At 41.8% G+C, this 284,981-nt stretch overlaps 1 protein-coding gene and 1 pseudogene across 11 annotated transcripts; both read left to right on the plus strand.

The window, feature by feature from the left end:
• The first annotated feature begins 9,683 nt into the window (after positions 1–9,683).
• Positions 9,684–189,261, plus strand: LYPD6B (LY6/PLAUR domain containing 6B). 11 transcript variants are annotated; one of them, XM_059166816.1, is made up of 10 exons: positions 9,684–9,784; positions 31,941–32,082; positions 41,735–41,808; positions 71,233–71,354; positions 136,542–136,618; positions 179,145–179,203; positions 180,481–180,633; positions 183,126–183,224; positions 186,911–187,041; positions 188,518–189,261. In XM_059166816.1, exons 7-10 carry the CDS (start codon positions 180,519–180,521, stop codon positions 188,695–188,697), a joined length of 525 nt encoding a protein of 174 aa, XP_059022799.1. In that variant the 5' UTR covers positions 9,684–9,784; positions 31,941–32,082; positions 41,735–41,808; positions 71,233–71,354; positions 136,542–136,618; positions 179,145–179,203; positions 180,481–180,518; the 3' UTR covers positions 188,698–189,261. The 11 variants fall into 11 exon arrangements, with proteins under 11 accessions (XP_059022799.1, XP_059022796.1, XP_059022800.1 ...); XM_059166813.1 differs by lacking the exon at positions 31,941–32,082 and having other exon boundaries at positions 9,691–9,784; XM_059166817.1 differs by lacking the exons at positions 31,941–32,082; positions 71,233–71,354 and adding an exon at positions 99,978–100,048 and having other exon boundaries at positions 9,691–9,784.
• A 24,730-nt stretch (positions 189,262–213,991) lies between these two features.
• On the plus strand, positions 213,992–214,443 carry LOC131828104 (large ribosomal subunit protein eL33-like; annotated as a pseudogene).
• Positions 214,444–284,981: the final 70,538 nt, after the last annotated feature.

Below are 284,981 nucleotides of genomic sequence, written 5' to 3' on the forward strand. Positions count from 1 at the left end.
GGGCTCATTTGACTAAAGGCATCCCGAGCCATGGGGTTTTTACTCTCCCTTTGGCGATTCCTGTTTCCTCGTCCAGTCTGCAAAGAACTCCCCAATTTCTGTGTGGTTAGTTGGGCTCAGAATAGTCAAAGACTTGGAGGAAACTCCTGTGGTTCTTTCCTCTTACGGCACTGTGGATGGCACAGTCTGGAATTCTCCATCTGCTTTGCTTCCCCAGCACCAAGGGCTCTGTTTGGGCGCCCTTCCAAACCCTCACCCTTCCTCATGACCCACTGCACATGATTGTCGTAGGACAACTCTTCAAAAACTGTACCTCAAGTCCTATTTTACTCCTTCAGAACGTATGCAGCCGTTGGCAAACTAGCTCTGGATGCCATGCAACAGCCCTAGAACCTCAAAATGCTCAGAAAGCTGCAGGAAAGAGCCAGTGAATGCCAGAGACTGTTCTGGCTGTGTGCCAGCTACTGTTTTAAGTGCTTTACATGTATTAATCCATCTAATCCTCCTAAGAACCCCACGAGGTAGGCACCAGTATCTCCACTTTAGTGGGCAGGAAACAGGCACAGAGAGGCTTGGTCACTTGCCCAAGGCCTCACAGCTGCGAGGAGTCAGGATCGAAACCCAGGCAGTCTGGTCCCGAGGTCTGTGCTCTGTGTGTGTGTGTGTGTGTGTGTGTGTGTGTGTGAATAACCAGCAACTAGCTGCAAAAATCCTTTTACAAAGAATTTATACAAAGTCTTAAACCTTTGCAACTTTTCTGTTTTCTCCCCTCAGAGGAATCCCAAGAATTCCTTGTTATTTGAATTATGTTAAGCAGTCAGATGCACCTAGGAAAGAATCAAAACAATAATGAAAGAGGAGGCCCCACAGCAGGGGTCCCTGACAGTGCACCTCCTAAAGGAAGTCTGTGCCCCAGCGGCTGTCAGGATCTTTCTTCCATGTCAGGATCTTTCTTCCACTTAGAAGGCTGCAGTCACTCCTGGCAGTTCCATACAGGATGCTGTAAGAATTTAACTTCACTCATGCTGACTTTTTTTTTCTCTTTCTCTTTAGGACATTCATGCTCTCTAGTTGCATTTTAAAATATATTTGTCCCCTGCCGTGTCAGCTCCCAGTAAAGCAGGGTTCTCTTGCCCCATCTGGGCCAGCTCTAATGGAAGGTCTGAGGGGTACTGGGTGGGTTCCCCCTCCCTGGGTCTCTGTGAGGCCTTGGAGGAGACTGCTGAGAGGAGCTGCCCTTCCCTCACCTCCAGCCTTGTCAGGATGATTAATAGAGTCTCCTTTTAATGCCTTAAGTTTAGAAGAAGTACACATGCCAACCATACCACACATGCATCTGCAGGTCCAACTACAGAAAGGAGCAGAAACCATACAAGTGGGGTTCCCTTGTGAGCACTCCCCACCCTGCTTTACCACAGACTCCATTTACTTGTGCCTCTCCCGTCTGCGGGTGCTTCTAATGGGCTTCTGCGGAGCTGGGGCGGGAGGCTGGTGGCGGATTCCTCTAGGTCACGGGTGGCTACCTCCTCCTGGCAGGTAGGCTGCTGACCTGCGGACCCCATTACCAGCCTGGCCTCTCTGCTGCCCTGCAGCGCCCCCTTCTGGGACATGCCCGCAAAGGCAGGATACCCCGGACCAATAAGCAATGGCACTGTTCAGTAATTCCAAACGGAAACAAGGAGGGACTTGGGACCTGGATACCGCTCTACTTCGCACTGACCAACGGTGACGTTGTTTAGCTGTGCAGCATGTCAGTGAACTCATCCCCATACCTGAATTACGGAGACGTTCAGCCCACCTCTCTCTACTCTTCACATATGGTTGGAGGATCAGACGAGAAATTGTGTGCAAGCATTCTAGAAAGTGCTACTTAAATCGAAGAGATTGCTGTGTTAAAAGACAAAATTCAACGGAGTACATTTTAAAGGTCTTACTGGTTTTATTCAGTGATTCATGAATTGGGCAACATGAATCTAGCAGACAGGAGCTCCAAGGAGTGGTACAGAATGGAAGACATGGGGAGGAGGGAGTGGGAACAAAGAGGCAGAAAGCAGAGTAGTTCTGGCAAGGTCACTTTCCTTCAGGGGATGGCAGGGGTCTGCTGGGCCAATAACCAACCTAGTGCTGACTAGGTGATTCCTAGCTGACCGCTTTAAAGAGTCCATTTCCCGGAGAGCTGAAACTGTAAGTGTCGGTTTGCACTTAGGGTTAAGTGACTCCTTTGGGGGCCTGTTGTATTGTTCTTCATAGTTATTATCAAAAACTTCCTGGGAGAAGGTATTTTTACCTTGGACCCCAGCGAGGCCTTTACCCATCACCGCTGCTACTTAGTGTAGGAGACCCTGGGAATCATCTGATCTATTCAGTGAGTCAGATCTCCTTGTAGCCCTCCGTCTAGGGTTCTTCCTTTCCCACACTTTCCCCCTCCTTCCTTTTGGGGGAAGAGCTGCTCTTAGACTGTTTCACCGGGATGGAAGACTCCATACCCTCTCAGTAATGGCAGTGAGGAGGGTTTGGGGCCGGTGTCCATCTCTGTGCCTGGGAAGGGTTCACACCCCAGGCTCCTGTGCGTGTTCTGCCCTCGAGGTCCTGACACTGCCTCATGAATCAAGTCCTCTCTGCATCTCAGAAATCACTGAAATGATTTCTGAAAGCCTACATCCCTGCAGCATCTTTATCGGAGCTTAACAAGCTCCCCAAAGTGAGACGAGAGGCACTCAAGGAGTCACTTAGCAGAGCCGGAACACAAAAGCACACTCAGCTTCTGCCAGCATCTGGAAGCAAGCCGTCTGCTGCCTCTGCTAGGAAGAGCCTGGCGTCTGAAAGCTCTGCCCCTGGCCCCACACAGGGGGGGGCAGGTACTCGCTGTGCCGCGCGGGCCATTCTGTCATCTTCAGCACGTGCGTCAGCTGCTCCTAAACACAAGACTCAGGGTCATGACCTCTGCTTTCTGCTTGTCTCTGTTCAGGCCATAAACCTAAGAGAAAACTGAAATCCAACAGGTGAAGTCACCTAAGGTCACATGGTTAGTTTTGTCTCTAGAGCCCATATTCCTTCTATTACAGTCCTCCGTTTGCCCATCTCAATTTTCTCATTCCTGAATTCCCCTATGACTTGTAAGTCAATAGTGTCTTTTATTTTTTTTAAAAAAAGATTTTATTTATTTATTTATTTATTTGAGAGAGACGTTTGGTGATCTCCAGGCAGAGCAGGTGCACCAGGCTCCAACCGTCAGGACTGTGTCACTCTGGTGATCAAGAGTGAACTCCGGCAGGTTATACAACAGAGTTCTGGTAGTCCCCACCCTTCCCTGTATTAACCGAAAGCCTCTGGTACTATGCATGGCTCATGATAGCAGCTAGTTCTTCAAGCGCGTTCTGGAATCTTTTCACAAGGTATGGGTGAGAGTGGTACTGTTATTCTCCCCATATACAGATGAAGAAACTGCAGTATGGAGAGGTTTAAGTGCCCAACATCACAGAGCTAGGGAGTGGTGGAACTATCTTGAGAGTCTATTTTCTTAACCAAGAGGCTAAGTTTCCCTGGGTTACGTGGTTACCAAGGAGCATAGAGAGACTAGGCTAAAATCACATTTCACTCCCCGACCAGAGCTTATCCACAGACCTAAGCCACATACATATAGGAACAGTTGAAATCATGTGATGAACTCAAAGTCTTCTGCCAAAATGTTAGCATTCATTCATTCTTTCCAAAAATATCCAAGCACCTGCTTTGAACACAGCATTGTTTTCAGAACTGGAGAAAAGTGGTGAATAAGACAAGACAGAGTCTTTATTCTCTTACAGGCAAATTATGAACTACTGAAGACCACTTTCTAATATAATTTAATATGTTTAAGTGCTATGAAGAGAATAAAACAGGGTGCTGTGACAGCAAGTGTCTTGTGTCTGCTTTGAATGAAGTAGTCAGGGAAGGTCTCCCTGAGGGTGACTAAGGGAGCCGGCATACAAAGATCTGGAGACAGTTCCTAGCAAAGAGATAGCAAGTGCAAAGGTCCTGAGGAAGATTTTCTTGGTGTGTTAGTGGTAATCACACTCTGATTTTACACAAGGAATTTTCTCCACGCTGGTATTCCATTTCCTCATTGATCTAGCAAATTAAAAAGAGGATCAGTATGTTTGTGTTATCTTCAAAAGTAAGAAGTAAATTTGGAATAATTAAGAATTTTTTTCCTGGGTTCAGAAATACAACACCAAAGACATTTGGACATTTTTTTTTAACATTTTTTTTTAAAGATTTTATTTATTTATTTGACAGACAGAGATCACAAGTAGGCAGAGAGGTAGGCAGAGAGAGAGGAGGAAGCAGGCTCCCCGCTGAGCAGAGAGCCCTATGTGGGGCTAGATCCCAGGACCCTGAGATCATGACCTGAGCCGAAGGCAGAGGCCTTAACCCACTGAGCCACCCAGGCACCCCCATTTGGACATTTTTGTAGCCAGCAATTTGGAAGCAGACCCAAAACTTTCAGTGCTTGCTCTGGAACCCAACTGAAAGAGGGCAAGCAATCTCCAGCTGATGTGTTGTAGAAAGCCAAGCAGATTCACACTGATCGGTGGGCCCTGAGAGTGTAAGGAATAGTACTGAGGAATAAGTATGGAAAAACTGATTTGCTGCCCAGCTTCAAGGTCAAGCACAGGCCTGAAGGGGCCACCTGCATCGTTTTATAGTCTTCTTCTCAGGGAAATGCAGCTTCTACAGTTTGCCACCCAGGAAATTGTGCATGCTAGCCTTGTATGTGAGAGATATGCCCAATCTGCTTCGGGGAGGTTATTTCAACTTTCCGCTATGTTAGGATTCTGTGATTGATGAACCTCAAAAACTCCAGGAACACCTATGTATTCTTGGCTGTCCTTGGTAAGCACGAAGAGAATTTCACCAACTGAAATGAAAAGGTTCCGGATTTTGTCTGATCATTCTTGAGCCCACATTTTTGGATGTGCCTGAAATGTAACTTTGATAACCATCCTTGCTGCCTGCCGTAGCTGCCTCTTCTGTTTTTTTTTTTTGTTTTTTGGCTTCAGACTCATTTCTTGCCAAGATCCATCAGGAAAGACGTAGTTCCCACCATGGGCCTCACACAACTAAATGGCACCAGACTGAAGTTCCCTGTTCAGTGCCTAATTAGCCTGTGGCTGTAGGAAGTGGAACAAAGCGTCTACATTTTTGTAGGATGTCACTTGAAAGTGTTCACTGAATAGCCTCAGCTGTTCAAATAGTAAAGCTGCATACAGTGGGGTGTGTGGAGGGGGCGGGTCCTGGGGGAGCAGTTCTGGCAAGAAAGGTCTAGGCTCCTTGAGATTTAAAGGGCTAACACAGAGGTGGCTGCATATTTTTTTTCCCTCAAAATAGAAGGCTAATTTCAAAATGGGTGAAGGGGAAGGGGAGGTACAGGCTTCCAGTTATGGAATGAATAGGAATTAATATGGAATGAATAGGACGTGGCAACATGCACGTTAATGGGATTAGGATAGTTGTGCACTGAGATGTTTGCGCCCCTCGTGAGCACAGCTTAATGTATAGACTTGTGGATTCACTATGTAGTACACCCGAAACTAGGGCCACACTGTGTTACCTGGGCTTCAATTAAATAAATAAGGAGAAAAAATAAGTTTGGGGAAAAAAGCCTTCTGTTGTACTTAGAGTGCTGCTCACGGGAACCTGGGCTGTGGAGAGAGGAGCATTTCCCTTCTTTTGTTCAGGGGAGGTGAGGGCTTGACTCAGAGGGAAGGGAGGCTGGTCCATGGTTGTGAGGTGGAAGCTGCTTCAAAATGAATGGGTCCCCAGGCTGAATTCTGCACTTGAGAAATGAGAAGTTGGATGAGACCAGTTTCCTAGGCTTGCCTGTAGGTGAGTAGCACTCTTATTCAAAACCACTCCGCTGTCCTGACTCGGAATTCTCAGGCACAGTGACCTGCGTCTCGAGCAGGCATCCCCAGTGATCCCCCTCCTCACAGGGGTCTGGGAGCAGTGGCCTGCACCACCTCTGACAAGTCTTCCACCTGTAAGACTCTTTGCTAAGGCTTGAAGGCAGTGATTCCTAACCAGTTTTGAGACCCAGACCTATTTGCAAATTTAAGGAGAGCTGTGGATGCTCTCGTTCACAAAAATGTATGTAGACACAGAATGCTGAATCCAGTACCAGGGTCTATAGATCTGGATTAAGATATAATACCCTGAAGTCAGCTCTCAGAAGAGACACTAAGCATTTAGAACTGTGCCTGGGCTAAAGTAGAAACTCAGGGCTTAAGCCTGGGCTAAAGAGTTTAGCCTGGGCTAAAGGTGGTTCTATGTATGCCTCCCAGCACCTATGATATACTAGTACTATCTTCATTTTATAGACGAGTGAACTGGGGCATAGAGAGATTAACATACCTGGTTAAGTGGTGGCTGGATTTGAACCCAAGCCCACCTGAAAACAAAGCCAGTGAATTTAAAATTCTGGGTGACCTAATGAAGTCATTATCATATTTGCCTACCTGAATTCATGGCTCTTTCTTTCTTTTTTTTTTTTTGTAAATATTTTTATTTATTTATTTGACAGAGAGAGAGAGATCACAAGCAGGCAGAGAGGCAGGCAGAGAGAGAGAGGGGGAAGCAGGCTCCCTGCTGAGCAGAGATCCCGATGCGGGACTCGATCCCAGGACCCTGGGATCATGACCTGAGCCGAAGGCAGCGACTTAACCCACTGAGCCACCCAGGTGCCCCATGGCTCTTTCTTTCTATTGCTCACCACTCTCCTACATCTCTCCTGTGTGTGTTATAGTTAACTGAGCAGCTACTACGTGCCAGGAACTATCCTAGGCACTTCATGTATATTGTTTCATTGAAAAAATGTGCTCAGAAAATGATGTATAGTATTGGGGGCACACACTGAGAAGGTAAAGGTAGGGAGAAAAAGGTAAATAATATCTCAAGGCCCAGAAATTTTCTGATTATTTTTTGGATGATTTCTCTTTCACTGCGCAATCAGAGGACCAGAGATAGAGAAGAAACGGAAAATTTCCTAGTTCAGATATCATTTGCCCAGGGACTAGCATAGAATGGTAACATGCATGGTCATTGGCAAGGATTAATTAATTCTAGACCCTTAAGAAGTCTATCAGCGGTTTTGTCCTACTTTCAGCACTTAACTGTGTCACCAGATACTAGCTGGCTCCCTTTGCACTGTCAGTCTGAGCCACATTAAAGGAAGTACAAGACCTGTTTACTGAGCAGGTGCTTTGTGCTGGCTCTGTGCTCAAGCCTTTAACTGCATTCTTTCACTTAACCTTACCATGGTATCAGACTTTCTTGTTTCAGATCCTCCTTTCAACCCAAGAACTTCCAGCTGAGATCTTGTCTGATTTCATGCCTGCAGGTTTTCCCAGTGGGAGAAACACACAATTAGACAATTAGGGAACTTGCCCAGGGCTACTCAGCAAGCCCTGGGTTGGGTGGGGGGAGGGAGGATTTGGGGGTGGGGCGGAGAAGGCGAGAGAAAATGAAGGGACGCCCGGGCAGAACTTGTGCCTTCCTGATGATCATTCCCAGGCCCGTTTGGGTGGCATCCCTTACCAGACTGGCCTGGCCAAGATCACACACTCTAGTGGAAAGATCCTCAATCACGGATGCACGTGCTGCTCTGAGTGAAACCAGGACACAGGAAGGGCTGGGCCCAGTTTGTGTGGGTGAGAACTGCAGGGGCTCCCAAGCCCAGTCCCATGTGCTGATGCAAGTGGCTGTCCCAACCGCAGGACCCTTCACAGCCCCACCCTGGGACACCAGCCTCCCCACCTACCGCACAGGGGAATACAGCTGGAGTAGGTAGGGCACACCTAGGTGGGGCATTTTCTGTAACTTTTACCAGGCTGGCCTTAGTGTGAAGCAACTAACCAGGCCCTACCACTTCTTAAATACCCATTTGCGCCAGACTCACTGATGAAGCGGGATCAGGGTGGGGGAGGGGGCGGGGGTCCAGGCCCTAAGAATGTTAAGCCTATTGTTGGGGGTATGGGTGGAGCAGACCACTTGGCCCTGACCTCACCTTAACAGACAGCATCTAATTATGGCTTTGAGGTTTAATAGACAGAGAAGTACACTGAAATAGTTCTAAGCAGGAATGTTCTCCACGCAACTTCAAAGTTGTGCTGTGTTTCCTGTAGTGTGCTTAGAATGGGTTTCTTTAGTGAATCTTGATATTAATTTGTGAGTAGCAGCAACACACAACATTGTGTGTGTGTGTGTGTGTGTATGTGTGTGTTAAGGCCATTCATTTGCCCAGTGGAAAAAATACACCACACTCTTTGTATTCTATTCTGATACCTTTTCTTTGTTTGTTTGTTTAAATGGAATTTATTTATTTATTTATTTATTCAGCATAACCTCCATACTGAACACGGGGCTCAAACAACTCACAACACCAAGATCAAGGGTCCTATGTTCTACTGACATAGCCAACCAGGTGCCCCACACTTTTTTTTTTTTTTTTTTTTAACTGTCAGGGCCTCGGTAAGTGTGAGTGTCTCATATCACACTTGCCTTCTGAGAGGCCTGGAGAGGCCACCAATTAGAGATCTCAGCAGAGGACCAAACACAAGCCCCCTTTCTGTAGAAGTTGTATCCCCACTCAAGGCTTCCTGGCTATTGGACCCACCATCACCACAAACGCCTGAGGCTTAGCTCTGCTACTAGCTGGGGGTTCCTGGGTCAGAGTTACAAACTCTCATCTGTTTCCACAAGGGCAAAGCTGGCAGGACAACATTATATTTCTGAGTAACCCTGCCTGTGACATCTTCAGAAATTAAAAGATTTGCTTCACAGTTTACAAAGATGCCCAAGGGGTGTGGACTCCCTCAAGCCAGCTGCCTGGCAGGCCGTGGGAGGGGAGGCAAGCAGTACAGAAAGGATAGGTGGTGGCTTGGAAGCCTGGCCTCTTGACTCTGGGTTCTCACTGAAAGTAGGAGAGATGCTGGGGCAATTCTGGCCTGTAAGGACCAGCAGAAGGCTGGACTCAGAAGACCGGGCCACGCCTCATTTGTGCACCAAGTATTCACTGAGCACATGAGCTATCTTGGATTTGTTCAAGTCTTTGGTTATTTAACAGTGGACAGAGGAGATTCCTCCCCTCTTGAGGGAGGATATCATTACCTGAAATGATCTTATTTATAGCTTAATGTTATTTTATGGAAGGGTTGGACGTCATCTGAGCCCACCGTGGGTGAGGTGCAGATGGCTTAGTGTGGGATGGTCAGAAAAGGCCTGAGTTCTTACAGTTCTGAACTAAGTCACCTGGGCCCCAACCCGAGGGTCTCAGTTCTGGGTTCTCGGTTTGTACATCCCCCAAATAAAGGGGTTGGCTTCCACTCTTCGCACTGTTGGTCGCTTGGTCCGGTCAGCCTCACGCTCTGTGTTCCATTTCCTGAGCGGGTCAGGCTGGAAACAGACCGGGCCGTGGCTCCCCGCCGCCTCGCAGGCATTAAGCGACCCGGTGTCACCTAACAGGAGGTCGCCCGGGCCTCCCTTCAACCCGGCGGAGGATCCCTGAGGTTCCCAGAGGAGGCTGAGCCCCGGGAGGCTCGCTCCCGAGCGGGGCCCACCTGTCCGGGCCGAGCCCCTCGCGGGCGCCCCAGGTGGCTCAGGCTGGGAGGAGCCGCGCCCCGCCCCGCCCCGCCCCGCCCCGCCCCGCGCGGCCGGAGCCAACGCCGGCCCCCGGCGGGCGCGCTCGGAGCGGTGGCTGGGAGCCGGGCTGGGGTGCCGAGAGGTCCCGCGGGCGCGGGCGGCGCAGGTGAGCGGGGAGGCCGCGGCCAGCTGGGGGCGGTGGTCGGCCGGGGCCGGGGGACCCCGCGCGGGGGACATGCGGAACCGCGCGGCTGCGGCGGGGCCCTGGAGGGCCGCGGTGCCGTGGAGGGGCGGGGGTCCCGAAGCCTCCGGGGGGGCTAACAGCTGGGAACACCTGGACGGGGCGGGGGCGGGGGCGGCGGAGGGTCTCCTGCTCCGCCAGGGCACCTTCGAGCGTTTGCCTGGCGCTGGTGGGGAGCGGAGAGGCTGGGGGGCCGGGCTGCTGGGGAGAGCCGGAGCTGCGGCGGGGGTTCGGGCGGCGGAGGAGCCCAAGTCGCTCCCGCCTCTCTCTCTGCGGCGCCGCACACGGGCCCGCGTCCTGCCGCTGCTCTGCCCGGCTCTTTACTTTTGGTGGTGGCGGTGATTAAAGACCTATGCGCCCGGGTTAGTTTGTTCCCTGGGCGCTGAGTATGCTCGGCTGCTCTGACTCTAGGGGCCTTTGGTGGGAAGACTGCAGGTCTGTGTGCCCTGGGGCGTTGTGGAGATGAGGGTGGAGGTGGAGGGCCTCCATCTCCCAGGACCCAGCCATCCAAGAGAGAAGGAAAAGGTCTCGAGTGCTCTTTAAATTCCAGTTACTAGCTATGTGAGCTTGAGCAACTTGCTTCACTTCGCTGATGCTCAGTTTCCTCAAAGGCAAAATGGGCATGATAGTCATTAAAATAGCTTTAAGTTATCTCATGTTCATAAAGTGCATGGCACGAAGCTTGGTGAAAGTTCTCTCCATTTTTTCCCTATGTGATAGTGTAACACTTTATGCCTCCCAGAGGCCTCCGCACATTTATGAACAGAAGGGGGATCCAGGAGGCTTAGATTACCCTCCTTTAAGGTGAAACCCTAGTGTGGTGGCGGTGTGGTGTGTGTGTGTGTGTGTTTTGGGGGTGGCATTTCTTTCTTTCTTTCTTTTCCCTTTAATCACTCTGACTTATTCACTGCTAAGCTACTTTCAGGCTCTTTTACTTCCTGATGCCACCCTAGAGGCAGTCGATCGGAAGGTGCAGGTAGAGGGGTGTTATCAGCCTGCTTTCGCCATTATCAACTGTGTTTGTCAGAATTCTTTTGAGTTGGGTGTTGGTCATTTGAAAATTGCCTGATGTAATATGGAAATTGGGTCACAGAAATGAAAAAGTCTGAGGGTTTTAGCTTCAGGCATGGCTACATCCAGGGGCTCACATGAGGTTGCAGGCATCATTCTCTCTCATACATGTCTTAACTCTTTTTGCCTTCTGTGATGACTGTTTTGTTTTTTTTTTAAAGATTTTATTTATTTATCAGAGAGAGAGAGGGAGAGAGAGCGAGCACAGGCAGACAGAATGGCAGGCAGAGGCAGAGGGAGAAGCAGGCTCCCTGCTGAGCAAGGAGCCCGATGTGGGACTCAATCCCAGGACGCTGGGATCATGACCTGAGCCGAAGGCAGCTGCTTAACCAACTGAGCCACCCAGGCGTCCCTGATGACTGGTTTTTAATATGAGGTGATAAATAGCACTGGCGACTTCAGGTTCATCTGCTCCTTGGGGTGGGGGGTTGGGGGGGGGAGAGTCTCTCTCTTCTTCCAACTTTTTTGTCCTTACAGCAAGTCTTACTGATAGGCTAGACTAAAGCTGGGCCAAGTCATCTCTGTGCATAGGGAGTGGTGGTAAGAGTGATATGGATATTCACAATAGGAGTGAATACTTTACCCAGGTGTCACCAGTGCCTGGGGGATTTGTTCAGCTCCAGTTCAGCTGCTGGCTGGAGAGGGGCAGTTCCCAGTGAGAAGTTGTATAAAAATAGTACATGTCCATTGCACTCTCTCTGCCTTTGCTCATCACCACCTAGACGAAGTCTGTAGTAGAGTGTAGACAGCCTGGGTGCCATATTCAATCTGTCAGTCATCAAGTCTTTATCCAGGCATGGAAAGCATCCTGTGTGTTCATCCTTCCATTCCTTGTTTTGTTGATCATTCATTCAATAGGACTAAAATGGAGTCACTTATGCTAAGCCCAAACTGAGTCTTAATTTCAGTAAGCCAGGGCTTCTGCCAAGGGTGAAAATGCTTCTTTGGAGAAGCTCACAGTCTGGCGGGAAAGGCAGATATGCAGATAACAGTGCTTGGGACCGTTTAACTGTCTGGCATAGAGTGAAGACTTCCCAAGGAGACTGTAGTGGTGCTCAAAATTGGAGATAGTAGGGCTGCTTGAGGAGAAAAGCCCGGAGGGACTTCCCAGGCCATTGTGGTGGGGAATCAGTGCTTGCTGTTGTAAGTTATGTGATTTAGGTTACTTTACTGTCTCACTTAAGAAGTCTGCAGGAGGTGGTTCACGGTGGTCACGGCCCTCTTGGTTGGATTTGCTTGCTTTTCCCTGCTCTGCCACAGGTTGATTATGGTTCTATCAGGGCTGCGGCTGGTAACATCCCAAACAGAAGGGAGGGATGGTGTTTGTCTAGAAAACAAAGGACAAGATTTCCCAGACATTCCCTAGGTCATTGGCCAGGATGGTCATATGGCCACCTTAAACCAGTCACTGGTGAAAGAGAAGAAGGTGGGCTATGATTGTTTTATCCATGCCATCTTCTGGAGCTGAGAGAGGGGCTCACCTTCCACACACTGATGCCCCTTATCTGAACAACGCTGCAGTTCTGCTAGCAAGGGAGGAAGGGAGTTTGCCTCTCAGGCTGTTAGGTAGGCAGTCAGTCTGTGGTTTTTCCCACAGGCAGGGACAGATGGTGAAAGGGCTGGCCTGTATGGGCAGTCGGGAGAAGTGCAGGACAGTAAAAGTACAGGGTGTAGCTGAGGGCAGAGAAAAGTGAGGCGGGAGACACCGGCAGAGACACAGGTAGAGACTCGACTCTAACATAGAGTACCCAGTGCGAGATATCATTCTGGCTATCGCCAAGAAGCATAAATCTTGATCCCATTCTTCAAAGAATTTACACTTAAAAATTTTTTTCTGAGCTTTTCATATTCCTGTTGGCAACAGCAACAGTGGCTTACTCTATGGTGATGATTCGGTAGGGGTGGGTTAGGGTGGAGGAGTTGGGGTTGGGGGGATGCGTGTAGTTTGAAAAAGCCTCACAGCTGGTTCTGGTCTGTGTCTCAGTCCCCAGCACCTCCCCTTCACCATCTCCTGTACTTCCCGTTGAGAACACTTGCTTGTTCCAAATCATGGCTTCATTTCAGTATTGTTACCTGTCTTCAAACTAACAGGCTGGGACTTGGTGAAGATGCAGTCAGTGGGAGATCCTGGGCAAGAAAACAGTTGTCCTGATAGTAAAATCAGTGGGCGAATTGTCTGTAGTTGTTTTGGTAGGAAACCAGCCTCAACTGCCTATTGCTTTTAAAACATTTAGCCTGTTTTCACTGGAAGTGTGAAGTGAGTGCTGCTTTTTGTTTCCATCTGATATGGCTGATGTTGGTGGACATTTGGAGTTAGATTGGGCAACAAGTTGTGCATCCTCCATATCTTGTTGGCACAGAAATTGGCAAAAAGACTTGGTCACTAATCCCGAGAGGAGGGAGTGGAGGGTAGCATATTTTCCATCAGCAGTGCTGTTATGGGATGTCCAGGATCACTGGAAAAACATGAAGGAATGGGGAGGGAGAGATGTCTTGGGAAGTCATTGGTTCACAAATATTTAATTGAGCATCTACTGTGTGCCAGACCCTGTTTCCGGTGCTGAGGGTAAAAGAGTACACAAGAAAGACAAATCTCTCTGCTCATCACACCTACAGTCTACTAGAAGGGAACCTATTTATTTATGTTTTGTCTCATTTTTCAGGTGAAGAGAAGTACTAAGAGAGAAATAAGTTATTGTCAGAGGGGAGGGGGGTGGAAGGGTGGGCAGAATGGCTGAAGAGGAGTGGAAGATACAGGCTTCCAGTTATGGAATGAATAAGTCACAGGCATGAAGCATACAGCATAGGGAATATAGCCAGCGGTGTTGTAACGGCTTTGTATGGTGGGGGCAACTGGATTTGTGGTGAGCATAGTGTAACATATAGGCTTGTTGAATCAGTCTGTTGTATATCTGAAACTAATGTTACATTATGTGTCAGACATACTCAAATGTAAAAAAAGACTCTAAAAAAATAAAACTGGGTAAGAAAAGAGTGCAATAGTTGGAAACAAGCTGGGCATAGTGCTGGAAATCTTCAAGGTTTATTCTTTCTCTGGTTTCCAGTGGAGAAGTATGGCCCGAGCCGGCATGATATTTGGGAGGAAAAGACATTCACTTGGAAGAAGAGGATTATATGTTGAATAACTTGATTTTAAAAGATTTCTTTCACACAGAATCTCTTTGTTTCTTTGTTATACTTCAGATTGTTCCCAAACATGATTTACAGTGACTTACAAAATGTGGTACCAGTGGTGAGAAATAAGTGAAGAAATATGAGCAAAGGGAAAATAAGAGTAATTTCTTTCATCATTGGGTTCCAGAATTGTTTAGTTTTGGTATCAGGGAGAAGGAGGAAGTATGGTGATTAAAAATGTGATTCATGCTCAGGGTTCATTATTTAAAAGGTGATAAAATAATTTTTTTAAAAGATTTTATTTATTTATTTGACAAACAGAGACTACAAGTAGGCAGAGAGAGAGAGAGGGAAACAGGCTCCCCGCCAAGCAGAGAGCCCGATGTGGGGCTCAATCCCAGAACCCTGGGATCATGACCCGAGCCGAAGGCAAAGGTTTTAACCCACTGAGCCACCCAGGCACCCCGAGAAAATAAATTTTTATGCCTCAGAAAGTTACAACTTTTTTGTTTGTGTGTTTAAAGAGTCAGTTTTTTTTTTTTTTTTAAGAATTTATTTATTTATTTGACAGAGAGAGATCACAAGTAGGCAGAGAGGCAGGCAGAGGGAGAGAGAGAGGAGGAAGCAGGCTTCCTGCTGAGCAGAGAGCCCGATGCGGGACTCGATCCCAGGACCCCGAGAACATGACCCGAGCCGAAGGCAGCGGCTTAACCCACTGAGCCACCCAGGCGAAGAGTCAGTTTTATTTGATGGGAAAATTAGTCTCTTTATGAAGGGCTTATACAAAATTTATCTCCTGAGTTCAATTAGAACTAATAGTTTATTTTTTTTTAGGTCAATATAAACTACATCAAAGGTTGACAGAGATCAAAAGGCTAGTTCTGGATCAAATGAAATGGTCCAAAAAAAATTTGTGAGGAGTTTTGTTTAGACTCTTAATGGACCGGAAAAAATACACAAATTCAAATAAAAATTTAAAGTCTTTAAATGTTATGTAGTGGTAATTTTGATTGCCTATTTTTATTGGGTTGTTTGTTTTCTTATTGTTGAGTTTTGAGAGTTCTTTACCTAATTTGGATGTAAGCTCTTTGTCAGAAACGTGTTTTGCCTGAATTTCTCTCAGGCTGTGCCTTATATTTTTATTCCCTTAAGGGTGTCTTTCTCCAGGCAAAAGTTTTCAGCTTTGGTAAGCCGGTTTTTCAATTTTTTTTTTTTTTTAAAGATTTTATTTATTTATTTGACAGAGAGAGATTACATGTAGGCAGAGAGACAGGCAGAGAGAGAGAGGAGGAAGCAGGCTCCCTGCTGAGCAGAGAGCCCGATGCGGGACTCGATCCCAGGACTCTGGGATCATGACCTGAGCCGAAGGCAGAGGCTTAACCCACTGAGCCACCCAGGCGCCCAGGTTTTTCAATTTTTATTGCGAATCAAACTTGTTGCTAGTATATAGAAATGTAATTTTTTAAAAGCTTTATTTATTTATTTTAAAGAGAGAGACTGAAAAAGAGAGCGAGTTAGGGGACAGAGGGAGAGAGAGAGAATCTCAAACAGACTCCCCACTGAGTGTGGAGCCCAATGTGGGGCTCTACCTCACAACCCTGAGGTCATGACCTGAGCCAAAATAAAGAGTCAGTCACTCAACTCAACTGAGTCACCCAGGCACCCCTGCAATTGCTTTTTATATATTGACATTACATTTGGTTACCTTCCTAAAGTCACTTATTCTAGGGGGCTTATTTGTAGATTCTTTGGATTTTCTACACAATCATGTTATTGGTAAATAAAGACAGTGTTATTTCTTCCTTCCCAGTGTGGATGCCATATATATATATATATATATATATTTCTTATTGCACTGGCTAAGAATTCCAGTATAATGTTAAATAGGAGTGGGGAGAGAGAACATTCTTGCCTTGTTTGTTGTCATGGGGAAGAAATAATCAATTTTTCACTATTAAGTATGATGTTAACTGAGGCTAGATGCCCTATGAGGTTAAAGAATTTCCATTGTATTCTGAGTTTACTGAGATTTTTTATTTTGGATCGATTTTGAATTTTGTTGAATGCTTTTTCTCCATCTGTTGACAAGATCATGTGATTTTTTTCTTCATATTTAATACAGCAAATTTTACTGATTGATTTTCACACATTGAACCAATCTTGTATCTCTGGGATAATTTCACTTGGTTGTGATGTATTTTTGGAAGAGGCTGTGCAGGATTGGTATTATTTCTTACTTTAGTGTTTGGTAGAATTCATTAATGAAGCCATATAGGCCTAGAGTTTTCTTTGATAGGTTTTAAACTACAGATTTAATAGGTATGGGTGCACTTAAGGATGCCTATTTCTTGATAAGTTTGGGTAGTTTGTATTTTTTAAGGAATTGTTCTACTTTACGTAAGTTGTCAAATATATATCTCCATAAGATAGAATTTTTTGTGGTCTTCTCATATCATCCACTTAATGTCCATGGAATCTATAGTGATTTTCTCCTTTCATCCCTGATACTGGTAATTTGTGTCTTCAATATTTTTCTTACTCTATCTAGAAGGTTATTAATTTTATTGATCTTTTCAAAGATCCAGATTTTTGGTTTCATTAATTTTGTCTGTTTTTCTATTTTCGATTTTATTGCTTTCTGCTCTTTCTTTAATACTTCTTTCTCCTTGCTTTGGGTTTAATTAATTAATTAATTAAGTTGTTTTCTTAATAGCTCATTTTACTGATCTGAGATTTTTCTTCTGTTTTAATGTAAGCATTTAGTGCTATACATTTCCCTCTAACCACTGCTTTAGCTGCATTCCACAATTTTGTTATGTGTATTTGCATTTTCACTTATTTAAAATTAAAATATTTAAGAATATTAAGAGAATTCCTCTTAATCCACATGTTATTTGACTGTATATCATTTGATTTTTAACTATTTGGGAATTCTCCAGAAGTCTTACTGTTATTGATTTCTAATTTAATTCTGTTATTGTCTCACAGTATAATTTGCATGACTTATATCCTTTTAAATTTGCTCACCTTTGTTTTATGCCCCAGAATGTGGTCTGTCTTGGTGAGTGTTCAATGTGTACTTGAAAAGGATCTGTATTCTGCTATTTTCAGGTAGAATGTTCTGGAAATTTTAGGTCTTCTTTGTCCTGATTTTCTGTCCATTTGTTTTATCAATAACAGAGAGGCATGTTGGAGTCTCCAACTATAAATGTGGATTTTTCTATTTCTATTTCTTCTATTTTTGTCCTATCACTTTTTGCTTCATGTATTTTGATTATCTGTTCTTAGGTGCATGCACATTCAGGACTGTTATGTCTTTTGGAGAACTGATCCTTTTATTATTATGTACTATTCCTCCTTTTCCTTGTTAGTATTCCTTGTTCTGGGTTCTACTGCTTTGGGTGTTCATAATATAGTTACTCCAGCTTCCTTCGTTTAGTGTTTGTTTCCTGTATCTTTTACTTTTCTTTTATGTCTAGCCTGTCTGTGTCTGTATATTTAAAGCAGGTTTCTTGTAGACCTCAGAGTATTTCTTTTTTCACCTATTTGACAATATCTATTTTTCAGTTGGTGTGTTAGACTATTCACATTTACTATGCTGTTAAACTTAATTAAAATCTGCCATTTTGCTAGCTGTTGAGCCACCCAGGCACCCCCTCCTTTGTTTTTGAAATTTATTTCACTGGGTCTAGAATTTTGGGTTAACAGTTTATTTTTTCTTTCAGCACCTTAAAGACACTGCTTTATTGACTTCTTACTTGCATGCTACTGACAAGATATCTTCTACAATCCTTATCTTCTTTTATATTTAGTGTTTTATTTTTCTACCACTACTGTCAAGATTCTTTTTGTTGGGGCACCTGGGTGGCTCAGTGGATTAAGCCTCTGCCTTTGGCTCAGGTCATGATCTCAGGATCCTGGGATTGAGCCCCGCATTGGGCTCTCTGTTCAGTGGGTAGCCTGTTCCCCAACCCCCAGCTTACCTCTCTGCCTACTTGTGATCTCTGTCTGTCAAATAAATAAAGTCTTTTTTTTTTTAAAGATTCTTTTTGCCTTCGATATCAGCTGTTTTAATATGCTGTACCTCTGGGTGCATGTGCATGTGTGCCTACACATGTGTACATATATGTACATTCTTGCACATCCTGCCTGATGTTCTTGAGCTTCTTGGATCTGTGGTTTGGTGTCTGTAATTAATTTTAGAAAATTCCCAACAATTATTTCTTCAGATATTTCCTCTGCTCCATTTTCTTCTCTCCTTCTGTAATTTGATTTACACCTAGTTTAGAACATTTGACTTATTCCAGAGCTGTTGAACAGAGCTTTGTTTTGTTTCATTCTTCTTTTTCTTGTTTCTTGTTTTAGTGTGGGCAATTCTGTTGACCTACTGTCAAGTTCACTGACTCTTTCCTTGGCTGTGTCAAATCTGTGGAAGAATGTTGAAAGCTGTCTCCATTTCTGTTACTGTTTTTAGCCTTTCAAGTTTGTTTTTCATTTTATTCTCCCTCACAAATCCTATCTGTATATTTAAAGCAGGTTTCTTGTAGACCTATCTTTCTAGTAAAATTAAGCATTTGATCTTTCATGTTGTCCATTCTTTCTGTTAGGATCTTTTACAATTAATTACGGTTGTTTAAAATTTAGTGTCTGATACCTTCAACATCTGTTTTATATTGGAGTTTGGTTCAGTTCATTGCCCTTTCTTGGCAGTCTTGTTTCTTTCTTGCTTTTTGTATGCCCTGTGTGTTTTGTGGAGCACTGGACATCTTGTGTAGGACATGAGAGACTGAGATAAATAGTTTTTATGTCTTGAAATGGTAGTGCCTTTCTATTTCTGCTAGACCTTTAGTGTGGGGTTGATCACTCTAATCAGGATTTGAACTGGATTTGAGGTTTGTTGTTGGTATGGTTATTCTCATTTCACCATACACTTCAAATTCCTCTTGTGATAGTCTGAGTTTGGAGCTGGTTGGCCAGAGGGGTCTTCCTAATGTCTGTCTCAGTGTCAGCCTTAGGTTTTCCTTTTGTGCTATACCTCCAAGTGGTCTGGCTCCATGCTCTGTCAACTTTTCCAGCAGTATTCTGTTGTTGTTCCTTACTTGATGCCTATTAGCCAGTGTCCAGGTGCATCAACTTCAGGTAAACAAGTACTTGTTTTCTCTCTTCCTGTAGGCGTCTGCTTCTCCTTAGATTTGGGGCTAGTTTATTTCCCTATGACCTCGGCTTTCCAGTGGATTCAAGAAAGTTCTGGACTTGCCATTTATCTGGCTTTTTATTTGTTGTGAGCATGGGAGTGATGCTCTCTTCAGCTCTCTGCATCCTGAGCAGAAATTAAAAGCCTTGATATGATGCTTTCTAACCATTTTTATGATGTTTATACAAATCCTGGGACTGTTTCCCTTCTCTCTGTGTTTTATACAGTGTCATTTATACATTTTTTAAAAAAAGATTTTATTTGTTTATTTGATAGAGATCACAAGTAGGCAGAGAGGCAGGCAGAGAGAGAAAGGAGGAAGCAGGCTCCCTGCTGAGCAAAGAACCTGAGGTGGGGCTCTATCCCAGGACCCTGAGATTATGACCTGAGCCGAAAGCAGAGGCTTTAACCGTCTGAGCCACCCAAGCGCCCCTCATTTATACATTTTATACCTATAAATCAGTGGTTCTCAACTCCGGCCTGAAGAGCATTAAACAAAATACAAATTTTTAGTCCCAGTGTTTTAATTGATATATGTTGGGATCCAAGCATGGATATCTTTTAAGTACTCCCCAGGTAATTCTCATGTATATCTAGGTTGAGAACTGGGGTCTAAGTATCCCCTACAACTTCTTCTTTCACAGGGATGCTCATCCAGCATAAGCAACCAAATAAAATTTCAGGCTATATACATTTGCCCTTGTGACTCCATCAAATTATTTTCTCCTAATTGTGCCTTCAGTGATAGTTAATTGCCTGTGATACAGACTGATAGTCTCATAGAATGGGGAGGAAACAGTTCTTCTCATTTAACTTTCTGCTTAATGGATATCCTCCATGGCTGTCTATGGCTTTAGCACTGCTTGAAGTCTTTCAGGGGCTGGAAACTCTGCCACTCAAAACAGTAAACCTTAGTGTGAGATTGTGAGATTGTTAGAGGTGTTTTCCTTCTGTTGAATTGAAATAAATCCTTCTATAATCTCCCAAATAATTTGCCTGATCCACAGCCTTGCAGACTGTTTTGTAAACATCTGTTTTCATGACCCAGTATGTGTTCACTTGTGCACATACATGCACACACACACATTCATATCCACGATAGGCATTTTATGAAATAACATTTACTGTAAGTCTTGTACTTCTAATTTTATGACCCGCCAATGGGTTTTTTTTTTTTTTTATTTAAAAAAATTTTTTTTTTCAGTATGGGAAGTGTTTCTGCAGCCCATCTTTCACTAGACAAGCTCTCATTCCCAAAGGTTTCAAGACAGCTCTCCTGGTACCTCAGCTCTGCTGCACCCAGCGTGATGCTGCTTCCTTCAGCTGTGTTTCAGCTAACCCCCTGCTCTGGGCAGTGTCACGCATTAGTTGGGCTGCACTGTGTGGTGTCCTCTGCAAATCAGTGGCTGAGTTCAGAAACCAGGGCTTCTCAGGGGGGCATATATGTTCAGAGTAGAAAAAGGGAGGGCTCCTTGTCTTTTTCTAGACACTATTTCTAGTCATGTGGCCCAAATTCAGTGGGATGTAAATTGGAGCCATCTCTTGAGGAACATTGTTGATGGCTTTGTAATTGTTATGTGTCCTCCCACTTTTCCCATATTAATAATGCATTATCCTAATTAGCTATGTGTGCATCTTTATTTTCTGAAAGACTGTGAACTCCTTTGAGATCAGGAAAAATATTTCATTCTTCCTGGCCGTAGTGATCACACTAACAAAATTAGTCTGTTGAAAAAAATTTAAAAAACTACATTCCTGGTCAAGTAAACTTTGGCCTTTTAGCATTATTGCCTTGCTGACAATTGTGCTATCAACCTTATTTGCTTATCACCATGTATTTACTTTGGGAAATAGACAAACTGGGTAATTTAGTTGAACCCGTCACCTCAATACTCACGCATAAGACACTGTGGTAGGTGCTCGGTGAGATGCCTAATATTTTACAGTCTACAACCTGACTGGGGTCATATGACATGCGAGGCTCATGTCAGTGAGTCGTGTGGTGGGTGAGTGCTCTCAGAAGTCACGGAGGAAAGGAAGGCCACATGGGTGGTCAGGAAAGACTTGGTTCCAGCCTTGAAGCATCAGACACATGGAGTGAAAGGTGTTTTGGGGTGAAGGGATTTGGAGGGACAAGTAAGCTATTTTAGCATCCCCCAGGCTCTACAGAATCTCTGCTGTCTCTGGGAGTGGCTTGGATCCATCAGATCTGAAAGAAACTGCAGGTAAGATACAGAAGAAAATCTAAATTATTTGTAGCAAGGATTGACATCCACAGAAGGTCATAGGCACAGCTCCCCTCATCCCCACCCTTCATCTCAGCCTCAGAGGCTCTGACTCTGACCTATGTGGTTTGTGTGTATTTCTGGAAGCTACTTCTTGTCATAGCAAGGTTCAGCTTTCCAGCAGTTTCAGGGCTGGTAGCGTTAGTGCCAGGTTGCAAAGTGCCTCTTTTTAGAGCGACTGTCTATAGCCACTGACCTAACTTTTTCTCTGCTTCCTCTTATCCAAGACTCTTACGCATATGTATTATTAAGAAATGTACATTCTCCAGGTGCCTGGGTGGTTCAGTTGGTTAAGACTTTGACTCCTGTCATGATCTCAGGGTCCTGGGATTGAGCCCTGCATCAGCTTCCCTGCTCAGCAAGGAGGCTGCTTCTCCCTCTGCCTGCCGTTCCTCCTGCTTGTGCCTTCTTTCTCTATGTCAGATAAAAAAATTAAATTTAATTAAAAAGAAAAGACATGTACATTCTCAAACTATGCTACATCTACCACTCTTCAAGATCGACTTCATCTATGGGACCGTCTTCTGAGTATCCTTGTTCAGAGTAAAATGGTGACACCATCAAAATGTGGCATAAAAGCCAGATATTAACATCATCAGTTTCTTACTGGAAACATTCGTTTGGGGACTCTCTTAACTGTGGTGAAAAATAAGGATGGTAGTACATTATGAAAAAGGCACTGTGTGTGTGTTAGTTATCCTTTAGCAAGGGGTGGGGACTACAGTTCTTAAACATTAACAGTAAGGGAACAAAAGTGAGGGCTATGAGTCAGCACCTGCTATGCTGCGCTACAGGGTGGCTATTCGTATTATGAAGCAGTGCACATGCGCTTCTCTTAGGGTCTAGTGCCAGAATGGTAGTTTATTTCCTGGGAAGAACTGAGAAATAAAATAGTACAGATCTAGATAATTCTTCCTATTTCTCTTTTTGCCTTGGCAGCCAGGAAGCCCAGAGCTAAATGTAAAAATACTCAACCATGTGATAACTTTATTTCAAATTCTAAATATAGAGACATCCTATATTAAACTATATGATTTCACCTTTTTTTTTTTTAAGATTTTATTTTACTTATTTGACAGAGACAGACACAGTGAGAGAAGGAACACAAACAGGGAGAGTGGGAGAGGGAGAAGCAGGCCCCCCATGAAGCAGGGAGCCAGATGCAGGACTTGATCCCAGGACCCTGGGGTTGTGGCCTGAGCCAAAGGCAGATGCTTAATGACTGAGTCACCCAGGAGTCCCTGATTTCACCTTTTTAGAAAGGGTAGCTGTTGCTTTTTCCTTATTACCAGGGTGATACAAGTTTATTATAGAAAATGTGGAAAATAATAGATTGCCCCACCAATCAGATCTTTTCTCATCACCCAGAGATAGTTGCTGTTTGAACCATTCTCATTTCTTCTAAGCATGCATGTCTATATGTGTGTGTATGTTATGTAAATGTATTTATAAAAATGAAATGATACCTTTCACTCTGTACTAAAACTATTTATTTTTAAGATTTTATTTATTTATTCGACAGAATGAGAGAGAGAGAGATCATAAGCAGGCAGAGAGGCAGGCAGAGAGATGGGGGTGGGGCGGGGGGAGCAGGCTCCCTGCTGAGCAGAGAGCCGGACTCAGGGCTCGATCCCAAGACCCCAAGACCATGACCTGAGCCGAAGGCAGAGGCTTAACCCACTGAGCCACCCAGGCTCCCCTGTACTAAAACTATTTTTTAGCTTAACCTTTATAATCATTTTCGATGTTGCCATATACTCCTGTGCAACATTAGTTTTAATGGCTAGTATATTTCATCATGAGGCTGTATCTTGCACGTTTCATTTGAACTAGGCTTTTTGCTATTATAAACAGCTCTGTCATGTACCTTCTTGGAGCTAAATCTCTGAGCAGATCCATAATTATTTCCTTAGAATAGAATTTCTAGAAGTGACATAAATACTTAAAATAATTAATACTTTTAGGCTCTAGATTTATATTTCGGTGTTGCTTTCAGAAGACATGAACTACTCTATTTTATCACCTAGGCTTTTATTTATTTTTTATTATTTATTTGTCAGAGAGAGAAGGAGGGGAGCAGAGAATGCACACAAGCAGGGGGAGTGGTAGAGGGTGAGGGAGAAGCAGGCTCCCCACTGAGCAGAGAGCCTGATTCCTGGCTCAAATCCAACCCCAGCCACTGAGATCATGGCCTGAGCCGGAAGTCAGACACTTAACCAACTAAGCCACCTAGGCACCCCCAGAAACAGTGTTTCTGTCACTCTGGTAATCTATCAAAAGCATGTAACAATCTGAGAAAGGTTTGTTTTTGAAAAAACCCGCTGCATTTGGGGTAAGAGCAGTAGGAGTCTCTAGCGTTCTTGCCTGGGGCAGGCCCAATCTCTTCTCCACTCCCAGCTCAGGGGACTCAGAGGTGTTGGCTCAGCAAGGGAGGCCATGTGGACCAGCCCCGGTGCTGCCAGAATCAAAGGCACTCACCAGTTTGCGCTGGGGAGCCATGTGTGCACCTTCAGGGTATTTCCAATATTCCGATCTTATAAACTACATGGCAAGCAATCTTTAAAACTGAAGTGGTGGTATTAATAATTACTTAGATTCTTAGAATTTGAATTATGGGAGCAAATTGGATCCCTGTTTCTAAAACTGTTCTACCAGTGAACATTTTCACCAGCAATATACAAGTAGCTCACCATGATTGTTATCTTTAAATTGAGATAAACACGCATGCCATAAAATTTATACTGTTAAAATATGCAATTCGGTGGTTTTTAGTATGTTCACTAAGTTATGAATTATCATCATTATTATGTAATTCCAAAATGTTTTCAAAACTTTGCGAGGAAATCTCATATTCATTAGTAATCATTCCCTGTTGCCTCCTTCTCTCGGCCCCCAGCAGCCACGAATTTACTTTCTGTGGTTTTGCCTGCTCTGGACATTTCGTATAAATGGAATCATTCAGTATGTGACCTTTTGTGTCTACTTTCTTTTACTTAATGCAATGTTTTCAAGATTTTAAGGTTAATAATGTTTTTAAGGTTATAGCATAAATCAGTCCTTCATTCTTTTCCATGGCTGAAAAATACTCTGTAGTATGGATATAGCCCATTCTGTTAATCTGTTCATCTTCATGGAGGTTTGGGTAGTTTCCATTTTTTGGACTATTATGAATAATGCTTCTGTGAACAATCATGTTCAAGTTTTTGTGTGCACTTGTGTTTTCAGGTCTCTGAAGGTATATACCTACATGTGGAGTTGCTGGGTTGTGTGGTTATTCTCTTTAATTTTTTGAGGAACTGCCACACTGTTTCCAAAGCTGCTGTACCATTTTGCATTCCTACCAGCAATGTTGTGAGGGTTCCAATTTCTCCACATCCTCACCAACACTTTCATTATCTGTCTTTATGCTTATGGCCATCTTAGTGGGTACGAAGTGGTATGTCTTTGTGGTTCTAGTTTGCATTTTCCTAATAAGTTATGGTGTTGATTGTGCTTATTGCCCATTTGTATATCTTCTTTTTATTTATTTATTTATTTATTTTTAAAAAGATTTTATTTATTTATTTGACAGAGAGAAATCACAAGCAGGCAGAGAGGCAGGCAGAGAGAGAGAGAGAGAGAGGAGGAAGCAGGCTCCCCGCTGAGCAGAGAGCCCGATGCGGGACTTGATCCCAGGACCCCGAGATCATGACCTGAGCCGAAGGCAGCGGCTCAACCCACTGAGCCACCCAGGCGCCCCCATTTGTATATCTTCTTTGGAGAAATGTTTACTAAGATCCTATGCCAACTTGAAATCAGGTTGTTTGTCTTTTTATTGTAAAGTTGTAAGAATTCTTTATATATTCTGGGTACTAGACCCTTATCAGATATATGATATGCAAATATGTTTTCTCATTCTATAGGTTGTCTTTTCATTCCCTTGAAAGTATCCTTTGAAATACAAAAGTCTTAGTTTTGGTAACATCCCTTTTTTTTTTCTTTTTTCACTTGTGCTTTTGGTGCCATACTTAAGAAACCATAGCCTAATCCAAAATTATAAAGGTTTACACCTATATCTTCTTCTAAGAGTTTTACAGTTTTAGCTTTTCCATTTAGATATTTGATCTGAGTTCATCTTTATATATGGTGTGAGTTAGAGATCCAAATTTATTCTTTTGCTTGTTCTGGCAACATTTGTTGAAGAGTATTCTTTCCCCATTGATTGTCATAACTTGTCAAAAATCAGCTGACAATAAATATATAATTTCCTTCTGTATTGTCAATTATATTCTATTGATCTATAGGTCTGTCCTTATGCCAGTATTACACAATCTTGATTAATGTTGCTTTGTACCAATTTTGTGATTCGAAAGTATAAGTTTTCCAACTTAGTCTTCTTTTGCCTATTCTGGGTCCTTTATATCTTCATACGAATTTTAAGATTAATTTGTTAATTCTGCAAAAAGCCAGCTGGGATTTGATAAGGATTACATTAATCTATAGATCAGTTTGAAGATTATTGCCATTTTAACAATATTAAGTTTTTTAATAATGAACATGGAATATTTTCCCAGTTGTTTAGGTCTTCTTTAATTTCTTTCAGTGGTGTTTGGTAAGTCTTGTACTTCTTTTGTTAACTTTATTACTGAGCATTTAATTTTTCTGGTGTAATTGTCTTAATTTCATTTTTAAGTTGTTTGTTGTGTATGCTTATATATAGCACATAAAAATGCAGTCAATTCTCATGTTTTGATCATGTATCCTGAAACCTTGCTGAACCTGGTGACTAGCTCTAATAGTGTTTTAGTGAATTCATTTGGATTTTCTAGAGAAGATAATATCATCTGCAAAGAGAGATAGTTTTACTTCTTTCCAATACCGATGCTTTAAATTTCTTTTTCTTGCCCAGTTTTCTTGGCTAGAAGCAACAATACAACATTGACTAGAAGTGGTAAGCTCAGACATTCTTGTTCCTATGTTAAGTTCTGGACTAACAAGGTGGCCAATATTATTTATGATACTTTTTGGTGACCTCTTTCATACTCTAAGAATCTGAGTAATGGAGTAGGAGTTGCTGATTGGTTTCTCCCAGGGAAGGAACAAACAAAACTTCCCTTTTGCCTGGGCATCTGAAGGTTTGGCCTCATAGTTAATAGGGGGAGAAAGTATTTAAAAAAATTTTTTTTAAGTTTTTATTTATTTGACAGACAGAGATCACAAGTAGGCAGAGAGGCAGGCAGAGAGAGAAAGGAGGAAGCAGGCTCCCCGCAGAGCAGAGAGCCCGATGCGGGGCTCGATCCCAGGACCCTGGGCTCATGATCTGATCTGAAGGCAGAGGCTTTAACCCACTGAGCCAGCCAGGTGCCCCGGAAAAAAGTATTTTAATTGAAGAATCTACTTATGTGACATCTAGGTGCCAAGAACTTTGATTAATGCTTTCTAGGATATAAGCCTTCATTACTTAAAAATAAAACTTAAATTTTCCCTACTAGTTTTTCATTCTGCCTTTCCATATTTGGCTGCCCAGTATATGCTTCAGGTACTGTGCTGGGATCACAAAGATGAATTAAACACACACTGTGTCTTCAGGGTGCTCACGGAGAAGTGTTGGGGGAGACAGATAGGAAAAAGGATGTTAAATATTCTAGCAAGTGGTTCCCATGCAGGGTAACCTGTCAGAAGGAAACAGGTAAGAGATGTGGGTTTCCCCCTTGGGGGTTTTTGGTCTCAGTTTGATGATGGAACATTCAGTTTTCACTCCATAGAATCAAGGAATTTTAGGACTGGAGGCTTGGAAATCCTCTTATGCAGCTCCACATTTTTCAATAGGAGTAACCTCTTACCTTGTTCAACAGTTGCTCTTCTTTCTCTGAAAGAAGAAAGTTCTTTCATCAGCAGTTCTTTCTCTGAAATGTTTTATCTCTCCTCTCTCTCTCTCTCTCTCTCTCTCTCACACACACACACACACACACACACACACCCCGTCATACAACATTTTCTCTAGGGAGGTAATCTATGTTTAGCCCACTTCTTGGCTTTATTTTTTGTGTCTGGTAGTATCACACCAGGCTCAGTGCCCCTCTTCAGTATGACTCCATCCAGGAGTCCTGCTTTCTCAAGACTACTTGGCTTTGTCCTTTCTGTGGGTCCTATGACATGGACCTGAGAAGGATGGAGACGTTACCCAGCTCCACACCCCCATTACCCGGAAAGCTTGCAGGGGGCCTCCTGCTCTGTTTCATTGTACTTTGAATTTCCTTGGAAAGAGCATATTCCCTTTTAATCTTGTCCGTTCAGGAGATTCACTAGGATGCATATAAAGTCCTACCTGTATGCTTGCTGTGAAGTCATCTTTCCGGAAAAGAATGAAAGTGGTATTAGCAAAAGCGATGAAATAGGCACACACCTTAACAAAGTTTTACAGTTTTTATTTTATAAGTCACGTCTGAATTGCATGGTACATATGCTTCCATTTTTATTTTGCTCTTTAAAAATAAACCTTTTATTCCAGCTTTATTATTTATTATTACAATTAAAATAACATCAGGTTACTTTTTATCATTCCACTGGTAAAATGGAATGGAAACCTTATTGTCTTAAGCTACAAAAGAAAATGAATCGACCCCACAAACCTTTCAAGTTTAATTAACTTTTAAACAAATATGAAGTTCTCGTTTCCTTTTTTCTGTTTTATTACAATGCATTTTTTTCTTTTGATTACGTGAGGGGCTGAGATAAGGATGCAGAGCCGCTTTCTGGTTCACACAGTTTACTGCATACGACACGGCAGCCAATTCAATCAGAAGGGAAATAGGAAAATAACTACTCTATTTGTGCCTTGTAAGCGCTTTGTACAGTCCCCTCCAGTCCCTACGATTAAATGTTGGCTTCTCTCCTTGCAGGCTTCTAAAATGAAATTAGAAAGTGGTGCAAGCAGCATTTTAAAGTCAGGCGCAAACAGTGTGTAGGGGCAAACGTAGCCAATCGAAGAATCCCAGCATGGCAGGCAGTCATTTGATTCAGTGCTGAGGGAATACAGCAGAAAAGGAGAGCAGGTGGCAATGGGTCCTGAGAAGGTTCCAGGTCATGGAAAAGCCTCTGAGGATTCGTCTCTGTTGGGAGCCAGTTGGGGTGGGAAGAGGAGGAGGGCGTGGATGGGTGTTTAGGGCGGAGCTTTCCCTGGTGTGTGTGATAAATGCACCCGTAAAACATACTGTCATCAAGTTACCCTTTACCTCCGTCTGAGCGCTAGGGTGGCTCTGGGACTTGCTAATGGGGAAGGGGGGAGGTGAGGGTGTAGAGGGCTCCTTCTAGAAAGGGGAGTGGCACTGTGTAGAGGAATGAGTGGTTGGACTGCCATTTAGGACCTGAGTCCTGTTCTTAGTGCTTCTGCCTTCAGGCTGTGTGACCTTGGATGAGGTCACCTCACCCCCCTCTGAACTGTGGCTTCTATACTGCAGGAGGTGGATTTGGCATTTGCCTGTGATGCCCAACCCAAATCCCCAAGCCTCCACCGAGTCATCTCAGAGGCTGTCCCTGCACCAACCGTTGGGATTCCTGGCCCCTGCTTCCCAAAGGGAGCAGCCTCAGTTTCCCCTCTCCTATTTATGCTTTTGGAAGCTGTTGCTTGAACCACCAAGTGGTCCCTAGAAAATGTCTGAAAACTCCTAAATGGCCTGATTTCAAAGATCTTCTGGTTCTCGCATTCCAGGCATCTGTAACTCTGACATCCAGCCCCAGGTGCAGGGGACAGGGATCCGGACACACCCATTACTTGGGCGTCTCCCACCTTTCTCAGGAGACGCCAGCAACAGAAAGGAAACACCAATCTTCAGGGACAGTGAAGCTGCGGTGGGGAGAGGGGTCTGTGCCTGTAGGATTTCAGCTTCAGGTTCCAGGAGCAGACCATGTCACCCCTATTGACAGAGATGCCCTGCAGCTCCAAGATTAGGGTACGGCTCCTGCACATGGTCTGGGAGACCTGTGATTTTGAGGACAGCCGTCAGGTCCATCTTGTGGCCCTTGTCAGCTCTCCACAGGGGCTGTCGAGTGGCCCAGCCCTGAACTTTTACTGGGTGCCCCTGAGGCTAAGGAATAATCACCTTGTCAGCGGCAAGTTACCATTCTGAGAGCCAGGCTCTCCCAGGGCCCACTTGCTGGTTCGGATTAAATAAGCGTTTTCTCCCCACATCAAGTCATCCCCTCTCTGTGCCCTGTCTTGGGAGTCTTTTACTTTTGCTCCTTAAGAATGTGCCTTCCTCTGCCACCAACTTCCCTCCATCTCTTTGGAAGTCAGAGCACGCGTACTTTTGTGTTACCAGGAGTGAACAGTGAGGGAGTTAGCCTTCCATTTCCCTCGGTTTCAAGCAAATATTGTGCCTTTTGTTACTTGTCCTGAGTCGCTCTGGTGAACACATAAGCCTGGGAGGAAAGGTTTGGCAGAGGAAGCCGTCATGAAAGAACTATTTTAATTGAAGAACATATAGCTGGAGACCCAGGGGTGTTAGGCAGTTTAATTAATGTTTATTAGAAATGAAGACTTGCTATTTAGAAATGAAAACTTAAACCTCCTGTCTCCGTATCCATTTCTCCCTTGTGTCACTGCTCCTTTTGCCAGCTTTTTAATTTAGTCAGCTTTTATTGAGTTCCCAAGATGAAACTGGGTACCTTGTTACATACTGAGCTCACAGAGATGAGTATGACCTAGGTCTTGCCTTTAAGGTGCTCATGCATGGCCAGGCTGTGGAAAGGGCTAAGTTGATGGTAATAGCGCAAAGCGGTCCATGCTTTTTTGGAAAAGGTCTTGGAAGTTGAGAGAACAGCCAGGATGACCAACCATGTGCCCTTGGCTGGGGACAGGAAGTAGTTTCCGCAGGAGGAACCCGGGACCTGTGTCCTAGAGAATGACCTTGAGGTGGTCAGAAAGGACGGGGAGGGCATTCTGGGCAGAGGAAGTGGTGGGTCCAAGGTGTGAGGGAGTTGCGGAGTTTGGTGAAGTGTAGGGGCTCAGTGTGCTTGGGGTAGACCTTGAGGAGGAGCGAGGGGGAGAGGGAGCAGGAGCCCGGATGGGATAAGCAGGGACCCGGCTGTGAAGGACCTGGAATATTTTACCAGTATACTTGTCAGTTTGGATTTCACCCCAGGGTATGAGAGGCCACAGATTTGAGGCAGCTTGGGACAGGAGGGTTTGCCAGGCTGTTTAGCGTGGCAGTTACAGGCAAGGGTTCTGGATGCCAGTGGCTGGTGACTGGTGACTGGGGTTCGGTCCTGCTTTACCACCTTCCCTGTGTGGGTAGGTTACTTAACTGTGTCTCTGTTGCCTCATCTTTTTAAAATAGGGATGAAAATCCTATCTGTCTTCAAGGGTCCTTGTGAGGAATGAATAAGTAAATAAATTACCTAAAGCTCTTACAAAAACGGGTGCATAGGAAGCACTTGTTAAAATTTAGTTATCTTTTTTTTTGGGATGCGGCCTATTGTGCCTTCCACGAGCAGTCTCCTTAGACCGCGTATCAGTTAGGTGTTCTGTAATAATGCCAGATAAAAAATACTCTAGAACCCAGTGGCTCAGAACAACACTTACTTATTAAAGCTCTTGCAGTTGCGGTTGGCTCCGGGGTTTGGCTGGAATCCACTGGTCTTGACGGAGCCGCTGTGCTTCCAGCTGGAACCCAGCTGGGAATGCAGGTTGGGTTTTCGTCTGCTTCAGGTGGGATCCAAGCTGAGGGCAGCAGCTACTTGGGGCGGCCCTTCCCAAGGCCGTGGCAGAGCCGGCAGGGGTAGAAGGAAACCTGCAAGGCTTCTTACTGCCTAGATTCCTTCCAGCCAAAGCCATTCCCACGCCAAGCCTCAAATTCAGAGGCAAGGGATGATTTGATCCCCATCCGTGGGAGGAGCTGCGAGGGCACTTGGCGAAGGGCATGAACACGGGGAGGGCTGAAGGATTGGGGCCAACAACGTGAGGCCCCAGGGGCCGCTCGGGTGCCTCCTACAATCGCAGGTTCCACGAGGGAGCTCCATGAGGGGCAGAGTTTACCCTCAACGCGGGCAAATCTGAACCCCGGGGACCTGGCTTCAATTAGTGCCTTTCCTGCGCTTGTCCCAATGCCCACCTCCAGGCCTTGCGAATGTGTTCTTTGTCCTGAGTCATCGGAGGAGACCACACCTTTTAGGGGTAAGTGTACTGGTGTGGGTTTGACTGTGGACTCTGTGGAATGAAATGGGGATGATAATATTCTCTCATGAAACCCACCAGAAAGGGTGCAGAGGAGCCGAGGAAAGCTTGCCGCCTCTCTCAGACTTCCCCAGGCCGCAGTGCTCTTCTCGAGCATCGTTTGTGGCAGATGTGAACAGCTATGATAAGACTTCCAGTGTAAGCCCAAGAATCAACTGTGTGTTTGTTTATATGTGTTTTCAGATATCTCTCTGGATACAGTGGAAGGAATCGTATCTTTTCCTGGGTTCCCTGACATTTGCTTTCCATTCCCTGGGAACGTCCTGGGAGGCGTGCCTGCCTCTTCAGTGGAAACCCCTAGGCGAATGTTGGGAGAGGCAGCCTGGTTAGTATTTATGGGTGCGTAACTCTACCTTGTTCTCCCAACTCCTCAGGAGCAGGATAGGGACAGGGATGGGAGCAGTCAAATACAGCTGCTTTGCCAACATGTAAGATAATGTCTCTTGCTCCTCCTGGGCCTCTTTTTGCTCCACGACAAACGCATCCATTCTTCTCAAACAGAAAAGAGAGAAGCAGGGACAGGGAGATGTTCTTATAGGTTACACTTCTCTGTTTTATGTGTGAGAATCCAAGTATATTATGAACTTAAATAACAAACTTCTCAATATGCTAGTCATTTCTTTGATTAAAAAATTAAGCAAGATTTCTAAAATTACACTTAAGTATAATATTAAGTTGGGCAATTTTTTAAGATAGGGGTTGGAGGTATATTCCAGAATTTTCTGGTAATGGAAATAACAAGTTGAAACATTTAGCAGTGTGACTGACCTATATAAAGTGCTCAGTAAATTGTAGCACTGATGATGACGATGATGATGATAGTGCCTAGAGAACTTGTCCATTAATGGGTGAAAAGGATTACAAACAGAGGTTACAAGGCTGAGTTCTCTCATCAGCTGCCTTGCTCCAGAGGAACCTCACAGACAGTCTTTCTCTATGTGGAAAAACAACAGGCAAGTGAACCCAGAAAAGCTCAGGTTTGAAAACCAAGCCAAGTGTATACTTTGGAAGTTAGATTTTTTTTTTTCTTTCTTAAAGTGGTTGCTTCTAGAAGGCACAATTCAAAATCGTCGCTGCAAGAACAGACATGCTGAAATCCTAATGGTGCAATTCTATTTTGTTGAGTCAAAAAAATAAGGCTGGATAATGACGAGTTGTAGCTATGCAAATGAACAGAAAGATCATCATGTCTTGTGCTTCAGGGTGTGAGTTGATGGCAAAAATCTGTCCATGTTACTTAGGAGGAGAGATGAATTCAAATGAAAACTGAATCTCATTTAGTGAGATATCTATACGTATGTACACACACATACACATATACATATGTGTGTGCGTATGTTTAGATAATTTTTTTTCTTTAAGCATCATTTATGGCGGAATTGCTTAAATGTTGATTTGCTGGCAGGCTTTCCTGGGTGTCTGTTGTGGGCAAGGCTCAGCAAATGTGCCTGTCCGTCCATCTGTCTGTCCTTCCTTCCTTCCTTTCTTCCCTAACAAGCACAGCCTTTGCTTTCCAGGAGCTTATACCATTTTTTTTTTTTAAGATTTTATTTATTTATTAGACAGACAGAGATCACAAGTAGGCAGAGAGGCAGGCAGAGAGAGAGAGGAGGAAGCAGGCTCCCCGCTGAGCAGAAAGCCCAATCCCAGGACCCTGGGATCACAACCTGAGCCGAAGGCAGAGGCTTTAGCCCACTGAGCCACCCAGGCGCCCCCAGGAGCTTATATCTTAATGGGAATGGGAAGATGCAGACATTAGAAATGGAAAGAACAATTCTAAATTTATATAGTACATATTATATAGTACATATTGTGTACAGGTTTCTAATATATCTGGAGGAAAAATCCATAGAGTGAAAATGACAGTTCTAAATCTTGACTAAATTAAGCAATGAATTCTTCAGCTTCTTTTTGGTGTTTTCAGGCCAAGGGCCATTATCGGGTTTGGAATAATATTGCTTGCCGCCCAGGAAGTTGCCCATCCCCAAATAAGCAGGGAGGCCAAACAGCAATTGGTGACTTAGCCACCATATACTTATATGCCCTCCAAATACATTCTCAAAGCTTTCAAATGAATGGGAAGAATTGATTTTAAGTAGGAATTATTGCTTAGCTGACTGATGCCTGAAATGAGGGCAAAGTGGCTTGATCATTTGATTTGTTTATAATCTCTTACTGGGATTTCTTATGAGACTATTATGTATATTTGGGTTTTTACTTTGAGGTTTTTATACTTTTTATTTAGAAAATGAACGGGAATAACTTCCTAACTACATCTAATGCCAATGTGCTAACGTTTTCAAAATAAATCAATGAGGAAGAATTACTTAATAGATTATTTAATAAATGCTTTTCACATAAGAATATATCACTTACGACGCCACCAAACATACCATGTCTTACGAATAAACTCTACAGAGAGCTGAATATTGCAAATCAAATAATAGAAAAACTAGCAGAAAATATTAGGTCTGCATAGAAATGACAATTTTCATGTCTTTACTGCAAGAGAAGCAACCAGTGAAGAAAAAACAAATAGATTTGAATATATAAAAACTTAGAACTTACATATAAATGAAGAGACAATGGACTGGGAAAATTTGCATTAAATTTGTGACACATAAGTGATTAAAATGCGTTATAACTTGTATATATAGCTTACTCAAATACTTAAGAAAAGGACTGGGGACCTAATAGATGTAAAATATAATTTATTGAGTATTTTTTATGCCCGGATAGATTTACAAAATCAGATTATACTGATTGTTTTAGCTACAGAATATTTTGTAACCAGCTTTTCTCACATGCTCAGACTAATTAACCTTCTAAAACATGGCTTTCAGCAGTAGCAAATTATTTCATTGGAAAGGAAGAACAGCCCAAATTTACTTAACTAAGTCTTTGGTGCTGGATGTTAAGGCTATGGACATATCACTCAAGGTGGTTTTCCTAGTACCTCTTCTACTTGTGAAGCCATGGCCTGTTGTTAGAGCTATGATTCTGGAAAAATACATCTCAGTGAATGAAACAGTGATTTACGAAGAAGCACATTCAATACTATTTTTACCAATAATTTTATAGGTAGCATCTGTCACCAAAACCTGTTTTAGCAGAAGAGGAAATAGCCTTTGAGATCCCAGGCTTTTCACAACTTTCCACAGCATGTCAGCATATTTACTGAAGGCCTTCGTAAAAGAGACACGTTAATCACCATCCCTGAGAGCTTCTCTAGGGTAGTGATGACTGTAGTATTCTGTGAGGGTGCTTTGTCAAGCACGTCATTCCCTTATCTTGTTTTTATAGCAGAGGAAATAAAGGCACTAGAGAAATATCTTTGAGGTCACACAACCAGTTAACAGCAGATAAACATTAGAACCAGCAGCTCCAGAATTCCCACTGTGTGTAATTAGTTCCCTGCAGGCAGGAAATGACAGCATGGGGGGGGGTGTGAACGGCAACGTGGTGTTTGGGGAACGTGCAGGCTGCTGGGAATTCTCTGTGCTCCTCTGCATGGTGAATTAAGGCAGTTTCTTGCTGAGGTTCTCGCTGCATAGAACTTGGAGGCCTCTCAGCCAGGTGCCTTCTTCCTTAGGGTGAAAGGAGTCTGCACTGTCACCCTCTCCCGCTTTGATGGGTTGTCGATGTGGAGGATATTGGGTGTGGGCCTGAGTCATTTCTCAGGCGTTGCCGTCTCTTCCAGTGGCAGCATGGAGTTTGTGAGCATGGTTTTTGCTGTTAGCTCCTGATGGATCCTGAGGAGGCCGCAAGTATGAGGTTGGGAGTAAAAAGGCAGGCTCTGTTCTGACTCCTTTCAAGTTCCCCCCTTGGCCTGTGCACCGGGATGCTCTAGGTAAGCTCATGGAGGGCATGTTTGCCTTGTTTTGTGTCCTTATGAGTGATAGATTCTGAATTTGTGGGTTGCCTCCTATTCCTAGGCATCTGACAAAATCATGTGGGAAATGATGTGGTTGAAAACTGCCACCAAGAGATCGGTGTTTTGTGAATTCTAGGGCGTTCAGAGACTGTCTGCCAGAGGCTGGTTCCATTGGATGCTCCAGCAAACTCATTAGGTCCTGCAATCCTGACTGTCTTAATTGACACCCCCCTTTTAAAGAACATAACAACTGTTTAATAACCAAGGGTTGACAAGAGAGAGGATCCTGTGCCTTTGCTTTAGAGCTTTGAAAGGTGGTGGAATTCTGAGTTCATTTGCTCTTTTGCCCTGTCTAGAATGAGCAGGGAATGCTTCCTGGGAGAAAACAGGCTAGAGTCTACTCACTTCCCGTGGCTTCAAACGTGGCTACTCAAAGTGAGGTCTGCGTGTCGGTAGCACTGTATCACCTGAGAGCTTGTTAGAAGTGCCCCCTCTCAGACCACATCATCTGTGTTTTAACATACCCTCGAGGTGACCTAAGAACTTAAACAGAAGACATGCTCAAGTATGAAAAGTGCTGGTATAGAATGTATAAATTGTTGAACTGTGAAAGGTGGCTTACTCAGTGGTGAATGCTTTTCCCTGATCACATTTTCTGTTTATACATTTTTGTTCTTTAACACTTTAATAATTTGAATGTCTTTTTAAAATTTGCTCTTTCGGGCACCTGGGTGCTTCAGATGATTAAGCATCTGCCTTCAGCTCAGGTCATGGTCCCAGGGGCCTGGGCTCAAGCCCTACATCGTCTGTCTGGCTTCTGTACATCAGTTTTTAAAACCTCATGGGTTTTTTTCCCCCCTGATTGTAGACATTGTTAATATCCTTTTGGAAAATCAAGAAAACAGGAAAAAACTTTAAAACAGAGAACAGAAAGCATCCTCCATAAGCAGGTATTTGGGTTTTATGTAGAATTATAAAGCAGTATTTCACATGGTCTTTGTTTCTTTGGTTTTAGAGGATCTTCTGTGATAGTCGCTATCTTTAGTTCTCATGCTTATAGGTTCTGTTTATACACCTAATTTTTAAAAAAAATTTATATAACTCAAACAGAATTCTGGTATAATCATTAGTATTTCCAATAGTTATTTTATGGTTAGAATGGAGAATTTGTTAACTTCCTTGTGCACTTGAAAAATCGACTACTCACCAGTAGGGCATATTTTACATTATTTATGAATCCTTTTTGATCAGAAATTTCTTGGTGGATAGAAAAATCTTTGCTTTTAAAGGGTGTGTGACTACCCTCCTCTCAACTTTCCTAATAGGTTGTCTTCTGGAGGGGAAAAGGAGGGACTGGTTAGATTCATGATCCCAAGAGAAAATCTTTTTTTTCCCCTTAGGTCAACTGGGTAGAAACTTCTAGATGATTGGGGAATACCACTGCAAGGAAACAGGTTTTTGTTACCTTGGCTCTTTGCTGAGAGTGGGAAAATGCGGGACAGAATGAATCTTTGTTCATATTTCTGCTTTTTTACGTCATTTGGGAGGAATTTGGCTTGTGGTTTTTAACATCTGTGGAATAATGGGCTTCAGCGTTGGAAGCAGGGTAGGGGACATCTGGTTGTCATTTTTCCCTGTAACATCTTTGCCATGCTTCGTTTGCCCTTGATAATGCAGAATATAGTCTGTCAAGTGAAGTATTCACTGCATTATTTGTGTCCATGGACTCCTTCCCCAAGTCTACTTGTGCTTTTTTTTTTCTTTTGAAGATTTTATTTATTTATTTGATAGAGAGAGACACAGCGAGAGAGGGAACACAAGCAGAGAGTAGTGGGAGAGAGAGAAGCAGGCTTCCCGCTGAGCAGAGAGCCTGATGGAGGGCTCGATCCTAGAACCCTGGGATCATGACCTGAGCCGAAGGCAGATGATTAACGACTGGGCCATCCTGGCGCCCCCCAAGTCTACTTGTTCTAAAAGTACCAAGTAATACCCCTAAAAATTCTCTTGCTTCTCTGCCGGTGTGCGCTGTCCCAGATCACCTTTCCGCAACACTCATTTTTGCTCCTCTGGTCCATCCTTTTCTAAAGTTTTGGTCACTTCTTTCCTTGCAGTCCTTTATTCTGTAGATCACTTTAGTCCCACTGACTTCTTTCAATTCTCTTCCTGGTATTTTCCAACTAAGGATAGTCTCGGAACAAGTGTTTGTCCATTTTGTGGGTGGAGAGGTGGGCGTGGCCTTACAGAAACTGATGGGGGAGGGATTGTGACTACTCATTAATAATGGCTGTTTTCTGTTACACAGGGTTCAGAGTTGGCCCTGTGGTCCATGTCTTTGGCCTTGGTCTTTGGTGACACAGACCCTGTGTTCTGAAGAACAGTGGAGTCACCACACTGAACTGTTTAGAATTTATGAGTGTTTGTTCATAGGAAACCTGTTTACATGATTCATGAAACTGGTTGATGAGGACTGAGTGGAATTGGAAGATAGCAGAGCTTAATGGACCTCCCCAAACTCTGCTGTGTTGCAGATCTTGGCTGATAGCATCTTATTCACGTTGAGAAGCTGGTTGGGCAGGAAGGATATGTGGTCTGGATATTGCATTAGCCAGCTTGGCATTCAAATTCGCCTCAGACGTTTGGGGCATTGCAACATTTACAGAAATGTCCCTGTGGTAAATTTCAGTGCCCTGTCTCTTGTAATTCTGCATGTTATTCTTTTGTACCAGCATGATGTCTTTTTATAGCATTGTTGCTCATCCAGTTGCCCGTGGTGCTAAGCTGTGTTCTCTATTGTGATGGTTGGTCCCAGTTCTATGGAAGCTTAAGCTCAAAGCCACAGACAGTTTTCATTTTTCTTAATGGAAGTTTGGGACTTTTCCCCAGGCAAATATGCTGGCTTTCTTTTCCTTTTCTTTTGTATGTTGGCTTTTTTTTTTTTTTTTTTTTCCTATCTTTTTGTTGTTCTCTTGAAAATATAGAGATATGCCTTTTTTTTTTTTTTTTTTGAAGAATAACCACTACAGCATTTTGAGTATATGAAAATTTGGTAAATGGGTGACTTTTCTCTGTGATTGACAAAGAGCTATATGTTTTGGAGGCATACCTCTTAGTACCTGCTCCTCTTGGATTTTATTTCTTAAGTCTATCCCCATGAGTGCCAGCTCCAGCCACACTGGCTTCCTTGCTGTTTCCTCAACACGCCAACCATGATCCGCCACAGGACCTTTTTATTTAATGCTGCCTTGAATGCTCTTCCCCATCCTTCCACAAGGCTGTCTTCCTCACACCCTTCAGATTCAAATATAAGCTTCTCACTGAGACTATTCTTGGCTACCCCTCTGTAATTTCACCCCTCCTTCTGGCCCATAACATTTTATATTGTGCTTCCCTATTTTTGTTGTTGTTGTTCTCTCTTCCGTTGCACTCAACAGTATTTAATATGGTACAGTTGACTCTTGAACAATGTGGGGGTTAGGAGCCACAAGCCCTGTGCTGAAAAAACATGTATAACTTCTGACTCCCCCTCAACTAAACTACTAATAGCCTACTGTTGACCAGAAGCTTTACTGATAACATAAACAGTCAATTCACACATATTTTATATATTGCATGTATTATATACTATATTCTTACAGTCAAGTAAGCTAGAGAAAAGGTCAAGAAAATCACAAGAGAAAATACCTGTATAGTACTGTACTGTATTGAGAACAATCCACATGTAAGTGGACCCAAGAAGTTCAAACCCATTGTAGTTCACAGACGAACTGTATACATTTTACTTATTGTTGACCTCCCCTTTCTCTCTCTCTTTCTCTCTCATATCACTTCCCTGAGGGCACGGTAGGGTTTATTTCCTCTGTATTCCCGGTGCTTAGAATGGTGCCTGTCCCATTGAGGAATTATGATGTCATCACATAAAGCACTTGATAAATTAGGCTGTAGGGAAGGAAGAAGTTTTGTGAATGATTTTTGTTGGCTTCTACCCGTCATAACTGACCTCCTCCACATTTTAGACAGCCCAGTGTAAGCTAGCAATCAGTCCACTCCCCTCACATAACAGTATGATTCTGAGGTGAATTTTGAAGCTCATGGTTGCTGGCAGGCTTCAGGGTTGGTGAACTCTCATATTTGCTGTAGACAGGCATGTTCCATGAAACCAGTGAATGCCCCATCTCTACACTGGTCTATTTCGTACATTTCTTAAGACGTCCACAGGTAGTAATAGATGCAGCCTGATGGATTTCTGGGAGGCTAAAGACAGAGTGTATTTGCTGTGAGATGGGTTAATGGAATCTTTGGGACTGAAATTCCATTATCTTTTGTCCACGGATAAAAGGTGTATGATTTACTTATCATTTAATCCCACATACAGCATTGGCAGTAGTGCTAGGTGAGGGGGTGTGAGGAGAGGGACTTGTAAATAGTGATAAGATGATGGGAAGTAAAACTCAGTTTGGCAGGGTCTGCCTAGGATTTTGCTGAGAGCACAGCAATACTTAATTAACTGCAAACATTCTATTCAAGATAAGACTATAACAGTTGCCTTGGGGAAAATTCTTTTGAGTCAATATTTGTTTGATCTTTCATATAGTATTTTGGCTCTGCTATTCATGCAATGGCAAAGTTCCTATTAAACATGCCATTTTCAAGGATTTGCTGTGTTTACCTACCCGGTCAGTCCTGGAGGAGGGAGAGGATCAGAATCACTGTTTAAATAGAGGTTCGGAGGGGTTTCAAGCAAATCTTTAAAAGTGGAAATCCTTCGTTTCAACCAGTTGACAAACAGTTGTTAAAAACCAGGTTAAGTACTCTGGGGGATTTCAAAATACAGAATGAAATCTTTGCCCTCAGTTTACTTACCATGTAGCTGTAGAAATAAGACTTCGGTCCGTATATGTGACACGATACGTATGCTAGATGATGATAATGGCTATGATTTACTGGGTAAGTAACAGCGCCTAGCGCGGTCCTGGAGCTTTTCTAACCCTGAACTCACTCATCTCATTCCCCAGTTGCCCAGTGAGGCAGGTGCTATTGGATTAAAGTTTTGCATAAATAGACAGTGATATAGGAGCTTGGAGAAAGAGGATACCAAGGAAGCAGAAACAGGTGAAGGAGAACTTGAAGACGGACGTTTCTCAGTCTACATCTAACAATTGGGAATATGAGTAAAGTGAGGAAGGGGACATAATGGGCATGTGTGGTTTTGGCTTGTAATAACCACTTTTCTCTCTTGAAAGTTCTTTAAGTCTTCCTAGACTCTCAGCACACATGTTTCTGGTGAAGGAGACAATAAACAATATGTCAGTAAAGTGTACAAAACATCAGTGTGATAAGTGCTTGGAAGAAGAATAAAGAGGGGGCCCCTGGGGGGCTCAGTCGGTTGGGCGTCTGACTCTTGATTTCGGCTCAGGTCATGATCTCAGGTTTGTGGGACTGGGCTCTATGTTGGATGTGGGTCCTGCTTAACATTCTCTCTCTCCCTCTCCCCACAATTCTCCCTTAAAAAAAAATAAGGGTGCCTGGGTGGCTCAGTGGTTAAGCCTCTGCCTTCAGCTCAGGTCATGATCTCAGGGTCCTGAGATTGAGCCCCATATTGGGCTCTCTGCACAAGGGGGAGCCTGCTCCCCCCCACCTCTGCCTGCCTCCCTGCCCACTTGTGATCTCTCTCTCTCTCTCTCTTCAAATAAATAAATAAAATCTTAAAAACAAAAAACAAAAAACAAGAAAAGGAAAGAGTGCTGAGGTGCTGGTAGAGGGGATTTGTAATTTTAAATAGGGGGTCTGGGAAGGCTAACAGGCATTTGAGTGAAGAGAGCTGTAAGGCACCTATGGTAAGATCCTTCTAGGCAGAGGGAACAAAGGTCCTAGACTGGCGACTCATCTGCCTTGTTCAAGGCACTTCAGAGTGGCTAGAGAGGAACAAACGGGGGGAATGGTCTGGGTGATGGCTTTAGGTGCAATGCCTGCCTAGTTACCATTGCTAGGGCTGTGATGTGGAAGGGGCTCATCAGACTTGGGAGTGAGGGGAATGGCCCTTTGGCAGCTGTTAGTACTTTCTCCAGCCCTATGCAGCTTAGCTCCTCTTGCTTTTAACCGGCAGGCCCAGCTCGGTGGCTCTCTGTTCCTGATCCATTGCTGACGTGGGCAGAGGCCCTCACACCCACCAACTGGCAGGTAAGAAACCAGCCACGTGAGCTCAAGCCCTGGGTGAGAACACCCACGTGAGCTGAACGGCACTCCCACCACAACCCTCACGATGTATTTTTGGCCCGTAATTCTGAGTGTCTTACATTTCCTGCTTGGCATAGACGTTTCTGCTGGAAACGCAGTCCTCTTGGCGGGGTCCAGCTCTGTGCCTGGTTCTCGACATCTTCCCCGCCAGGCCCACGCCTGTGTTGCTGGGAGTTAGTGCTGGTTCTGGGCTGTATCTGTGGCTCTTGGGGGGCTCTGTAGAGAGTTAGGAAGAGCTACTGTGCTGCTGTAGCCTCCTTTACTCCAGTGTTTCTTGGTTCTCTCCCTACCATTGCCTTGTCAACTAACAGACGTGGAGACTGGAATTAGGCATGGTTGACTCTGGTTCTGCAGACACATCTGCTGGGCTGTTGGCTTCCTCCTTGAGGCTGAGCCGGGACATGGGTTTGTCTGTCTCTGATCATTCACCTTGCTCCCACACAGCTGAGCCGGTCCATTCTAAGCACAGGCTAGACCTGAAAGCGAGAAGGTGGGGCTCTGGAGTTGGGGGGGATGAAGATCCCCACGGGGTGACAGCTGTGTGGGTGGAGAAGGAGGGCGGAAGCGAGCCATCAAGGGAAGGAAGCCTCAGCAGAATGCGGGATCATCTGCTTTATGTTGATGCGGTAAAAAATAGAGCCCAGACAAGCATTCAAGGGTGTATGGATGAATATCAGTTTAGAAGTTGCAAATGCTACCGGCACTTTCAGAGCATCCTAGAGCCGAGTTGTGACCAGGTTACAGAAGAATGTGTTTTCTGCAGAGCCCCTGCCTGGGAGGGTGCGGGCGCAGACAGAGTCCGTGTGGGTTAAGATGAGAACAGACGTTGGAGTTAATGTTTACTCTAAAGGTCAGCCGTGGGGTCACTCCTGTGAGGACACGCCCAGGAGCATACACACACTGGTACACACATTCCCTCCCTTTCCTGCTTATGGTTTCTGATTTCAGCTGCAGTTTCTTCTAGAAAGATCTAAAACGCCAACTTGAATGATGTTCGTAGGAACAAAGATAGTGCAAATAGACCCGATTCTCAAATTTACAGGCCAGGGATTGAGGTGATCGGAAGTTCTCTGCCTTTGCTCCCTGTTCCCAGCAGTGGGACCTGAGTTACTAGGGTGCACATAGCTTTTTTGAATCTACTATGAATCACTGTATGCTATGGGGCCCTTCCAGTGCTAGAGAAGAGTAATTGGGTTGAAAAATGTTGTTATAATAAAAATGTAGTATTGGCATTGTCCTAGAAGCTGGTTGAACTAAGGGATATTCCCTCTTTGAAGAAAGATGCTAACTTATTTAAGGTAGGTGGTCTCCTGGGCCTCCCACTTAATTTCCTGGGAAGAGATTAATTTGATTTAACGTTTATTGAACTTCCAGAATATCCTATGAAATGCCTTAAAATTTTGAAATACTATTTGTTTTCTAAATAGGTAATTCACTCACCCGGTTCAACATTTAAAAATTGGAAAACATTCTCCAGCTCCTCTCATCCAGTTGGCCAGATTCTTCCTCAAGGCAGCCCATGTTCCCAGTTTCTGATGTATTTCAGAATCTATCAGGGTTTAAGCTTTCAAAGAAAAGACACCTTGTTTTTTCTTAAGAACTTTGCCTTTCATAAAAACAAAGGGAGTTAATCATTTATAGCTGCATTTTGGGAACTTTTGTGATGACAAAACTCCCAGATGCTGAAGTCATCCCAGAGTGTGGTCCTCAGACTAGCAGCAGCAACTAGCCCCTGGGAGCTTGCTGGAATGCGGGATCTCAGGAGCTGCTACCCCCAGCCCCCAAAGCAGAATTAGCCTTCCATAGATCACAGGAGATTCAGAGGCACGTGGACGTTTGAGAAGCCACTGCTGTGTATCCTTTTCATACCATTGGCCTCAGGTGGCAGAGTGACTGAGGTCCAAGTGAAATGGAGAGAGGGAGAGATGGTCTTAGTAGAGCTCTCCCCACGTTATTCTTCACGATTGTTGCTAGAGTTAAATGATGGTGATCTCTTCTTAATTTGCAGCATAGATTTAGGTGGTCTATAAGCTTAGTGATTTTGATTGTGAAATTGAAAATCTTTCTCTCCCTTTCTCTCATTTCCCCATGAATTGTTCTTAAATCTTGGACATTTGCTGGAATTTCCTTACAGGGCTGTAGGTCCCGAGTAAGGTCTCATTAAACAGGTGACAGAAAAACCTAGAAACAGCCAGTCAGGTTTAGGTTGACAACTTGTGTTTTGATGCATATGTATGTTTCTGGCTGTGGTTTTTATATTGTGTTTTGCAGTGTTTATGTACATTTGATTACATTTCAATGTTTCTGAGCATCTGAGCCATTAAGTGTATGTTTGTGCTAATTTCAGTGTGGTGGAGTTAAATAGTTTATGGGATTCTTTTTTTTTTTTTTTTTTAAAGATTTTATTTATTTATCAGAGAGAGAGAGGGGGAGAGAGCGAACACAGGCAGACAGAATGGCAGGCAGAGGCAGAGGGAGAAGCAGGCTCCCCGCTGAGCAAGGAGCCCGATGTGGGACTCGATCCCAGGACGCTGGGATCATGACCTGAGCCGAAGGCAGCTGCTCAACCAACTGAGCCACCCAGGCGTCCCAGTTTATGGGATTCTGAAGAAAGACAAATTTTAAAAAGTTGTCAAACTTTTGACAGAGGAAAGAAGTAAACTTGTTTGCTCTTTGTGAATGGGGAAATAGAGGGCAGAAATTATTGAAATAATGGATGAACTTGTAAATTAGTGCAATTTGACTATGACTGAGTGTGACTAGGAACTTGAGAAAAAAATTCACAAGAAGGAAATTAGAAATTATCACAAGACTATATCTTTTATAATTAAATATTTCTAATCACTAAAGGATTTACATTCTAAAAAGCAGGTGAGATATACCTGTATTCTATATGTATTCATTGCTAATGAGATACATTTTGGGGAGTATTGTGGCAGAGTTAGAGGAGGAGTGAAAATGGGCAGAAACAAAAGCAAGTAAGAACAAAGCCTGACCCTCTTCTAGGTGAGACAGATAAGCCTAGGGTCGGGGCCAGTTTTGCATAAGGAAGCAGCAGGCTGAAAAGAGGGGCAAGTCCAGGAGACAAAGGGATTCTAGGAAATGGGAATTTGGGAAAGTAAATGAATATCCCTGAATATGGGAAAGTATAATGTCAGGATTTAACCCTGCAATGCGTGAGAACCCTTTTGGTAGTCCATTATTGACAACTTTAAAATTATTTGCTCATTTGGATAATTACCAGGACAAATTCTAACTCTAGAAATCTATTTTCAAGGAATGTCTGAAATTAAAAAAAAAAAAAAAGTCTTTGGCATAAAGATGTTCTTTAACGTGAGATTTATAATAAAAATGGAAAGTGAGTTAATTAACAAAAGGGGAGGGATAAGTAAATTCTACATCCATAGGATGGACCTTTTATAGCTGCTGTAATATTTTTGATCTACATTAAGTATGAACCAGGATAAGGATTGGTTGGAAAAGATAGGAAGCAATGCTGATTGTGAGATGGGAATTTTTTTTTTTTTTTTTTTTTATTTTTTTTAAAGATTTTATTTATTTATTTGACAGAGAGAAATCACAAGTAGTTGGAGAGGCAGGCAGAGAGAGAGAGAGGGAAGCAGGCTCCCTGCTGTGCAGAGAGCCCGATGCGGGACTCGATCCCAGGACCCTGAGATCATGACCTGAGCCGAAGGCAGCGGCTTAACCCACTGAGCCACCCAGGCGCCCCGAGATGGGAATTTTTTTAAAGACTGTTCTGGATCTAATAAATATACTATATTAAGGATGTACTACCTGCAAAAGTAGAATAAAAAATCCTCACTCTAATTTTATTTTTTAAAGATTTATTTAGGGAACGAGTTTGAGAGCGCACATATGCATGTGCCTGTGCGTAGTGGAGGGGCAGAGCAGGAGGGAGAGGAAGAAAGAATCCTTAGGCAGACTCCATGCTGGGTGCGGGGCCTAATTCAGACCTTGATCCCAGGACCCTGAGACCATGACCTGAGCTGGAATCAAGAATTGGCCACTTAACTGACTGAGCCACGCAGGTGCCCCCCCCCCCCCCAAATAGCCAACTCTAATTAAAAAAGAAAAAAAAAAAAAGGACCAAGAGTAGAAAATGAACAGAAAACTTGAGTATCCTTATTCAGTGGAAGATGTTATCATTTAAAATCTGAGGTGTTCAAGGCATTTTTGTGAATACCTTAAAGGTAGCCTAAGCTTATAATATACTGGGGTTGAAATTACTTATGTAGGGAGGACGAAGAAACCCTTAAAAGGGAGAAGTGAGAACACTACTAACTCAGGCTGTGCATAGTTTGCAGCCCTCCTCCACCCCCATATATGTGCTGCAGGCATTTGTAATTTGTGGAGAGAACAACCTGTGCCTCTGGCTATAGATCGCCAGGCTGGAAGGAATAGTTATGGCCAGGTTAGTGACTGGTGTCCTGCTAAAGGCCACAGAAGGCCTTGACAGCTCATCTTTAATTCCCAGGAAGTCCCTTGCAATCTTGAAACAATAAGGCAAAAAATCGTGTTGGGTATGCACCGGGAGCATCAGCTGCCCCTAGGGATGGTCTGCAGAAAGCTCTGGAGAGTGGGGCAACTCCCCAGCAGCCGGGGAAGGTGAGGGCTTGGGTTTCTAGAGTGGCTTAAAGAACCATCTGGACATAATTGATTAACTCTAAAAAAAAAATCCCTTTGTATTAGGAAACCATATTATTTCTGTAGCACTTCGATTTTTTTTTTTTTTTTAAAGACCATTTGATCTATAATAAGAAGTGGTGTCTGCTGGAGTAACTCTTCAAAGGGCTGTTTTTAAGTGATTTGAAGGGAGTGACTTTTAAGGTTTTTGTCCTTTCTTCAAGTGCTAGGTATCTTTTTAGTGGATAAATTGTAAATTTAACAATGGAGAACTGGTGTTAATCACTCTGGCCTGTACCTTTCAGTTTGTCATTTGCCAAAAGTGATCTGGTGTCCCTGAGGAAGAAGGGGAGTTGGATGGGCCTCAAGTCCCACAGTGGTAGCCTGGGGCTGACATGGAGCCGTTGTTCCCTGAAGCAAACCGCTGCTGTTGGTTTGAGAGGCTGCTTCTGAACTGCTCCGTCCTCCCTAAATAGGAAAGGTAAATTCTAGAATTCAAACGAATGTGACTGGGAACACTGCTAGTTTGCCTGGTGGGCTGACTGGAAAATGTCAATACACTGTGTCGGGCCAAAAGAGCATACTGGGAGGATTGAGGGAATCCCAGACAGAGGGGGGAGTCTGCTCTCCCCAGGCACTTCCAGCCCCCACACCAGGTGCCATGATGCCTGGATAGAGGCCTGTTTCCTGCTGTAACCAGATCTTCATTTGTATTGGCCTCTGTTTCCCTGTCTGTTCGCGAAACACTTTTTCCCTATCCTCTCTCTGTGTGTTGGAGGCCACAGTTCCTTTCTGTAAACCAATGATTTGAAATGTGGAAGTTACCGTGGTCCTTTTTGGGGATTAAATTGATGACCTTGGTCTTCTCAAGCTATCGACCGGTCTGCTTCCAAGGCTGGCACACACATGGAGGGCAATACTCCTATGCATTATACCGGAGAGGAGCCTAGAGCCTTTGGTACTCATTTCAAGGGTAGTCCTGGGAGTCAGCTAGTTTTAAAATTCAGAAGAGCAAATAGAAATTTCTAAGCTAGTTGTTACTAAATTTTCACTTTTGAAGACCAGGAAGTATTACCACTAGTGGGGTACCTTCGAACTCCACTTTGTGCACTGCATGCTGAGCTCTGTGAGGTTAAGGCTAGGCTCATTTCATCCATGCCTGGGTCTGATTGTCAGCTCTGGACTGGCATTTACAGGTGCTCATTATTTGTTCCATGAGTAGATTGCCATTTCATAAAATTTAACTCTAAGCATATTGTTGTAGCAAATACTAAATTTAATCCAGATACTACTGATGCTTGCTACAATTTGGACTTTGGCCATAGCTGGCACATACCAGAGATCAATTAATAAAACCCACCCCTAACACTGACTGCTTGGAGAGGCTCATTTTTATTTTCTATGGCCACACTTGAAATGGACAATATCATGCAAACATTTCGCTAGACGGATGTTTTTGGAAGAGATTGTAGATGACTTCCATATTACGTTCAGAAGTGAGTCAGAACTAGCCTTCTTTAAAGTGTTATTAGTTATTAAAATGCCATTTATATTCATATTCTTTTTTCCCCTTGCCTCATTTTCAGTAGCTACATTCCTTTTAGTAGATTTAGGCCTTTGAAAAGTAATTCATTCCTGCAGTGGGAATTAGGAGTCTGGGGGGGAAGGTATGCTAGAGGTGGCTGAGATTTGTAGGATGCAGAGACACTCTTGAGGACAAACTAGCCACCTTTTAGACAGAACCATCCTAAGCCATCTCAGAGGAGCTAGCAGGCTCCTAGGGATGGAGATTTTGTCATTTCTTTCATGCTTTGACTTCTCACAACTTTTTGCAGCAGATATTTTTTTCTTGGTTTCTAAATTCTAGTGAGGGCTTTGTGTCTTAAAGCCATCCATTTATTTCTCTGCACTTGTTTTTTCTCCAAGATAAAACTAGAACTGCCCTGTTACCTGACATGGCCAGGCCTGCTGGGCTGAGGAGATGGATTCATTTAGTAGGGCTGTCATCACAAACTCACACAGCCAAGTGGCTTAAACAACAGAAATGTGTCTGCTCCCAACTGGGAGGCTGGAAGTTTGAGATGTTGGTGTCCATAGGCCCCTGTTCCCTTTGAAGGCACTTGGATCTGTTCCAGGTCTCTTTCCCAGCTTTGGTACTTCCTGTGGTAGTGTAATTCCAGTCTTCACACAAGGTCCTCTGTGGTGTGTGTGTGTCTATGCGTCTGTGCCCAAACTTTCCCTTTTTATAGGGATGCCAGTCATGTCGGAATAGGACCCACCCTAATCCAGAATAATTTCATTTTAACTAGTCCCATCTAGAAGGACTCTATTTCCAAATAAGGTCACATTCTGAAGTACTGGGTGTTAGGACTTCAACATACAAATTTTGCGGTGGAGGGTGGGTGGAGGGGTGACACCATACACCCCGTAACATGATGCAAGGAGTTCATATAGGATCAGGAGGTCTGAAGTAGCAGGCTGTGTCCTTTCTCTCAAGTTCTCAGTTCTTCCTTTTTTAGAATCCAGTGTCTTAGGAGAAATGCCAACCTGGGACACATACATTTGCTGTCTGACTAGGCTCCTATCTAAAAAGACCAGACTGAAATGAACATTCGTGGAGTCTTGATTTAATCAGAATGTTTTTCTATCAGGACATTAGTAACCTCCAGTCTCTTCCTGAGTTCAGCGGCCACCAGGCCAAGGTGCAGGATCCAGGTCTGCTACTGTAGACAGACGAAGACATGGCTGCCTCTGCTGACTGCTGCTGGGCCTTGTTTGTTCACTGGCTTCTTTGAGATCCCAGATAGAAGATGTAATAGAGGATCAAAGGCCTCTGTAATTACCCCCACCCCCCACCAGCGAATCTTGCTAATGCCTGTGGAGTTATTTGTATGGCTATTGCAGGGACTGGGTCCAATTTCACTTTACATACAGACTGTGATGTTGACTCCTTGGTGCTCTGAGCTCTCACTTGCTTTAAGTGGAGGACTATTACCACAGTCTCTTGGGGTGGGGGAGGGGTGGGGAGGTGTTACAGAAGTCCTATCTCTCGGTGAAGGGAAGATTCCATTGTCTTCCTATTTTTTACATTTTTTTGAGATCTCCTTGACCTATGACATTATATTAGTTTTTTTTTTTTTTAAAGATTTTATTTATTTATTTGTCAGAGAGAGAGGGAGAGAGAGTGAACAAGCACGGGCAGACAGAGTGGCAGCAGAGGCAGAGGGAGAAGCAGGCTCCCTGCTGGGCAAGGAGCCCGATGTGGGACTCGATCCCACACCGCTGGGATCATGACCTGAGCTGAAGGCAGCCGCTTAATCAACTGAGCCACCCAGGCGTCCCAACATTATATTAGGTTTAAATGGGCAACAGAATGGTTTGATATTCATATAGATTGCAAAATGATCACAAGTCTAATTAATATTCACTACATATAGTTACAACATTTTTTTCCTTGTGGTAGAAACTTTTAAAGTCATCGTGCTATATATTACATCTCCATGACTTGTATATTTTATAACTGGATGTTTGTACCTTTTAACTCCCTTCATTCATTTTCCCCATCACCCATCCCCTGCTTCTGACAGCCACAAATCTGTTCTGTGTATCCGTGAACTTGGTTTTTTGTTTTTTAAATTCCACATATAAATGAAGTCATGATACGGTTTTTGTTTGACTGGTTTCACTTAGCATAATGCCCTAAAGGTCAATCCATGTTGTTGCAAATGGCACGATTTCATTCTTTTTTATGGCTGAATAATATTGTTATATGAAAAATATATACCGTATTTTATTTGCCTATTCACCTGTTGATGGACGCTGAGGTTGTTTTTCTGTCTTGGCCATTGTAAATAATACTGCAATGAACATGGGATGGTATATATCATTTTGAGTTCCTGTTTTCATTTTCTTTGGATAAATACTCAGCAGTGGATTTGCTGGGTCATATGGTAGTTACATTTTTTTTTTTTTAAGATTTTATTTATTTATTTGACAGAGAGAGATTACAAGTAGGCAGAGAGAGAGAGGAGGAAGCAGGCTCCCTGCCGAGCAGAGGGCCCGATGCGGGACTCGATCCCAGGACCCCGAGATCATGACCCGAGCCGAAGGCAGCGGCCCAACCCACTGAGCCACCCAGGAGCCCTGGTAGTTACATTTTTAATCTTTTGAGGAACCTCCATACTGTTTTCCATAGTGGCTGCACCAATTTACCTTCTCAGGACGGCACAAGGGTTCCCTTTTCTCTGCATCCTTGCCAACACTTGTTATTTCTTGTCCTTTTTATAATAGCCTTTTTAACAAGTGTGAGGTGATCCTGCATTGTGGTTTTGTCTTCATATTTTTTTTTTAAAGATTTTATTTATTTATTTGACAGAGAGAGATCACAAGTAGATGGAGAGGCAGGCAGAGAGAGAGAGAGAGAGGAGGAAGCAGGCTTCCCGCTGAGCAGAGAGCCCGATGTGGGACTCGATCCCAGGACCCTGAGACCATGACCCGAGCCGAAGGCAGCAGCTTTAACCCACTGAGCCACCCAGGTGCCCTGTCTTCATATTTTTTTAATGAAACTTTTTATTGAAGTATAACCTGCGTGCACAGAGAAGAGTGCAGTTCAGTGAATGTTCACACACTGAACATCCCTGTATTACCATCGAGCCGAGACACTCCCTGCCCACTGTACCCCTTCCTACTCCCTAGTCCTCTTTCCAAAAATAACTACTATTTTAAATTCTAACAGCATTAGTTATTCTCACTTGGTTTGAATTTTATTTATATATCTACATACTTGGAAATATATTTAACTTAAAAATATTTAAATAGGGGCACCTGGGTGGCTCAGTGGGTTAAAGCCTCTGCCTTCGGCTCAGGTCATGATCTCAGGGTCCTGGGATCGAGCCCCGCATCAGGCTCTCTGCTTGGCAGGGAGCCTGCTTCCCTTCCTCTCTCTGCCTGCCTCTCTGCCTGCTTGTGATCTCTGTCTGTCAAATAAATAAATAAAATCTTAAAAAAAAATTTAAATAAAGTACTTACTTTGTAGAGTCACAGTATGTACTTTTTCAGTGCTTGGCTTATTTTGGTCAACATTATATGAGATTTAGCCATGTTGTGGCCTCTAGGGATGACCATTTATTTTACAGGGGGAGGAAATAGAGTTTTTCTCTTACTCTTCTGAGTTCTTGACTGAGAACTTTTAAAATAAAAGACAGAGTAACAGGGCGCCTGGGTGGCTCAGTTGTTAGGAATCTGCCTACAGCTCGTGGCATGATCCTGGGGTTTTGGGATCCAGCCCGGCATCGAGTTCCCTGCTCAGCAGGAAGCCTGCTTCTCCCTCCCCCACTCCCCCTGCTTGTGTTCCCTCTCTCACTGTGTCTCTCTGTCAAATCAATAAATAAAATCTTAAAAAAAAAAAAGAGTAACGAGAAGAACAGTAGTTTATTCACATGTATACCTTACATATACATGAGAGACACTGAAAGAAAAGTAGTTCCTTGAGGCAGTTTAGAATTCAGAATTAAATACCATCTTCTCAGGGAAATACGAGTGGGATGTAGGGCTCCTAGGGAAGAGCAAATGATTTTTAGGAAAGCCGAAATAAAGGGCCCTTAGAAGAACAGAAGAGAAGTAGGACATTTGTGACAAAGTCTGGGTGTGGTGTTGACTTTCCGTTGTCTTTTCTGTGACAAGAGTCTGTCTTCCCGGGTTGATGAAACTCCTGGGAGGATATTTATGATAATTGAGCTACTTATGGAGGAGCTACTTATGTCTTTAGGCAGATTGGGGAGTTCGGAGATGGCCTCTCCCTGCGTTTGCTGTTTCTCAAGTGCCTCCAGCTCAAGCTGTTCGATCCCTGCTCCCTAAGTGACCCACTTTGGTGGCAAGTCCCGAACGCCTGTGGTCATCTTTTGGGGTGGCATATTCTGCTACTCTTCAGTTCCAATCGCTGTATGATATTCCGGTGTAGTTTTCCTATTGGGAGGAAGTTACTGTCTTCTACATAGGGACCACGGATGTAAGCGCAGCAGTCACTTGCTGGATGGTTTGCTGTGCTTTTTGGGTACGTGTTCGTGTAATTCAGCTGCTGCCCTTCAAGATTCGGACGCCTGCCTAGCTTCCTTGGGGTTTGAAGGTCTTTTTTCCTCTTTATTATATCCCCATGGCATATTTGAAACTTAATTTTACCCTCTTAGTAACTTTCTGCAGTAACTTTAAGGACAGAAACATCTCCTTAAAGTCTTCTGAATGTTCTGCCACTAATGTGGGAAGAGCCGTGAGCAGTGGCAAGTGGCTAGATTTGCCATGGCCTGAAGGAACAGCTCGGTGAAGTACGAGATCTTTGCTTCTCTTGCTCTGATTGCTATGGTGAACATCAGGAAGCAAGCTGGGATTTTAATTGTAGTACATTCTTTCTGATGATAAATGATTATGGATGCCTAAACAGGCAAGAATTTGAGGGGTGATTTGCATTAATGGTTTTCAGGGGAGAAAGGGTGAACCTCCTTCTGCCCCCAGTACCAATTACCTTTTTTTTTTTAAAGCAAAGATAACTGACTCTCCCTTCCTTGAATGTGAATAATATCACAAATTAGTTTTGAGCCTTGGCTTACAAGGAGTGTTTCAGTCAGTAGTTGATTGTAGTATATAACGATTTGCAGAAGATTGATCACATCTGGAATTCCATACACTGTGGTACATGTCAGACGCAATGTCTGGTGCATAGTAAGTAGTCAAGAACTGTGGTTATCTTTATTGCTGGAAATTATTTGGGATTTTTCTTGTGCCAGCCAAAGGCCCAGGGTGGCTGGACTCCACTGTGTGGTTAATAATTACTGCTGGAAGAGCTAGTCAGCGGAACCTGGCTGGGCAAGGCCATAATTCAGGTCTCCCTTTCTACCTCATTGCCTGTAGGAAATAAGGAATCCAGGGTGTGGAACAGCTTTCTCTCTCCTTGCTTGGGTGCTCCTGGGTGTGCCGTCCATGAAGGAAACCAGATGCCTGCACATGGAGCAGAGGCAGACAGCCCTATCTCCCAGCTAGAGTCTGGAGACTCTGGACAGAGTATCCTTGAATGGGAAAAAAGTAGCACAGCTTGCTGGGTGGGGCATCACAGCAGAGCTGTTAGGACAAAAAGAAATAGCTTCCCTAGGCCATGCCACTACGCCACACCCAGCAACAGCATTTTCTCTATCTGCTCCTGCTTCTCTCACGTTTCAGACATCAGAGCACTTCATCCCTAAATATTTCAGAAAGCATCTTCTAAGAGGAAGGACCTTTTCCCTTCATTACCTGAATATGATACTACACCTAAGCAAATTAACAGTGATTGTTTTATTATGCTTTTCAAATTTTCCTGCCTATTCAAAAATGTCTTAGAGGTTTTTTGTTGTTGTTGTTGTTGTTGTTTTAACGGTAGGATCTAATCAAGGTTCATTCATTGCATTTGAGATGTCTCCTTTGTCTCTCTTAGAACATCCTGCACATCAACTTCTTTAACTTTTTGGAGAGTCTAGGCTAGTTGTTTTGGAATATGTCTTGCATACTTTATGGGTTTCTTGATTGTTTCCTCATGTGTTATGTATGTATTCTATCTTTTGTATTTCCTTAAAACTGGAAGTTAAGTCTAGAAATGGGAATAAATTCAGGTGAAACATTATCTTGGTCCATTCAGGCTGTTAAAACAAAAATTCCATCGATTGGGTGACTTTTTTTTTTTTTTTAAAGATTTTATTTATTTATTTGACACAGAGAGAGAGAGAGAGAGATCACAAGTAGGCAGAGAAAGAGGGGGAAGCAGGCTATCTGCTGAGCAGAGAGCCCAATACAGGGCTCGATCCCAGGACCCTAAGACCATGACCTAGCCGAAGGCAGAGGCTTAACCCACTGAGCCACCCACGTGCTCCTCGACTGGGTGGCTTTATAGACAGGAATTTATTTCTCCCATGTCTGGAGGCTGGAAGTCCAGGGTCAGAGAGCCAGCATGGCTGGGTAAGGGTCCCTTCTGGTCTGCAGACTTGTCATTGTAGCTTCACATGCTGGAAGGAGTTAGGGAACTCTGTGGAGCCTTTTTTTTTTTTTTTTTCAACAAGGCACTAATTTGTTCATGGGATTAGCTCCACCCTCCTGACCTAATCTCATCCCAAAGTCTCTACCTCCTAATAGCTAACACCCTAAGAGTTAGGATTTCAGTATAGGAATTTTGGGGACACAAACATTTGGACTATAGGAGACATTTTGCCCAAACCCTGTGGTGGGTGATGCTGTGAGTTGCCTACTGCTGAATGTCCTACTGTCACGGTATTACTGATGTGGAACTGCCAGATCTTTCTACCGCAAAAGTACATTTTTTCCCTTTGCAATTAGTAAGAATTTGTGGGGTGGTTTTTGGCAGAGTGCAAATATCTTCTTCTTTTTTTTTTAAAAGATTTTATTTATTTATTTGACAGAGAGACATCACAAGTACACTGAGAGGCAGGCAGAGAGAGAGAGAGAGAAGGAAGCAGGCTCCCTGCTGAGCAGAGAGCCCGATGCGGGACTCGATCCCAGGACCCTGAGATCATGACCTCAGCCGAAGGCAGCGGCTTAACCCACTGAGCCACCCAGGCGCCCCAATATCTTCTTTCCTAACAGCTTTTCAACCAAGTTTTTGAGCTTCCTTTGATCCCTGCCTCAAGCTATTACACTGGTGTTGCAAAATGGGGGTTTTGTAATTCTTTCAGTGCTTCCACAATGAGCTGCTGGCCTTCTTTTTTTTTTTTTTTTTAAGATTTTATTTATTTATTTGACAGAGATCACAAGTAGGCAGAGAGGCAGGCAGAGAAAGAGGAAGAGAAGCAGGCTCCCTGCTGACAGAGAGCCCAATGTGATGCGGGGCTCAATCCCAGGACCCCGGGATCACAACCTTAGCTGAAGGCAGAGGCTTTAACCCACTGAGCCACCCAGGGGCCCCGCTGCTGGCCTTCTTTAAACAATTTTCCTCATTCACCCTTTTTGTGAGTATCAGTATAGATTTGTGATTTTTTAAAAAAAATATCTAATACATTGTAAGCAATTATGGCTGTGGTTCTTTTTGATACTCTGGTAATCCTGCATGTTGAAGGACACACGTTTTGCTAAATGATAAATTCTGCTTGTAAAAAAGTGGAGCCCTTTCAAATAGCTTGTTAACTCTAGGCACCTGGCTTAGAAACCGGGATGTTTTGAGTGTGCTAGCACTGGGCTGTGTATGTGTGTGGGGAGTTAGTTCTCTTTAAGGATCAGCTTTGTTCAGGGCAGTTGTAAAATTGTGGAACCTAAGAAGAGCTTTGATGCTGAGAATTGCCAAAGCGAAGCAAAGAGGAGAATGAGGATTCTATCTGGTAACTTCTGTGTTAAGGTGACTTAAGTCTTTTCTGATTAGAAGCATTTTATTAGCCTATTTCCATTTTTATTTATTTTTTTTGTCCAGGAAGAAAAATGAAGAGTGCCTTGTGGGAGAGGACAGGAAGGTAGCTCTGTTCACAAGGCTCACCAGTGAAGACTGGGATCCCCCCGCCAAGGAGGAAGTTAGGCTCTCATGCCTCTCTCTTACTGCAGGTAGCGGGACAAAGGTCCATTAAAAACAACTCTATCAAAATCCAGGACTTGGCCAGGAAGCTGTTCTCGGGGTAGTGCCTGGGCTGTTTCAGTGCATGCATGGATGCACCTTAGCTCAAGGGTTCCAACCAGAGTGCAATGCAGCCCATTTTTTTTTTCCTTCCAAAATGAAATGTTTCTAGACTATATGTCTCCACTCGCATACACATAAACACTTACCCGATGTAAAACAGCCTGCCCATATTTACATATTTACATATTTGACTATAAAGTCAAAGGCAGCTGAATCTAGAAAATGGGAAGGAGTCTCCTCACTTGCTGATAGAAAGGCAAGGAGAAAGATGGTTGGTTTGGGTTTGTGAATAGTGGGCTTTCTTGGAAGGCCCTGGGAGGGGAAAAGAGCCTCAGAAAATGAGCAGTCGTGGGGCCACGAGCTTCAAGGTATCACAAAGTGCTAAATTTAAAATCTGGTGCTTCCTCTCTCCTTCCTTTTTCCGGTCTTACTCCAGAGTAGTAGTCCCTTTGTGCTCCTAGTCTACCTCTTTCTTCCTCTACAAAATGTACTCAACAGTGTGTGATAGGAATGGAGATTACCTATTCTGGGAACCTACAATCTGTGACTTTGCCTTGACTTGTCTATTGAAGGGGTCAGGGAATTTTTGGTTCTCGTTGCATGAATTCCCGTTGTTTCTATGGTGAGGATTTTGTGTCCTCACAAGATGTTGAATTAATGATAGCAGGTATATCTTGAAAAAAGTCTTTATATTTCAGAGCTACAGGAATCCATCCTTTAAAGAACTTAAATTTAGCCAAAGGCATTAACATAACATAGATTCATATGCAATTGTATGGGCTTTTTAGCAAATGGACTGACCTTTGGATAGTGGTTCAATTTCCAAATGACCACTGGGTCCTAATGACTTACATGGCAAAATGAAATCATTGTGCACTTAAATAATGTGGCTAAATCGTCTTTCTGGATCACTTCTTTCCATTTTAGACCTGCTTTGTTTTGGCTCAAGCCAGAGGTCAGAGGTATTCACAGAATGTTAGGAATGGAAATGATCTTTATCAATGCTGTCAGTACGCTTAGCCTCTTCATGCAGGATTATTCATATTAAACCAGACATAACAAAATTCTCTATGTAAGACTTAAATATGTGGTTCTACTACAGAAATCTTTTATTTTGAAGGAATATCCTGTTTCTTAACAAAGGTTATCTCAGACCATTGGGGAGAGAACTCAGGAGACCCAATGATATTATTTATATAAGGCAAGGCAAGGCATGTTAAATCTTTAAAACTTGATACGAAAACACTAAGAATTTCTTTATTCATGTAATTATTTACTGATTTCTACTAAGTGCCTGGTACATGACCGGCATTGACATTTTGAAACCCACAGCCTGGGGTTTGTAAGACTGTAAGACCGGCTGTAAGGTCTGTAAGACCACAGGCTGTAAGACCTGCATTCAGCAAGCAAACATCAGTTGCAATAACATAAAGCCTTCTGTATATTTTCATTTACCCCATTGTGTTGATTCCATTATATCTCTGCATCATGTGAAGTTGAGGTTTCAGATCTAAATGAAGGACCTATAAAGAGCTTTATCCTTATATGATAAATAAGTGAGCAAATGAATAAATGATTTAAAAGACTGTACCTAACTGTCCATCTATGGTAGATTGATTTTGACCATCATCTGTCTTACTGAAAGTCTTTGGATCTTGTTTCTGGCATATTACATTTATTTCTCTTTTTTGGTTGCAAGTTTTTGGTATTTTTAATAATTATACCACCTATAGCCTCATTAATGTTGTTAGCAGGACAAGTCTAAGACCGGCTGTAAGGTCTGTAAGACCACAGGCTGTAAGACTGTCTTGAGCTATGCCTTTTATGAGCTTCCCTTGGCATTCTTTGTTTCATACTGGGACAAATCTACCTAAGTATACTATAGTCCACTTTGTATTCTTCTTGTCATCAAATCATCTTTCCATCATTTTACCCATAAACCAACCACCATTTACTAGTGATTCCTGTGAATCACATATTGTGCCACCTCTGCAATGGAAACCTAGAGAAGACATTGGTTGTAATATGATACAGGAGAAAGTAGTATAAAAGGACAGTTTTAAGACTGTGTGACAATTTTAATCCAATTTTGAGGACCACTGGTTTAGCAACAATTGGTTCAGGATGGTGATTTGCTTGGAAAGTTGGGTGATAGTTCATGAGAGCAAGTGTGGTGTCCAGAGTAGTTGAGGGAGGCAAGGTTGGGAGGGAATAAGAGCAGGAAGGAAAGAAAGAAAGAGATGGATAGAGAGAAAGCCTGTCAGACTGGGAAAAAAAATGCAGCTTTTAGGATCTAGCTGTTTTAATGTGTGATGAATAGGAGGAAAGTAAGAAAGCTGGAAGGACTGGAAGTTGGGATTGATGTGGAGGTTTGAGTTAAGGTGTCAAAGATCATGCTAAGGTCTAGTGTATGGTTAGAGGTGATAGCAGAGCTGGAAGGAGGGTGAAAATGTTGGTATTGAGGTCAAATAATTGTGATCCTAGGGTGTTGAGTAGGCTGTCTGTATGTGTGAAAGTCATCTCAGATGACATTGGGGCTTGGGATGTTATGAAGACCGTGAACCAATGTGAAAATGACTAGGCGATCTTTATAAACTAAGACAGGTGTACAGTTCTGGAAATGGCCTTGAAATCTGAGATTCATGAGGCAGATACTGTGAGTTAAAATCCTGTATCTATTCTTCCTTGACAATCATAATTTTTAGCTGAGAGCATAGCTGCCCAGATTAAGACTACATTTCCCAGCCTACCTTGTAACTAGGTAAAACCATGTGATTAAGTTCTGACCAATAGAATATAAGTGGGAGTGGTGCTTATGTAGTTGTAGCGCTTCTTTAGAAGTCTTCTCTCTTCTGGCTAACTCTCATGTGCTTGTTCTTTTATGAAATGACAGTCCTCCTGTTCCATGAGGTAGAAAGTACTTCTGAGGGTGGTACAACAGTAAGTTAAGAAATAACCTGGGCTCCTCCTGACCTTGTGAAGCCCGCCCCTAGTTAACTTTTCATGTGAGAGAGAAATGCAATGTCTTACCTCCAAAGGCCATTGCCATCATGGGGTTCTGTCCCTTATAGTCAAATGAATGCTTCACATAGCTCAGGACTCGGGGGAGAGGATAGCTAGCATCAGTGGGGGAAATAAGTAACAGCTCTAAGAGAGAGCCAGATTTCAGTTTAAGTCAAGAGGTGGAAACTGTGTTCTGATACAAGTTTATGGATGCCAAAGGGCTATTTTATGTGGAAACAGGGGTGCCAAAAGGTACAGTGGAAAGCTTTGAGGAAGATAGCTACCAAAGAAAGCAAGGATGGAGAATAGTTCTGGAATGCAGAAGTGGGAATTTACATTTTGGCAGAGATTGAAGAAGAGAGGGATGCAAGGCAAGTGGTGAAAACTGACTTCAAAGACTCTAGCAGATGTTTGATGTAGTCTGCATTGGTCCAGATGCAACTTACCCTAAACAGGCAGGAGGCCCGATGGCCATAGGAAATTGGAAGTAATGTGTGTTGGTGCTGAGGCCTGGAACAAAAATACGCCCTGGTCAGATGGGATCTTGTGATGGACTGTGTCAAGATACCCTATCAGCATTTCTGTGAATAAGACTGGGACCAGTGTTCAAGAAGAAAATAAAGGTAATATACTGCCTGTCGTTCTGGGACAATCCCTGGTGGTTTCTGACAATCTCTACTTTTTCTCTAAGTGCTCTTAGGCCATCTCTTTAAAGATCAAGGTTAGGTATTTTCCCTTGGATTTGGCATTTTGAGGTGTACATGGCTCACCGTTCATTATCTAGACATGAACTGGATATCTTTAATCTCTTTCCACATGTGTATTCTTACATCGCATTTTGTTATCTGTGGCTCTTAGAATTTGTGATTTTTCTCTTTCCTCAAGACTTTGCTTTCTTGTATGTGTTAGGAATCTGCACTTTACTTCTTTAGCTCTTGTGGGTGAATGATTTTTTTCCCCTGATTTATGACAGTCACTTTAAATTATTTTTTCCCACTGACTCCCAGCTCTACTGGTTTGGTGATGCATTTTCTGCTTCATTTGTGGCTTTTTTTTTAAAAGATTTTATTTGAGATAGCAAGTGCACGAGAGCAGGAGGAGGGGGGAGGGTAAGAGAGAGAGGAAGCAGGATGCCTGCCTGGCTGGATCCCTGGTATCATGACATGAGCCAAAGGTAGATGCTTAACCTACTAAGCCACCCAGGGACCCCCTCATCTGTGATTCTTAACAGTTATTCAGACTCCTTTGCATCAACTTTGTCCTAATTATAATGGAATAAGAATTTTCTTGACTTTTGTTGTTATTGTTGGTACCTGATCTAATGGAATATGGCTTTGGTACCATGGAATTGATATATAAAGTGGTGAAACAATAAATGCGTAAAATAAACATATATAATGATGAGATTTCTCCCAGCAAATAAGAAAATAATTATCTACTTAATTTTTGGTCCAGATTTAATTATTTTTGGTCCCTGTGTGTGAATGAATACACATAAGTAAATAGTACATAGAATAAAGCTCTTTTTTCTTCTTATTTTTAAAATGTTTGTTGTGAAGATTTTAATACCAGAATATAATTTCACTAAAAGTAAATGACCTCTGGACCTGAGAAAGATTGGACTCTGGCTCCCATTTGAAAAAAATGGAAAAAAGCTTTGTAACTTCATTTCTAGAATGCCAGGGACATAATACAATCTTGAGGACATACTGTACATGTAAAGATCATAATTAGATTTGTTGAACCAAATAGCCAAAGGATTGTCTGAAAAATACCTCCTCAACCCCAGGCAGATGGAAATGAATAGTTAGAGGAGAATGTTCCTCTGGGGTTAACCGCTTGGGCATTAAGTTCTGGATATGGTAGCTATTAGAGCAGGAGAGTAATTATGCATTTCCTGTAAGACTGAAATTCTTGAAAGCATTCATTAAGTCTCAGATGGATTCTTCTTTGGAAAGAAGAATGAATAAAATGAGATTTTACTTTAAACTTCGTTTAAATGAAGGGACATTTATGGACAAAAGGAACACAAGCACTATTTGCAATCCCTATATTTTCACGTCTGATCCTTGTCAGGACGTAGGCCTAACTTGTTCATTGTAAGGCAGGGTCTTCACATCATCACCATGTTGTTCTATTGCTTGGCATTGCTTAGCCTCTTGTCAAAGGACTTCTAAGGAGGAATGGGCTTATATCAAGTCGCAACTCCAAAAATAGCTATCAGAACAATAAAGAATTAGCAAAGTCTGTGTCCTGGTTCCAGCTCCTGTGACTTTGAATGTTTAAGAAGTACTGTTTTAGAAGAGGACGGCAAGGACACCATAGGTGGTAACGGCAGACGAAGACAAAAGCTGAAAGGACATCTCTCTTCTTACAAGGACAGTATGCAGTCCTGTGTGACAGCATTCTCCCAGATAAATACAGACATTTCATTCTTGCAGTGTAAATTAGTGTGTGTGTGTGTGTGTGTGTCTAGCTGGGCTTCCGCCCCCCCACCCAAATGGGAGTTTAGTGAAGCTCAGCAGTGATTTGTATGTACTTGGTTTGAACAATAAAACTTACTTACTCTTCGCTCATCGGGGTAATCATTGCTCACTGTTTGATGTTCAAGACCTTGGATTCAGACCGAGAGCAAAACTAAAAATGCAGGCCCTGCAAGAGAGCCCAAGACTAAGCAAGAGATGTCAAGGGCCTGGAAGGGAGGGAGGGCCCAAGTGACAGTGAGAGGGTGAGAAAGGAAAGGATAGATCAATAAAGGACACCAAAGGGACAGACCGATGAATGGGGGTGGATGGGGAGGAGGTTATGCAGGGAGGGAGAGAAAATACAGAAACAAGTACAAGCAGGGGAGAGACAGGGAGAGAGAAAAATGGGAAGCAGGAGTCAAGAGGTTTGTGGAGGTTTTGTGTTACTGCCTGAAGTCCCTCTGGGTGAGTCATCACAGAGCAAGTTTGTTGGAAGCCGGTTAATGAATGGAAGACCATTGGAGAGAGAAGTAGCCCATTTACCCCGTGGGTTAAATTTTTTTGTTTCCACTTACTCCCTGCTTTCACATCTTGAACTTGGGCTCTGAGCTACATTAATCATTACCGAATATTAATATGGAAATGAGTTTACTTTGTTGCAAGTCCCAGTTTCAATCAGTAAGTAATTATGAAAATTAGTCTTAAAGATGTTGTGAAAAGGTGTTGCTTTCCAGGCAATAATTAAACCTCTCAGCCATCTCTGGATGGTTGATTTTTTTTTTTTTTCTTTAGGTGTTGTTGTTGTTGTTGTTGTTTTCTCCTAAACTTTCCCCAGGTGGGAAAAGAGTGAGTTGCTACTAAGTTATTCATTAATGGAGGTAGGTAGAGTTTCCATCAAGAGGAGAAGGGAATGAGCAGAATGTTTTAGGACCAAAGATTAAAAGATCAGCTGCTTTTTTACCCAAAGGAAAGAATTTTAAGTTTGAATAGAACCTTCAAAACTCCAGAATTCATAGGTGTATTAGCCAGATCTTAGCCAGATCTCGAAAATGGAGTTATATCTCCATCCTCAGTGGGAGCCAATCAGACATGCTTGCCAGTTTCAGTTTCTGGCAATTTGTAAACAGGTGCTCAAAAATAGCAATATACAATTGTTATTGTCACCATGCGTTACTGCCTGAAAGTCTTGGAGGCATGCTGCTCTGGTGGCTCCCTGCTCCCCCCAGAAGGGAACTCTCCCGCTGGAAGAGCAGGACAAAGCCCCTTTGAGGCTCCTTCAGGTATGAAGCCATTGAGATCATGGTATAGACACCTAGGTACCGGTCTTGAACTTTACATTTGCAAAAGTTGCAGGATCAGCAAGGTGTTGGGAAGGTCCTTTTCTGCATGCCAAACATGGAAACGCACAAAGGTGGGGGAAGGGATGCCAGATAAAATACAGGACATCCAGTTACACTTGAATTTCAGATAAACAATGAGTGAAACATTATTTGCTGCTTATGTGAAACTCCTAGTAAACGAGAAAAAGTAACTTGATGGCATTTCCTTTCTCAGTAGAAGGCCATGGCTGTTGATCCATCTGGATGGAATTTTGACTGCACATCCTGTGTTGATTCGCTATACTGACCAGCCAGGTTGCATCACCTCGTCTGGGGAGTGCCAGACCCTATTAGACTGGGCTGGGCAGCAGTTGAGCCTATAATTCTCAGGCCTGTGATGTGTGGATTTATCCTAGAATCCTTGTACCTTTTAGAAGATAGCATACATGTATCTGGGAATGAGTGTAAAAGGGAGAAGGCAGAATTTTTGAACTAGATCTCATCAGAGATTTACACCAGTTAGACAGGCAATAAAACAACCCTCTTAAATTAGGTTGCTTTCCTGACTTGAGGAAAAGTCCATGGCTGTTGATTCATCAGTGAGAAATACAAGTGTGCTTATATCTAACCATCAGCACTTTTCTTGGGCTATTTGGTCATTCCATCACGTATCCTACATGATTTTTAATGCACAGACACAAGAGTTATTTAATGAGGAGAGAGAAGGGAGTATAATTCTTAAAAGCCATTGAGTCAAATACTGCTTTTTTTTTTTATTACTTTGAGGCAGTATCTTTTAAAGAACTTGCATATAAAAACTGTGAGTAATTGCTCACTTGATGTAACTTTGCCTTTTGTTTGCTTTTTTGAGGGAGTGAACCTAGAATGGTGGAAAATCCTAGAAGTTGGGGGGTGGGGTTATGGACATTGGGGAGGGTATGTGCTTTGGTGAGTGCTGATTCACAGACCTGTACCCCTGGGGATAAAAATACATGTTTATAAAAAATTAAAAAAAAAAAATCCTTGAAGTTAAGAGGCCTGGCCCCGGTGGTCTTTCCGAGTTATTTCCTTAGTGATCAGCTATCAATGTTGACACATTATGAATTTCATTGTGAACTCCAGAGACTTAAATCTTCTGAGGTTACCCTAACTTCTGCATTCCCAAACTCATTTGGAGCCATGTTGTCAAAACCTATTTTCCCTGTGTGAGTTGTGTTGCACATGCCCAAGGGGGGGTCAGGTAAGGGCTTGGTTTCTTTTTGCATGGATTCAGTAAGTTAAACTTGTTGGCTTCTTGAATACATTGGAACTTTGACATATCTATTCTGTAGACATAGATGTAGAGATACATGTGAGTATGTATATAGAGATATACAGATTTTGTAAAGTCACACAGCCTCAATGGTGAATAGTTGAAGACAGTCGTGAGCTGATGGGACGTGGATGCATTGCCATGTCCTGCACATCCACAAGGCTGTCATGCCTTTCCTATATATTGAACTGTCACAGTGATGATCAGTGGCGAAGAATGCCTCCTGAATTTCTGACCAGCTGCCAGAACAATTGCTTAAGTAGATGTTTCCTGATGTCCAATGACCATTAACATCCTCTGTATACAGCTGGATGTACACAGAGATCCTAGAGGTATACTGTCTATACTTTAGTGAAATCTATAGAAAAGTGTTGTTATTGTTATCCACTGGACTAGGGAAGTCAAACAAAGCCCTTCACAGAGGACAGAAGCCCTTTCTATTTTTTTATTTGTTTATTGTTAAAAAAGATTTTATTTATTTATTTGACAGACAGAGATCACAAGTAGGCAGAGAGGCAGGCAGAAAGAGAGAGGAGGAAGCAGGCTCCCTGCTGAGCAGAGAACCTGATGTGGGACTCTATCCCAGGACCCTGGGACCATGACCTGAGCCGAAGGCAGAGGCTTAACCCACTGAGTTACCCAGCTGCCCCCAGAAGCCCTTTTTAAACATCTGTTTCCTTAGAGATCAGAGTGGGTCTCTGAACCGCCTGGAGACCCATGCGAGGATCACACACCAGTGCCAGTAAGAGTATGCCAGTAATGCATGTTCCAAGACCTCTGTCCCTCCCCGCCCCAAGTCTGGAACCCAGTAGAACTCTAGGATGGTTGAATGCTATACCTCTGAATAATGAAGTGACTCCGCATAACCAGGATGCAACCGTGCCCATCTCAGGCTTCCCAGAGATCCCCAAAGCTGTGTGTGTGGTGTCAGTAGCAATGTGAAGTCTAGGATTGAATGCCTCTTTTTGTGGTGGCTGAACTTGAGGAGGAATACAGTGTTAAACCCAGGGACTTTTATTTATTTATTTATTTATTTAAAGATTTTATTTTTTTATTTGACAGACGGAGATCACAGAGAAGCAGGGAGAGAGAGAGGAGAAGAAGGCTCCCTGCTGAGCAGAGGAGCAGATCCCAGGACCCTGGGATCATGACCTGAGCTGAAGGCAGAGGCTTTAACCCACTGAGCCATCCAGGTGCCACAAACCCAGGGAGTTTTAAAATCTTACTTTCCAAAAGATGGGAAAGAGAGCTAGCACTCAGGGTGAGGTCACACCTGATTACCCAGCTGGAGTTTGAGCGCTTGTAAGCTTATTGGCATAGCTGTGTGATAGTTCCTAACTAAATGGCCAGGGCCTTTGATCAGAAGTTACTTCCTAGTTACATGCAGGTCTCATAGAGCTGTTCTCAGTAGGCATTGTCCTTCTACTGTTTCAGTGCTATTGTTCTGAATGAAAGGTTTGTCCTCATTATGTTTAGTATGAGGAGTTTTACATTTTTGTTGTGACGAAGACCACTTACACCAACTTCTTTCCTGTTAGGAAAAGATTGATTCTATCTGCTGGGGGCTGCTGGGAAGGATGGGGAGTGGCAGAGGAGGTGATAGGTTGAACTGGATCCTGTATTTTTTTTTTTTAATATTTTATTTATTTATTTATTTGGCAGACAGAGATCACAAGTAGGCAGAGAGGCAGGCAGAGAGAGAGGAGGAAGCAGGCTCCCTGCGGAGCAGAGAGCCTGATGTGGGGCTCCATCCCAGGACCCTGGGATCATGACCTGAGCCGAAGGCAGAGGCTTTAACCCACTGAGCCACCCAGACGCCCCTGGATCCTGTATTTTTTTTTTTTTTTAAAGATTTTATTTATTTGTCAGAGAGAGAGAGCGAGCACAGGCAGACAGAGTGGAAGGCAGAGGCAGAGGGAGAAGCAAGCTCCCTGTGGAGCAAGGAGCCCGATGTGGGACTCGATCCCAGGACGCTGGGATCATGACCTGAGCCGAAGGCAGCTGCTTAACCAACTGAGCCACCCAGGCGTCCCTGGATCCTGTATTTTATTAAGGAGTTGTATCCCCTTTTCTTTTCTTTGGGCCCAGGTTGTGTCCTCAGAATGCTGCTCAACTCAGTGTCCCATACCGTCCTGCTAATTAGTTGTCGTTGACACCTGAGCTGATACCAGTGGCCACTTCCAGTTTAGAGGGATTATTTTCTCTGCTAATTTCTCTACAAATTTGCCTTCAAAAACAGCTCTCTGGGTTTTGGTTTTTGTTTTTAAAAGTGGGGGCTCAGGTTGGAGTCCTTTGACCTTAGCAGAAAAAGGGCCAGGTCTTGAGACAGAAGGGTGATCCGAAAGGGATTGGGCATAAGGAACCCTTGCTTTTTACCCCAGGCCCCTTGCCCTGTCACCAATGGGTCGTGGGCCTTTGGATGAGCCTAGAGAACCCTGTAGAGGCTTAGCTTCAATTAGAGCTAACCAGCCAGTATATCGTCTTCTTGGGTAAGTTCAGTTCCTCCTCACTACCCTTTCCCACAGGGCTTTATGAACCTAATCTGTCTTAGTGTATGGACTTTAAAATGACAGGGTTTGTGTAAGCTATTGAGAAAGGCTAATGAATCCATCGTTGAACTTAGTAACAATTTAGAATCCTCCTTTCAAAACTACCATGTAGGCTGGGCTGTGAGTTACCCAGAATTTGGAGTGTAAAAAGCAAAGCAAATAAAAATCTGCTTCCTGTCTGAGCTCACACTAACCCAGAGCCCTCCTGCTGCCCACCTCTTTGTCGTATTTTTAATCCACACTCTTGTGGCTTGAACCAACCCTTGTCCATGTTCTAATCTTGGAGGGCAGAGTTGTGTTTTCAGACAGCACGCGTTTACTTAAACAATAGACCCTCTTGTTGTCGGTTCTGCTGCTTTCACTAATTTATCTTGACTTGATGTTCATTAGCACAGGCCATTGGCAAAAGCGCATACCTCTAAACTTGGCTAATTCCTCGGCTTCCAGTATCAGAACAGCTGAGGGGAACTTAGCCATCTTCCTGAATGGTGCTTTTCTGCCAGAGCCAGCCTTGAGTGTGGCAGGTGATGCGGGCTGGTCTAGCAGTGATGAGCCAAAACCAGAGGAAATCTGGAACCACCAAGGGAACTGGCGATGCTTCCTTTTTTTCCCAATGGATGCTTCCTTTGCTTTCCAGTGGATGCTTTTTCCAAGGATGCTTCCTTTTTTCCCCCCAATGTATTCCCCTTCTGCATCCCCGTGGAAGCCATGGCACAGTCCAAAGGCTGGAAATTAAAAGCAGTTTGGGTGGGGAGACACCACAAGTAGCCCTAGAAATTCAGCCACTGGTTTACAAATTGAATAGCAACTCGTGGAAATGCCGAGGCTTAGGGAGTACTTGGCAAACCATCAAGGATAGCTGTTGTGCCTGTTGTTCACTGCACAAGGGCACTGAGCCAAAGGGTTAAGTGGGGCCAAAATCCAGCCCTTGCTCTATCTGGCAGAAGGCGGTGTTGGCCTGGACAGAGGGAGGCTTTGTTCAAAGGCTCTCAGATATTGTCCTCTCACCAAGCCATGTGCACACACAGGAATCCTTTACCCATGTTGAGCTCCTTCTCCTGATTTGTATAATGGTGCCATTTGGGCTAATGGGGGCCCTAATGCTTGCTCCCGCGCCCTGAGAGCACCTCAGACTTTTATGGGAACTCTGAATCCATCTTGGCCTCAGGAGCTCAGGAGATGGTCTCTCAGAGATCCCTGAGGGCAGGAACCCCATGGCATGAGATGATTTCAGGGTTCACGTGACAACACATGTAAGAGGCTGCAGGAGATTCTTATAGGCACTTAACTCACAGCTTTAATTCTCGGTGCGTTTGTGTTTAGAATGACCTTATCTTTGCCAATGAGTTGATTCTTTGTTTTAGTCAAAGCCAAGTTGTCACCAGCACGGACTGAATTTAGGAAGCACGGGTTTCATGTAAAAAGACCAAATGTAAGATGGGATTATTGTAGTGTGACAAAGAGAGGTCTTCACGGTAAGACAGGTTTCTGACAACTTCTGCTAAGAAAAGAATGAAACGTTTGCACTGTTTTTGGAAGGATTTGGGCTTCAAATGAGCAAATATGCACGGGTTTTTCTGTGTTTGTGTGTACTTGCTCCATAAACGAAACCTGAGAGACTGCGGGCTCGATGAATTCCAGAGAGTGGGCTAGAAGATGGAGGAGAGATGGAGTCACTTAGATGTCAAGCACCGTTTTTCTTCTGTAGGGAAGAAATGGCTGGATTGAAGCCAGAAAGTTCCAGAAGAGGAACACTGCTCTTGATACTTGATTCAAGGTCTTCATCTTTATGTCCCTCTGTGTCTCCTTCATTTTGTCTTTCTCACACGTGTGTGTACACTTCCCCCCTGCCACAGCTGATCCACTAGTGATTCAGATCTGCCATCTCCCTTGTAGGATTCCCTGCAGAAGTGACCATGTAAAGTTTCAGGCGTAACACACAGAATGAAGGGCATTGTTTCCAGCCCTCTTCGGGTGAAAGAACATACTTAGCTGTGGGTGTGAATATGGCTGCGATTTCTGCAGCAGAAGCATTGTTTGGTATCCAGTGGCAACATTAGCTTATGTTTACATAAAGAAAAAAAGTGTCATCTGATATGAGCTCAGAAAACTGCTGCCACAGGCCTTTGAAACAATTAGTTGAGACTATTTCACAGAGCATTAAGCTTAACAATGTCAGTCTGTTCCTAAATGCTCTTCAAGAAAAATTTTTGCAATGAGGCCAAAACTTAGGCTGGCAAAAGGGCAACCTCAGATATGCAATCTCATTCTCTTTTTTATTTTTTATTTTTATTTTTTTTAGATAAAATTGACCTACAACAGACTTCACGTATTTGAAGTGTAATTTGCTAACTTTTGACATGTATGTATCTGTGAGACCGTCACCGTAATCAAGATAATGAACACATTCATCACACCTAAATGCTTTCTTGGGTTTTTTGGTAATCCCAATCTCCTACCCCTCTCTGTGTACCCTTCCCCTGGTGGGAAATGCCTTCTGTCACTGTAGACCAGTTTGCATTTTCTAGAGTTTTATGTTAAGAGTACAGTTTTTTTTTTTTTTTTTAAGAATTTATTTATTTATTTGACAGACAGAGATCACAAGTAGGCAGAGAGGCAGGCAGAGAGAGAGGAGGAAGCAGGCTCCCCGCCGAGCAGAGAGCCCGATGTGGGGCTCGATCCCAGAACTCTGGGATCATGACCCGAGCCGAAGGCAGAGGCTTTAACCCGCTGAGCCACCCAGGCGCCCCAAGAGTACAGTTTTATACTCATTTTTGTCTGGCTTCTTTCAGCATAATTATTTTGAGATTCATGCATGTTGTTCACATCGTTAGTTCATTTGTTTTACTGGTGAATAACATTCCATTGTGTGATCACTCCACAGTCTGTCTATCCGTTCACCTGTTGGTGGACACTGGAGTTGTTGGTGGCATTGGGCTGGTACTAGTAAAGTTACTATGGACAATTATGTATAAATCTTTGTAGGGATGTATATTTTCTTTCCTCTTAGGAATGGAAAGGTAGTTGTAGGTTTAAGAAACTACCATGCTGTTTTTGGAAGAGTTATACCATTTTATGTCCCACCAAAATGAGAGTTCCATTTCTGGTGGGAGTTCTAATTCCTCTGAATCCGTGCCAACACTAATGGCACGTGAGCCATTTCATTTCTTTGTGGTCTTAATATTTCCTGAGTAATAAGGTTGAGCATCCTTTATGTGCATTGTACCACTTGTATATCTTCTTTGATGTGTTTATTTACAAAATGGGGCTGTATCCTCATTATCTATAATGATATTTGAGTATCATTATATAGACTGAATTCAAATCTTTTATCAGGTACATGATTTGCAAATATTTTCTTCTAGTCTGCGGCTTGCTTTTTTTTTTTTTTAATATTTTTATTTATTTATTTGACAGAGAGAGATCACAAGTAGGCAGAGAGGCAGGCAGAGAGAGAGGAAGGGAAGCAGATCCCCTGCTGAGCAGAGAGCCCAATGTGGGACTCGATCCCAGGACCCTGAGATCATGACCTGAGCTGAAGGCAGCGGCTTAACCCACTAAGCCACCCAGGCGCCCTGCGGCTTATCTTTTTATTCTAACAGTTAAATCTCTCAGTTTTTTCAGTTCTCTCAAAGAACTGAAGTTTTAAATTTTGATGAAATCAATTTTATCTTTTTTTTTCCAACAGATCTTGCTTTGGGTGTCATATTTAGGAAATCTTAACCTAAAGCCACCAATATTTTCTTCTATTTCTTCTTCTCACAGTTTAAAAACTTCAAATTTTGCATTTGGATCTGCGATCTGTGTGGATTTCATTTTTCTCAGCTGGGGCAAGTTTTGATTCAAAGTTAAAATTTTTGCAAATACACATCCAATTGTCCCAGCACTATTTGCCAAAAGTATTTTTTTCCCACTAAATGGCCATTACACATTTGTCAAAAATCAGTTGTTCATATGTTAATAGATGTCTATTGTTGAGCTCTATTCTGTTTCATTGATCCGTGTGCCTTTCCTTACTTCACTGCTCCTAACTGTGTAATCTTGAAATTAAATAGTTGTTTCTGTTATTCTGGTTCTTTTGCATTTTCATATGAATTTTGGAATCAGCTTTTCACTTTCTATAAAAAGCCTCTTGTGATTTTGATTGGATAGCATTAAATCTTTAGACTGGTTAGGGGAGAATTGCCAACTTAACAGTATCTGCCTTCCAATCTATGAATAAGGCTGTAACCTTCCATTCAGGTTTTCTTTTCTCTGTTTCAGTAATGTTTTATTTTCAGTAATGAGTTCCTTCACATTTTTGCCAGATTTATCCTTCAGTGGCTTTTATTTTGAATGATATTATAAGTGCTTAAAAAGATTTTAAATCACTGATTGTTTGCTGGTATATAAATATACAATTTTTTAAAAAAGATTTTATTTATTTATCTGACAGAGAGAGAGAGACAGCGAGAGCAGGAACACAAGCAGGGGGAGTTGGAGAAGGAGAAGCAGGCCTCCCACCACCGAGCAGGGAGCCCGAGCCAAAGGCAGACACCCAGAGACTGAGCCACCCAGGTGCCCAAAAAACCTTACTAAAATCATTTATTTGTGCTAGTAGCTTCATTGAACCTTCTGTTAAGTTTTCTACATACATGGTCACGATATCCTCTATTAAGTTAGTTTTACTTCTGTCTGGATGCCTTCTTAGATTGACTTAGTTTACTGGTTAGATGCTTCTGTACAATGTGGAATAGAAGAGATGAGAGGGGACTTTCTTGTACTTGATCACAGAGGAGAGTATACAGTGTTTCTCTGTTGAGTGTGATTTAACTATAGGTGTCTTGTGGATACTCTGTCAAATTCAGGAAGTTCTTCTGTTACTAGTTTGCTGAGGTCCCCCCCCCCCTTATTAGGAATAGATGTAGGAGTTTTGTCAAGTGATTTTTCTGTCTCTTGAAATAATCATATGGTTTTTCTTTTAAAGTTTCTTAATACAGTAAATTGACTTTTATTTTTCTGGTGATTTTTTTTTTTTTTTTTTTTTTTTTTTTACCAATCTTGCATTCCTGTAGAAAACCTGTGTGGTCTTGATGTATTATCTTATACATTAAGTTCAATTTGCAAACATTTTGTTTAGAATTTTTGCATCTATTCATGAGGGATGTTGGTTTGCAGTTTTCTTATAAGGTCCTTTTCTGCTTTTGGTATCACAATAATGTTTCACAGAGTGAATTGAAAAGTATTTTCTCCTTGATTTTTCTGGAAGCGCTTGAGAGGAGTTTGTATTTCTTCAGTAATATTTGGTGGCCTCACCAGTGAATGCATCTGGGTATTTTGTTTGTAGGAATGTTTTTAAACTACAAATCCAAGTTCTTGAATAGATATAGTGCTATTACATTTATTAATTCTTCTTGAGTAAGCTTTGGTACTTGTGTCTTTCAAGAATTTTTTTCTTTTAACCTGTGATTCTGAAATTATTGCCATAAAGTTCATAATATTCTCCCATCTATTGATTTGAGGCTTTCTTGAAGCATTTGGCATTTAGGTATTTAGTGCTGTAAATTTTTCTCAAGAGTCCCACATACTCTGTTTTCATCTTCATTTAGTTTAGAATACTTTCTAATTTTATTTTTAACCTTTGACCCCACTGTTGAGGTTTATGTTTTAGTTTACAAATATTTGGGGAGTTTCCAGAGATCTTTGGTGATGATTTCTAATTCTATGTAGTTAGAGAACTAGGACTTAAAATACTGTTTATGTATTTAGATTTGATTTATAGCCCAGAATAGGTTCTGTCTTGTTTTTTTTTTTTGTTTTTTTTTTTTTTTTTTATTTATCAGAGAGAGAGAGGGGGAGAGAGTGAGCACAGGCAGACAGAATGGCAGGCAGAGGCAGAGGGAGAAGCAGGCTCCCTGCTGAACAAGGAGCCCGATGTGGGACTCGATCCCAGGACGCTGGGATCATGACCTGAGCCGAAGGCAGCTGCTTAACCAACTGAGCCACCCAGGCGTCCCAGGTTCTGTCTTGTTAAATGTGCATATGAAGAGAGTGATTCCACTTTTGATGGGTAGAATATTCTATAATTGGCAAGTAGGTCATAGTAGATTCTGAACGATTTTCTATTTGTTGGGTCAATTGTTGAGAGAGGGGTATTGAAATCTCCAATTATAATTACAGATTTCTCTAATTTTTACTGTTCAAGGAGTTTTTTTTTTTCCTCTTTTTTATTCTGAAGTTCTGATAATAGATTTAAAAATGTTTAGGATTATTCTGTCCTCTTGATTAATGATCACTTTATGAAATGGCTATTTTTATTCCTAGAAATATAAATATATAAAACATATTGCTGTGAAATGTACACTGTCTGGTATTGTCACTCCAGTTGTTTATTTATTTATTTTTTAAAAGTAGCATGCTGTATCTTCTATCATTTTGGTTTTAATCTGTTTAAGTTTTTATATCTAAAGTGTGTTTCTTGTAAGCAGCATATGCGTGGGTATGTCCTTATCCAGCTGACAACCTTTGACTTTAATTTGGGGTGTTAGATGGCTTAAAATGAATATGCCTATGTGATTATTATTATTATTATTATTTTTTAAATATTTTATTTATTTATTTAACAGAGAGATCACAAGTAGGCAGAGAGGCAGGCAGAGAGAGAGGAGAAAGCAGGCTCCACGCCGAGGAGAGAGCCCGACGTGGGGCTCAATCCCAGGACCCCGAGATCATGACCCGAGCTGAAGGCAGAGGCTTTAACCCACTGAGCCACCCAGGCGCCCCATGATTATTATTTTTTAAGTAGGCTCCACACCCAGCATGAAGCCCCAACATGGGGCATGAACTCATGACTCTGAGATCAAGACCTAAGCTAAGTTCAAGGGTCAGATGCTTAACTGACTGAGCCACCCAGGTGCCCTTGAGTGTGATTATTGATATAGCAAAATTTAAGCCTTTCATCTTGCTGTTTGTTTTCTTATTGGTCCTTTTTTTTGGTTTGTTTTCCTTTCTTATTTCTCTGGCTTCTTTTAGGATTGAGGTTTTAAAAAGTGATTTAATTTTAGCTGCTTTGTAAAAGTAAAGTTTATTAGCTCATTAGCTAACTCAAAGCTTATTTGTTTTTAAAGATTTTTTAAAAATTTATTTATTTGACAGAGATCACAAGTAGGCAGAGAGGCAAGCAGAGAGAGAGAAGAGGAAGCAGGCTCCCTGCGGAGCAGACAGCCTCATGTGGGGCTTGATCCCAGGACTCTGGGATCATGACCTGAGCCAAAGGCAGAGGCTTTAACCCACTGAGCCACCCAGGTGCCCCTAAATCAAAGCTTATTAAAGCCTATTAGCTTTATTTGTTTGGGTGGTTGCTGTAGTTTATATTCCACGTCTTTAACTTCTGATCTACTTCAAAGTGATATTGTTTTACTTCACTCACAATATAAGAACTTTACAATAGAATACTTTTATTTCTGCTCCTCTCCTCTGCCTTTAATGCTATTTTTCATACATTTTAGTTTTGTGTATCTAAGAAGCCACAGTATATTGACAAGATTTTTGTTTAAAGAGACATTTATTTATTAAAGGGACTTAAATAATAAGAAACAGTCTTCTGTGTTTGTCTGTGTACTTAGAATTTTTGGTGTTTTTCATTCCTTTGTGTAGCTCCATCTTCCACTTGGTATCTTTGTCCTTTGATTTGAAGGACTTCCTTTGACAGTTTTTGTAGTGCAGGTCTTCAAGCTATTTTAAGCTATTTCAAATAAAGCTTATTTTTAAAATGTATTTTTATTAGGTATAAAATTCTCAGTTGATGGGTTTTTTTTCTCTTTCCGTACTTTGAAGATGTTCAGACATCTTCTCACTTGCATTGTTCCTGGTGATAAATCCACTGTCCTCCTGATCTTTGTTCCTCTGGACATAATGTGTCTTTTTTCTCTGACTGGTTTTTAACATATTCTTTTTTACTACTGATTTTAAGGAGTTATATAATTATGTGTCTTGCTATAGTTTTATTCATGTTTCTCATGCTCTGGGTTCATTAAGTGTTTTAGATCTGCAAGTTGACTGTTTTCATCAAATTTGGAAATTTTTTTAGCCCATATTTCTTTATTTCTCCTACCCTTATCTCTCTCTTTTTTTTTTTTTTTTAAAGATTTTATTTATTTGACAGAGAGAGATCACGAGTAGGCAGAGAGGCAGGCAGAGAGAGAGAGAGGAGGAAGCAGGCTTCCGCTGAGCAGAGAGCCTGATGCGGGACTTGATCCCAGGACCCCAAGATCATGACCTGAGCCGAAGGCAGCGGCTTAACCCACTGAGCCACCCAGGCGCCCCTCCTACCCTTATCTCTTAAAGGAATTCTGATTATATGTATCTTCGGCAAAAAAGTTGTTTTGTAGTTCATTGGTGCTCTTTCTGTTTTTTAAATTTGTTTCATTTTGGACAGTTTTTATTGCTATGTTAAGTTTCCTAATCTTTTGGTCTGGAGTGTTTAATCATTAATTGCATTCAATGTGTTTTTCACTTCAGAGGTTGCAATTTCTTTTGTATAAGTTTGATTTGGGATTTAAAATTTTTCTTTTTCTGTTAAAAAACTTAAGTAGAGCTAGACTGCAGTTAAAATAGTTTTAATGTCCTTGTCTGTTAATTCTAACATCTGCATCTATTCTGGGTGGCTCTGAATGATGTTGTGTTCTCTTGCTTCTTATGTCTTGTAATCTTTATTTGCAGACATTGTGAATTTTACCTTCTTGGGTGCTGGATATTTTTGTATTCCTGTAAACATTTTTTTTTATAGATTTTATTTATGAGAGAGAGAGAGCACGTGTGCAAGCACGCACGCACAATCAGGGGGGAGAGGCAGCCTCCTGCTGAGCAGGGCACCCGATGTGGGGCTCTATCCCCGGACCCTGGGATCATGACCCGAGATGAAAGCAGATGCTTAACTGACTGAGCCACCCAGGTGCCCCTCCTATAAGCATTATTGAGCTTCATTCTAGGATGCAGTTATTTTGGAAAGTTTGACCATTTTTGGTAATTTTTGTATTTGCTAGGTGAGACCAGAGTCTAGATTTAAGTATTCCCTGCTATTGAGGGAAGACCCTTCTGAGGACAGTGAATACTATGAATTATCTGCTCATGAATTATGAGATTTTGCAATCTGACTAGTGGAAATGTCTACTTTAGAACATTATGTATTATATTCCATCTTAATGTAAAATATACACGTGTTTCCCTTATTTAGTGATTGTTTTATGAATACATAATAGACATCAGGTATAGAATAGCAAATAAAACAAAATCCTTGCTCTTAAGGAGTCCACATTCTATGGTTGGAGACTTACAAGGCAATAGTTATATACTATGTCAGGTTAAAATAGATGCTTTGAAGAAAATAAAGTAGTGTAAGGAGAGAGAATATGATGAGGAGTAGAATAAGATATAGTACCATGAGTGCGAATAACTTTTTGAAAAGATGACATTTGAGTAGAGACTGGAATATGAAGTAAAGGAACACACCAGGTGGCTGTCTGGGGGAAGGACATTCCCGATATTTGAATAAGTACTGAGATGGAATAGTAAGCCAGGAGAATGGGTTTGACTTGTTTGAGGGAGACCAAAGTTAGTATGGTTGGGAGCTGGTAGAAAGTAAGGGAAGGAACAGTGAGGATGAGGGTGGAGAGAGCACACGAGGAGAGCGGGAGACCATGTGAGGCTTTGCTGCGTGTGGCGAGAACTTTGGGTTTTGCGCTGAGGGGGATAGAAATAATTTAGGGGTTTTGGGAAAGGTAATGGCATGATCTGCTTTAACTTTTTAAAGGTATGCTATGTAGCTATATGGAGAATTGAGAGAAGGTGAAGGGCAGTAACGAGACCAGGTGAAAAGCTGTATGATCATTCAGGCCAAAGTATTGGTAGTGGTGAAGGCAATGGGAAAATAGACTCAGGATCTGGTTAGAAGTTAGAGCCTGCAGGGCTTGTTGTTGGGTTAGCTGTAGGGTAAGAAAAAGAATGAAATTAGGAATGGCTCATCGTGCTTTTGTTTAGTTTTTACCCCTCTCCTTGCGCTTACTTATTTACTTGTGTAAATCTTTATACACAAGAAGAAAAAAAGTTGCCATTAGTAGGATGGAGAAGACTCGGGGGAGAGAATCAAGAGTTCAGGTTGGATATGTTGAGTTTGAGATTCCCTATATAATTTCCATTAAACATTACACGTCTGGAGTTCAAGGTCAAAGTCTGGGCTGGAGACCCATTGACATGTAGAAGGCATGTGAAACATGGGCCTAAATGAGATCACCCAGGAAGTAAGTAGAGTTGGAGAATGAAGGAAGGCTAAGGATTGGGTTATTGTACATTTAGAATTCAGGAAGATGAGGAAGAACCATCAAAGGAGACCAAAAAGGAATGGGCAAAGAAGCAGGGTGATACCTGGGACAGGGACATCCTGGGAGCTAAGAGAAGAAAGTATTTCAAGAATAGAGGTTGCAATACACTATGTCAGTTGGTATTCAGAGTTGAATAAAACGAGGTCTTAGAATTGACTTTGGGGGGGCACCTGGGTGGCTCAGTGGGTTGAGCTGCTGCCTTCGGCTCGGGTCGTGATCTCAGGGTCCTGGGATTGAGTCCCGCATCGGGCTCTCTGCTCAGCAGGGAGCCTGCTTTCCTCTCTCTCTCTGCCTGCCTGTCTGTCTACTTGTGATCTCACTCTGTCAAATAAGTAAATAAATAAAATCTTAAAAAAAAAAAAAAAAAAAGAATTGACTTTGGGACTTGACAAGGTGGAGGACATCAGTGACCTTCACAAGTGCAGTCTTGTGGAAGTGGTAGGAATGAAAGTCTCACTGGGGTGAGTTCCAGGGAGCCTGGGGAGAGGAACTGGCAGTAGTGAGCATGGATGGTTTTTGGAATCATGTTGTGTAGGGGAACAGAGGACTGGAGTGTAAGCAGATACATATGCCCCACCTGCTTAAATGTCTTAAAGGAGGTATAGGAGAGGGCACTCTGGTTACCCATGAGAGAGAGTGAATAGACTTGGGTACGGAGGAGATGGAGGAAACATCGTGTATTGTTTTCTCTTCATCATGCTTGTGGTGCTCTTAATGAGAAGCAACCCTCACAAGTTTGTATCAATACACTATGTACATATAAACATAGAATATGGCATACATAGTATGATTAGGTCAAACAGTAAGAAAAAACTATGCAGGGAAAAGGAGGAAAATGTATAGAATATTTAAAATAAGGTATAAATGAAGTGAACTTTGGAATCAAAGTACTAGGAGTTTTCATACAAATCACTTCATGTCTCTTAGCCTTGGCTTCTTTATTTGCAATATATAAAAATACTATCATCAAGGGTTAGTGCGAAGCTTATCTGGAATGATGTATATTAAGTGCCTGGAAATCAGTAGGTTCCTGGGCCATTATTATCACTTGAATTTTTCATATTGTCTCATGTTTTAAAAGGAACAAAATATTCATGAATTACTAGTGTAATTAAAAGTCAGAAACACTGAAAACAGATGGGAACAGCAGTTAGTAGTGTTTGGTTCTAGGTTATCTCCTATCCAGTATAGTTTCTGTGCTTTTAAAAACCACGAGGTCAGGGGCGCCTGGGTGGCTTAGTGTGTTAAGCCTCTGCCTTTGGCTCAAGTCATGATCTCAGGGTCCTGGGATTCAGCCCCGTGTCAAGCTCTCTGCTCAATGGGGAGCCTGCTTCCCCCTTTCTCTCTGCTTGCCTCTCTGCCTACTTGTGTTTTCTCTCTCTGTGTCAAATAAATACAATCTTTAAAAAGTAAAAATTAAAAAAAAACCCCAACAGGTCAACAAATAGTTTCTTTAAGTAGAAACATCAGGTGATTTTTTTTTTTTCTTACCCTAGTCACTGACTGTTTTGAACAAGAGCAGAAGGTGTATTGGGGGTGGGGGGCAGACTAAAAGCTCGGAGGGCACCGACCATTTGAAAAATTAATTGGAGAAAATCCAATGCATCAAAAAATAGGTTAATGAAAACGTTATTTCCTTTATAGATAGCCTTCCAGGCCTCCATCTGCTGCCTGGGTTGAGGTCTTTCATGTGGTTTGTGAAGAGAGTGGCTCACAAGGACAGTTCCAGTTTAACTAGTGTCCTGGTGTCATTACTTACAGTGTCCTCTCTCACTTCCAGAAGTGTCCCAGTGTGGATGACAAATTACAAGGTCCCCCTACCTAAGGGATGTGGAATCTGCAGAAGTTTTCACAGGACTCAGTACTGCTCTTGGATGGTTTTGCTTGAAGATTTGTATCTTAACGTGGGGAGTAGGCTGGTGTGTCAGTAAGATTAAAAGGATATCCAGGTCAGCTTCTAAACTGAAATTCTGTGATGAAGTGAAGAAAGATAACATTTGGTGCTGGACAGTGTCATTTTCTGTCCTGGCTACATGAGTGGCATAAGTGCAGTTTCTTCATGTAAGCCCAAGGAGCCCGAGGAATAAATTTATATTTAATAAAGTATAAATTAAGCCCGAGGAATAAATTTATACTTAATAAAGTATAATGTGTTGCAAACAGTAAGGCTCTATTGAAAATATAAATGGGTTTCATATGTACTATTCCCTGTGAGTCTCACCATAATACCTAGTTTGGTTATTTATTTATTTAAAAAATTTTTTTTTAAGATTTTATTTATTTATTTGACAGAGAGAGACCACAGGTAGGCCGATAGGCAGAAGCAGAGCAGAGAGCTGAGCAGGGAGCCCTATGCGGGGCTTGATCCCAGGACCCCAAGACCATGACCTGAGCCAAAGGCAGAGGCTTTAACCCACTGAGCCACCCAGGCACCCCTAGTTTGGGTTTTTAAATAGATGTGGAAATAGCTAGTAATTGATTTGGGAATAAAATCCAAATCTCCTCATGCTCTTTCCATTAACACACATGTTGGAAAGCCTTTGCTAGAATCTCTGGGGAAGGCTTTTTCTGAGGAGGACAAAAAGTGCATTGAAGGGGCCTTCTGGAGTGAACTGCATGGTTACTTGTTTAGGAGACCAAGTTCTCTTCACTCTTGGCAGTAATTTTGCTACATAGGTATTGAGAAGAAGTAGAGTTTTGGACTCGAAGTTCTTGCCTATCTCCAGTGTTTTATTTTTACTTTTGTTTAATTTAAAGATTTGTTTATTTCAGAGCACGAACAATGGTAGGGGAAGGGGCAGAGGGAGAGAAAATCAAGCAGACTCCCTGCTGAGCGTGGTGTCTGATGCAGGGCTCCATCTCTTGACCCTGAGACCATGACTCTATGACCCCAGCCAGAATTAAGGGTTGGCCGCTCAATTGACTGAGCCATCCAGGTGCCCCAATTTCCAGTATATTTTGTTTGTTTGTTGTTTTAAAGATTTTATTTATTTATTTGACAGAGAGAGAGATCACAAGGAGGTGGCAGAGAAGCAGGCAGAGAGAAGGGGGAAGCAGGCTCCCCGCTGAGCAGAGAGCCCGATGTGGGGCTCGATCCCAGGACCCCGGGGTCATGACCCGAGCTGAAGGCAGAGGCTTTAACCCACTGAACCACCCAGGTGCCCCTCCAATGCTTTTTTTTTTTTTTTTAAATTAACATATAATGTATTATTAGCCTCAGGGGTACAGGTCTGTGAATCACCACCTTTACACTCTTCACAGCACTCACCATAGCACATACCCTCCCCAATGTCCATAACCCAACCACCTTCTTCCCCCTCCAATTTTTTTTTTGTTTTTTTTTTTTAAAGATTATTTATTTATTTATTTGACAGAGAGAGAGATTACATGTAGGCAGAGAGAGAGAGGAGGAAGCAGGCTCCCCGCCGAGCAGAGAGCCCAATGTGGGACTCGATCCCGGAACTCTGGGATCATGACCTGAGCCGAAGGCAGCGGCTTAACCCACTGAGCCACCCAGGCGCCCCCCCCCCCAATGTTTTTAATACCAAAGCCAACAAACAGCCTACCAGTTGGCTGACTACTGTCAGATTTGGGTATGTGCCATTTGTCTTAACCTTGGAAATTCCTTTGCCTCCTTTTCCCCTCTGAAAGCCTGGTAGAGCAAAGGGAAGGTAAGCCATGGACAGAACAGTTAAAAGAGCTTTAAGGGGTTGACCTGATACCATTTGAGGCTCTTGCTTAGTACTTAAATCACATACCAATTTCTAAATTAAGCATTACAGTATGGAATTTAAGGAAGGAAAGAAAAAATAGAAGCTTATAGCTAATTACTCCTCCAACTACTTTTTTTCCCTAAATGTACAGTCTTTGGAGAAGTCTTATTGTAAGTAATGCTTTTATCTCAATGCCAAGTGATATTTCATTTTGATCTAGGAATCCAGGGCCTGGATATGCATTTCTTTTTGCAAAATGTTAGCATTTTGTCTTGCTAAATTAAGTAATGATAAAGGAAAACTCCAATACAACTCTTTCCTGCTATCCTGAAATCCTATCAAGACCCCACATATCTGAGAAAAGGAAATTGTATCATAAGGTTTAACACAGAAGTTGTAAAGGCTGGTCTCTGTTAAAGCTGGGCTGTCAGCAGCCTGCAAATTAGAACTCTGGGGAATGTTGAAGCTTAAAGTTCATCTTTAACATAAAGGGGGTTCACACAATGCTATTCTGAGGGCTAATCTTTAGTGACAGAGAAAGGAGCCTCAAGTGTTGTTAGGGAAACCCCAATCTTCCATCTTAAGCATTTTTTACTTTTATTTTAGACATCAGCTAGTCATTGCCAAGAATATGTCTGAAGGGACTGATCCCAACTATTTGAAAGGGCTTTCCTTTTGTATAAGGTACTTAGAAAATCATGTAGTATTCTGTTCTGTGGCATATTTTACGTATACCATGACCACAAATTACAGTGATCCTAATGATTTTTTCCCCCCAAGTTGATGGCAGCATGGACTTGTGAAAAGAAAGCTCATGGAGCTGGGAGGCAATCCTTACTACTACTACAGCGATTTAAATTAGATTTTACTACTAATTAGATAAGCTGTTTAAACCTTTGTTACCTCAGTTTTCACATCTGTAAACAGATTCAAATAACTTCACTATTTACCTTATTGGAATTGTTTCATGGTCACATGGATGATTAGATGTCAGATCCTTTGAACAGTAGAATCCTGACTGGTAGACTCACAATGTTCACCTGCATCTAGTTCATCTACAAGGGAAAATTTCTCTTCCTGACTCTTCTTGCAATTGGGCAGGTCATATGACTCTTCCTGGGCAGTGGGTTGTGGCTAGACATGAGTCACTTCTGGGCCAGACTAATTAGTTGGTGTAAGACCCTTTAGGGCTCTCTTTCCCTGTTGTGGTAATTATGGAAATATTTACAGCTGTCTGGAATGCTAAGACAACACATGGACGATAGTTATCTCAGAGAGGTGCCTGGACCCACAGTAGGCTTTGATTCAACAAGAAATAGACCTAGCGTGTCAGAGCAGGGACTGAGGGATTGTTGTTATAGCAGCATAACCCAGCTGATCCAGACAGCTCTCAGTATAAAGCAGTTAGAAAACTATCACTGTGATGATTAGTCAGAAGTCTCCCAGATTCCTCCTAATATTTCTGAATAATCTGCTGGTGTTTCATATTTTGACACTTCATATTCTGATTATTGTAACTCCTTTCCCATCCTCCCACCCCCAAGAATCTCCACTGGCCTTTTGCATGTAACTTAAAAGGATGAACTCTGTTGGTACTTACAACACACAAGGAGAGGTGGTAATTCCAAGAAGTAATGTATCTGGCATTTAATGGCTATTCAACAAACCTTTATTGGCAGTAGGAAGAGAAATTGGATGGTACGGTCGTTACTAGTGATTCCATGTAGCAAAATCGAGTAGTCAACACTCAGTTCTCCTCGTGCTTGCCTCAGAAGCAGGGTTTGGTACATTTCATCCCTCTCTTGCTTGAAATCTTTTTGATGCTTGGCTTTCTAGATGCCAGCATATTCTAGTTTTCTTCCTGTCCTAGTGGCCACTCCTTGGTCTCCTTTGCTGAATCCTCTTATTCATGATATTTAAATACTGGAGTGTTCTAGAGTACAGTCTCTGAAGCTCTTCTTCTTTTCTTTTTAATTTTTTTAATTTTAATACCTTTTTTTTTTTAAAGATTTTATTTTTTATTTACTTGTGAGAGAGACAGTGAGAGAGAGCATGAACGAGGAGAAGGTCAGAGAGAGAAGCAGACTCCCCATGGAGCTGGGAGTCCGATGCCGGACTCGATCCCGGGACTCCAGGATCATGATCTGAGGCGAAGGCAGTCGTCCAACCAACTGAGCCACCCAGGCGTCCCGAAGCTCTTCTTCTTTATCTGAATCTCTCAATCATACCTGCTTTTTGTTTTATTATTGAATGGTTTATTTTTATTGATTTATACATTCTTTTATGTAGGTTTTAGCCCTCTATCATACGTTGCTGGGAATTTTCCTCATTTGTCATTAGATTTTTACTTTCTAGCTTTTCTGTGTAGACATTTTGCATTTCTACATGATCAAATATATCATTTTTAGAAAGGTTTTTGGAATTAGTATGGGACTTGAGGAATTTGTTAATCTGTGAGGTGATGATGTTTAAAATATGACAGTGATCTGTATATTAAAATCATTGGTTTGGAGATGTTCTCTGGGTTGGTAGTTGCATGGTGAAGGGTCAGGTCATTCCATTGCATATTCTTGCTAAATTACACTTGTTACCGTAATAATAATTCACTTCTGTGTAACAACTTCAAATTGTAGTTGCTTAAAACAGCAATAATCATTTATTATCTCTCAGGGGTTTCAGTGGGTCTGGAAACCAGAATTGGCTTGGCTGGGCAATTCTGCATCAGTGTTTCTCATGAGGTAGTCACATATTGTTTCTCATGAGGTAGTCACATATTGGCCTGAGCTGCAGGCATTTGAAGGCTTGACTGCGGCGGAAGGATTTATGTCGAAGGTGACTCTTATAGCTGGCAAGTTGGTCCCTCTTCATGTGGGCCTCTTCTTGGGACTGCTTGAGTGTCCTTATGACCTGATTATTGTTTTCCCCCAGAGCAACTGATCCAAGAGACCCCAAAATTCCAATGTCTTCTAGGACCTAGCCTCAGAAGTCAATCATCATCACTTCCACCTCATTTCATTGGTGGCATAATAGACCAATCTGACTTTAGAGTATGTGTTGGGGGCAGGGGAGAACACTCCTAAAGGCATGGCCTTTAGTGAGATCCTTGGGGCCCATTGTGAAGCCTGGCTCCCACAGTAACCAAAAGGTATTCTGTATTTTAGATGTTTTCTTGGGTTTGACACATGCTTTTAAACTTAAAATACAGGAGTGCCAACTGATGAGTATTGGTTTTATCCAAAGCATTGCTAACTTTATTAAAGTAGAAGAGAGGGGCGCCTGGGTGGCTCAGTGGGTTGAGCCGCTGCCTTCGGCTCGGGTCATGATCTCAGAGTCCTGGGATCGAGTCCCGCATCGGGCTCTCTGCTCAGCAGGGAGCCTGCTTCCCTCTCTCTCTCTGCCTGCCTCTCCATCTACTTGTGATTTCTCTCTGTCAAATAAATAAATAAAATCTTAAAAAAAAAAAAAAAGTAGAAGAGAGATGGGTGAATATTTGCAGACTGCTTGAGTAGGCCCATCAGGACAGAAGGTGTCTGGGAGAATCCCAATGCAAGACCCCTGGTACAATTTCTGGAACTAATGTTCTTATTCTTGATTTTTTACTTCCTCCATACCTCTCTGAATTTAAATATTTTGAAGAAAATAAGGCAGCTAGGGGCAAGACAATGTCTAAGACAGAGGAGGATAACTGCTAATATGCCAACCAGATATAGAAAAGACTCTTTTTTATAAATTATATCTTATTTATTCCTTCAATAGCCATTGATGGAAGTGGATATTATTTTATTTTATTTTTATTTTTTTTTAAGATTTTATTTATTTCTTTGAGGGGGGTTAGGAGTAGAGGGAGAGGGACAAGCAGACTCCACACTGAGTGTGGAGCCTGATGTGGGGCTTGATCTCATAATCCTGAGATCATGACCTGAGCTGCAATCAGGAGCTGGATGCTTAGCTGACTGAGCCACCCAGGTTTCCCAGAAGTGAATATTATCCTTATTGTAAGTATGGCAAAACTGATGATCATAGTAATTCACCCAAGGTCATGGAGTGTTGGTAGAACCGAGATTGAACCCAGGTGTTTTGGTCTCCAAAGGCCATGGTTGGTTATTCTACTACATCTTATTGCGTCCTGTTGATATAAACATAGGAACATAAAATGTCTGGGCATCAGAAAGTTGAAAAACTAGAGTTGTGTGTTATCTGAAAAAATCTGTCAAAGCTAAAAGATCCAGGAAAACATAATCTCAGATAAGAAGGCACTCTGAAAATAAAAAGTGCTTTATAAGTGTAAGTGGCAGTGTTGTTAATATTTTTTAGCTCAGAGAAGTGAGAAAATGAATCATGTATAATTCCTCTATTTCTTCTTCAGAGTATAGTAGAACACCTGCCCATTAATCCTCACCCTGTTAAAACAATAACTGCCTAACTTCCAAGTAGTACATTGGAATTAATGTGTAATTAAAGAAAATTACCTTCCGCTCAGCTATGAAATAGGAATGGCAATATTTCAAGTTAATATATATTCTAGACAAATAAATGTTTTAGATTAGGAAATTCTGCTAAAATGTATAATTTAGGAAGATATCAAATCATCAGTTTAAAATTAAAGCATAAAGAGCTTTATGTCTATAAAAGCATTTTGTTGTAATGTTGATACGGTGTCATATTCGTCTTCAGTACGAAGACATTGTCTTTCTGACAACCAGTGTTTAAAGGATACAAGCCTTGGGAATGGGGAAAGCGTGTTTCTCTTGGATGGCCCCTCTTTTGATGTGTTTGTTGGTCGCATTAACACATTAACAATGAACTGAGATGGCGGGCTTGAGGAGGGGGGAATGATATGTAGCCCTCATTACTGTGCCTTGGCACCGGGCCCATAGACACCAGCAGCAGCAAGAGCCTTGATTTCATTTTAAAAGGAGTTAGAAGAATGTGAAGAAGGTCATAGCCATCAATCAGTTATCACTCTGTTAGATGGGATCTCTTTAAGGAGGAACGTGAAACATATTTTAAAACCTCCAATGAAGGCCCTCGAATGACAGTGTTCGTCTTACCACTTACTAATGAAAGTGCTCCGTCTCGGAAACACAGCTCAAACACTCTATCATAAAATTTGTCGAAGAAAATGATTTCGTTTTAAATTGTCCCAGCTAGAGGCAGCTTATGCAGTCAGTATAGACAGTGAAGCAGGTGTACGAAAGCAAAAATATATATTTTTTGCAGATTTATTGGGTTTCATCAACTTCACATTCTTGTAAGGGGGTCGGTAGTCCTTCCACCGCCGAGCAAAGAAACAGGCGGACGTTAAATGTCCTGCTGAAGGTTGCTTATTGATCGGAAGGGGGGAATAGTCTGGAAGAGCTTTAATCTCTCTGTATGCACCTCTCCTGTCACTGGCTGGAGCCATGAGGCCTCTCGATATCATGCCCTTTGTTTTATTTCAAAGGAAATATTTTATTTTATTTATTTCACTTTTTATTTTATTTTATTTTATTTTAAGATTTTATTTATTTGACACACAGAGACAGAGAGTGCATGCCAGCACAAGCAGGGGAGTGGGAGAGGGAGAAGCCAGCTTCCCACTGGCCGGAAGTCCGATGCGGGGCTCGATCCCAGGACTCCAGGATTATGACCTGAACTGAAGGCAGACGCTTAATGACTGAGCAACCCAGGTGCCCTCCCATAAAGTCTTAATGCTAGTTCATGGTAGCATCCTAGTCCTTCAAGTTGTTAGTGTCAGAATTTATTTTCCTACTGGAGGATATCTAGGTTGTTTCCAAAATTTCCCCTACTATAGATGATGATGTAGTTAACTTTTTCACAAAGATAGCTTTTTTATTTCCAAAAGGTATTATTATTTTTTAGCTAAATTTTTCACGAATGGACTTAGAAGGTCAAGGCTTTTGTTTATGTGATTATCTTCATGGGTTTGCTTTTCCTGTTGGTGATTTTTCTTCTTTATATTACTTTTTGAACGTCTAATCTGCACCTATGGGTTTGCATAGTTCTTTTTTTTTTTTTTTTTAAGATTTTTATTTATTTGACAGAGATCACAAGTAGGCAGAGTGGCAGGCAGAGAGGGGGAAGCAGGCTCCTTGCTGAGCAGAGAGCCTGATGTGGGCCTCCATCCCAGGACCCTGGGATCATGACCTGAGCTGAAGGCAGAGGCTTTAACCCACTGAGCCACCCAGGCACCTCTGGGTTTGCATGGTTCTGATCAGCCTGACCAAATTTTATGACTGTATCCTCAGTGGCCCCAGCAGGACACAGAATTCACACCATTAGTTCAAATGAGGAGAATTCAGGGGGTTTAAACTGCTGAGTATGTGCAGGGTGACAGGACAGGGGAGTACAGCCACAGAAAGCCATGGGAGCCCTGAGCTGAGGGGACGAGAGAGAAGGCATGTTCCGGGAGGGCTTATGGCCAACTCTGGATGGAAGAGACCAGGAAAGGAAGCAGTGTCTCAAGAGCACTCAGAACTGCAGCCATAGAGGAAGCAGTGCCCTAGGGTTGGGTCTGCAGAGGGACGCCACTTGATGCTGGGCTTGAAACATGGGGGTGGGGGGACTCCCACCCCCCCCACCCTTCCTTCCCTCCCTTGCTCTGGTCTCCTGCCACTGCCTCCATTAGCCAAACCCAACACAAGTCAGTTGCCACAGGAACCTGGGGATGGTCTGCGGGGTTCACCCCCCTGGGGGACATAGCCGGGCAGACCATGGATCTCAGGCTGGAGGTGCAAAGGCTAAAAATGAACTGGCACAGTGATGACGGGAAGTGTGTTTCAGTGGCTGTTCAGGGCTTATTTTGTAGAATCTCAGGGTGGGATGGTATTTAACATCTCTCTGGACTACAGTCTTTGAGAAAGACCTTAAATATTGCATTTCCTTTACTATGAAAACTAGGTCACAGTCAGAGAGCCGGGGGGCAGGGGGGGTGGCTCAGAAAGAGCACTCAGCACCGGTGAGAACAACCCCATGTCTGTAGGCTGTGTTTGCTTTTTGGCAGTCTCTCTAGTTCTCTTATGTCTGCTCTGATGTTCTTTCTTACACCTGCTACTCCAGCTCTCCTCCGGCTCTGGCCCTCACCCCTCGAAGTTTTGATCCAAGCATGTTACTACTTTCAAGAACACACTAAAGGGAGATTCTCTGTAGGAACTTGGTGATAGACAGCATTCCATGGGGGCAGTTTCTCACATTGGCAGCTGAGGACCTCTGGGCCTTGGTGATTTCGGGGGAGGCGGGTAGGAGTGGTTTATGAGTCTTATGTAAGAATTTTAAAAAGTTGCTTTCATGTGCATGGCAGGAAAATTTTATCCAGGCCTCCTCTCCTGGATCATTGGATACCTGTCTTATAACTAAGCACTGGCACATGATTTCCAATATACATTTAGGTTTGTGTTCAAATTAGTGTCAAGTACAACCTGTTTAAATGTGGAGGGTTATTAAACCACAAAAAAACCCAGCAGAAAACAACAACAAAAAGAACCCAGGGTAGAACTAACTCGACACCAAAGCACTATTTGCATTTAAAGACTGAATGTCCACAGAGCAGGCTGATGAAGAAAGCTTTCACAGCACTTCTAGAAAGGGAAGTGGTGGGAGAACCCAGTCTTCACCCAGAACACGGAAGTACATGCTTGTGGAGCTCAAAAGGACCCATGCCACCACAGTCGTTGGCCAGTACCACGTAGATCCTCACTTGGACAGCAGCATGGCTTCAGCTGAACATGAGGTAGTGTGTGGAATTATGGTTAATTTGAATGATCTTGGTTCTGTAGTTTGGGTTGTGTTTGCTTATACATGTGCTTTGGTTTGTATAAATAAAGGGTGATACATCTAAAGATTTTGTACCTGGTTTTATGTTGCAGTTTTCTAAGGAATACATTAGAAACAACAAAGTTAAAGTTGGGAGATTTGATGGAACATTTTTCTTTTGCTTTTCCTTCCTTCTTTCCTTCCTTCCTTTCTCGCTTTCTCTCTCTCATTTTCTTTCTTTCAAGGATTTATTTATTTATTTGATGCAGAGAGAGAGAGAGCATAAGCAGCGGGAGCAGCAGGCAGAGGGAGAGGGAGAAGAAGGCTCCGTAGTATAAGGAGCCCAATGTGGGCCCTGATCCCAGAACCCAGGGATCATGATCTGAGCCAAAGGCAGATGCTTGACCAGGTGCCCCTCCCTCTCCTTTTTTCAATAAGTGAAAATAAAATTCACTTATTTTGAGAGCAGGAGAGGGAGGCAGAGAGAGAGAGAGAGACACTCTTCAAGCAGACTCCCTGATGAGCTTGGAGCCCAATCCAGGGGTCAATCCCATGACCCATGAGATCATGACCTGAGCCAAAACCAAGGGCCCCAAATATTTTTCTCAACAGACTGAGCCATCCAGGTGCCCCAAATGTTTTTCTTTTTCTTTCTTTCTTTTTTTTTTTTAATACTTTATTTATTTGACAGAGAGAAATCACAACCAGGCAGAGAGGCAGGCAGAGAGAGAGGAGGAAGCAGGCTCCCTGCTGAGCAGAGAGCCCAGTGCGGGGCTCGATCCCAGGACCCTGAGACCATGACCTGAGCTGAAGGCAGAGGCTTTAACCCACTGAGCCACCCAGGCACCCCTGTTTTTCTTTTTTGAAAAAAAAGTCTGGATATAATTTAAGTTGGACAAGTACCATGGAGTTAACACTGGATGGATAATCCCTGCCTATGTGAATTAAAGGAGGAAGGAAGGTACAGATTTTTTCTAAACCTCTCTTTTAGTGCTAAGAAGACTTTATGAGTCTTCATATCAAGAATTCATGAGGTTTTGGATGATTCAGTGGTACATAGTTAGGAAATCTGATATTAGCCAAAAGGATCCCTGTGGCTCATTTGCTCCATGATTTTCTTGTTTGGGACTCTTTCCTGTGGAATCCAAAGCTGATTCTTCCTATTTCTGCCATTACCAAGTAGCATAGTGAAATTTTATAAATGTTTGGGGGTTGATTTTCTGAAGTATTAATCTCATTTTTTGAAAATATCGAAGAATGTCTTTAGGGGTGCCCTGGTGGCTCTGTAGGTTAAGCATCCTACTCTTGATTTCAGCTCAGGTCATGATCTCAGGGTTCTGGGATCGAGCCCTAAGCCCCCTATGCCAGCTTCACACTCAGAAGGGAGTCAGCTAGAGCTTGCGTTCCCTCTGCCCCTATCCCCCTTGCTCATGTTCTCTCTCTCTCTCCAACTTAAAAAGGAAGAAAATATTAAGGAATGTCTCTTAATTTCTCACTACAATACCCCACCCCTGTGTTGTGTGGATTTTGAATGCAATGCTTCTTGGGGGTGGATATCCATATATAGTCCTCTTTGGGGCTGGGAGAAACTGCCTTCTAATTATCAGTGACAGTTTTTCTGCTGGGCATTGTCTTCTCTATGCATTAAGGCAGAAAATTTATATTAATACTCAAGGCAGTTATATGCATGTTGAGAAAATAGGTAACGGGTGTTTGGTATTGAATGCACGGGTCAGTTTTTTAGGTAGGGTTGTAAGACACATTATGTAATGGAGGCATTGAATGATAACTAGGAACAGGTGTGCATGCTGGAGTAGCTGGGTATTCTTAGTGGTGCAGCATCCCTTGTCCTTAGCAGCTCTCAGGAGTAGAATCACTTCTAATGCTTCTAAAGTTGTAGGAACAGGGTGGTTATTCACGGTTGTCACTGCTCCCTGATTCTTCTAATGGAGATCTTCAGAGGTAGAGATAACCTAGGTAACAGACAAGTAACTAGAACTGGCACTGGAATGTGTTACTCAGTTTCCCCCTTGCCTGTTGATGTGGTGCTGTTTGCTTTAGGCTTAGGTAAAAAGGACCCTGCGCATTCCACAAGTTACAGTGCAGCTCCTCACCAGCTTCTCCCCTTACCAGTCCCAACATCCAAATTATGAAAAGTGGTGAACCAGTCACAGGAAGCTTCTCTGGGCAATTTTCCTGGAGGCTGACCCTGACACACGAGACCTGAACTGGGTCACCCAAGTTGCAAGGAAGCCTTTGAAGACAGAAGACTTTGGTTGTGTTTTTTATTTTCTCAAGAAGGGAGTTAATGTGGGTTGATGAGGTCAGATTGCACCCAGCAGGAAAATTCCAGGAGGAAATTGGACTTCCCCAGTCGAACATAGACCTTTCACGTCCTCTTTTCCCTGCCACCCCAAAACTCTGGGATGGTGAGACCCAGGAGCTCAAACACATCCTCATGTACCAGGCAGTGAAGTGACTTCACAAACCCCTAATCCCCAAGCCTGTTTGCCGAAGTCAAACAATGCACAGCCCCAACAAAGCCCTTCACAAACAAAGCCACACCTAGTCTGGTCTGCAAGTGAAGTAAGTGGATTACTTTCTAGACACAGCTGAAAGTGGCTGCAAAAATGCCTTTCATCTGCCTCCAGGCCTTTCCTTGCCTCCGAGGTGTTCCTTCTCTCTCAGGGACTGACCCAGAATCCCCTTGTGTTAAGAAACATGTCCAATCTGCTGGTTCTCCCCCACCTCCCAACTCTTCCCCACACACTGGAGAGGTCTAAGGGGAGCGGGACAGTGGGGAGTCCTGGTGTGATCCAGGCTGATTAGGGCCTGGGTGCCATTTCCCCCCTTTGTCAATGCAGTTCATTAGAATCCTAACCCCTTTCTAAGCAACACAGCCTCTGGGAGTACTTTAATCACTCTCATGAATTCTATTATTGTTTAACATGTTAGTTCTCTCTTTTTACCACCATGAGATACACTTTAGTTTTAGCATTGTTTTACCGAGTTATAAAAATACCTGTATTAAATTACCTATATATTTACCGTTTTTTCTGCTTATCATTTCTTGCATATCAGATATTTCTCTGGGTTTATTTTCTTGCTTCCTAAAGTAAATCCTTTGGGTGCCTGGGTGGCTCTGGCATTTAAGCATCGACTCTTGGTTTTAGCTCAGGTCATGATCTCAGGGTTGTGGGATCAGGCCCTGCATGGTGGGGGGTGGTAGTCCTCAAGCAGCGGGAATCTGCTGGAGATTCTCTTTCTTCTCCCTCTGTCCTTTCCTGTACTTGTTCTTTCTCTCTTTCAAATAAATCTTAAAAGCACATCTTTTAGGGCATTTCTTTAGGGACATTTATTGGTGGTAAACTTTCCATTTTTGTTTAAAAGAATGTATTTATTCCATTTTCCTTCTTTTTTTTTCTTTTGAGTTGCAGAAACCTAGATTTATTTATTATTAGAAATTTTTAATTTTTTATAAACATATATTTTTATCCCCAGGGGTACAGGTCTGTGAATTGCCAGGTTTACACACTTCACAGCACTCACCAAAGCACATTCTCCTTTTTAAAAAAAAAAAAAAAAAAAAAAAAAAAAAAGGCTTCATTGGGCGTTGTAGATGTCAAAGAAGAAAAATTCAACCGAGTACATTTGAAGATCTAATTGGCTTTGTTAATGGGTTCATGATCCAGGCAGCTGCCCATCTGGCAAGTAGAGGGGAGCCCTGAGGAGTTGTACAAAATGGAAGGTTTTTATAGGGTGGAGGATGGGGCAAGAAAGTTATTAGCAAAAGAAAAGACAGGATTGTTCCAGGCAGAGCACCATACCCTAGGGGAATCCAGGGGTCTGATTTGATAATTTACCTCTTCTTCTGGGCCCTTGTGACAGTTTACCTCAGGGGTGTTTATCAGAAAATTCCTGACTGACCTTTTAAGATTTACATTTTTGGGGGAGGTTGAAACTGCAGTTAGGTTAGGTGTTAAGCCCCAGTTAGGTGACTTGGCCTTAAGAGATGCCATTTTGAGACTGTGGTTTCTTTTATAGTTAACAGTTCTATTCTCCTAACACTTTGAAGATTGGATCACTTCTGTTTTCTGACTTTAGTTGTTGCTTTTGAGAAGTTTGTTTGTCTAACTGTTGGTCTTTTTTTGTGGGTGATATTATAATGTCATTGTCTTTGGTACTTTGCAGTATCACTTCAATGTGCCTAGATGTGAAATTCTTTTTATTCTGCTTAGTAAAGAGTATTTTCTGTGTCTTTGGATTGGTGTCTTTCATTAACCTTGGCTGTTATGTCTCAAAACTGCCTGCCCTCCAATCTTAATTCTCTCCTAGGACTTCAATTTTCAACTTTCTTACTCTATGCTTCATGTCTCTTAATATCCTTTTAATATTTTCTGTCTCTTTTTATTGCGTTCTGGTCACTTTTTTCCAGAACTCTTATTGGTTCAAGTGATTCTAACTTCAGCTGTGGTAAATATGAAGGTTAACTTGTCCATTGAGTTTTTAATTTGAATGATTTTGTGTTGTTTCTGAAAATTCTCTTGGACTAATTTGTGAATATTTCTGGTCATTTTTTAAAGTCTCATTCATTTTTTTATTCCATATTCTATTACATGAGATATTTCATGTTTCAAAACATGTTTTGAAACATGAAATATCTCATGTAATAGAATATGGAATAAAAATCTGAGAGTGCTAAAGCACAATCTATCTAAGAGTGCTAAATATTTGGAAATTAAGGGTGTCTTTCTGTTTCTGGCAACTCTCACTTATGGTACTTTATTTTCTTGGGTGTTGAGGAAATTCTTTTTTGAGAGCTTATATTTGATTAAATTCAATTGATAGCAACATTGAGGACTTAAATTGAGAGCTTTTCTCCAAGAAGATTTGCATTTCTTGTGTGGAGCTTGGGGGCAGGACTGACCTAGGACTATGTTAGCAACCTTCAGGGGGTCTTGACTTCACAAGTGTCAGATTCAGCTACCCAACCGTGTGAGGGACCCAGCATTCCATATCTGAAGCTGAAGCATCTGCTCCCAGGGCAATCCTGACTTACATGTATGCTTGCCACTTACAATTTTGAATTTATCTTACATTTTTTCCTTCCCTCCCTCTTTCTCTCTCTCTTCTTCTCTACTTGTGCATACACTCCTTTGGAATACTTTTTGTAGTTTTTTGGTGATCAGAAATGCAATATGAAGTTTGTTCTACTTATCTAGAGTTTTGTTTTAGCAAAAGGGCCTCTTAGAGTATAGGCTAGAAGCAGAAAATTTGGTCTCTTTAGAGGATGCCCTACTTCCTTGTTTCTTCTCCGTCACAGCTAACTTGTACCTGATTATAGGCTGAGTTCTGGAACTACTTCTGGCTTATGGGGTGTAAGGGCCTATTTAGCCAGAGCAGCCCCACCTCAGTTGAACAGCCATTTTGTTGTTTATGCAGTAAAACTTAAATTGATCCTAAACCGCCCCCCCCCCCCACCAGGGGAACTTACTTAAAAGCAAGTCTGGGAAACCAGTCCCAGGTAACAAAGCCCAAATACAAGGGTGGGTCAGGTCAGGTGGAGATAACGGCCAGAATGCAGGGATGAGTCGTGTCAGGTGGAGACATCCAGTCAGTAAAGTGTGCATACTGTCTCCCTAGCCACCAAGGAGTATGGGCCCCACCTTTTGGGCACCAATTCTGACTAAGTTGATAGGCTAGTTCAAATAGCTACTATAGGGTGAATTGTAATTCAATTGGCCACCCATGTGTGACCTAGCATGACTGTGCAGCTTTCTCTGTGTGTTACAATATCATTTGCCACCTGTGTGTGGTCAGGCTCAACCACATGGCCTCTGCTCTATAAAAGTTAGTCTGTGGGGCAGGGAGGGGTCTCCCTCTCTGTAAGGGGCGACCCCGACTGTCTGTTTGACGGTCGGTTTGATTCTGGATGCTTGGCGGGAAATAAAGCTTTGCTTGACTTTAACTTTGTATCAGTCTTGCTCCTTTGACCATGGACCCATTATTGGGGGACCCAACATGGGGTATGATAGTGTCCTCATCACCCAGCATTTCACATACTACTTTCTGTATGCTCTTCTTTGCTGATAACCCTGGGGTCATTGGTCAAAGGTGTTTCTTCAAAATACAGTATTATGTATGACAAAGACTATTTCTTTTAGGGGAAAAAAATGGATCCCATATTTAAGTATTTAATTTCTTTATAAGATATATTTTCAGCTAACTTGTGTCATGCAACTGATTTCTTTATTTAGAAGAAAAAATATAACCCATTATTCAAGTGGCTCTTTCCATTTAGATAAGGTATTGGCATCATTTGCTTCTTGAAAATTAGGTTTGTGTCTCATTTTTCTTTTTATACCTGGCTATACCTACCATGAAAAATTTTTCTGTAACTGAATTATATTTTTTTCAGGGATTTGGATATAGCATGTAGGTTTGTTTGTTTTTTTTCCCCTGCAAGATTTTATTGAATGCAGACACAAAAATTAAACCTTAAGATAGCATTTGAAATCTCCTGGTAGACCAATCTAAATAGAGCAAGTTGTTCAGTTTAAGTTATAGATCTAAATCATGGACTTTAGGGATATTTTCTGGAAACTGATTTTTTGTCCTGGTTCTAATCATTGGTACTGCATCTCCCTTCATATTATTGATGAGTAGCTGCTATGATTACATGAGAAAGTCTCACAAGGATGGGAAGTGGAGACAGAACAGTGCTTTATTTGGTGTTAAGCTAATATGTAGCATTTTTGCCTCATCTGGATACAGTCCTTTGAAGGAATGGGTAAGGTACTCTGTGTTCTTAGTGAAGAGTGGTAATAGGGACTTTGAATGTGAAACATATCCTAATTTTTTTCTTTTCAAAAATAACGTTTCAAAACAAGTCAGAATTTCTGAAGGCAATTACAGAGCCACTTGTATTGACAAAATAGCAACAAGATGGGTTGTAGAAGGTTACATATCTATTCATTGCTCAGATGCTTAAGGACATGCCAAAGAACATAACACCTCCCTTTTCTTTTCTCTTGAGAGATGGCTTTATTTTTAATCTTGCCTAGTGTTCTGATTCTTTTGATTGTATTCCAGAAGAAAATCTGATGAGAGTCACATAGGCCACCTACCTTAACCTCACAAATGAGAGGAAGGGAAAACTCACCAGGGGAATCGCATCTCTTTCCGGATGAAAAATGATAATTCCTGATTGATTGAAACGTCATACTGATTGGATGAATAGCAATCTGGGGGCTGTTGTATGCTTCCTAAAACTCTGGATATGTTCTTCAACACAAGGAGGTCTTCTGCTGGGTACATGCAGGGCAAGAAGGACCAAGACCAAAATCTATGCTTAGGAAAGTTCTAAAAAAGCTATCTCCTCTAGATTTCTAAGACTCCCATAAAGAAACAAATATAAGAATTATTGCATGTGGAATTACTTAGAGCATTATGATTTCTCAAGCTTGAGAATATATAACTATAGCAAGCAGGGTATTTATTAATTTTTTTTTTTAAGATTGTATTTATTTGTCAGAGAGAGAGTGTGTGTGAGCACAGGCAGACAGAGTGACAGGCAGAGGGAGAAGCAAGGATCCAGATGTGGGACTCGATCCCAGGATGCTGGGATCATGACCTGAGCCAAAGGCAGCTGCCTAACCACCTGAGCCACCCAGGCATCCCAGCAGGGTATTTCTTAAGAGCATGGCCTGAAGGAGTCAGGACAGATGCCAGGCCTGGGCTGCTCTCTGCATACCCTCACATTCTCTGTCTGAAAATCTTCCCTTTGGGATGGGTACAGTTAACTCCTTCCTTCAGAGGTGTAAATCACTGAGAATCATGAATGTCTTCCTCCTGGCTTTCAACTGGAGATAATCTTTGAGTCAAGGGAATGTAAATCCAGTTGTGTAATAGGAAGGCTATCTACTGGGGAGGGGAAGATACCTTTGAAAGGAGGAGTGGGGAGTGCTGAGGGCTTGACAGAGCCATACCCTTTCCTGTGACATTGGCAAGGATCCTTACTTACCTGGTGGTGCTCATGCTGAAATAGAGGAGACCCCAGTGGGATTTATCCAGCTTTTCTGTTGGACTTTGTATCTTCAGAGCAGAGAACCCATAGAATTCTTCCAGGTCCTTCATTGTTTTTTTTTTTTTGTTGTTGTTGTTGTTTGTTTGTTTGTTTGTTTTTTAAATTTTTATGTAAATTCTAGTTAGTTAACCTGTTGTGTAATACTGGTTTCAGGAGTAGAATTTGGTGATTCATTACTTATATATAACACCCAGGGTGCATCATCACAAGTGCCCTTCTTAATACCTATCACTTATTTAGCCTGTTAACCACCCAACTACCCTTTAGCAACCCTCATTTTGTTCTTTCTTATGTTTGCTTCCCTCTCTCGCTCTTCCCACCCCACCTTTCCTTCCTATGTGTTCATCTGTTTCCTGAATTCCACATCTGAGTGAAATCATACAGTATTTGTCTTTTTCTGACTGATTTCACTTAGCATAGTATACTCTAGCTCCATCCGTGTCATTGCAAATGGCAAGAGTTCATTCTTCTTGAGGGCTGAGTAACATTTCTCTCTCTCTGTGTATGTATCACGTCATTATCCATTCATCAGGCTGTGGACACTATGAACACTGGGGCTCTTTCCATAGTTTGGCTATTCCTGATAGTGCTACTGTAAACCTTGGGATGCATGTACCCCTTTGAATCTGTATTTTTTGCATTCTTTGGGTAAATAGCTAGTAGGGCAATTACGGGGTCATAGAGTAGTTCTATTTTTAACTTTTGGAGGAAGCTCCATACTGTTTTCCAGATTGGCTGCACCAGTTTTCATTCCCACCAGCAGTGTAAGAAGGTTCCCCTTTCTTCACATCCTCACAGATATCTGTTGTTTCCTGTGTTTTTCATTTTAACACTTCTGATAGGTGTGGGGTAGTGTCTCATCATGGTTTGTTTTGTATTCCCCTGATGATGAGTGATGTTGAGCATCTCTTCAGTGCCTGTTAGCCATCTGGATATCTTCTTTGGAGAAATGTCTCTTTGGGTCTTCTGCCCATTTCTTGGCTGGATTTTTTTTTTTGGGTGTTGAGTTTGCCGAGTACTTTATGGATTTTGGATACTAACCCTTTATCAGATATGTCACTTGCAAATATCTGCTCACATTCGGTTGGTTGCCTTTTAGTTTCATTGTTTATTTTGCTGTGCAGTAGATTTTCTCTTGATGAAATCCTGATAGTTCATGTTTGCTTTTGTTTCCCTTGCCTCCTGCAGCATGTCTAGTAAGAAGTTACTATGGTTGAGGTCAAAGAAGTTGCTGCCTCTGTTCTCCTCTAGGATTTTGATGGTTTCCTGTCCCATGTTTAGGTCTGTTATCCATTTTGAATTTATTCTTGTGGATGGTGTAAGAAAGTGGTCCAGTTTCATTCTTCATGTAGCTGTCCAATTTTCCCAACACTATTTGTTGAAGAGATCATCTTTTTTTCCCACTGTATATTCCTTCCTGCTTTGTCGAAGATTAGTGGACCATAAAGTTGTGGGACCATCTCTGGCTTTTCTTCTGTTCCATTGATCTATATGTCTTTGTGCCAGTACCATACTGTCTCGATGATTAGAGCTTTGTAATAGAGCTTAAAGTCCAGAATTGTGATGCCTCCACCTACGCTTCTCTTTTTCAGCATTGCTTTGGCTATTCAGGGTCTTTCATGGTTCCATGTGTCCTTCATTTCTAACTCCATGCCTGGTGCCAGTAGGAGCTCTGTGTGTGCTGACTCTTGAGTGGATGTCAGCTCAGGACTTGGCAGCAAGACTGGGGTAACAGGGAAGGAGGGAGAAGGAGATACAGAGACAGGTACCTGACACACTGAGGTACTGAAGAGAATGCTGAAGAGAAGCATTGTTAGATCTTTCTTTTGTCATGGTCCCAGTGCTTCTTATTACTGTTCTTCCTTTGGTGAAAAAAAGTGGCTTTTTGGGGCACCTGGGTGGCTCAGTGGGTTAAAGCCTCTGCCTTTGGCTCAGGTCATGATCTCACGGTCCTGGGATCGAGCCCTACATTGGGCTCTCTGCTCAGCAGGGAGGCTGCTCCCACCCCCTCCCCCCCCCCCCCCCGCCGCCCACGCCACCGCCAGCCTCTCTGCCTACTAGTGATCTCTGTCAAATAAGTAAATAAAATCTTAAAAAAAAAAAAGAGGTGACTTTTTTTTTTTTTTTTTTTTAGATTTTATTTACTTATTTGACAGAGAGACATCACAAGTAGACAGACAGACAGGCAGAGAGAGAGAGAGAGGAAAGCAGGCTCCCTGCTGAGCAGAGAGCCCGATGTGGGACTCGATCCCAGGACCCTGAGATCATGACTTGAGACGAAGGCAGCAGCTTAACCCACTGAGCCACCCAGGTGCCCAAGAGGTGACTTTTTGTTTTTGTCTCTTCTTACTCCCCCAGGTTTCCACTTCTGCTCCATCCCAGGCCCTCACCTTTGGTCCAGGAGCCTGGGTGCTGTTAGCCTTGTGCTCAAATAGAGTGAATGCATCCCCCACTTCCCTGGATGCCCTTGAGAGGTCTGTCAGAACAGGACTTCAGGGGCAACCCTTCTCCTTCACCCCTTAAGCCTTGCCTTTCTCTGCTTTGGATTTACCCCAGACCCAGCCCAGAGCTTAGACTCTTGCTCAGGATGTAGTTTGTGCTGCTCTATTGATCCGTCCTCCAGACCCTGCTGCCAAACTGGCAAATTTCCAGATGTATTATGATCCTATTGTTCTAGGGGGGAAAAAATGCTTTTTGAAGGTGGGGGAGAGAGGGAAGTCAAGTGCTTTAATTTGGACATCAGAGTGGTTTGGCTTGTGTCCTGTATCCATCCCAAGGAGTTTACTTAGGCAGACACCCACAAAGGGATTGATCAAGGAGGGACAGGGGTTAGTCATCCATCCTAGGCATCTGGCAAATTCTGTTGCACACCTGAAGACACAGTTTAAGGTGCTTGCCAGGAAACCAAAGGTTTGTGCCTCTGGAAGAGGAAGGGGGCCTGGTCCCACTGAGTTACAGCAGGGCCAGATGAAGTGATTCTCCATGACTGGGGAGAGGAGCATCCCCTGTATTCCTCTTCCCTGGTCCTTTCACTGCTTAAAATTTGCATTCACTTCATCTGCATCCCACCAGATCTTTCTACCTGGGGACAGGAGGATGCTGTATGAAGTCTGTGTCCTTGCACCTGGTGTGTGTGGCTGGGAAAGGATATCGAGCCTAAGGACTGCCTTAGGACTCCTCCCCTGCCTAAAGTTTCCTACTTTAAAAAACTTATATCCCAAATGTCTGCAACTTCAGTTATAATGATACCTTTCCATGTTCGTTTGTTTAGATAGGCCACATTGCTGCCTGCCATTGGCAACCCTCCTGGACTAGGCTGCTTTGGTTAATCACATGGATGTTGTGAGTATTATATTCACAAGTGGATGTAGAGAGGATAATTTGATTGAACTACAAATCCTCACCACACGAGCCACTCCTGCTTAACAAAAATATGTGAACCGGTTGTGATCTGGAGTTTCATTAATCTCTGGGATTATGCTGCTGGCACATTGGTTAAATTCTGTGATTTCTGTATCTTACTGTAATCATCGACTTTCTATCAAAGAACTTTGGACACAAAGCAGTGTCTTAGAATGTTTCAACATGAAGGTAGTTGTTGCTGTCCATTTGCAATCCAGAATTCATTTCATCTCCTATGGCTTTATGTTATAGCTTTCTTAAAGTTGTCAACATGAATGTGCTTCAAATAGCTTTTAGTCCTAATCTCGTGGTTCTGTTCATTGAAGATAAGCAGCGATTTCTTCTCTTCCTCCAGGTTCCCAGTGGGTCTAAATATCTCTTTAGTTGGGCTGGCAGGACCCAGTGAGAAAAGATGAGAAAGGAGGAGGGGAAAAACCAAAGTAGATGAGAAAATGCAAGAAATATAAAGAGAAGAGAGAGACGAGCAAAGCATTCTGGGAAGGTCACTAATGACTTAAAGGCTAGTCTTGAGTACAAGAGTTTAGGAGCCAAGGGTTAGAAAGGACCTATCTGCAGGCTCCCCAAAGAAAGTATGCATGTGTCCTAAGTCAGTCTCTTATGTGACTTGAAGGGTCACACAGAATATTCTCCAGCATAAGACAAAGGACAGCTGACTAGTAAAGTCTCTAGGGATGAATACAGGCTAACCAGAAAGGCCAGAAAGAATGGATGATGAAAATACTACTTTCAAAGAGAGACATCCCAGAAAACCCCACAGAACCAGAGGATATGAAGGTAGACTGCAGTCTCAGGTATCATTTTGGTCTTCCTTTTTTGTCTTAGAGCTGGCAAAACTGAGACTAGGAAGTGAGAAGTGATGAGCCCAGAGCTGCGGTGAGTGGCTGAGCAAAGCCGTGCATCGTGGGGGCTTTCCATATAGTTGTGCTGCCTTTTCTAGAAATGGCATCCTGGGCAAGTCAGAGCTGTGTGGCACATAGAATCACATAAAGCTGGCCAGACCAGACTTTGATTCATTACATCAAAAGAATAGCCATGTCTAAAATGGAGTTCATCTTTTTGACATCTTGAAAACGCTTTTTCCAGGCTGCGCTGGACTCTCCCCATGCACAGCAAATAGAAGCAGCTTTCTCAGGGCAGCCCAGGTGGCCTGGGATGGACTTATACCGGAAAGCATGACGTGGAAACATGTTCCCCATCCATGTGATTGCATGATTTGATTTCCATTTGGACAAGGAGAAGGGAACTTCGGGAAGGTATATAGGTTACTAACATGGAGAACAGGAGTCCACGCATTCTTCACGGATGGGATCAGATGTGGCTCAGATTTCTCAATTCACCGAAGCTCCAGTGGGTCCGGGGCACACGCCCCGCCCCCATTTTGGTAGCCTCTTTTGTGCAGAAGGAAGTGAACTCATTGGCAGCTGCACACCGGGAAGGAGAAAGGCTTCAGAACTCCTGGAGAGCTACTTAGTGAAGAGAGTTACCGCTAAAGATGAGGACAACGTATTTCCATCTTACAGATGTGCGGTTTGTTAAGTGCACTTGGCCCTGCCCCATTAAATTAGCCTTTCAATCTCAGTAACTTGTTGGAAGAATTACTAGGGCTCTGCTTCATGGCTCCGTGGCAGGCAGTTTAGTAGAACACTTTGGTAGCAAACGTCAAGACAGAATACCGAGACAGAATTATGGTCTGCCCAGAGCCCCTTAGCTTCTGTGGACTGAAGCTTTTATTTATTTATTCATTCTTAAAATTTTTTCTCTGGTATGTGCACTTGTAGCAACAGAACCAAGAGCAATTATGGATCAGACACTTTACTGCTTATTTAGTTATATTTCATTGTTCTGTGTTTAGTAAGTTCTAGATCTCCTGTGATTTAAGTGATTCACAGCCTCTCATTTCTTGGTATATCTTGGTTGCTTCCTCTTAGCTACACTGAAGACTTCAATGGTCTTACAGTCTTCAGTCATTGGGGAAGGTGATGTTGTGTGCTGGAGAGATTCTGAAGTGCCAAGTAGCACTTGGTGAACTGGTGCTGTGTGGTCGTGAACTGGTGCTGTGTGATGCTCTGTGGTCCATTTAATGAAGTTCATGCATGCCCAGTGTCCACAGTAATCTCTGGTCTTAGTATCTACCCCTGTCCTTTTAACTTAGGTGGTGGACAGGAGCTGATATAGTTGGTATACACTGGTCTCGTTTTAAGGTGGTAAGTAGACATAGTGGCTGATTTCTCCTCTTTTGGATAAACTCTTGGAGAACATGTTTGGGAACCATGCAAAGTGGACACCTTTCAACAGTGTCAGAACCACGAAGTCTAAATTCATTCAGTTGTTGCTCTGTAAGGTACACTTCTAGATGTATTGCTGCAGGATTCACAGATTCTTGGGCCATTTGTTTGGATCAAGTTTGACTTTTTCGTAGAGTGCTGTTTTTTGCTGGAATAAGGGAGAAGAGGATGTTGGGAAGATTTCTACCATCTCTGTGTCTTGGTTTCACTATTGAGATGCTTGGATGGAATGTGAGTGATTGGAAAGAGTTTAAAAAAATCATTCATTCATCACGTATTTATTGAATGCCTACTTGGTGCTAGGTGTATTGGAGATGCAATATTGAACAAAACCCAGCCCCTGCTCTCTGGGCATATGTTAGATTTGGGGAAGAGAGAAAATGAATCTGTTTCTGGTGGTAGTAAGTGTTATGCACAAACAAATAAATGGGGGGAAAAAAGCAACAAGCAAGTAGAGAAGAGGCTAAGGAATGCAGGGATTGCTGTTGTAAAGAAATATGGTCAAGAAAGACCTTTCTGATAAGGAGACAATTGAGCAGAGAGTGGAAGGAAGGAAGGGAAGCAGGAAGCCCTTTGGATATCAGATGGAGAATGTCTGCGCAGAGGAAATCCAAGGATGTACTTAGTCAGCATCTCCCTGCAGCCTTCCTTGAAGGCCCAACTTGTTTTTCTTGCTCCTTCTTATATACAAGCTGAATATTACCATTTTTACCATAGGTTTATGCAGTACTTACTATTAAGTGAGAATTATGCATGCAGTATACTTTATTAGGGCTGCTGCTGTTAAGCACCAGATTCGTTATCTATTACATGGAATTCTGATTTAAAAACAAACAAAAAAACCAAAAAACAAACTATAGACAAAAAGGAGACTCCAGCTCATGAAACTCTTTATTACCTCTTAGGTATTTGTAGGCCTAGGAAACTATTCCTCTGGGGATGGGAATGCTACATAAATGTACAATTGTTTTACCGCCCCTGCACTTCAGACCACTAGAGAGTGTTCATCTGAAATAAAAGCAGGTTTGCTTGGGGATAGATTTGAATCAATGATATAACTTGAAATTGTGCCAGCAACCCCATTCTCTCACAGTGTATGCTGCGGCACAGGGAAGTGTTGTTATAGGGGGAGGCAAAGGAATGCGTTGGTTTAGCATTAGCCAAATCTGGACGTAAGCCAGGATCCATCTAGAAACCGTATCGTTAATCCTTGTTGTCAGTCACTGTCCACCAGCCCAGAGCTATCAAATCAAGATCTTTGAGGCTGGCATACTATAGTCAACAGTAGTGAAGCAGATAAAGTCAGGGATATGAAGAATTAATAAGAGGATGCCTTCGAATTTTTAAACCAAAGTTATTTTGGAACCCTGGAAAATATTCACAAGATATTCAAGAATCAACTCTTCAAAGCAGATTACTCCTAGTTATATCTGATTCCACCCCCCGCCCCGGGTCCCTTGTAATTCCCCCATTATAAGCTGTATTTTGTAAATATTGAGGGGTCCTCTAGGTAAAGAGGATATGGTTCAGTTAAACATGCTTATGAATGAATAAATATGGATTTTTCAATCTATTTCTATGAAAGTTTAAAACATTTTAAAAGAATCAAGCATCAGAAATCAAATGAGAGCTAATTTACCAAGAGCAGAGCTAATATATCATTTTTAAGGGGCATTTTTCTTGATTTCTTTTTCCTTGCCATCTTCCATCCCTGCCCTTCCTCCCCCCGACAGCCCCACCATTCCTGCCAACCGGCTGCATGGGGTGCAGTTCCTCTGAGCTCTGACTGTACTGTGTATGTCTCAATCATGGTTATGGGCACTTGTGAATTCAGTATCTGTCCAAGGCTTTCTGGAAAAAAGGGACCATGTCCTTGAGCTCAGAATTGCCAGCACTTTGTGTGATACTTGACAAGTAATGGGGTTCTGTGTATGTTTATTGAAGAGATGAGTGAATGAATGAATGAAGGTATATATCTGGTTCTGAACTTCCTGGTAACCAAAGTTAAAAGAAAAATAGATCGATTACACAGTTCTAATAGGCATAGATTAAATCGAGCATTCCTTCAGAAGATACAGTTCTCATCTTGGTGCTAAGTTCCTGAAAGTATCTTATAAAACATGGTATAAAGGTAGTGAGTTATAAGAAATGTTATTTTTAATACTCCATAAGCTCCTCTGGCCCTGGCCTCAATGAAAGAAATCCTGTGGCTTTTGGTAGAGCCTTGCTGCTGGATGCTAACTCTGGCTCCCACAGGCTCTGGGTTTTCATTAGCTTCTTAGCAGATTCCCTGCTAGAATATTCTTTTTCCCAGATGGCAGTGGGCCCACAAAAGAGCTTCCTTTGTGCTGCTGTATTTTATTTTCATGATTGCAACTATCTAATAGATACTGTACTGGAAGATTTTATTGTGCTATGAAGCAAAGTGTGTGAACTAAGGGAAAAGCTCCAGTAGAAGCAAGTTGTAAGGTTGCTGTAGTCAGTTTAAGACTTGCAGCCTGCCCTGGCCGGTGGGGTCCTCCAGTTACCTCAGACAAGTTGCACTTGCTGACCTTTTGAGCTTTCTTTCTTCCTTTTTTTTTTTTTTTTTTTAAATTTTTAAAATTTTAAAATAAATATATAATGTATTTTTAGCCCCAGGGGTATAGGTCTGTGAATCGCCAGGTTTACACACTTCACAGCACACCCCCCCATGTCAATAACCCCACCACCCTCTTCCAACCCTACCCACCCAGCAACCCTCAGTGTTCTGTGAGATTAAGAGTCTCTTATGGTTTGTCTCCCTCCCGATTCCATCTTGTTTCATTTATTCTTTTCCTAGCCCTCACCCCCCCCCCCCCACGTTGCATCTCCACTTCCTCATATCAGGGGGATCATATGATAGTTGTCTTTCACTAAGCATAATACCCTCTAGTTCCATCTACGTCATTGCAAATGGCAAGATTTCGTTTCTTTTGATGGCTGCATAGTATTCATTGTGTATATATATATATACCACATCTTCTTTATCCATTCATCTGTTGATGGACATCTAGGTTCTTTCCATAGGTTGGCTATTATGGACATTGCTGCTATAAACATTTGGGTGCATGTGCCACTTTGGATCACTATGTTTGTACCTTTAGGGTAAATACCCAGTAGTGCAATTGCTGGGTCATAGGATAGCTCTATTTTCAACTTTTTGAGGAACCTCCATGCTGTTTTCCAGAGTGGTTGCTCCAGCTTGCATTCCCATCAGCAGTGTAGGAGGCTTCCCCTTGCTCTGCATCCTCGCCAGCATCTGTCATTTCCTGACTTGTTAATTTTAGCCATTCTGACTGGTGTGGGGTGATATCTCATTGTGGTTTTGATTTTTATTTCTCTGATGCCGAGTGATGTGGGGGCATTTTTTCATGTGTCTGTTGGCCATCTGGATGTCTTCTTTGTAGAGATGTCTGTTCAGGGGCGCCTGGGTGGCTCAGTGGGTTAAGCTGCTGCCTTCGGCTCAGGTCATGATCTCAGGGTCCTGGGATCGAGTCCCACATCGGGCTCTCTGCTCAGCAGGGAGCCTGCTTTCCTTTCTCTCTCTGTGATCTCTTCCCTTCCTCTCTCCTACTGTGATCTCTCTCTGTCAAATAAATAAATAAACTCTTTAAAAAAAAAAAAAAAGAAATGTCTGTTCATGTCCTCTGCCCATTTCTTTATTGGATTATTTGTTCTTTGGGTGTTGAGTTTGCTAAGCTCTTTATAGGTTTTGGATACTAGCCCTTTATCTGAATATTGTTTGCAAATATCTTCTCCCATTCTGTCAGTTGTCTTTTGGTTTTGTCAACTGTTTCCTTTACTGTGCAAAAGATTTTAATCTTAATGAAGTCCCAATAGTTCATTTTTGCTCTTGCGTCCCTTGCCTTTGGCAATGTTCCTAGGGAGAAGTTGCTGCGGCTGAGGTTGAAGAGGTTGCTGCCTGTGTTCTCCTCAAGGATTTTGATGGATTCCTTTTGCACATTGAGGTCCTTCATCCATTTTGAGTCTATTTTTGTGTGTGGTGGAAGGAAATGGTCCAATTTCATTTTTCTGCATGTGGCTGTCAAATTTTCCCAACACCATTTATTGAAGAGGCTTTTTTCCATTGGACATCCTTTCCTGCTTTGTCGAAGATTAGTCAACCATAGAGTTGAGGGTTTATTTCTGGGCTCTCTATTCTGTTCCATTGATCTATGTGTCTGTTTTTGTGCCAGTACCATGATGTCTTGATGATGACAGCTTTGTAATAGAGCTTGAAGTCCGGAATAGTGATGCCACCAACATTGGCTTTTTTTAAAATTTAATATTCCTTTGGCTATTCAAGGTCTTTTATGGTTCTATATAAATTTTAGGATTATTTGTTCCATTTCTTTGAAAAAAGTGGATGGTATTTTGATAGGAATTGCATTAAATGTGTAGATTGCTTTAGGTAGCATAGACATTTTCACAATATTTGTTCTTCCAATCCAGGAGCATGGAACATTTTTCCATTTCTTTGTGTCTTCCTCAATTTCTTTCATGAGTACTTTATAGTTTTCTGAGTATAGATTCTTTGCCTCTTTGGTTAGGTTTATTCCTAGGTATCTTATTGTTTTGGGTGCAATTGTAAATGGGATAGACTCCTTAATTTCTCTTTCTTCTGTCTTGTTGTTGGTGTAGAGGAATGCAACTGATTTCTGTGCACTGATTTTATATCCTGACAATTTACTGAATTCCTGTATAAGTTCTAGCAGTTTTGGAGTGGAGTCTTTTGGGTTTTCCACATATAGTATCATATCATCTGCAAAGAGTGATAGTTTGACTTCTTCTTTGCCAATTTGGATGCCTTTAATTTCTTTTTGTTGTCTAATTGCTGAGGCTAGGACTTCTAGTACTATGTTGAATAGCAGTGGTGATAATGGACATCCCTGCCATGTTCCTGACCTTAGCGGAAAAGCTTTCAGTTTTTCTCATTGAGAATGATACTTGCAGTGGGTTTTTCATAGATGGCTTTGATAATATTGAGTTATGTGCCCTCTATCCCCACACTTTGAAGAGTTTTGATCAGGAAGGAATGCTGTACTTTGTCAAATGCTTTTTCAGCATCTATTGAGAGTATCATATGGTTCTTGTTCTTTCTTTTATTAATGTATTATATCACATTGATTGATTGTGGATGTTGAACCAACCTTGCAGCCCTGGAATAAATCCCACTTGGTTGTGGTGAATAATCCTTTTAATGTACTGTTGGATCCTATTGACTAGTATTTTGGTGAGAATTTTCACATCTGTGTTCATCAAGGATATTAGTCTGTAATTCTCTCTCTCTTTTTTAAGATTTTTAAAATTTATTTGACAGACAGAGATCACAAGTAGGCAGAGGCAGGCAAAGAGCAAGGAAGGGAATCAGGATCCCTGCTGAGCAGAGAGCCAGATGTGGGGCTCGATCCCAGGACCCCGGGATCGTGACCTGAGCCGAAGGCAGAGGCTTTAACCCACTGAGCCACCCAGGCGTCCCTGTAATTCCCTTTTTTGATGGGATCCTTGTCTGGTTTTGGGTTCAAGGTGATGCTGGCCTCATAAAATGAGTTTGGAAGTTTTCCTTCCATTTCAATTTTTTGGAAGAGTTTCAGGAGAATAAGAATTTATTCTTAAATGTTTGGTAGAATTCCCCTGAGAATCTGTCTGGTCCTGGGCTTTTGTTTGTTTGGAGATTTTTGATGACTGTTTCAATCTCCTTACTGGTTATGGGTCTGTTCAGGTGTTCTATTTCTTCCTGGTTCAGACGTCCTTTTGGGCTTTTTGAGGAAGGGACTGTTTTCCCAGTTAGAATACAGGTGAGAATCAGCTATGGATATCTGCTTAATTAAAAAAACAAACATTTTAGGGGGTGCCTGGGTGGCTCAGTAGGTTGAGCCTCTGCCTTTGGATCAAGTCCTGATTCTGGGGTCCTGGGCTGCATCAGGCTCCCTGCTCAATGGGGAGCCTGCTTCCCCCTCTCTCTGCCTGCCTCTCTTCCTACTTGTGATCTCTCTCTCTGTGTCAAATAAATAAATAAAATCTTAAAAAAAAAAAAAAAAAAAGGTGAGGGGCACCTGGATGGCTCAGTGGGTTAAAGCCTTTGCCTTCGGCTCAGGTCATGAACTCCGGGTCCTAGGATCAAGCCCTGCATTGGACTCTGCTCAGTGGGGAGCCTGCTTCCCCCTCTCTTTCTGTCTGCCTCTCTTCCTACTTGTGATCTCCGTCTGCCAAGTAAATAAATAAAATCTTTAAAAAACAATTTTTTAAACCAGTCGCTTTTGGGAAGAGAGAATCATGCTGAGAAGAATGAAGATAGTGTTGCAAAGGGAAAGAAGATGGATTGCTTTTTGTGTGGGTGGGAGAGAGAGGAGAGATACTTGAGAAGTTCTTTGATCCAGCAACAGTATTTACTGAAATGTTTTTAAAGGATGTATTTTCTTGTAAGTTGGATAATCACTTAGGAGAGAAGACATTGAGAGGTGAAGTGCTCTGAATCCCAAGACATTCTGAGGAGAAAGGGCAAGAAAGATCTTTATTGAGCATCTACTATTTTCCAGGCACCTCTTGAAGAAAGACATTTCTCTCTCTTCTCAATGTTTGAGACAGTTTTCTTTTCCTTTGGACTCTTATGGTCGAGGAAAGGGAAACTGCATTAATGATGTTAAGTAAGTTATTAAGATCATTTAGTTAGCGTCTACTTTCTCAAAGCCATTATCAGATCCACTTAGTGTGTCCCAAAGCTCAGGCTTGTGTTGTTTTTTAAATTTTAAAAGTGCTCTAGTGGTTTCCCATTTGTTCTGAACCCATTGAGGCTTCAGAGCTGTTGCAAGGCTGGTACATTTAAGGGCACATCTAGCATTCTCTGTACACAAAAATACATGTCTTATAGATAGGTGTATATATTTCAAAAATATGTAGCTATTTTTGGAATCTCTCCTTAAACATTTATTTAAAAGCATTACGTCTAGACATAAACTCAACAAGACCTAGGTTTTTTGTTGTTGTTTTGTTTTTGTACATTTTGTGTAATGTAACTCCCGTGCCTACAACCAAGCTCAGCATCGCAGTCACTCAATACATGCTTGTGCTGCAGGAGTGAAAGAATCATTATAGTTCTTTATGTCAGGCTTTAGTTAGTCAACTTTGTATTAGTAGACATTTAGATTGTTTCCATTTTTTCTTTTATTAACTATACTAATCCATGCTACAATTGAGTCCTTTATCTATACATTGTTGCTTTTTATAAATAAATACCTTTCATTATAATAGATTCCTGGGAGTGGAATTGCTGGGTCAAAGGATACATATTTTAGATCCTGATACTACCTTTTTGGGTGCAGTTCAGCACAGTGGGTCAGTGACCCTGTCCCTCCCTCCCTCCCTCTTTCTTTCTTTCTTTTTAAGATTTTATTTATTTATTTGACAGAGAGAAAGTTCACAAAGGCAGAGAGGCAGGCAGAGGGGGGAAGTAGGCTCCCCGCTGAGCAGAGAGCCTGATGTGGGGCTCGATCCTGGGATCCCAAGATCATGACCTGAGCCGAAGGCAGAGGCCCAACCCACTGAGCCACCCAGGAGCCCATCTTTCTTACAGTGTTAAGATGATCTGTTTCATCTCAACTTGGCTGATACTAGGAGCTATTGTTCTTACATATACATGTATATATGTATGTATGTATGTATGTATGTATGTATGTATCTTTTAAGTCAATAAATTTTTTTTTAAGATTTTATTTATTTGACAGACAGAGATCACAAGTAGGCAGAGAGGCAGGCAGAGAGAGAGAGGAGGAAGCAGGCTCCCTGCGGAGCAGAGAGCCCGATGTGGGGCTCGATCCCAAGACCCTGGGATCATGACCTGAGCTAAAGGCAGAGGCTTTAACCACTGAGCCACCCAGGTGCTCCATAAGTCAATAGATTTTTGTTTAAGGAATGTTGCATGTGATTCCTTCCATTGCCAGTTACCTTAGTTCTTCCAAAGTCTGAGTCCTCATCTTCAAGGTAGCCCTTTTAAGAGAACTTCTGCTCCAACCACTGTTGTCATTGTCAGTCAGTCCACAGTTCTTTTCATTGCGCTTCTTTGATCTCCACTTGACTGTGGACATACTTGAAAAATTCCCCACCAGAACTTATATGAAATGCTCTCTGATCATTTACTCCAAAGGCAGCGACCCATGTTTCAAATCACTTTTACCATAGAACTTTCCTGTTTGAAAATCCAGCACGGATCTCATTTGGATGGATGTTCTGAAAGGCTGTTTTCGGAAGGCTTACTGCTTCATCTAAGTTTCTACTTATCCTGCTTAGGAGCTTGGGCAATAGAGTGTGTTTTTTTCCCTCCTCAGTTGGGAGAGGCTGTGGGATGGTATTATTCAATGAAATTATCTTTTTAAACCTCAGTTTCTGTTCTCTTTGTTACTCTCTGCACCCCTTGTTTGAATACATGGACTCTGTCTCTGGTCATTGGTCTAGAGTTAACTGTACGTCATTAACAAGTGGAATCTGCCCACTCTCTGACAGACCATGCCTGCATTTCTAAACCAGATTTAACCCTCTGGGAGTAATCTGCCATTGAAAACATGTGCTCTCTTGTCCCCAGCCCAGCCAGCCAGTGTGCGTGACTGAGATGCCATAGGCGGTTCTTGTTGGCCATTAAGGATGTCTGACCTTGATCTTTGCCCCATAAGCCCTGTGGATGGGAAAAATCTGTATGTGACCAACAGCTCTCTTTACAGTACTTGCTTGATAGAAATGACTTACTGTTGGTCTCTTTCATGGGTTTTCAGCAGAGGCTTTTACAGAACTCAGAAGCTTGTGTGCAACACTCTTCAAAAATGGTGTTACCAGTACTTTGTCTTCTGAAGTAGTATTTTCTTCTCTTTGGTTCACGTATGCGAACTGTGTAAACCAGTATATTCCTTTTTGCTTTGGTTACCAGGAAGTTTAGTACCAAATGTAAATCTTAATCACTCATTCATTTGTTTTACTCAGTAAATAGACTTGGAACCCCTATTACATGTCAGGCCCCATAAAAGTACCGGGGATTCTGAGCTTAAGGACACAGTGTCCACCCTCCAGCAAAGTGGTTCGAGTTCCAACTCAAGAAGGAATGTTCTGCCTCCTCGAGTCTTGCTTTGGATTCTTGCCCTAGACGGGGAGAGCCCAGCTTTTCCCATGGAACATAACCCCTCTCCACTAAACTTATTAGCACTAGAAAGAAGGCAGCTCATTTTCCTTTCAGGTGTAGACAAAGGCTGCTGTTGTCCCAGAGTGAAGGGCCTTTGGTGAGTTGATTAGCACACAGCCTGGCCTGTGCTGATTTTCAGATGGAGACCATCAGATACGATCTGCCACCTCATTAGGTTGACACTGTTCCTGCCCCTCTTGTAATAATGTCACTGGAGCACTTTACAGTCTTAGTAAGTGCTGTAAGCATACACTACCCGGGTAATCCAGGGTCAGTGGCGGCAGATGCTTGAAAAAGCACTTGTTTTCTCATTCCCTGCTGTGTTTAAGGTATAACAGGCCAAGATGTATAATAATTGGGCAGGTTTAAATATTAGAGGAGCAGAACTTGCAGCAATATAACTATTTTTATCTGTGATTCTAACTTGTACTTTTTCAAGATCAAGGGGACAATGAAGAAAATTAGATGATTGCTACAGACTTACAGAAGTAAGCTCCTTTATTCTAGAGAAGAGAAGGCAGAAAGGAGCCTTCAAGTATTTGAAGATATATAAGATAGGCAATAATTAGGAACTCCTCTCCTTTTCAGTGAAAACAGGACAAATATGTCTTGTATTGATTCACAGAAGAATTAGGTTAGGCTGAGAGCTCGCTGACTAGAGACCAGAGAAGCCTGTAGGCAGGGGGAAGGGGAGGTGGTGCAGGCTCACCTGTTTCGAACTTGTTTTGGTCTTTTAGTAGGCAGTTATTTTCTTGGTCGGAATTGGGTTCCACAAGCTGATTTGGAGGGTGCTATCAGACCGTGTGCTAATTCATAAAAGCATATAACCTGCCCTTGGAGAACCACGAGGGTGTGGTGGGATTTGGGGTGTCCTTTCTCTGTGTAGTGGGTTACAAGGATGTGGTGAGGAGGGGCTGGGGAGAGTAGACATCTGGCTCAGTGTCATAGAGCTAACACCATCTTCTCTTTGGGTCAGAACTCAGAGACCAGGGTGCTGGATGAGCTTGTGACTCAGTGCTTAAAAGGGTAGGGGGCTCCCTCAAAGAACCAACGTGGGAGGGAGGTGTCTAAAGCAGACCTGTCTCAAAGCATCAGGGTGGAGAGATTTCTTTCTGTCCCTAGGATTCTGATATAGATTAGTGCCCTTTCTCTGATAAGTGAAGCCTAGAGGAGGTAAATGGGAGAATTCTAACAGCAGAATTTGATAGAGAATAAGGGTGTCCCTCCAGGGGACAGGCAGCTGAATCCTTGACTCTCTGAAACTTAGCTAGATCGGATTCACCTGCTGGCCATGAGGGCCAAGGTCCCTCCCATAGGCTTAGATTCAAATGACTTCTTTAAACTCATCTTTCTTTTAAGGTACTTCTGTAGCATTGCATTTTTATTCCCCATACTATATGAAAAGATTTCCCCTAGCTTTTATGGTTAGATGACCAAGAAAGTAAACACCGATTCTGAACTTCTGGTGAATTTCAACAAAATCCAGCATCATGGTATAAGTTCTTTCTTTGTTCTTGAGTCTGCTCTTTCTCCAGGAGAAGTCTTCTCTCTTTGCCCTATTTCTGATGATTGGCTAGGGCAAAAGGAGAAAAAGCTGCAGTTGGAAAAAAAATAAACTTATGTGAAATAGGGTTTGGCCAAAACATAAAACTGTGCTATAGACTTACCATGTACAAATCTTGTTTAAACTGTGATGTTTGTTTGGTGTCTACTGTGTACTGCAAGGAATTGCAGGGTAGTAGTCAACACTTTTGTGGGGCTTATGGTCGTGGGAAGCAAACAGACAAGTAGTGAAATCCTATCAAGTAGTGATAAGTAAGGAAAAAAGAAGTAAAGCTGGTAGGGAGATTGGGAGGGCCTGGGAAGGTCTAGTGTTTTAGATCAGCTGGTCAGGGGAGGCCTTTCTGAAGAGGTGACGTTGTAGCAGAGATCTCCATGAATCCAGGGAGTAAGCCATGTGACTATCTGGTGGGAGTGTGAGGAGAAGGGTCATTCCAGGAGACAGGATAGCATGTGCAAAGGTCCGGAGGCTGGGCCAGAAGTTACTTGATGTGTCCTTTGGGAGGAGATAGGAGAGAAAAATTGGAGAGGTAGCGAGGATTCGCCAAGCTGGTTTGCAATGAAATGGAGCAGTCTTCCATTTGTTTGTACTGGTTTGCAGCTGGTTTGCAATGAAATGGAGCAGCCTTCCATTTGTTTGTACTGGTTTGGCTTTGAAGTTTTTGACTAAGCACCTTTACATATACTGGTCAGGTAATGAACCTCTTGGATACCTTGCTGAACATGTTCGCTGGTTTAATTGCTCAGACATGTTAGCCCTGACAGTTCATCAAAAAAGGTATTTGATGGGAATGTGCAAAGGAATCTGGAATTTCTGCAGTTTATTAGGCTTATCACTAGAGACTTCGTTTTATTTAGATGCTGTTTTTTAAGTGAGTAATGTGACTAAAAGCTTTCTACTTATTTGAATAATAATATATGAACATGGTAAAAATGCAGATACTATCTTTTAGTGAAAACAAGGCTTCCCTGTCTCCTAGTACTTGAGAAGCAACTGCCGTTAGTACATTGTGTCGGCAGGGTGTTTCTGGAATGTGAAGACTGTAGGAGTGCTGACAACACTGACTCCCTTGTTGACCCTCCACCTAGTTCTCCCCTCTGGTGTGCAGATGGTGCCCCTTGAGATCACTACCCTGGGACCTCCCCACCATGCCCCTAGCTCCATGAAAGTTGGGAATTAAGGTGTGAAGAATTAGCTGCATATTACTTCTTCAATCCTCTATCTGCCTGTCCACCCACCTGCCCTATTGCCCCTGTCAGTGAAGTACCTGAATAAAATACTGTGTCAGTGGGATGAAGAGGCTTGCTTTGTTTCTTCGGTTTTATATTTTTTTTAATTTTTATTATTATTATTTTTTAAAGATTTTATTTATTCACTTGACCGAGAGAGATCACAAGTAGACGGAGAGGCAGGCAGAGAGAGAGAGAGAGGGAAGCAGGCTCCCTGCTGAGCAGAGAGCCCGATGCGGGACTCGATCCCAGGACTCTGAGATCATGACCCGAGCCGAAGGCAGCGGCTTAACCCACTGAGCCACCCAGGTGCCCCTGTTTCTTCGGTTTTTTAAAGTGACTTCTTAGTCTGGAGGATACTTACTGACTCCCCTCCACCTTCTAACAAATGCCCTTCCCTTTATATATATATATATATATATATAAAAGGAACTGTGACCATACACATTGTTGCAGATCTTGCAGATCTTGGAGCACTTCCATATCATAAGCATCATAGACATCAGGTTGCCTCATTCTCGTTAATAGCCACTTACCTGACAAGACCGCAGTTGACTCATTCTTGCATTGATGGACGTGAAAGTTTTTGTATCTTTTGCAGTAGTGGTTTAATACTGTGATGAAAATCCTTGCACATTCTTCTCTTTGCACATTTATAAGTGTATCTATGGGGAAAATTCCTAGGAGTGGATTGGGGGGCAAAGGGGAAATGTATATTTTAAATTTTGATAGGTATTGCCAAATTGTATCTATCTGTGGTCACCCTGGGTGAGAAAACCCTGGGTCCTAAGTGACACCTTGTAATTGCCCTTCTTTTGTGTTTAGGATATAAGTGAAGCTCGCTCTTTTAGTGTAGTCTTCTTTGGATGTCTCTTAGAGTGAAATTGAAATCAGAGATAAACAACAGTGTGTTTTGGTCGAGGACTATTGTCTGTATGACCATGATTCTTTGAAATCTGTTGAGACTTCTTGGAAACCTAGTACATTGTCGGAGGCAGGCACCTGGCCAGGGCAGCCTCCACCATTAAAAGATGGCGCCTGGCTAGTTGCCAGGTTAGGATTGCCTCCTGAGACTAAGCGGAACACCCAAAGAGGAAGTAAACAGCATTGGTTGCTAGCGAAGTTGTTCGTTTAGGTGCACAGCCTGATTCGCTCCCTCCTGTACCCTGCTCGCTGATTGGTCATGTAAACGTATCTAAGTGTGTAGACTTGCGGAAATAGAAGATACATCTGAACTGGGGCTTCTTGTTGTCCTTGCGGGTCGAGGGCGATAGTACATGGATAGTTATATAAATCCTCCCAAGTGCTTTAAAAAAATGAATTTTGTTTGTTGGGAATAGAGGGTTTGTTTTTGTTTAAGATTTTATTTATTTATTTGACAGAGAGGGAACACAAGCAGGGACAATGGGAGAGGGAGAAGTAGGCTTCCAGGCAAGCAGGGAGCCCAATGTGGGGTTCACTCCCAGGACGCTGGGATCATGACCTGAGCTGAAGGCAAACGCTTAATGACTGAGCCACCCAGATGCCCCTGGGAATAGGGTTTTGAACACGTTTTTAGATTAATCTTGCTAGTTATGTTCTTCTCATGATCTGTAACCCTGCTAGTTTTTTTCTGCATACTTTCTAAGATCTTTCAGAAAAGACATCTACAACTCTGTGCATTTTTCCGTGTGTCCTTATAGTTGTCAGCTTTCACTGGATGTTTTTGTAGGCTGTGCTGTTTAGAAACACTGTAGTTATTTTTTCTTGGTGCATCATAAGCATGAATTTGTTCTTTTTTGTCTCTGATATTAATATTGCTACATCAAGGGCACCTGGGTGGCTCAGTCACCACCCAGGTGGTGACTGGGTGGCTCAGTCAGTTAAGCATCCAACCCCCTGATTTAGGCCTGAGTCATGATCTTGTGGGTCTTGGGCTGAGCCCCACTTTGGGCTCCACATCTACTTGGGATTAGCCCTCTGTCCCTCTACCCAGATGTGCATGTACTTGTGCCTGCACACCTTCTCTTTCAATAAATAAATTGTTAAAAAATATTGCTATACCAGCTGTTTATCTTTTCAGGTGGCTTTGGTATATGTTTTTCATGTTCTTCATTTTTATTTATTTTCTATGATTTTGTTCTGTGATTCTAGAACTGTCATTGGAAGACTATAAATGAATTAGATTTGTCAAGCCATTCAGCATTTTGTATTCTAACAAATGATTTTAATATGTCCATAATTTTTGAACTACCGACATATTTGAATATTTTCTGCTATATTTTGTATTATATAAACCTTTTTCCCCTTTGCTATTTAAAAAATAGTTCCTACCTTTTGTTGGATTAATCAAATTTTCTCTTAAATTTCCCCCCCTCCTTCTAGCTAATTAGAATCTCATCTAGTTTTCTAGGGCTACAACAGCAAAGTGCCACTAACTGGGTGGCTCAAAACCTAGAAATTTATTCTCCTACAGTTCTGGAGGCTGGAAGTCTGAAATCAAGGTGTCAGGAGCACCGCACTCCATCTGAAGCCTGTGGGGTGGGGTGTGTGTGTGTGTGTGTGTGTGTGCGCGCACACGCGTGTGTGTGTGAATCTTTGCTTGGTTTTTAGCTTCTAGTGGTTTTTTGGCAATTGTTGGTATTCCTTGGTCTGCAGGTGCATTGCTGTAATCCCTGACTTCCAGGTCACTTTATGTTCCTGCATGGATCTCTGAGTGATTTCTGCTCTTAGTTTATTATTCCCTTTCTTCTGCTTGCTTTGGGTTTCTGCTGCGCCTTTTCTAGATTCTTGATGCAGGAGTTTGGAGTGCTTTGAGACCCTTCTTTTCTTTTCTTTCTCTCTCTCTATTTTTTTTTAAGATTTTATTTATTGATTTGAGAGAGAGAGAGTGAGTAAGAGAGAGCATGAGAGGGTAGGAGGTCAAAGGGAGAAGCAGACTCCCTGAGGAGCTGGGACCTGATGTGGGACTTGATCCCAGGACTCCGGGATCTGAAGTGCTGAAGGCAGTTGAACTGCTGAAGGCAGTTGCTTAACTGACTGAGCCACCCAGGTGCCCTGAGACCCTTCTTTTCTAATAGTTGTATTTCGTGCTACGAATCATCCTCTTTGCATTGCTTTATCCATTCTATGTATTTTGATAGGTTGTATTTTCTTTTCTTTTCAGTTAAATATATTTTAAAATTTCCTTAAAGACTTGTCTCTGGCCAGTGGATTTTTAAAAAGTGTATTATTTCATTTCCAAGAATTTGGAGATTTTCCTGTTATCTTCTTGTTACTGATTTCTAGTTGATTCATTGTGGTTGGAGAATAGCCTCCGGCTGATAGAAAATCTTATAAATTTTTTTAAGATTTTATTTATTTATTTGAGAGAGAGACAGAGAGAATGTGAGAGGAGAGGTCAGAGGGAGAAGCAGGCTCCCCGCTGATCAGGGAGCTTGATGTGGGACTCGATCCCGGGACTCCAGGATCATGATCCGAGCCGAAGGCAGTCGCTCAACCAACTGAGCCACCCAGGTGCCCCACGGGTTTGTTTTATAGTCCATGATGTGGTCTCTCTTGGTCTATGCTTCATGAACATTTGAAAAGAATGTGTGTTCTGCTGTTTTGGGGTATTCTATAAATGTCAGATTTTACTGGGTGATGTTGTTCTTTTATATTCCTCTGTATCCTTGCTGAGATTCTGTCTGTTATTCTGTCAGTTTTTGAGAGAGAGTCCCTGCTTTTAAAAATTTTTTTTTTTCTCCAGAATATATCCTTCCTCTTTGAGGACTTAAAAAATTATCTGAATTCATAAGGAGCATTTCTTATCTGACCATTCAGTAGGCCTTGGGGATTATGTGACACTGGTTCTCCCCTCCCCCATACCCTTAACACTTAAAAGCAGACTATACATCTCAGCTGCTAGAGATGAACACAGTGAATTACAGCTGCTAGAGGAAGAAGAAATAGTGATGATTTGAAATTCCCACATCTGGGGATGCCTGGGTAGCTCAGTTGGTTGGACGACTGCCTTCGGCTCAGGTCATGATCCTGGAGTCCCTGGATCGAGTCCCTGGATCGAGTCCCGCATCGGGCTCCCAGCTCCACGGGGAGTCTGCTTCTCTCTCTCGGACCTTCTCCTCGCTCATGCTCTCTCTCACTGTCTCTCTCTCTCTCTCTCTCTCTCAAATAAATAATAAATAAAATCTTAAAAAAAAAAAAGAAAAGAAATTCCCACATCTGTTCTACTGTAAAAGAAGTTAAAGAAGTTAACTGATTTCTTAATACCCAGGCCTGCTCTGGTTTAGTTTGTCTTAGAGACTTATCTGATATACTCAACCATGCTGCATGTTAGAACTTTTGGGGAGCTTTAAAAAAAATACTGATGTTTTGGCCCCCACCCAAGACCAGTTAAATTAGAATCTGTTGGTGTGTTGCTGGGCACTGGTCTTCATTAAGAGCTCCCCAGGTGAGTTCATTGCCCAGCCTGGGTGTTGCCTGGCTAATCTCTCCAATTGTGAAGCACCTACAGTCTGCAGATCCTGTGCTAAGTGTGTGGAGGCACAGATGAGGAAGGTCCTTGCTTTATTGAGGAATGTGGTCCCATAGTGTTTTCTGAGGGTCTTTTATTGGTGACTTGGTTAATATTTCTTAATTGGTTGACCTAATCACAGACAGCTAATAAGCTGCCTGGGATAGGAATGAAAAACGTTAGGAGTGTGAAGGGAGTTGGAGGGTAGCAGCCCAGTATTTGTTCAGGAAAATAAGAGATACCGCATCCTTGGCATTCAGTCCTTGTTTTTGCCACTTTTGTATTTGCTGTGTACTCTGCTTACTCATCGGTACCCCCATTGGTATTCTTATTTATGGTATTTCCTTTGACCAAAATTCTCGTTTATCCTTTCCCTCTCTACCTGATTGATTATAAGCTACTTTTCTTAATTTTATTCTTTAGGGACTACCCCTGTTTTTCAAAACTAATAAACTTTTTACTTTAGAATAGTTCTAGATTTATGGAAAAGTTGAAAAGATAGTACAGAGTTCCCATATACCCCACACCCACTTCCTGCTATTATTACCACCCTATGTTAATGTGGTACATTTATCAAAATTAATGAGCCAATGATGATATATTATAATTAACTAAAGTCCATATTTATTCATGTTTCCTTAGTTTTTACCTAACGTCATTTATCTGTCTCAGGATCCCATCTAGTGTGTCACATTACATTTATGGACTGTCTTTGACTTTAAAAAAAAATATTTATAAAATAACAAACTAAATGGAAAATAAATTAATTGGTAGCTTTCTTTCTGATAAAGCAAGAACATTAACATAACTTGATTCCTCTTTGTTTTTCCTTCCCAACTTCTTGGCTAGTGTTATGTAAATTTTGGCTCTAGTTTGTGTTTAGGAACATAAAGGCCATGGAGTTTTTCCATGGCAAGGGTGGTCTGCGGGAAATGGCTGTTCTTGGTCTTCCTGTGCTGAGGACATCGGTGAAAACCACAAGTCTACACCACCAAGTTTTGGATATCCCATTTGATGATTTTAGAAATCTGTCTTCTGAAATTGTAGAATGTTTTCTTAAATCACCCCCCTCTCACCCCAAAAGAATGACAAAGGAAATTAGCTGTGATAAAAACTTGTCCTTTCAATCCTGGTAGTTTTTAGACCTGGGTATCTCCATCCAATTCTCTTTTGAGGAGCATAAAAAACAGAATCATCATGAGATGCAGTAAATAACACCCATGGAGTTTGATTGTTTTTAAAATTGCAATTATAACTAATTAAATGCGAAGATGTGAACAGCTGCACAAGAATATTTAACAGCTTTCTTGGAGCCATCCCCACTTTTGATAGGACTTTTCAAAAGGCTACTTTATGGAAATACATAGTGAGTGGTTACTTTATATTTCACATAAGAAAGTAAGGAATTAGCCTGAGAATTGGCAAGAGGTGAATTCTCTGGGTTTTCTGTGTAAGCCGCTCATTGTAGATCTCTTCAGCAGGTAGACAGCTGCAATACACAGCATAAGTAGGGGCCTGAGGCACTGCCAGGTGAGGCAAGATCCAGTCAAACTGGAGGACGAGGGCCCTCTCTGTGGAGGGTGTCACTTGAGCTCAGTCTTGAAAGATGAACAGGACTTTTTCGTTTGTTACGCATTTATTAAACTTGGACCCTGTATGCATTACTGTTAGAACTGGAACCCCTGGGTGAAATAAGTTAGGCCTTTCACCATGGGGGAGCTCACAGTGTGGTGGGGTAGGGGACTGATTCATCAATGGCCACAGTCCAGGCCAGGGGATGACCGACTATGGCCCATGGGACCCAAGTCAGCCTGCCACCTCACTCTGTGTGGCCCATGAGCTGAGAATGAGTTCTTTCTTTCTTTCTTTCTTTCTTTCTTGAGATTTCTTCATTTCTTCATTTTAGACATGGGTACAGGAGTTGGGGGAGGAGCAAAGGAGGAGAAACTCAAGCAGATTCTGGCTGAGTGCGGAGCTTCATGAGGGGGTGGGGCTCCATCCCATGACCTTGAGATTGTGACCTGATCGGAAATCAAGAGCCCCTTGGTTAAACAACTGAGCCATCCAGGTGCCCCAAGCTGAGAATGATTTTTGTAAAGCAGAGAGAAAACATAGATGGGTTATGGGATCTCCTACCACTGTCTATTTGTGTGTGTGTGTTTCTGGCCAAGGTGGTGCCTTTGTCTGGCCCTTTAGATGATGGCCTAGAGTTTTATGGGTTAGAACTGCAGTAGGCCCACAGGCTACAAGAACACAGCTAAATCTGACTGGGGAAGTCAGAGAATCCGCCCCCAGTCGAAGAGCTGCAAGAGCAAACATCTGATACCTCTCCTTGATAGGCCTTCAAGTATACCAGGTTTCCTATTATCCTTCCTTGATTTTTTTTTCTTTTAAGATTTAGTTGTTCTTACATCTGCTTCTTATAAAACATGGCTTTAGTTGCTCTTCTTGTCACTGTTTATTGATTGTGTTGTTCTTTGGCTCTGTTTCTCTGAAGCAGAGTTTCTTATGAAATCTATGGATGGGGCTTCAGGGGTTCTTTGAACCCCTAAACTGAAAGCAAACTGACGCACGTGTGTTTCCCTGGGCAGAGGGTTCATTAATCTGTCATCCGATTCTTAAGAGGTCTGTCATTCAAAACTTTTGAGAGAAACACTTTTAATTGGGTTTCTCAGAATGAAAATCAGTACTACTGATGGTGGTTCTAGCCCATGCAGAATTAAGCAGAGGTGTTGTGAATTCCCTTCTGTCGGTGCAGGCCAAGATTACAACAGCTTCGGTTACTCACGTGACATTGTGTGAGAAGCTCCCCTCAAAAGCACAGTGCACTTGAGCTATAGAAGCAGTTTCTCTCTTTAGGGCATACAGGCAATATGCGAGGGTATCAGCCTGGATGCTCAGGAGAGCAAGGTAGAGGAGAATTGAAGTGCTAACAATTTATGTGGAAGATGCAAGCTCCAAGTGTGAGTACGAGGGGGGGGGAGAAGGGGCCTCGGGAAGAGAGGTTGCTTGGGTCCTGGCTGGCACCTTTCCATAAGCCATGAAGAACTGTGTCTATCTCTCAGTAGCTTCTTCTCCTGGCTCAGCACCTCTCTAGGAGGGCTGCAGGGAGGGGCTATACCTCCGAATAGTCCCGAGTAGGGAGAAAGGAGGGTGGATTTACCTGTTGGCCTCACTCCCCATGTCCTTTCCTGCTGGTGGTTTTGTCCCATGAGGCGCCAGCTCTGCTTCCTCTGGAGCTGGCATCCTCCAGCCCCCAGGGCCTGTTCAGGAAGCTGGACACCGCACTGCACAGCGTGATGCTAGTATGCAAGTGCAGGGGTGACCAGCAAAAGTGGAGACGATAGTCAAGGAGAAATTGGGGATGTACTTGATGGAATTAGAAAAGGTGCGTAGGCTTTGTTTCTAGTACTAGGGGAGGCAGAGCTCTGAACAAGCAACAGGTGGAATGGGGGGCAGAACCTTCCCGGCAGAGGAAAAATAAGAGAGCGGAGAGGCAAGAAGACAGTCCTGCTGAGGTTGTGTGTGCATCCTTCTGTGCGGCCATCTAATATTGTTAAGCCTCTAGTCTGTGCTAAGGCAGTGTAATGGGTGAACAAAAACAGACACGGTCTCATCTTTCACAGAGCTTAAGATCCGGTGCTGGAGACAGATATTAATCACTTAATCATACTAGCAAACGTAAAATTGCCTCTGTGTGAAGTGCTCTCAGGAGAGCGAAGAGTCGACTGCTCCGAGAGCCTTTATTAGATAGAGTTAAACACAGTGAGAGGTCAGAGAAGGCTTTCCAGGGAAAGTGGCTCATGGACCGAAATAGAAAAGATGGGTAAGAGTTAAAGGCAAGAGGAAGAGACGGGCAAGCTCTGTAGGTTGGGGGGCACCATGCCCAGAGGCTCTGTGGTAGGATGGAACATGGTAAATGTGAACATGAGGAAGAAGGCCAGCGTGGCCAGAGCCGCTGAGGAGAATGGTTGGGGAGGAGGTTGGGTATATGGGGCCAGGCCAGGCCGTCTGTATGAAAGGAGTCCCACCTGTTTCTGAGGAGCAATGGAAAATTGTTAGAGAAATTTAAGTAAAATGTTGTAGTCATGCTGGCAGTAATTTGGAAGACCCAGGCAAGAGGACTGTAAGATATTGTAGACCCTCTGAGCTTCAGACTGTTATACGAGAAGTGTGGTTTTTTGGGGGGAGCTGGGAAAGGGCAGAGGGAGAGAGGAAGAGATTTTTTTTTTAAGATTTTATTTATTTATTTGATAAAGAAGTCACAAATAGGCAGAGAGACAGGCAGAGAAAGAGAGGGGGAAGCAGGCTCCCTGTTGAGCAGAGAGCCCGATGCAGGGCTTGATCCCAGGACCCTGAGACCATGACCTGAGCTGAAGGCAGAGGCTTAACCCACTGAGCCACCCAGGTGCCCCGAAAGAGAGACTCTTAAGCAGTCTCCATGCCCAGCACAGAGCCTGACTCTGGGTCAAGCTCATGACCCCAAGATCATGACCTGAGCTGAAATCAAGAGTCAGATGCTTAACTGACTGAGCCACCCAGGTGCCCCAAGAACTATAGTTTCTGGAGCCATTCCTGAGAAATCCCCAATATTAACCACCCCAAGGATATGTGAAAGAAAAGCAACTCCAGGAAAATCCCTCCAGTAACAAAAAATAGGCATTAGAGACCATTGGGCTAGTAGCTGTGGGAGACTCTTATACTTACTTGCTGGCCCAAAGGGCATTTTTCAAAGTGATGCAGAGCTTTTTCTAGACTATTATCTCTTAGATTTCCTAGACGCATTGTCAAGTAAGGCAAGAAACTAGAGGTACCCACATAGAAAGTTTTGTAACTTGGCTCTGGAATACAGATCTCTTCCTGAGGCCCTGCCCTGCCAGTGGTAACCCCAGGTGATGTCAGGTGAAGGGCTCCTCCCATGCAGTCCAGGGCTAGGACTGTACACAGGAGGGTGCACAATCCCACGTTCTCAGTGGTTCCTCCAGAGCTCTGACCCAAATTCTGTTTGAGCCTCACTGTGCCCAAGCCCTCAACACCTATTCTGCTTCCAGGAGCTTTGGGGATCTTTGTGTGGCTTAAATATTCTGCACATTCAAAACCAAACAAAGCAGAAACCCCACGGTAAAGCAATTTGAGAAAGACCTTTTATCAGTCCAACTACCAAGTTACCTTTGGCTTGTGATAAACAGAATAACCCAAGTCATTAACCCAGGAGAAGGTATCTCTCAAGGGTAGCCTTTCTGTCTCCTGAAAAGCTTTGAGAGGAATTTAAATTAATTCTTATTTGGCAGGAACTTATTTGTGTCTTGTGATTACCTCCAGTCAGAACAAAGTGTCTGATGAGTACAGGAAGCCTTGGGATTGGGTACAGCAGGTTTGGCTGATTACAAATGTATGCATATGAGCCAGTGTGTGTGTGTATGTGTGTGTGTGTGTGTGTGTGTGTGTGTGTTTTCTTTTCTAATCAAGTCAGCGATTCTAGCAGTCATGTGTTCTGAGCTGCGAGCAGTTTCGATTCTTCCTTTTTTTCTCAAGATATTTCTAGATGGCTGCAGGAGCACTGCTCCTGACCCATTAATCTGTGCAGTTTCAATGCACCAGCAGTAATGGGGTGATAGCTACATGCAAGCTTCTAATTCCTCACATTCCCTGGAGTGCTCAGCTTTTTCCTTTCTGAACTGGGCAGCTGCATGCGAGAAGTTGATTTAACACATCAAGTCTTGGATGTTCCTTCTAAAAGCTTTTAGGTGCACTCTAAATTGTTACGTCTTCCCAGGAAAACAGAGAAAGGAAGAAGGGCTGTTTCAAGGCTTTTATCTTCTTTTTGGGTCATGAACCCCTGTGAATCTGGTAATACCTCTGAACCCTCGCCTTAAAAGAATGTCTGGGCTCACCCTCTCTCTGCCTGTCTCTTTCTTGCTCTTAGTTCCAGGCTCCCCGTGATTCTGGAATTGTCGGACCTTTTGATTTTTCAAGACAAGTTTAGAAATGGAGATTTGTGTGATCTTTTCCCCCTTTACATTTTTTTAAAAAACCATGCAGCCAAATTAGTATCTCTCCAGGCCATTGTAGCTTCTAGAGAGTCATAAAATCTTCATCTTCCTTAGGGTCTCTGAGTTCCATGTGACTTATTGGTCTGTTTGGTTTGGCTTCACTTTTTCATGTGGGAGACTTTTCTCAAATGCCTGGTGATCCTTGGCTATCCTTGGCTAAAAATTCTGTGTCAGTGGGTGGGGTTTTCTTATAGGTGATGGATAGTGAGTATATATGGGTGTTTCTCTTTTCCAGAGAATTGTCCAGTCTCCCAAGGGAGGAGGGAGTGAGGTGGGGTATGAAGGGTGACAGGGAGGGAGAATGTATGTCTTTCCGTAGTTGGGTGCTACTGCTACAGGAGCAGTTGGTTTAGTGTGGTTTTCACATCATCCCACGGCTCCTTTGTGCCCATTGCTTTTTGAATCCAGAGAATCCTCTTGTTCAATTTTTTCCAAAGCACAGAGTGCTTGTCTTCTATAGATGCCTTGCCTATGTAGGGATGAGGAGAGGCTCTGGAGGTCGGAGTTGCTCTGTCTGCTTTTAAATAATCTCCGTTTTCAATCTAAGACCTTCCCTTGCCTTCTTGCCACCTGGTGTCTTTGGATTTGAACCTCTCAGGGCTTCTGCAGAATAAGTATCTTTTCAGTCTCTTTATCACTGGTTCCTTTCTCATGTTCTGCACATTCAGATCTCCTACCCTAAGCCCGAAAAGAGTTACCCCTCAGCTATTCTTTTAGGCATCAAGTTTCAACACTAAATAGTAGCTTAATGTGGCTGCTCTATTTTTCAGGCACGTCACATGTGACTTCCCCTGCTGTGATCGCTACTACTCCTTGAAAGCTCCTGACTTGTGATGTCTCTCAGTCCTTCTCTTTATCACACTCAGCTCCTGATGGTGGATTCTTGATCCTTGAATGTTCCTGTGGCTTCCTGCTCCCGGTGGCCCTTCCCCAGCCTTCTCCCTTGACTGAATCCAGCCCCTATAAATACCTGTTGGAGACGCTTAAGATGCCACAGAAACTCCAGGTTCACACGTTTAAAACCGAATCCATCTTCTCTCCCACAGCCAGCTCTTCCACCTGAGTTTTCCATGTTTGTTAAGGGTATCGCTGTCCTCCAACTCATTCAAGTTAAAGTCCTTGGGGCCATTTATTAGTTACTACTTTTCACCTCAGATTCTAATTCGTTGTAAAGTCCTGTTGCTCGAATCCTCACAGGGCTTCAGAACCTGTCTCCTTTTTGCATTTGCACTGTCCATCCTTAGGACCACAACAGCCCTGCTTGAATTATCATTCCTGTTGGCTTTATCTTCTCTCTAGTTGGTCTTCTACACCCATGACAGCCCAGTCCAGGTCTGGTGACAGCAAAATGAACTGAAAGTTATTAAAAACTGCATATTTCTGGATACCTCCACTCAGTGATTAAAAAAAAAAAAAATTTTTTTTAATTATTTGACAGAGAGAGCCAGTAAGTGAGAACATACAAGCAGGGAGCAGCAGGCAGAGGCAGAGGGAAAGGAAGAAGCAGGCTCCCCACTGAGCAGAGAGCTTGACAGGGGGCTCCATCCCAGGACCCTGGGATCATGACCTGAGCCAAAGGCAGATGTTTAACCAACTGAGCCACCCAGGCATCCCTCCACTCAGTGATTGTGATTTGTTAGATCTGGGTAGGATGCAGGAATCTGAATTTTTAAAAATGCTTCCAGTGAGTAAAGCAAATTTAGAGCAATATTTGCTAAGTGTATTATTTCTTATTTTAACACAAAACCAATGCTATAGGGTTTTTACAGATATATATATGCCTATCTCTGCTTTTTTCTCTGTATAAACATGGACTAGAAGGATCTTCCCTGAAGGGTTTATTTCTGGGGGAAGAGAACAAAATGGAGCTCAAGAATGAAATGGTTTATTTCTCTTAAAAACTCCAAAGCCACAGTGGCAAAATACCAACATGAGTTTATCATGGTTGGAGAATTGTTATATTGTTCGTACTTTTCCTTCTGTATTAAGCAGTCTTGAAACTCAACAGAGGACTTTGATGCATCCCCAGGGCTAGGTTCTGCAGCAGCATCTAAGTGCTCATCTCAGAGTGCAGGTGTGCCCACCTCACACCTGTCTGAAAGCCTTCCCTATTTCCCAGCTCCTGCAGCATCCATTTTGAATTCCTTGGCCTAACACTTGAGATGTTGGCTTACCTTCTTAGCCCTGCTTTTCATTACTCTCCACTCACTCCGTTGGGGGGGGGGGGGACAGAAAGCTCTGCTCTTCATGGAAGTAGAAAAATGCATTTGCTTTCACTTGGTTCTTTTATGGATGCTGCTACTTCTGTATCTAGTTCTCTTTCCTGACTTACCACTCTGCACTCATCAAAATATTGTATATCCTTCAAGATCTCTCTTAAGTTCTACTTCTTTAGGAAACATTTTTTTCAAAACTTTTTTGAAAAAACTTTTTTTTCAAAACACCCTTTTCAAAACTTCCATTTCTGTATTTCCCCCAGAATTCCATCTTTACTTCTGCTGGGAATCTTATAGTACTGTATTAGTTAGTGTTACTCGCCTTCGTGCTTATCCTGTCCTCCCTATCCCAAATGGAAGCTGCTTGAAGGCAGAGACTGTATTATTTACTTATTTAATATACCTTTTATTGATCACTGTTTCTTTTTTCCAAAAGATTTTATTTATTTGTTTGTCAGAGAGAGACAGAGAGCATAAGTGGGCAGAGGAAGAGAGAGAAGCATGGTCCCTGCTGAGCAAAGAGCCCAGTGTGGAACTCGATTCCAGGACCCTGGGTTCATGACTTGAGCCAAAGGCAGCTGCTTCCCTGACTGAGCCACCCAGGTGTTCCTTGATTCACATATTTCTGAGCACATGTTGCTGTGCTAAATATTGGAGAGGATGTACATATGAGTGAAGCAGGGTTCCATCCAGACTTGGTCATGAGGTTTGTGACATGTGTTCAGATCACTAAAGGGAAGAGAGTACAAGAATGCACTATCTGTCTGGCAGGCTTCTAAGTTTTTTAAAAAAGAGGAATCCACTGTGGTTGATGAAACTCGTCAAAGACTTTGGGAGGAGTTGTCTTTTGAGTTGGGCCCTTCTATGAAGACACTGACAAGGGAATATATGTCAAGATAGAAGCTTTTTGAATTAATGAATAAATCCTAGGCAGAGGGGCTTGAAAGTCTTGGAGACCTTTGAGAATCTACTTAAGAATACTCAGTAATTCACTTTGACTAGGCCCTAGACCAAGTGGAGGGTAGCTGTGAAAAATAAGACTGGGGCTCATTCTAGTAGACCTGGATGCTAGACCACCCCCGCAATTGGCCTTCATTTGGCGAGGTGCCGCTGAAAGTCTGTGGCCAGGGTTGTGGCATGATTGGGCTCTGTTTAAAGCAGCAACATGGGGGATGTTCTGTTAAGGAAGCTGGCAGAACAGTAGGAGACAGGGAGTTCAACCTGGGGCCAAGGTCGTCAGGCAGCAGGCATAGGAAAGAGGGGACAGGCATAAGCACTGTTGTAGGATAGAACTGAGTGAACTGTACTTCGTCACTACGGATTATGTAGCTGATGGGAACCAGGGAGCAAGTGGGTGAAGGCCCTTGAACATGGCTCAAAGAGTTCAACCTGGGTCCTGAGTAGGAAATGAGTCTATTAATATAAAAAAGAGCATTGGGAAGAAGAAGGGTTTTCTGGTACAGATGATGTGTTCTGACTTTGGATATTTAATGAGATTAATAGTAACCCCCCCCCCCCCAAACTAGATCTATTTTAAGTCCTAACCACTAGTACCTGTGAATGTGACCTTATTTGGAAATAGGGTCTTTGCCAATGTAATTCAGTGAAGGATCTCCAGATGAGCTCATGCTGGATTTAGGATGCGCCCGAGCCAATGATTGTTGTCCTCAGAGGAGAGAGGGAGATTTGGACAGAAACCCCGGGAAAGGGCAGGAGCAGACAGAGGCAGAGATGGCTGTTAAGTAGCTCCACACTGAGGAGTGTCAGCGGCCACCAGAGGGTAGGGGGACAGAGGCTCTCTGAGCTTTCAGAGGGCATCGGGCCCATGGACACCTTGATTTTGGATTTCTGGCCTTCAGAGCTGTGAGAGAATAAACATCTGCTGCCAGTCACTAAACTTGTAGTACTGTTATGGCAATCCTGGGAAACAGGCAGATAGGCTCAGATTTTAGAACAGGACAAGAATTTACCAACCTGGAAACTCCATCTGTACCTTTGTTGTTTGTATGGTCCACTGGATCCACTATGGACATTCATTGTGAAGATTCTGTTGCTGTTGTGAGTTTGGGAAGAGGGTGTATGGGTCAGGAGTGGGGAGGGAGTCGTGTTTTTGATTAGTTGAGGCAGATGCAGTGGATTTGCTTTCTTTCTTACCTTTTTTTTTTTTTTTTTAAGATTTTATTTATTTATTTGTCGAGAGAGAGAGAGAGAGAGAGAGAGAGAGCACGCACGTGCACAAGCAGGCAGTGTCAGGCAGAGGTGGAGAGAGAAGCGGGTTCCCTGCTGAGCAGGGACTCAATCCCAGGACCCTGGGGTTATGACCGGAGCTGAAGGAGCGGCTTAACCGACTGAGCCACCCAGGCGTCCCTGGATTTGCTTTCTTACAGGGAATGCTATTTCAAAAGAAAGAAGCAATCAGTAATTGAGCTTTTGCCAAGTTTCTATTTTGTGTCCGACACTAAGCTAGGGCCCGACAAGGATAGAAGAGTACGATTTCGTGTTGACTCTTGAGGAGCTCACAGCTCAATAACTGAAACAGAGCCATTAGCAAGGGGAATGTGTCATCAGTTGTTAAGCGGTGTCAGGAAGATTGCACTGGATAAGGAACCTTGCTTTATTTATTTTTTTTATTAATTGGATACTTAAAAAATTCATCACTGAGTTTGAGGTTCTGTGACAAAGTCAACAGGATGTGTCCCTTAATTCCATTAAGGTCAAATTACCCTTTGGTTGAAGGCATGGCATGTGCTGATTTAACAGCGGAGCCCTGGAATTTGTAGGCTGAGAAATCATCCTTTCTTTTTTTCACTTCCTTGCTAGGGAAATGGTGTGCAGCACAGAATCAGCGGGTTGGGGGGTGGGGCACAATCCCCCTCCATTAATGGGAACTGAATAAATTCAAGTACTGTCTTATCTAAATGGTTTGACAAGTTCCCATTGGCCTGGCTAATTGCATCAGTCTGCTCTCCTTTTTCTTCCAGTGGCTGGGGCTTGGCAGGCTCGAGTGTGAGCTTGAGTGTTAGTGGTCCCTGCTGCTGTAATGCACTCTGGATGATGGAATCCCCCACTCCATTACTGCGGTCTGGAGAGGACCCCAGGAGCCTTGTCCGCTAACCCTGGAGTGCTCGGTGACGTTCGTTCTAATAGGAGATTTCTTATTTGTTTCTGGACCTTCCAGGCAAAGCCTTGTCAAGCTTGTGTTGGCTTGGGAAGGTGGCCAGAGCAAGACCAAGGAGCCTGAGGAGGGTAATGGAAGTGGGACATGAGGACAAGCTCGGTGGTTCCTTGTGCTTCCTCTGTCACTGGTGACTTAACCACCAACAGTCCAATCCATCTTGTATGACTGCCCCGTCCCCTGATGAGTACAACACAGTCCCTTTCAAGCCATAGCACCTGGAGCCAGACCCAGTGCCTACCTACTACAGGTCAAATGTTATCTACGCAGAGTGGAAATTTAGCTTTGGTGTTCATGGCTCCCAGTACTAACAAAGATGTCAGTCGGCTCTCCTGTATGAACGTCTCTAGGGAAGGAGAAAGTAATTACTGGTGAATCAAGTCTTAAGGCAACTGGGAGTCCTCTTATCCCTGATAATCTCTTGCTCCGGACTCGTTTCTGAATGTGCAAATCTCTCTGGTCCCCAACCTCTCCTTTTCTTTTTAGGAAGAGAGAGAATTAAGGTTGGTTAAAGCATCTGAGCCAGCCTTGAGTATTGAGGCAAGAGAAATGAAGATTCGGTTTCTGGACACAGTATTCCCAAGATTGTTTGCAGGGTGACTTCTGGTTAGCAGAGAGCATTTGGGAAAGACAGAGAAAGTTCCTATAGTTTTGGAGGTCAGAGGTCTTGGGGCAGGCACTGGTGCCCTGTTTTAGAGTAGGGTTCTTCAGGGTATCTGTGAGGTGTTCCTACTTGTCACTTCTTTGGATTTCTAGATCACCCTGGTTGGAGATAAGGAAATGAATGAAAGCGAGCCCCTTGGCAGGTAGGAGACAGAGTGTCCCTGTCACCTGTACAGTGTCCTCCCTGGAAATGTAGGCGTTCAGAGAAGGAAAAGGGGAAGGGCTGCCATAGCAAGTACCAGAGACTTGGTGGCTTAAACAATAGAAACCTCTTACTTCACAGTTCTGGAGCCTAGAAGTCTGAGATTAAGGTGTGGGCAGGTGTGGTTTCTTCTGAGGCCTTTCTCCTCAACTTGCAGATGGTCATCTTCTCTCTGTGTCCTCACACGGTCTTCCCTCTGTACATGTCTGTGTCCTAATTACCTCTTATAAGACCAGCAGTCATGTTGGGTGAGGGTCCACTCTAAGGACCTCATTTTAATTTAATGACCTCTAAGGATCTTGTATCTAAATATAGTCACCTTCCAAGGTACTTGAAGGTGGGGGAGTTAGGATTCCAACATATGAATTTTGGAGGGAAGAGTGGAAACTAAGCTATGGTGTTCATGGCTCCCAGCACTAACAAAGACCTCAGTCAGCTCTCCTGTCTGTGTTCTGTGTCCACACGAAAGAGGATACAATTCAGCCCTTAACAGAAAGTAATTGGCATTCTACCAGGTTCAAGTTTAATTTTATAACTTCTGATGAACTCTGATTGTCTTATCAGGGTTCTTTAAAAAAAAAAAAAAAAAGACTTATTTATTTGAGGAGGCAGCTGGGGGCAGAGGGAGAGGGAGAGAGAAACCCAAGCAGACTCTGCATTGAGCACAGAACCTGACCCGGGGCTTGATCTCATGACCCCAGGATCACGACCTGAGCTGAACTCAAGAGTCAGACAGTCAGCTGACTGTGCCACTTGGGGACCCACCTTATCAGGATTCTTGATTTGATCCATTTGAAAATGGATCCAAGCTATGGGAAGATATTTTTGAGGGTGTTTGTGGATGTGCATGAGAAAGGTTTAATGAACTTAACCCAAGTTGGAGGATCCGAATGACTATCAGAGGTGAGATTTTCATACTCCAGTTGTGCCCCTCAGCCACTTCCAAAATGCCTATTAATGATGCCCTGAGAAGAGGGGTAGAGTAATGACTTAGGACAGAGACCTAAGTGTCTTCTCCTTCTGAAGTTTCCCAATTAGGCTAATTTTGGGATCTTTGTATTAGCATCCTACTTTTAGCCTGTTTGGGGCTGGCTTCTACAACGCATAGAAATGTCTCCTGTTTCAGAGGCAATGGATTGTTCAAAAAAAAAAGAACAATTTTTTTTATTGTGTTATGTTAGTCACCATACAATACATTGTTAGTTTTTTAAATTAACATATAATGTATTATTTGCCCCAGGGGTACAGGTCTGTGAATCATCAGGCTTACATATTTCACAGTACTCACCATAGCACATACCCTCCCCAATGTAGTTTTTGATGTAGTGTAAAAAGAACAATCTTAATCGTGTTCATTTTGTTTTGATCTGCAAAAAACTCTCGCTTCAAAATCGGTCTTAAAAAACATATAGGAGAAACTGAAGGCTAAATTCTGTATTTTTCTAAAACCACCTTGGTTGGTTGAGTGACATATTCCCAGTTAGCTGAATACAAAAGTAGTAATGAAGTTCAGCTCAGCCAATTGTTAACAGTCTGTGATGACAGCAGATCCTCCCAGCTGAGAAGTTTATGCTGAGCAAAGTGACCCAAATCCTCTCTGGCTCTTGATTTTTGCTTGCAATTCCCTTGTCAGTGTGCAGAAATGGTGGTTTTTCATCAACTTCCTGTGGACATCTTTTGATGACTCACACTGGGCCACTTTTGTGAATTCAGGTGTGTGGTGGCATCCCTCCCAGTTCCCGCCATCTGCTCTTTTATATGCTCTAACGGTGAAACCCAGAGTGGAATGCTCGTTCTCGAGTTCTCTTTCAACTATTAAATCGTCTTGGTGGCGAGGTGCTGTGGGCTGCCTATGACCCATGTGTCTACACAGAAGACTTGTTCCTTTAGGGGCATGTCTAGGAATTAAAAAGCTGATGGATGGCAAGCCAGTTAGAGGGAAGATGATTTTCTAGCTGATTTTGTGAGGGTATTTTATCTGTAGGGACAGAAAGTAGTGCTTCACAGGACTGCAGTTTCTCTGACTTCTTCACATCAGCTGTTTAGATGGAAGCTCAGTATCCCTGGGGGAGGGGGTCAAGAATAACACGTGGTAAGCTTTAGGCACCGGGATATGGAGCGTTACAGAGCACACGGGCCACATAGTAGGGATATTCGAATCTCGCTTCAGCTTTACACATGAAGAACAGTAATTAAGATTGTGGGGCAGATTTACCTAACCCTTAGGGAAGAGAAACTTAGACTTTTATTTTCTTGTTGCTGCTACTGATTCTGAAGGTAGGATTTATACAATTAATTGATTCCTTGTGGAGTAGCACTTCTTGACTCTGCCATAGTACTGTTCTCAGAATAAAGTGAGTGTCTAAATAATCAGACTTGTTACACTGTAGATATTCAGTAATTGTTGAGTTAATTACATTAAAGATCATTCCAGGATAAACGCTATGTGTATACTAACAGTGGAATATTACTCAGCCATGACGAGAAGAGGAATTCTGGTACATGGTACAACGTGCATGAACCTTGAAAACATTATGTTAGGTTAAATACAGGCACAAATGGGCAAAGATTACACGATTCCACTTACATGAGGGTCCTCAAATCAGCAAACTCAGAGACAGAAAGTATAATAGTGGTTATCAGGGGCCGCAGGGGATTAGGTGCTGGGTTATGGACATTGGGGAGGGTACGTGCTATGGTGAGTGCTGTGAATTGTTTAAGACTGATGATTCACAGACCTGTGTCCTGGAAGCAAATAATACATTCTATTTTAATAAAAATAAATAAATAAAGTGAGCTAAATTTTTTAAAAAATAGTTAAAATAGTAAATATTATGTATATTTTACTGTCATAAAATTTTTTTAAAAAATTGATTCTAGGGGCGCCTAGATGGCTCAGTCATTAAGCATCTGCCTTCAGCTCAGGTCATGATCCCAGGGTCCTGGGATCAAGCCCTGCATTGGGCTCCCTGGTCTGTGGGACACCTGCTTCTCCCTCTCCCACTTTCCTAGCTTGTGTTCCCTCTCTTGCTGTCTCTCTCTCTCTGTCAAATAAATAAACAGATCTTTAAAAAAAAAAATGATTCTAATGCAAGAAGGCTATTTAAGACTTCTACAAATGCAAACCTATAAAAATGAAACCTTACCTTTCTCAGATGTGTGACCTGAACTTATAACCTTATCTGAGGGCAGTTTTGCTGTGGATCTGCGCCCGATCAACAGTAGAGAAAACCTTTGTTTCAGGCAATTGCCAGGGACCACAGCCTCAGACAGTGTAGCCCACTTCCCACCTGGCCTTTCATTGGGAGAAATGGTATTTCTGGGAAATACCTCAAAGGAGATAGGGTTCACTCATTCTAATTTTTAATCCCTGGATTAAGCCAAATGATCAGACAGCTGTGTGCTAGGGCCTCTTTTTGGCCTCACTATATCACTTCAGTGAGATGTGCTTTGGCCTCCTATCTCAGCCTGAGGGATGCAATAAGAAGCAGTATAGCAGACTCCCTACTACATAGAGTGAGAGGCACTTCTAATTAATTACTTTCCCTCCTGACCCTTCAGTGTGGGTGATAAAGGATGCTTTAAGAACATACCAGGGCACTTGGGTGGCTCAGTGGGTTAAGCCTCTGCCTTTGGCTCAGGTCATGATCTCAGGGTCGTGGGATCGAGTCCCACATCGAGCTCTTTGCTCCACAGAGAGCATGCTTCCTCCTCTCTCTCTCTGCTTGCCTCTCTGTCCACTTGTGATCTCTCTCTGTCGAATAAATAAAATCTTAAAAAACAAAACAAACAAAAAAAGTACCCTAGGAAGGAAAGGTTAACCCCTTGGGAGAAATTTCTTAATAACAAGAAAAAGCTAACACTCTTGAAGTGTGTACATTATACTTTATATCTTTGAGTTAGTGTGATTGTGTCTCTTCATTGCTTTGGCCACTAGGATGCTTAGAACCTAATTTATGAACCACATCAAGTAATAGTTTAATACTTACAAAATGCATTTCTGTGGACTATTCCTCATGCTCTGGCCTCTTTTTTTTGTATTGTTTGCTTCATGTCGTATATGTATTTTATAAATTAACACATTCTTTTTTGATGTTAGATGGTGTATTAAGGTTCTCCAAAGAATCCTGACCCATAAGGGGTGTGTGTGTGTGTGTGTATGTGTGTGTGTCTAGTGAGTGACCAGTAGATAGATCAATTTTTTTTTTTTTTACAGATTTTATTTGAGAGAGAGAACACATACAAGACCAAGCATGAGCAGGGGCAGAGGCAGATGGAGAAGCAGGGAGCCCGACGTGGGACTCTACCCTAGGCCCCTGGGATCATGGCCTGAGCCAAAGGCAGACCCTTAATAGACTGAGCCACTTGGGCACTTGATTTTTAAAGAATTGGTTCCTATGATTATGGAGGCTGGCAAGTTTAGAATTTACAGGGCAGGCCAACAGGCTGGAGACCCAGGGAAGAGTTGATGTCACAGCCTTGAGCCCAAAGGCTTCATCAAGGCCGACTTTCACCCTCCTGAAAGAAACTGAGCCTTTCCTCTTAAGGCCTCCACTGGTCAGATGAGGCCTGTGCACACTATGAGGGGTAATCTCCTTTACTCAGAGTCTACTGATTTAAATGTTAGTCACATTTAAAAATACCTCTACAACAATATCTGGACTTGGGTTTGACTGAACAACTGGGCACCATAGTCCCGTCAAGTTGATTAAACACAAAACCATCACAGATGAGGGCTATAAAAATACAGTAGAATTTCCTTAAAACAGGCCATAACTGGGGTCTCTTACATGTGCTGCTTTGAGTGCATGTAGAAGAAGCTTGCATTTCCCTCCCACCCCCTCATCTAGGTTCAAGTCTCATGTTGTCATCATTTCATCAGCTGGTGGGGCTGTCTTCCAAAGAGCAGGGTTAGTTTCATGGCATAGAGTCTTCATTGTGTGTGGATGTGTGGAGTGTGAGAATGTGTGAATGCTCTGACCTGCTGGCCTACCCTGATGTATGTAAGTGTTACACAGAGTTCTGCCAGCTCCTTGGTAAACAGCCATTTTTGTTGAGGGATGTGATGAGGTATATGATTTCACCAATTATTACCATTCCCAATTAGACGGCCCCAGGTGTGTGCTAAGAAAATGTTAGCTCACTGTCTGCAGCTCGAACAGCCCCACCTGACTTGAGTCCAGGGATTTTGTGCAGATGATATTGTGCAGTGATTATGTTGCTGCTGTTGTAGTCTGAAAGGTCTTCAGACACCTGGAGACCTGCTTTGGACTAGGAAGCATTCCAGTTGTTGAGGAATGTAACGCATCGCCTGCCGTAGTTCTTACCTTACCTTTTTATCTTTGGTAGGCTGGTTACCTTGTGTGGGCAGAGACCTCTTCACGGTCAGTCGAGAGAGGAGTCTGACCGCCGCGTTCTCTCCGGAGGTAAGGATGGAAGCGACAGACATTGGCTTTTCATTTTGGGAGCTCTGGGTAGGGTGACTGGGGATCTGGGCAGACTCTGGGAATCTTGGGACTCTATCCTTTACCTGTCTCCTGGGTGATTTGCCAGACTTTCTAGCCCATCTTCACCATGTACTGCTCGCTCTGGTTCTGGGACTTGGGAGGCAGATTGTTGCTTAAGTTATATTTCTGGTGAACCTAAGGAGAGAGTCCCCATGCCCAGGGAATGATCAGTGGGCGAAAGACTCCTCTGTTTCCCACATAATACACTAATTTGGTCAGTTACAAGAGAATGTTCCAGAATTACTATCCCTGCGATGGGGACAGGAATATGTGGGGGATAGGGAGTAAAGCTCAGAAGTGTCTAGATCAGATGAAACATATTGCTGAGTCTACTTAGGAAGTGCATACAATAATTATTCAGCATTTGTAATTATAGGACATTTGAATGTTAAGGATTAGAACAATTTTCCTGATCCAAAACAGAATGAAAGTGTTACTCCAACAGAGAAGAGGAAACAGCATCTATTTGGGCATGTTTAAAGTTGAATGTTTTACTGATGATTGCTTTTCACTTCATTCATGTGGCCTTTCCATTTTAGGTGAGGTGCTTAATACACATGTTGACCAGATTCAGTTGTTGGACCTATCTTTCTTTTCTCAGTGAAAAAACTGTACTGAGGTCTGGTTTTCGCTGGTCAGGCTGCCACGTCTGGGGAATGTCTTTTTGAGGAATCAGGGACCTGAGTCTGGACTGCTAAGAAGTCTTCTTCCTGGTGTGGGCTATTGGATTCCAGCCAGAAGCCCTCTGCTTTGCAAACAGACCTCCCACCTTGCCTCTAATGGGTGGGAGAGGCAACTTGTAAAGGAAGTTGTCTGAGCTGATTGGGTTGTGAAATGATGGGCCCAGAAATCTTGTTTCTTGTCTAAGGAGCAGGTAGAATTATTAGCACTCATGTTTGTTAAAGATAATTACCAGTTTCAAGCACAAAGCAGAATTCTGTAGGATATCTACTGAGATGGTTTACTGCTTGCCTTTTTTTTTTTTAAAGGATGACATTGTATTCTCCTAATTAGGCCTAAAAAAACAAGTAGGAATCTGTATGTTATCACCATTTCCCTTCAGGCATATTGGGTGGTATGCAAGCTGTTACTTCCACCCAAGAGTCTATTATTAATAAACCCAGAGAGTATGGAGCTCAGAGAAGGGATGGTCCAGCAATGAGATGTGTGGAGAGCACTGGGCTATCTTCCAAAGCAAGGAATCTTAATGCCTTTTTAGTTACAGTGTTAAACACAGTGCTAGGAACGTCCTAATACGGATAATCATAAGAATGATGATAACAGTGGCAATAAAAAATAATAACTGAAATTAGCCATCTCTATCACCATCACCGTGACAGCTATCATTTGCTGGCTCCTACTTTCTGCCAAGGACTGGATTAAACATTTCGTTTGCATTATTTTCAAACTGCATGGCATTCCTATGAATATCCACCTTTTAGGGTTGAGGAAACTGAGGTTTAAAGATTGATTTGTTTGAAATAGAGGAAGAGTGTACATAGGCGTGTAGGTGAGCAAAAGTGGGGCAGGGGCAGAGGAGAAGAATGTCAGGCAGGCCCCCCGCTGAGCATGGAGTCCCGTCTCTCAATCCTGAGATCAGGACCTGAGCCGAAATCAAGAGTCAGGCACCTAACCGACTGAGCCACCCAGGCATTCCCAGGAACCTGAGGTTTTAAAAAGTAGGTATGTTGCCTAAAATTAGATTGCCAAGCCAAAAGGGGCAGATCCGGAATACGACCGACTGAACAGCACAGAACAGGGGCCAAGCACTGTGAGGTTTTGAGGCACATGCCGATATGCAGGGCTGGCACTCTACTTGACTTTCACACTTGCCCCTGCTCACATGCCCTCTGCCCTCTGCCCACCATTGACATTGTGTCTCTTCTTCATTGATGTAGCCAAAATATTAAAAAATATGTAAGCAGTTCAAGAATGTTGAAGGATATTTGGCATGTAGGGAATAGCAGAAAGAATAAAGAATAAAACTCACCCAGTGAGGGGTGCCTGGGTGGCTCAGTCGGTTAGTGTCTGCCTTCAGCTCAGGTCATGATCCCAGGGTTCTGGGATTGAGTCCTGCATCGGGCTCTCTGCTCACCAGGGAGCCTGCTTTTCCTCTCCCCCTGCTTGGGCTTATGCATGCTCTCTTTCTCGCTGTCAAATAATAATGATGATGATGATGATGATGATAATAATAAGTCACTCGGTGTTTAAAAATAATGCCAGCTTTATAGTCATGAGCATGTTAGTGTGTTTTGCTGCTATTTTTACCTTTGTGTAGTTTGTTACTACAAACTTTTTGTAGTTTGTGTTGTTACTACATATTTAAGTTTTGAAATTTAAATGTAACCTACATATTTTCTTGTGCCTTTGTCTTATAAGCATGTTTTAATGGCTGTTTGAACTCTCAAGCGTATATGGTTAGAGGGCTCTTAAGTTTTTTCCACAAGAAGTTGTATTCTTGAATTGTTCCCATATGACAAGTGCAAAGTTGCTGTTGTTGTTGTTGTTTTAAAATTTATTTATCTCAGAGAGAGGGAGAGAGAGTGCATGTGTGTGTGCATGCATCGGGGGAGGGGCAGAGGCAGAGGGAGTGAGAATCTCTAATAGACTCCCCACCAAGTGCAAAGCTTGATCCCACAACCCTGAGATCATGACCTGAGCCAAAACCAAGAGTTGGAGGCCAACCGAGTGAGCCACCCAGGTGCCCCAAGCACAGAATTTCTCCCCACTGTATTGGATGGTCAGGGACTGTCTACTGCCAGAGGGGTTGGAATTGTGGGGTGTCTATACCCCCTTATACTGTAAACACCTTGTATCTTGAGAGGGTCTCTGTGGGGTTGGTCCAAGTCCTGCTGGCCTGGAACTCGTAAGACCCAGGTTTGGGGCTGCATTGAAACCGGTTGTTGAGTCCTTGTGTAAATTACTTCATTTTAGCATCTTCATCTGTGGGCCAGTTATATCTAGTTAGCTCTGTAATTCCATTAAAACAGGGTTTTCTGTAGCCTCTTAATTTTTAACTGGATCAGTTCCAATTGATGCAGCAATTCAGGTGGGCTCAGCTGGGTTACTCTGAATTACTTCAAGCAGGGAATTTTGTTTTTCAAGTTGACCAGTCCTATAATCTCTTGGAACATGAAATGTCTTGACTACCTTTATATAATCCTTGCTGTCTGCACTTCCCTGCTTTCCCCCCGCCCCAACTTTCTCATGCCTAGACACCCACAGTACTAAATGGTACAAAGTATGTGCTCAACAAATATGGGATGAATAAATAAATACACGGACAGATGAAAGCTACTAATCTTTACCTAAGAAACTTTAGCACTATGGGTCATCCAGATGATCAGATTAATAAGATTGTATTCATTTAGCTGTGGTGGCTTTGCTTTTAACGGACAGGAACTTAAGCTTCCAGAGTTTCTCATAATGTGTTTCAGGGTGATTTTCCTACAAAGTTAATTATCACTTCTTCCCATGTGTTACAGATGATAGAATACTGATCCATGGAACTTGGTATTTTTTTTCCCTTTGTGTTGTGGGTTGGGAATGTTTTTTTGCTTAGGTCATAGCAAAATCAAAGCTTAGAATGTAATCATTCATTTGATGTGAGCATCAGAAAAAAAATGAAGATGTTCTGGGCTCCCTGCTTTCTTTTCTTTTTTTTTTTTTAATTTTTAATTTTTTATAAACATATATTTTTATCCCCAGGGGTACAGGTCTGTGAATTGCCAGGTTTACACACTTCACAGCACTCACCAAAGCACATACCCTCCGCAATGTCCATGACCCCACCCCCCTTCTCCCAACCCCCCTCCCCCTTTTTGGAGCTACATAGCTGGACCACGGGGATCACATGGTTGGTTCTGACTGGCTCTCCCTGCTTCTCACTTGGTGAGGTGGACCCTGAATCAGTTTTCTCTTGCCTTGAAGGCATCTACCTACCTCACTGTGCAGTATTTAAGACACATGGTATAAAGCTACTTCCAAGGAAGCCAAATCTTGCCATTTTAGGGCCTGGATTGTATTGTGGGCTAAAAGGAACAAAATCTTCTGTTTCTATACTTAACCCCCACCCCCCACCTCCACAGAGACCTAATTTGGCACCTACCTTGGCACAGAAAGCTTGCCTCTATCTCCCCAGATTTGATCGTTAATCAACCTTAGCTTTTCCCAAGTTTGTAGGCTGACTGTGGTGGCTTTAGTGGGCCTAGGTGAGTGGGATGAGAGCTTGGTAGCACAAGTCGCTGTTGGTAAGCCTGCTGACAGACAGACAAGTGGCCTGGTTTCCTGTGTGTGTTTGTGTTGGAAATGCTGTTGGTAATAAAGCCTCATTTGTTTGGGACTCTGTATCAGTTATCTGTTGCATAATAAGAAACCACCAGAAACTCAGTGGCTTAAAACAACAACTATTTTATTTGCTCATGATTCTGCGGGTCAGCAATTTGGGCTGGGCTCTGCCGGTCTTGCCTGGGATCCCTCATGCCAAATAGACTTCACCTCCTAATGGAATAGGTGCAAAGAATTCATGGCCATGTGAAATTTACCCTAGGTTCTTAACTTTGATATGAAACCAATCTGAAATTAATTTAGTTTACAATTATTTTGTCTTAAGCCATCCCGGAGTAGGGATGGTGTTGTCAGCCTATCTGAGAGAGTTCTGGAAAATGGAGGTCTGCTGTGTAACATGTTCAAGAATATAATGATAATAATAACGATAGCAATAATAACAGCAAATGTTAATATTGTTCTTACTAATATCAAACACTGTTTTAAATCCTTTACATGTAATAACACATTTGTTCATTACGCAGTCTTATGAATATGTTTTTATCCTCATTTTATAGGTGAGAAAACCAAGGCACAGAGAGGTTAAGTAACGCCCACCAATGCTATCAGGCTATTAAGTGGCAGAACTGGGATTCTACCCAGGCCAACTGTCACCAGAGTCTGCATTAACCCCAGGTGCCTCTCAGGTTAACGGAAGTGAAATCCTCCTGACTCTTAATAGAGTTCTCTCTTGGGCCATATACTATTTCTAGAGGCAGGGGATTGGCTACTTGGAGAGAGACACAGCCTTTCTGGGTACACCCATGTGGTCCAAAGTGGATCTGATTACATTGTAGGAGACCCTAATTAGAGAAGGTAAAGACATTCAGATCCCACGGAACAGAGAGGGACTCTTAGTGTGCATGTGTGGAGGTGTCCAGTAACGCTGGCGCTCACGGCCATGGTGTCACTCTGTTCATTTTCTGGGGAGATATTTGAAGAATGAGAATATTTAATAATGTTGTTGCTTCAGGTGATCAGAGAGCCTAAGCTCAAAAGAAAAAAAATATATTTAGCTTATTATTTAGGGATGACCTCAGGGAAAAGGTAGGCTCACAGCTCTTTTACATAATGTTTGTGGAACAGCATTCAGTGCAATCTCCAGGCAGTCCCCGGTGGCACAAGGAAAGTAAGTGACAAGTCTCACCAACATTTATAAGGTTACCCTTGTCGCCACAGATGAAGTGGCCCATAGCCCCTTCCTTAGTCTGATAGGCGTGGGGCACATTTAGGGGCCAGGACACACAGTTGCCACTAGAATGGGGGAGAGACTCCCCGTCTAAGACAGGAGGGCAGTTATTCTAGCCATCTAGCCTCTTCTCTCCATCAAATCTCCTGTTGCCTCTGGGCTCCGCAGGTAGCCTCCTCCTTCTGATGTCCTTGTCCTCCTCCTAGGACTCAGTTAACTTCAGTGACTCTTTCCCTTGCTCAGGGGTCTTTGCCACAACTTCTGTGTATGTGAGAAGCTACATGTTGGCCCTAATACAGACTCCAGCTAGAATCTAAGCTGGAATATGGGCAGTTGAAACAGGTACAGCCCCACTAGGTAGGGCAGAACACAGGGTAGGTAGGGGCTGAGGGAGAGGCTGCTGTTGGCTGCCCTCGCATTCCACCTCCCCTTCCCACACCAGGAACTTCCCGGAAGGCCAGATCTCTTGATTGTCAAACAGGAAATCCTCGGGATGCTTTCCCCATCCCGGTAGAAACTGTTACCCTTATAATCTTTTCCTTCTGTTAATCTTAAAGAGTTTATAATCCTGTCTTGCATGGAGTACTTGCTCTTTTTTGGATACTTGCTTGCTTTTTTGGTGATTTGAACCAGCTGGGACAGTTTATCCCCTAGCATAGCAATGAAAACCTGACAGGCAGGTCTCTAAGCAGACCTTCTCTAAACAGTGCCTTACTGTCCGCTGTTGCAACTGAATAGTTCAGCCTGCCTTTATGGCAGAATGAGTGAGCAGAGCACAGGCAGGAAGCTTCTCTTGTTTCCAAGGCCTCTGGGGCTGTTCTTTTCCTGGCTGTAAACTTTATTGCTTCCTGGGATGGATCTGTCCAGCAGACCAGTACCCCTCCAGCTCCACCTGTTTGGTCAAGCAAGGCTACCAAAGCCTGCACTTCTGTTGTCCCGTAGGCTTGGTGGATGAACATTGCTTTGCTTTTGGCTCTGGCTAACATTGCCTGTGCCGGGGGAATGGCGGTGTCCAGGAGCGGGTGGTGGACGAGGGGATGGAGGAGGTGGTGAGAGGCCTCTGGGCCTTCTGCGCCAGTGGTGTTCATGATGAACCTTGTAGACTGGTTCACCACAGGGGCCTTGAGTGCCTGCAAAAGTCCTCATGTTTCCTGAAGGGGAGGCTGAGTCACCTTAGCCCCACAGAGGTCATTTCTGACCTGGTGTTTACTCGAATCCACTGCAGTTCTGACTCACCCTAGGACTGCTGGGTTTCATTGTTCCCCATTCTCATGGGTTTTGTGACCAGTGTTGTAGGACAGCAATGCCTGCAAGTCTGTGTGAGCTCCCCCCCCCCCCCCCCCCCAGCAGTGAAGAGGATTGCTTAATAATAAACACAGAAAGGGAATTTAAAAAAAGAAGAAAGGATTTTGCTCTAGGCTGGCTCTCGGCAAGGAAGTCTGAGCTGAGGAAGGCCTTTTAAATGGGAAGAATGTGTGTTTACCCATCTGCACACACATCCCTCAGCTTCTAAGGCATGGTGCCAGGTGCTTTGGTGACTTTCTTATCCTCAGTGGCTCTTTCTTGGAAGGTTGTTATTAGCGAGCCAACTAAAGCACAGCTTTTCAAATGGAACCTTAAGCAGCTCTTGAAATTTTGTCTTCAAGAAGTCTTTCTAGAATAGACATGAAAACTTTCTCTATGTCTGAGCACGGCAAGCCCATGCATGGTTCTCCTGTTTTCACCATGATCACTTTCCATATTTATCCTGTGGATATCGAGTCCTGACTACTTATTAGCCAGGTCCCCCCACCCCCCACCCCAACCCCGTCACGACCTTTTCGCAAATGTGGATAACTGCTAAGAAAAGAAGGGCAGAGAAAGATGGTTACTCCAATGTGGGAGGTCTGCACGAGCCACAGTGTGGTACTACCAGACGGGGGAGGAGCCAGCGTGTGTGGACAGTGACATTACCTGCAACGTCCTGTACTCAGTCACAAGCCCTCGCTTCTCTCCCGCTGGTAACCTTCAACTATGCTTTGATCAGGTGTGTGGTCAAGCCTTTTCACTTAAGTTTACTTTGTAGCCTCAGCACCATATTCAATCAGATTATTACCAAAATCACACATAATATAAATCTATTCAGCTGTTATCCAGAGGAACTCTAAAATGAGGGAATAATGTGGAGGGTTACTTACTGTCTATTAAATCAGTTTATTTTTTGTCTTTCTTTAGTAGCTTTCATTTGGAACGAAATCATAATGTTAAGTTTTTTTTATTGAAATATGTTTGACATATAACATTTATAAGTTGAAGGTACACAACACGTTGAGGCATTTGTATATTGTAATATCACCATTGTAGCAATAGTTAGCATCTCTTTCATGTCACATAATTACCGTTTCTTTTTAGGGGTTGGATTCAGATTTAGTCTTTTAGCAAGTTTGATTATAATACAATATTGTTGTCTGTATTCACTCTACTATGCACTGGCTCCCCAGGATTTACTGCTCTGCTAGTTGCAAGTAAACTGTACTTTTTTTTTTTTTTTTTTTTTAAGAATTTATTTGTCAGAGAGCGAGAGCACACAAGCCAGTGGGGAGCGGCAGAGAGAAGGAGAAGCAGGCTCCCTGCTGAGCAAGGAGCTCAGTGTGGGACTCAAGCCCAGGACCCTGGCATCTTGACCTGGGCCGAAGGCAGATGCTTAACCAACCGACTGAGCCACCTAGGCATCCTACAAGTAAACCATATTTTAACATGTGTCCCCATAGGGTAAATTGGAAAATAGTGGGGAGATGCAGATAAATTAGGAAATGGAAATCCCTAATGCATTTATGGATTTACTCCTGAGATTGGTTTTACTCTGAAAGGGACACATTTTCAATTTTCAAGTCTTTAAAATGAACTGCCGTGTTAAAGACTTTTATGTGTCAACATGTGTGTTCCCCCTGTTAGAGTTAGGCATCGTATTAGTTTTATATAAAGGATCCCTAAAATAACTGAGGCAGTGACCAAGAGCAGAGAGCCAGGTGGTGTTTCTATAGGATTTTTCTCCACAGAGGTTACACATGTCCTCTCTGCCACCTCTACCCTATCTCCTCAGTAAGGGAGAGTCCGAATGGATAATTCTGTGGATAGATTTTCTTGAACTGTGAGCTGAAATGCAGACTTTAAATAAAGAGTTCTAAGGTGTTAGGGAGGAAAGTGACATTGATTTATTTGTTCTGTGTTTGGCCAGCTTGAGAAACCTGTCCTGTCAGGTAATGAACAAACTGCTTTTATCCTAACTAGTGACTTCAAGAGAACGATTACTCATCCCATCATTACCATTCCCCTGAGTCATCCAGGCTGGCTCATATTGGTTCCCAATGAATAAGAATCTTCAGGCAGTGGACTCTAGGGCCAAAATAGCTGTTTAGTAATGTTAGTTATCTAAACGTACCTTGGACAAGGAGTTGTGTTGCATCCTGGAAAAATACTTCATAAGTGTAGGTTTGCAGCCGTGCATCTTTTTGAGACCTTGGATTGTCTGATATGGTCAAAAGTGGCCATCCTGATCGTCAGTGTAAAATGATTCTGTGAATTACCAGATCTCCAGCCTGCCTGGTGTGGCTCTAAAGTGCAAAGATAGGGTGATGAAAATGGTGATTTGGGAGCGCATTGTTTGGCCTGCTCCTTGTTCTTCTTCTTTCTTTCTTTTTTTTTTTTTTAAGATTTTATTTACTTATTTGACAGAGAGAGAGAGGGGGGAAACAGGCTCCCTGCTGAGCAGAGACCCCAATGCAGGGCTTGACCCCAGGACCCTGAGCTGAAGGCAGAGGCTTAGCCCACTGAGCCACCCAGGTGTCCTTAGCCTGTTCCTTCTTAGTAGTGCCAGGTTAATCATGTTCAGTGACGGTCTCAGTCAAGCCACTTTAAGGCCCTGTCCTTGTGATGGTGGAGAGAGCACCTTGACACTTAAGACGTGGGGCATCCTAGATGGGTACTACTGCAAGGCAGCCAGAGTTGTTTCCAGTTTACAGATACTACCTGTCCCCATACGGTGTCGCTATTCTGGGCACTGCTCTTGGGTCCTGTTGCAGGTGATTTGGATGACAAACACGAGACTGAATTGTCCCAGATCGAACTTGGATATATGCGTACTTGTGGAGATGAACATTGACTGGCATGCGTTTAGTTCCAGTTCACTCCGAAGTTCAGCTTATTTCTGAGTTCTTAGTACGAATATTCATTACAGCTCTGGAGAAACTGAGTTTTGAGTCTTAACTTTTAAGACTTAGCGGAGCCATCACATGCTTATAGGAGCACTTGACATATAGAAGAGAGAAAGAAAATATTCAAGGTAAAAGGCTGAATGCAAGTCTGGGAGGTAGCTGAAAATCCTACCTCTTTTACAAATTCTTCACTAATCCTTCTGGGGTTTAAATAAAATCAATAGTTGCTTTTATAGTGGCTACTCTGTCACCTTTCTCAGCCTTTCAGGCACTTGAAATGCATCATTAAACAATATCAGAATTCATCCAGGGCCCCTTAGACTGAGCTGCTTGGGGAACGAGCCTTGCCTTCTTCATCCTGAACTCCTAGGACCAAGAAAAATAAGGACACCCCCTCCAACCCTGTTTTATAAGTAGGTATACATGAAGTAATCAGTAGTCATGAAAATAAACCCGAGGCCCTGGCACTTGACAACATATCCCGTAGCGTCCGTGTTCAATGGGAACCCGAGCTGAGGTGGGGGGCAGCTGCTTGGGGATCCTTGGACAGGGCCAGCCTGGAAAGGCAGTAATGCCTACGCATGCCCTGTGGCTGATGGACTTGAAACATTGCAGCTGGTCCCTGTGTTGCAATAGGCAGGCTCAGCCTGACCAATGCTAAGGAAACAAACCCAGCTCTTTTATTACTCTCTACAACATTTATAGCCAAGTCCTATTCGATGCCCTTCTCCTTGAGGCATTCTGATAGTCATCTTAATGATTTATTTTCTTTTTCACAACCAAAAAACAAATAAAATATTTTATCACCTTTTGGGTAGACTTGATGTCTTTCTCTTCATTTCATTACTTTTTGGGTCTATAAAATTTCCCATACCTTTCAGTTTTTATAACTCAAGGATAGGAATCCTGTTTTTCTCATTTCTTATGTGCAGCCTCCCCTTGCTCCCCAGGCCTCAGATTTTTTTTTTTCCCCTGGGAGGTTCTGTAGCCTCAAGCCTATTGTGGTGTGTGGTGGGGGTGGGGACAGGAAGGGGGACCCAAGAAAGGCCATATGTTTGCAGTAACACATGAATTGCAGGGAAACATTTTGAATAGGAAAAAAGTATTTTTTCAGAGCTTCTCTCCTCTATTGAGAGGTATGAGAACATTAAAGCCATTGGTGAAGTGGTGGTTGTGCTGGTTTAAGAAGAAAATTCTCTACTACTGAAATTTGCTCTGTGGTTTCTTCCCCAGATCTACAATAAAAACCAATGATGTGTGTGAGCACCCACAGCACTGTGATTACCCCTCTCTCTTCTGAATCGCAGGCCCACACCCCAGCTCCCTGCTGTATAGCTGGCAGGCTCGGCTTTTATACTCTTTCCCCTTTTGCTCCTTCCTGCCTTATTTTCTATATGGCTGCTGACATTAAGGCGTCAGCAGCAGGATACTCAGACCAGTCATCATGAGCCACAAAAGCTACTGGACCACGTGTGGATTCCTAAGGGACGGGCTCTTCTGGGGGAAGCAGTTTCCAGTCTCAGGTGACGCAGCGTAGAGGGTGTTGAGTTTAGTGGTGCAACTGAGTGGTCTGAGATCTGTGTCTCTTGCCCCTCTGGTTCCTTCCCATCAGCTCCAGTAAGGACCAGAGCATTGGAAGGCACTTCAGGGTCCTTGCCATCAAGGATCCTTCAAGGAGTTATGATTAGTTTTACAAGGAATGGAAGAACATTCAAAAGAATAAGGCTTCCATTGATAAGTGCTCGGTGTCTCGATCCCAGATCCTGGTATGCATAGGCCCCTCTGTCTGCCACCATAACCTCTGGACTCCCACACCTGTGACTTGCACTTGGTCATATTAACTACTGCTTTTTTGCCTTTACCTTAGCTATTTGATTCACAGACTTCCAAACTATGTCTGACTCTTGGCTTTGGAGGGGCATTTAGGCTAATCAGGTAACTGGAGACAATTTCCAGGACTTGTCTGGTGGTTACTTATGTCCTAGCATGACGGCCAACCCATAGGTTCTATGGAGGGCAGTACAATTGTGACCCTGAGGGAGGTCACACCCAGTCCTGTTGGATCTGCACCCATTAGGACAGCACCTCTGCTTTAAACCAACAATAGCTCTTCTATGGGAAGACTTTGCTCTATACACACACCCACTGCCCCCATGCCTTAAGACGCCCAACCATCTTCACTCTGAAATGTCTGCTCTGCTTTCATCCTCAATCGAATTGTTTGGGGAGATTTGAAGTGGATCAGTTGAGCTGTGTTTGCATTTTTCTGGAGCATGAAAGATAACGTTTCCATTATTACCTGTGGAGAAAGGAGGGAGCAAATGGGCAGCCCAGTTTTTAGATTACAAGGTGAAATTGGCAGCATTGGTAGTTCGAGAAACAGCCCCCAAGCTTGGGAGCTGTGTAAATGCATTCCGTACCATGTGGAGAGAATAAATTCGGGACCCCACGACAGCAGTTTTCTTTACATGTATTTCTGACCCCTCCCCATTTGATGGGAAAGAGATTTCCTTTTTCTATTGTTGGACCTCTGTTTCCATCCCACGTGTAGCCAACTGGCTAAGGTAGCAACTTACAAAGCTGGCTGCCCTCCTGTTTTTGGTGTGCTGGCAGGAGAGCGATGTTTGTTGTAATTGGGTACCTTAACTGTTCTTCCATCTGGCCATTTCCTCCTTCCTTTTACCCATTTTCACCTCATTGTTTTGGGAGTCAATCGGGTTGCCTTTTCTGTGATAAACCGATGTGAATGACCAAGGGCGATGAAACAGCACATGCATTGCTTTTTGGTTTTGAGGGCAGACATTTTGGGAGTCATCAGTAGCAGAAAGCTTTGCCATGGGATCCAGGAGGGGTTGGGACAGATGACTGATGCTCTGAACAAACCTTCTGCCACGTCGAGCACGTCATGGTGCCTTCCCCATGCGGAGACACTTCAGTGGGTGGTACACAGAGCCTGTTTGGAGGACTGAGAGTGTGGTTTGGCCAAATCCACCATCCCAACAGGGAGAAAGCTCAGACGGTGTCAACTTCCTACACTGCCTGGCACTCTCTCCTCCCTCTAAGAGTTTCTTGGACACCATCAAAAATGAAAACAAAACAAAGCAAAACTGGAAGGGAACTAATGTTTATTGAGCACTTACTCCAGGCCAGGCATTGTGAAACATACTTTACAGTTAATTCACTTCCTTCTCTGTTTCTTACCGTTGACGTCTCACCACAGCCCTGCAATTTAAATTATGCCTTCGTGATTTACAGATGAGGAAACAGAGGCTCTAAGAAGTTCACCAACTCACTTAAGTTCATCCATTTCTCCCGGTGGTGAAGAGAACCTAAGCACAGGATCTGAACAAGGGTTCCCTGGCTCCAGTTAAATCCAGAACACACTGCGCCTTGAGAATGTCTCGTGTTCTGCTGGGAGCTAGGGATTTAAGTAACTCTGGCTGAGAAGCAACTGGGCTTCCAGCGCAGGCTTTTAATGAAGCATGAAGTGTAGAGGCGGTGGTTCCTTGTTTTTCCCTTTCTCGCTAGGCAGTGATGTGGGAGCTTTATTGAAATTGTAGAGTAGTATAAAGACAGCATCTTGTCCCCGCTGTGATCTAGAGGTCAGTGCAAAATTAACTCTGTTTCTGATCATTTTACCCTCTCTTGCCCTTTTCCAATGAGACTAAACAGGGCTCCCTCTAAGTCTTGTTTTTTAGCCCATGACGGACCCCATGAGTGAGGAAACAATGCAGAAGCTAACCCCTGTTCACACAGCAGAGTCTGTCAAAGTTAAAGGCTCCACATCTCCACTGACTTCAGGCACTGGCAGCTAGCTCACTTTGCTTTTGAAATTTTGTTTTCCTTTAAACTTGAGAAATGCCTTTAATGCTTTCCTCCTGATACTAATACATTGTAGACATGTTCTTCTAAGCTCAATGACTGTTTGATGAGGTCCCGGAAGCCCGTCGGTGGTGTACATTCCTCTTTCTTGGACAAAAGGTATATATCCCTGTACTTCCTGTAGCCAGTAAGCCTTGTCAATAAACCCATCAAAGGCCAGGCCAGTTGGCACGAGGCAGGCTTCCCACCTTCCCCCATGGGATAAAAGGCAGCCCTTTAGAGCTCCATGGGATGGAAATTACTTTTCCTATCCAACTCTAGAATAAAAGTGTACCTCTCTGGGTGTTCATTCTTGTCTGGCTATCTAGGGGTCGGGAGATGGTGATTTCTTCATTAGCCAGCTTGTAAATACCCAAGTTTGGAGGTTAGGAAAGAGAGTTCCAGCTGTGCCTTGTGATTTTGGAATCACTGACTGGTGACAGGTGAGAGAGGGGTACAGGGGACCTACTTCCCCTTTCCACACAGATGCCCGAGGGCCGTGGTTCAGGAACAATTCAAAGGGAGATTTGTGCATCCAGTTACTGGACTGGGGTTCGGAGAGCCTTACTTGATCCTGGGACAATTATGGGTCTTTGGTTGGGATTAGAAAGCTCTGCAGTTATGTGGATGACTTTCAAAGGCATGAGGAGATATTTTACCAAGGCCACCCATCTCAGTAACCCTCCGTGAGCAGACCGTGCCCCTAACTGCTTCATATTGTATGGTCCGGAGCTTTCAGGAAAAGTGCTCATGAAGTACAGAAAGCTGCATTACATGTTTTAAGGAGATTTTATATTTTAGACAGGGGTGCATTGAAATAACAGGCTCCGTTGCTCAGATCAGCACACATGCCACCAACATCATTTTCTCCCCCAGATTTCCAACTGGGATCTACTTCTCTTCGGAGTGTTGGTGAGGGCTGGAAAGGTCATTTTGATTTGTTATTTTTTTAAGTGGGCATTCTGAGTAGGGAGGCGTTAATCAGTTCCCAGAGCACTCTTGTTAATTCATAACTTACAGCCCCTTTTGGAAATGTCTCTTGGCACTAATGTCATTGCAGGCAAAGTCACAATCCTCTCAGGATCCTCCACCCTGAAAGGGTGAAAGCTCTGGTCCTGCAGGGGAAAGCTTCTCTAGCACTGCTGGATTATATACCATCTGTGTTTGCTCCAGTTTTCCTAAATTTACAATCAGTGGTATAGTTACTTTAGGGGTTCCTTTAGTTAGGTTAGGTAATACACAAAACTGGTAAGAAATAGTCGAACCTAAATTAAAATGGAAACAGCTATATCTTCAGTAGACATTTTCTACAAAATTTTATCACCATTTTTTTTTTTTAAGTAGGCTTCACACACAGCATGGAGCCCAGTGCAGGGCTTGAACTCACTACCCTAAGATCAAGCCCTGAGCTGAAATCAAGAGTTGGATGCTTAACTGACTGAGTCACCCAGGCTCCCGCAGTTCTATCACTTTTATTTATTTTCCTTGACAATAAGAGAATTGTAACTACCAGAACTGTAAAGTCTGTCCTTTTGTGCCTGGCATGAAGGTGGATTCTGGTCTGCTGAAGTTTTCTCTGGGAAGATTTAATCAGTGTGTGCTGTCAAAGAAGAGAAATGTTCCAGCTTTGGTGAAGACACTTGCTCTGTCTTGATGAACACAGTTAAGGTGACGTTAGGCCCTGTGTGAGAAAGTGAGGGGAATACTTTTTATGATTAGAAAACAAAAAGACAGATTTACTAGGGGCTCTGCTGGCCCTTCTCCCTCTGAACTTCCTGATCTAGCAAGCACTGCAGGAACGGGTACGGTGTTGTGTGCTGTTGTACATGTGAAAGCAGCCTCTGCTTCTGGGTCATAATTCTTCTTAACCGTGGAAATTCCAAACCTGTAGTCCTTCTTGATCATCCTTAGGGCACACATATCCCTTTTCTTATGGTGGCTTTTTTTGGGTGGTGGTGGTCGGTTGGTTTTCTGTTGTGGGGTATGGGGGGCGGCTAGCTTTAGATAGTCTTCAAAAGGTGACGAAAGGTAGGGTGCCCGGGTGGCTCAGTCAGATGAGTGTCTGCCTTTGGCGCTGGTCGTGATCTTAGGGTTTTGGGATTGAGCCCCGCATCGGGCTCCCCACACAGTAGTGAGTCTGCTTCTCCCTCTGTTTCTGTGATCTCTCTCCCTCTGTGATTTCTTTTGCTCTCTCTAAAATAAATAAAATCTTTTTAAAAAGGTGGGGGGGACAGTAGAGAAGGAAAGGGAAAAATAAGCAAATATTGAAATACGAATGAGTTGGAGAAAAGTTATTAAGCAGACCCTTTGCTTAAGTTTCATTCGTTGGTGGGAGGCTTCCTGTGGGAACAAGCAGCTGCAGCTCTGGCTCAGCCTGGCCATGTGTGTCTCCACGTGTCCCTGTCACTGCCCGTGCTGGCCTGCTGCAGGCCACGGGGACCGCTCTGCCATAGGCACAGTAAAGGGCCTGAGGGAAGCCTGGGTGTGAAAGGCCATGGAATGAGTTTCGTTTGCTGAGTTCTCAGTTGCCCCAATTCTTCTCCCCCACACCCTCAGCCTTAGGAAGGTCAGATTAGCAAACGTAATTGTGTGTAAAATTGACAAAATCGTGTCAAGGGATACAGTGTGAATGTGATGATTTGATATTTGTATCCATCATGAAGTGATGACCATAATCTAGTCAGTTAAACCCTCCATTGTGACCTCACAGTTACTTTTTTTTGTGAAAACAGTTAAAATTGACTCTTGGTCAGTATGCTCTGCAGTATGATCAGCTCTGGTCACCACACTCTACATTACAGTCCAGAACTTATTTCTCTTATCACTGGAAGTTGACTACCTTGGACCAGTATTTCCCCATTACCTTATCTACTCCCCCACCCCCAGTCCTGGCAAACAACCACCATTCTACTCTGGTTCTATCATTTTGACTTTTTTAGGTTTCAGGTGTAAGTGATATACAAGATTTGTCTCTATTTCTGGCTTATTCTACTTAGCAGAATCCTTCCACTTCCATTCATGTTGTCACAAAGAGCAGGATTTCTTTTTTTTTTTTTTTTAATTTTATTTATTTATTTGACAGAGAGAGATCACAAGTAGGCAGGGAGGCAGGCAGAGAAGGGTGGGGGGAGGCAGGCTCCCTGCTGAGCAGAGAGCCCGATGCGGGGCTTGATCCCAGGACCCTGAAATCATGACCTGGACCGAAGGCAGAGGCCCAACCCACTGAGCCACCCAGGCACCTCCAGGATTTCTTTTTTATGGGTGAATAATATTCCATGCATATACACCAAGAAAAACCACATTTTTTTTTCTTCATTCATCCATTGATGGATACTTTGGTTGTTTCCTGATCTTGGCTGGGGTGAATAATGCTGCAGCAGATAGATGCCTCTTCAAGGAAATGATTTCATTTCTTTTGAATATATTCTCAGAAGGAGAATTACTGGGTCCTATGGGAGTTCTATTTTTAATATTTTGAGGAACCTCCATACTATTTTCCATGGGGGCTGAGCCAATTTGCGTTTCCACCAAGAGTACATAGGGGTTCCTTTTCTGTACATCCTCATGACTCTGGTGATCTCTTATCCTTTTTTTTTTTTTTTTTTTAATTTTTTATTTTTTATAAACATATATTTTTTATAAACATATATTTTTATCCCCAGGTCTGTGAATCACCAGGTTTACACACTTCACAGCACTCACCAAATCACATACCCTCCCCAATGTCCATAATCCCACCCCCTTCTCCCCAACCCCCTCCCCCCGGCAACCCTCAGTTTGTTTTGTGAGATTAAGAGTCACTTATGGTTTGTCTCCCTCCCAATCCCATCTTGTTTCATTTATTCTTCTACCCATTTAAGCCTCCATGTTGCATCACCACTTCCTCATATCAGGGAGATCATATGATAGTTGTCTTTCTCTGCTTGACTTATTTCGCTAAGCATGATACGCTCTAGTTCCATCCACGTTGTTGCAAATGGCAAGATTTCATTTCTTTTGATGGCTGCATAGTATTCCATTGTCCTTTTGATGAAAGCCACTCTAGCAGGTGTGAGGTGATATCTCATTATGGTTTTGATTTGTATTTCCCCAATGACCCACTTTCTTAATTGGAGTATTTGGTGTTTTGCTGTTGAGTTGTAGGAGTTGCTTATATATTTTGGATATTAATCCCTTAGCAGACATTGGTTTGCAAATGTTTTCTCCCATTCTGTAGACTGCCTTTTCATTTTGTTGATTATTTTCTTTGCTGTGCAAAAATGCCCTTCAGGTGGCCTCCTTGACTTGTGACCTTGGAGAAGGCACTGCATGGGCCTTTTTCTGCTGCTTTCTCTGGGCTGAGATTAAACTAGATCAATGACTTTTCAGATGTTTCAAGCTGTGGACCCCTTTACCCACATGAAGTGTTGTGATCTATCGATAAAAGCAATTTTGCAAAATCTGACCTATTCTCATTTAAGTGTGTGTGAGCGACCCAGAGTTCCCCCTCCCCTGCTCAAATCCCCTTCATCTGCTGGAACTCCAACAGATCTGCGGTCCACCTCCAGCTCTCTTGATAACAGAATGCAGAAAGTCGTACTAATAGAAGGCCTAAAAATGGAGGTGATTTTACCTTTGTCAATCTTGAAGACAGCATATTTTACAAATTTTAAGTCAACCTGCCTAAAATGACTTAATCCATCATAAATTTGAAAGCATCAATCATTCTTCTCTTTTATATGCCCTGTTCCTTATAACCCAAGTATTTTTAGCTTTGCTGTTGTTCAGTGATGTGTAAACAAGTGTGGGTGATGAATTCTGGAAAGCATACCCACCTCAACATCTCAGAACTATGCTGGCCCTTTGCTACCCTCTCCTGGATTCCAGAAACCCTGACTCTCTGCTTCCCCTCCTGCCACCCCTCTAACCCTCAACTATACAAATACCACATCCACTTTCTTAACCTCTGTATTTATCATGTCCGTCTCTTTCACAAAATAGCCCCATTGTTTGAAAGACCAAAACTCAGCTGCTGACACTGACTTTCTGAAAGTTCCATGATTATTTAATTTCCTTTCAAACCCTATTCCCCGCTTTGTTCTAATATAATTCCATTTCAGTAAGTCATTCTCTCCCTCATCTCTGCCTCCAAGCCTGTGGCCGTGCTCTTTGCCCATCTCTCTTCCTTTCCCCATAAAGACCCTTCATCCTTTCTGTTGCCTACCTGTATCCTCTATAGCTCACCCCTCATGTCCTTCCACGTTCCCTCTTGTCCCTCCCGTGCGACTCGGCAAGGAGGCAATGTGGGGTGGCAACAAAGTCACACAACAGGATTACTATCCTGGGATTTTCCCGCTTATTTGCAAGATGTCCTTGGCTAAGCCTTTTTGGTTCTCTGTTTCCTCACCTGTAAAGTGGGGGTAATAAAATATTATCTCCCTTGCCTACCTCACCATGCTATTGTACAAATTAAGAGAAGAGTTATGTGTGAATGCACTTTGTCTATTAAAGACCTCATTTTTCAGGTTTTGCTCTTACATAGTAGTAAGGTGGCATTATTCCTTATGGTCTCCTCCTAGAGCACTTGTTTTCATCACTAATCAAACTCATCCCTGTCCTCACTGCACTCATTTCACATGTGATACCGAGTCTGGCCAGTTTAGGTTAAAGATATTTCCTAAATTTGAAAGTTGACTTCAGTACAACTTTATAGTGTTTCTCACAGTGCTGATCCCCTATTAGGTAGCTTGTGGGGATTTGTTTAATAGAATTTTGATCTCCGACGTTCTCTAAGAACTGACCATTTTTGGTGTGCTACCTGTAGAGGTCACTTAATTATCAGAAGGGAGACTTGGCTTCTGGCATCCTCTCAAAATAAGACTAAAATTGTAAGAATTTTGAATGGATGTGGAAGGCCTTAGAAACAGGCTAACTATATTATCTGAGTGAGATGTTCTCCTGAAGATTGATTTGAGGCAGAAGTCTGGTCTGGGACCAGTTGTAGTGAGTCTGGCAGTCAGTCCTGGGTCAGCATAGCCTTCTAAAAACTCTGGATGTTAACTATGGAAAGAGCCAAGATGCCCTTCAACAGACAAATGGATAAAGAAGATATGGTCTATATATACATTGGAGTATTATACCTCCATCAGAAAGGATGAATACCCAACTTTTGTATCAACATGGACGGGACCGGAGGAGATTATGCTGAGTGAAATAAGTCAAGCAGAGAGAGTCAAATTATCATATGGTTTCACTTCTGGAGCATAAGGAATGACACGGAGGACATGGGGAGATGGAGAGGAGAAGTGAGTTGGGAGAAATCACAGGGAGAGACAAACCATGAGAGACTGTGGACTCTGAGAAACAAACAGAGTTTTGGAGAGGAGGGGGGTGGGGTATTGGGTGAGCCTGGTGGTGGGTATTAAGGAGGGCATGTATTGCACGGAGCACTGGGTGTGGTGCATAAACAATGAATCTTGGAACACTGAAAAAAAATTACCAAAAAACCCCCCAAAAGCAAAAAACCAACCTCTGGATGCTCATAATGAGTAAGGAAGAAGAAGCTTCCAGAGAGAGAGGGACTTCAGAACTGCACTGGGATACACCGAGGAGGCCGAGTCTGTCCAAAACAGCAAAAGAGGCCCTTGCAGGCTTCAGATGATGTCTTTTAGCAGCTCACATGACTTTGTAGCCAACTTTTTCCGAGTCAAGTATGTTCCGGGAAAGTAAGTTTTTATGTTATATTCATTGTTAAGAGTGAGTGCTCTTAGTGCCTCCGTAAGTGGATGGCAAATACGCCTTCATGTAAGTGAAAATTACTTCATTTTGAATCCTAGGGAAAGATACCATTTCTTCTTATGACTGGAATGCCTTCAGGAAGATAAGGTGGGCACGCTGTGATCAACTCTTGGGGGAGGGAGGCGGGGGCATGCCAGGTAATGCCCGGTGCATCTTACTACACTGGAGGCTTAATTTGGGCTAACCTGGCCATCAGTAAAACTTGATTTTCCCCCTTTCAAGCTTGACTTATCTAGGGTATCACATGCTTCTGGAAGAACTGAACTTCTTGGCAGGTGAAAAAATTGGAGCTCTAAATTTGTTGGAAATCCTCAAAGTACCAGGCTATCCAATTCCTAGTTTAGGCTGTGGAGACAGTGTTAATCTGCGCCCGTTCATTTATTCTGGGGATATCTGCAGAAAATCTTCACTAGGCTGCCCTTTTTTTTTTTTTTTTAAATTTTTATTTATTTATTTATTTTTTAAGAGGAAAAGGTTTTTCCTGGGCATTTCCTCTACTTGGCCAAACTAAACATACATAGATCTGTTCTTTTCAGCTTTGCTTGTTTCTAGGGTTCTCCCTACATGGTTTCAGTGTAAATAATATGCTTCCCTCCCTACTACAAGCTATAGGAATAACTAGCATTTTAGAAAAGTAAAGGTTGGGGGCTCCTGGGAGGCACAGTCGGTTAAGTATCCAACTCTTGATTTTGGCTCTGGTTGTGATCTCAAGGTTATGAGATTGAGCCCTGGGTAGGAGAATCTAGGCTCAGTAGGGAGTCTGCCTGAGTTCCTCTCTCAAGCTCTCTGCCCCTTCCCCACTCAGGCTTACACACAAACTCTCAAATAAATCTTAAAAGTAAAGGTGGTAGCATTTAGTAACATTTCATAATCCATTGTTTCCATAGCAACTGGCACATGTTTGCTGTCTGTACATGAGCAGCTTTTATCACTATATTCAGACCACTTCAGGGCATGGACCAAGTCTTAAATTTTTATTTCTGATTCCTCGTATGGTACACAGTAGGTATTCAAGAATGTTTATTAAATGAATAAAAGGAGTGTACATATTTTTGTGTGGATATGTGTGTGTGTGTATGCATTTTCCATTTAAAAAGTTTATTTGATTAATACTTTCTTACCTAAGGAAAACCCCCCAAATAAATGTGGGTTGATGATATCAAAACATGACACTTCTAACCCAGTGTTCAATGTAATTGCCTACATGAAAGGAAGCCTCATAAATGAGGACTCCATCATGCAGCCATGCTGCAGCTGTAGGACGTTGCCAGATTTTCATAGATTTGTCTGCAGGGCCCAGTGAACCCAGACCCAGAGGACTTCCTGTGACAGCTCTCTCAACTCTCCATCATGAGTTACCATTGCCAGAAGCTATAGGAAGATAAGCAAAAGCCTAAGCAGGGTAGCAATATTTAAATATACAACCATCCTGTAGCCCTTATTTAGCTAGGAGACTCCTGAGGTTCTGGAATTTTCCTTGAAGGCGTTCATAAGCAAATCAAGCTTGTTAGAATGTTGATTATTCTTGCCACTGCTTTTTTCCTGATGAAAGTTCCTGACTGGATGTCAGTTTGGTCTTCTCTTTCTTGTATATACTTGAACCCTTAACTGTTTCGAGTTCATGGTAAGAATCAGATGATGTTTGCTTAAAGTATGTACGGAGCACTGGCTATGTCTTTTCTACATTCTCACTTCAGTGTAGCACATAAGGTACACATACCCTATGCAATTATTTTTTTCTTATCAAATCCCTTGTCTCATGAAATGATCATTAACATAAAATGGGACTCTCACACCTCCTTTCTCCATTCCACAATATTCAGCAAACGTTTGAACACCTGCTCTGTCCACTCCCATTGCTGGAGATGGAAGCTGACTCCCACCTTCCGGGAGCTTGAATTTGGTGAGAGAGGGAGATAGGAACCTCCCTTTGCACACACGTTCTTCTCCTTATTGAAGAATCTGATGTCGTGGTCTGAGTGGGTGTGTGGGCTTCTGGAGCATTCAGGGATTAGGCAAGCATTTTTCAGTAGACCAATGAAAAGAAATCATTGAGAAGAATAATTAGGGTCCAAAGCCCCAAACTTAATCTCACATTAACCTGGAAAAATAGCCACAGTGATTGCCATCTGCTGACACACCATTGCCTGACAGGGAGTGAATGTTCTAGGCCAGCTGGGTCTCCCTCACGCAGGGCCAGGGAAAGCACCCCTGGTTAGAGCAATTAGAGGGACTCCCTGAGCCGGTTCTTAATTTGCTTAATCACACTCACTTGACTGGACTATGCTGTTGGCCTAGGGAGTTTTAGAGGTAGAAAAAAAAAAAATGCAAGGTTTTGGGAAAAGGAAAAGAAGCAATTAGGGAGAGAGAATCCAAATTCTCCTCCCTAGTCAGTTTCGGGTCGGCAGGGAAGGAAAAGGACATCAATGTCCAGGTGTAAATATGAGGAAGCTGATTTGGGAAATGGGTCCTCTGAGTCTTGTTTGGGCAAGAAAATCATTGAGATCACAAAAAGAAGCAGCTGGTAAGTTCTGGAAACCTTTTTGTGTAAGCCCAGAATCTGAATAATGCACTAAATGGAGTGTAGTGCATATATTTAAATATTTAGTATGATTGGCTGTTCTTAGCCTGTTCTGCCATGGTCCCGTGACTTGATAAAATTGCTTTTAAATGATCATTTTCTAGATGCTAGAAGGGGATTGTACAGAAGAGGCAAAGAATCATAGCAAACCAAACACGGAAAATGCAGAGGAGACCATTTTAAGCCAGAAATCCATCATAGCGAGCTATGTTTAAGAAGTTTTGAAGGCACTGTCGGATAGGGATTAAAATGGAGGAGTTTGGAATTGGAACCTAACTTCTATTCTATCCATGATTTACTAACTTTGTAGTGTCAGGCAAGTTACTGATCCTCTTTTAAAACTCCAGATTCCTTGTCTGTGAAGTGGGGGTGATAAGAGGACCCCCCTCATGGGGATGTTGTAGGAATTAAAGGAACTAGTGATATTATGTACCTTACACCCAGAAGCCTTTTGTAAATGTTAGCTTAGAAAAGGAAGTTATCCTGCATGAGGACACATGGAGAAAAGCCTCAGCCAGTCATTGGAAAGTCGGATCTCTGAGAGCAGGAACTTTATTCTAGGGACAGAAGCATGGCTGTGAACCAAGCCGTGCCTGGCCTTTGGTAGGTGCTCCATAAATATTGATTGAATAATTGAATAAACGTAGTTAGTCCAACTAGAGTGTATAAATTGGATTATTTTATGAAATTAATGTGCATTTAAAAAATGAAGTATAAGGAAAGAAATAATGGGTGAAAATTTCAAACGTGGCAAAGATGTATTTTTGAAACCTGTAGATGGGAAAATATTCACCCTCTTGTTGCTCATCAGGGACAGAGTGAGATTCTGTTTTCTTCCCTAAGACCAAATGATTTGGGGGACCATTTTTGTAATGTTCTAGATTGTCTCTTCGGGGGAGCAGAGTCCCAGTTCTTCTGCTCTTGTATTTGGATTGTGTTAAGAGGAGACACTGTAGGAGAGAGAGAAGCACTACTGATTATAGACACACTTTTCTCCAATTTACTTTAGGAGCATGACTCTTGAGTATCCTCCTGTGACGGAGAACAGAGGCTCAGAGGGACTAAATGCTGGGGGGAAGTCTTAACTGCATCACCGCTCTCTCATTTGTAAATGGAGCGGGACCATGACTAGTTGGTTCTGCCCTTGGCTGTGGACAGTATCTTCCTCTGCTGCCCAGGGTTTCAGGCCCTGGCACAGAAGGTGGGGAAAGAGATTGGCATTCTCCTTCAAAGCCTAGCCTGCAGTCCTTTCTCAGACAAGGCGTGATGAACAAATACTGCCTTTGGAGGAAAGTGTACACATTTGCCAAAGAAAGGAATGCAGTTCTGGGACCTCCTAGCTACAGGATTATGTAAATCATTCAACATGAGTAAAGTTGAAGTTATGAGAGTAATTTCCATTTGTACCACAACTATTTCGTTGAAGGGAAATGGTGACAGGTGATGTGTTCTGTAACTTCTCGGGAGGTAGCCTTGGAAGGCTGGCTCTAAAGAGCGAGTTTTAAACATAGCTCTAAGATGTAACATGTGAGTAGCTAATATTTACTAAGTTCGTACTATCTTCCAGACATTCTATTTGCTTGAAACATATTAACTCACTCACTGAGGTCATTATTGTTTGTCATCTCCTTTTTACAGTGAGGAAACTGAGGCACTGGGAGGTGAATTGACTTGCCAATGTTAGCAGTAACTTAACATTTGATTACATCCAGAGAAATAGCCTAGGTATGGCAAGATACGTAGCTGGTCACTCAGCTAAATACAGGGGCATTTCCCCCTTGCTGTAGGTGCATAAGGAGTCATTGCTTCCTTTTCTGCAGGAGTGAGTCCTAGCTTCCTCCTACCATGAAGCCATGACGCTAGGGGTTAAGAGAAAGGCTTCCCAGGCTACTGCTCCTTTTCTACTTGAAAGTTGGAAATCTAGGATCTCAGAACCTCTAATGGAGTCACAGGAAATGAGCTTTTTCTAACATTTCATAGAGCCCAATAGAAATTGTTCATATAGTGGGACACCTGGGTGAGTCAGTTGGTTAAGCCGCTGCCTTCAGCTCAGGTCATGATCCCAGGGTCCTGGGATCGAGTCCCGCATCAGGCTTCTTGCTCAGTGGGGAGCCTGCTTCTCTCTCTGCCTCTGCCTGCCGCTCCGCCTGCTTGTGTTTTCTCTCTCTCTCTCTCTCTCTCTGACAAATAAATAAATAAATAAAATCTTAAAAAAAAAAAAAAAAAATCGTTCGTATAAAGAAAACAACATATAGGCTAATGAGTGTATAAAAACTTTTTTTATTTGTCATAATTATATACTACATTGATGTAATTTATTTTGTGGCAGTTGTACATTTTTAATCTTAGAATAGATAATGAATTATCCTCCTACATACAGTTTAGATAAATCCTTCTCAACTTGGAATCTGGGGTCTGGAGTCACAGCAAGATAGAAATGGACTTTGGAGATGAAACCATTAGCCACTATTGGCCTATCGTGCAAAAAGATGGGTTGCTTACATTCAACAATCACAATATACTCAAATGGATAGAAAGCACTTCTCTTCTGCAGAATGCTTCTCTTCCTTCTCTGCATTCTCTGCTCTTACTGCAGACCACTGTGACTGTGTTCTCACCAAGATCTCAGGGTACTTTGCTGATGGAATTTGTAAAGTGTAATCAGGGTGGTGAGTTATCTGGTGCCTCCTTTCCTACCACAAAATGATTCATTTCAAAGCCAAATTAAAAAAAAAAAATGCTGTTCTGTGTCATCTCTTCTTTCCAAGCCCTGGGTCAACAAGAGAGAACTTGAGCTTTAAGTATATGGTACATGCTTAATCATAAACTATAGAGTCAATTGAACTTTCTTTTAAACTTTTAATTTTGAATAGAGGCACCTGGTTGACTCAGTTGGTTAAGTGTCCCACTCTTGATCTCAGCACAGGTTCTGATCTTACGGCTGTGAGATGGAGCCCCATGATATACTCTGTGCTGGGCATGGAGACTCTTAAGGCTCTCCCTCTCCCCACCTCTCTCTCTAAAAATTTTTTTAAATAAGTTATGATTTATGTGGGTCAAAAATCAAAACAACAAAATGAGATGTACTCTGAGAAGTCTTCCTACTTCTGTCCTCTTTTTACCATTTTTTACCTTGTTCCTTCACCGACAGGTCCTCAGTTCTGTTAGTTCCTGTATATCATTATTGAGTATATTTATACATATATAAGTAAATACATATAGTAATTTTTATTCTGTATTCTCTCCAACATAAAAATTATATTATATTCATATCTCTGTATCTTTCCCATTCATATATATATCTATATTCTAGAGCTTTTATCATAACAGCATATAGGGAACATCCTCACTTTTTAAATGACTGTGTTATATTTCATTGTGTTTTGTGTGTGTACACACACTCCTTTTGATGGACTTGGATTATTTCCAGTCATTTGTTATTAATAGTGCTGTGATGACTATCATGGCAATGTATCACTGTGCATGTGTACAGGCTATCTGTTGAAAAAATTATAACAAGTGAGATTTTGGGTTAAGGGTAAATGCATTTGAAATTTTAATGTTACCAAATTGCTCCTAAGTGGTCACCTTTCCACCAGCAATATATGAAAGCAATTGATTTCCTATGGTCTCCTTAAAAGACAGCATTAGAAAATATTTTTACCTGTCAGACTCATCAAAATCTTGAAACCATACAGTATACTTTCAGTTTGCATTTCCCTTATTTGAAAAGATGCGTAAGTTTTCTCCTGGTGTTTCAAGACTATTTATTTCCTATACCCTATGAAATGTCTATTAGTGTTCTTTGGTTATTTTTCTGTTAGGTTGCTGATAATTTTCTTATTGATTTCCAGTAGCTATTTCCATGTTAGTAAAATTTTCATTATTTTGTCTGTAATATAAATTGAAAATATCTTTTTCTAGGTTGTTGTTTTTTGACATTGCTTATGCTATTTTTTTGTCATACAGAACTTATTGTTTAATGTCATTGAATTTATGAAATTTTAATTTTATAATTTCTTGGTTTTGAATCATAATTGGAAAGGCCTTCTCCCACTCCAAGGATGTCACTCATATTTTCTTCTGGTACTTAAAAAAAACAACAACAAAAGCATTTTGTTATAGGAAATTTTAAGCATATACAAATTAGGGAAAATAATAAACCCCAACTACCCATTCTCCAGCTTTATCAATTAGGAATATTTTGCAAATCTTTTACTTTACCTATTCTCCCATCCATTTTGAGAATATTTATTTTTTATTAACATACAATGTATTATCATTTTGAGAATATTTAAAGCAAACCTCAGGTAACATATTTTCTTTTTTTGAAGATTTAATTTATTTATTTGACAGAGAGAAAGGGAGTGAGTGAGCACATAAGCAGGGGACATGGCAGGCAGAGGTGGAGGGAGAGGGAGAAGCAGGCTCCCCACTGAGCAGGGAGCCCTATGTGGGGCTCAAACCCGGGACCCTGGGATCATGACCTGAACTCGAGGTCAACACTTAACCAACTGAGCCACCCAAGCATTCCAACATATATTCTTTTTATCAGTATATATCAATAATATATAAGGACTTTTTAGAACATAACTCTTATGTGATTATTACACCAGTAATTCCTTATGATTATCTAATGTCATCCTGTATTCAAAATTTTCTCTTGTGGAACTGTAATGGCTTTGATTTTGTGTGTGTGTGTGGTATAAGGTATGTATCCAGTCTTCTGTTTTTCTTGGCTATCCAGTTGTCCCAACTCATTTTCTTAAAGTAAAATCTTACCTTACTGGTTCGAGGAGCCACCTTTACCATATAAGAAATTCCCACATGTATTTGAGTCTATTTTTGGACTTTCCATTCCATTTTTCTGTCTACTCCTGTACGAATACTGTGCTGTTTTACTGTGGCCATAGCAAATGTTTTCATGTCTGTCAGGAGGAGTCATTCTCTAAAAGAAATAGTCATCTACTCCAACTCAAGCTATATAAAAATGGCAGAAAATTATAGTTGGCAGACCAGCCTCCTCAGGTCAGGGATGGGCCTGATTTAGAAACTGACAAGGAATGGGAGTTGAATGCGTGAGAGTGAATGTGATCCCTAAGGAGAGTAGTAGTAATAACACACTATAGGGAGGTAAATAGTAATTACAGAAGAGCATGAAACTCAAGGCAGGTCCTCATCTAGAAGGTGGGAGGAGGAAGATGAACCTACAAAGGGAAAAGGACATGATTCTGATGGTTGAAGCTTTGCCCTCATAAACAGCCAATCCTGGTTCTCTTTGCAAAGTCATGAAGGCTGATAATTAAAAAGGTTGAGATAGGTGCTGTGTACCTGCTCCGGGGAACTGATCAGAGACAAGAAATGTGCTATAGAGCAGCAAGAGCCCGGGTGAATGAAGCGTGGAGAGGAGGCCGTGCTGTCATTCTGCTCTGGGCACTTCAGAGACTCACAAGGGCAGCAACGTGAATGCCACAGCAGCCTGCGCGCGGACTTGATTCTATGAGGGTCCGAGAGTGAACCTCCCTGTGCATTTCCCGGGAAGAGCAGTGAGGATATATCATCTCAGCCTTCTTTCCAGGAGACAGCATGAAATTTATCGAACAACATATCTTTGCTGGAAAAGATCTGAATGTGAGATGACTTCGGAGAGGTGTTCTCCTCAGAAAGATATCCAAAAGTATTTATTTAGCAGGGCCAAATCATTATTTTTCCCCTTCTGAAATGCACATATCTTCTAGATACTGTCTACACCTTCCTGAAAGCCCAGAGAATGAGAAGGTGGTCAATGCACGGGGAAAAGGCCTGGATCCGGAGTGGGTGGAGGTGCTGAACCTGGATCCCTGCTCTGTGACTTCATTCCCCAGCAGACACCCTTAATAACCTTTGGCACAGCCCCAAACCTTCTCGTCTCCAATTTCCTCTTCATAACCTGCAGATGAACACAGGGCACTTACCTCACAAGAACGTGTGGGTAAGATTAACTCGCTTCAGATAGGAAAGTTCTTTGCTGATGAGTCATAGGGGACGGTTGCTAATTTGAGGTTACACAGCCACAAGCTGGGGTCATTGCCCGCTGCCCAAGCCCTGACACCAGAGGGGAAGGGGAAGTCAGTCTTCCTCAGAGTCAAGGAAATGGACTTTAGAAACCGAAGAATGGGTGAAGGCTACCTTAGTCAGGCATTTATTCAACGACGACTAACTGTCTACCCTGTGCACGCGTATAGGCAGTCGTGGGGGGTGCTGTTGGATTACTGAGGAGTGGTTACCCGGAAGTGCAGGCACTGTGCTCACTACTAGAGTGGTCATCACTCATGGTGGGATGTGGTAGCCCAGAGTTGTAACTCTGTGCTAGAAGTCTGTCATCTTTGCTGTCAAAAGTGTGAGCTGGGGGCACCTGGGTGGCTCAGTGGGTTAAGCCTCTGCCTATGGCTCAGGTCATGATCTCAGGGTCCTGGGATCGAACCCCATGTCGGGCTCTCTCTTCAGCGGGGTGCCTGCTTCTCCCTCTCTTTCTGCCTACTTGTGATCTCTCTCTCTGTCATATAAGTAAATAAAATCTTTAGAAAAAAAAAAAAAGTGTGAGCTGGGCATTCGTTACAACAGGCATCACGTTCTGGCAAACTCTGAATAGTAAGTAGGGTCATCAGCGCTTCCTTAGTCCATCACTTTCTGGTTGCCACCCTTACCTCATCCCTAAGCTAGTCTTCTCTCTCAGATGCTTTCAACGAAAGGAGTCTTTGGGTCCACGAACAAGAAAGTACTAGAAAAGAGAAGACTTCCTTTGACTTCTTTTGTTATATGCCAGTGTTTTAAAATCTGTATTCAAGGTGTACTTTAAGTACAAGGTAAAAGGGACTCTTGTAGGCATCATCACAGAACACTTTCTCTGCCAATAAGGAGTTTTATGGTCTGGAAATTGGTACAGAATATGGATGAGATCTCAATGTACATTTCGAGCTGAACTTTTTTCTACCTTCTTTCAGTTGTCCTTGAGTGAGGGTAGCAGGGAATGGAAAGGGAAGAGGAACAAAAATTAAGAAAGCTGGATATGAGTAACCTTGGAAGGTGAAGGGAAGTGTTTTTTGGGCAAATGTGGCTACCAAAAACATTATCTCTGTAGAAAGGTTTGGGACTGCACAAGATGAGAAGTAATCAGAAGCCTAACCAAAGGGGGGCAAGTCGAGAAAATTTCTTCAGTGAGAAGCCTATTGTCATGTAAAAATTCATGGTGTTTCTCAAAATATAAGATCTTAGGAAGGAGACTGCAGGGCCAAGCACCATTGTATTAATACAGGATTCCAGTTTATAGTAGATTTATTATATTTAAATAAGCTTACATCTCTGTGCAGATATTTGTAGGTACTATAATGCGGTAAGAGGGTACAACCTGAAAATAGCAAAGCTTCAGTGGGCTTCAGTACCATGTCCATAACAACATGTGTTCTGTTTTCTCAGCTCTTTTATTGACATTCAAGAATTTGCCTATCTCTTTATTTATTTAATGTTATTTCTCAATGACAGTAGGAGCAGATAAAGCTAATTTTGATGGACTTGTGATATTTGCCCGAGATTGTAACATTCTTTAGATAGATTTATCTTCTATATAATATTCTCATTTTCTTTCTACAGCCTTCATTCTTACCTAGGTTTATAGAATAAATTCAAGTGTTGCTTTATTATAAGCCAATAGTAATACTTGCTCTAGTAAAGGAGTAATGTTTATTCACAATAGCTGTTCCTATAAGAAGTATAATAAGTCTGAGGTGCCTGAGTGGCTCAATGGGTTAAGCCTCTGCCTTCAGCTCAGGTCATGATCTCAGGGTCCTGGGATCGAATGCCGCATCGGGCTTTCTGCTCTCTCTCTCTCTGCTTGCCTCTCTGCCTGCTTGTGATCTCTGTCAAATAAATAAATAAAATTTAAAAAAAGAAAAGAAGTATACTAAGTCCAGTATAATAATAAGCCATGATGCTTTGGTCCAAAGTGACTCCTGGTATTTTAGGACCATATTCAAGGCTCAGTCAGGGTCCTGGCTGGGACTTGGCAGGCAGACATATTCAAGGGCATATTCAGACTGGTATAATTGGAGAGAATTAATAGGGTGCTGTTTATAATGGTATGGTTAGGTTTAGGAAGACCAGCAAGAGATCGTACCATGCTCCAGGGTCTGCAACAGAGAAGAGTTTATTTTATAGGCTCACAGGACAAGGAGAGAGAATGGCTCTCAGAACCCAAGAGAAGGTAGCTATGGATTCAGCTCTGAGACGGAAGCTGAGAGGTGTGAAACAACCAGGCAGGAGTGAATCAAGGGAATATGTACCCCACTCTCAACTTCTTCCCGTCCTCCAACCTGCCAGTTTCTGCCATTAGTCAAACTAAATTGGAAGTCCGTGAAAAAAAGAACTGTGTGAGTGATCTTCACTTGGCTTTGCAGGGCACAGAGTAGAGTGGAGAGGGATAGAGGGTAGGTCTAGAAGGACAAAAGGTGAAAGCCTGGAGGGTTCATTTCCCTTCCATCCTGTGAGGATAGCTTGGGAAGATGGTGTGGTCATAGCATTTTCTGAGCTTGCCGTAGTGTGTGACAAACAACACGTGAATACACTAGGTGTAATTGGGTAGACTTAACATTGCTGAAAAGAGAGTTCTCACAATGTCCACAGGGTTAGCCTAAAATCTACAGAAACAGTTGAAATGAGAATTCTATGGTCGAGATGATGAAAAAGGTTTTTTTTTTTTTTTTTTCCTCCCAATGTATTTTTATCAGTAATGCCTGCAATTGTGTGAGACCTTTAGAAACGTTCAGCTCCTCCAAAAGGAAGGACTAAGAACTTGCTGTGCCCAATCCAGTGCTAACCAAGGAGGGATATAGTCTTCTGTCCCCAAATGAACCCCAAGCCTTTTTCAGAGTAGAGCCTAACCCATGGGCTGGAGCAGATATAGTAAGGTTGAATGAATGAGAAATATTTGAACTAGGTCTTTAAGATTTTATTTATTTATTTGACAGAGAGAGACACGGTGAGAGAAGGAGCACAAGTAGGGGGACTAGAAGAGGGAAAGCAGGCTTCCCGCTGAGCAGGGAGCCCAATGCGGGGATAAGGAATGTGATGCGGGATTAGGGATGTGGGATGTGGGGCTCACTCCTAGGATGCTGGGATCAAAGGCAGAGCTTAATGACTGAGCCACCCAGGTGCCCCATGAACTAGGCCTTTAAAGACGAGTGGCAAGTACAGGTAAGGACCCATGTGGAGCACTTTTGAAAGCAAACTTTGTAAGAGCAACTTACTGCTTTTGAAAGCAAACTTTGTAAGAGCAACTGCCTATCGTGTAAGTAAAGGCTAAGAATATAGATTTATCAGAAAACAGATAAATGAAAATGCTAAGAGTAGTTTTCCTAAAATTGGTCTTTAGAGGAATTTTACACCCTTCTCTCATATATGCTCAGACAATCATAGAATTTGAGAGCTGAAAAAAATGTTTATTGAATTTCAGTCCTAATCAAGTAAGTGTTGCATGAATGTAATGATATTTGCCAGCCTATAATCTATAGAGGAACCAACCATAAATCTCTACATTTCACTTCCCATTGATAATTTGACAACAGTGGCAATGGGTAAGGACTTATTTATTCTCCAATTTTCACAACTTTCTGCAAAACAGATATTTAGTATCTCTATTTTACTGGTAAGGAAACTGAGTCTCAGAGAAATAGAGGGGATACCTAGAGATAGTAGATCCAACAAATGATGGGTCAGAATTTGCACCCAGACTGGGCTGCCTACAAAGGCCATTTTTCTGCCATTATACTTGGCAACATTTACACTTGACTTTACCCTTGTGCAATCATGAACTATTGCTTAAATGCAGTTTTTCATGTTGCAATTAAAACACTATTTAATGCACATAATTTTTCCTTTTCCTCTGGGAATATGAAATTATGCACATATATATCTTTATATATGTACATTTCCTTCTGCTCCAAGTGGTAATAGTGACAATTTATAGAGCAAGTGAAATGCTGTAACTTTGTTACATATGCAGAATGCAGATATTTTTTATTAGGATTGCTTTTATAAGCTTGTCAGCTTCCAGAGAGTTCTTTGACTAATCTGCCCTGGATTTTGTGACTATGCAAAAGTCAGCATGATATTCTTTTGCCATAGTGTGCAGTTTGTGGGTTTTTTTTAAAAATGCCCTTCTGTTTTCAGAATAATATCCGCAAACATGTTGTTTACTTGTGTGATCTATTTCAGCTGTAGAATTAAGAATGAAGTTGAGTTAGTGAGAGCTCTATAAACAACGGTCAGTGACATAAAACCCTAGTGCAGAAGAAAGATGACAAACCGGACATAGAATAACAGTTTTGCATCCTAACCCTCTCCGAATTGGAAGATAACCGTGTGGGTGCTGAAAACAGCTGACATGATGGGTAATACAGTCTTTCATACAGAGTTCTAGGGATACTTTTACAACCTGGCATGTAGTTAACACTTAAACAAATCATTCAATAAAATATATCTGTGTATGTGGGGCATCTGGGTGGCTCAGTGGGTTAAGCCTCTGCCTTCGGCTCAGGTCATGATCCCAGGGTCCTGGGATCGAGCCCCGCATCCGGCTGTCTGCTCAGCAGGGAGCCTGCTTCCCTTCCTCTCTCTCTGTCTGCCTCTCTGCCCACCTGTGATCTGTCAAATAAATAAATAAAATATTTTTAAAAAATCTGTGTCTGTGTATATGCACATGCGTACATGCATGTGTGTGGGAGTGCATATACACATGCACACATATCCAGATGAACTGATTGCCTAAGACTTCTGCTTTGTAAAGACATTCTCTCCTGTTAGAATAGATACAGAGAGATTCAAATGAGGAATGCATCTCTATGCACACTTTGTTTTTATGGTCCCTTTTCTATATCAGCTGAGACCAAATGAAGTCAGAAGTACTCGTCGTCATCTACACACTGACCCTGAAAGCTACATTTTCTCAGTTGAGTTGTGTATGCGATATAATATGAGAATGTGCACTTGGCAAGAAACATCCCTCCAACAAATGTAGAATAATGGATTCTTAGCCAGCTGTTGGACATTTCAGCCTTAATTTCTATTATGAGAGCCTTGATTGGTGATTAAAAGAAATGGGTTCAGTAAAGCAAGCAAGGGTAAGGGACATAAAAACAATGTCTTCCGTGCCCAGCCTGTGCTGTCGCTTAGTTTATGTCTGTGTAGTTCTGCCCAGGGAATTGCTCATTAACAGTGCTAAACACCTGTGTGCCCGCAGCTCTCTTGCAGAGCGCCTGTCCGCTGGTATCTTTCTCTTAAATGTTAAGACCCGCTTCTCTCATGGAAAAGAAAATAATCTCTCACATTTGCCTCCCCGACCGCAGAAATATCACTATAGAATTATCTTTTAATATTGTGCTCTTGACATTTTTTTTTTTTTTTAAAGAAATGGCCAATTGAAGGATGCGTCTGGAGCTCTTTGAAACAAATTTCAGGCATCATCCATATGTTGTTTGGTGCTCTCTGTATATGATGAGACATAGGGCCTATCAGTTTGAGAGATAAGTATCAGAAGGAGTTTGCCTTTATCAAATAATGAAAATATGTGTTCCCCTTAGTCCCTAAGAGTGAAAGGTAGTGCACAGTAGATGAACAAAGTTTAGTGGTTAAGATCTTTCTCTCATCTAATAAGGTTTTTACTCTGCATTTTGAGAACCTCAATGCATAAGTGATTTGGCATAAGCCTCCTAAAAATCATTTATGGATATAAACTGGGCAAAAATTATTTCACCTGTGTGAAGGATACTCTCAAATTTAATCTGTTAACATCTATTTATTAGGTCCCCACCATTTGTCCAAATAGTTCAATAAAACCCAGCAAACCAATCTTGATTCTTTTTAGAAGGAGCATGTTATCCAATTCCTAATCATCTAAGCTTTTTAATCTTGTTCACATGAAGTTCTTAACCATCTCTTTCAGTGTCATCAAAACTTTCTCAAAACATGTGAACTCATGTTTTTGACAAAAACTCAGTAGAAAAGCTATTACTTGGGAAGGGTTTTATTTTTTAGGTTTTTTTTTCCTTAAAATTTGAATCACGTTTAGATAGTTGCCTTTAAAATTGATTTGACTATTTTCCCACCCAAATTGCACACTTATTGCCTTGTATTAACTCATGATTAGATTTAAGGTTCATTTGCATAATGTTATTTTAATATTAGCCCTGTTTTAGACATTTTGTCAGGTTGCATGTAGTAGAAAAAACTTTTTAGCACTGTAAAATGTGCAGCCTGCTATTTAGAAATGAGATATTCATTTCTGTGAATTTTTGATCCTATGATTGATGAGATTTTAAAAAATGTTTATCCTTCTACACATTATAGCAGAAATCTGAAACATGGGAATACTGTATTACATTTATGACTTTTTATGGTATAACTGGAACTCTTCATTACTATCCTTCCATAAAAATCATAAAATATTAGAAGTGGAAAGAACCATGGATTCCTTCCAACTTTTCATTTGGTTGCAAGAAAGATAATTTCTAAATATCCTTTAGAAATTAGTGCAAAGAAATCAATACTGTTGACCAGATTCAGTCCAGCTAGTATGGAGCAGAATTGGACAGTTATATCCCTTAATCTTATCTCTGTTCTCCTGCTAATGATGTCTGAAGAAATGGGGAGGGAAGGTAAGGATCTAACATTTTTTCAACGCCATCTAAGTAAAAGCTGCTTTACCTGTGTGATTACACCCAATTCCTACAACAGCTTAAGAAATTTACCTACATGGCTCTAAGCCTCCCTTATCTTATTGACAAATGGGGACAGTATTTCTTAACTCTGTGGTCACCTGGTTACTAAACCTAGAAGCAGAATTTATAGTTTTCATAAGAAATTGAACATGACACAAAGAAATGAAAATACATTCCATGCTCATGGATTGGAAGAACAAATATTGTTAAAATGTCAATACTACATAATGCATTTAAAGCAACATACACAATTAATGCAATCCCTATCAAAATACAAATACCATTTTTCACAGAGCTAGAATGAACAATCCTACAATTTGTGTGGAATCATGAAAGACCCCAAATAGCCAAGCAACCTTGAAAAAGAAAAGCAAAGCTGAAGTCATTATAATTTTAGACTTTAAGTTTTATTACAAAGCTATAATCACCAAGACAGTGTGGTACTGGCACAAGAGTAGACACATAGACCAGTGGAACAGAATAGAAAACCCAGAAATTGAACCCACAACTCTATGGTCAACTAATCTTTGGCAAAGCAGGAAAAAAATCTTCAATGGGAAAATAACAGTATCTTCAACAAATGATTTTGGAAAAAGTGGACCGCTACATGCAAAATAATGAAACTGGACCACTTTCTTAACCATACACAAAAATAAATTCAAAATGGATAAAACATCTAGATGTGAGACCTGAAACCATAAAAATCCTGGAAGAGAACAGAGGCAGTATCTTGTCTGACATCAGCCATAGCAGCTTCTTTCTACATAGGTCTCCTGAGGCAAGGGAAACAAAAGCAGAAATGAACTATCAGGACTTTATCAAGACAAAAAGCTTCTGCACAGTGAAGGAAACAGTCAACAAAACTAAAAGGCAGCCTATGGAATGGAAGAAGATATTTGCAAATGACAGATAAAGAGTTGGTATCCAAACTATACTATAAATAACTTAAAAGATCCAACACCCCAAAAGTGAATAATCCAGTTTAAAAATGGGCTCAAAACATGACTAGATCTTTCTCCAAATGGCCAACAGATATATGAAAATATGTTCACATCACTGTCAACATCATCTGTCAGAGAAAGACAGATACCATATGATTTCACTCATATGTAAAGTTTAAGAAACAAATGAACAAAGGCGGGGAAATAAGAGGCAAACCAAGAAACAGACTCTTAACCATAGAGAACACACTGATGATTCCCAGAGGGGAGGTGGGTGAGAAGATGGGTTAAATAGGTGATGGGAATTAAGGAGGACATTTTGGGTGATGAGCACTGGGTGTTGTATGGAAGTGTTGAATCATGACGTTGTACACCTGAAACTTATATTACACTGTATGTTAACTAACTAGAATTTAAACAAAAACTTAAAAAAAAAATGCTGATCCCGTCAAAAAAAAAAAAAAAAGTAGAACCAGAATTTTATTCTGGGTGCTCTTTCTGAACCTAAAGTCTGTTGTTTTTCCTACTTTTTAAAATGATTATATTAACCCTTGATGGACACATCTCACATTGAGTTTTTGGCCCCAATGATATGTGTGAGTACTGGGATTATGTCTCTTATTTATTATTTCTAAGTGCTCAGCAGAGTACCTGGTATAAAAACATGACTTATAGTCTTACTACTTTTTTAAGATTTGGACAAGCTGGTAATGAGAGGTTGAGTCATGACCCTATTTTTCCTTAGTGAATGTTGTTGTCCATGGAGATTTTGTATTTTCTGATGAAAATAATAGATTGGGCATAAGGTTAATTTCTCTCCTGTATTTTGCTCCAGGCCCATAAAAAGGCTAGATTAAATATCTTTAAAGAGATCTATGTATTTTTTTAAAAGATTTCATTTATTCACTTGTGAAAGAAAGAGAGGACAAACACGTGAGCATGGGTGGGGAGGGGCCAAGGGAGAGGGAGAAGCAGGGTCCCTGCTGAGCAGGGAGCCCAACTCGGGGCTTGGTCCCTGGACCCTGGGATCATAACCTGAGCCAAAGGCAGACACTTAACTGACTGAGCCACCCACATGCCCCAAGAAATTTATATTTAAACTTAGGGGGAAGAAAGATTTTTCATGTACCAGAAATAGAATACTGATTAGAGAAGGTAGAAGCTCTCGTCTTAGGAGTGGGGCTCTAGATGGCCAGGCAAGGTCAGCAGTTGAGAACTCAGTCCCCCTGCAAAGAAGGGAGCTGGCACGGAGTCTGGCGTAAGTCCCATGAAACACTGTTCTTGAATTTAATGGGAACCAGAGTATCTCCATTGGCCCACCTGGCCCAACAGCCAGAAACAAGTAACACAACCTTTGTTGCGGATGGTAAAGTTTTCTGGCAAGTTTCTCCTTTTGAGAGCAGTGTTTTCATCGAGTCCATTCTTTCTGAGTACAATTTCAACACTCATTTTGAATTTCCACTTTGCCTTCCTTCTTTTTACAAGAGAAGCCAGGCCTATTAAAGTTTGTCATTAAAGTGTCTTACTGCGGGATAAGTGATGCTTTCAGGAAGGTGTGAATGTGAGTGTTGATGGGCATGTTGGACTTAGCAGAGCTGCCTCCTTTAAATTCTCCATTTCATTTGTTTTATTGGCAGCTAGAGTTAGCCTTGGCTTGCTGACTCATTTTCAGCAACTGCAGGAAGTACCAGTATTTACCACATCTATCTGGACTCTTCTTTTTCATCTCTCCTTGTGAGCCCATTTCTTTATCTTTGGACACTCTACCAATTCCTTACCACCCACAATCTCTGTCTTACTTGCTAACGGAAGCGTTCCTTATAGGCCATAGCTAAGTGGTTGGTTCTATTCAAAAAGGTGTTTATAGGGTATTTACCACGCACTGAGCCTTGACCCAGGTAATTTAAAAATAACATAGGTCATGTTCCTGCCCCCAGATTATTAATGGTGTCCAGGGCATGCTGCTTCTTGAAGCTCCATCAGCTTTGCACGTTTTCTGTGGATGCATAAAATACCATGTATAGGACATGATGATGATGACTACTCAGACATGGGACATAGTCATGGTTCTGGACCAAGTGCTGTGTAGGTCCTTTACTCTGGGCAGTAGTAGTAGGCCAAAGTCTCAAGCAGGTTTTGTAAGTTTATAAATCTGGCTACCTGCCATTTCCTGGAAGGCCTGAGAGTTGCCCATCCCTGTGATATCCCTATAAAGGTGCTTTGCAGAAAGCACCTCATCTTTTGGCAAAGAAGCACACTGCCTTCTGGAGCAAGAATTATCAAACTTTCCAAAGAGAAGATCATAAAACAAATGGAAGGCCAGCACCGCAGGTGAGGGGTTTCGGACCAGGCCTACCATCTAGGAAAATAGTATAAAAATAATGTGCTCTGTTTGGGGAGGAATGTTTTTGAGCTACCCTTGAACTTGAGGAGTGTATACCACATCCCTGATGTATGTATGGAATTTTCTCAGTGCCAGACATAGAAACATCTAAGTCAAAGGAAGCCCAATCATGACAGCTGTATCCTGAAACAGCATCAGCCTCTGTTCACTATCATTTGGGTCTGATTCCTTTGATATGCTCAGCCCAGGGGGAAAATATGTATAGACACAAAATTTTGCAAATAACCCTAAGAAGCTTATAGGCCACCCCTCCCCACTATGAAGAACTCTGCTTTATGTGATGGTCCTGGAGAAAGTCACAGAATGAAGATTTTTTTTGTTTTCCTTTTGGAGCAAAATCCAAGCTCTACTGTAATCTTGTTCTGTAACTGAGATGGTACTGAAAGCCCACTCAGCAGAGTCCCAGCAGATGATTTTTAGTTCAGAGTCTCTGAAATGATTCTAAATGTAAAACAACTTTCAGATACCATACTTAGTCATTTGCTTTTTCATTATCCTAATGTCTTTTGGTTGTGAAAGATAAAATAGTCATGTTAACACAAACCCACTGTAGAGCAGATAGAGATGGATCTGGGCACTTAGGGGAAAAGCAGGATAGGGGAATGGATTATAGAGCCGGCTCTGGAAAATAGGTGATGTTTTTTAGTGTTTTCCTCATTTGACAGGTAAAACTTCTGCAGTTCTATAGAATTTTGATGGAATAAGGCTGTGCTGTTTTAGTTAAAAACAAAATGAAAAGACACCAGTCCATTTGGAAGCAATTTTCCTACAGTTTGTTTTTCACTACTGCTCAAGGGTAGCAGGTTAGAGGAAGCTACGTGGGAATGTTTTCAGGGGATGTTCCAGGCAGTGTGCTAGGGTCTTTATGCGCAGTCTCTGAACCTCTCTTGTACAATGGTAATGAGGCCACCTTCCCTATGGTGCTGTTTTGAAGAATGGAAAAACCCAAATACAAATCTAATCTTTGGGTGTGTTGTTCCTTTGGTTGATTTTAAGTCGTCTGCCATCCACTCTTTTATTCAGAGATGCCTTTGGGATTCCCAGATAGGTGAATTCTACATTCCTCTATATTCTCTATTATTGGCATCCTTTTATTCTGGGAGTTAGAAATAAGGCTAAGGATTTGGGACTTATCACTCTGCAGAGACAAAGCATTTTTTTCAAAATTAGAGAAATCTAAAACCAAATCATTCCTTGCTTTTCGTTAGATCCCAAATCCTTGCCATGGCCTGTAAGTGCTTGTATGATCTGGGCCTCCCTTCTGGGAACACGCTGGTCACACTGGCCACTTTCTGAGTTCCTCAACAAGGCACACTCCTTTTCTTGGGACCATGGTATCTTTCCTCTTGATTCTTTGCTTGTATGCTTTCTTCTCATCCTGGGCCCACCATACATGTAAAGTATCTCCTCCTGTTCTAACACATCTCTTTATTGTACTTATCTCAGAATTGGGATTATCTGAGATTATGTTTTTCCCATATTTATTGCCTATCTTCTCCTTCTAAAATGCAGACATGATGAGAGCAAAGACCTTGTTGGAGATCCAGTAATAACAAGGTCTTTCTATGCACTACAAGGTCTTTCTATGCAGTAGCCATATTGAATGAAGGAATGGGCTTCTGTCTTAGATAGAGACAAACCAGGGATTCTGGCTTGTGATTTCTGGTTCATCAGAGGACATGTTTACCTGGGGAGTAGTAGAAAATGGCAAACATAGCTGATGAGATAGTTTAAGTGCTTCATAATATCAACTAATTTAATTCCCACAACCTTATGAGGTAAGTGTTATTACTTCCATTTTATAGATGCATAAGTTGTTGTATGGGAGGTTAAGGGACTTGCATGAGGCTCTGTGTTTGGAAAGATGTATTTGAGCCAATGCTCTTTACTACCAGATAGAAAGTGCCCATGTGCCCAGCACTTGGTAGAGTGCTTCATACACATGGTGTCATTTAATCTGTTCTTCAACACCCTGGGGTAGGGACTGTTGTTATGCCTCTTCTACAGATGGGTAAGCTGAGGCTTGGGAAGTTTAATCAACTTGTCTGAAGTCCCACCTTTGCTTAGTGATGGAAAAGGGACTGAATGTAGACAATATTACTCTTCAATCTAGAATCATAGACATCATACAGGGTAGCTATTGGAACACAGTGAATTTGAGGTTTTTGAAAGAGGGATTAGTCTCCCCTACTCAGAGACTCCCCACTGGTGTAAAGCAGGGGTCTTCATTCCTGGACTCCAGATTCATAATGAATATGGAACTATCCAACTCAGAGAAATGAATAGGAAAAGTAGAATTTGTACCAGCGTAATGACTTGTTTGTAAGGAGTAATACAGTTAGCTGTAAGAAATGTCTATTTCTTCAGAAAGAGCATATAAATAGGATTTGGAAATCTGGTAACTCTGAAAGGTCAATTTTGGTTTCTAAAGTGGAACCAGGAAAAAATATATGTATTTTTTTCTCATGTAAAAGATATATAAAAATATATAGAAATAGTAGGTCTCACTCTGTCCTGAACTGAAATGAAATGCAGTATATAAAGTTTAACACTGCTGATTTTTGAAGCTTACCAGGTTTACCTTTACACTGAGTACTTCCTTAGAGACTCAGTTCTCAGTGGCAGAAGCTGTCTGTAGGGATGGGGGTGCTGTGGCTGTATGTTGTCTGTTATCCAGTTCCATCTCCGTAGATAGACATTAGCCACACATGGAAAACCAATCTACTCCCAACACAAGAAAAGTAAAATCCCCAGATCCCATGTATTAGTAGCCTGGCTTCAGACAAAATCTCCATTTGAAGGATTATGCTCATCTGTGCAGAGATCACACTTTTCTTCTTTGAAAAATTCCCTAAACCTACTGAGACCAGCTGATTCAGCAAGAAGAAAATGAACTCAGGCAATATTATTGAACTCTAAGATTCTAGCATTCTCACAGACTCGTATTACAGGTGCTGTTACTACACTATCCTATGTGAGTCTACCTGAGTCTATATTTGATGCATACAATTACCCTGATATGTGGGCAGAACAGGTGTTATTAAGCCACATTATAGATGAGGAAATTGAGGTTAATAGAGCTTCCAGAGCTTGCCCAAGTTCAGGCAGCTAATAGAGAGCAGAGCCAATATCTGAACCAAAGTCTTTGGACTCCAAGTTACATTCTTTTCTGCTTCCCACACCTTCCCCCTTGCCAAAGAGAACAAGTTTGTGGTGACACAATAGGTTCTTAGCATCTCTACTGAAGATCTTCTTACTACCAGGTTGCTTCTAGAGGGTAGGACCTCTGGGAACTTAAGATGAACCATCTTACTCAGTGCTCTGTGGACATCGTTGTTTCATGGGTCCCAAGCCAGCTTACTTTAAGTCTTTGAAAGCTGTGAGTAGTGTTTGTGGGCTAGGACTAACATTATATGTTTTTCAGCTTTTCAGAGAACTTTTATTCTGCTTCCTCTAGAACCTACTGGCAGCTTCTTGCACCAGGTATGACAGACACAGGTGGGGATGGTATTCTTTTTTTTTTTTAAATTTAATTTTATTCATTTATTTAACAGAGAGAGAGATCACAAGTATGCAGAGAGAAAGGTGGGGTGGGGGTAGGGGGAGCAGGCTCCCCACTGAGCAGAAAGTCCGATGTGGGGCTCAATCCCAGGACCCTGAGACCATGACCTGAGCTGAAGGCAGAGGCTTAACCCACTGAGCCACCCAGGTGCCCCTGGGGATGGCATTTTTACAGTGACTCCTTTATCTTCTCCATGCCCTCGTGCTCTGGGATCCAGCAGAGACTCACTTTCAAATTCACTGTTCTTTTACGGACTGTGCTTCCCACTGCTCCAACTCTTATGATTCCTTCCAGATTCTGAAAATGTTGCAGAACTTCTCAAACTTGAGTGTTTACTCAAGGAACGGTGTTGACAGAAAGGTGGCTTGGTATAACTTCAGGGGACCATGCTCTGAACCCTGGCCAGTAAGAGATTGATGGTGATTCAGCACAAAGCACCCCGGTTAGCCTCAGGCAGTGAGAGAATGGGGTGCAGCCACACCCCTGCAGCTGCTTGTTCTACTGGAGCCTGAAAGGCCTTTGGGTGTCTGGCCCCAGCTCTGCTGGCTGGTGTCAAGGCCTGACCAGTAGAAGGCAGTAATCACTTAATTTTCATCTGTGTGGGGGCACCTTGGTGGCTCAGTCATGAAGCATCTGCCTTCAGTTCAGGTCATGATCCCAGGGTCCTGGAACGGAGCCCTACCTCAGGCTCCCTGCTCTATGGGAAGCCTGCATCTCCCTCTCCCACTCCCCCTGCTTGTGTCTTCTCTCGTTGTGTCTCTCTTGGTCAAATAAATATATAAAATCATTTAAGAAAACAAAAACAGGGGCACCTGGGTGGCTTAGTGGGTTAAGCCACCGCCTTCAGCTCAGGTCATGATCTCAGGGTCCTGGGATCAAGCTCCACATCGGGCTCTCTGCTCAACGGGGAGCCCGTTTCCTCTTCTCTCTCTGCTTACTTGTGATCTCTTTCTCTGTCAAATAAGTAAATAAAATCTTTAAAAAATAATTAAAAAAAAAAAAAAAAACAGCAGCAACAACAACAACAAAACCTTTCACCTGTGTGGGAAGAATGCCGTTTACCACAGGTATGGGCCCTACAGAACAAGTAGATGGTGGAATATATTTGAATAATCAGGATTTCCAAAGGGAAGCAAAACATTCTCCTACTGATACACAAAATGCAGATAACTGTGACCAGTCTCTCTCTTCATCGTAGATATGTGAGTCTGGGATTTTCCCACAGCCAAGGTCAGAATGCTGCCCCTACATCATGCTCTGGCTGTCGCTGCTGTCCAGGTCTTCATCTTGTCAGAAAACTGGGCATTGGGCAAGAACATCAACTTCTACAACGTGAGGCCTCCTCTGGACCGTAAGTACTGGTCGAGTCATAGTTCATGGCTGTGGGGTCAAGGTGATCATTCAGAGACCCTCTTTCCTCCTATCGTAACTTTGCCTGCTCTGGAACATTTGGTTTACACCTAGAACAAACCAGGAAGTCTTCCCTACTTCTGTGGGGAGAGGTAATTCATGTTGACAGAAGTTTGTTCTATTTCTTTAAAATGGTTTGGCTTTCTGCTGAAGTTTCCAAGGGGTTCTTGTTTAAAATAAGCTCTTGAATATTGTTCCTAAGAATGGCTTAGCAGAAAAGATTCAGTGTTCTTTGTTGATCTGTTCCTTGTAGAGGCATATTGGCTGTAGGAAATTTCTCCATATATGATACATTCTTTCAAATGGTCATTAACAATTTTGGAACAGGTTAGTTTGGTTGAAACTTAGAAGGAAAGATTACTTGGATTTTTATTGATAATGTACAGTCAATATTAGAAAGAAAACTTTCCCATTAATTTCTTTAAAAAAAGTATCAGTGAATATCATCTATAGGATAAAATAAATATATATATTTTAAAAAGATGTTATTTATTTTAGAGTGAGAGCACACAAACACGGAGGGGCCAAGGGAGAGGAGGAGAGAATCTCAAGAAAACTCTGCATGTTACATACATATATGTGTATATATGTGCTTGTATACAGATATCCTCTGTCTTCCTTTCTCTTCAGACAAATAAAACTTCTCTGATATGTTTTATTAAGGAAAGATTGTTGTAGATAACAATTGTTTGGTAGAAACACCAAAGCCTGGGGTTCCCACACCAGGAAGAATATTAGAATCATGATAAAAGACTTTAAAACTACATATTCCCTGGTCCCTTCTGCAGAGATTCAGGCGTCAGAAGAGTGGATGCAGATTATTTTTTTCTTTTCTTTCCCCAACCCCCTCTCCTTTTTAGAAAAGCTTTCCTGATATTATTGATGCACAGCCAGGTTTAGGAACCACTGTATTTATACTACTACTACTTTTTTTTTTAAAGATTTATTTATTTATTTGTGGGAGAGCATGCATGCAAGCAGGGAGAGGGCAGAGAGAGGAAAAAGGAGGGAATCTCAAGCAGAGTCCATGCTGAATGCAGAGCCTGATGCAGGGCTTGATTCCAAGACCCTGAGACTATGAACTGAGCTGAAATAAAGAGTCAGACATGTAACTGACCGAGCCACCCAGGCACCCCTATACTACTTTTAAATGAAGCCTATATCATTACTGTTCTTTACTTTGCTTTTTTATTATTTAGGACATTGTGTGTGCATGTGCATACACATATATCACACACACACGTACACATGTGTACCACACACACAAACACACACACACCTTGAACTATCATTTATTATACATTTCTAAATTGGTAATGATCATATTATGATTATATTACATTATTTATGACATGGCACAGACAGTTTTCATAAAATCTAAATTACACATTTTCAACTTTATAGGTCTAATACAATTTTATGATAAGAAGAAAACACATTTAAAAAAATGAAAAAAAAATTGACCAATGCGTGGTCAGGTTACTAGGGTGGTTTGGGGTTCTCCTTGATCTTTGTGTTTTATTCTCCAGAAATGGAAGAATTGAAAGTTTTACACAAGGCTTTATATCATGTCTTGTAAAGAAATGTCAAATTCATTATACTTTTGACTTCTTGCCCATTAAAACAATAAGATACAAGGTAGAGGGGAAAAAAGGATAGAGACAAAAAGGGCATTCTAGCGGCTTTCCATGCAGATAGCCAACAGTCATAATCCTGCTTTCTGTAACACTCTATCCTGAGCATAAGAGCCCGAGAATTACTCCCATCCTTATAGGAAATGTTACATTCCTGACTGAGGTCTAATGCTGTGATAATTGACATACATCAAGTGAGATTGCTGTAATGGAAGGGCATGTGGACAGAAACTAGCATGATTTGACAGGGGGGCAGGGTCTCTCCTAGATAGTTTTATTGCAACCTCCTGTTTAATATTCAGGATTCCTGTGCATGTCCTGGGGATCTTCACTGTTAGTGTTACTGTAAATATTATTATTCTTGGAAACATAAAAACCACACAGCTACTTAGTGGGAAGAGTAGAAATGAAGCTCACACTTATCTGACTCGAGTTCTTCTCAGGGGCTGCTCTGTACCAAGTTATTGGTTCTGACACTATCCCCACCCTTGCCCATTCTCTCAATTCGCGCTTATTCCCAAGTTATAAATTGTAATGGAGCGATATTTCAGAGTGGCTTGTGGAATCATTTTCCTTACTCTCTAATAGATAAGTAGGCAAAGTATTTAAAGAAAAGGGAATAAAAAACATGCCCCGAAGTCTGGCAGTTACATCCAGCTCGCGAGCAACAACAGTTCTCAGGATGATGGCTTGTACGTTTTGTTTGATCTAACAAGAGTTGCTAATTTTGTGCCATCTTTGATGTTTGAAAGTTTCTCCTTTGTAACCTTTCTGTTTCACCATGCATTTTTCTTTAAAGCTACGCCATTTCCAAACAGCTTCAAGTGTTTTACTTGTGAAAATGCAGGAGATAATTATAACTGCAATCGATGGGCAGAAGACAAATGGTGTCCACAAAGTAAGTGTGCTGAGTTTGGAAGACGCTCTTGTGATCCTACCTCATTGAGGTCTCTCATGTCTGGCCCTGAGCAGACATGCCATATATAATGGGATTAGCATATCAACAGGCTGATGATGCTCTGTTTCAATCAGAGATTTAAGAGACTATGCAGATATTAGACTGTTCTGACAGTATTTGGAAACTGATGGCATATCCTCAATTTGTCAATGTGTATGTGTCTCCAAGGAGAATTTCTTAAATAGTGTTTATCAGGCAGAGCAAATAAACCACAATATTGTCTAAGGCATTCCAGGAATTTCAGAAATGCTTGATGATACCTCTAGGAAAGTCATACGTATTGGCTGAAGTAAAGAAAGGTTTTTATACTCTTGGGATACACTGATGCATTGGTAACTCATTCATTCATTTGACAAACATTTGAATATCTTCTTAGTTTGCTTAGTGCATTGACACATCCCTAGTGCCCCATCCAGTTGCCTGGCCCATACTAAGCACTCAATAAATATTTGTTGATAGAATGTACACATGCCTTTGATTAGGTGGTCAGGAAAATCTCTGAAGAACTAGGACCTGACTGACCAAAACAAGGCAGCCATGTGGAGATCTGTAGAAAGAACATGCTAAGAAGAGGGAACCCCAAATGCAAAGTCTACAAGAGAACAAGATTTGGCCTCTTCAGTAAACAGGAAGAAGACTGGCCATTAAAACTTAGGGGGAGATAGAGAAGGGATCTCATGGAAATAAGGACCAGGGCACATAGGATCTTCTTTTTCTGGTTGAATTTGGATTTCATTATAAATGTGATAGGAAGGCAGGAGGGGGTTGTATGCTAGGGAAATACAGGATACTAGTTGTGTTCTAAAATACTGTTCTGCTGCTATGTGAAGAGCCGGTGGTTGGGGACAAGAGTAGAAGGGGACACCAGATGGGGTCTTTCATTGTCTTCAGAGAAGAGAAGATGGCAACTGGGACTAGGGTGGTAGGAATCGAGGGACAAGTTCAGTGATTTAATCTATACAGACTTGGTGGTAAAGCAGACCAGATGTGCTGATGGGGGATTTGGAATTGGAAAGCTCTACTTAGAGCTATAAGAAGATCAGGCTATTCAGATTGTTTAGGAGGTACTGGTTCTTTTAGGTTTTTAGACCGAAAAGGCCAAGAAAAGCCAACTAGCCAACCGACAATCTCTTCCAGAGTTAAAGATGATTGGTTTTGGTGTTTTGTTACCTTGACTCTTTTGGAAATTTCTGTATAATATTCTATAAAGCAGTGAAATAGCCTTACCTCTTCCAGAGAAAGCCAGTGTGTGGCCCCAAGAAATAGTCCACACTGCAGACCTTTTTGGGGCCTGAGTCCCTGATTCTGTAAATTAGCACAAGTGGTTATGATATCTACTTGGACAGTATTTGTCACGATTTCTTTTCAAAAATAATTATCATAATTTTTCTTGAGGTTTTTAATGTTTTCGTAGAGTAACCCTCAATTGGGTATGTGCTTGTGAATACCTGAATGTATGTTATACATTTGGAGATTTCTACATTTTACACAGAAATGTATCTTAGTTATTTCACAGTTTTTATTTTATTTTTTTTAATTTTTTATTTTTTATAAACATATATTTTTTATATACATATATTTTTATCCCCAGGTCTGTGGTTATTTCACAGTTTTAAAGATTGACTGACACTTGCTTTTAGTACCTTATTTCAGAAGGTGGGTATCATTCTTCTGCTATTTGCTTTAAATTCCCCTGAAACACTCGGTGGTAAGGATGCACACAGTAGTAAATTGGGGCATTGATGTCTAACTTCTTGTGCTTCATCTTCACAGACCGTATTATTTTGAATTGTATCAAAACACTGTTCTGCCAGGTCTGTGTGTAATGCTCCAAATTGTCATTTATTCATCAAAGTCATTTTTAATGGGAACATGCATGGATATTTGGGGTTTTGGAGTTTTATCTCTGTTGAAACACATGAACAAAAGAAGAATGCTGCAGCTTTCTACCACCAAGCGAATGTCAGAGATGGGAAGGCAAAGCCCGTGGACTCTTCCAGGTCTACCCTGAACACCTGCTGTTTAAAGAGCTTGCCATGAAATAACCACATATTCCAGTGTGCATGAGGGTGCAATCTTGACTGTTCTCCAGTCAAGCCCCAAAGATACTAAGCATCTGGAATTCTAACCGAGGGTGTAATTTCGTGCAATTTGCCATTATTTAGGGAGTGATAGTCAACCATTTCTTGGGGTGAACAGGGCCACAGCCATTGTTCTATGTCATCTCAGGTTTCCTTTTCACCTTCGAGTTTCCTTCTGTGGTCTGTCAGTGTTGTTAAGAGCGGTTCTCTGTATAACAGGATATGACAAGAATGACATTTCTTGTTTTATTTACCCTGGCTTCTGTTCTGACTTTCCAGGGCTGCTTTAGCACGGGTGACATTTTATATGAACAACACAGCTACCAGTTTTCAGCTCTCCTTTGTTTGAAGTCTAAGTTGAAATGCCTTTCCAAAACATTACAGTCATTCCTTTTCCTTCCAAATGCGGAAGTCAGCTACTCCTGCCGAGTGCCCCACACCATCATCTGGTTTCATACTGAGTATGCTGAGAGGCAGAATAGTTGGGGAAGAGTACAAAACCCTAGAAAACGGCCCAGGTTAGAATGCTACCTTCCACCACCTTCTACCCGATGTAACTGTGGGCCTTCGATTTGGGTTGTTGTTGTTTTTAATCGGTACAATGGTATTAATATGACTTGTCTTAAGGCTTATCATAAGGATTGGCTGGGTGAATACATGTTATAGTGTGTAGCTTCCGGTACCCACTTGGTAGGTATTAGTATTACTTGAAGTTACAACAACCCTATCGAAATGTCAGCATACTTTTTATTTAACATCATTTTATTTAAAAGAGAGTGAGCTTGAAGGACCTGAAGGCACTCACTTGTGACTGAGGCTGTTCTGGGAAGCCGGGTATTCTCCATATTAAACAAGTCTCCCCTCCCCCCATCTTATGATATTGCCGCTGTCATCCCTTCTCAGTAACCTAAGGAGCATTGCAGTGGCCTGAGATCACTACAGAGAGATGCGAAACCAAAGCGGAAGGTCCTCAGATAGTGCATGAGATCACTTTCTTTCAAAGTAGTAAAACATGAGTGCTTGAAGCCCTAAGGAAAGTTGTAGAAATGAGCTAGGCACGTGGCAGGGAGGGAACAGAAAGAATAAGAGTAAAGAAAGAGGAGAAAAATGGGACTACTCAGGAAAAGTCAGACATGCTTGGGGGGAATAGAATGTGGGTAGGAACTGGGTGCATTAGGAAGCTGGTCTTGATGTATACTTTGAAGCATCTGCTTTTCATTTCACCTCTGGCCTTTTGGTAGACAAGAAACAAATGCTGAATAATACACCAAAGTGCTCTAGCCCATTGCATTTACACCGTTCGTTTCATAGAGTCCTAGAACCTGTGTTTCGTAGGGAGAGAGAGAGATATAGGCACTTTGATATGAAATAGCAGACCTAAGGTCAGCTTTAGCACACACCAAAGGCGAGGTGTCCGCTTCTCCCATTAACCCGCTTGCCTGAAACCCTAAGGATCGTCCTGAAGTTTAGTCCTTTCTGAAGTGATTTTCGAGTCTCTCTTTTGCAATGTGACATACGAGGTTGCTTTTTTTTCTTCTTGCCTAGATACACAGTACTGTCTGACAGTTCACCACTTCACCAGTCATGGAAGAAGCACATCCATCACCAAAAAATGTGCCTCCAGAAGTGAATGTCATTTTGTTGGCTGCCACCACAGCCGAGATTCTGAACATACGGTAAGGAGTTGTGTGTGTAAAGTTACTATCCTGAGGTTTTTTGTTCCTGATGGTTAGTTACACGTAATGGAAAGGCAAGAAGGATGAATGAGATGGTGTATGTGTTTACTCTTTGGGGAAGGACTCCCTGACAGTGATGCAACGGAGACCACAGAGAAGTTGCCAACTCTCTGTCCTTCAAGGAAAAAAAAACATTACAAAAAGCAACCGATGCTTCCCAGGCCACACAACTACACCCTAGACCTCAGACTTTGGGTAGATTGACGTCTGCTCTGGAAGCCTGAGAGCAAACCATCCATGAGAGAATGACAAACCCACAGAGCCCCACTCACAGATTTGGTTTTGGCCAGGTATCACCAAGCACACTGCCCAGGGAAGCTGGAATGTGGGGAGAGGGAAATGGGGACACTTTGACTTACCCCCTACCACAGCTTAGATGAGGAAGTGAGAGTCTGAAAGAGTTCATCTGTTTAATAGGTTGAACTAGATAGATTTTATATCACTCTATCTCGACTTTCTCGTCCTAAATGAGCAATTTTCCTCTTTTATATGCCTGGAATTCTGAAATGTTTGTGAAAAAAAATTACTTGGAAAGTGTGTTAATTTCATGAGATTGTAGAGTTTGATTTAGTTGATGTGTACAGAAAGTGGCTCTGGCTCCATAGGATAGTCTCCTGGGAACTTTCATAGCTATGTCATGGGGATCCCAGATGGGCCTAAACAGAACTTCAGGCTGGGGTCCTGGGCATCAGCATCTTTCTTTTTTAAAGCTCCCCAAGGCGATTCTCCTATGCACCCAGGGTTGAAAGCTGCTGATAAAGGTATTTCTGCCTTTTTCTCAGCTAGCCAGCCTGGAAGCCTCTGTGAATGGCTGGCTAGCTTTATCAGGTTGAAGCATCGTTCCAGGTATTATGGCAGGAGATTGCTTCCCCTGAAAACATCTTGTGCTGGGAGGGAGCAAGCCTTTTTCACCACCCAGCAGCTATAATTAGCAAGCCATTGCTGCTGTAATGATAGGAATCAGGTGTTAGTATAGACAGTAGAGAGCCATTACTATCCCCTAACGAGTAGTACTGAGAAAGAAAATCAATGACCAGTCCAAAAGGTTCCTCGCTTTCATTTTTGTTTCAGTGTGTTTCCTTACAAACCTTAGAGGATTTGTTGACTCAGTCAGGCAGTCTTATTCAATTCCCCTTCGTCTTCTTTCCAGTGTGCTTTTGCTTGGCTCACTGCAGATAAATCTCTGTTAAATGAAAAGATTCGTCCTTACTTCAAGATCATCCGTACTGCCGGGTCAGTCGGGGGGGAAGTTACTTGAGAGGGCCTGATGCTGTCGTAGACTGGATGAGCTGGTGAACTCTAATTCTATGTAGTCTCTTGTGCTGAAGAAGCTTCCTTTGGTGGCTCTTTGCTTCAGCCTTTCCTCTCTTTCCCATTGCTCACTCTCTTTCCTCTGTCGTCTTGCTTTTGTGACAGGAGTGCAGGTCCTGCTGTGAAGGCATGATCTGTAACGTAGAGTTACCCACCAACCACACGAATGCGGTCTTCACTGTGATGCACGCGCAGAGGACATCCGGCAGCGGCGCCCCCACGCCTTCCTTACCCGCGCTTGCCTGGGTCTCTGTGCTTCTGCTGATGCAAAGCCACTGTTCCTAGGAGAGCAGAAACCGCCTCCTGAAGCACAGGCCAAAAACTGTGTGAACTCCGAACATTTGAGTGAAGACCAGTTTCGCACTGGAAGACTGCAGCTTGGACCCCGAAGCGGAAGCCAGTTGTTTGCTGGGCTAGAGCACTCCTGCATCAGGCCCCGGGATCGAGGAAGGGGACGTGGCAGGAACTGAGGAGATCATCTGGCTTCCCAGCTTCCGGGCCAGAGGGGCTGCATTTTGTCACTTGTGGCGGGAGGAGCCTGCCAGCATCTGTGATGGGTGGGTGGCGATAAGCCTGTGCTGCTCCTGCCTGCCCAGGCTGTTAGCTGAAGGGATTCATCAACCCCAAGACTCTTGTAAGCTGCTGGGCCAGACCGTCTCCTGACTGTGCATGATGAGCTCAGAGTGTCTCTATGAAATCTCATCCTTCCCCTGTGAGAATGCAGTTTTCCCACCAATGATGTAGTCAATGAGAAAGGCAACTAGCTATAGGAAGAAGACTTCTAGTTGAACCAATAAGAAACCCATTTGCTCGTGTTGGGGGGAAAATAAAAGCTTTTAAATTATACAACGTAGAATGCATGCTTCTGTGTTTCTTGACTGACCTAGTGACCTCAGATAAAACATTTACCAGTGTTGTAAAGGAGGTCACTAAAGTCATGTTTCCATGTACCATGGGTGATATATTCTGGCTTAAATTATAAACTTCCATGCCAAAGTGACCTAGCTTTTTTCTTTTTTGGAAAGGACACTTCTTGGGATGTTCAATGCAAATTAGTGAATTGAGGTCTTTTCTTAAGCCTGCCATGGGGCTCGATCCCTGCCATGGGGCTTGGGCTCCATCCCAGGCTGAGCCACCCAGGTGCCCCAAGTCTTTCTGATGCAGAAGGATAACAATGCCTCCTCCCCAGTAGCAGCTAAACCCAGTAGCAGTTGACCCCCCATAGGGTCAACTTTTCTCTGAATGTCAGGATTACCGAGAGATCTTTTCTAAAAATGTGCTAAAATATTTGGTCCTTTTGTCTCATCTTTCCCTTTTTTAACAGTCTCAACAACTTCTTTCTATTTCCAGAATCCTGGATTTCCTGCCTTGCAACTGGGGTGATCTTCAAACACTCTACCCTTGTATGTTCAGGGGATGAGCAAATGGAGTTTTTTGGGTTTTGTTTTTGGTGTTTTACTGAGCATCTACCCTCAGAACACTGAGCACTCCATAGAATGCATTAATGATGCTATCCTTGCTGTGTGGGTTCACCTATGATGGGAGTCAGCAATCTATTGTCCATGAACCAAACATGTCCTAACACTTTTTTTTTTTTTAATTGTCCTACCACTTGTAGTCTGCTGGATTTCTGTAACAAATACATTGTTTATTATATGGCTTAAAAACATTTAATCCTTATAGTTATAGAGGTTGGAAAGTCCAAGATTAAGGTGCTAACAGGTCAGAGATCTGGTGAGGGCTCTCCTCCTGGTTTGAAGACCACCATCTACTTACATTCATACAGGGCAGAGAAAGTCTGGTCTCTTCACTCCCTTTTAAGGGCTCTGGTCCCATTCATGAGGACTCCACCTTCGTGATTTAACTAACTCCCAAAGACCACACATCCAAATACCATAAAATTGGGAATTGAAGTTTCAACATATGAATTTTGAATGGATGCAAGCATTCAGTTCACAAGAACCATGTATTTTTGTTTTGTTTTTTAATAAGAACCATGTATTTTTGTGAGTAAAGTTTTTTGGAAGACAGTCGTGTCTTCATTTACAAAGTATCTATGGCTGTTTTCATCCTCAACAGTAAGAATGAGTAGCTGCAACAGAGAGTGTATGGTCTGTAAAGTCTAAAAGATTCATTAACTTGTCCTTCACAGTAGAAGTTTGCTGCTGACTAACCTGTGAAATGGCAGAACAGCATCAAGAGAAATTTGCTTGCTTTGGAGGGACCGTGGTACTAATGGTGGTTATGCAGGCTGTGTGGTGGTTTGAATTCTTTGTCTTCTGTGTCAGTGAATTTTTCTTCTCTGTTTTTGTTTTGTTTCACTCATTTGATATAGTTTCTTGGTTGTTATGTGCTGATGTCAGGTGCTGGGCTGTTTGTTTGTTTCTTCTCGTCCTTGATGCCCTGGGAGCATCTCCTCTTAAGGCTCTTTAGCTTCCAATAAAACAGGGAGGGAGCAGACATCATTATCTCTCAGTCTCTGGCTTAATCTTGGACTCACCTGGAAGCAACAGTTTTGAAGCTTGATGTAGATTTATCCCTCCTTTCACTCAGCACCTTGAAGTATTTGGGTTTTCATAGCTTATGCTTGTTTGAAATTAATTATATATGGCTTCACTTGGAACATTTTAATAGCATCTTTGGTGTCTTTTTATTCCCCAGGGTTTCTTTTGACTGTATAATTGACAAATCGTCTGGTAAAAAACCATTAGCAGACAGTAGTTTTTTTTTCCTTTCTGATTTTGTTTTTGCTATCTAGATTAATGAAGTTTCGTGTGTGTGTGTATGTGTGTGTGTGTGTTTCTTTCCTGAGGAAACATCTTAATTTTCTCTTCTTCACCCAGTATATCATGTTTGCATGGCTTTCACTTCTTACCACCACCCCCTTGAGCATTTAAAATGGGGCTGTGTTGAGCAAAAGATGGAACACACAGAGGAAATAAATTGTTCGCAAATACAGCTGAGTAAGGGTACCAGATGCACAATTGAAAATGCGGGATGCCCCATTAAAATTTAATTTCAGATAATTTTTAGTGTAAGTTAGTTTGGCTTGTCTAAGGCCATGTTCTCAAATCCATGTAATCAGAATCTTCTGGGTAACTTCAAAACAATACAAATTACCAGGGCATTCTGGAGACATTGATTCAGTAGTTCTGAGGTGAAGCATAAGCCTAATCCCAGTAATTGAATGTTAAATTAAAGAAACTAAAAGCTCCTGGGTGATTATGATGTTCAGCTGGGTGTGTTACCCTTGATCTGAAAGGATAATTCCTTCCTCTGAAGCCCAGTCCTTGGCTACATAATAATAATAATAAAAAAAAAAAACCTAATGACTAATAAACATGCGTACAAGTAACCTGGTTTAGAGCTGTGGTTCTCCAGGTGTGGTCCCCAGACCTGCATCGGCATCACCCGGAAAGTTGTTAGAAAAGCACAGTTCTCAGGCTCCCTCCCAGATCTGTTGAACAAGAAACTTTGAGGGTTTAGTCTATAGTTTAATAAGGCCTTCAGGTGTTTCTGATGCACATGTAAGAAGCACTAGGGCCAGAGAAGTGCTTCCCAAATGTCTTCAGTAAATGAGTCCTTGGGTGGTTGTAATGAGATTCACTCAGGGAGCTTGCCAAAAAACAAAAAATAAATAAATAAAAATAAGAAGGAAGGGAGGGAAAAAGGAAGGAAGAAAGGGAGAAAATCAGATTTTTTATGCTAGACTTGTGTCAAAATCTATTTTGAACTAACTCCTCCAGTGATTCTGATTCACATCCACTTTGGGAACTACTAACCTAGAGAATAGAGATGGGAGTGACATCGGTGATCAGAAGGCCCAGATGTTAACACCTGAATTTGAGTTCTAACATGAAAGCTCTGTGTATTATAAATTAACTCTGGTGTTTGCAATGTAATTTAAAAACTAGAATCTAAGAACTCAGTCCAGGGTTAGAATCCATTACATGAATTTTTAGACCATTGCATAGGGCTTGGGAATGGATTTGCCCCTAGTGAGCAAGAAAATGAAAAATAGTTTTGGTGTCAAAATATCTAAGGAGGAGGCACCTGGGTGGCTCAGTTTATTAACCTCCAACTCTTGATTTCTGCTGAGGTCATGATCTCAGGGTCATGAGATCAAACCCCTGTGTGGGGCTCCCTGCCCAGTGGGGAGTTTGCTTGAGATTCTTTCCCTCTGCCCCACCCCACTGTTCATTCCTCCCTCCCTCCCTCTGTGTCTTCTTCTTTTTCTTCTTCTTTTTTTTAAGATTCTATTTATTTACTTGATAGAGAATACAAGCAGGCAGATCAGCAGGCAAAGGTAGAGGGAGAAGCAGAAACTCCCATGGAGCAGGGAGCCCAATGTGGGACTTGATCCCAGAACCCTGGGATCATGACCTGAGCCAAAGGCAGACACTTAACCAGCTGAGCCACCAGGCACCACTCCCCCCTTTCTTAAAAAATCTTTAAAACAAAAAATACCCAATGAGAACGGGAGTAGTAGGGGCAGAGAAGAGGATGTAGGTTTGTTATAAAGGAGAAAAGGGGATTAATTCTAGGTATGTAGAGAGTCTGAGAGAATGAACTGTTAAATATCTATTTTGAATAGACTCCAGAATAAACAGATTCTAGAATAGATTGTTTCAATTTCCATTCCATTATTTTATGAAAAAGAAAAAATTGGTGCTGAACACTTTTTTCCCAGGTGTGTCTACAGTTTCCCTAAAGCCAAATCTGAGTGAAGTTAGCAGTCAGAAGTTATAGGCGTTATTCCCCATATAATCTGCATTCTGTTGTGTCAGTCACTGTGTAAAATATATTTCCTAAGAAAAAGGAAGGAAGTGGGTGGTCTCCTCTTTTTCACTGGAAAGAACTTATAAAGCCACACAAAGCGTGAAATGAGCACTATGAACTGGTGCGGACTTGGGAAATGAGGTGTGCTGTGGGACTGGGAAACATATTTCACATTTGTGAAAGTACTAACTTTCATGCAAAACTTTTGTGACATGTAGATTGCCATTTTATAAGACTTTGCTTTGACCTTTCGGGCTTGGACATTTTATCCTTCACCTAGTACTTTGTCATCAGCTCTACAATTTGTGGAGGGATCCATCGTGATGCTGGGTATGTCTGGGTGCAAATCATGCCAGAAGCAAAAGCTAGTAGAGCATGCATGAAGGTCAAAGTCACGGAAGCTGGGGGGCAAATGCCTGTCGTAATTTGCATCTGCCTCCAGGCACAGTTCCACTCCAAGTTTCCGAAATCGAAATCGTCTAGCACCTTCCCATCACACTTCCAGGTTGTCCCTTTGACTCCTAATTCTTTCCCCAGGTTCCTGCTCTCACTGCTGCGGCCTCTGTTTCATCAGATGCTGAGGCTGGAAGCTGAGCTGTCTTTGGGGTAATGCAGAATGTGAGATAACCGTGGGCTAGGCTGTGAACCCAGGAGTACTACTCAGCCAGTCTGGGAACCTGCATTTCTAACAAGCATCTGATCATGAGACTGGCGATTTGGATACTGGTCATCTGAGGGCATTGTGTTAGAAACAATAACTAAGGTGTACGCAGAGACCACCACACAACTTCTCCAAAACCTCCAAACTTGTACTTTTTTGGTCTAAGAAAATTGGTCTCTGATAAAGGGATGGGAGTGCTTGGACCCTGAGGCTGGGCAGAGCTGCTGTGCTGGGAATGGTCCTGGGAGACTGGGATGAGTGGGAACTCTGGGGAAACTGGGGCCTCTTTCTTACAAGCAGGATGTCCGGGCTTCTGGCTGCTGTGTGAGGCAGGAAGAAGTAAGGCAAAGTAAAGGGCAAGGTGAGCTCATCCACAGTGGCTAAAGATTAAAAACAAAATCCAACGCAAATATTCTTTAAAGGAGGATAAGCAACACAGGGTAAGTACGTCCTAGAGACAGATTCTGGTAAGGTTGTTGAGGGTCCCCAAGGTGTGTAGCTTTTATATAGAGTGTCTTACCTATCAGGATGACCTCAACTATGACGGGCAGGGTCCCAATCAAATTGTCATAAATACATATATTGGCTTACACAACTGAAGTCCAGAGGAAGAGTGAGTTTCAGACTGGGCTTAAACTACCAGTTCTAGCTCTGTTCCCCCCCCCCTTTTTTTTCCCAAAGATTTTATTTATTTATCTGACAGAGAAAGAGAGATCACGAGTAGACAGAGAGGCAGGCAGAGAGAGAGGGGGAAGCAGGCTCCGTTCTGAGCAGAGAGCCCAACGCGGAACTTGATCCTGGGACCCTGAGATCATGACCTGAGCTGAAGGCAGGGGCTTAACCCACTGAGCCACCCAGGTGCCCCCTCTACTGTTCTTTTAACTGTCACCTCCTACCTGTCTTCTAGCTCTTCCATACAGCCCTCCTGGTGTCCAGAGGAACAGTTGGAGGGAAATTACAAGACAACTTCCAAGGACAGAAGATGGTCTTCTCCCAGGCTGCCAGCAAATCACAAGCAAGATATGATGACTCTTGGCTTAGTTCAGCTAAAGGGAGCTCAGTGGCCTGAGTCCTGTGTGCTGCCTGGCAGAGGGTAGCTCTGAACCAAATAGGAATTTTAAAGGAGGATCCGGTGGGCAGCCAGAAATGTCTGTTCCACAGTCAGGCTATGTCTGGAGGCAGTTGTTAAGGTGGTTGAGAAAATACCATCACGTCAGAGATGAGAGAGCTGAGCCCTCTAGAGCTGTGCAGACTTGCCCTAACCACACGGCCAGCTAGACAAAGACCCAGACAGAGAAGCTCTCCTACCTACTGCAATTTCCACCGCAGTTTTGGTTAATGTACATTGTAAATCTGCAAGTAGTGGAGATCCTGAACTGTTCTGTGAGAGAAGCTTTTCTTCCTTGAGCATCTGGTTTCCATAGACCACATTTTGTTGAGTCAATAGTACTTTGCAAATGTAGAGAAATAGGGGAGGAGCTGCAGACCATGGCAATGGGTAAGACATAACTCCTAAAATGTGTAGTACATCCTGGGGACTTAATGAATCTGTTTTCTGTGCAAGAACCTGGAACCCTTCAGAAACACCAATTTCTCCAAGATTTTGGCCTCTGTCCTGTACAGATGTTTCTAATATCCTTCGGTGAGCAGAAGCAGAAAATTGAGAAACCCACCTTTAAAGGGTGTAACTTCAGATACTTTTTCTTTGATATTTTTCTTAATATTTGTTGAGTGATTCAGTGTCCCGAATGGATTTTAATCCCACTCATGGCATTTCTCATTAGGTCTGAGGGCCTACTGCTCCTTGCTCCTTGGGACTCAACTCTAAATCAATCTAGAAGACAATGTTTTCTCAGGAGCATGCTTTCTTGTTTTTTTTTTTTTCTTTCTGTATGCCCTCTGAAGAATCTAGTCATTTGTTATTTCTAAATATTTTAAGACTTATTATGAAATCAATCTTGAGTTAGAGATGGTCTTGAATATTAATTATCTTCATTTCAACTAATTAAACTAGAATTCATCAGTGCTCCAAAGAGGACTTTTTGTCAGGGATATGATCAGATTCACAAGGAAAGTCTTTCCATATGTTATCCAACAAACAAACATGAAGATATAACGGAGTTGAAAAGTAAAGGAAGAACACAGCGTTTTGCCTCCCTTATATAAGCCTACATTCCTTTTGGTGGATCTTTTCTTGTAATTAATCAGAAATCCAAATGTCTGACATTGATTTTGGAAGATGTTTTTTAGCAATGTTTGCGATCTGGGTCTTTTTTACTTACTTGGCTTTAAAAATTCTGGAATTTGAAGAAAGATATAAGAGAGATTTTGATCAACAATGTCTCATCTTTAACTACCTGGGGGCAGGGAGCAATTATTTGATTGATATAATAGATTAGTAAAATAATTCTACATGACATCTGTATTTTTCTTTTTAATACAAAGTTTCAAAATGAAAAGTGAGTTTAATTAAGTGGAAAGATAATCCATGATTAAATAAGATAATGAAGCACATATTGCAAACAAAGGAACATAGCAAAAACTTAAGAGTTCTTGGTTAGGGAGAAGACAGTAAAATAGTTTGAGGCAAAACTTTCTTGATTTTTTTTTTTTTTTAACAGAAAGAACGCTAGATTTTATCTAGTTTGGAGCAAGGCAAGGGGCAAAGCCAAGCCTTCCCCATTTCAGTATCAATTGCTCTGAAAAGACAGTTACCTGAAGTGGCTGGATGTCGCCTGTCAGACGTGGATGCGTGTATGCGCTAACGATGCAGGGACAACACTGGGGCATGCGGGGTGCAGCTCTCAGTGCGCATGTGCAGAATCCTACTAAGGACTTACCTCTTCTACTCAGAAATCTGCAGTGCCTTGAGGGAGGTACTGTCTGAGAGTTGCACAGAAAACCCCATGTGCAGAGGGTCTTCACAGTACTTGCTCTCTTGGGATCTGTGCTGGCGTTCAGTGGTACCTGACCCGAAAGGTTACACATGCCTGGGGAGCTGCAGCCATTGTGGCTCTGTTTGGAGAATTGAGCTCAATGGAGGAGCAGTCAGGGTCCGAATGACGTCGGCCCTAACATCCTAAACCTACTCGGGACCAGGTGGTCGAACGAGGATGGCTCTTATTCCCTGTGGTTCTCTGTGACCAAGAGTGAGTGGATGGTATTGTGTGGGTTGATAGGTGTGAAGGTGTATTATTTTTAAGACAGGAGTAAAAAATGGCATTGCAATCTAATATATTATCCCATTTGAGAATCAGATTCTTCCCACCCCTTGTTGCGCTCCATGAGACTGAAGTCCTGCTAGATTTTTATGATAAATTTCCAAGAACTCTGATATTGTACTCAACTTTTGATATACTTGTCTTTGTTGAGAGCAGGGAGAAACCATCCTCTGGTAGAATCCTTAACAAAAATGAACAGGCAAGAAGGGAGGAAGAATAGAGAAAGAAGCCTAGAGCCCAACAGTCCTCAAAGCTTCTAACTTAGCTCTTAAAGAACTGAAGGTGGCCAGGGTGTGTGACAAGAGATATGATTATAAACAAAAAAATGGACATAGAAGGTCCTCAACTTCCTTCCCCTCCCCCACACTGGATATTAATTCCCATTAGAGCCATTGGCAGGCAAACCATGGTGGGCCCAACACTAAACACCTATGGACATGAATCCATGAAATCCTTTTCACATAGTACTTCATGTTACCAGTATTGGATGTCCCATTTGGGCTTATTACTTATTCCTCCCCCTCCTCCTGGGCATGGCAGGGAAATCAAGTTATGACCCTTAAGTACTGGTCGTCAGCAAAGGGCTGCGAACATATGTGGACTTAGTTATCTCCGTTTTATTTTCAGTCATTCAGTTACATTAAATACACTACTCTTTATATTTTCTGTGGTTTTAAAGTCACTAAGATGCTCTTTCTGTTTCCCCATCAAACTAGTCTCATCTTATTGGCAAAGGGATTCTCAGTTTTCAAGGACCGGTTGGATATCCTGAAACTTCAAGTGCTTGTTTTCATTTTTAAAAACAGTAGGACATGTATGCTGTCTGTTACGCAAATGTGCGGGGCTTCCATATAATTAATTGTTTGGTGAATTTTCTTTTCGACAAATAAGCAAATTAATTTATATAAGCTATTAATACCAATTATCAATGCTCTTCATTTGGTTGGTTTCAGCAATTTCTGCCTGACACACACTGCAACAAAATGGAAATTGATTTCACCAAGTTTGGCATGACTGCAGTGTTTTGTAACCTTTGCAATGATGCTTATTTGAAAGGCTAGTTTTAATTATCCTTTTTTTTTGGCCTTCATCTCAAGATGCTGATGGGTAACAGTTCTACTGCACTTGACAGTTAAAAGTAAATTCATCTCAGGTGTTCCTATACTGTCCTTGATGCTTGTCACATAAGGAGACTTTAATATGCCTACCACCAGAAGAGCATTAGCCTAACTCATCTGCTTCTTAGCTTTTATATGTGGGGGAAAGAAAGCTTCTCACCTATAAGAAGTGTGGGAAGCAGGCCTCTTGGCAGAATATAACCTGGCTTAACCAGGTCTCTTTGAGACTCGAACTAAGGCCCACTGGGATTCAAGACCCTTGTAAAGCAGGAAAATTTGGATATCCTCTCTACTGTGTTGCCTTTTAATGTGACTTTCCAATTATACCACTTTTTGATGTCTTCTCATTCTGCCCCTCCTCTAAGGACTGGCTGTCTGGCTCGCTCTGTTCTGTAGCTTCTGCTTTACTCAGACATTTGAAGCCTTCATGACTCTGGCTCTCTGGGCCCTTATCTCTTCTTGACCTCATGACCTTTCTGCATTGACTCCTACTGCACAATCTGAATCATTCAGCACTTCCTTGCTCTGGAAGTCATTTCTCCACCAGACTCCTACACAGGCCCTCATCCTTTTAAAGGTTGGCTACCCCAGTTCAGGAACGGCAGTCCAAGTGTTGGTAGGGCGAGTGTGGCTCACAGGTGCAGGAGCAGTGCTCCCTGGGACTCTCTCTGTGCAACGCAGCAAGGCAGGGCTATTTCCCTCATAAACTGTGTAGGCTAAGTACTCTGGTCAGGACCCCCAGAAATATATGAAGACACACTTGGAGGATCTTTATAAAGCTAAGTACAACAATACAGGGACCTCTTCCTCTCTTGGTCTTTCTTCTTACAACCCTTCCAACATCAAATTGATTCCACCAGCAGCTGGATTTCAATTAAGAAGACCATGACTTGCCAGCTACCGCACTTCCAGTGGCTTACAGTTTTGAAGTGGTGTGGGAAACATTCTGTGTCCTAATGTTCTGCCCAGGGAGGTTGGGTTTGTAAAAGGATAAAATCCACAGAGACACAAGGAAGATGATAGAGGTGATAGCTCAGAATGCTTGCTTTTCCTTTGGGCCTGACCCTTTTATTAGTTGTTCTCAGCTTTCAGATCAACACCTAGTCATGCAACAGAGCAAGAGGCTGCAAGCCCAGGGTTACTCTGAGTAAAGCAGGGAATTAGAATGTGTGAGATTATTTATATGCATAGCATTTAATTAAATCTCATGGAGGTAAAGTCCATCTTGAATGTATTCAAGCTGTAACTCACTGCCTGTTTGCTGGTATTGCCGTTGTGATAATTGATTATAACATTCATTGGTCTCTCCAAGTATCCATACTAAATCGGGAGACAGATGTGGTTCTACTTTTGGAGACTTATGATCTAAATATTTTAATGCAGCATTTCCAATTTCCTGTTGATCTTGCTAGTGGGTCTTTCTAACTGAGAACAAAAGCCAGACTGAAAAGGTTTGCTTTAAGAAAGAATATTAAAGTAAGGAACAAATAAGATAGCTTTGTTTGGTCAATATTCAATTAGGCCTTTTTGCCTCTATCCTGAATTTTTCAACAGTGGGGTTGCATTTCTTTATTATGCTCAAGTAGGGTTTAGTTTTCCTAGGAGGAGATTTCTGAGAATTATCTGGCTGCAAGATAACCAGATTTTTGAAGAACAAACCACGGGGATAAAGGTGTTCAGTAAAATGATAGAACTTATGAAAATCATAACCTGATTAAAAATGTAAATTCTTGTCTCTTCCTGACCCTGTGCTGTATGCTTCGGTAAAGCATCGGGGCAAGGATCTGAGGAACAGCCTGGATTTTAGAAGTTAAGTTTGCACCAGAAATGAACTAAATAGCATTTCTCATTTAAGGGGGGAGGGTCTCTTTCTGCTCCCACCATGATATTATTACAAGGTCTCCATGTCACTTACTACTGGACATGCCTGGCTGGCCCTCTCCCTTATTCTGCCTGGCCTTGCTCTCCCTTATAATGGATGAGGGTCCTCCCTGTCTTCTGGATTTACCAGTGGGTATGGGGGGAGTGGCAGTTCAAGTGGAGGTCTCATATAATACCAGTTTTCTGGATCATTTGATTTATTTAAGTACCTACAATGCCAAGGCCCCTGGGCATTCATCCAACCAACTGCTTATCTTTCAATAAATAATGGCAGCTCTGGGACTCAACAGAATTAGGTCAAGGGCTGGCTAAAGGGTTGTCTCTTCTGCTCTGAAGGTTAAGAGATTTGGACTATCTGTGTATAGGACCTTTTTGAGAAAAACATTCCAAGATCAAAATTTCAGAAATGTTGTCTCATTCAATATTCAAATTCCAATGCATTTCAAAATCTATGTGTAGGTTTTGTTTTGGATGGTATAGAAAAAGAGGCTGTAGAAATCGATCAAGAAAATTAGAATTTAACACCCACTAACTAACCTTACCAGATGTAAATAAAAGGTAAAATCCAACAAGTTGATGTCCAAATGGCAGTAAAGAATTCATGGATTGATGAATTACATTATCAAATGCCAAGGTCAAGGAGAAATTCAAGTTGATGTTTGAAATTTCAAATTCCTTAATATTTGCTCCTGGACCATAATGGTTAATACAAACACATCATACTATTTAAATGAACAAATCATTAACCTTGGTCATTGCAATGAACCAGCACCATAATCAATAAATGATACTTGTTCTTTCTCACCAAATAATTGGGAGATGAGAAGTGTCTAGACAATATTTGCAATGGACACTCAAGAGAGAGAACAACCCCTTCTAGCTTGCCTGCTCCTGAAGGTTTCTCTTGAGTAATATTATGTGCACATTGGCATTCAAAACAAAGAGCTGTGATGCACGTAACCAAAGACATCCATGAAACGCTCAGCACACCCATTTGGAGGGGACTTGGGGGATCAACCATGAGAGAACAATTTTAGCTATTTCCATGAACTCTCCAAAAGTGCTATTTTCTGTAGGAGCTGATTCTCTAAGTCCTTCTGCTCTATCTCCCCTTTGTCCCCCACCCCCAAAGCAGTCTGCTCAATTGCCTGATCCTCTTAACACCACTCAGGACTTAGACAGCAGGGCATGGTCCCTGGACATGAATCCTCTCCCTTAATGCTCCAGAGCTAAGACCATACTGACAGGTGTGAACAAAACTTCATTGCAAGTGAGATGATCTTGGAGAAGTACAACACAAAATAACTGACCACTGATACTCAAAGTGGCTGCATAGGGTCACACCATGAGGTCTCAACATGCCCCTGGCTTGCTTTCCTGGGCCAGCAGCCAGCTGATGGGCCACATCCCATTCTCTACCTGGCTCACAACATCTCAGCCTCCAGAACTCCACTGGATATATCCATGCTTTAATTATTTGAGGATCCATTTGTACCTGCCACAGAGAAAGGATGGAGTCTTTTCTTCTCTTTGGTTTATAGTCTGTTTCTTGGGACTCCATGCCTACTTCATTTAAGAGATCTACCCCCACCTCCTATGGCACATTATAGTTGACTTAAAAGTAATTATATGAAACATAGTGTTAGCTAAGGCTGAAAAACTAAGAATGTACTGATGTTGGACCATTCTTTAACTTATTCCAGATGTTAATCTGGGAGAGTGGTAAAAAGAGAAAGATGCAAAAATGAGGAGAGCAGGAAGGGATAGAAATTATTTTTGGAGCCTTTTATTGTCTTTTAACACTGGGTCTGAGACATTTCTCCACTCTGATAGCTGCCAGTCTAATTGAGAGGACAGGTATTACCTGCTAGAATATTCTCTCTGCGTGTCTTCCACCAGCCAGCATGGGCTTTGCTGAATGTTTCTGTATGAAATGAAAAGGCATTTTGCCTTAGTTGTGTTGTATGCCTTTATTGCACGTATGGTGTTGCTGTTGCCTTGTACAGCACTGGAAAGTTTGTGTGTGTGTGTGTGTGTGTGTGTGTGTGTGGTGTGAGAGTGTGTGTTGAATAATCCCTGAGGGAACTCTTGGTAGGCCTAGACTCTGAGGTCATCTTTGCTTTTCATTATAAAAAACTAAGTGGATGTCTTTTTACAAAGTAGCTACCACTTTTCATGGGCTGCAATAACTATCACCAGTTTGCTTTTACCCAATAATCTGAGCATAGTGCTTATTAGAAGGGAAATATGATAGCTTATCCTTTCTTCTTCCAAGTTCAGAGGGAATCTTTATGACCATTACTTTAAACTCTTTATCAGGTAAACTACTTATCTTCATTTCATTAAGTTTTTCTTCCTGAGGTTTTATCTTGTTTTTTCATTTGGAACATATTTTTATGGTTTTTTCTTTTTCTTTTTGTTTTTTTTCTCCTTTTGCTTGGCCCTTTGCTGGTTCTGCACAGTAGAAGAAACAACCACTGCTCCAGTCTTGAAGTCTTGAAGGGGTGGCCTGGTGTCAGAGGTGAACCCTGTCGTTCAACCCACCTCAGCTCTTGGTTGTCTCTTGAATTTTTGTGATTGTCCAGGCAGCCTACTTTATTTTTAACAGCACATTCCCAATAGTTGAGGATATGCTAAGACCTGTTGATGTATCCCCTAGGGGAGGATCTCAGCACCTCGATTCAGGCTAGGGAGAAGCCAGATCCTCAGGAAGCAGGTTTTAAAGTGCAATATATACATTCTTGTGGGGCCACAAGCATAACTCCCTTTGGTAGCCTGAGCCAGGTGATCTGGGGGTGTCCCCTTGGGTGGCAGTCACAGAAATTGGGGCTGTGGATGAGTGTATAAACTTCTCTCTGGGAGATAAGATGAGCTCTAGCAAGGCAGAGGATTGTGGGAAGGTGGCGTCCACCAGCCCAAGTTCCCAGAGAGCAGCGAATTAGGCCCTTAGATGTGAGCCATGCTAGAGGCCTGCCCTATAGACCAAAGCTCCTGGACAAGCAAATGGGCCTCTTTCACAGAAAGACAGAGGGTGTGTTTCAGATGTGTTTCAGTCTCCCTGCCCTGGGGGTGGTAGCCTGCCAAAAACAGTCTATAATAGATACAGCCCCTTGGGACCCAGAAGGCAAGTCCACCTGGCCCCCAGAGAGTGACTTTAATCATGGGGTGTCCCTGGGTGGCTGCCCCAAAAACCAGGGCACCAGATACGTGTAAGAGGTTCTCCCCATGAGACACCGGCACTCTGGAGCACTGTGAAAAATGAGGCCATGAGAGAAAGCCTGGCACTAGCTCCCCTCTCCGAGGTCTCTGGAAAGGACTGCCACCAGCCCTGAGATGAGGGGTTAATGAGAAGCCTGCCCCACAGGTGCAGGCCAAAGCCCTGAGGATCAGCTAATAGGTTTCCTTCCCAGGAAGGCCAATCCCCTTGGACCGCGGCCTCTCACTGGGTCTTGGAGTGATAACTGTGTAAGAATTCTTTCTTCCTTAGTTATAGTCCTGTGGGACTTTCAAGCAAACCATGCTAGCCTCTGGAACCAGGCTAGGTAGAGTGTTCCCTGGCGGCAGCTGCGAAAGTCCTGGTATCAGACAAGGGTGGAAGCTTCTTTCCCAGTGATGCCAGTTGTTATAGTCCCGCAGACAGGCAATCTAGGGCTGTGCCCTGGATGCAGCTGCAAATATTGGGACACCAGATGGGTGTCAGAGCTTTCTTCTGGGAGATACTGGTGCTCTGGAGCATGGCAGAGGGAGAGTATGAAGATGGCACCCACTAAGAAAAAAGAAAAAGAAAAGAAAAGGAGAGAATGAAAAAAGAAAAAGAAAGTATTAAGGGGAAAAAGATGGCGCCCGCCAGTCTCTGACCTCCGGAGAGCACTCTAGCAGGCTCCTATAAACGTGAGTTAATTCAGTTGTCTGTCTCTCGTGCTTCGTGTTAATAATATAAGCAAATAAGCCTCTTTCAGTGTATGTTGGGCTGACTCCTTTGTCCGAGTTGGGTGGGCCCTGGGGCAGGTTTCCCAGATGGCTACAGTCTTATGGGCCTTGCAGTTTTCAAGGATGAGAGCTCTGTTTGTTTTCAAAGCCAGATGTTTTGCGGGTTCATTTCTCTGGTGCAGGTCTTAAAAGTTGGGGTGCCTGAAATGGGGTTCAAACTTGGCTCCATAAGTAACAACTCTAGGTTTTGAGTTCCTTTCCAATTGAAGATTGCTGTGCCAGGGGTGGGGTTTATGCCAAGATTGTGTCCCAGCCTCTTCTCCCTTTTCAGTGGTCTTTAGATATTTTTGTTTGTTGTTGTTGTCGTCGTTGTTTTTTCCCAGAGGAAACTTCTGTCTCTAACTATCAACTAACTCACTGTGTGTGTGTCTGTGGGAGGAGGTGAGTCAGGCTTCCAATGTCGTCTTCTTGAACCAGAACTTGAATTTGCTAGCTTAAATGGATATTTTCTGGTACCTCATTCACTTATTCAGCAAATATTTAAGAACCTGACAGGTATGAGGATATGGAGGTGCAAGAAATACAGACATGGTTCCTTTCCCCAAAGACCGAAGTCTTGTAGAGAGCTAGATGTATAGGGAGATTAAACAGATACATCCCTTTCTACTGTTAACAATTGTTTTAAATTTTATTTCCTCAAGTTTTAATTGTTTTCCCAAAAGCAAACTCTGAAAAAGGAATTTGGGTGGTAGTCTCTCCTTTCTCCCTTATCAGCTAGTCCCAAGAAACACTGAGGGGGTGGGGAAGCAGGACAGGAAGAAGACAAAGCCACTCAAGAGAACAGGAGGAAGGAGGTTACCACGTGGGCAACTGGGATGCAATCTTCCTGGGACCTTATGATAAATGGTCACTGATAAAGGGTGACCTTATGATAAAGGGTCACACCTCAGAATGGTCTCTTTGAGGAGTGAGGAACCTGAGGCATTTTTCCAATAATTCCCACCCTTTGTTGGCTGAGGTCACCCTTGGATGTGAACTCGAGCCCTTCTGGGCCGCCCTATGCACTGACTGAACATGTTCCTTCTCCTTCCAGAGAGAGCTGCCCGGAGCTCTGCTGTGGACAAGATTTGTCTGCATGTGACCTCTGGGCCAGCCAGCGGCTCTGGTCTGGGCAGCCACAGCTTCAGCTCAGGCCATGGAATAGTAGCTCGTTAATTTAAATATTCATATTAAATGCCGTGGAGTGTCATTCTGTCTATCACAAATAATATCATTCTCTCTCACATGCTCTCCTTCCTGGGATCTCTCCAAGAACTCCAGCCATAGTCACTCTGCCCAGGATGTGAGGCTAATTTAATAATCTTTTATTTTTTCTTGGATAATATTCTATTTGACAGGAATTCAGAAACCTGTTTAGTCCACTAATAGGCCTCTTAGTTTGGGGGTAGTTGTTGCTGCCTTTACACGGCTGAAACACTGATGATCAGGCCACTTGGTGTCATGCCAGCCATTGCTTGAAGCTGCAGTGACATGGAGATGTGCACAGAAATGAAGTCCAATAAGCTGGCCATCTGGGATGATAATTTCCCACTAAGAAAAGAGAGTTTGGCTGATCTAGGGCCACTGAGCATATCTTCATCTTCATCCTCTGTCATATCTTTTTCTGAAGTCTTTATTTTTAATTGTTTTCCTCATTTAAGGTCATTCCAAGCTTAGCCAGAACTGGGGTCCAAAAACCAACTCTTTGGGGTTTTAAACACACGTTTCCTCAGGCATTGCTAAGGTGCCACGACAGGTAGATAGTTCCAAGGTGTTTCTAGTCTTGGCTACATGCAACATCTACATGAGCTCTTTTTTTCCCACCTTTATGAGAGCAGGTGTGATCCTTTGTTTTTCAGTCCATGGCCTGAGACTCTTTTCCTGCCCTGGGGTGTATGGGGTTTTCGAACAAAACTACCATTTCCTCACAGGGCAGCACTGAAGAAGACCTGGCATTAAGGGACTCCTACCCCTCCTCTAAGATCAATTCTTGCTGTTCCTTCTGCATCCATCTGCTTTTCCCTTTACCCAATAAAGTCTTCAGATTCTCAGAGCACCGGGAAGTTCACAGTGAGGATGAGGATCTGGTGGTAAATAGAGACAGGAATTAAGACAAGCTCTTTGGAAACTAAATAAAGAGAAAGTTGGAAAGAAGGCTGGAAAGACAACGGAAAGGCAGAGACATAGAGGAAAGAGAAGAAAGCACATCTCCTCCTTTTGTAAATTGTTATGATAATGAGAAAAACAAGAGTCATGTATGTGAAAGTGTCCACTAAGGGAGTGCACAAAGCAGTACAAAGTGCTAGGGCTGCAGAGGGCCATGTGGGGAAGTACTTATGATGATAGCCGTGTGGTCAGGCACAGGTGGTGTTTTACCACAGCTCCTATGTGGGCAGTCTCACTATATCATTTTTGGAGGTAAAATCTGGATTTTGTTTTTTACAATTTCTGATACACTAATTTCTGTATGTTGACTACATTGCCAATTCACAACATTTTAAATTTTATTTTGTTATTATTATTATTATTATTATTATTATTATTATTTTGGTCAGAGAGAGTGAGCACAGGCAGACAGAGTGGCAGGCAGAGGCAGAGGGAGAAGCAGACTTCCTGCTGAGCAAGGAGCCATCCCAGGACGCTAGGATCATGACCTGAGCCGAAGGCAGCCGCTTAACCAACTGAGCCACTCAGGTGTCCCAACATTTTTTCTTTTAAAAGTGTATGTTCATACACCAAATTCCTCTTTCCCCTTCAAATGAGATACAATGTGTCTCTTTTTGTTTTCTGTTGAAGTGGAAAAGCTGTTAGTATACGCAGCCGTATGAAATGGCAGCCACGAAGAGAGGACTGAACCAGAAACTCCCAATGGTGCAGCTAGTGCCAACTGGGACATCTCCATTTTGTCATCCTGGACCAAATCTCTACAATATGCCAAGAGATCCTATGCTCAGTGTAGTGTCCCTAGAGAAAGTTATAGAGTGAATATGTCCCCACTGCACCCCAGATTCATATGGTGAAATCCTAATGGCCAGTGTGATGGTGTTTAGAAGGGGCTTTAGGTGGGTGATTGGTCATGAGGGTAGAATCCTCATGAATGGGATTAGTTATAATTTATTAGTTATACTTAGTTGTAAACTGGTAAGATTATTTATATGTTAGTTATTAGTTATTAAGAGAGCCCAGAAAGCTCTCTCACACTCTGCCATGTGAGGATACAACAAGGATACAACCCCAATCTGAAGGGCCATTACCAGAACCTGACCATGCCAGCTCCCTGATGTTGGACTTCTACATTCCAGAACTGTAAGAAATAAATGTCTGTGGTTTATAAGCCACCTAGCCAGTCTGTGGCCTTTTGTTATAGGAGCCTGAGCCAAGACAGAGACCAACTCTCGAAGGCCTCCATATTTCTACAAGTCCTGCAAGAACTCTTACAATATTTTGATCTAGTCAACACCTTAGCACATTGTTGGGAGTCAGTAAATTCTCTTCATTTTCTTTGTCCAGTAGCAGTAAGACTCTCTCTTTCAGGGCAGTGTTATTCAAAACTTAGTTTTAAGAGTGGAACTGACTGTTTTTCTTACTCATGGCATTATTTTAACTCTTACTTTTTATGAGAAACAGATGGAGGAGGCAAACTATAACTCTATCAGAGATCTTGGATTTAAGAGGTTATAGCTTTAGTTTCCTTCCCAGACATTAGTTGTCTTCTTTGCTTGTCTACATTCATTCAGTCAACAAATACATGTTTACAAATACTTTCTTAAATACATGCTATCGGTGAGACCCTGAGGCCATGAACAAGGTTTGATTAGTCTTTGTCACAACAGGTTCTGCCCTAAGGTGGCAGGGAAGATGAAAGAGAAAGAAAGAAAGAAAGAAAAGAAAAAAAAAAAGTAAGAAAAGAAAGAAAGAGAGAAAGGAAGGAAGGAAGAGAGAGAGAGAGAGAACAAAAGAAAGAAATCTAAATACAAATTGTCAAAAAAGTTGGAGTACATGGAATAAGCACCTATTTTATAAACGTGATTGGTTTCACTTTCAGAGCATTCTTTCAGGCAAATGAGATGATGAATTTATTGTTCTTCCTTTGTGTAATAAAGAGATTTTTAAAAAGCATGCTGTAGTTTGCTTGTTTAGCATACAAGCATGAAGGAAGCTGGGCTGTTTTCTTAAGGAGCTGCGCTGGACATGTTAAATTCAAGTTCCAACATATATGTTCCTCTTTGATTTTACTTCACTGCTCCAAAATATGAGTACAGTAAGTTTCTCCAGACTATGTTTGAGTGCAATACTCTCATTGTGATAGTGCTTCTGGGTACATGCTGCTGCTTTGTTCCTGAACAAACCCAGATGTGTGTTGATTGATAAAAATAGTTCTAAGACTAATTTCTCCTTTATTTACATTTTTAAGATTTTATTTATTTATTTGACAGAACACAAACAGGGGGAGCTGCAGACAGAGGGAGGGGGAAAAGCAGGCCCCCTACTGAGCCGGGAGCCCAGTGCAAAGCTCAATCCTGGCACCCTGGGATCATGACCTGAGCTGAAGGCAGATGCTTAACTGGCTGAGTCACTCAGGCACCCCTAATTTCTCCTTTAAATAGAAAAATCTCCATCTGTACATTTATTAAGTTTATTATGTTACCTGTTTTAGGGTTGGTTGGGGAACCTCAAAACCAGACACAGGCCATGAGTTAAAAAAAACAAAAACAAAAAAACTTTTGGTAGATTAGCTATCACTATTGAAGTAGAGTTTATCATAAGCTTACTCAAGCCTGTGTCAGAGACCTTCGGAAGAATTGCTCATTGTTTTCACAAATCATTTTCTGCCAGAATGCTTTTGAACAAAAGGAACAAAATGTTTAGGTATATAATTCTAGAAGTGAGTTCTCACCTTCTTAGGGACCTTCAAAACCTGTCCTGTCATGTTTCATCCCTATTTATATCAGATTTTTCCAGATGTCCCATTCTCTTTTTCAAGTATCCATTATAACCTGGACTCTTCTACACACTGTTTGGTACCTCTAGCATCTCTCCTCCACCCATCGTCCTTCCCTGGTACCCAGTTTACCTTTTGGCTCACAGTTCTACCTCCCTCAGCCCTATTATCCACATGCCCCCCAACAGCTCAGTTCTTTGATTTATTCCACCACAAATGCCTCTCATGTTCATAGCCTGAATGTCTCGTCACTAAAAACTGTACCAAATTAAAATTCTCAGTTTTTTGATGGCTCCCAAGGCTTCCTGGTGCCTCCATCCTCACCGCCCCCAGTCTTTGAACCCAGCATGACTTTCACTTCAGTGATCCTAACACTAACCTACAAGTGGTCAGTTCCTTTGTGTCTTCATTTTGCTCTGTCTCCATTTTTTAGTTTATCCCTATCCAGGGTAATAAGTGCACTCAAGCCTGTTGCCACTGTCTGTCTCTGTCACGCCTGTCTGCAAAACTTTCGATTCTCTCCATCTATGTAGCTCAGTACTGTGAGAAAATCATGAAAACAATCTCTGTATAGCAAACTGCACTCAAGTACCTAATAAAGAAAACTTTTTACAGTTGAAGATAGCAATTCATTACCATCTTCTATCTCAAGCTTCTCCCTTCATTTCCAGTTGACAACATGCTTCATATTTCACAGAGAAATCAGAAGCTATTGAACAGAGTTCTGAAATGTCTTTGGGATAGAAGCTAAAATTCAATTTTCATCTGTACCTGTCTCCTCTTCTTACTCTCTTTCATTATGGAATTGCTAAAGGTAAATCTCCTCTTTTTCACTAGATCCCATTTCCCTTCTCTTCTGCACCTTCCATCTCTTCTTCTATATTATATAATTTTTGAAAATCTAGAACTAAAAAGTTATAATAACTTAAAAAATTCATCAGGTGGAATTAATATCAGATTGAAGATAGCAGAATAGAGAATCAGTGAGATTAAAGACAGATCAATAAAAAGTACTGAATCTGGAGAACGCAGAGAAAAAGGGATTGAAGTCAAATAAACATAGCCTTGGGGGGTATACAAAACATATCAAATGGTCTAATATATGTGTAATTGGAGTATAAAAAGGAGAAGAGTGTGTGATAGAAAAAAAATGTTAAATAAGGGTCTAGATTTCTCAGATTTGATGAAAAACATCAACTTAGGTATTCAAGAAACTCCATGATTTCCAAGCAGATAAATACAAAGAAAATCACACCTAGGCATATCATGGTCAGAATGCTAAAACACAAAGATGAAGAAATAATCTTGAGAGCAGCCAGAGAGAAATGTCACATTCCAGAGGAAATGAGATAAACGACAGCTGGTCTTCATCAAAGAACAATGCAGACTGCCATATGATGAAATGTCATCTTGGAAGTTCTGAAAATGAGGAAGGGGGGAAACCCCAAATTTTTCTCTCTCTCCCTTTTTAAAAAGATTTTTTATTTTAGAGAGTGAGTGAGTATGTGTGGGGGGAGGAGCAGAGGGAGAAGGAGAGAGAAACATATTCCCCATTGAGTGTAGAGCCTGATGTGGGGCTCAATCCCAGAACCCCAAGATCATGACCTGAGCTGAAGCTATGAGTTGGAAGCCCAGCTGACTGAGCTACCCTGGCACCATACAACCCAAATTTTCTACTTTGTATCTTATATCTAGTGAATATATTTCTTAAAAATGTGAGTGGAATAAAGACATTCTCAGGTAATTGAAAGCTGAGAGAATATGTAGCCAGTAAATTGTATAATGAGAACAGCTAAATGTTTCTGACTGAAGAGAAAAGGAACCATTTGGAAACTTGTGCATAGAAAGGAATGAGAAGCACACAAAATGGTAAATGTGTATATATAAAAGAATATGACTTTTCTAATTTTCTTAAAGGACATTTGACTCTTGAAAGCAAAAATAGTAACATTTTAAGGTAGAGTTTATGAAGAATGTAGAAGTAAAGAATGGGTTGACAATGGCACAAAGGGTATGGGGGCAGGCAAAGAGAATTATAGAGTTCTATATAGAATTATAGAGTTCTGATATAGAGTTCTACACAGATCAGAGCTAAGATGTGGCATGATGCAATATTAACTGTAATGAGCGGTTAAGTTTGAAAATGCTGTTCTCAAGTCTCTCCTCCCTGGTCTGATCTGTTTCCAAAGCTCTAACAGTCATCTCCTTATTTTTTTTTTTTTTAAGAATTTATTTATTTATTTGACAGACAGAGATCACAAGTAGGCAGAGAGAGAGAGAAGCAGGCCCCCTGCTGAGCAGAGAGCCCAACTCGGGACTCGATCCCAGGACCCTGAGATCATGACCTGAGCCGAAGGCAGCGGCTTAACCCACTGAGCCACCCAGGTGCTCCTCCATGTTGTTTTAATCCCAGATTTTTAACTCTGCTTCAGATCTCTCCTCTGAAACCTAAACTTGCATTTCCAGTTGTGTACTTTACATAGTATATGGTTCAATGGCTTTTCAAATGTAAACAGACTAAAATGAAATTCTTGATTCACTTCTTTTGGTCTCTCCTCAGTCTTATTCACCCCGTTCATTAAATGATGCCACCATCTCCTCAGCTCCAGCCAGAAAGGAAGAGTTACTGAGTGTTCTGCCTTGTTGCATTCTCTCCAATCTACTATGCCAGGAAGCCTTGTTTCTATTTCTGAATATACACTTCTACCACATCTAGCTAGGGCAACGCCTATGTAAGCTCCTCTCTAGTCAGTCACTCCACTTCTGCTCTGATACCTACAGCACATCTGATCTTGTAAAATGCCAACAGAAGCTTGGCATGCCTTTGCTTAAATCATTTCCTTGACTTCCATGGCTCCAGGAATAAAATCCATACATCTGCAAGGGCCTGGAGCTTGTGGACCCTGCTTCCCTCCCCTTTCACTTACTACCCTCCAGCCCCACTTCCTTGCTTTTATTTCTCACTCCCAGAGCTGGGACTAGTGTGAGGTGAATGACTCATAAAATATCAAAAAATTAAAGATAGGATCAATACCAGTGTTATGCCAAGTTCTATTGGAGCTTCTGGCAAAGGGAAATCAGTAATACTCAACCTGTCTTTATTTCCCATACTGATAATTTTATTTTCAAAATATTGCATTAAAATCTCATCTATCTCGATTACTGAGGTTGTTGGCACTCCCTTTAATTCTATAACCTAGGTGAGTGTTTCATGCTAGTCCTTGCCCTGCTCAAACCACCAAGTTCATTCCTGCTTCACGATCTTTGTTTATTATTCTCCGTCTGCATGGAATCTCTTCCATCAGCTCACTGCATGGGTGGTTCCTTTCTGTTCTACAGGTCTCAGCCTAAATGACACCTTCTTAAGGAAAGTGATTATCGTGTTTTAACTCTAATCCCACCCTACCCCCATTTACTCTTCATCATAGATAGCACTCTAATTTTTTTCCTGAAAGGATTTTGCTTTGCTGACCTGTTAGCTTGTCTGTTCTCTGTCTCCCCTACTAGCATATGCTCCATAGAAGTAAGGAGTCCAGCATTATGCTCAGATCACAGGAGCCCCCAATGCATTCTTCTAAATACATATTTTTAAAATGAATTAATGAATAGACCAAGTTCACACTGAATAACACTCCACCCTTCTCTTTCTGGCCATTGCTTTTCTTCTCTCTTATGATCTCCCTTTCTAGCCCAGGAGAGAAAGAGATCTTCCTGAAACAAACACTCTTAGAGTTTTCTCTAAAAACAAAACAAAACACAAAGAGTTTACATGGAAGCCAAACCAAACTACAGAAGGGAAGGTGGATGATGGTCCTCTTAGGTCTGCCTCAGATTTTTATTTGTTCGGGATTTATGAATTAGTAATCATTTCCATGATTGCACAAAGGCTTATAGTCATAACTGTTGAATCCAATTAACTGCTGAGACGATTTGGTACATTCAGTGATTATTTTTTTTAATTCAACCATAGAAAGAAACTCTTATTAAAATTTCAATATATGGAAACCGGCTTTTAGGTTTTCCCTTTATGTTTCGAAGATAATAAATCTAGCAATGGTTTATTCATTCAATAAATATTTATCAAATGCCTACTATATTCCAGGCATGCTCTCAGGTGCTGGGCGTACAGCAATGAACAAGTCATAGTCTTTGCTTTATGGAATTTATCTTCTAATACTGGGACACAGTAAGCAAGTGAACAATCCAGGAAGAGAGATTGTTAGGAAGAAAGCTAAAGCAAACTAAGGGGGACGAAGATGGGCAGAGTAGGGGTGAGTGATGGAGGGTACCTATTCTGGGGAAGGGGAGTCAGCAAAGGTCTCTCTGAAGACCTGACATTTCTGCAGAAACCATAAAAGTGTTTGGCCTTGAAGTCTGCTTTGTCTTAGATTTTAGTTCCAGGCAGTTGTGGGTTGAATTCTCTGGAAGAGGGTGTTAAAACAGGCTTTGTGTACATGATGTTGATTTGGGGTCAACACCTGTGAAAGGAAGGGAGCAGAGCAGGACTGGGGCAGAGGGAGACATTGAAGTGTCAGGCCACGAGTAACCTGTGTCTATCAAACAGTGCTTTTTAAAAAAGGCTTTTCTTGTTAGAGCTTTGTTCATTCCAAAATGCAAATAATCAATACCACTGTGAAGTGAGTGATTGAACACATATTTAAGAATATCAGCTGTGGGGACACCTGGGTGGCTCAGTGGGTTAGAGCCTCTGCCTTCGGCTCAGGTCGTGATCTCAGGGTCCTGGGATCGAGCCCCGCATCGGGCTCTCTGCTTAGTGGGGAGCCTGCTTCCTCCTCTCTCTCTGCCTACTTGTGATCTGTCTGTCAAATAAATAAATAAAATCTTAAAAAAAAAAAAAGAATATCAGATGTGCACTAAGCACTCTGATAAGGACTGGATGGGAAGGAGAAGCAAGGGCTCAGCCCTCATGATGCCCTCATGTCCCAAGGGATAGATATCTGTGAATAATTTCAATTCAGTGTGGAAACTGTATTTAAAAGAGGCTCTTGGGGAGTGGAATTCTTGTTGCTGAACTTTGGGCGCAAGTAAGTGAGGCCTGCTGGGAACAGGACTCCTCTAAAACGCCGAATAATGTCTGGAAGGCTGTAGTCCAAGGCCATTTTTGCTGGCTATAAGCGGGGTCTCCGCAACCAGAGGGAGCACATAGCTCTTCTTAAAATCGAAGGTGTATATGCTCGAGATGAAACGGAATTCTATCTAGGCAAGAGATGTGCTTACGTGTACAAAGCAAAGAACAACACAGTGACTCCTGGTGGCAAACCAAACAAAACCAGAGTAATCTGGGGAAAAGTAACTCGTGCTCATGGAAACAGTGGCATGGTTCGCGCCAAATACCGAAGCAACCTTCCTGCTAAAGCCATTGGCCACAGAATCCGTGTGATGCTGTACCCCTCAAGGATTTAAATTTAATGAAAAGTAAATAAAGGTGTAGATTTGTTCTCTTGTAAAAAAAAAAAATTAAAAAAAAAATAAAAGAGGCTCTTGGAATGCATTGAAAGGCAAATCATTGGTTAAGTGATTTACCTGGAAGTACCTTTTGTAGCTAACTGATGTGGCAGCCTCGTTGATATGCAGCCTCTCTCAGAAATCAGGTGTTGTATGGGAACACTATTAAAGTTATATTTTGGAAGAGGCAGAAAGTTGATAATCCCTGCCCATAGAATCTCACAGATCTAGCACATCTCTTCCATACTTTATCATTCAGGACTCTGGGGCTTCAGCTGATTAGTTTTTGGAACATTTGGACAGATAATGAATAAATAAAATTTCCAGGTAAGAGAATAGGATCTATATTATTTTTTCACCTAAGCCCTCATAGTTACGGCTGCGTATAGTGCATAGAGCAATTCCCCTGCTTCCCCTGCTTGCAAGACATAGATGCTTGGAAGATATTTATATATTACAACACAGTATATATAATCTATTTGTATGCAGCTAATGTCTAAGAGTTCTGTTAAAGGGGCCCAAGGAGACAGCTCTTCCCAACTCAAAATAAAATTAATCTGGAAAATCTAAAGAAAAAAAGTGAAATAAGGAGCTGAGTAGAAAATTAACCTCCTGAAGGGAACTCCATAAGATTTGCATTAAGAAACACCTAGACGCTTTATTTTAGAAAGAGACTCTATCAACAATACAATTATTGTGACTATTAGTTTTCTGTGCATTTTAAAAAAGATTTATTTGTTTATTTATTTGAGAAAGAGCACATGTGCCCAAGCGGGGGGAAGGAGCAGAGGGAGAGAGAGAGAGAATCCCAACCTGACTCCCCAGTGAGAACAGAGCCCATGGGTGGGCTTGATCTCAGGGCCCTGTGATCATGACCTGAGCCGAAATCAAGAGTTGGACGTTCAACCGACTGAGCCACCTAGATGCCCTAGTTTTCTGTGCCTGTTTTATGCAAATAATACACTTATTGAAGAACTCTAAGAATATTTGAAAAATAAGAGGAAATATAAGTACCACCTATAGTTCTACAGCCAAGAATAACTACTCTTGTCTTATAGTGTTATTTCTATGTATCATATTTTTCATTTAATTAAAAAAAAACTGACTTTTTTCACTATGTAATGTAGACATGAAAGAGGAACTTAAGTTCTGGGATGGAAGAGTCCCACAGCAGCAGAGGACACTGTGTTGGAAGGATAACTTAGCTATGAAGCTCTTAAATTAAGTTTTGGCATTTCTAGCTTAAGACATCCCAATCTGGGGCACCTGGGTGGCTCAGTGGGTTAAGGCCTCTGCTTTCGGCTCAGGTTATGATCCCAGGGTCCTGGGATCGAGCCCCGCATCGGGCTCTCTGCTGGGCAGGGAGCCTGCTTCCTCCTCTCTCTCTGCCTGCCTCTCTGCATACTTGTGATCTCTGTCAAATGAATAAATAAAATCTTTAAAAAAAAAAAAAAAAAGACATCCCAATCTATGTTTAGTCTTCAATCCTGTAGGAGAGACTTGATTAAGAAGAGGACCAAGTGAACTAGCATACTGAGCACAACTTATTTAGGGATTTCGTTTTTAATATATGGGTGTGGAGGAAGCTCAGGAAGGAAAGTCTCCTGGTTACTGGCATTGTTTTGTCTTCTAACCCCTGCCTCCTCAGGTGCGTTCCTGAGCCAGGCATGCCTTTACGGAGAACCCCATGGAGCTGACTGCTGCCTGGGAAGCTTGAGGCAAATCCTCCATTGTCTGATGGAATTTGTCCTTGGGCTAAAATAATAGACCTGTTTGCCAAGCAATGCACAGTTTTAGGCTAGATCAATGAGGCATGTTAAAAGCACACTCACAGTGCATGTTCCTGTGACTTTCTGAGACCATTATTGAAGAAGAAGAAAGATTTCACCTGCAAATCTGTTTGACTGTCAACCTTCTAGTATGCTTGGACAGGATCCTAAGACTGCTTTTTACTTCTGTGCCCTTCCTGGGATGACATATTTGATGTGTGATCTTTGCATGAGGAACTACAAAGTGCAGAAATCAATAAGGTTTTCCAAGCTACACGGTGGACTTTAGCTGGTAAGATTAGTGTTCTCTCTGGGACCTTAGCAAAAGACTATAATGAGTTCACTTTGTAATGTGCAAAATGAAACTCCTTTTGTCTGATATGTGCAGAGTTGCCTTTCTTTTCTTTTCTTTTTTTCCCCACATCGGCAAAGATTTAAGCCCAGAAAATCACTTTTCCTGGAAAGCACTTTCTAAATTACTATCTTTCTCTATATCATTTCTTTGTTGTCCCATGGAAAAAATCAGCCACAAAGGGGATCACTATAACCGTACAGCTGTCTTTTTCTTCCTTTCATGAAGGATAGAAAGGCTTCTGATGTGTGAGCTGATTTTTTGTTGTTTCTGAGCAATGCAATACGGACAAAAATAATAATGAAGTAGTATAGCTTTGGTTAAAAATAGACTAGATTAATTAGAATATATACACTATCATTTGGAAAGCACATTTATGAGAGTACCAATTCCCCTTGGTAAATGGTCACAGGAGTCAAAGTAAAAAATATAGTTAGGTCTGTCTTTTCCTGGACATTTTATACATTTGTGGAAAAGGAGTTTGTTTGTTTATTTATTTATTATCAGAATAATGGGATTATAATTCTGCCCAAAATCCAAGACTCTTGTCTGATTTCCATTGCCTTTTACTTAGAGGTTTTCCATATTTCACAAGGGGAGAGCCTCAGCAGTTGACATATAGATTAATTTCCTCTCCTGGGAGATTTTGGAAAGGATGCTCGCAGAGGTATGGAGATTAGGTCTAATTCTCCCTGATTGACCATCATCATCCCCCCACCAACACATGCATATATGCAAGCAACACAGCCCAAACTATTCTTCATCTCCATTTGCCCCAGCAACTGGTCTACAGGGTCTCAACTTCCTGAACAAAGTCAAGCATGAGACTTAGGCAATTCCAGGAACGCCTTAGTCCATAAGCGCCTGCCTTGGGCTCAGGTCATGATCCCAGAGTCCTGGGATTGAGACCCCACACTGGGCTCCCTGCTCAATGGTGATCCTGCTTCTCCCCCTCCCACTTCCCTTGCTTGTGTTCCCTCTCTGGCTGTGTCTCTCTCTGTCAAATGGATAAATAAAATCTTGGGGGAAAAAAAGACTTAGGCAACTCTAAAAAAATTTCTCTTCATCCATACTTTTAATTGTCAATTAATCCAGATAGAAATGAAGATTACATAAGAAATATAATAAGAGTTTAAAGGATGTTTTTTCATTCTGAATGTCAAAGCCTTGGGTATTGGACCTTAGCCATCATTGTCAAAATTTGACAGTGAGTATTTCTTTTTTGGTTGTGAACATATTGAACTTGAACTAGGTCAGTGCCTCCAGCACTTAGTTTTTAGGGCAGGTTTCATATGTGTTCCCGCCATAAAAACAAACGTCTTGGAACAGAATGTTGACTTTGTTTTTAGATGTTTCAGATGCCGTCAAAAAAGGATGACAAAGATTTTAATTGCACATCTACTTGACTGCTTGCCAATCTTCTGAATAACCTTTTGGGACTCTGAGACATTTTGGTAAAAAGTGCATCAACTGATTTAAAAAATGGAATGGCTAGAGATTATATAAGAGGCAATACTTCATTGTTATGACTTGGAGAATGAAACTAAAGTCTCAAGGTACTTATTCTGGAAATCTTGACTTTGAGAATATAAATGCCATTCAACCTGACACTCCATTTGAAATATGTCTCTTGGTGTGAGGATCCTCACCTATATGTGGATGTCTGTGCTTTGGACTAAGGAAGGCCCACTTATCGAAAACCAATTCAATACTGGTGCCAAGTACGGGGCACTGCGATTTGGCAATACTAACTCAAGTGGGACATTAGAGAGTTTTGTGTCTAAATGATAGGATTTGTGAGGATGTAAGTCTGGAGGAAGAATGGTAACCACCACCAACAGTTCCACTTTTCTACTGTAGCTGTGTTCTCAGAAAAGCGAGCCTCCTTTTCCATTTCTAAGATCTGAAGAAGAAATTCAGTTTTAGTATCCTATACCTGGATTGAGGACAGAGATGCTTTGTTGCCAACTCAACAGCTAACCCACCTTCCTCCTTGCTCACGTAACAGAAGTCTATGTGGGTGGCAACATGCTCGGGAAAGGGGAGCTGCTTCCAGACTGCTGGGACTTCTGGGAAATGCTTTGGTCTCTAATTAAGTAGAACCAGCATACATCCCAGTTTTTCTGATGGTTCTGGGATATGTGTATTATCCTAGCGAAATTATTAATAATGTTCTCTTTCACTTGGAAAATTCTAGTATGAGTGATAAATTATATGGTCTACCTATGAATATGAGAGAAATCTCTGCTCTCCTTTCCTCCAGTCTCTGGTCACATAAACTGAAGTGTGATGCTTGGAGGTGAGGCAGCCATTTTATGACTATGAGGATGAGAGCCAAGATGGAATCAGAGAATCAGATCCAAAACTACAACTGATACTAGAGCTCCAGTGCCTATGGATTTGGCAGTAAAAGTGAAATCTTGTTTTTCTCACTTAAAACACTGCAAAAAACGTTCTGTTACTTGTAGAGGAGAATATGGAAGAAGGGTGAAACAGGGATGAATTCTTTCCATGAAAAGGATTTTTAATCATTTTGGATAAGATTCCTGAATTATATTTAATATTATTTTCTCCATTTCTCCTTAAGAATTTTGGAAATTATGTTCAGTCAGAAGAATGGTAGAGAGTAGTCCCATGGTCTGTTGAGTGAAGAGGAGTGGAAATTGAAAAGGAGTAACTGTTTTTATCACCCCTGGTGGGCCCCTCTCGGGACCACTGGAAATTGGTAGCAGTATGTCTAGGACAAAGGTTCTCACAGGATTGAACCACCATCAGCCCTGCCCCAAATGTCACCAACTAGATCTGGGGACTAAAAAATTTGACTTGTGCATCATCAAAATGGCTATGTGAAGAATTTATATTTACTCTACAGATATGATATGCCTTGTACACTATTTCAGAGGAAGATATTTGTTGAGAAACTCGGAAAACTATTCTTGATTCTCTTTAACTATATGGAAAAGAGAACAGATTTCCATTCGCTTACTTGAGATTACTTTAGGCAAATGATGACTGAATCCCAAGAAGTCCATATGGCTTGGATTGAGCACTGATTCATTGCATAACTAACCTGTGCTCACCCAAAGCAAACCAAAAGCCCATTTAAATGTTGTTTTAGTGTGGATACTAAACACCAAATACTTCAGCTCTTCTCCAATATATATGTAGGTAAATGTCTATTATAACTTATAAAGCAAAGCTACTGAGTTTCAAGGGAGAAACTTGCAGGGAGAAGACTGCTCACTTCATACACAATCTCTGGGACTATGGCTGGCCTGTAGTTTAATGGGGACATTCCAATCTTACTCTCTACCATACCGTAGTGTGTGATTCCATGGGGTTTGGCTGGAAAGACCTGGATGTTCACAGGCTGGTTTTCTTTGCATCCTTCTTAAACAGGACAATGTTCTTTTTGTTTCTCCTTCTCCAGATATCCACTGGAAGAGTGCTATAGTGGGTCATTCCTAGGCTATCGATCTGTCTGAATGAGTTTAGCATTTTAAATATCTGTAGTGATCTGCAGCAACCAAAGGATTAACCTTCCCAGGACCATTTCCTACCTTTTCCTGGGCGCTATGGTTATCTTGGGCTAACCTCTGTGGCAGGACAGACGTCACAACTGAGAGTCTCCTCCAGAGATGAGATGGACTGAAAAGAATGTCTAAGACGTGACAGTCCCACTAGCAGCACGTAAAAGTGTTCATTTCACTGCACGTGCCCCAAAATGGATATTGGCTCTTCATATCCAAGTGGCAGAGATTTTAAAAAACTGGTATCTCATGACTATTTTAGATTTATTTCTTTAATCACCACAGAGGATATATGTTTGCTCTTTGTTATCTTTCCTTTTAATTGCCTATTCCTGTCTTCTCACTTGTTATCAGAATATATATTTTCTTTTTTTAGCTTGAATTTCTTTGCATAAGCAAAATTGTGTGTGTGTGTGTGTGTGTGTGTGCACGTGCGCGCACACGGACAGATGCACACACAAGACAGTGCTTCTAAATTGGGCTCAGGCATGGGGAGTAATGTCAGTGTCACCCCACCTCCACGACAGTATGTCTGATGGGTGAAAGAAAGCCCAGATAGTAAAATTTTGAAAAAGCAAGATCTTTTGATACCCCACCTATTAGTTATTGAACCAATCAGCTTACCCATTGTCCTTCCTCAAATCTACACTGAGGGCCTACTGTTCTAGGCGCCATTTTAGAGGAGCAGGGGGCAGAGCTGCGGTAAGATGGCACCCCTGCTGGCGTGGAGGTTACATTGCAGAGAGAAGATAAATGGTAAACAAATAATACGTGCTAATTTCTAGAAATGGATGAGCACAGTGACAAAAAATACAGCAAGCGTAAAAAGATGAAATATGGCAGTGGTGGGCATTAGACACCACACTCTGTGCCTCACCACAAACATCATAGTGTCTTTTGGACAAAGAAGGAAGAATTGTCATTCCTTCCCTCTCTCCTCCCTCCTCCCTTCTCTCCTCTTTTCCCTTCCTTCCTTCTTTCCTCCCTTCCTTTCATCCCCTGTTCCTCCCTCCCAACCCTCCTGCTCTCCCCCTGCCTTCCCTCTTCCTTTTGGACAGACAAGGCAGACTGAGTGAGGACTTTTAGGATTATGTTCTTCTTTTTCCTTCACAGAAAAGCTTATTTCTAATGAGTATTTTGTTATCACTTCCAAGGAGATAGTTCAACCTTGGTGAAACTGGCGTATACTTGAATAAATATCCTTGAGGCCCCATCAGCCCTCTTCCTTCATTGCCCAATTCCCAAAGGTGAGTGAAGTCTTCATTGAGTATTACGTGACCTCAGTGCTTTTGCATCAACACACTCAGCTAACAAGACTTTCCAGGCCTGTGCATATTGGCTCATCTCCATTTTTGAATATATGTGTAATTAATTTTCAAGTGGTCTATTTTTTTTTTTTCTTAAGTGGTCTTGATTTGGTCACAGAGCTAATGATGTTGAGGATAAAAATATTTCTTCTAAAATGAAATTCCTGCCCATTCACTTCTGTACAGTAGTTCTTCACAATCAGACTTCTTGCAGCTCATTTCAGATGAAGCCGTTTAAAATCTCCTTATGGTCATTTGAGACTGTTTCAAAGGAGCAAATTGTAGTCACTCTCACAGTGACCCTAACTTACCCTTCCTGTTAAGTTTAAAGCTCCCGTTTAGTAGACTCTGTTTATATGTACGTGTATACATTAGAATAATGTTCTTAGTGACTCCTTGGCCCTTAATTTTTTCTCCTTTCTTGAGATTGCTGCTGAGTCCTATCTATCTGGGCATTTATCATAGTCTTTTCAAATTAAAGCACAATTGATACTATTAACATTAAAAAACGTGGCTGGCACACTAATCTTGTTATCTTCTTACTTGGGAGACTAGAGAATAATAGGAAAAAATAAAGTAAAAACACAATTGAAGGTACCTGAATATGTCTACCTGCATATTTTTTGTCAAGCAGTCCATCAGAGCAGGATCACATGAGCTTGCAACAGTGAAGTCAGATCAGAGGGGAGTCTTTTCTGCTCTTTTTTTTTGCACCAAAACTTTGGGCCAAGTGTATTTTCCAGCTACTCTTTAAATTGCTACTGTTTACATTCAAACCTTGATTACTGAAAGTAATGGTGGAAGAGTAATCTAAGAGTGGCCCCCAATCCAAAAATAAGTTAAATTTAGCTTCAATGTGCATTTTGGTGCTTTCATTTTAAGATAAGATAATTATGATTCATAATATTTCACACAATATGGTGAATCTAGTTTAACTATTTAAGGAAATTAAATAGGCTTGGGGGGGTAGTAATATGTTAAGAGTGTGGACAGTAGCAAGCACTCCTGAATTCATATCAAGTTTCTGCCATGGGACGGGTAGATGAACCCAGCCAGGTTGTGAAACTTGGAATGGTGTTAGTACGTACCTCCTGGGATATTTGAAAGGATTAAATGAGACCTAAGCAGGTGATCACTTAATATGGTCCTTGATACGTGGTAAGCTCCTGATGGTATCGTTGTCCTTATGTGGATAAGTCCTTATGTGGGCATATGTATTGGATTTTCAAAGGTCATAAACCAGGTTTCATGTACACTGGGTGTTATATGCAACTAATGAATCATTGAACACTACATCAAAAACTAATGATGTACTATATAGTGGTTAACTGAATATTAAAAAAAAAAACCAAAATAAACAAACAAACAAAATCTTGCTGCACATTTTCCCAGCACACTTTCTATGCATAAAAGCATATATTCTAAATTTAAAAAAATCTTTGAGAAAAATATAATTATGGACTTTGGAAATTATATTGTCAAGGAAGAGAAGCCAGACTAATGCCAGGAAGTATAAACTTAGAATTATAGACCTATGTCTCTGGATCAACAGGGTTGAGTGTGGGGTCATGTATGGAGTCAACACTGGGCCCATGCATTTGAAACCACTTTATAATGATTTTGAAGGCAGGGATACACACTGATGTTGTCAACTTTGCAAAAAGAGTTAAGAAACTCCAAGAATCTCTAGTAGCAGTTATTTTGGAAAGCTAATGGAAGGCTCTGTGAAAGTTCCAAAATAAGGTAGACAGACGAGCTTCAATGTGGCAAATCCAAATAATACATTTCCCGATAACATATATGGAAGGTGAGCTAAGAGGCCGGTCAGGCTGGCTGCCATTATCTTCCTTAAAACTGTCAAATGGGCATAAGGAAAAAGTGGGATGCTCACCCGCTCCAGGGCTCGCCCACCTGCTATGGGAACATTGCATATTGAGACCTTAGGAAAGACATAATCCTCTCGGAACAGGTCCAAAGAGGGCAGCTAAAATGCTCAGGAAACCAGAAAGACATGTGTAAAAAGAAACTCCAAACATGAGGTCTACCAACAGAGACTAAAACCTTACAACTGTTGACTTGGAAAATATGAATGTGGGAAGAAGTACCAAGCACATTGACAAAATTATGAAATATGAAAGTGAACATAACTGATACAAATTTTGGTCTACTAGGATGGGTGGGATACCACTTGAGGCTTAAAAGACATCATTTGATACATAGAGGGAAATATTTCTCATAGCAATAATAAATATATGAAGCTTATCAAATCAGATAAATAAAAATAATTTAGCTTAAAGAAGTAATAGTAGATCATTATATTAGAGCTTCAGAACAGGTTATTTGGACAAAAGGAGGAGGTTTAACTCACTGATGACACCATAGGTAGCAGCTCCAACCCTCACCTCCTAATTTATTGTAAGAAAGTTAGGTTAGTTGTCCATCAGTCTGATCCAGTAAGGCAATTTCTTCATTCTTCATATTTGTCAATTTAGGAAAAATCTATTTTAATACATTTTTTAATTAAAGTACAACATGCATCTAGAAAAATGCCCAAATAAGAGTGACAGTTTGATGAATTAGCACCAAGTTAACCCACCCATATAACGACATCCTAGGTCAAGAAATAGAACATTACCAGCTGGGCACTCTCCCAATGACTATCCCCTCCCTCCCCCATAAAGATGATCACTCTCATAATGTCCAACATCATAGATGAAGCTTACCAGTTTTTGAGTGCTTAGTAAAAGCCATCATAATGTATATGTTCTTTGACATCTGGCTTCTTGACTTACTGTATTTGTGAGATTCTTTCATATTATTGCATGCAGTGGTAGTTCAATCATTTTCATTGCTGATTATTATTCCTTTACATGAATATATCACAATTTATTTTTCCATTCCCATTACGGACATTTGGGTTGTTTCCACCTTGGGGCTCTTATGAATGAAGCTATCTTGACTGTGTGGTATGTACTTTTGGTACTCATATGGATAACAGTATTGGGGATACACCTAGGGTTTAAATTGCTGGGGAATACCTTATGCCCATAAAATTCAAATGTTGGAAAAACAGGGAAAATTGCGTAAGCTTTCTTCCTGATACCGACTCCTTGATGTTTTCTATCTGTTGGAAACTGACTTTTGTGCCAAATGAAAATGAGGAGCCAACTGTGGCTCCTGGGTCGATACTAAGAAGAAGAACCTGTATTTGCAAGCTGCCAGGTGTGAGGCATGTTGAGAAGTTTCAGACTCTTAGAATTTAGTTAACTGTGGGTTTCCTGCTGTTTTCATGCCACTTGCCTTCCTCGGACCACGAGATTGGCTTTCACACTTGGATAAACCTACTTCTCATTAGCAGCTTTAGAAATATTTTCCATTCGTCTCGAATTTGTAATGTATGGATGTGGACTTCGGTATTTTCCTTCGCTAATAGATACTGCTATCTAATTAAAGATGAATTTCAAGGACCTGAGACTCCAGATAGGGTTGGCTGCTATACCGCCTTATTAATGCTAGAAGGTTGGGCTTTTGGAAATAGTACATCCTTTACCTTGCACCCAGGAATCAGTCAGGGGTTTAGAGTAGGAGAGATGGGTGCCATCTTGCTACTGACTGAATGCAGCTTTATTTTTAAAACAGTCAGTGTCCTCATAAAGAAACTGAATTACCACTCCTCAGTTGCTGATGTCTGACCCTCACAGGGTTGCTATGCCTTGAGCACTCAATGGAGATGTCATTTAGCTTTACCACCGTGCATGTCTAAGGTCTAGAAACACTGCCAAATTCAATTTTATGGGTATGATTTCTGAGTACTTGCTAAGTGCTTTATGTATATTATCTCATTTAATTTCTCAAGCCAACTTACGAGTTATAGAGACTACTGTCATCGCTTCTTATAGATGGGACAACAGAGACTTGTGGAGGCCAAGCATCCTTCCCAATGATAAGGAGCAGTACTAGCTGGTGGCAGAATCAGAATTCAGACCCACGTTGCAGAGATGCTGCTGAAGTCATGAGTCACTCTGTATACTGTCTCCTACTCTGGGTTCCCTACTTGACTCTTTCAGTCTTTCGCTCGTGATCCATTTAGCCTTGCTTCTCTGTTAATAACTTGGCAACTTTGAGGTGTCTTTCCACAGACTGTCATTCACCACGTTCAGCATTTCTGTTTCCCTCAAGGTATTGCCTCAGGATTCTCTCAGTCAAGAAGGTTCACTCTGCCTCTGTTCCCACTTGCATGCGATTCTAGCCTGCTGCTTTTGTGCAAGGACATGGCTAGCACAGACGTTAATCTTGAAAGGTTTCTGTGTCTTGGTCAATATTTTCAGACCAGGGCCTAGTGAGGAATGATACTGTGAACTATAGCGTGTTAGCAGTTTGCGGTAACAGAGTTTACAGGGCATGTCAGTGCCTGAGAATGGGGTATGACGTGAAGTGAGAAAAGCAGAACATCAAGTGGTATGCACGAGCTGATTCTAGTACAGAGCTGATTGGTATTGTTTATTGTATTCTTTGCCATGTGCTAAGTTGCTTAAGTTAATAGAACTACTAAATAACAGATTGACTTGGACAAGTGATGTAAAAATAATTGAAGGCAATATGAGCCAAGGATCAAAAGTGGGATTAAACTGAATACCTTTTTTGATCACATCTTATAGTTTATGACATGTATTTGCGCATATATATATATATATATACATATATATATATATATAAAATATGTATATATATATATAAGAGCTTCATAGCAACACTAGGAAATAAAGAAGAGCTATTATCTTCCCCAAGTACATCTTATACATCTTGCCCTCCTGGGTCTGTTTGTCTTTGATTCACCACCCTTCCTTGTGCTATTTTCTACGTTCCCAGACCGGTTGGCTTCTGGCTAGGTTCAGCTGATGGGAGATATTGGCTGGAGGAAGAAAAAAGCCAGCGTGTTTCTTCCTGTTCTTTTCCACCTTGGACAGTCTCTCCCCTACTTGTCTGCTTCAGACAGGTCTCTGAATCGACAGCCTTCCCTTAAAGAGTGAGTGGACTGAGGGGTCATCTTGTTCTGTTCTCTCCAAGGAGATTTTGGAAGAGTCACATCGTGGGACCCTCAGTGGTCAACTTAACCTCTTTACAGCCTAAGGCTGATACCTGCCTCTCCCATTGTTCTGTTGGGAGGAGAGGGTGTAGGATGGTCCTGGCAGCCTGAGAATGACAGCCCCGAGAGCCACTGGGAGCCTGCCGCCATGGCAGTGGCTCTGTGTGTTTAGCTGTGTGTGTCTAGGATGAGCAGGCTTCAGCAGTGTCCACGAGGCCTGGGCTTTGGACAGGGGAGGCCCTGCTGGGAGACCAGCTGACGTCTGCCCCCAAGATCAGAGAGCAGGCTTGTATAGGTGAAGGTTTCAAGGCCCTGGCTTTGATTACATTTTAATGACCAGAGTCATAATTTATTCACAGAGCTCAAGCTGAGCACCCTGGAGTTAGCCAAACACAAGGCTTCCATTTTACCCTCAGGCCAGCCTGTGAAAAAGTATGAAATAGAAGGGAAATTTAGGGTTGGGCATCTTCATTAAAAATGAACATAAAGGATTTTTTGAGCATCCATAATAGCATATATGGGGTCGCATTACTTATGAAGGCTTGGATGGTTCATGCGGACTGTGTCAGGAAGTTACATCTTTTTGGCTAGAGACCTAACCTCCTATGAACTTGTATTCTCAGACCTGCACAATACAAGGCAGGTAGGACGTAGCTGTCCCTGAATTCCTCTCCCACTTTGAGTTTTGGAACAATCCGTGTTTTACCTTTTCCTTTTGGAGAGACAGAATGAGAGAGAGAAAGAGAGAGAGAGAAGTTGTGGGTTGTGATCTATTTTTACATAAAACGTGGAGAAGATGGAGTGAGGTCCTGATTCATTTTGTAAGAAAGAATGAAGAAGAATTTAATTTCCTCTTTACTCTGCTGCTAGATGCAAGCCATGATAGGGGGTGATTAACTTTTATGTTTCTGAAGTATTTTCACATGAAAGTCATTTTCAAAGAAACAGCAAGTAATCCTGGTAATTTAGGGTTTGTTTGAGGCACTTTCAAAGTGACCCCTGAGTTTTGGGGGGAGATTAAGACAACACCCATGGGGGTGAGACTCTGATGGATAACTGGCATCTGGTTGGGAATGATTGGTGTGTAAATTCACCTTGGACTCTCTGGCTGGAAGACAAAGCCCTAAGTGTGGCCAGTGTGGACTTTTGTCCTTCTTTGTCACTTTCTGTGTCCCTACTTAAAGATCAAAGGACAGCTCTGGAAGGAGAGCCTGAGGTGAATGGTGACAACAACTACTCAACATCAATTCAGCATCACAGTTTTCCATGATCTACCTCCGCTGAGGGCCCAATTCCCAGGTACTTAACAAGTTCTATGTAATTACGGAGTGAAAAAATGAACGAGCAGAGGAAAAGGGAATAGGAATGAAATACTTCCTAATAGCAGATAATCTAAAAGCCATTTCCTTGGACATTGCAAAGCATTATATGGTTTTTTTCTCTGTTGTAGATTTACTTCCTTAATTACCTTTTGCTTGAGTTAATACTGAAGTTCATGTTTTTTTGTTTTTTTGTGTGCTTTCACACTAATTATGTGAATTTACAAGCCTACAGGGTGCTGAATAGCAAGGAGGCATCAAGAGTAAATGAAAAATGTTCTAGTTATAATTCTTAAGTGGGCAAACCAGTGAAGTTTTCTCAGCGCCAACATATGTCACCTACGTGTTTTCCAAGGGCTGCCCCTCCGAAGTGTCTGGACTCCAATGGAACTGCTTCATGTGTGTAGCTTGCACATTGTCAGTGCTTGGCCTGAGACACTTAATTTCAAATGTTTTCAAATGATTTTTTTAGACTCCTTTCTTCTCGAAACACCACAGTTCTGGAGATTCACCTTATTTGATGACAGTAGGTCTCATTCTCAAGCTTCCGTTCTCTTATGTGTGAAATGGAAATAAATGGATCACTGCGAGGACTAAAAGAGGTAATCCGCATAAAGAGATTTGGACAGTTGATGGCTCACTACAAATGCCCAACACTACTGGGAATCTTCCTTATTACAACCTTTCCCTGCTCGGAAGAATAAATTAGTATCCACTTTGGCTTCCCTATGAAGCTGAAAGTGGTGGAGATACCTTCATGGATAGTGAGCACCCAGGCTAGTGGTTTGCAAACTTTTCATCACTAAGGCACTCCCCATGCCTTGCAATACACTAAATGAACATATACACTAATACACAAACACACAAATACACTAAATTAACTATTTTAATTAAGTAGTTAAAAAATTAGACAGGCTTAACTGCCAATTGGAGCTTCTGATCGCCATAACATAATCACTGCTGTTATGGATTGATAGAATTCCAGCTTTTCAGCAAATTCATCTATACTTTCTTTTAGGCTTTAAAAGCTGTGACTTACTAGCTCACAGACCTTCATTTTTACCTCCTGTGGACTATAACCATATTTAAAGACCCTGATTTATCTGTTGGTTTATATTTCTCTGGGGCTGCATGTTGGGCAGAACAAGGGAGGGCAATCAGTAGTTCAACTACTCTCTTTAACAGATGGGCAAATAGGCCCAGAGTGGGCATGTGATCTCTAACGTTAGTTAGGGGTGGAATTTGAACTAGGACCAGATCTCCTAGTGCCAAGTGTTATGCCTTCCCAATGTACTACACACATACCTACATAAAGGGAAACTAAATCATCCTTTGATGTGTTGGCACATTTTTATCCAGAAGGAAGGGAACTAAGGTCCTTTGCTCATAAGGGAGGTAATAGCCAACAATTACTCAGTAGCTGCTAAGCATCATTCACAGCACTAAGTGCTTTGGAGGTATACTCTCATTAAATATTTCGAGCAACGCTATAAGGTAGGCACTATGGTTATCCCTATTTTATAGCTGGAAAAGTAAGGCTCAGAGAAGTTAAGAACTCAGATGGAAACTGGGAGCCAGGATGAGGTAGCCTTAACTCTACAATAGTCTAGGGCCTCCTCTTTGTCCACATCACTGAGCTGCCTCCACACATCTGATCCCTGCACCAGAGAGATGGAAGACAGTATTTGGTGTCTGTGGCTGCTTACCTCAGGAACTTGGGACAGGTATGTAAATGAGCACAAAACCATGGTTGCATAGTCTACATTCTCAGCTCAACCTATTTGTTTTGTAAGTGTAGTCTTGGCTTAATGGAAGCCCAGGGAAAATGTGGCTCCATCAGGGCAAATCATTCTATTTTCAGGAGCAGATAGCTGGCAAACTCAACCATTCAAGAAGCAGGAAGGGCAGATGGGAAGACTTAATTTGGGTCATCAAATGACCCAAAGAGCGGTCATAAGGTCTGCATCCACTATGTTTCCTTTAGGAGAGTCCTTGTAATACTTCACTCTCTTCAGACACATTTTCCTTTGTGAATTGTTTTTGCAGGTTCTTTGTCCATTTTCCATTTTTGTGATTTTAAGTTGGTTGACTGGATCTCTTTACATACCAGACTTATCGGTCCTTTGGCTGTCATAAATATACAGCTGTTTTTCTGTTGATTGCTTTATAATTCTATTCATTCTTTACATGTAAAATTGTTATAGTTTTACATATAAAATCAGCATTTTTCTTTATTATTTTTGCCTTGTATGATAGTATAATAGTAAGGGCCCTCCCATCCCAAGAATATATTAATATTCACATCTATTTCTTCTTTTGTTTTTATAGTGTCTTTTTTGTACTTTTAAAACTTGAATTAAATTGGAATTACGTTGGTGTTTGGTGTAGCATAGGGAGACTCCCTCATTCCCCCCAACTTTTTAGTCTTTTAACCTAACCACTTGGTGAAAATCCACCCCTTTTCCACTTACTTGAAATATCCTAATTTCTGATATTGACAAATTTCTTCTGTGAGTTCTGTGATATTTCATCGATACACTTTTGTATCAGTATTATAGTAGTTTTGATTATTATTTGATTATGAACTTCATTTACACTTATTCATGCAATACTGGACTCAGCTTCTAGTTTCCTGGCCCTTAGCAAATTCCAGATGGAACCACAAGGCTCTTAAAGGGAGCCTGGGGACAAGAGGAAGTGACTGTGGTCGGCCTGAGTGCGAGGTGGGAGGTAGAAAACACCACTAAATAGTCTTGGAAATCTAATTAGTTATTTGGGAATATTTAATATAAGTCAAAATTCTTTAAAGATCTTGATAACCTCTGCGACTTTCCCTAAGGGACTGATATCCCTAAAGAACTCAAGTTATAAGAAATAAATATTCACATCTTCATTGCCGCGTTTCCATAGTGTAGTGGTTATCACGTCCGCGTCACACATCTCCATAGACTCAGAGCCAGTCTCTTGGACTGAACTGGGTCACAGTGAAGTATGGAGAAAACCCCGATGCTGCTCTGCCAACTGCCTGTCACGGAATAGATTTCAGCCCCTACTTATGATCTGTGCAAAATATAAAGAAATAAATATGAATTCAAATTTAAATCAGCTCACAAAATGCTCAAATCAATGATTTTGCCAGTGGGCATTTTTCTCTTCAGAAACTACTCGTGTGAACAGTCAAATTTTGTACAGATTAGACAATGCATAATGACTTACACCAGATTATTTTAACCTTGGGTGCAAGTGATACAGCCAGAGTCCTGGAAGAAACAACTCAGCCATGCTGTGTCCATAACAACTTTTTCTACCTTCTCTTAAAATTCTTCCTTCTGGGATGCCTGGGTGGCTCAGTGGGTTAAAGCCTCTGCCTTTGGCTCAGGTCATGATCACAGAGTCCTGGGATCGAGCCCTGTGTCGGGCTCTCTGCTCATCGGGGACCTTGCTTCCCCCTCTCTCTGCCTGCCTCTCTGCCTACTTGTGATCTCTCTCTCTGTCAAATAAATAAATAAATAATCTTTAAAAAAAATTAAAAAAAAAATTCTTCCTTCCTCTCCCTGCATCAGCGCAAAGTCTAAGAACGAGTAGCAACACCCAGTCAAGGGCTTGAGAGGTTCACACTCAGCTTGTATAATTTTGATTGCTCTGAGGATAATCTTCTGATAGTGCTGAGAGAACAGAAAACTTTCAGTTTCTGTGGAAGAGGAAGAGGCTGACCCTGGCTGGTTTTATAGTTCTAGTTTAAAATAAAGGAGTATTTTTCATTCCATAAAATATGCAGATCTTTAGTGAAGAATTTGATGGATTTTGACAAGGATATATAGCCATGTAACCAACACCCAACTCAGGATATAGAACATTTCGTCACCTCAGAGAATCCCCTCATCATATGCAGTGACCTCTACCTCACTAGAGAGGCAATCACTCTGACTCTCTAACATCATAGATTAATTTTGCCAGTTTTTGTAATTCATGGAATTGGAATCATAGTATGTACTTTTTTGGGAGGGCAGTCTGGCTTTTCTCAGTTCGCAAGATGTTTCTGATAGGCATCTGTGTGGCTGTGGGTGTCCATTTGTTCCTGTCTATCACTGAGTAGTATTTCGGTGTATGAATATGCCACCATTGGTTTATCCTTTCACACGTTAGTGCAATTTTGAGTTGCTTCTAAGTTTGGCTGTTGCTAATCAGGCTGCTATGAATATCTTTATACATGTCTTTTTGTGAACATATATTTTCATTTCTCTTAAAAAACTGTCTGAGAATGGAATTTCTTGGTCAAATGGAAGATGTATTATTAACTTAACAAACTATTGTTGTGATTTCTCATAGTGGTTGTCCACTATGGACATCTTCATGTCTCAGAGGAAATGTGTGAGAGTTCATGTTATTGCATATCCTTCCCAGTATTCGGTATTATCAAATTTAATTTAATTTTAACCATTCTAATGGGTTTAAAGGAATGTCTCATGGGTCTTATTGTGCTTTCCTGATGACTGTTAATGACATTTTTAGGTGCTTATTGATTATTTTTATGTCTCTTTTTATGAAGTGATTGTTTGACTTTGGTCCATTTTGAAAAAACCCAGAGAGGGTACCTGGGTGGCTCAGTTGGTTAAGTGTCTGCCTTTGTCTCAGGTCATGGTCCTGGGGTCCTGGATCAAGCCCCACATTGGGGCTCCCTCTCCTAGCGTTCTCCTCACACACCTCCCATGCTCTCTCTTGCTATTTCTCTGAAATACATAAATAAAATCTTTTAAAAAATGGGTTATCATTGTTTTATTGAGTGCAAATATTTTCTTCCATTCTGAAACTTATTTTAAATTTTCATAATGGTTGTTTTAGGAGCAGAACTTAAAAATTTTGATGAAATTTAACTGATCAATCTCTTCTCGCTGCCATAGGTATTTTGTCTGTTTTTATTTTATTTTATTTTATTTTATTTTATGTATCCAATCTAAGAAATCTTTACCTACTTTAAGGTGGTGTAGATATTCTGCTATGTTTCTTCTAAAAGGTTTCAGTTTTAATTTTTACAATTAGTTATATGTTGCATCTCAGATAAATATATGGGCATGGTAATTGTTAGGGATACAGGTTTACTTTTTTTGCTCAGAGATAACTACTTCAAGGAGCATTTATTGAAAAGATTTTAATTTCCCTATTGAATTATTTTGTGCCTTTGTAAGAATTGACTACTAATGTGAGGAGATGTTTCTGAGATCTTTCTCCAGAATTCCATACTCAAGATATTTAAATACTTTACTTGACATTGGCATTTGAATGTCTAATAGAGATGTTAAATTCAACATATCCCCAAACTGAACTCCTTCTTCCCCATTCGGACCTGTTGTACATTAGCTTTCCCCATCTCAGTTTATTATAACTTCATTTTTTTAATCATGCAGGCCAAAAATCTTATGGATATTCTCTCTTGCAACTTACGCTTCCAAAGTGTGCAAGATGACTTCCAAACTACATCCAGAATCTTACCACTTCTTTATCTCCCATGGTGACAATACTGATCTCTGCTTCCACCCTTTCCCCCTAGGGTTGACTTTGAAAGAGTTGAAGTTTCAAGAAATTTCGAAACTTTGGTCTAATCACTCTTCTGCTCAAACACTCTAAGTGTTTTCCTTTTGTGCAGAAGATAAGGCACAGTCCTGAAAATGACCTTCCTATCCTCCAAACCCTTTCTAGCCTCATTTCCTATCACTTCCTTCTCCTCTTACTCATCAACAGCCCCCCTGCCCTACTGCTGTTCCTTGTCTATTGTCTACCTTGTCTACCTCACAGCCTTATAGTTGCTGTTCTGTCTGCCCAAAATGTGCTTTCCAAATAATTCTAGATAGTTCCCTCCTGCAGGGCCTTCATGGCATTCATCAAATGGCACCTGACCAGTGAGAGCTCAGCTGACTATATATTTGAAAGCATAATCCCCCCAACACTTATTAATATATTCTTAATATCTTATCTAATAGTTACTTTGTGTATTGCCTGAATTTAGCTCCAACCAGAATGCAAACTTTATGAGAGCAGGGATTTTGTTTATTTTGTGTCCTGCTCTTTAATCAACATGTAAAGAGATTCTGGACCTTAGTAAATGCCCAATAGATATTTGATAAGTGGAAAAATTAATTCCTTCCCTCCAGGGCTTACAAGATGTTTTAGGGGTATGAAAACAAAGACTCAGACTGAAACAAACATGGTATTATTTTGAGATGCTTAGTTCCTGTCAGAGTCCTTTTGGGATCTAATTTCTAAAAACATATGGCAACTGAAAATCTAGAGCTTAAAGTGCAAGTACAACATTCTTCCCACAGAGCTCCCTATGCTCTGTTCCTAGAACAGAACTTAACTCACTTTAGGAAATTAAGAAGATGGCGGAAATATATAGAGCACATTTTAGAAACATTTTCAATAAAGACAATAAAAAATTTGAGTTTAAACACAGAATTAGGTTTTAGTTACTTGCAAAATACACTATTATTTCCAAACGATGTTGCAAAAATGAGTTATTATATACATTAACAATATATAGCTGCTAATATTAAAACACTCACTGGATGTCAGGCAATATGCTGAGGACTCTGCTTGAACAATCTCATTTAATCCTCACAAGAATATTGTAAGGCAGACTATGACTGTAAGCACGTGCATTTTGAGTTGAGGAACCTGAAGCTTAAAGAGGTTGAATAATTTGACAGCTATGCCCATACATCTCCTCAGGGGCATCACACTGAAAATAAACTTGTGCTGAATTCCCAATGCTGGTCACAGACTCCAGAGGCTCTTCAAACCTTCTGTTCCAGGTTTGAGTTTGGCCAGACCTACAGTGGTTAAGATGTAGTATTTGCCGACAAACCTCTGACTCCAATGTTCCCTACCATAGAATATGTTGCATAATCATATGAATAGCAACTTTAGGATTGCCTTACTACCGTACAACTACTCCTAAAGGAAAATCCTCTTGGCACTTTGGAGCCCATAGGAACATTAACTTCTACTCATGGATCTCCAGATTCACGTCAAATTGAAAGAAAGATGCGTGAATTTTAAGAAAAAGAGAGGAAAGAATTCCTAAGACATGGGTCAAGCCTAGCTATGCTACCTTTAGGATTTATAATAACGAGCCCACCATTGCCATCCTCACCACGCATACACGTAAGTGGAGGTAAGTTGCATGTAAGCCTAGAACAGTTCCTGCAGTTACACAAAGATGCGGGGCATCATGAAATTGAGCAGATGTGCCCTCTGTGAAAGGAGGAAGTAGTCTCATGTTCTGGCCTTCTTAAAAGCTGTTGGACCAGCCCTGGGAGTTTCAGTGCTATGATGCTCTATTTGGTGTCCTGACAGTATCATTTTCTGAACTTTGCTGTCTGAGTTACTTCACCCACAGGTACCAGAAGACCGCTCATCAGCATCTGTATGTCTACTTTCATGCGAGGAGACTAGCACTCTCTCTACTTGGTTCAGTGACTTCTGATGATCCCTAGTTACTTCTCAAAGTCCCAGAAATAGGCTTATGCTTTATTTTCCTAAGACCTCGTCTCTCTCTTTCTCTCATCCTTGTTCCAATAATTCTAACACTGGTTTAACACTTTTGCATCAGTTTTTTCCTCCGCCACCCCCTTTTCACTCCTCATCCCTTCTGGGCTTGTCAGGTCCTATGGCATCACAAATCCCATGGGTTTTCTTAGGCCTTCTTCAGGCCACCAGGTGTCTGGTCCTGAGGTCTTGCTATCCACCAACAGGTCATCCAATCGCCCACACATTCAGTTATGAAATGTGAGTGGGATGGCAGAAGCCACATAGCTGTTCCACAGAGCTGGGACCCAGGCTACGTGGCACAGGCTCCAGGGGAGACCAATGAAAGAAATGACCTTCCTGGGGTGGCAGTCTTGCTGGAGAATAGTGAGAAAGGTCTTTGATGGAGGCAGAGCTCAATTTCAGAGAAACCTGGCAATTAGACTGAGGAATTTTCTATCTGATAGAATAGACAATGCTCAGAAATGCCTATGCAAGGGGGTAAAAGGATGAAAGCAAAGCTTTAAAGAAGAGTAGCCTGGCTATTATGGTGTATCGGATGCATTGAAGACAGAGAAAGTGCATTTAGAAAGGGTTTAGAGCAAGAAAAAAAATGAAAAGCCATGGACTGGGTTTATAAGAATGGACAGAGAGAGGCAAAACCAAGGAATTCTTTGAAGGAAGAACAAAGGAGAGATGATGACAGACAGCATTTATATTCACAATGTTAAACAGCTGGGAGAAAATGGAGGCATGGGGTCGAAAATCCAGATGTTTTCAAATACATGTCCCGTTATTTAATGTCAGGTGAGCCACACATCTAAATTGTAAAAAGATTTTTTGCGTTCTGATGGTCGCTGACTATTTCATAGACACCAACATCCTACGTACACTCGAAGTCAACAGTGGTCAAGAACAAGGGAATAAATTTTGACGAGATTTGGGAGCTGGTTAGAGATGATACTAAATCACAAGGTGATAGTTTAGACAGAGGTGTAAACAAACTTTAAGAATTAAAGATAGAAAATGACTTTATAAAGTCTTTCTATCACGAACCCTCATGGATTGACTTACTTGCCTCCACTCGCCTGGGAACAACGTATAAAAGGACACTAACAAAGAATGTGAATTTTATTTTATTATTTCGACTGGCAGAGAAAGTGTGTTGGTAGGTCTTAGTCTTCTGTTTGAAAAGGTAGAATTTATTTAGAGACAGAATGATATGGTGTATCGTAGATAAAATAGCTATTTTTGAAATCAGGCCGACTTGGGTATTAATTCCGCTGTTTAGCAATTACATAGTTTGGGCAAAGTCACTCCACCTGTGAGATGATTGAATTCTTAATCCAAAATCAGGATAATAGTACATAATTCATGAGACTGTTTGCAACACTTAAATGAGTTAATGTGGTAATAATGATAGCTGCCTGATAGGCACTCAGGAAATGTTAGGTTCCTTCCTTAAAAAACTTCAATGTGGGCCCATTGGCTTTGCCAAGGACTAGACAGTTGACGTTGATGAAACCTTAGAGAAGTAGTGCAGAATTTATTGGGGCTGGAAAAATGTATGTGTAACCAATGCTTCCTGACCCTTACCGAATTGCTCTAGGGTGTTGACTCTAGTAGACAAGCAAGGACAAAGAGATAGTGTGTAAAGTCATCCTATACTCTTCAAGAAAAGTGAGAAACTAATCAAAGAAGTCAGCCAAAGGAATAAATTATAATTCCATCCCAAGTTTGAGCAGATTTATTAACATTTCTGAAGGAAAGTAATTGTATCAGTGAGTACATGGAAGGGTCAACAACACAAAGATGAAGAAGGGACCAAATCATAGTAATGGGGCAATAAATCCAGAGCTGCTGAGGAAGCCAAAAACTAAAATATAAAAATCAACAAAAGTAATATGTCTGCCTTTGTTTTTGGAGACAGACGTTATTGTGGATAGATGGCAGATCCTTAACACAATGTGAATAATTGTGTCTTTTGCAGCACAGGAAATGCTGATTTAGTATTTGAGAGATTTTTATTAAGAAATTTAATCTAAGTTTGGTGGAAAACAAGGACAAGTGATTAATAATCAAACTGAAGGATGAAAAAGGAACAAAGCAAGTTTGAATAAAGGAAGAAAAATGAGGCAGAAACTTATTTAAGGAAGCTAGACTAAATTACGTCCTTCAAGCCTGCATAAGTAGCTCCAAACAAGAATAGCAATTAGTGAGGTAATGGTCTAGTATTTAGAAAACCAATAACTGTTTTTCTGTGTGTTTTCTGAGTGTAGACATACCCGCACCATGATACAAAATAGTTAGCTGTTACAACCTAATGAGTTTTACCTCACAATGAGGACAAAAGCCAAATAGTTTGTGAATATATATATACATATATATATATATATATATATATATATATATATATACACACACACACATATATATAGTTTGTATCATCTAGTTTGTTCATGAATCCAGTTGAAGAGAAAGGAAGGAAGGAAGAATATCAAATGACTATGGAGGTTTGTGGAAAACTAAAGAAACAGCACATAAAAGGAACAGTGGAGACCGTAAAGAGATTTAAGAGGGAGCAATTCTTTGAAGACATTTTAAGACTGAGATGAGAATCTCTGACCTCATACAGATGGAGGGAGGAAGCCAGGATCACCCTTTGAGAATGGCAAATGAGGGCTAAGGAATGGAAGGGGATGATTTTTGAAGACTCTTTTATAGAAAATTGTCCAATTATGTGTTCCTTGAGAGTAGAAATCATGTCTCTTTAATATGCATCAGAGATGCGTTTGGGGTACTCATTTGGTGCTTTTTGAATGATCCTAATTACAGAAATTGAAACCTGAAAAGAGATGGTATGGATTTGGAACAATCCCAGTTCTCTATTTAAAATAATGCCCTTTAGGATGCCAATGACAAAATCAGGCCAAAATCAGTCTGAGGAACTCAACTCTCATATTCCAGAGCCTTGCCCCATGCTATTGATCCATTTTTCTTTCTACTTTTTGTCCACTTGAGGCTAAAAATTAAGAAGAGCACTATGCAGTAAAATAGCTGTGGATTTGCCCACAGATACAGTGTTCTATCTGACAGATTTTATTCTTAGAATTTCAATGTGGGATTAGTAGGGGAAGAGATCTGGAAAATACTAAGGAGTTCATCGTAAATGGACTTAGTGAATATTGAATGAATGGCCGGCCATATCTGGCTTAGTGCAGGCACACACGCCTACCTCCGGTGCCTTCCCACTCTCCTGCCACCTCCTATCTGGTCTTCTTCTGCAGCTTGGCGGACTGCCGCATGGGCAGGTAGGAAGTGGGGCAGCCCCAGGTACGCCCCTCTCAGGCAAGGGAGAATTGATTTTTACAATCAGAGTCCATTTCTAGCTCACAAAGTTTATGGATATTAACTTAGCTTGAGACCAAACCCTACAAAGAACTGAGCTGAAATCATCTCGTAAATCCTTTAAGGTAAGTTAGGAAGCCAGGTCTGAAAAGGTTTCATGAGGAGCGATAAAACACAGGTGCCTGCCTTGCATGCCCCTAAGGAAAGACCGTGGAAGATGTGGCGTGAGAATTGAATGTTGTGGGCACCTAAAGGGTCACAGCAACAACCACCCCCCTCACCCCCGACTCTGCGGTCATTGTTGTTTCTAATGGCTTGTTTATGGCAGTCCGAGTTCCTTATCATTAGGTACAGAAACTCGCAGACGCCTTCTTCTCAGTGAAGAAACAAACTTCCTTGCTACAATGCGGTAGTTTTGCCTGTCATCAGGTTACCGAAACCAGTTATTATTTTCAGGGACTGCTGAAATTATTGAGGAATCCCCTGTCCCTGGGCAGATAGACCTGAAGTTTTCAGCTGACCTTCACTGCTTCTGCCATTAGAGCAGTAAATCTCCCTTGAAGGCAGACAGCACTTGGGTAATTTTAGAGAGGGCAAAGGAGCAGAATTATAGGTTGTCTGTGAAGGGTTGAAAGATTAGACCTCTAGAGGGAAAAAAATAAAATGAATCATCTTGAAGGGCAACTACTACTTAGGGTCAGAGTTTAAATGTCTGTAACCAGTGTTTTAGTTTGACTTGCTGCTGGGATAATTAATGCACTCAGTTCTTGAAATAATTGAAAATAAAGCATCGCATTTAGAATAGATGAATTGATTTCATTGAACAAAAGGGACATTCATTAGAACAAATATACCTGCTTATCAGTCATTGAAAATATGAAGAGACAAATATAAATGATCGAACTTTGCTATTCTGAAATTGGCAATTTTTTTTTTTAAACTATAAAAAGAAACGATGGATTTCTTTACAATAGGAATGGCGAAATAATATTGGGATACATCTTCAGCTTCTTTCAATGCGTCTCTCCGCATGTAGTTTAATTTGTATACTTTTTAAAGCTTTGATGAAAAGAGCCTCGGATTTTGAAAAGAATTAGAGGCATCTGATCCTGTTGTCTAGGGAGGTGGTTACAGACACCAAGCTTGAGGCAACTTATTGTAAATGTATGTCAGGTACTGTCTCGTGTACACATAGTTTAACCAACCAAGATGGAGCCTTAAAATCAAGCTTCTTCTTAATAGCAAGAAGCCTGGCATTGCATGTTTAACAGTTTACTTTGACAGACTTTAAATATTTCTTAAATTAAAAAGATAATATGATGCCTGTTAACTGGAGAGCAAGAATGCAAAATATTTGTTATCTCAGAAATAACAAATTTTTCTGTAGTCTGCCAACAATATGGGTATTTGGATCCTAGTGTTATCTCTGAGTCTGACTGAGTGATACTGGGAAGACAGATTTAACATTCCACCCTTGAGAATGGGAAATTTTGAATCTTCCAGATATTCCATCCAGTATTCTCTAAGCATTTTAAATCGGTTTGATAATATATACATATGAAGTCTGAAATAGAAATCCATGACCAAGGAAGGTACTGGTAAGTCCCAGAGAGACTCACAAATATTGGTTGTCATTTTCAGGTGTTTGCTGAGAATCCATTTGATGACACAGTGTGAGTCATTGTGAGTGGCTGATCCCCAACTCTGCTGTTGACAAAGATGTACCGTGGCACCTGGGATAGTTGGCTCTACCAGTTCTCTGATGTGGGGCAAATAGCTCTTCAACTCTGCCTTAGTTTCCCCATCGTTCAACTTCTCGGAACAGTTATATTTTTCAGTGTCATGTGGGAAAGTGCAGTGAGAATGAATCTCTTGTTATAAAGGCTTTCTCGGGGACTGTCACTCCCTGTAAGCCAGAATAGCAGAGGAATGTTTGGCTTTGGTCATAGTCAAACTAGCTGCTGCTTTATCAACCCTGGGTTCTAATGAGTTCCCTCTGGGCCCTAAGAAGGGACCCAGATGTCTGGTCTGTCACCACCAAGATCTGGCAGATGGAATCAGAAGCAATTATGCAGATAAAGCTAAAGATAATAAATACAACAAACAAAAAACCCCCATTCCTCATTTTTACCAGTTAATTTCATCAGTTGGCTTGAAAAGAAATATTGAAAAGTTTTTTCCTCCACTCTTGCTCTATTGCTTCAGTTCTTTCTTTCTTTCCTATTTCTTAACAATTTTCACAGAAATAAGCTATGGGGAGTGCCCGTCTTTTAAGGGTCAGTAGCCGAAGTAGAGTTTTACAGAGGCTGCTGAGCAGAGCTGTCATTCCCTGTGTAGAAGACCCATCTCTAGGGAAAGACGTGGCCAGCACAGTGATCCAAACCCAGCTATCATGAAATGCCTGGACGATGACGCCGGTCTCAGTCCATCCACAGACTAACTCATTGCTTGAATGTATGTGTCCGATTGGCAGCAGTGAAATTTCATCGTCTGGGACTCCATGTGTGTTTCTTGTTCCATTTCAAATCTTTCTTCATCTTGTTATTGTAATAACCTTCCAAAGAGATTGTACCTTTCAACAATCTAATAGTTAGATCTCCAGCTCTGAGTGATGTGTGATCGACTTGCAAATTAGGTTTGTTTGAAGCTTGCAGAGTTAAGCTCTCTACGCTCATTAGAGCTAATTGTACACTGATACCTCACGTGTGTCGTGCCTGCAGCCCGTGCCAGGCATGGCACATTATTTAAATCCTTTGATAACATGATTATTGAGGATTAAAAAGTAATTAAAATGACAGCCCATGACAATCAGTTCATCGACAACACCGAAGGAACCCTGCCTTCTTATAGGAACAGAACTGTGCAGCAAGAGCCTGCAACCACCTGATGTTAGGAATTTGCTGGAATGGCTAAACCCTCTTCCTTCCCAGAGCAGGGGGTAATGTCATTTGGCTGCAAGTGGATCTTTAACTATGGCGAGACTGCTCAGTGCACCCCAACGGCCTTAACTGCTTGCTCTTTCCCATTAATTTAAAAGTTGTAACCCAAGTCTGGAGCTGCTTCAGTGTGACCCTGAGGTTACCTGAGTTTTCTATTTGTGTTTAAGTAAATAATTGGGTTTAGTAATTTCCCTCTGGAACTCTTAGAGTATAGCAATTACATGAAATTTGCTTGACTCTTTCATGCATGCCAAGAGAGAGAAATAAATGCATAAGGCATTTGGAATGATAATTTCAAAGATATGCCTGAGCCTGTCAATAGCTCTGTGTTCCCTCTCTGGCTCATCAATATTCTCATTGTGACTCCTAACTGCACAAACTCAAGGAGATAAGGCAAATGGAGGGTATATTCTTTTAAGCCACAGAGAAAAGATGCTTTCTATTCTCTCCCACTAAGCTAAAATAATATATTTGCTCCAAGTGGAAAAGCTAAGCCTTAGGGCAATGTTTTCTTGTTTGACATTTTTTTTTTTTTTTTTTTGGCTGAGAAAAACATATTGATATTTCTAAAGTAAACTATGCTGTATTTGGCTAGGAGACAAGCTGGTTTGGGAAATGAGTTAAATAAGTGTTATGTCTGAGTACCCATTTGGTAGTGTTTCACATTCTCAACGGCTCTTAAGGAAAGGCAATAATATAATCAATAATGATGTACTGTTTGGTTTTTCCAAAAACCAAACCCTTTGAAGCGAATGCACAGTTTTCTGAGAAATCAATGGACATTAATTTTGCAGAACCACAAGTCAGATTTTGAATAAGTGGAGAGACATATCTTGACATATCAACTTCACAGAAATTAGGTAATGTTTAATTATGTAGCTTATTTTGTTCAGTATCTTGTAGAAATTCTAGAAAGTCTTGTATTCCAAAATACAAATTGTACTACAGAGTTTTATGATGACTAAGCCATAAATTGATGGTATAAACTCTAAAAACTTAGAAAATGACAAAACATGATAAAATGGATAAAATAGGCAAGAAAGCAGAAAAGCTCCAAATGTGCTAAAAAAAAAACGCAAACCAACAAAACTTGTCAAATATTCACTATGCAACTTAGTAACTATCAGACATTGAGCAAGTTCCTTAATATCCCTGAACTTCAATTTCTTCATTTATGAAACAGCGATCCCAATATTTTACTCAGGTCATTGGGTTACTGTGAAGACAAACTATTTTATGATAGTGTGTTATAAACTATTATGTGCAAAGCAAATATTATTGTAATGGTAGTTAATATCACATGGCCACATTTCATTCAGGTCGTAACCTTAGAGTAGTAAAGAGGTTAGTAATGTCTTTCTTGCTATATTAACTTGATCTGTGATTTCTGCTAAATCCCTTCTGATTCTTAGTTGCCTGTGAAGCTTGAGGAAGACAGGGGGTCAGGGCTAGGGAGGTGTTCTTTAGGAAAATTTTACTAGATGAAAGTGAGGAGGGGAGATTCAGCCAGGATGCAGTTTCTGGTAGAGTTGAGCCTTGGCCTCATGTCTCTGGTGTAAACCATTACACCATGGGGGAGGGGTTTGGGGAGGTATGAGAAGGGGCAGCTGGGGGCCCTTAGTAGACAACAACCACTTAAAGCAGCTGTGGTGGAATGTACCAGCCTGGTTAGGGTATCGAGGTGAGGCACCAAATAGTACTTATGACAACTGGCCACACAGTTTCTTAATGAAAAGCTTTTTTTCTCTAACAGAAAGTCAAGTAAATGTCCATTATGAATAAATTCTTCCCTGAAAGTGACTTTCTTGCTTTCTGTCTCATGTTTTTCAAACCGCTATAGACTTTGCCTTAAAACCTGATAAGTATGTGTATCTTCCTCAAACACATCTACCCATGGCCATTTCAGTATCATCTCGCCTTAAGGGGTAGAGGCTAAGAAAAGTCTATGCTGCAAGGAAAATGCTAAGTTGATTTAAGTGGCTTTGACAACTAAGATATTGCTTCTCCTTTTTCACGTTATCTTCCCATTACCCATTTTTCCATAAATATCAGATTTACTCTCCGATTGACTGCCCAGGGCCCGCAGGGTGAAAGCTGTCATCAAAAACTAGGTATTAGACATTTAATTATGTAGATTTCAGATCAAAATATGTAATTGATAGTCAAGAAAAACTTAGAGTGGACTCTCGGAAAGAGAGCCTTTCACTCCCTAAAAAATGTCTAGAAACAAAGATTCCCGAAGCTAAATACTTTTGTTTGAGACATGCTGTACATTTTAATCCTCATCTGGGAACTTCATTATAAACACGTTGTACTTAGTCAGCTTTTCGTTTACTGTTTATTGTCTGCTCTCCATTTGATTGCACATAATCTAAGTGTAGGTATTTGTCCTGTTCACCATTGTATCCCCAACACCCAGCCTGGTACCTGGCCCATCATAGCTCTCAACAATTATTTATTGAAAAACACAACAGACCTTGGTATACTGAAGCTTTGAAAACTTTTGGAGAGTGAAGCTGGTTTAAATGTGTTAATCCTGTATTTCCCAAGTCAATTTATGCACAGACCTCCCCCACCACACATACACAGAGCCCCCATATGGACTACATTTGGGAACAAGTATCTTGATAAGACCAAGAAAAGACAACTCAGTGGAAGTTGGTTTTTGGTCTAGATCTAGATGGTGATTGTGCTGGTCATTCACTTTTTGTCCTTCTCCAAATCCCTTTTCCACCCTCCTCTACCCTGACCCTTATAGGCTACACCCTATGGGCTCTATTGACCTCTGGTTTCTGGTTGGATTTGGCCAATGGGGAGGCAATGTAAGAGATCAAAGGACAGGAAGAGGAGGAGGTCAGAGTTTGCTCACCCCACTCCCTCTACTTTTGCATTGTGGTTCTGTCTGGGCTACATTCCTCCTCGATGACTGTTCCTTTCCTGTGGATACCTTTCCATTCTTGCAGCTTGCCCCGGCTCCAATACTATGTTCCCTCCCTCCTCTCAGGTGTCAGGGTGGTAATGACTTCCCCTGGTGCTGTCCTTAGAGCCCTCGACTTTGCCTGTAGGTTTCCTTAATCACACTCCAACATCTATAAAGAGTCCTTTCACTATAAACTCTCCAGAATCTACCCAGAGCATGCCTTCTCTTTTCTGTGAGCCCCCGACTGCTATAGTGACAACCTTTTGAATCTGCAATGGACTGCCAAGAGGAAATTAAACACCGTCTTGGCGGAGGCAGAGTTTCACTTTGTGGTTTTGTTATTTTGATTGAAGTTTTACAAATTCTCAGAATTTCATCCACACCTGAGCAGGTTAGTACAAAAATAAATCCCAGAAACAAAGTAAAGTACTCTTATGAGTTATCCATCTTTCTAGTTCACAGTTGATATGTGAACTATGTACTCGGTGGTTTTAATCTATTCCTTACCCAGATTCTGAGCTTCAAAGAGAATAGGACCTTATTCCTTGGGGCCATCACTTCTCAGTTTTAATATAGTTTGGGACACTGTAGGCACTCGCTGCACATTAATTTAATTCATATATTCATTTAGATGATGGTCACAGCTGCCGAGAGTAGACAAAGTAGAGGCTTTACCCATTAGCTTCAGACTAAAGGAGAACATTTAGCAGCACTGTGAGCAAAGGGAAAATGGGACACATTTGTGAAAAGAAGGCACCAAATTCCCAGGTGTGATGTTTAGTATCTTTTTATGTGGTACGAGGACTGGACCAATATACTTAATTTTTATTATAACAGACTTGGTGATAATTAGGATCTGTCCAGTGGGAGTAGATAATGAGAGTGTCTTTTGAGCCTAAGAACATATGCTCTGTAAGTTAGGGGTGATTATGTCACTGCATGGCCTAACTAGCTTTTTCTAACTAGCTTTAGTAGATGTATTTGCCTTGGAAATCAATGGATCTGGGATACAGCATATAAAAAAACAATGTTGCAAAATAAAGTTCCCTAAGAGGTATGGAGAGAAAATTTCCTGTTCTGGTGTTGGGACTATAGCTGTCCCCACTGAATCTTGTAAGCAATAGAAGAAGGTTATGATTAGGGGAGCACCAGTCATAGATATGTCCTTCCAAACAAGAACCCAGGCTGGCCAGGTAGTAACTTACTGTTTAGTACTTTAGGAAGCCTCCAACAGCATCAATATAAATACATTACAGTAGATTAGAGTCAGTCTTATCAAAGATTTTGAGAGGAATAAACCCAATATAACCACTGCTTCTGTTTTGAATTATTACACTCATTCTTTTTTCTTAGGCCTTAGCCCAGTTCTTCCTGGCATAGTTTCCATCACTTTGGACATTATTTTGCAGGACAAAGTTGTTGCTTTCTAGTTGTGTGGGTCCTTAATATGGGTTGTGTGTTTCCCTTTTATGAAACTGATTCATAGGATTTCAGGCTAAACCTGTTTGGGCAGCTAAATTGTAATAAAAATAATGATAACCCAGTTCTCCTGTTCTTACTTATAATTGCTTATTTTAATAATCACTTGTTTATATGCTTATCTCCTTTTCAAGGTATTAGTTTCTTGAAAGCCTGTCTCTTTAGTCTTTTTCTTGTCCTAAAGCTGGCTCTTTCCAGGACCACTGATATTAGAAATGGCCAATTCTTCCCAAGGAAAGCCCTTATCCTGGTTTTTTTATCTTCACCAAATAATATCAGAGCCCACAACTATATTCACCAAAGTCTGAGGTATTAAGTCTTAGCATCATGTATAGAACAACGGCAGTCAAAATTAAGCTTTATTCAGCCTGGTTCAGAGGTGACCACCATTACTCCTTCCAAGTGAGATTAGGATCTAGACATGTACCATCCTCATCTCACATTCGCAGGTCTTAGGCCCATATCTCTTTGGTGTTCTCTGATTCCAACAGAGGTAACATTTTATAGTTTAGCAACATATAGTCAGAGACTCTCAAAACCCTTATTTCTAATAATGGTATCCATCATTTGCATGAATTAATGATCAATTCTGATATGATACTAATCATGCCAGTAGTCTAGTCATTAGAGAAAAGAGTTAGTAGAGTTCCTGATGCTGACATCTTGATAGGATAGGGTTACTGCTATAACAGGAGGGCAGGGAGAAGTATATTTGAAACACGAGAGATTGACTGGGGAATCTCTTTGTTGCCCTCCAGCACTTGTGACTTGATGAAAGGATGTTCCCTGCCATATCCCTAGGCACTCAGCATTCCCTTAAAATCTTGTAGCTTTCTACTGCAAGATCTGCTGGTTTTTGCTGAGGGTTTTCCTTGGTGAAAACATTCTTGGTCCATACATGGGGCTGGCCAAAATGCCAGAGAGTCAGTGCTCCTGGAGACAGATCTCAAGCCATGATGGATGGGGTCTGGAGGATAAATACTCCAGCTTTCTCTCCAGCAGAAAACAAACACTGCTTTTGACAGGCAACTGCTGTAAAAATGTAGAGTGGGAATGACCAAAGTGGGATGGACGGAAAAGGCTTCAAGGAAGAGGTTGGAATTTAACCTCCTGAAAGAAAGATTGGATTTTGAGAAGTGGCAAAGAGAAGGGAAAGGATTAAATAGCAGGAATGGCCCGGGCAAAAGTCAAAAAGAATACAGTAGCTTTATTTTATTCCAAGTAGGTCAAACAAGTACTTCCTATCCTCCCTTATATGCTAGGTTCTTTATCTACTCTATTTGAGGAGAAGTAAATTTATTTGATTGAAATAGAGTATTTGAGTCAAGGAGCATTCAAAACGGTATTAGGAATAGGGCCTGGAAATGCGAATTCCTGCAACAAGAGTTTGAGGTATATTGGTGGGGTTTGGGTAGTGGGAATGAAACACACACCATTTTAGGAGCTAATTAGGTAGCGTAAGGAACGAAGACTGGAGTAAAACTATATTGGATGGTACAAGACCAAAGGATCCTTGCAATAGGCCAGATAAGGTATGACAGGACTTAGCCTCACTAGGGTAAATGCTGTGTGGAATGGGTAGGAATGGTAGAACATGAGACTGTCAAGGCTATGCATTAGAGAAGAGGAAGGAATCAAGGTTGACCTCAAGGTTTCCTACCTGGTGTTAGAGAAAGTGGGGAGACAACAAATGATGGAGAAGGGATAGTCTGGACAGTGGAATAAATGATTAACTTGCTTTACCATGCTCCTCTTCCTTTTTCTGCAAACGCCCATGGTTAGGAGCATCTGAAACCTAATATTAAATTCAAACTCTGTGGACTGGAATCACTAAGGGAAGAAATGTTGAACCAGATTCTAAGCCTTTTGTGTTCTTCACGTATCATAGTATTCAGTAGAACAGGAGCTGTGCTAATTCCCATTCCAATTTGCTGTCCTCATGGAGAATTTTACTTTCACAACACCAGGGATTGTAGACCTCCTAAATTTGGAATTTCCCAACTCCCAGTAGGATAAGTGATACTTTTAATATTTCTTAAATATAGTGTCTGGGTATTTAATTATATTATGCAAAATTAGTAAATAGCTATTTCAAGATAGCATTGATTAAAATGAATTGGCAAGGTATGGTATTTATTAGTATTTTGTTTTCAGAACCAAGTGATATAGCGTCCTAGCTCTTGAAGTTGAAAGTGAGTGGCACCTAGAAAATGATGTAACAGGGATGGTGGCTGGTGTTTAAATTTCAATAAAATAATTGTTTTGATGATTTGTAATGGAACTGATTAGTTCCTTGAGGGGCAGACTGACATGAAGACACCTGTACTCTTACCTTTCTTCTTTCTGTCCTTCACATAGCCCCATGGGCATTCCTTACCTCTTCTAGACTTTTGCTCTTTTTCACATGGCTGGATGACATGTTAGATAAAGAGCTACTGACCTGGGAAAAATCCCAGCCCCGTGGATGCTATAGATGAAGGTGGCTGGAGAAAAGGTACTGCAGAGTTGTGGAGGAAAGAGGAGTGAAAGTGCTGAAAATAAGATACATCTTTCTGTGGCTCCTCCAGCTAAAGCCATAGTGATCACCCTTCTGTCACATGATTATGGGAAACACAGTTTCATGGCTACCTGTGCTTTAGGGAATTCAACACATGTTACCATGTTATATTGTGTGGGTTTCTTTGTGAAAATAAGATGTCAGTTGCAATATATTCTAAAATCTTTCTCTCGTTCTTTGTATGGCCCTCTGTATTGGCATGCCCGTTCTTATTTTTAAAGGGATTCAGAAGTGAAGACACTTATATGCTTCTACTAGACGGTTTATGGTTTATGAAATCTGCCTTGATTCCAGATATTAATCTGTATAATAGGATTCCACAGCCAGGTTGTCATTCCAGAGATCAGTTTTGATGGACCTAATCAGTTTGATCAATTGGACCACATCAAAAACTTTTGGTAAGATTTCTTCAGACTGTATCAAGATCATTACCAACATATAGATTGATATTTTTTTCTGTCTTTAGCCATGCTGGGTATTGCATGCAAAACACTGTATTAGTTTCAGCATATATAGATCCCACTGGTAGCCTACTTCAAAGAAAGTGGCCACTGTTGGCCTATTTCCCTTTGCCAGAACTCCTGTGATTATTTTAAAATACAGGTCCCCTGCATAGAAACTTAATTTACAGGAAATAACAGAGGACAAATCTAAAACCGGTGAATTTCTTGGGGCTACCTTTCCTCCTTGCATCTCAAAATGCAGTCTCTGAATGGCTTTCATTTCTCCCTTAAGACTGAAGGGAGAAATCATATGGCCTTCACCTCCTCTGGTACCCAGCTCTGGCCACCCAAAATATCCTATCCCTTTAGCCTGAACCCTGATTGATTCAGGTGTGGGCATGTGACTCAAGCCAAGCCAATCATAGTCTTCTCTAGGATTTTTGTGAGAACTTTTGAAAAAGTGGCTCTTTCTTTCTTTCTTTCTTTCTTTCTTTCTTTCTTTCTCTCTCTCTTTCTTTTTAAGATTTTTTATTTATTTATTTGACAGAGATCGCAAGTACACAGAGAGGCAGGCAGGAGATGGGGGCAGGGGGAAACAGGCTCCCAGCTGAGCAGAGAGCCCAATGCAGGGCTCAATCCCAGGACCCTGAGATCATGACCTGAGCAGAAGACAAAGGCTTAACCTACTGAGCCACCCAAACACCCCAAAGTGGCCCTTTCTTATACTTCATTTGGGATTGCTAACTGTAAGGGTTATAAAACACAGGACTGGCCAAGGACTGTCTTTGCTACAACATAGGGGAGTTTACCAAGAGTGAAGCCAATAGAGAGCAAAGCCAAGCCAGGAGAAAGAGGATTGTATTGAGTCCTTAAGACATGTTTGAGCTCCAAGCTCTTAGCTACTTCTTTTCAGACACTGGGCCAGTAAGTTCACTTTCTGCATACAGTGGTTTGAGCTGGGTTTCTGTCACAACACCTGAGTGATTTCCAGCTGAAATACAAACATAAAATGCCAGTCATAAGTCAAGGAATGCCTCCTTAAACCAGAAAAGGTCTCACCAGCCTATGACTAGAAATATAATTTCACATTTATTACGTAATAAATTATGAACAAGAGGGGCTAGATTCTTGTCATCCTGGAGGTGAAGACAAAATGTCCTGTTAGGTTGGGTCCTCCAGTGTTCTTTTGCTAGTGTTCAGAAACAGGTCCCTCAAGCAGGCCCCTAGTATTCTTTTTTCTTTCTCATGCTGCCACACCAATGCTTCTGACACTTTTTTAAAGCATCAGGACTCTGCCTCCCTCAGGTCATTGACTGAAACATCAGTCTGGTCTTATGAGGTGGGGCAGGTAGCTGCTCTTCTCTATCATTTTCTAAAAAACAAATTTCAACTGAATGCATTTGAGGATCTAATTGACTTTATTCAATGATTCATGAATTTGGCGGCATCCCATCTAGAAGCTAGAGAGGAGTCCCTCTCTAGCTTCTAGATGAGCCTTTGTCTTCTGCTCAGGTCACAAATGGAAAGCTTTTATAGACAGAAATGGAGAAGGGGCAAGGAAAGAGCAGATTGTTTCAGGGCACATCTCTATCCTGTGGGGGAGAAAAGGGGTCTTCTGGGGGGATTACCTCATTAGTGCTGACCAGGTAATTCCAGATTGACTGGTTGAAGGTTACATTTCTGGGACAGACTGAAACTGTAATTAGGTTAGGTATTATGTCTCTTGGTTTGCTTATGCAGGGCTTAGCACAACTTTGCCTGGGGCCTATTGTCCCTTTTTTCATACATTCCTTCTCAAATTGGAGAGAAGTTTCTTCTCTTGATTTGGATGCCACAACTGTGAGCAGAGCATGACTTAACCACTCTGTTTCGACTGGCTGTACACAGAGCCCACTGGCCCAGATGTAGAGAGGCGAAGCTGCTCCACATTCTCCAAGTCTGCCCAGCTTTCAGAGCCAAGGCCCAGGGAATGGATAGACTTCCTAGCTTCTTCAGTTTTAGGGCCACCTCTCCAAACCTTATGTCCTGTTCCAGAAGAAACCTAGACAGTTGACAGTGGAAATGCACTCTCCATACAGGGAAAGCTTGCTTCACCAAGAAGAGCATGGTGTTGCCCACTGGCACCAGCAGGGTAATGACTCAGCATGCATTGGCCAACACCAGTGCTTTTGGCCTCCAGTGACACCTTGTGTGGGAGGGCTCCAGTCCAGTCCAGTCCTGCTGAATCACTTCCTCTAGTGCTTTTGTCCCAGCAAGAGGTGAAGATCACTGCTTCCCATGGTCCACCACATTAATGCTGCCTAGTTAAGACACACCCCTTGACACTACCTGGAATTAACTTCACATTCTGACTCTGCTGCTAAGTAGCTGCACCCCATGTCAGAAATTACTTAATCACTCTGAGCCTCATTTTCTTCAAATGTAAGATGGAGACAAAGATAACTGAGACAGTATACATCAGGCTTTTAGGCCAATGCCCGACTCACTTGTAGTAAGTTCTTGAGAATGGCAGCTGCTACTGTTTTAATTCCCACAGTCTTCAGGTCCCAGTGAGATTTACATACCAAAATATGCCATGCATATTCCAAAGGACAAGAGATAATGGCGGGTAAAGTGCAAGATAAGGTCTGCATGGTAACACAGTTTCCCTATCTGTTAATGAAGGGGAACAAAATACAAATACAGGATCTGCTACTCGGTCATTCAGATCACCCAGAGTGCTTTGCATCCAGACTGAAATATTTGCCTTTAGGTAAATGTCCACTTCAAAGTTTAGTCAAAGAGAACTTGGTAGGTACTTGCTTTTTTTTTTTTTTAATGTCAAAACAAGGACTAATTTCTAACAGTTCTCTCAAATCAAGAAAACTGCCTTCCTCGAAGACTAAAACACTCCCTACCCCTTGAGAAATGGAACATTTCTTGCAAATTTAAAGCATCCCCCCCAACTTCTATCTATACCGATTCCAAAAGTCTTTGCTAGGTCACTGTGTTTTTTATATTTAAATTGTTGAGGGGGGATACATGTTAAGCAGTCCTTTTTTTGTTGAAAGGAAGGAGATAGTTTGACAGGTAAGCTTGTTTACTATACACTTACTCTGTACCTGGCGCTGTGTGAGGTATCAGATTCATATCGGGGATGAAGCAGGTACAGTCTCGTAGCTGACCTTACAGTGGGTAGGCAGGAAAGTCAATATGCACATACAAGTTCTATGAAATAAACAGGACGCAATGAAGGGGCAGGAAAGGGACAGTACAAGGGGTATTTAATATGGTGATCAAGGAAGGACTCTAAAGAGGAAACATTTGAGCTGGTCTTTGAAGGATTAAAAGGAGCCAGGAAGAGAAAACATGATGCTACTCTGATGTGCAAAAGACAACATTTTCAAGGAAGTAGGGGAAGCCGAGTACAAAGGGAAGAGAGTAGAATGGCAGAGAGGTAGGAAGGAATCACATCCTTCCCATGAAGGATGGGAACAGTTTATGGATATTTTCGTTTTATTTTAAATGCGATAAGAACCCATCAAAGAGTTCTAAATGGTCAGGTACTTAATCAGATTCATACTTTTGGAAGATGAGTTTGGTTTCCGAATGGAGAATAGGTTAGAGGAGGCAAGAATGAAAAGTAGGGAGCCCACAAAGAGGATTTTGTGGTGGTTCGAGAGAACAATGGTAGTGGCTTGACTAAGATGGTTAAGGAGAGATGGAGACTGATTTGAGATGTATTTTGGAGACAAAGGAGAAAGCTTTATTGATTGTAGGGGGTGAGGGAAAGGGGCATGGAGAATGTCTCCTACGTGTCTAACTTACACCACTGGATGGAGGTGGTACCATTCACTGGGATGGAGAAGAATGAAGAAGGAAAAGCTTTTGATAAGAGGGGGTCAGAATCTAGAGTTCAGTTTTAAATGTGTCAGCTTTGAGATATTTACAAGATAGCCACATGTAAGTATCACTTAAGCAGATGAATGGACCAAACGGCAATTCAGAGCCTACAGATATATGCCTGGGGAACGTCAGCATTATGGTGATCTTCAAAGCCTTGCAATGGCAATGAGATCACCAGAGGATGTGGTCGGGAAGAGGTCCAGGATGAAGTCTTAAGAATCCCAATAATTAGTGGTGAGGTAAAGGGAGAGGAATTGGCCAAAACATAACTATGGAGGAGCCACTACGGAGGAAAGAGGAAAACCCGAAGAATGCCGGGTGGACAAGGCCAGTGTGAGAATCCCTACAGAAGGAGTGCTCATCAGTGAGAGATCTGGGAGAAGCGATCAGAGAAGTGAGCGATCAGGAAGTGAGTTTTGCTTCCTGGAGGTGATTCATGACCTCCACAACAGCTGTTTTGGTGGAAGAGAGGAGATAGAAGTCAGAAGGGATCAGTGAGTGAATGGGAGACGAAGAAGTAGAGGCAGCCTTCATGGAGGACTGACCCAGGAAAATGGTAAAGAAGGCAGGGAAAGGGAGTAGTTATTGCAAAAGAATGTGGATCTTAGACCATTTTGATCTTCTCAGATAAGAAGAATTAGACTGTATTTGTTCTGATAGGCTTTCATTATTATTGCATCAGTAGGGAAAATCAAATGAGGACTCAGGAGAAAGAGAACGACAAAGGGAACAAAGTTCTTAAGAAGGGATAAAATCAAGAGTAGTACTTTTCAAATGTTAGTGTCCTTGCTCATGTAAAACCCCTGGGGGGCCTATCCCATGGCAGACTCTGGTTCAGTGGGTCTGGGGAAGGACCTGAGACTCTGCATTTCTAACAGTTCCTCAGTTGATGCTGATGCAGCTGGCCCAAAGACCACTATGACTAGTAAGGATAGAACAAGAGGGGATCTACATTTAACTGGGGTGTCGGGGGGAGCTATTTCTTTGACTGTGGTAGGAAGTAGTCCTACCTGGACTGCTCCTTGACAATTGCTAGTTTCTGAGTAAATTATGAGAGTGAGGGAGGAGGTTGAATAGGAAACTTGAGAAGAGAACAGTGGGCATGGAAACCATCTCTGGAGTGAAAAAGTAAGCCCTAAAGAAGCCCTAACTAAGTAAGCCCTAAGTTTTTGGGCAGAGCTGAAGGCCCATTTGAGGTTTCCAGCTATGTACTTAATGTCAAACCACTCTACAACACTGAGCAGCTTGGATGTCCACAAGCAGAATGGGGATAGTTGGATTTCTAGAGTGTTGGGGTTTTGTCAGTTGAGTATGAGAGTGGGAATAGGGGTTAGAGAGGGGAAAGTCTTTTCAAAACTGATGTAACGATCACTGTGGACTCCAAGCTGGCCAGGAATGGAAGTGGACTTACTGTTCCTGCCAAATGTGTGTCAGTTGAGATAATAACATTCATTTCTTTGGAGAAACATGTCAGGGTCATCCTGGAAAAAAGTGCTGGTTCATTATATGAGCACATGCTATTATCTTAAAAATGCAGATTCTAATTGAGAAATGAGAGCTATGGAAAAGCTGTGGGTTTTTTTCTGTGATTCCTGTGTATTTGTTAGGAACATACTTAACTGTAAGAACAGATTACTCAACAAACAGTAGCCTAAATAGTATCTAATATAGCAAGAAATCTAGAGTTAGAATCATGGTTATTCTTTAAACTGCTCAAATATGTCATTTTGCTTTCAGTCTCTTGGTATCCTTTTTGTCCTCAGAGTTATATCCTCTGGTTTACAAAATGGCTGCTGCTGCTCCAGACAGCCCTTCCATGTTAAAGTTAGGAAGAAAGGAGGAAGGGATGATGCCAAATGCAAATGCCCCTTTTTATCAGAAATGCAAAAGCTTTCCCAGAAACCCTTCGGCAGACATCCACTTACACTGCATTGGCCAGAATCTCATCACAGATCCTTCCTTTAAGGGAACTGGATAAAATGAATATTTCACTTTCCTACTCTCCATGATAGAAGTTCACAAAGGATAAAGGGGTTGGGAGTGGGTGTTGTCTCTGCCCACCTATAATATCTGTCTCATTCAGAGCTGGCCAGAGGGCTTATCCAGGTATCTCTGCTATTTATTTATTTATTTATTTATTTATTTATTTTTGGTATTTTATTCAACTGTAGTCTTGAATTTTTTTTTTAATTTTTTAATTTTTAAGATTTCTTTTCAGTGTACCAGGATGCATTGTTTACATGGGGAGAGGGACAGGTATCTCTGTTTTAGAGTAGTCAGTCCACCAACAATAACCTATGACGTTAAATATGCTGTGCTTAATAGCAAAGAACTGTCTTCTCTTCCACTCAATTCCTTTTCTAGTCTCCGAGGTCGGGGTTTGAGAAAGAATGCGAACATACCCACCCCTGTATTCTCGGGGCTTGCAATCACTCTCACCTGGCTCATGTTCCCAGGTTAATTTGGTGGTTGTTAAAGGAAAGATGAAGTGAAGAATAACACCTCTTTTTCATTCTAGGGGAGCAGCAGTCAGCTCTGGATCATCCACCAGCAGATGATTTGTTTCAGCATTTCCCACACTGAGAGGGGAACTGCTTCCTTCATCTAAGTCCCAGGTTTTCAGTTCTAAGAGTCATTCACGGGGTTTCTCAGCACAACACAGAGGGAGTTCTATTGCCTCTCAAGCAAGTTATTTGAAAGCTTTATTCTGTATTTCACTGGGAGGGCAAGGCTTTTAATCCAAAGCCATGAATTATATGAGATTCTGAAGAATTCCAAGGAAATCACCAGAAAGCCAAATACATAAACCCCAGTGGTATTAGCTGGGTCTGTGATAAGGTCGCTTATCCCTCTCCTTAGCAGGAGGCTCCCTGCAGCCTGGCCCCTGAGAGCCTCTCCAGCTGCAGCCCCTCTCTCTTGGCTTCTTGCTTTCCACCCCTAGCCATTGGAGCCAGCGGCAGTTCCTGAAATGAGCCTGGCCATTTTCCATCTCCTCTGCACGCACGGTCCTCTTGCTGCGAGTGCTGGCTCACGCAGGGGCCCAACGAGGAACAGAGGTGCCCACGAAAAGTGGACAGTTCTAGAGGTGTAGACAGTAAGGGAAGGTAACGAGCCTGCCATCAACAACAGCAGGAAGCTGCTAAACCAGCTCCTCTTGGTAACCGTTCCCTTCTGTGCCCAGAACTTGGTAGGGTGCTGTGGTCTTAGATGGAGGAACCCAGCTCTGCGGAACCCTGTCCAGGCAGAGTGGGAGCTGTTCTCCCATCTCTTGCTTAGCACAGAGAAGAAGGGAGGAGGCGATGTATAGAAGTCCAGCTCCCAGCCTACAGAGCAGAGAGAAGGACCCTAGAAATTACGCTGGGCATTCTCCATGTGCTCCTCAGATGCAATGCCCTTCCTCCTATTCGTTGTCAAAGCAAACTCCTCGACCCTGTTGAGACCTGCGTAGCACATCCCTTATGCTGCTACCTTTCATTACCCCCAAGCCCTTCCTTTGAATCAGCCTACACACAGCCGTACCTCTTCTGTGATGCTTCTCACTTACCATCATGTTTATGATTTAATAGGTCAGTTCCCCAGCAAACTGCGGTTTTGAGGTCAGAGACTCTAGCATATTTATTTTGGTGTATGTATTTTTGTATTCTCAGCCTCTGGCCTACTATCTGGCCTACAGTCGACATGCAGTAAAAGTTTGCCAGAGGTGCTGTGCTCCTCAGTGGGTTAAGCGTCTGCTTTCAGCTCAGGTCATGGTCCCAGGGTCCTGGGATTGAGCCCCGCATTGGGCTCCCTGCTCAGTGGGGAGCCTGCTTCTCCCTGTCCCTCTGCCTACCCCTCCCCCTGCTTGTGAGTGTACTCTCTTTCTTTCTCTGTCAAATAAATAAATAAAACCTTAAAAAAAATGTTTGCCAAATTAAGAGAGATGGCAGAGTATGAATTAGAGGCCTCCAAAGACCAGTCTACTGAAATATAACTCTATCAGTACTCCTTCCAAATAACAGAGACGGCACATTCGTGTGGACAAGATGTCAAGCGTTATCTACGTAATTTGTAAGTCCCGGGCTTCACACAGTGATGATTATATGTGTGTCGTATTTGCAATTGTAGCTGGAACCTCTGTGCTCCAAAGTCCCTGCCTGACTCATGGGCAAGGTATCTGATTTTCTCCTATGATCCTCTCTCCCCTAGTGGCAGAGAATCTCTGAGTATATTAAAGGTGTCACCGGCCTGTCCCTAGTTCCCGCCTTGCTCCTTCCCTAGGATTTAAGGGCACAGAACAGAGTTACCCTCCTCTGAAAGTTCCAGGCTGGAATTTGTCCACCGGGGATCAGAGACACCATGTGCCACTTTGGGCTCCCTGCACTTCTGCTTTGACCCCTTCACATTCCTGCTGTCACTTGGCCAGCTGGACATGGCCCTTGCTGCTGCCCACACTGGTGCCGGTTCTCCTCAGGGCTGTCTGCACCTACACCACCCCCAGAGCTGGGACTCTCCCGCTGACCATGCCCAGCCTGCCCCAGAGACCACCGACCTGCCCGCTGCCCACGGGTCCTGTTCACACAGTTCTTGACTCCATCTGACTCGCCAACACTATTGCTTCTCTTCCTCACCACTGATGAGGGAAGCACTTTATGCCTTGCCTGACCGGGGCTTCCAGGAGGGCTTCCTAACTCAGAGCTGTGGGGCCTCTAAGGACAAGTTCTCTATTCCACATCCCTCTCTTTTACAAAGATCTCAGGCATTCTGGGGTCATGATGGCTTGTACCTGGGTGGGCTTGTGAGGACGTTAACCCCGACTCAGAACCAAAGTCTCAGCCCTTCTTGCTCATTTGGCCAGAGTTGACTTCTTCCCTCAAGGGGACTTTTTTCTCCAAAGGTTTGGTTTTCATTTCCTATTGCTTTCTTCTTTTTAAAGAGGCCTAGTCCATCCAATGGGTCTGTAATATCTAAGGCCTATTGCACATAGGATTCAAGTTCTTTAATGTGAGTCTCCAGGGTCCCCTAAAAATCAGGGGAAATTAGTGGGCACCTGTTTTAAATATTTTCAAGATCTCAGGTGATTAAGAAAGTCCCTGAATTTCTTCGACAGGAGGCTTTATGTCCAGAAAACCTCAGTTAATTAAAACTCAGAATTTTAGGGAGAAGTTCTGTTTCACCCAACAGTCTATCCATGGTCTCACACCCAGCCCAGAAAAGATACCCAGTGACATCTGGAAGGGACAGCACTTTTGAAGCCTATGCAGGTGACTTCAGTGATTTTATCTGTTGGCACAGTAAGCCATGCCCAGGCCTGCTGCAGGCCCAGTGACACAGCAAGGGATAGAACTCAGAAGTAGGATTGGGGTTGCAAGAATGTTCTTGCATAGTACCAGGATGGCACTTACCTGTGGATCTGGCCCAGCGCATAGTACTGCTATATTATAAATCTACAAGCCTGTGGGTCCAGGTCCTTCAATGTGACGGATTCGAGTTGTACCACTGATTATCATGGAAAGGACTACTCATTTTGTTTTTTAATCACATGTATGTTATTTACACTTCTTTTTTGCTAGTTTGGTGGGAAAGAGAAGTGGAAACCACTGAGGCAGATTCATTATTCTTGCCCAGTTTCAAAACTGGCTCAGCCCTTCTTGTGTGACCCGGATTTGTTGATTCCTCTTGGTTCCCGCCAAGTCCCCAAAGCTGTGTGGCTCATTTTGATGATTGAAAGAGATTATAAATATTCAAGCATTCAGAATCTTCTCTGCAGGCCAGGGCTCAGGGGTTAGGATGAAGGAGTAGAAAACTACAGGCTTTGGAATGCACAAGTGTCCAGCCTTGCCACGTTATCTCTTTCATGACATTATGATGTAGGGAGAGAAGCATCTACCTTCTTCCACGTTTCAGGCTTTCGACAAGCGATAGTCCCTAAGTGGAAGGCTATAGATATGCTTTGCCAAATATATACACAGGTATAAGGATTACCTGGGGATGTAAATAGTACAAAAGAAGGAAGTTGAAGAAAGGGTTTCATGGCATTAATAACGCTAACCAGAGGTATCCATGAGCAACTTTGACCATCCCCCAAGCAAGACTTGTAGCATAGGAAAAAGTGTTAGAACATGGTCTTGGTAGTGACCTGGGGTGTGAATCTCAAGTGATAGTTATCAGTTATAGATTGGTGAGCAAATTAACTAATTCCTCTAACCCACCCTTCTTTCATTGATTAAAAATATAAACTCCAGGAGGGTATGTGCTTTGGTGAGTGCTGTGAAGTGTGTAAACTGGGCAGTTCACAGACCTGTACCCCTGGTGATAAAAATATATTATATGTTTATAAAAAATAAGAAATTAAAAAAATATATAAACTCCAGAGACTTTGCTATTGTGAGGTAGTGGGTAGATGGAAAATGTTTGTGCTTTTCCCTCAATTTTCCTGTGAACCTAAAACTGATCTAAAGAAATTGTCTTAATGAGAAGAAAATCTACTCAGAAAGACTTATTAGGGCGCCTGGGTGGCTCAGTGGGTTAAGCCGCTGCCTTCGGCTCAGGTGATGATCTCAGAGTCCTGGAATCGAGTCCCACATCGGGCTCCCTGCTCAGCAGAGAGCTTGCTTCCCTCTCTCTCTCTTTGCCTGCCTCTCCATCTACTTGTGATTTCTCTCTGTCAAATAAATGAATAAAATCTTTAAAAAAAAAAAAGAAAGACTTATTAATGATATTGATGTATAAAATACATCGTAACAAAGAATAGGTATGTAGTGAATGATCTGGAAGGGAAAGATACGGTCTTCTCACACTGCCCACACTCCTTTATTAAGTTCCAAAAAGGAGAAGACTTTTGAAGCTCTAGGAGCAGAAACATCTCTTTTTCAGCATAGACAATAAGTTGAATGAAATTATGTTCATTCATCTTATTATCTGTAAAGACACAACACATAAAGCAAACATGCTTCAGCTTTGAAGCATGTCTCAGCACATTCCTGAGACTGACCACATGGGTTCAAATCCCAGCTCTTCTATTTGCTGGATATGTGACTTTGGGAAAATTACATAACCTCTATGTGCCTCAGTTTCTTCATCTATAACTTAGAAATAATGATCATATCTTTCCTAGAATATTGTTTAGACAGATGAATGACTTAATAATACATATAAAGAGCTTTGGGAAGTGCCTGGCACTTAGTATACCAAATATAAGTATTTGCTGTTACTGCTACTACCACCATCTTTATTTATTATTTATTATTTGTATATTTTTAATGACTGACCAGACAGTGCCTTGGACATGGGAGGCATGCAATCAATCACATCGGTTGACATGTTTTCTGAAGAAAGGAAGATGAGGGCAGTGAAATGGGAGGTGACAGAAGGTGACTTGTGGTATTTATTAAAAGCAATACTAATTTTGAGCCCAAGAAGTCGGAGTGAGTCAGAAGCCATACTTGAATACATTAGAGAGAGTGTCTTCTTGCCCACTGACTTACACAATAGCCATCTGTATTCAGAGGAATTAAATCCCACGTTGCTGCTTGCGGGATCACTAAAGCCCTCTAGCGTGATAACTTCTATGCCTCCAGCTCTGCACCTGCTTGGACGCTTGTCTGGGTAGCTACTGTGGGGAGAGGAAGCTCTGTGTGCAAGACCGACTGTCAGCTGCCTTACACATTGTGGTTCCACTGCCTTCAAAAGTTTTTTGGTTATTTGTTTGTGTTTTAAATTACCACAGTAGATGCATCAAGAGAATAGGCAGCTACCATTTAGATTTCTAGTTCTGCTGGCTGAGATCTAGCACACGATGCCATTTTCTGGTAGGTGTGATGTGTGAATTGCCCTGTGAATTGGAAGTCGAGTGAATGACATGCTTCTCTAATGACATGCTCCCTGTCTTAACTTTTTATTTTTTCCTGCTCTTTTGTCTACCAGTTATATTATGCATTTTCTTTTTATGTTTTTATGGCTACTGGGTTGCTTTCAGAGGGATACTATAAGACAGCAGAGAAATTAATGCATCAGGGGACCTCAAGCAGAAAAATCCATCTGACCTGATGACAGTTGGTAAGCATTAGAGAAAATCTCATTTACTTGAGAACCATAAGTTTGGCAATTTCATTTTGGCTTACTTCGCTGCCCTTCCCAAAGCTCCGGTTCAATCAAAGAGAAGAGGAAAAAGCAACTTCGCTGAATTTGGTCAGAGAGAGAACTTTGAAGTCTGCAGGAAGGCTGTTCAAGAGGAAAGGAACTGTAAGAAAAATATCTCATTGTTGTTGGTCCAAATCCGACTTCCTGACGCCCTATTGCATTTTAATGAAAACTTTAAGCCATGTCCCAGATTTTCCTTTTCAGCTGATGGATGAGGAGTATTGCTCCATAAGAAGGCACACATTCTTTCTGCCTTTTTCTACTTCCAGCTGCTTTATTGGGTGCTTTATCTCAACCACTTACAATTGTTTTATGATGAAGGCTGCATTCCAGCTCATCTTGAAGTGGAATGTGCTCTTCCACATGGGCAAGGCTGAGGAAGAATGTCTTTCTCAAAAGAGGAAAAGTGGAATTTGTCAGTGATGCAAACCAGACAGGAAGGGAAGGGAAGGAAACTGGTTGTTCACAAAAGGATACTAGGACAAAGAAAAGCAAGGCTGACAAGCTCACTCAGCAACTGAGGTCATCTGCCTGTGGTTCAGCGATCTTGTCTCTGAAACACAGAGCAGATAGGACCAGGGACTTTGAAGGTAGTGACAGACACTAGGCTGTCAGGCTCATCAGGCTAAGTAATGAAGCCTCTGTCTCAGAAGGACCTTTGACCAGGGTCATGTTTTTTCTATCTGTAGTCTCCCGACTGCCCCAGATTCAACTCTTCCAAACAGGCCTGAGAAATGATTCTGTCTTTATGAATCTAATCAGTCTAATTTAAGAATTCAAGTGAGAATGGGAACAGTTTCATTCCTGTGAGAAAGTCCATTTTAACTTCACCCTCCTGTGATGTCACCATCTCTCTGGGATATTGTACTTTCTTGACCAGTGTTTTCCAAAAAACACTCTTAAAAGAATAAAAGAAGATTTTATATGAAATAATCTGTTATTTTGCAGGACCTGTGAGGCTATACCTAATCTGGGTTTTGATTCTTTTTTTTTTTTTTTAATGTGTGGTTTAAACTGAAGAATCAATTAATGATTGATCGTATGATTGTGTAGGTCTTAGATACTTAGGCCTATTTTACTTCGGATGGTACCAAAAGTTTCAATATTTTTTGTTTGCAAGAAGTTTAACATTAAGTTGAGGAAAGAGAATAATCTCAAACAGTAATTAGTGAGAAGACAATGTGATAATTAACTATACTTTATGCTGACAAAATAAAGTATAAAGGAATCAAGTGTAGAGAACAGAGTTGGGCAGAAGTGGTGTTAATTGCACAGTTTAGAATAAAAAGGCGAAACACAGACAACCATGCACCTACTTTGTTAAGAGCTACTGAGGACACAGCTCTTTGATAACATCGAAAAACTATTTTTCTTGGTTGTATTGTATTGCTCTGAAAATAGTTCATGATTCTTGATATCAGATCCTATTAGTTACCCTAAAGTCTGGGAATAATAGAAAATACCAGTATTTCTATAATGCTTTAGACTGAGTTTGCGTATTCTTGGGAAGGTTTACTATGGGAAAAGAGGTGCTAATTTAAGCTTTTGCCAGATTTTAGGCTTTTGTCCTATTTACTAAACTCTTATCTCTTAGAAATTTCCCTAGTTTCTCCTAAAAAGCCTAACTATATTCACAAGGACTCATGACAGGGGCTTTTTAAAAAAAAAAAAAAATTTTTTTTTAAAAGATTTTATTTATTTGACACAGAGAGTGATCACAAGCAGGCAGAGAGACAGAGAGAGAGGGGGAAGCAGACTCCCCGCCAAGCAGAGAGCCCAATGCAGGCCTGGATCCCAGGACCCTGAGATCATGACCCGAGCTGAAGACAGAGGCTCAACCCACTGAGGCACCCAGGTGCCCAACAGGGGCTTTTTTAAAAGAGTAGATCTTATTACTTGGTATTATTTGCCTTCCATCATGTTACTTTAAGTGGCATAAGGCTGAGCTGTAAGTCCTGAGGTGTGTTAAGGGCTGTTTTTCAGTCTATTTAGTGGGGGAAACTGAAGAAAACAAAGATAGCATTCTGAGTGACATTACTTGAGGAGGCTATTCCAGCCTTTGGGAAGAGTGCTCATTAGTTAATGTTCAGTGCTACTGACCAGACCGCCAAGGACTTATCTCTTATACTAGTCTTTTCTTAGCTTCTATCTCTTTGCATTCCCTTTGGCTCCAGTCCTATCAGGAGCTTCTTGGTAGGCTTGGGTTTGTTATAAAGGATCTAATGGCATTTCTGTAAAAGTCATAATTGATCTGACATTTCCAGTTTGTGAACTGGAAGAGAGCAGAGTTGGTGCAATGCTTTTGTCATCTGAAATTGTTAAAGCACCTGCCGATTATTTGATGCACTACCTGGCACCACTAGTGTTCTTTGGTTCTCATTACAAGAAACACTGCTCTGGGCCCATTGATAGAATGGGCGGCACTGTATACAAGAAAAAGCATGGGAACTGGTGCTCTGTGAGTGGAAGAAGAAAGAAGTCTGACCCTGCGATGTGGTTGGCTTCCCTGAAACTGGGCAAAGGAACAAGGTGGCTGCAATGCAATGTCCTGGAAATCGCAAAACCTTAGAGGGGAGTGACTCCATGTCTGCAGAACTAGGAGCCAAGCAGCATTGATGTCAGGGCCCAACGAAGTTTCCTTTAGCTGAGCTTGGTGAGGGTATGAAGGATTGTTTGAGAGACTGTAACCAGTATTAGTTTTTGTTTGTTTGTATATCCTTAAAAGTCTGTGAGATAAGGGAAAGCCTCCATCCCAACTGGGTTGTCCTCCATATTTCTGGATGACCTAAGCCTGGAATAATTCTAAGACCTGAAAATGGCAACGAAGTCTTGATAACCAAACTCTTTAACGAAGGAGTATTGGAAACAGGTTAATTTTATTTAGAAAAATTAAGAAATATAAATGCTATTGCATTTCAGAAGCCATGGAGGCAATTCAGATCTGTTACAAGTCTTCAAAGGAAGATCATTGAAAAAAGACTGACTTCTGCTGGGATGTGGATTTCACTGATCCTGCTTGAGAACTGGCTTCACAAAGTTAACAAAAATGCAAACCAATTAGGAATTACCTAAGCTGTGCTCCCATTTGGGAAAATGAAAAACAAAAAACCCTAACTAAACTTGTATGTAGTGGGATTTATCACTATGTCTAAGCAAAGGTAACTAGCAACACTGAATGCTTCTCTGGAATTTCAGTAACTGAATCTGGTCATTTTAAAGTCTTTTAGCCCTTTTGACCCTAAGCACTCTTGTACACTTCCTACTCACATCGTATCAAGCATATTAAAATGAACTGACAACCTACATTTAATTAAATGCAGACTGAAATACAGAGTTGAGTTGTAGTCACCACGTCCAATGTTACATTTTTAGAAATAAAAACGTTAGTTTTAATTTTGTGATTTCCTTTTTTCTATTTGGAAGCAATCAATTTCTTTTTCCACATCTCAAATATTTCCACAGGCCCTTGGAAATCTTGAACGTTTCAAGAGATTGTACCTGTGGTGTCTAATGGATTAAAGGACCTGCCAAGATGGGGAGCTAGTGGTCAGGTGTATGCTTTCTATGATAACTGACCTGTCCTCCTGTTCCTCATGAAAACCATTTACAATTGGAGATGACTGAGGCCATTGTCACATTCAGTCACTTAACATGATATAATCCTTTCCCTTTCCAGATGAACTGCAAAAGTATTTTATTTCAGTGGAAAGAATGTGAACAATTTTGTCCCTGAAGTGTCTATAAGGCTAAAAAAAAAGTTTTTACTAGTGTACAAATAAATGGAACCAGTGGTTGTTTTTTATGGCTTCTGAATGCAAAGGCATTACAATGCTTTTTAGAGATTTTTAAAAAATTTATTTGACAGAAAAAAAAATTATTTGACAGAGAGTGCATGTACACAAGCAGGGGGGAACAGCAGGCAGAAGGAGAAGCAGGCTCCAAGGGAGCTCAATGTGGAGCTTGATCCCAGGACCCTGGGATCAAGACCTGAGCCAAAGGCAGAGGCTGAACCAACTGAGCCACTCAGGTGACCCACATGATGATTTGATCAGGTATATTTTATAAGAATATGATATTTCTCCTTTATAATAGGGAGGTTTGGGGGCAGTTTGAAACAGCAAAATGTATGGGTGTCTGGGTGCCTCAGCCAATTTAGTGTCTGACTTCAGCTCAGGTCATGATCTCTGAGTCCTGGAATCAAGACTCATGTCTGGCTCCATGCTCAGCGGGGAGTCTGCTTGTCCCTCTGCCTGTCCTGCTGCTTGTGCTCTCTCTCTCAAAAATAAAATAAAATAAAATCAGCAAAATATTGACAAGAATACTGCACACATTTGAAAAAAAGTGAATTTGATTTTACTTCTCTCACTAAGGAGATACATGAATTTCATTACATCTCTTGCCTCAGTTACTTCCCCTGTGTAGTAAATGAGTTGGCATACACAGGCATTTTATAAACTTCAGTTACTTACAAAGCACTTTAATGGTTTTTGCCATATTCATGTGAAATCAGGCTAATAATTTTGTAATGCTTTTGTTTATATAAATTCTATTTTTTATTTTTTAAAAAATTTATAAGAGAGAGAAAGAGCGTGGGGAAGAGCAGAATGAGAGGGACAAGCAGACTCTATGCTCAGCCGAGAGCCCAATGCAGGGCTCCATCTCATGATCCTGAGATCATGACCTGAGCCAAAACCAAGAGTCAGATGCTTAACTGACTAAGCCACTCAGGCACCCCATAAATTCCATTCTTTATTCTAAAAATGTATTTGAGAAGACTTCTGCTTCTGGTCAAAATGGAATAGTAGGGGGCAGGTTTACCTCCCACCTGAAACAACTAAATATACCAACAAAATATATGAAGTAAACATTTTCAAGATGTTGGACATCAGGCCACAAAGACCAATAATACCTGAGGGAGAGGGAAAAAATGAAGAGAATTCTACAGTTGATCCAGCTTTTTGCCCAGAAATAGTTTCCAGATCTTTCTAAGCAACAAGTTGGGGGAAATTTTAGGGTTTGTTTTCAGATGTGGTGCAGCAAAGCAAAAAACCTCAATAGATCCTGGAATTCTCCTTAAGTTGAGTAAATAGAGCTGGGAGTCAGGAGGCTAGGAAATAGCTACAGAAAGAAAATTCTAGAGATCTGAAGATTTACTTCCATTAGTCAACTGAGTATTGATCAGAGCATGCATGTGAGGCTGGGGAAAAAGCCATCTGAAAGTGTTAGAGGGAACATGAAGGGTGGGGAATAATGTCTCTTCTCATGACTCGGACCTCAAGATTCACAAAGCCTCAGGTTAGTCAGTTGGGTATTGCTTTAATAATCAGAAAAGTTAGCTAGTAAGACTAGTAAAGGTAGTAAGACTAACTGCTCTGGTCTCATCTAAAAAAGCTTAAAACCAATATCTGATAGGATCAGTTATTTCCAAAAAACTGCATCCCAGAACAAAATTCAATATAAGCACCAAACAAAGTAAAATTCTAATTTCTGGTACCCAATCAAAAATTACCAGGCATACAAAGAAGCATAATGAGAAGGAAAAAAAAATCAATAAAAACCAATCCAGAACTGACACAGTATAGAATTTGCAGACAAGGACGTTGAACCAGTTATTATTAATATTCCGTATATTCCAAGTGCCAGTTCAAGATTGTTGTTAGAGAAGTGAAAGAATGAAAGAGATGCAATTTGAACTCCTAGAGATGAAAACTACAATGTTCAAGGGAAAAAACATGAGATATGTTTAATGGAAAATTGGACATTACAGAAAAAAAAAAAAAAAGAAAAAAACCTGAAGACAGAAGGAGAATCCATTCTGAATGAAACATAGAGGGTAGGAAAAAAAGGAATTAAAACAGTAAACAGATCTACAGTAATTAATGAACAGAGGGTTATGGGAAAACTTTAAGCAGTCTAATATGTGTGGAATTGTAGTCCCCAAAAGGACAGAGGAGGAGACAGAAAAAAATATTTGAAGGTATGAGAGCTGAGAATTTTACAAATTTCATGAAAACAATAAAGCCACAGACATAAGGAACCCAAAGAATCAAAAGAACAAGAAACAGAAATAGAACTAAGGCATAACAATAGTCAAGATGCTAAAAACCAGTGATAAAAATATTAGAAACAGCCTGGGAATAAAGACACAGTACACACACAGAGGAATAAGGAGAAATAAGGGTGACCACATATTTCTCATAGGAAACAATGCAAGTGAGAAGACAGTGGAGAAATGAAGTACTAACAGAAAACACTGTCCACTTAGAATTCTATACCCAACAAAAACATCTTCCAAAAAGAAAGACAGATATACACAGGTGTAAAGAATTCAGTAGTAGATCACCAGTAGTTGTACACTATAAAAAATACTGAAGCCTTTTTGATAGAAAGAAAATGATGGGCAGAAATGTAGATCTACACAAAAGAGTGATGAACACCAGAAATGAGTTCTCCACGGGTAAGAATATAACAGTTTTCTTATTCTTTGCATACCTTTAATAAATAATAGGTTATGTAAATAGAGTAATAATAAGGTAATATGGGGTCGTAAATGCATAGAGACGCACATATAGAAGCACAACTGCAATAGCACAAAGCCTGGAAGAGGAAGATCTGAAACTGCTGTTTTTAAGGTTCTCATCGGTAAAATGGTATTCTAGCAACTCAAGATAGACTTTGATAAGTTAAAGATACATACCGTAAACCCTAAACAAACTTCTTGAAAACAAAGCATATATCCTTGTAAATGAACATGGTAGATGAAGCAGGATCAAAAGAAGTAATCCAAAAGAAGACAGAAAAAGAGGAAAAAGGGAAAATAGAAAACAAATAGTAAGATAGTAGATTTTAAACCTAAGCATTATCAATCATCACCTTAAATAAAACTAAGCATTTCAATTAAAATGTAGAAATGATCGGATTGGATAAAACAAGCAAGGCCCAACTATATGCTATTTTCAAGAAAATAACTTTAAATATAAAGACACAAATACATTACAAGTAAAAGGGTAAAAAGCTATGGCATGTTAATATGAAAGTAAAAGAAAGTTGGATTGGCTGTTTTAATATTTGACAAAGTAGTTATCACAATAAAGAATATTATCAAGGATTTTTAAAAGGTCCATTTCAAAATTATAAAAGGGTCAATTCAAAAAGAGAATATATAAATCCTTAACTTTTATACATCTAATAACAGAGCTCCAAAATATAGAAAGTCAAAACTGATAGAGCTACAAGAAGAAACAGACAAACCCACAATTAGAGTTACAGATTTTGCTACCCTTCTCTCAACAATTGATAGATCAAGCAGGCAGAAAATCAGCAAGAATACTTGAATATTACTCCCAACCTACTTGATTTGACTGACATTTATTAGAACATTCCATTCATCTGCAACAGAATACACAGTCTTCTCAAGGGCACAGAGAACATTTGCCAAGAGAGACTATATTCTGGGCTATAAAACAAGTCTTGATAAATTAAAAAGGATTCAAGTCATATACAGCATGTTCTCTGGCCACAAAGGAATTAAAATAGAAATCAATAACAGGATGATATCTGGACAATCTCCAAATATTTGGAAAATAAATAACATGCTTCTACATTACCAATAGGTCAAAGAAGAATTCCAAAGGGAAATTAGAAAGTATTTTGTCTTGAATGAAAATGGAAACACAGCATATTAGAATTTGTGAGATTACAGCAAAGCAGGAATTGAGGAGAAATTTATAGCAGTAAACCTCTGTATTAGAAGAGAAGAAAGGCCTCAAATCAGCGACTTTAAGGTTCTAAGAAATTAGAAAAGGAGGAGGTAATTAAACCCAAATTAAGCAGAAGAAAGAGCTGGGTTTTATTCCATTAACAGTTAGCTGTGTAACCAACATAATCATTGTTCTCCCTGGTCCCACCTGGCTTCATCACTTGAAAAAATGAGGATCATAAACAATATTAGAGTTTACCAAATTCTGGGTCTACAGCATTTGAATCACAAGGGAGCTTGTTAGAAACAGTAATTTCTAAGGCCTGTGACAAATCTAGGTAATCAAAATTTCTGGGTAGAACTTGAGAGAACCTATGCATTTTAAGTACTGAAGTAATACGAGTGTTCTAGAGTGGTAAAACCCATATCCTCAACCTTGGCAACATTCAAATCAAGCCAGTGACGTGATTTCTGAGGGCATGAAAGCTAGGAAGACCTGCCCTAGAGAGAAGGCTCTCAGCTTCAGCACAATCTCTTTCCCCTTACACTTAAGTAGCTGAGTCATCATGGGAGACTCTTGGAGCAATGACCTGAATGACTGACGAAGTCCATCTTCCATTTATCTTATAATGTTATAGAAGCCTCAGAGATGTAGCACTGCTTCCTAGGTTGCTGATGAAGTCTAATTATCTAATTATGACTGTGGTTGGACTTCCAGCCCTTCTAGCGATGTAAGAACTCAGGATGTGATTTAATGTGTTTCATTTTCTTTTCATTTCTGCCTTGTATTTCTTTGATCAAAAATACCTTTATGTATCTATATATCTCTTTGAACAACCTCAACAAATTTATGTTGACATCTTTCAGACTATTCTCTAAAATGAATTTCAGTTGGAATGAATTATCCTTTTCAAGTCTTTTGCTAATTGACTGTCCTTTGAGAAATTAGTCTTCCGCCCTGTGTTTTGGAATTTTGGTTTGTAAGCTCATTTAGAGTATTCCCTCCAAACTTTTCCCTCCTTGACAGTTTGAGGGTTGTTTCTACTTAGCCCAGCCCAGAACCAGCCTTTACAATTGAGCTTGGGATGTACTGCCCCTAGGGGCCATGAAGGACATGGCAGATCCATTTACAGAGTATAGGCAGTTCCTGGCAGCCACACTTTGTCTTTGTCCTTTATCTCCCCCTGCTCACAGCTTCATCTGTAGCCACAGTCCCAGTAGAGAAGGAGTCCTGTCTGCCCCTGGCATCAAACAGGAAGCCTGGCTCTGCTCCAAGTCCCATTCACATTTAAAGCTCCTTATCCCACAGGAACCAAGCTCCCAGTCACCAGTGCCTTCTTCTAGAGCCCAGATAACACACAATTTATATTTTCCTTCTGTGTCTGGTCCATGGAGATTCTATCTTGTGCCAAAGCTTGATTGGGTCTTCCTGGTCTCATTCCTTTCTTTCTCTTTGTCTGTCTCTGTCTTTCTTTCTTCCTGTCTTTTAAATATTTCATCTGTCATTGCAATGTGTTCAGAGTGGAAAGGTGAACTCCCTGCCTTTTGACCATTATAAAAGCCTGAATTCATTTCCAAATGGCAAATAAATGACATTTCTTCCAACCCCAAGTCTCTGGAGTAAGATCCACATCCTCTACCATGATTGACTCTTCTTTATTTGTCCACTTGGCAGAACCTGAGCAGTTATTTCTATTAATTCTTGTGTACATTATATAAGTCGGTACTTATATAACTTTAATGAGCTACCATTAAAGTGTTCCCCAAATGACACATTCTCTTGTAGCCACAGACAAAGAGCTTCAACCATCAGACTGATTTACTCCACCTATCTCAAATTTCTTCAATTACTTCATCAAAGGCACGATAATGCTTAATAAAAATACTTATATATTCAAATGTGATGCTGAGGTACAAAAATGAATAGCTATATTCTATATACAAATATGTACAGATTTGACATTTTTAGTTTCTTTTTTTCTTTTTTTGCTACCAGCCTTGAGAATTAGTGTCTAATGACCTTTCAACTTGGAAAACATCGTGCATTTGTCTTCTGTCCATTTTCCAGTGCTATGTAGAGAGAAGAATTCCCCGGGAAGAGGGCCTCCAGCCCTGCCCATCAGGAAGTCAGCTACCTGTGACCAGAGAGAGACTACATTCTTTCTCGGAGCAGGTGTTAACCCACCCCAGCTAGTTAAGAGCCTGCAAGGCCTCTTCCTTTGAGGAATAAAGAGGCAGCCTGTGTGGGGTCCCTTTTCCTCCCTGACAGAACCATTTGCTACTGGGGATACACCCCCTCCAGGAATCTTTCAATGCTCTTCAAACCCTGGGCATGCACAATGCACCTGACCTTGTTCAAAGACAGGGGCTGCATTGCCCCAGGCAAAGGGTGAAGAAATACAGAAAATTACACCTCTCTCTAGGGTTGGTTTTTTTTTTTTTTTTTTTTTACTACATTCATTACATAGAAAGACTCCTATGTCTGTCCACCAAAACACTTATTAGTTCTTCCTTTCTTTTTTCTTTTCCCTCCAGTAAATTAACTAATGCACACCATCAGTTGCTAATGATTTGGCAATAAGAATCTTCACTTTGATAAGGTGCAGCCAGTGTGAAACAAATGCAAAACTTTGTATCCTCTGCAATTTAGGTCATCCATTTACCTCTGAGAAGAATGCTTTTTATGCCCTCCTCATTGAATAGGGAATGGACTTTGTGCAAAGCATGTTTTATCCTGCAGAAGGGCCCTCTGGAAAGTGCCATTTCCTCAAAGGGAACAGATGCCTGTAGGGTGTGCTTACTGAGGTGGGGGTGGCTGGTGACAAGGTGTGACATCTGCAGAAGAAATACAGTCAAGCAGTTTAGCCACTTAGTACTTACCAGTAGACACAGGGCTATTCACAATATAATAGTGGAACTTTGGCTCATGTTCAAAAGGCTATTTACTCAGGCTTTGGCCCACCCAATGGTATCTGCATTTTAATTATAAGATGGGAAAAAGGATATGAAATCCATATGAGGCCACCACACACTCAGGGACATATGTGCAATTTCTAGCTTGGAGCACAAAGGATATAATTGAAGAAATCCACAAGAAGACATGTGTGTCCGTGTGCCTGCACAAGAAAATGAGGAATACTTAAGAAAAACATAATTTGCTAAGTAATTGAAAGGTTATTCTATACTCTAGGTTTTCTTTCAAGTTCCAGCTTTGGCTTATAAAGACAAAGCAGAAGGTTACTACATTCCTAAATCGCTGTAAAATGGACTTAAAACTGATTGGCAGATTTTAAAGATGTGTGTGCATTAAGGTTGGAACACTGGGAAATGCTTTAAAGTTGGTTTTTTTTTTTTCCAAGCGTGTACTCATAGATGAAATATTTTGACATAAGTACGCATAGTCCTAGAAAAGAGTACTGTTGACTATGTTTGCCAGGAGATTTAGGTTTTAAGAGGGGGAAGGCCTGAAAGGCAGGGGGCCAGTGCTCTTGACTTGGGAAAAACTTGGGATTTGGAAGAGTTCAATGAGGCCCATTACCCGAGCTCTACAACAGGGAGTGTTCTGGGTTAAATTTTGTCTGGAAAAAAAGATATGTTGAAGTCCTGACCCCCAGAACCCCAGAATGTGACCTTATTTGGAAATAGGGTTTTTTGTAATTAGTTACAATGAGGTCATATTGGATTAGGGTAGGCGTTAATCCATTGAGTTGTGTCCTATCCTTTTACGGAAAACAGAGGAGAGGGAAGACACACAGGGAGGTTACCATGTGACAGTGGAGGCAGAGATGGGAGTGACACAAGACAATGGGTGGCAAATGTTGTGGGCGGCCACCGGATACCAGAAGAGAAGCACAGAGCAGACTTGCCTTCAGAGCCTTCCAGAAGGTTGCCTTGACTTTGGACTTCTACCCTCCAACACTGTGAAGAGTCCGTGTTTCCATTACTTTAAGCCACCCAGTTTGTGGTACTTTGCTCTGGAAGCCCTAGGAAGCCAATATGGGGGTATCCTGTCTCCCAGGCTTCTGATAACTGAGCAGGTAGAAGAGCTGAGATCTAAAGTCAGGAAAGGGATGGTCATTTAACCCCTTGTTTTCTGCATGATAGCCTTTGCTTTTCTTGCCTTTCAGCGCTTTACAGAAGTGAGGTGATGAGTACATGGGAGCGGGGAGAAGTGTTCACCATATTATTCTAAGTTTGTGTGTGTATGTGTGTGTGTGTGTGTGTGTGTATGAGTGTGTATATATATATGAGTGTGTGTGTATATATATATATATATAATATATATATATGAGTGTGTGTATATATATATATATATGAGTTTTTTTTATAATCAAAAACCAAGTCAGTAAATATCCTTAGAGCAATGAGAAATCTTGTATCTGTGTAACAAAATCAGGCTACCATAAAATCAGAACATAGGATTCAAAAGAGCTCTTAGAAACGAAAAGTAGGTTAGTAGAAGTTTTAAATATTCTAAAAGGACTCGAAGATAATGTTGAAGGAATTTCCCTGCAGCTTGAACAAAGAGAGACATAGAAGGTGGAAAATTGGAGAGAAGAGATATGTAAATTAGAGGATAGATTTAGGAGGTTCAAAATCTAATAAGCATACCAGAAAGAAATAACATACAAAACAAAGGATAGGAAAATTTCAAATCAATATAATTTCCCTGAACTCGCAAACATGAGTTTCCAGATTGAGCTCTTACCACTCCCACCATTGTTATGAAGCATAGTATAATAAATGAAAAAAAAAATTAAAAACAAGGCATCATTGCCAGATGGTTTTATTTTATTAATTTTTAAAATTTCTTTTCAGTGTTCCAGAATTCATTGTTTATGCTCCACACCCAGTGCTCCATGCAATACATGCCTTCTACAATACCCACCACCAGGCTCACCCAACCTCCCACCCTCTCCCCTCCATAACCCTGTTTGTTTTTCAGAGTCCACAGTCTCTCATGGTTCATCTCTCCCTCTGATTTCCCCCAACTCCCTTCTCCTCTCCATCTCCCCATGTCCTCCATGTTATTCCTTATGCTCCACAAGTAAGTGAAACCATATGATACTTAACTTTCTCTGCTTGACTTATTTCACTCAGCATCATCTCTGCCACTCCCATCCATGTTGATACAAAAGTTGGGTATTCATCCTTTCTGATGGAGGCATAGTACTCCATAGTATATATGGACCATATCTTCCTTATCCATTTGTCTGTTGAAGGGCATCTTGGTTCTTTCCACAGTTTGGTGACTGTGACCATTGCTGCTATGAACATTGGGGGTACAGGTGGCCCTTCTTTCATTACATCTGTATCTTTGGGGTAAATACCCAGTAGTGCAATTGCAGGGTCATAGGGAAGCTCTATTTTTAATTTCTTAAGGAATCACCACACTGTTTTCCAAAGTGGCTGCACCAACTTGCATTCCCATCAACAATGTAAGACGTTCCCCTTTCTCCACATCCTCTCCAATACATGTTGTTTACCATCTTATTCATTTTGCTAGGTGGTTTTAAAACATGTTCTCAAATTCCTTGACACCTTTCCCATCAAATAGTGGAATCTGGTGATTCTAATTATGCTGGATAGTTTGGGCAAAAATGCTGGTGCATGACTCCTGAAGCTACGTTACAAAAGACAGTACGTAACAAAGGGATTTCATAGGGCTCTGTCTTGGGACAGCCACCCCTGGTAACCAGTCACCATACTGTGAGGAAGCCAGCAGCCACCGAGTGGACATGAGAGCAGATATTTCCAGCTGCCAGTCCTCCTTCCAGCTGCCCCTGCTGAAGGCCAAGAGGACTAGAGACAAGCTGTCACTGCTTTGCTGTGCTCTATTTTCAATTTATTTTTGCATATCTTGCAAGACAAAAAGTCAGGGGGACAGGCAACACTGTTGCCTGGAAGGGTTTTCATGTGTTCAGAAAAATAGAATGAATGATCTCATAGAAATACCTGAAATATCTGCTACTTTACTCCACTGGCATCTCAACTCGTCTTGGGTCCCTGTACAGTGACCTATTTGTATAGCTTTTAAGATAGCTTAGTCAACTTTCCATTTTTCCAGGAACTGATGTTTTAATTTCTGGATTTATTTAATTTCTGCTTGCTTCATTTTAAGGTCATTAGGGTTTTCATTGGGTTTATAAAAATAAACCTTTGCTTATTTGTTTAATCCTTTGGATGATCTGGCAAACTGATGAAGTAAGCACAGTTTTCCCCTCTATCCCTTCCAAATTAAAGTTTTTAAATTTTAAATTTTAAAACATGTTCAACCATGAGTGTCTTGACTCTGACCTCCCCCTGTATATAGCTGGAGATATGTCTGGCTATCATTAAGCAGTGTAGAATCCCATGAACTGGCAGCAGTAGAGAAGGCCCAACCCAGCCCCAAGAGCCCAAGACCTTTAAACTAAGTGCGCTGTCATCAAAGTTAGCAAGGACCCGATGACCCATCACACCTGGGATTCTTGGAGATTTGGAAGTGGCACAAGGAAAGATGATGTGACACACAGTCCAGTCTTTGATGATCTGATAGGTCCTGCCCTTCATTCTCTTCAACTTACAAAAGCCCTACACGTCACCCTTCCTGGTGCATACATTTTGGAAAATGGGGTCTAGTCCTTCATTTCTACAGAATTTTCCATAGAATAGCAATAGATCTTGGGTCCCGCTAAAAATCTGGCAAATAACTTTCTCTTCTCATCAAACCTTATGAATCTCCATGAAATTGAGGTAGAAGGTTACTGCAGAAACAGGAAAAACATTTGAGATGGAAGGGCAAGATACAAGAGGAGCTAGAAGTGAGCTCGGCCAGTGAGATAGCAAAGGTATTATTGTGATAGAACAATCAAAGGACCCAGGAAGGAGAAGGCAGGCATCCTGCCTGCCATGTCGGAGCGTTGGGCATGAGATGAGCATTTCCCAGTCTTTGTGGGGCCTTGTGTACCCCTGCAGGGCACAGCAGCCCTGCAGTCTGCAGAGTGTCCCAGCACCCCTACACAGGACCAGGGGGGCTCTTATTATCTTTTCCAGAGAACAGAAGCATGGAGGGCATTTTCTTTGGGAAATCTACGTGGAGAGTTTATGTAGCTTCTCCTATTCTATTTTCTGCTTTTTAAGATTTAAAATAAATGTCAGTATAGAGTAAGTAGTATAATAAGTAAAAAGGATTTTGCTTGTACATTTTCTTCATGTTTCTTATAGCAAAAGAAAATGATGTTAGCTGTAGGAGAGAAGTCATCCTTTTAAGCTGATTGGACAGAGAGGAAGGTGACAGAAGTTGTTAGTTTGAAGAGAACACACTTCACATCTATTTACCTTGTTTGGTCTTTGCAGGGAAAAGCTCTATAGCCACCGCCATCTCTTGAGGATGACTTAGCCCACTCTCCTGCAGTACCTTTAGACAGGCTGGAAACGTGTTTTATGGAAATAGCCACACTTAACAACTCTTGCATGTTAATTAACATGTGAGCATGTTCTTAACTGACTCTTAACTCTTAGCTTTCAGCGCCACCACCTTCACTTCCATGCTCTGCATTATGATAGTTGCTTTTGGAGCATGGCAATCCCAATCCCACCACAAACACGCATGCACGCATGCACGCATGCATGCTTACGCGCATGCGTGCTTGCGCTATGGCTCTGGCGATGTACTCTAGCAGCAGTGCACCCTCTGTTGGGTGTTCGTAGTACACTAGTACAAATTCTTGTACACAAGTCCTGGGAATGACGTATAAACACCTGCTTAGGTGCTTTGGTTCTAAAGCACTTCTCACATCTCTTATCTCATTTAATCCTTACAGTGATCCCACAGTGCAGGCATTGTTATTAGCGCCATTTTATAAAGGAAGGAATTAAAACTCAGAGAAGGTAAAGTATTCGCTCAAGTTCAAGGTGGGAGAGTTGGAGCCTTGAGCTAAGATATTCTTGTTTTTATTTATCATTGTATTATTTATATATAATAAAATAAATTATATATTATGTATTTCTTCTGATTTTATAGTTCTAATGTTTTACTGTTATTATTTATTTTAAAGTTCAAATTGTCCCAGATTAGGCCAATGGTAGCCACTTTTCGCTGGCTCCTGTGTCCTTTGACATGTCCCCCTTATTCCTTGAGCCATTTTGTCCTTTCTTTCATGGTTGGATGTTCTGAATTCATCATGTACTTTTCATGCCTTATCTTGGGAATCAGCCATTTTACTAAGGAGTCCTAGGTGCTTTGGTGGGGAATGGAATTTAGAAATCAGCATCTGATGCTAAGGGTACTCACCGTCTGTGTGTGCTGCTTGTAATCCAAGTGATTTCTTCTTGGCCTTCTCAAATAGAACCATGGGGAAAACTCTTTATCTATATTGATATGTATATCTGTATCTTTGTCTATATATAAAAAGAAACATACAACCATATACATATGTATCTTTTCTATATCTATCTGAATTTTAAAATGAATTTATATTAATATCTCAGATTCTCATCAGTTACCCTAGAGTCCACTCTGTCCTTCCCTCTTTCCATATTTCCATATCTATTTCCATCCTCAATAGATAGAAATCTGGCAAGTAAGTAAATATGCTGTGGTTAATGTTTCCTGTCCCTTAGGGGTTGCTGTCCTTTGTTGTCTGGTGTTCAGTATCTTGCAAATGATTGTTTTACAGATATTGTCAATTTGTAGGTTGTTTCCAGTGGGAGGGTAAATTTAATCCCCATAGTACCATCTTAGCAGGGAGCAGAGATCCACTAAGGCCCTTTTTGATGAGTTTTTAAATGTCTATTTATGAATACTTACTGCTCAGGCACATTATATGATAAAGTAAATTTGGTGTTTAATCCCTTGAGATTCCTGAGCTTCCCAAATCCTCCTGTTAACATGCTCATATTTCATATCTTTACCCTAGATTATTTGATCAAGACTTCGTCCCTCACTAGACTGAAAGCTCAATGAAACATGGCATCAGATATGTTTTGTTTTGCTCATCATTGTCTTTCCAGATTCTAGGATGTACCTTTTGTTCAATATTTAATAAGTGAATGAATTTGGTCTATCAGCCAAACCCACTGCTATTTTTTTCCACATATAATTCCAGGGAATTTTAACACTTGCAGATTTGATTATTCTATATACTTTCACAGTGTTACCCTTAGAACGTCTCTCCATTTACCCAATCTACCTGTCATGGAGAATGGTAGCAAAGAAGCACTTCTGTGTTAGACTTGAAAGACTGTGTCTTATGTCTTATGCCTTTCCATGAAAAAAGAAGGACTGACTGCTGGGATCCTGGGAGTTAGGTCTTAATAGCCTATGATATTCAAGGGTTTCCCAAGGTGTGACAGCCAAATCCAGCACAATGGCCCCTAGTCATAGATGTGTTGCTAGAGAACTCTACAATCTTATTGGAAAATCCTGTTTCCTTGTTGGAAATAATCTCTCATTGGGAGAAAGCAGGAGACAGATCATTATGACAACATCCAACATGTAGTACTAGGTATATGAACTGTTCACTGTTTACTCTTAAAAAGACGATTAGGAAAACCTGTAGATCAAGCAAAGTTAAATTTATTAGCTCTACTGAAGTATGGACACCTCCTGGACAGTCTTAATAGAGACTCAGAATTGGAAAATTAGGCTATGGTATGAGAGACCGAACATAACAAATGGGCAATGGCCAGACCATATGTAACAATAGAATTGTGACCCACAACTTCTGCAGCAACTATCCCAGGAAGCCAAACCATAACCTCTGCAGCAACTGGCACAAAATGATCAGGACTGGTCCATGATTGACAGCTCACCTTAATTCTGTCCCTGCTTCCCCAACTCAGGACCAACCAGGGAAAGCCATGTATGCTCTTCAAACCAGTCACATGGGATGCCCTGCTTCTTGTTGGCCTACCTCCAGCTTCTCCATGACAACAGCTTCCAATCACAGCATACTCAAATCATACCCCATACCCCCACTTTTTTTTTTTTTTTTTTAAACTCTAAGGCTTTACCACTGCTCTGTCAGGGCATAGTCTCTGAAATCCAAGCAATGGTGGCTGACTCTCTTGCTATAGCCAGCTGTGAATAAACAGCCACTGTTCTCATCCGGGTTCCCTTTATTTTATTTACACAGGTATTTATGAAAGTTTTAGAGTCTTGGCTGTGATTTCAAGGCAAGTCTTGAAAAGCAGGAACTGGTTAGAATGGGCAGAGTTTATGACATAATACTTTTGGAAGGCACAGTGAGGTGAGAGTCTTGAAGTACTCATTCGATGAGAAGGTAACCTTGAAATGCAGGCAGTTTAATATGCTTGCCATCTTGTTTTCCAGGAGTGGTTAATCCCTGGAGCAAAAAGTTAGGCTATTTTTCTTTGGTCTCAGTAATGTTTAACACGGGGAGAAAAGTATGCCTGGTCCAAGAATTGGTTAACACAAGGACATTGTTTTGACTTAACTTCTTGGGGGTGGACAAGGGAAAAGAAATATTTTTAAGTCCATCCTTGACTTTTTCTTTCTTTATCCAACCCAGACACATTGGTCAGTCACTTGAATAATGCCCTTGTAGTCTAAACAACTTCCTGAGCTATTGCCCTATTGTACTAGCCCACTGAGTGCTAAACCTGGATTAATCCTATACTTTGTGATGATCCTACATTTTGTATCTTGTTCCTACAGCTATCTGTTGGTGGTGGCTATGAGTGGTGAACTCAGAAGGGTGCCAAGGCCACATGTGGGCACATGACTGGTTCACTATGTCTGCTATGGACACAAGTGGACACAAGTGAGAGTTTAATTTTATATACAATGCTCAAAAATGTATATCTCTATTGAGTTTTGGACCTGCATATCCAGCTATCTACTAGGTATCCTTATCTGCATGTTTGCAACCCCCTCAATCTGCACATGGCTAAAATTGAAATTATAATTGCTCTCTTTCACCAAAGGTTTGCTAATGGAGCCATCAGATTGCTCTCATGATCCTTATGAGAGTGTTTCCTGCAGCCATTACCATAGTTCAGATTAGCACTCAGTTCACAATAAACCCTCTTTGCCATCTGGCTAAGGAAATTTTCTCTGATTGTGGAATTATAGGTATCAGCAATGGGGATGAGAGAAGAAGTTGACGACATGATGGAAACCCAACCTCTTGAAATTTTACCTATCTCATTTTTTCTTGGCCCTACATACAGAATTAAGATCAGAGGCAAAAATTTAACCAGTAGTTGATTTTCTCAGGTATGGTGATAGGAACAGGGAAAAAAGAAGGTAATGAAACTTTTAGACCTTTCTGGATTCATTTTTACAATATCTTGTTTAGTTTACATCTATCTGTCCATCTCCCTCAACTTCCTTTCCTTAACCTCTAGTATTTTCATTGTCACATGGTCATTAGGAGACAACCTTATTTATGTAAAGAATTACAGCATCGATTCCTTGTAGGATCTTTTCATGCTTATGCAAAAAGTGGTCCCTGATAGAAACAAGGTATAAAACTGATTGATGTCTTAAAGCAACTGAGGGGGTCTCTGCTGGCAGCCAGGATTACTGTTTCCTGGTAGAAAAACTGGTAGAGAAAATTGAGTTCTTATAATAAATTCCATAACAGCAGCTTAGCTGTAAATGATTTTTTAAAAGTCACTTGACTGTGCAAACTGGTTAGAGCAGAAATATTTTAATGATATTTCAAGAGCTTAATGTCAACCATCAGTGTCCAATAAATGAAAATTACTTTTAGTGATACATCTGGAAATATGATGGTTTTTTGAGCCAAAATCTCTCAAGCTTTGCATAAAATCTGGGTTTTTATTTTTACTGTGTGCTTGTTATATAAATTTCTGATATATGTGATAGAGGAAAAGAAGATAAATTAGCCACTGGGATATTGAAAAATGAGTAAAATGTTAAAACATGTTAAATTTATTGTTTGCTCATTGAGAGAGAGAAAGAGAGTGAATAATTTATTTAAGGAAAACAATTCTACTTAAAGAAAGGGCAATATTTTAATAAGCAGAAAGGGGAAAAGGAATATATTTTGAAATAAGAGCAGTGTCACTGGAATGAAAAATGCAATGCACCAAAGTAGCTACTTGGAGCGGAGAAAACACTCATCTGAATGGAAAATTTTGTTACATTCCCATAAAATTGCAACTTTATCCTTATTCTTATCTGTTTATTTATTAAACCAATATTTATCTAGTACCCACTGTGTGTACTGGTATTGTGTGAGGCATTGGTGGTGTTTCAGTGACTAAGAGAGGCTACAGTTTCTTCTTGTACAAAGACCACATTTAGTGAAATCTTCATTAATCCCTACACTTATTATATTAGGGAAAATGAGGGTTAGCTCCATGTGACAAGAAATGAGAAACAACAATGGTTTAAACAACCACCTCATATAAAAGTAGATCATTCCAGATCTCCAACTGTGGCTCTGTCATCATGAAAAACCTGTAGTGCTTTTATCTCACTGCTCTGCCATTCCTAACCAGTGTGTGCCTCAGCTTTTTGAGTCTGGTTTCTCTCACTTAGCATGATATGTTGAGATAGACCATGTTTGTACCAATAGTCTGTACCTTTTATTATCGAGTGGTATTCTATTCTCGGGATGTCCTATGGTTTTATGTATTCCCCAGTTGAGGGACTTTGGGGTTAGTTTGAGATTTTAATAATAAAATTGCTATAGCTATTTGTTAGGTTTTTGCATGAACATAGGTCTTTCATTTCACTTGGGTGAATACCTAGTATTGGGAAGATTGTGTTGTATGGCTAAGTATACAGCAAAGTTTATAAAAGCTGTGAAACTGTTTTTAGAATGGCAGTACCATTTTGCATTCGCACCAGCAATGTACAAGAATTTCTCCGTGCTTGGCATCTGCATCAGCATTTGGTATTGTCAGTTGTGTGTGTGTATTTAAGCCATTCTACTAAGTGTATCACATTGAGGTCTTAATTAACATCTTATTAATGACTAGGGATATTGAGCGTCTTTTTGGTTACTACTTGTCATCTGTGTATCCTCTTTGGTAAAATGTCTGTCTACATCCTTTGGCCCTTTGAAAAATTTGGTTGGTTGTTTTTGTTGTTGTTTAGTTTTGAGAATTCTTTATATACATTGGCTATAAGTCTTGTGTCAGATATATGAGTTGCGAACATTTTCTCCCAGTCTTTTTTCTCATTCCCTCAATCGTGTTGTTTGCAGAGCAAACATTTTAAATTTTGACCAAGTTCAATTATTTATTCTTTTATGGATTATGCTTTGTGTCTTTTAGCTTTATGTTTTCAAGTTGGATTTTTATATGTTAAAAGCCAAATTTATAAAAAAACAAAAGAATAAATTTCTTCCAGCAACAGTAGATTATCTACAAATAGTAAATTAGCTGTATGTTCTAAGGGTGACATCAAATGAGAAGAAATTAGATAATTTATGTTAGGGAGAACCAAATTAGAAAGATAAGGTAAGAACCTAATGAAATGAATTTTGAAAACTGAGAAATGAAGTCTTTCAGATTTTATACAGTAATAGCATGTGAATACATGAAATAAGACGCTTCGCGGGGATTTAAATACTCACTTCCTTATTTATCTGTTTATGTAAAAAAATTTTACTAACCATGTACTATGAACCAGGCGCTGTGTTCTAGATGGGGTTACGTGGTTGAATATTATGGGCGATAAAACTTTGGACAAACAAATCAACAGATTATAACACAATGTGGTAAGAGTTATGGTTGGCGTATGTACAAAGTAAACCACACACTTTTTTTTTTTTTTTTTTGCAGGTTTCATCACACTTATCTCAGTTTGCTATCATTTATCTATGTGACTTGATTTAATGTTTGTCTCTCTCATGGTGTGTTCCAGCAGTATAAATATGATACGTGTTTGCTTCATTGTGGTTGGCACATAATAGGAGCCGCAGAAACAGTTGCTGGGTAAAGAAAGCACTTGCTATTGAAGTACAGAGAGGAGGAGCTGCTAAATCTGCCCCTGAAACTTTTGAGGGCTTCATTTAAACAGTAATATTTGAAATGAGTCCTGAAGCAGATGTAGGAGCTGCTTGGGGGCCGGGAAGGGGGAAGAGAGGAGGAGAAGAGCAGTATTCCCACACTCTATAGTCTTAGCCATGGACACATGAAGTCACCTAACACAGAAAACGGAAAGTTGTGGGGGGATAGGGTCATCCTGTGTGGTGAAGTGTGAGGGGCAGGAGATGAGGCCAACATCAGGGTCAGGCTGGGAAGGAAGGGCTTTGCCAACCAGGCTAAGTTTGAACTTCATAGCAATGGAGTTGGGGGACAGGTGGATTTTCAGCCTTTTTTTTTTTTTTTTAATAATTTTATTTATTTATTTATTTGTTTGTTTATTTGGGGGGGGGCAGAGGGAGAGGTAGAGAATCCCAGATGGACTCCATGCTGAGACTCAGAGAACATGACCTGAGCTGAAACCAAGGGTCTGATGCTCAACCTACTGGGAGACCCAGCTGCCCCAGATAGTAAACTTTTCAGTGACATGATTATCTTAAGGAGAGAAGGCAGCGTGGGGACTGACTAGGTAGTAGAGAGGTTAAGGCTGTTTGCTGAAACCAGTAAGAGATGACAGGATACTACAATGCTAGTGGGGAGGTGGAGAAGGACACTTCTGAAAATTATTCGAGGAGACAGAATTTATGGAACTTAGTGACTGATAAGATTCGAAGGGTAAAGTAGAAGGAGGATTTAATATTTTAGCTCTTAAGATGCCTGAAGGGTATTGCGTGTTTGGAGTTAATATATTTAATTTTTTCCCCCTGATTAGTAAGTATTACATGTTCTTTAGAAAATACAGTGAAGTATAAGGAAAAAGACCAAAAAAATCCACCTATTATCCTAGCACACAGTGATAACCACTTGCTGGCATTTCCAGGACATCTCTCTCATTCTTTTAAAACACATCTTTGAAAAGAGGTCCTAATGATTCCCTCTCCATCAGGAACTCAGTCTCATGAACTGCATGAATATCCTGAACTTCATTTTGAATGCAAATATTAAGTTTTGACTAAACTAGGAGCTGTACCACTTTTGTAAAAAATCAAGTGAGCTAGGTACACGGACAGGAACTCTGCAAGAAGGAATTTCTTTCCTGGAAACTAAGTAAGTGACAGCAGTGACACCCAAGACATGCCCTTGTAAGTACCAGATTCTAATTTGCAGAGGTAATCTGCTTAGTTGCTGAGGGACATTGCCGGTTTCAGTTTGATTAATTCATGTTCAGCTCATTCAGTGGGCCGAGCCATGCAGGAAGACAGCACCGCAGCAATCACCTCATGGGTGCAAAGGTTCTAAAGGAGTGCTAATTATTTTTGCCCATCTGAACCCTGAGCTTCATAAAGAAAGCACATAAAGAGTAAGAGAAAAGTTTTCTGAGGCCAGGAGCTGTGAATGAAGAACATCTTATCCAAGTCCCTTCCAAACAGAGGGAATGAGAGGGAAGTTTGAAAAAAAAAAAAAAAAGATATTTTAGAAACAAAACAGATGAACATAGGGGAAGGGAAGGAAAAATAAAATAAGATGAAAACAGAGAGGGAGACAAACCATATGAGACTCTCAACTATGGGGAACAAACTGAGGGGTGGTTGGGATGGGGGGTGGGGAGGCGGGGGTGGGGGAGGGAGAAGGGGTTTAAATGGATGATGGACATTAAGAAGAGCACTTGTTGTAATGAGCACTGGATATGATATGCAGCTAAATCACTAAATTCTACCTCTGAAACTAATAATGCACTATATGTCAATTCAATTGAATTTAAATAAAAAAATTTAAAAAGACACTTTTACGTTGAGAAGGAGCAGATTAAGGGGAAGAGCCAAGCCGGAAGATTCAGAACAGGCCTACCTGAAAAGAAGCTTGAAAAATAGAAAGTCCAAGGAGGAGAGAGAGGATACTCATAGCGGGACAAATGGACTTAAAGCAGACCAGGTACCAGGCAGAGGTGGGGCGGCTGTGGAAGACCTTCCGAGGATCTTCTCTAGTCACCGCCTCCTCGCCCAGCTCCGGTAATGCTCAGTGGGGGAGAAGGGTAAGGCCGTGCTCCTTTTCCACTTTGACGCTTTAGATTAAAAAGCACAGGAGAGTGAAACCTGATTTACAACAAGGAAGAGAAAAATCAATACCACCTGAGAGATTGGCGGGGTCGGGAGTTTGGGGGTGGCTTTACCTGGGAGAAAGGTTTGGCAGAGGGTGGGAGAACTATGCCTACTAAAACCACGATTAGATTCCCACTTTCTCAGAAAGACC

Source organism: Mustela lutreola, chromosome 3 (assembly GCF_030435805.1).
Source record: "Mustela lutreola isolate mMusLut2 chromosome 3, mMusLut2.pri, whole genome shotgun sequence".
In the NCBI taxonomy this organism is placed as follows: domain Eukaryota; kingdom Metazoa; phylum Chordata; class Mammalia; order Carnivora; family Mustelidae; genus Mustela; species Mustela lutreola.

Coding starts and splice junctions, on each gene's coding strand:
- LYPD6B (XM_059166816.1), top strand. CDS start 180,519: ATGCTGCCCCTACATCATGCTCTGGCTGTCGCTGCTGTCCAGGTCTTC. Junction 183,225..186,910: donor AGACAAATGGTGTCCACAAA/GTAAGTGTGCTG, acceptor CTTCTTGCCTAG/ATACACAGTACTGTCTGACA. Junction 187,042..188,517: donor GCCGAGATTCTGAACATACG/GTAAGGAGTTGT, acceptor CTTTTGTGACAG/GAGTGCAGGTCCTGCTGTGA.